This window comes from Podarcis erhardii (assembly GCF_964252035.2).
Source record: "Podarcis erhardii genome assembly, chromosome: 15".
NCBI lineage: Eukaryota > Metazoa > Chordata > Lepidosauria > Squamata > Lacertidae > Podarcis > Podarcis erhardii.
The window spans coordinates 42,589,710-42,874,953 of record NC_138505.1 but is presented as its reverse complement, the minus strand read 5'-3'; the positions used below and the strand labels follow the sequence as shown (position 1 = coordinate 42,874,953).

General features: G+C 48.7%; 6 protein-coding genes across 10 annotated transcripts; 2 read left to right on the top strand and 4 right to left on the bottom strand.

Annotated features, from left to right (window-relative positions):
• Positions 1–82,352: 82,352 nt before the first annotated feature.
• On the bottom strand, positions 82,353–222,924 carry TTC28 (tetratricopeptide repeat domain 28; the record flags this gene model as incomplete). The annotated part of the gene is given in 24 exon segments (XM_081842589.1): positions 82,353–86,227; positions 86,692–86,799; positions 86,925–87,054; positions 87,346–87,369; positions 87,599–87,675; positions 87,804–88,035; positions 88,251–88,375; positions 89,001–89,721; positions 90,171–90,350; positions 91,430–91,589; positions 96,664–96,804; positions 97,908–98,070; positions 100,514–100,732; positions 100,959–101,088; positions 101,266–101,375; positions 102,538–103,061; positions 103,376–104,717; positions 105,902–106,409; positions 119,453–119,583; positions 120,174–120,446; positions 121,538–121,685; positions 217,667–217,945; positions 222,740–222,901; positions 222,904–222,924. Coding segments are annotated over 24 exon segments (7,563 nt in total). The 3' UTR covers positions 82,353–84,572.
• A 225-nt stretch (positions 222,925–223,149) lies between these two features.
• Positions 223,150–236,675, bottom strand: CHEK2 (checkpoint kinase 2). Of its 2 annotated transcripts, none has more exons than XM_081842608.1 (14): positions 236,323–236,675; positions 235,230–235,354; positions 234,847–234,994; positions 232,901–232,994; positions 232,486–232,594; positions 231,646–231,699; positions 230,614–230,675; positions 229,876–229,975; positions 228,087–228,173; positions 227,508–227,671; positions 226,739–226,854; positions 225,463–225,548; positions 224,205–224,285; positions 223,150–223,327 (listed from the first exon to the last, which is right to left on the bottom strand). In XM_081842608.1, the coding sequence occupies exons 1-14, from the start codon at positions 236,585–236,587 to the stop codon at positions 223,244–223,246; spliced, it is 1,575 nt and encodes a 524-aa protein (XP_081698734.1). In that variant the 5' UTR covers positions 236,588–236,675; the 3' UTR covers positions 223,150–223,243. The 2 variants fall into 2 exon arrangements, with proteins under 2 accessions (XP_081698734.1, XP_081698733.1); XM_081842607.1 differs by having other exon boundaries at positions 231,646–231,702; positions 236,323–236,674.
• Positions 236,676–236,788: 113 nt separating this feature from the next.
• Positions 236,789–243,499, top strand: HSCB (HscB mitochondrial iron-sulfur cluster cochaperone). The gene is made up of 6 exons (XM_081842620.1): positions 236,789–237,069; positions 237,171–237,267; positions 237,584–237,673; positions 240,873–241,017; positions 242,555–242,602; positions 243,081–243,499. The coding sequence occupies exons 1-6, from the start codon at positions 236,804–236,806 to the stop codon at positions 243,170–243,172; spliced, it is 738 nt and encodes a 245-aa protein (XP_081698746.1). The 5' UTR covers positions 236,789–236,803; the 3' UTR covers positions 243,173–243,499.
• A 983-nt stretch (positions 243,500–244,482) lies between these two features.
• Positions 244,483–257,577, bottom strand: LOC309330760 (solute carrier family 2, facilitated glucose transporter member 11-like). 4 transcript variants are annotated; one of them, XM_081842604.1, is made up of 12 exons: positions 257,337–257,577; positions 253,564–253,662; positions 251,260–251,420; positions 250,597–250,721; positions 250,137–250,266; positions 249,869–250,017; positions 248,757–248,944; positions 247,359–247,469; positions 247,158–247,259; positions 246,811–246,883; positions 245,949–246,076; positions 244,483–244,923 (listed from the first exon to the last, which is right to left on the bottom strand). In XM_081842604.1, exons 1-12 carry the CDS (start codon positions 257,400–257,402, stop codon positions 244,723–244,725), a joined length of 1,533 nt encoding a protein of 510 aa, XP_081698730.1. In that variant the 5' UTR covers positions 257,403–257,577; the 3' UTR covers positions 244,483–244,722. The 4 variants fall into 4 exon arrangements, with proteins under 4 accessions (XP_081698730.1, XP_081698731.1, XP_081698732.1 ...); XM_081842605.1 differs by lacking the exon at positions 257,337–257,577 and adding an exon at positions 256,928–257,301; XM_081842606.1 differs by lacking the exon at positions 257,337–257,577 and adding an exon at positions 256,618–256,740.
• Positions 257,578–262,398: 4,821 nt separating this feature from the next.
• Positions 262,399–264,712, top strand: CCDC117 (coiled-coil domain containing 117). Its single transcript, XM_081842627.1, has 4 exons — positions 262,399–262,468; positions 262,580–262,792; positions 263,229–263,375; positions 263,667–264,712. Exons 2-4 carry the CDS (start codon positions 262,725–262,727, stop codon positions 263,917–263,919), a joined length of 468 nt encoding a protein of 155 aa, XP_081698753.1. The 5' UTR covers positions 262,399–262,468; positions 262,580–262,724; the 3' UTR covers positions 263,920–264,712.
• Positions 264,713–268,758: 4,046 nt separating this feature from the next.
• On the bottom strand, positions 268,759–270,264 carry XBP1 (X-box binding protein 1; the record flags this gene model as incomplete). The annotated part of the gene is given in 6 exon segments (XM_081842368.1): positions 268,759–268,974; positions 269,231–269,424; positions 269,510–269,668; positions 269,757–269,853; positions 269,952–270,234; positions 270,237–270,264. Coding segments are annotated over 6 exon segments (951 nt in total). The 3' UTR covers positions 268,759–268,784.
• Positions 270,265–285,244: the final 14,980 nt, after the last annotated feature.

The window sequence follows — 285,244 nt, the reverse complement described above, 5'->3', positions numbered from 1 at the left end:
TCGGAGCCCTGCCTGGACTGGAGAAGGAAAGTTGGACATATCCCTTCATGCAGGGATTTGCTGACTTTTGGGATTTGGACTTGGGTCGTCAGGAGATTGGAGCTGTGGGGGCCTTTGGATTTGGAGGAATTTTGAAACATGTCCTGAAATACCTTATGGATTTTGGATTTGACCATGGAGATTTGGTTGACCTGTCGGGAGGGAGTGAAGGCATTGCTGGGTTGGAGCTTCCCCGAGATCTGCTCTTCAATATCAAGAGAAGGAAAATGAGAACAAGATTAGTAGAAGACAAAGTAAAGTGCATGTATAAATATGAAGAAGACCTACAGAAGGGACTAAGAGTTAAGGGCCTCGGACAGAAGATCACCAGGTTGATGGACTATTTGGAATTGACGAATGACTGGCAGTATTCGAGACCAGGGGGAAGAGATGGTGGAAGAAGATTGGAAAAAGTTTTAAAGTTTATTTTCAGAAATAGAAATATTGTAAAATTACTGAGTGTTAGAAAAATGTTGGGATGAAATCTTATGGCTTTAGTTGAAATGTTATAAGGAGTTAAGCATAAATAAGCATTATAGTATTAATGGAAAATAAGGGTAAAAATAAGTTAAGATATTTATACGACAGAAAATAGAGAAAGATGGAAAGGAATTGCTGAAACAATTAATAGAAGTGGAATACAAAAAGGGAGGTGAGAGGAGGTCGATGAAAGATAGACTACTGAAATGGTACGATGTATGTTTTTAAATTGTTTTTGTTTTGTTCTGTTTAGGTTAATGTTGTGTTTTGTATTGTTTATATATTGTATTGTATTGTTTTTTCCTTTTCTTGTTGTTTTCTCTTTTTGTCTTTTTTCTTTTCCTTTCTTTTTGTAAGTTTTAAAAGTAATAAATATTATTTTTTTAAAAATTGAAATGAGTTAAAGGAAGTGTGTCTGTGTGTGTGGACAGATGGAGAGTGAGTTTCACTGATTCAGCATGCACTTTGCAGCATGAAATGCAGATAACTTTTGTGATTGATTGATTGATTGATTGATTGATTGATTTATAAATATTGAAAATACGTAAAGGGATAGATGTTCTTAGGATTGACTCACAGCAGGGATGGGTGACCTCTGGCCTGGTAAGGGTGTATGCAAGACACAGAGGGAGCTGAGAAATGGCTGCACCCAGGACCCCACCCACCATTGGCTGTGGGGCTGCTGTCAGAAATGGGTCCTGGAACTGCGGCAATGCCCCTTGCATTCCTGGAGGGAGGGCTCTGCATGTGTGCCTGACTTCTGTGAACTGTACAAAGGGAAGGGTCACACCCATGGCTCCGCCCACTTGCTCTGGCCCTGCTCTCTACCGGCCCACAGGGCCCAGAGACTTCTCAGGAGTGAAAGTGGCCATCAGGCTGAAAAACATGCCTCACCCCGACTTAGAGTTCTGTTAGTATTAGCCACCAATCTGCTACCATAAGTGCTAGTGGCCCCTGACTGTGACTGTTGTCCCTCACTGCCATTCAGCTCCCACCTGACCCTTTTCTCCTGCATATTCCTGCCAGCTACGATTTCGCTTGCTGCATTCAAGGTCGCCCTTGTCTGCATGAGCCCAGAGAGCTTGTTAGGTCATCCTCTGTCGATTTACAGTGCCACAAGACTCTTTGTTCTTCATGGTAACATTTATGCTGTTTTTGGGACTCAGCGGCTGAAAAGAAACTTTTAAAACCTGCTGCAATATGCTTTGTGGTGGATGTGCCTCCTTGGTCCTTGCACACTTAGCCACGATGAGCTTTCTACAGACTTTGATTCTTTGGAGAACTTGCAAACAACAGAATTGAGGTAGAGAGAGAAGCCGTGTAGGCAAGGCAGGGCCCGTCCCCCTTGGGGCTGGAAGCTTTGCCAGGGGCTCTGACCAGCCCGACGGGGGGAGATATTTCCTGCTTCTCAGCTCCCTGCCAGTACCACAATCCACTTAATTGCTGTGTTCATCCAGACTTCTTCTTCATACCCAACAATAATGAGCATATTAGATACGTAATTATTACTATAATAAATGTTCAAATGACGAAACAATAGTAATTGAAATGAAGCCTCCAAAGATGATTCACTGCTGGTATTAATCCTGCTCCCTTCACTCGTGAAGCAGATACATTGTGCTTTAAAATAAACGATGACATTGCACCAGGGGTAATAATACTGAGATGTAATAATAATTACTGCATGCAATAATTAAAAACTCTGGGATGAGTGTAGGCCACCCTAAAAGAAACACCCGCTGTCAATGTGATGCTGCTCTACATACATTGGGGAGCTTAGTAAAGTTTCGTGAATGGAAAAGGAAAGTGGGTCTGGAACTGAGCAATCTAGGAAAGTTTATAAACTCTCCTGGCAAATCAAGAAGTGGGGTCAAAATGCAGCCCATCAAACTGGTTTGGGCAAAGACCATTTCAGGTACAGGTGATTTGGAAAAACGAAAGCAAAAACTGAGTAGAGTTCTGAGTCTGCGCTGTCCCACCAACAGGACTCCTGCCCCATGTGTGATCACAGGACAGACAGAAATCCAACAGGTGAAGCCCACCCCATCGCTGGAGGAGGACGTTCCCAGTGGCTTCTACTAGCCCTGCTGGTGATGTTCTGCCTTCGCTGTCAGAGGCAGGATGCCTGGGGAGCAGAAGTGGGGAGGATTCCCTCTGGGGTCTCTGGCTGGACCCTGGTAGAACACAAGGCTTAACCAGCTGAGCCCCCTTTGGCCTGATCCTGCTACTCTGCGGCAGGGCTGGATCTCCATTCACGAGCATTCTCAGCCTGCTTGCTCCATTCCCCACCCCCACTCCAGCCCCAAAAGGCCAGAGGGAACACACACACACACACACACACACACACCACCACCGCCTCCTCCTTTGTTCTTAAGGACCTTCAAGCCCAACAAAAAACAGCTTGCCTCTCTTTGTGGCTTACCTGAGCAGGAGGCAGAAGAGACTTCTCCAGTGCCCACCTGGTCCACAGGACAAAGCAGGGAGGGCACGCTAGCCTGAAACTTTGCCAGAAGATCCAGTGCCTAGGCCAGCCACCAATGCCCGGCTGATATTTGGAGAACACAAACGGCTGCCCGCCTGGGGGCCTCCCAGGTGCTTTGGATCTGGACCTGCAGCCAGCTCCCAGGGCCCTGGGCCTCGTGGCTCTGGGCACCAGGTTGGGGAAGGCGGCTGCACAACAAGGAGGCTCTTCTTAATGATCCAAGATGGCTCCCAGAGGACCAAGATGGGCTCACTGTTTCTCCTCAAGTTGCCTTGGGCAAGAGTGTGGCCATCTTTGACATAGGAAAGTGAGAGCTTCTTAGAGCAGCCTGTTGTGTGCAAAGAAGAAGACAGGCATATTCATTAGTTCCCCTTGAAATAAAGTTGTCGTTTGGCTCAGGACATTTTCGAATGCTCTGTTATGTTAACATTTGTTTGCCACAGCAGTGGGGGGGGGGTTAGTTTTGCTGCGTGTTACTGCTACCAGCTTCCACACACTCACACAATGACTGTGCCCCCTACATTGGGAGGGGCAGCAGCACTTTCTCAGCCAATCAGGTGATCTATCCTCACATTTGTTTGGTTCCAAGTTAATTTTCCCGCATGATACAAAATTTTAGTCCATCACTCACTGATGAACTATCGGTTGGAAGGTGCTTGATTCAACTCAGTCCAATTACAAATTGTAATCTCTGTGTAGATAATGGTGAACAAAGTTCCCCTGTAGAATAGTCACTAGCAACATTATTATTAGCACCTCTTTAATTGCTGTCAATTAATCTTTGCAAACAGCAGGAGCCTGGGAAGGTGTGTGAGGAACTATGAGGATGGGATTAGTTCAGCAGGCTTTGGTGTGGGGGCAGGGAATCCAGCCCATCCATTCCCAGGAGCAAACGAAATTCCTTAAAAGGTTCTGATTTATTTGTGTAATTTATTTATTTGTATGATTTCTAGGCCACCCATCAACCAAAGCCCCTCCAGGGGATCTACAAAAGTAAGTTCAAGCTACAAAGATACATTCTAGGGCTCAAGGTTGCAGAAACCACATGCCTAAGTCCCAGACAGGAGGCTTTATGTTATAATTACTCAGTAATGGGGGAAATCTAGTCTGCACATGGTCAGAGGCCCTCTCAGTTTACCCTCAGCTGGCAGAAGTACAGAAATGGGTGGACATAACACTGTTCCATTCTCAACAAAAAATGTGAGTCCTTGGCAAATGGGTGAGGCTGAGACTGTGTCAGTGGGGAGAATGAAGAGCAGGTTTTGACACATGAATAGGTAGAGCCTAGTTGAACGGGAGGGAAAATAAACTCCTGGTCTGATTCTACCAAATAACTGACAGCAAGCCTGAGGCAAAAGACCCAAGTGGGTCATTCAAAGCTCCCCTTGGCACAGGGCAGCTGGAGGAGGCGCAAGGCTGCAGGCTGGAGGGGCTGGCAAGCCGGGGTGGGGGTGTGCCTGGCAGCCAAGAAGATTTGCAGGCCTGGCGGGCTGGTCCTCTCCAGCTGGGCTCTATCCATCAGCCACTAAACAGTTCACTGCTGTAGAGAGAATTACCTTTGCTGGCATTAAAGGTCAGCCATAATGGAGGCATTATTACCAATGGGAGCTGTAGAAGGAAAGGCAGGGCCAGCCTAGCGACTCCACTTAGTTCTCAGTTATGGAAAGGTTGCAGTGTGCCTGGCCCTCGTGAACGGGGACCATTGGGCCATCAGGGCCCCTTGGGGCCAGTCTTTGCCGATCTCAATATCTCCAGAATGGTGGCAGCAGAGGCAACCCCCAGAGGCTCTCCTCAGAAGGCTTCCAGGCAGTGGTGCAGTGGGGGGGGGGCACAGGGGCAGTTATTCAGGGTGTAAAATTGTTAGGGGTGGAAAATTTAACCCCCGGTGCTGCCTCAATAAAGCTGCATGCTTCCGTCACTGAGCTGTGTTGAAAACAACTTCTCCATGTGAACCAGGAAGTGACCTCTCCAGACAATGGAATGACTCTTCTTTTCTCTGTGGCTGCGATCTCCTGGGTGATGTGGATGTCATTAGACTGTTGAATGAGCATGTGTACTCCATCCGTTTCCCTCCCTTCTACCCCCACCTCTGCATGGCCCCAGGCCCTGGCAACCCACACTACGCCACTACTTCCAGGCAGCAGGACTGGGGCACCTCTGGTCCCACGCAGCCCTCCAGGGCTTCACACAGGCCACGCCCTCCAGCAGACCTGTTCTGCACCCTCAGGTGCTCTTGCCCACCTGGAATAGGCCCTTGTAATATCACGTGCTCACCTGGATGGAGAGAGGGACATGTGGGTGTGTGGGAATCTCTGGCATTTGTGTTTGGAATGTAGCACACTGCAAAGGGAAGCGTCACATCCTTTGTTCCACCAACTCTTGCCTCTTGTCCCACCCACCACTGGCTTGTGGACCCTGCAAGGTTACCCAGGTGGCCAACAGGTTGGAAGAGGTTCCCCCACCCACATCCAACAGGAAAAGGGGGGGAGCTGAACTGCTCCTCCTGCAAGATGTGCTCACATTTCAAATTGCTCTTGTGAGGAAATGCCAGGGAAGAGGAGGTGGGGTAGTACAGCCAAGGCAGACAATTGCTGAGTCTAGCAGAGTCTTGTCTATTCTTGAATCACAGCCGCTGTCCAGCCCAGAGACAGCAGGGCTTGAACCCAGAACCCTCTGCATGTTAGGCAGGCTCTCTACTTTTTGCCTATTATTTTTATTGATTTTCCAAATTTTAACCCAATTATGCAAATTATGCTAGTTATTTACATATTAATACAATTTTGTTAAAGTGGTTTCCCATGAGTTGTTTTGATGTGTCTTTATAATCCACTATTGCTCTGTTTCATATTCTTATTTACTTCTGGTTCCATCCATTTTACAAAAGTATAACTTAATCCACAGCTGCACTCTTGATGATTTCTATTCGTGTTATTATATTATTTAGCTTTCCATATAACATCAAGTGAGGAGCAATATTTATTTTCTTCTCAGTCTGCGTGTAATCCAATAAATCCAAGCACTGACATTCATTGGCCTTGTATGTTTGCAACTGATGTTTTTAAACTGCATTCTTCGTTGGCTAGTCACAATATTATGGTTCCGTTGTGATTTGGGGCAGAGCTGGTTAGCTCCAATCCTCAGTTCTGCTCTTGTCCCTTCCATCCCATAATAGTCCTTTCTGTTTGTCGACTAGATCAACAAATTCCAGGAAATTGCCATTTTCTCTTCTGTCTGAGGGGGACCTCCTTCCCTCTTCATTCAGAAGCATCAGCACCTCTTCACACATACTGTATTACAATCTAAACCTTCTTTGATGTCAGTTAACATTGACATCACCGACTCCTCAAATTGTGGAGTTTTAGAGCCACGTCTCAGCCTTTCTGAACTCATAATAGCTTAAGAATGTCAAGGTCAGTCTCACAGTCTGGCACAATAAAGGAGAAAAACAAGTTCCTTCCACCAGCCCAAATGCAGCTTCTTTAATCTTCCAAATTAGCTGGATGCCAAAGATAAAAATGGCAAAGAGAAAATTTTCCAATTCTCCCCTTATTCTGAGGAAGGGGGACACTTTTTAGCCAATTCAGAATGTAGACAGGCAGCACAGAAAAGTTTGTAACCAAGTCAGTGGAAACGGAGATTGAATGTTCCCTCTTCCATTGTGACATCACAATGGAGACTAGTCTTCCCTCCCGGGTGGTCCGCTGCCAAATGGGGAGGTCTCAATCGTATTCACAGACTTCCTAAAGTGATATCCAAGGCACAAATCCCCCCTCTTCCCCTGAAGTGGGGGGTCAAAATTGCTTGCAGGATTTTAAAAGTTTTTCGTTCCTTTAAGGCTTCTGTCTTTGTGCACCAATTTTCGCCTTCTCCAACAAAGGGGACTGACCTCCGTTTTTAAGTCTCCCTTTTCTTCCCAATCTTTTCCAAATTAGTTTTTTAAGTACTTACAGTTCCAAATTGTTCAATCTTTTTTATGAAGGAATTGGCTGCTCACGATCACCAGTCTCGGAGCTTCGCTGCTTTGAAGGAATCAGTCGTTTCCGCTGTGCTGCGTCTCCAACCCTGCTCGCTCCCGGGGCTCTTATGAGCTTACCAGGGAGCGGGGGAGTCGCTGGAAGGCACCCGCCAGAACACCAGGTCCTCAGAACGCCCAATCTGAGGTTTTTAGTGAGGAACCACGACGCTCTCACGGTCTCCCCAACTTCAAAGAGCTGGGGCTCTTTCAGCCGAAAGAGCTCCCGACTACCATAACCGGGCGACCAACCAGAAGTCCCTGAACCTGTTCTTAACCTGAAGCACCACTTTAACTAATGGGGCCTCTGGCTGCCGCCGCACCGCCGGAGCACGATTTCTGTTCTTATCCTGAAGCAAAGTTCTTAACCCGAGGTACTATTTCTGGGTTAGTGGAGTCTGTAACCTGAAGCTTAAGTAACCTGAGGTACCACTGTACTTTGCAAAATTCCTCTCACCTTCACAGTGACTTTTAAACATAAGTTGTATCTTAACCTTTCTTTAAGCCCAGAGTCTCATTCTAAGTGGAGGGGGATAAGCTCTAGTCTCCAGCACATCCCTAAGCACAACAGGGCTCTCCCCTCCTTCCTTCCTTCCCATCCACACAAAGCTTTAAGTTTTCTTTTATGCAAGTCCGTGGTCTTTAAGTCTTCTTTTAAATATCCAAGTTACATAGTAAATCAAGCCATCCTCACTTGTATCTCTTTATATCTTGTATTTGGAGAGGGCTGCCAAATCATGAACTTAGGGACTTCCATAATATAAAATATAGCAGAGACTGCCCCCCTTCTCCATCCACCACCAACACAGACTAAAATCTTCTTCCCATTTCAAACCTCAGTTCCATGCAGCTGGGTTGTTTGCAGGGCAAGTGTCCACATCTCTTCAAGCGTGCACCTTTACTTTATGCCAATTATGACCCAATTATTAGGAGAACCTCTGCCTTCGATGGCAGTTCGGGGGGAGGTGTGCATCATGGCAAAGGTGCTTAGCACCAGGACCTCTGCCCCCCCCCTTGCTGATCTGCGTGGGAATGAGCCATTGAGGCAACCGAGTCAGCCTGCTCTCCTGTAACTCGGGAGATTTTCAGGGAATGCTTTAACCCCTTTTGTTCCCTTCCCCTTCAACTGTGCCCCTCTCTGATGTTGACGGAGCCACCGCCACGGGACAGGAACCGGAAGCCTAGCCTGGCCCTCTAACACGGAGATATGCTACACAAACTACTGCTAAGGAGTCTTGTCTACTCTAAGATGGAGGGAAAGTTTGTCTGAGTTCACATGTAAAGGCAAACTCAGCTATTCCACACTTTCGCAAACAAGAAGCTGTAGCAGGAGAACCCCCCCCTTCATTACAATGTAATGCACAAGCACCACACACACACACACACACACACACACCTACCTCCCCCCTCCCCGAGCCTGGAGATGTCCCTTCTAGAGGAGCATCCCCTAAAAGCCTTCCGTAAATAAGGAAGCGCTAGCTTGACAGCTCCGCACGGAACCCTTTTTATTTTCGTATATTTTCCCTTAGTGGACCGTAACACTCTACCTCGCCCTATCCTTATTATGGGTAGACCAACCGCCTGAACTCGGGGTCAATCAGCTGCCGTTTCAGCCAATCAGCGTTACCGAACAGCGCCCCTTGTGGCGGCCACGCAGGTACTGCAGGCAGCAGGCGCCCGCTTCTCTATCTTTGACAGCTCTCAAATACAAAGTTTCCGAGTCCAATTGACCGTGACTGATTTATTCAAAATGTTGCAAACCGCTTCCGGGAAGGCGAAAGTGCTTTGAACTTCAAGGACAGTATTCTTCATAAATTCACCAAAAATCAGCCGTATATCGGATTTTCACCGGACCACTTTTGTTCTGCTTCGTATTACAAGGACTATCAAAGGGGGTGGACTGATACCAGTCAGCCATAATCCCTTGACCGAGCAGGCACATACTCTGCAGCCCTTCCCAGTTGACGTGGCAACCTTGATAGTCATCTTGATGGGCCCAGACAGAAGACTATCAGGGACACAACGAACTGCATACACTAGTGTATTCAACACAGACTCTGACAAAGGGACCGTGACCGGATTCCCCTCAGGGGGCAGGAAACTGCGCCTTTCCCTTTGTTTCCTGAAAATGACTCAGGTGTCAGGATATTCAGATTACCTGTACAACCCCTCCCCGACTCCTCCTATTTTCAATGTAGTCATGATGTAAATATGATGTATTTCTAGGGGTGTAACTTAGGGGATTAGGAGCTAATAAAAGTTGGGGTCTTCTTTTGTTCGGGGCTTCCATCTTGCTTCACGTTGTGGGCAGTGGGAGTCCTGTCGCAACAGTTTTTTTCTTCAATAAAGACCGAGCCTACAGGCTGCTGATTTGCTCCAAATTGCTCTGGTTGGTGTCTTGATTTTACCCAAGGGAGCCCTCGGATTTTCCGGTAACAGTTTTGGCGACCGTGCTCAGGGACACTTGGTTCTCCTGTAAAGGTGAGAGGGGAGATAGAGGGGATCGGCCACCACTGGGCAACCTTAGCCCGGGGATCCCTTCTTCCTCTCCCTGCCTCCTCTTTGTGGACGGTAATCAATCATCACCAAAAGCCCAACCAGGGGGAGCAAAGGCGAGGTCAAGCCGGCTAAAAAGAAAAGGATCCCAGGATCCACGAGGGACATCTACGAACGTGAGTATGGTTTAAAGTAAATACATTGGGAGGAGGGTGGAAAGCAACGTCCCCTTGGATAAGAAAATTGGTTTTCAGGTGGAGAAATCAAAATTGGAAACAGAATTGTTAGATCCTAAAACTAAGAACTTGTCAAGAATGTATAGCTTGCTGTTGAAATGGAATACTCAAGATGAAATGGTGAAATCTGCTATGATAAAATGGGCACAAGACGTTGGACATAACATTATGATAGCTGACTGGGAACAGTTATGGACCACAGCTATCAAGTTTATGGCATGTAATGCCTTAAGAGAGAATATAATGAAAATGATATACAGGTGGTACATAACACCAGTCAAGCTTGCAAAAATCTATCATTTGCCCGATAATAAATGTTGGAAATGTAAAGAGATTGAAGGTACATTCTTTCACCTTTGGTGGACGTGCCCAAGGATTAAGACCTTCTGGGAGATGATCTATAATGAAAAAGGTATTTAAATATACCTTTCTGAAGAAACCAGAGGCCTTTCTCCTGGGCATGGTCGGCCAATTGGTGCCAAATAAGGATAGAACTTTTTTTATGTATGCAACAACAGCAGCAAGAATACTCATCGCAAAGTATTGGAAGACACAAGATTTACCCACCTGGGAAGAATGGCAGATGAAAGTGATGGACTATATGGAACTGGCGGAAATGACTGGCAGAATCCAAGACCAAAGTGAAGAGTTGGTGGAAGAAGATTGGAAAAAATTTAAAGTTTATTTACAGAAACATTGCAAAATTAAGGAATGTTAGAAGGATGTTGGAATGAAGTAATGTGGTTTTAGCAGAAATGATATAAAGGATTAGGTAAAAATTGATTTTTTAATTGGAGAAAGACAAGAATGTAAAATTACAGTATATTAAGATAAATTATTAGGATAAAAACAAAGCTAGAAAGGATTCGCTGAAATATCTAATTGAACTAGAATACAAAAAAGGGAGGTGTGAGGAGGTCAAGGAAATAAGCAAAGGAAAGAAAATTATGTAAAAGTTTGAGCTGTTTTTTTCCTCGTTTTTTTCCTTTTTCCGAATTGTTTGTATTTTTGTATTGTATTTTCTGTATTTTTTTATTTTCCTTTTTTTGTCTTTTCTAATTTTCTCTTTGTAATCTTTAAAATTTGAATAAATATTATTTTTTTAAAAAGGAAAGCAACATCCCTACGACAGCTGGACCTTTCTTCCTTCTATCTCTGACGTTGCCCCTCGGAGTCGACCAGGAACGTCCTAAACTTTCTCTTTCTCTCCCCCGATTTCCCTCTCGGAGTTTGGCCAGGGAAACCGTGGAACTTTGTTGTTTTCTGACGTTGCCCCTCGGAGTCAACCGTCCTAAACTTTCCCTGAAGGAACAAGGTAATAACGCTGGTTTAAATTAAAATAAAAGGAGTACGGACTAACTTAATATTATAAAGGACAGTAAAGCTAATGGAGAGAGGAGCTTCAGCGTTCTGAGATTTATCAAGTTGTGGAAAATAAGCCTTGTAAAGAGGCAGAAAACAAAAACTGAGACATACTGAGTACCTGCTTCTACAGGGGGACGCTCTGTTGAGAGAGACAAGGAGCTGAAATAGCAAGCAGCAGCCGCGGTGACAACAAAGCAGCGCCCATTGAGGAGGAGATCAGCGTAAAACAAAGGGGTGAGTGAAAAAGGAAAAGGAGGGGGAGGAACGTGGAGGATACAGTGGAAAAAGAGAAGGAATAGAAAAGATTTGAAGACCAGGCAGCGGTGGGAAGATTAAGATTAAGATAAAGAAGTGAAAGGGAAGAGGAAGAGATATACAAAGGGAGAGAAAGAAGGAGGAAAAGACTGGAATGGAGAAGAAAGCAGCTGGCGAAAATGGCGCTGGGGGGGAAGAGTGAGTCATCGCCCTCAGAAGGGAAAAAAGCCGGAAGAAGAATAGTGGCGGAAACAGTCACTGCAACAAAGAAAAGCTAGAGAAACAAAACAAGAAGGACCACCTCACAAGTAAATTGGAAAATCGCGCCACCTAGTGGCGGAAAATAAAATTACTCCCATAATTTAAAAAACGCTGCTAAGACACAGGCTTGAAGTACAACCATAAAGAAAACTAGCTATACAGGAAAGGACATTTGAAATACCAAGTTCAGCTTCTAGAAAATAAGTTCTTAAGACGGATGTTAAGTACTGCGAAGGAATTTTTCTCTGATAAATGCCAAAGTAATTAAAGTAAAACAAAATACTTAACTAATTTTTAATTAAAACTTGGACCTTTTTTTCCTTTTTTTATTAAAAAAATTAAATATTTGAGATAAACTGATAACAACATAGGGTAAAACCACCGGAATCTTAACTGACTTTCAATCCCAACAGATAAAAGGACCAAATTATAGACTATAAACAGAGCATTTTCAAAGTTTAGGAATATATATATTCTTGGTTTGAAATAAAGATATCTAGATCAGAACCAAAAGGATGAAGACAAATATGGGTTCTAAAAAATACCAAACTACACTGACATCTGGGTCAGGTCTACAAGTGAGAAGACAATCAACAGCTGAAACAGACCCCAATGCTGACATAAAATACCTTATATTGGGGATGGAAAAGAGCCTGAATGATAAGCTGGACATACTAGCTGGCAACATCCAACAAAATTCAAAGCTAATAATAGACTTAACAACACAAATAAGTGACCTCTCACTTAAAAATAAAGAACTGGATAAATCTGTACAAGAACTTAAGAGTAAATCTACCAAACAAGAGGAAATGATGAAGAAATTGCAAATGGAAAATAAGGACATTAAAAAATCACAAGATTCAACGAAGGAAGAAATAAACGACCTAAAGAGAGCCCATGAAGAGCTGCTAGATGATATATCATTGATGGAGATGCGTCAGAAGGAGATGGTCCTCCGCTTCCGAGGTGTCCCACAAACTCATGATGAACAAATTCAAGAGAAACTATCACAGGAGATTGCAAACTGGTTGGGAGTAGAGGTAGAAGAGATGCTATTGGATATTGATAAAATTTTCAGGATCAAATCAGAAAGATCGGACACTTATAAAGGGCCAGGAGATTGCTTAATTTTTTTCAACTCAAGACTTTTAAAGGACAAAATATTACATCAAAAAGGACAAGTGACGTTAATAATAGAAGATAGGCCTATCAAAATATTTAAGGAAATCCCAAAAAGAATTCTGAAGAAAAGGCAGAACTATAAGACAGTAACAGAAGCACTCAAGAAGAATTCGATTAGATTCCGGTGGGAATTTCCTGAGGGCATCACCTTCACATATAAGGACAGAAGAAAAACTTTTAGATCAGTAGACAAGCTTGGAAAATACTGGAAGAAGTACAAAAAAGAATTAACTGGAGATCCAACATTGGACTGAGAGGAAACAACGCAGACACCACAAGAAGCATAGAGCGACAAGCGCGTATTAAGGGGGGGGGAGGAGAGATTGGAAGAAACAGATTATCAAAATCCTAAAATTTCTGAGTTTTCTTTTTCTTTTCTTTTCTTTTCTTTTATTTACTCAATGAAACCATTGTAGATAATAAATAAAGATTAATGAATCTAAAAATTATATCTTGGAATGTTAACGGTTTAAATAATAAGAGGAAGAGAAATAAAATAGAACATGTATTGAGGAAAGAACAATGGGATATTATATGCTTGCAGGAGAGCCATGTGACTAGAAATCACAGAAGGGTTTTAGAAAACAAGAGATTGGGTCAAGAATTTATATCCTCAGATGTAAAAAAGAAAAGGGGAATTGTGATCTATGTGAACCCTAAACTAGACGCAAAAAAAATCTTTAAGGATGATGAGAGTAGATTACTAGGGGTAAAAATAACAAAAGGTAAAGAACATTTAATTATAGTAGGAGTTTATGCACCGAATGGTAACAAAACAGAATTTTTCAGAAAAGTAGAAGCTAATTTACTGGAATTTATAGAAGAGAAAATTATTTTGATGGGAGACCTAAATGGTGTCACATCAATAGAATTAGATAGGACAGAGAGAGAAAGAAAATCAAAAAAAGGCAGACTCCCAGACACCTTCTTTCAGATGGTAGAAAACTTAAATTTGATTGATACATGGAGATATAAAAACCCAGGAGAAAGACAGTATACACATTTCTCAGAAGTTAAAAAATCAGCCGGCAGAATTGACAGCATATGGGTATCAAATAAATTAACAACTAAAATTTAAAAAGCAGAAATACAGACCAAAATTATTACAGATCACAACCCAGTCACATTAGAATTAAAGGAATACAAGAAAACTAATAAAAGATGGAGACTTAATGAAAGATTATTAAATGACAAAAAGATTGTGAAAAAAGCGCAAGAACTACTGAAAGAATTTTTTGAATTAAATAAAGAACAGGATACAGACTTCAGGACAATATGGGATGCAAGTAAAGCTTTCATAAGAGGCTTTTACATACAACAAAGTGAAATAAGGAAAAGAAACAGAGAGCAAAAACTAGAACAAATAAGGAAAGAAATAGGAATAAATGAAAAATTATTAACAAAACAACAAAAAAATGAATTAATAAACCAAAAACTAAAAATATTACAAACCCAGGCTTCAGCAATATTAAATAGTGAAATTGAGGACAACATTAAATGGATGAAACAAAGGTCGTTCGAATTTGCAAATAAACCCGGAAAGATGCTAGCCTGGCAACTGAAAAAGAGACAAAAGGAAAAACTGATTGATAAAATAGTGGAAGAGGGGAGGATAATCCTGAGGAAATTAAAAAGTGTTTTACAAAATATTATAATAAGCTATATAAAGCAGGAAATGAGACAGAGGTTGAAATAAAAGAGTATTTATGTGGAAAGGATATACCTAAAATTAAGAAAGAAAAGATTCAAGAGCTAAACTCCCCAATAACCACGACAGAGCTTCATCAAGTGATAATTAAGATGAAACTGGGAAAATCCCCAGGCCCAGATGGTCTTACCGCAATACATTACAAAAAATTAGAGGAACCACTATTATCACCTATGAAGACACTCTTAAATAGAATACTAGAAGACGGGAAGATTCCCAACACCTGGAAACAGGCGCACATAGTAGTAATCCCAAAACAAGGATGAAATAAAGAGTTTATAACCAATTATAGACCAATATCATTACTAAATAATGATTTCAAGATCTATGCACAAATATTGGCAACAAGATTAAAGACAGTTTTGCAGGATTGTATAAATAAAGAGCAGGCAGGGTTCTTGCCGGGCAGGAAAATGAGTGACAATATAAGAACAGTGATTGATATGATCGAGTATTTAGACATGAAACCAAGTAAGAAGGTAGCCTTTGTTTTTGTGGACGCAGAAAAGGCGTTTGACAAAGTATCATGGAAATTTCTAAAAATATTATTAGACCAGATGGACATGGGAGACCAAATTACAAGAGGACTAAAAGCAATTTATGAACAACAAGAAGCAAATATAATAATAAATAATGACACGACTGATTATTTTAAAATACAGAAGGGCACCAGACAAGGGTGCCCACTTTCACCTTTATGATTCATTTTGGTTTTGGAAATATTAAATCAAGAAATCAGATTGGATCAAGAAATAAGGTGGTTGTCACCAAGGTGGTTGTCACCAATGGAAGCAAAAGCCTTGAAAAAGCTCAATATGGAGACCAAATGGCCGAAATATTGGGAAATTTTGGAACAAGAGGGAGATAAACTGAAATTGCAGTTTTGAGAAACTAAAAAACAAAGTGCGAGATTGGCTGCATTACTATCAGATAATAGAGGCATACAAATTGGACAAGAAAATTGGATTCCAGGTGGAAAAATCAAAATTAGAAACAGAATTGTTAGAACACAAAACTAAGATTTTGTCAAAGATGTATAACTTGCTGTTGAAATGGAACACTCAGGATGAAACGGTGAAGTCTGTTATGATTAAATGGGCACAAGATCATAGAATCATAGAATCATAGAGTTGGAAGAGACCACAAGGGCCATCGAGTCCAACCCCCTGCCAAGCAGGAAACACCATCAGAGCACTCCTGACATATGGTTGTCAAGCCTCTGCTTAAAGACCTCCAAAGAAGGAGACTCCACCACACTCCTTGGCAGCAAATTTCACTGTCAAACAGCTCTTACTGTCAGGAAGTTCTTCCTAATGTTTAGGTGGAATCTTCTTTCTTGTAGTTTGGATCCATTGCTCCGTGTCCGCTTCTCTGGAGCAGCAGAAAACAACCTTTCTCCCTCCTCTATGTGACATCCTTTTATATATTTGAACATGGCTATCATATCACCCCTTAACCTCCTCTTCTCCAGGCTAAACATGCCCAGCTCCCTTAGCCGTTCCTCATAAGGCATCGTTTCCAGGCCTTTGACCATTTTGGTTGCCCTCCTCTGGACACGTTCCAGTTTGTCAGTGTCCTTCTTGAACTGTGGTGCCCAGAACTGGACACAGTACTCCAGGTGAGGTCTGACCAGAGCAGAATACAGTGGCACTATTACTTCCCTTGATCTAGATGCAATACTCCTATTGATGCAGCCCAGAATTGCATTGGCTTTTTTAGCTGCCGCGTCACACTGTTGGCTCATGTCAAGTTTGTGGTCAACCAAGACTCCTAGATCCTTTTCACATGTACTGCTCTCAAGCCAGGTGTCACCCATCTTGTATTTGTGCCTCTCATTTTTTTTGCCCAAGTGCAATACTTTACATTTCTCCCTGTTAAAATTCATCTTGTTTGTTTTGGCCCAGTTCTCTAATCTGTCCAGGTCGTTTTGAAGTGTGATCCTGTCCTCTGGGGTGTTAGCCACCCCTCCCAGTTTGGTGTCATCTGCAAATTTGATCAGGATGCCCTTGAGTCCATCATCCAAGTCGTTGATAAAGATGTTGAATAAGACCGGGCCCAAGACAGAACCCTGTGGCACCCCACTAGTCACTCTTCTCCAGGATGAAGAGGAACCATTGATGAGCACCCTTTGGGTTCGGTCAGTCAGCCAGTTACAAATCCACTGAGTGGTAGCATAGTCAAGACCGCATTTTACCAGCTTCTTTACAAGAATATCATGGGGCACCTTGTCAAATGCCTTGCTGAAATCAAGGTAGGCTACATCCACTGCGTTCCCTTCATCTACCAGGCTTGTAATTCTGTCAAAAAACGAGATCAGGTTAGTCTGACATGACTTATTTTTCAGAAATCCATGCTGACTATTGGTGATCACAGCATTCCTTTCTAGGTGCTCACAGACTGTTTGCTTAATGATCTGCTCCAGAATCTTCCCTGGTATTGATGTCAGACTGACTGGGCAGTAATTATTTGGGTCCTCTCTTTCCCCCTTTTTGAAAATAGGGACAACATTTGCCCTCCTCCAGTCTGCCGGGACTTCGCCTGTTCTCCAGGAATTCTCAAAGATGACTGCCAGTGGTTCTGAGATCACATCTGCCAGTTCTTTTAATACTCTTGGATGCAGTTCATCTGGCCCTGGAGACTTGAATACATCTAAACTAGCCAAGTATTCTTGTACTATCTCCTTAGTTATTCTGGGCTGTGTTTCCTCTGCTGAATCATTTGCTCCAAATTCTTCAGGTCGGGCATTGTTTTCTTTATTGGAGAAGACTGAGGCAAAGAAGGCATTGAGGAGTTTAGCCCTTTCTGTGTCCCCTGTTTGCATTACACCATCTTCTCCTCTGAGTGACCCCACTGTTTCTTTCTTCTTCCTTTTGCTACGAACATACCCATAAAAGCCTTTTTTTTGTTGCTTTTAACCTCTCTAGCAAGCCTGAGTTCATTCTGTGCTTTAGCTTTTCTGACTTGGTGTCTACACGTGCTGGCTATTTGTTTGAATTCCTCTTTGGTGGTTTCCCCCCTTTTCCATTTTTTGTACACATCCTTTTTTAATCTTAACTCAGTTAAAAGTTCTTTAGATAGCCACCCTGGCTTCTTTAGGCACCTTCCATGTTTCCGTCTCATTGGTATTGCCTGAAGTTGTGCTTTTACTATCTCCCTCTTAACAAACTCTCAGCCATCATGAACTCCCTTTCCTTTTATTATTACTGTCCATGGGATCTCACCCAGCACTTCCCTAAGTTTTATAAAGTCGGCTTTCCTAAAGTCAAGAAATTGAGTCCTAGTATGCTGGGCTGCTCCTTTCCGCTGTATAGTAAACTTTAGAAGAGCATGATCACTTGCGCCTAATGATCCTTCCACTTCTACCCCAGTAACCAGGTCATCAACATTGGTTAGGACCAGATCTAAAATGGCTGTTCCTCTTGTTGCTTCTCCCACTTTCTGGACAACGAAGTTGTCTGCAAGGCCAGTGAGGAATCTGTTTGACCTTATGCTCTTGGCTGAGTTTGACATCCAGCAAATATCCGGGTAATTGAAGTCCCCCATTACTACTATCTCCCTTCCTTTTGCATGCTTGGCCATCTGTTCCAGGAAGGCATCATCTATGTCCTCCGTTTGGCTTGGGGATCTATAGTAAACTCCCACAATGAGGTCCCTGTTATTCTTCTCTCCCTTAATTTTGACCCAAATGCTCTCACTTTGGCTTTGAGGTTCTAAATCTTGGATCTCTTCACAGGTATACACATCCCTGACATATAACGCCACTCCTCCTCCTTTCTTGTCTGGTCTGTTTCTCTGAAATAGATTGTAACCCTCCATTATTACATTCCAATCCTGGGACTTATCCCACCAGGTTTCAGTGATGCCTATTATGTCATATTTAGTTTGCTGTACCAAGAGCTCAAGCTCATCTTGTTTATTACCCATGCTTTGCGCATTAGTGTACAGACATTGAAGTCCATTAATCATTCCCCCGTGTCTCTTATTTAAGGATTTTTTCCTCCCACCACTAGGTCTGCGTGCTGTTTGCTCCATTTGGTCTATGACATTTGGATGATCATCTTCATCAATTGATAGACTCCTACCTTCAGGAGCACTGTCTTCCTCCCCCACATTAGTCAGTTTAAAGCCCTCCTGATGAGGTTTCTGAGATTTTTGGCAAAAACATTCCTCTCAACTGTTGTGAGGTGCAGCCCATCTCTTGCCAGAAGTCCATCTTCAAGAAACTGCAGTCCGTGATCTAAGAATCCAAACCGTTCCTGTTTACACCATTTGCGAAGCCAGCTGTTCACTTCCACTATTTTTCTCTCTCTCCCTGGGCCACGTCGTTCAACTGGGAGGACAGATGAGATGACAATTTGTGCATTTAATTGCTTCAATTTCCTGCCCAGAGCCTCATAGTCTCTTTTGATCTTCTGGAGGCTATTGCTTGCAGTGTCATTGGTTCCCACATGAACCAAGAGGAAGGGGTATTTGTCAGTGGGTTTTATGATTCCTTGCAGTCGTTCAGTTACATCTTGGATCTTAGCCCCAGGGAGACAGCACACTTCCCGAGACATCTTGTCAGGCCCACAGATCACTGCTTCTGTTCCCCTCAGTAGGGAATCCCCTATCACCACTACACGCCTCCTCTTAGGTTTGGTCGGGGTTCTTCCGTGATCTGTCCGTTCCAAGGTCACCTGCACATTCCCGGAGGACTGACTTTGCTGCTCGTCTTCATATACCTGATCGACTGTAACGAGGGAGAGATCCTCAAATGGAGTCTGCTCTTTGTCTTCCATTCTAGGGGAGAGGACCTCATAGCGATTGTGTATTTCTAAACAATCAGAGCGAACCCTGGGCCTCCTACTTCTTTGAGTCACGTTTCTCCATATATTTGGCTCCTGTGTTGGTGAACTAGCCTCCTTCTCAGGGGAGTCCCCTGTCTCCTCCTTGGTGGAGACGGTGTGCTCTGTTGCTTCCAAGAAGAGCTCCAGCTCTCTAATTCTTTGGAGCGTAGACACACGTTCCTCCAGTTGCTGGACTTTGTCTTTTAAGAGGGCAATCAACATGCAATTGCTGCAGGTAAAGCTGCCTGCAACCTTTGGCAAGATGGCAAACATTGTGCAGGAACCGCAGGCGACTGCAGCTGTTCCCTCACTCTCCATCTTGAGAACGTGTCGTTGGGGCTGGCTACAGTGGTCCTCCATCATAAGAAGCGTGCAGACAGGACAAGTAACTCCCCCCCCAAAAAACCCTAGGTCTCCCCCAACAAACGTTTGAGACTAGCTCCCCTAAATCTAAAGATAGATCAACCCTGCCCCCTCTGACCTTTGCACAGGGAGAGCAGCTAATCAGCCACAAGAAACACACACAGGAGAAAACCCTTTTTGCTCCTTCTTCAGCCGCTGCCCTACAAGCTCTGATGTTGGACATAATATTATGTTTGCTCACTTGGAACAGTTGTGGACCACAGGTATGAAATTTACGGCATGTAATGCCCTAAGAGAGAATATTATGAAAATGATATACAGGTGGTACATGACCCCAGTCAAGCTTGCAAAAATTTATCATTTGCCCGATAACAAATGTTGGAAATGTAAAGAGACTGAAGGAACATTCTTTCACCTTTGGTAGACGTGCCCAAGGATCAAGGCTTTCTGGGAAATGATCTATAATGAAATGAAAAAGGTATTTAAATATACCTTCCTGAAGAAACCAGAGGTCTTTCTCCTGGGCATGGTCGGCCAATTGGTGTCAAAGAAGGACAGAACTTTTTTTATGTATGCCACAACAGCAGCAAGAATACTTATCGCAAAATACTGGAAGACACAAGATCTACCCACTCTGGAAGAATGGCAGATGAAGGTGATGGACTATATGGGACTGGCAGAAATGACCAGCAGAATCCGAGACCAGGGAAAAGAGTCGGCGGAAGAAGACTGGAAGAAATTTAAAGACTACTTACAGAAATATTGTAAAATTAATGAATGTTAGAATGATGTTGGACAGAAATTAAGTGGTTTCCAGCTGTAATGCTTAAGAGATATGAAAAAAAAAGGTTTAGAAATAAGTAAAAACTAATGGTGAGGATTTGCTGAACTAACAATTTGAATTGGAATACAAGAAAGGGAGGTATGAGGAGGTCTGAAAAATAAGTTAAAAGAAAATAAGTAATGGAAATTCTATGTGTTTTTAATTATTTTTATTTTTGTATTTTTGTTATTTTTTCTTTTTATTTTACATTGTATTATTTTTTGAAAACTTTAATAAATATTCTATAAAAAAAGAAATAAATGGAATATCCCTAGGAGAGAAAATATACAAAATAAGGGCATTTGCAGATGATTTAGTCTTAATGGTCGAAAATCCAAAGGAAAGCATAGCAAAGGCTCTAGAAAAAATGGGAAACTTTGGAAGGGTATCAGGTTTTGCTTTGAATAAAGAAAAAACGAAACTAATGGTAAAAAACATGGGAGATCAAGAGAAAAAGGAACTGGTAGAAAAATTTGGATTACAAATTGTAAAAAAAGTGAAATATTTAGGAATACAAATAACAATGAAAAATATAAATTTGTTTGAAGATAATTATAAAATTTTTTGGGAAGAAACAAAAAGAGAAATGGAAACTTGGACAAGATTGAAATTAACGCTCTGGGGTAGAATTTCGGCTATTAAAATGAATATCTTACCAAAACTTCTGTTCCTTTTTCAAATGATTCCCATAATAGGTAAAGATGATTGTTTTAAAAAATGGAAAACAGACCTAACAAAGTTTATATGGCAAGGCAAAAAGCCACGGATCAAACATAAATTATTAACCGACATAAAAGAGCGGGGAGGTTTTGGACTCCCAGACCTGAGACTATATTACGATGCGGCATGCTTTACTTGGATCAAGGATTGGATCAAATTGGATAACAGTGACATTTTGGATTTGGAGGGATGGAACAACAGATATGGTTGGCATGCCTATCTAATTTATAACAAAGTGGCAGTCCATAAAGAATTTCTAAGCCACGTGTCAGGGAACTGCCATCGGAGCCAAGGGTGGTGGTAAGGCTCCCTAATGACGCTGGAGAGGGAACCAGCAAGGAGAGAGGGGGAGCTTCTGCTGGGGAAGGAAATAGACGTGACGCCAGGGAGAAAGGAGGGGCTGAGGGAGCTTCGGAGGGAAGGCTCCAGGACTCTTCCAGTGAAGCCAGCGGGGAGAGCACAGGACCTCCTCTTGGGACGCCCACTCTGTGCAGAAAGCTTCCGGGCAGAGAAGCTAGGCGGCGACTTGGTGTCAAAGAACTTTTATGTTGGAAGAAATTCAGGAAACGCCCACTGACGGATTCTGCCAGTGATTGAGACAGTCACGGAGTACTGACTGTCCAGCCAGGGGAAAGTTTTAAGCAAACTACTCAGCTTGGAGCAGTTTGCGCCTTACGCACAAGCAACCCCAAACCCCATTACAGCAATCCATCAGTCCTTGACGTTGCTTGTGCAGACCGGAGGAGCAGGCGCCGGAGAGAGAGCCAGAGGAGGACCAACTCTGGAGGAGAGAAACAGAGATTTGGAGCAACAGCTGGCTTTACTAGCGGCGAGGCTAGATGAAAGGTGGACTCAGGATGCCCAGGGGAAACCCACCCCCATTGCAAGAAAGGTACCGGGACTGGTGCATAAGTTTGGGGGCAATCCGAGAGACTATAATGCTTTTAAAACGGAGGTGCAGTACGCGCTGGACCTGCAGTATGATGACTTTGTGGACGATGGGGCGAGGGTGGCATATGTGATAGGGCATCTTCAAGACGGCACCAGGGATTGGGTCAGACCCTTAATGGCATCGGAAAATGCTGCCTTAAAAGACCTGAGGAAGTTTTTTAGCGCCATGGACCACATGTTTTTGAGTGAAGTGGAGCAGAGCGTGACGCGCAGAGAACTGATGGCGTGCAAACAAGGGAGCCAATCAGTTAGAGACTACTGGTCGCGGTTTTCGATGCTAATCCACAAACTTGGGTGGGAACTGGGTTCGGAACCAATTCAGATGCTGTTTGAGGAAGGCTTAGCCCCTTGGGTTAAGGACGAACTTTCCCGCTCGCCCCGCCCGCAATCGATGGATCAGCTGACTAAAATGGTGCTGGCGGTTGGAGTACGCCAAGAGGCACGCGCTCTAGAGAGGCGGGAAGGGAGACCAGAGCGTTGGCATGACAACCGCATTCCTGAAATGTCGAAGCAACCTTCCCAGCCAGCGGAGCCAATGGAGGTCGGAGGCGCGTGTGCGCGCAGGGTTTCAAACTCCAGCGAGGTGCGCAAAAAGGAGGGGAAAACAACCAGGAAGTGTTTTGTCTGCCAACAGCCGGGACATGTTGCCAGGGTCTGCCCTCAGAGAAAGGCATGGCAAGGGATGGTGGGGGCAGCTGGCAGTGAGGAGGAGGGGCATAAAGAGCAGGGAAACGAGAGCGCTTGGCTGCCGATCAGCGGGCACAGCAGCCAGGCAAACAACCAGTAAGAGTGCCCAAACCAGACCCCCCCCCCCGGGCAGCCATAGCCATAGAGGTGGTGCTAGAGCTTCCCAATGGACATCCAATTAGAATCATAGAATCATAGAATTAAGGTGAAGGCACTGCTGGATTCAGGCAGTTCTTGCAATTTCTTTAGCAAGGACTTTGCACTAGAGCACCAGCTCCAGCTGCTGCCTTTAGAGCGCCCCTTGCAAGTAACGACCATTGATGGGAGAGAACTCCTGGGGGGGAGAAGTGACCCACCAGACTCCTCCCATGAAGATGAGGGTCTCCAGGTACACTGAGACAATTGCCTTTCACGTGGCCACACTAGCCGGGCCGCCAATCATACTGGGGATAAGCTGGCTGGCGCTGCATGATCCGGTAGTGGCATGGCACCAGCGGACAGTAGCCTTTGGGTCAGCTCACTGCTTAGAACACTGCCACAGGGGGGGGAAACCCCGAGGATGGCCGTAGCCAGGGTGGCAGGGATGGAGGCAGAGGAAAAGATGAGGGTCCCGCCGCAATACGCTGATTTGGAAGAAGTCTTCAGTGAGAAGGAGGCGGATAGACTGCCCCCCATAGGTCCTTTGACTGTCAAATCAACCTAATCCCAGGGGCTCAGCTGCCAGTGGGTAAGCTGTACGCCATGTCGGACAGAGAAATGCAGGAGTTGTGGAAGTTTATTGACAAGAACCTGAAGAGGGGTTTCATAAGAGAATCGAGGGCGGTGGGGGGCAGTCCAGTATTCTTTGTGGACAAGAGAGACTCCAAAGAGCTTAGACTAATTTGTGATTATAGGGCGTTAAACTTGATATCGGAGCCGGTGACCTTCCCGATGCCCAGAATTGATGACATTTTGACCAGGGTAAGGAAGGGAAAGATTTTTACCAAGTTGGATCTTCGAGGGGCGTACAATTTGATTAGGATAAGGGAAGGGGATGAATGGAAGACCACCATGTTCACCCCCCTGGGGGCTTTTGAGTACCTCGTTATGCCCTTCGGATTACAATCGAGCTCTGCCTGTTTTCAATCGTTCATGCACCACGTGTTGGGGTCCCTGCTGTGCAAGAATTGCGTGGCCTTTCTAGATGACGTGCTAATCTACTCGGAGAACGAGGAACAGGATGTTAAAGACGTCAGAGAAGTGCTGAAGAGGTTGCAGGAGCACCAGTTGTGGGTGAAACTGGAGAAGTGCCAATTCCATGCCCGAGAGGTCGAGTTCCTGGGTTACAGGTTGTCGGACAAGGGTTTAGCCATGGACCCAAGCAAGGTGCTAGAATGGAAGACCCCCAAGAACCGGAAGGACGTGCAGAGGTTCCTGGGGTTTGCCAATTTCTATAGGAAGTTCATCAAGAACTTCGCGCACTTGACTGCACCCATCACCGATTGTCTCAGGAGCAAGAAGAAGTTCGGGTGGACGGCAGAGGCACAGCAATCCTTTGAAAAACTAAAAGGAGCGTTCGCTTTGGAAGAGCAGCTCTTGCACTGACTCTCCAGTGCTCCTGTTCCCCGCCCGGCTTCCTGTTTCGGACCTCGCCCCGCTCCTTGTGGACTGACTTCCAGGCTAGTGACTCAGGACCGGACTTTGACTACGCCTATGGTAACCTGCCCCCCGGGATCAGCACAGGTGTGTGGGGGAGTATTGGTTGGGAAACGAGAACTAGCAGGGTTGACGAGGGACGACGAGTACGCCCAAACAAAGATCAGAGAGCTCCAGGAAGCGGGAGAAAATCAAGGGGGTTTTGAGGAAAAGGAAGGAGCATTATATTACAGGGGAGCATTGTACATACCAGAGGGGGATTTGAGGAGGAGGGTACTCAAACAACTTCATGACAATCCCACGGCGGGGCATTTTGGTCAACACAAGACCATGTTGCTTGTCACCAGGCAGTTCTGGTGGCCAAGAGTAAGGGAAGACGTGCGGGAATACGTACGGGGGTGCGACCGATGCCAGCGAGCTAAGGGGGAGAAAGCAGCGCCCGCGGGGTTACTAAAACCCTTGCCCATTCCGGGGAAACCATGGGAGGTGGTATCCATAGATTTTATGACCGATTTGCCTAAGTCCAGGGGGAAAACAGCTGTCATGGTGGTAGTTGACCTGTTGACCAAGATGTGCCATTTCATTGCTTGCTCGCATGCAGTCACGGCAGAAGAAACAGCTAGGCTGTTTGTAGATCACGTTTTTCGGTTGCATGGCGCCCCCTTGAGGGTTTTGTCCGACAGAGGAAGGCAATTCACTTCCAGGTTCTGGAGGAAGCTCATGAGCTTGCTCCAAGTTGAGGTGAGTTTCTTGACGGCCCATCACCCAGAAACCAACGGACAAGCGGAGAGGGCTAATAGCATACTCCAACAGTACCTACGCTGCTACGTCAGCGAGAGAGAGAACGACTGGGTGGAAAGGCTAGCGCTGGCCGAATTTGCTTACAATAACGCAGAGCATGTGTCCACGGGGATGAGTCCTTTCATGGCCAATTACAGGCGTCACCCCAGGGCCTTCCCAGGGGAGGGGGAGGAGAGGTGGAGTGTGCCTGCAGCAGAGCAATTTGTGGAAGAAATGGAGGCCTTACACCAGCAGCTTAAGATGAACCTGGAGAGGGCCAAGGAAGCGTACAAGAGGCAGGCAGACAAGCACCGCAGAGAAGGGGAGACCATAAGGGTTGGGGACCGGGTGTGGTTATCAACCAAAGGACTACCGATCAAGGGAGGTTGTAAAAAACTACAGCCAAGGCGACTGGGACCTTTTGAGGTAACACAGCAGGTGAATCCTGTGGCTTTTAGGCTCAACTTGCCAACCAACATGAAGTATCCAGTGTTCCACCGGTCTTTACTTTCACCATACCGGGAAGGGAGGGAGTTTCTGGGGCGAGAGAGAGAGATCCCCACTCATCCAGAGGTGGAGGAGAGGGAACTCAGTGGTCAGGCAGCGGAAATTCTTGACTCAAGGTGGAAGGGGAGGCAGGTGGAATATTTGGTAGCTTGGGAGGGGGAGCCTGAGTTGGAAAACACGTGGGTCCCTGAAGGAGAGATCAGGGATGAGTGTCTGCGGGAGGAGTTTCACTGCCAGTTTCCAAGGAAACCGAAACCGTTGGAGAGATTTTGGGAAGAGCAATTTGGAACCACGGATGATGAAGAAGAGTTTATGGGGTATCCTCCTTCAGAGGGAGAGGGAGGAGAGGTATCAGAGGAAGAGGGTTCAGATTGGGGAGATTGGCCAGCGGAAAAAGACAGCAGCAGGTGGAGAACGATGTTTGAATCTTCTGAGGAAGGGGATGGTTCATTCCAGGGGTTCCCCGCTTCACCGCCCAGGAACCGGGCCGGGGGTGGGGAGGGCCCTGGGGGGAGGTGGATGTCAGGGAACTACCATCAGAGCCAAGGGTGGTGGTAAGGCTCCCTAATGACGCTGGAGAGGGAACCAGCAAGGAGAGAGGGGGAGCTTCCGCTGGGGAAGGAAATAGACGTGACGCCAGGGAGAAAGGAGGGGCTGAGGGAGCTTCGGAGGGAAGGCTCCAGGACTCTTCCAGTGAAGCCAGCGGGGAGAGCACAGGACCTCCTCTTGGGACGCCCACTCTGCGCAGAAAGCTTCCGCGCAGAGAAGCTAGGCGGCGACTTGGTGTCAAAGAACTTTTATGTTGGAAGAAATTCAGGAAACGCCCACTGACGGATTCTGCCAGTGATTGAGACAGTCACGGAGTACTGACTGTCCAGCAAGGGGAAAGTTTTAAGCAAACTACTCAGCTTGGAGCAGTTTGCGCCTTACGCACAAGCAACCCCAAACCCCATTACACCACGTAATTAGAAATGCATTATACAAGGTCTGGGTGAGACATAGAAGGTTGTTAGAACCGAAAACCCCATGGTGGGTCTCACCGCTAGAAGTAATATCAGTTAAAAAGAAAAATACTATAGGAAGAATGGCAACACACCAGCAGCTCGTAAAGGAAGAAAAGGGCCAATTAAAACTAAGACCATACGATGAGGTGACCCAATATTGTACCACATGGTTACAGTATCACCAAATTGCACAAATATTCAACCAGGATAAAGTAATAGGATTTGAAAAAGAAGAATCAAAATTACAAAAAGTATTATTACAAAACTCAAAAAAATATATATCCAAAATGTATAATTCATTATTAGAATGGGAATTAAAGGATGAAGAAGTAAAATAAGTTATGATTAAATGGGCATGTGATATAGGATATGTAATTCGGCTGGACCAATGGGAGAAATTATGGAAATATGATATTAAATTCACAGCATGTTATACAATAAGAGAAAATTTTATGAAAATGGTGTACCAATGGTACTTAACTCCGGTAAAATTGGCTAAAATCCAAATTAAAATCGAATACCTGTTGGAGATGTAAAAAAGAAATAGGAACAATGTTTCACATGTGGTGGGAATGCCGACCTATTAAACATTTCTGGAATGAAATCTATGAAGAACTCAAAAAGATGTTTAAAATATCTTTCAGTAAAAAACCGGAGGCATTCCTTTTAGGTTTAATTACAAATGATATCCCCGAAAATCAAAGGAAAGTATTCCTTTATGCAACAACAGCTGCCAGGATGCTTATAGCTAAAAACTGGAAAGGCAGAAAAATTCCATCAGTGAAAGATTGGCAAATTAAATTTTGTGAATACATAAATCTGGCAAGACTCACAGCTTACATAAGGGGACAATCGGACCAGAAATTATTAAAAGAATGGGGTTGTGCTAAAGAGTATATGAAAAAATATGGTTCTGGAGTAAGTATATTGGTATGTAATGAATGATGCTTTACAGGGTTAAAGAAAAAGAAAAATGATGTAAAAAAAAAGTACAAAGGTCGAAGTAATCTAATTAGACACAAGAATACAGTAAGAGTAAATTTTTTGAGGTCTTAGAACAAAGGAAGGAAGTCAATTTGTGTTTATGTACGTAATGATATGGTTTTTTTCTGTAGATGTGTGCTTTTTCATTTTTGTTTAGTTTTGTTTCCTTTGTTTTTTTCTCCCTTTTCTTTTCTGTTTTTTTTTTTGTATGTTCCGTTTTTTTTTTTTTTTTTGTATAGTATTATTTTGGATTCAATGTTTGTAATTTTTGTTATGATTCTGCATTGAAAATAAAAAAATTCAAAAAAAAAATCGTGAAGATGCAGGCACTTAAATCTTATCTAGCCGATGAGAAGCCCCGACAACTGTACTATCTCAATGCCTTCGTTGAAGCCCGTGAATTGTTCCAACGACAAGCCCAAATTGTTCGGCAAATGGCTGTTTTAAAAACAACCAGACCTCCCCCATATGATGAAATTAGAGCCCAAGAGGAGCAATTGGATAGAACCCTCGTCCCTTTCTATTATCCCGAACCAAGAGCACCCCAACCGCCAGGATCCGGGGCAGGAGCCAGGGCAGGAGCCAGTGGAGGGGGCGCGGGACCCGGGGAAGACGTAACAAATCCACCCGCCGCTACCCCTTCCCAAAGCTCATCAATCGCATCGCCGCTCAACCCTTCCCCGAGTGCGTCCAAGACAGGGGAAGACCAAATAGATTTGGATATAGGAGCCCTACTCAACGGGCAACTTCTTAACTAAGGAAAGGACGGACCAGTCTCCAGTAGAACTCGGAATAGGGATAACCTACAAAACGGAGAGGTAGAGGGCGCTTTTCCTCTGAGGGCACTACCTATAACCCCGGTCAGGGCAGGAGACCCACCCCGCATGGTCTTCACACACCAACCCTTCCTTACTTCGGATTTAATGAACTGGTCCGACGAAATGCCCTCTCTTCGGGACGACCCTGACAAATGCCACTGCCAAGTGGCCACCATCTTCTCCACCCACAACCCCACGTGGGCGGATGTACATATGTTACTTAGAGCCCTTTTTAATGAGGCAGAAAAAAGGGAGATACTGGCAAAAGCGGGGGAAGCTTTAGCTCGGAAAGGCTACCAACCGAACCGACCTGCCTCGATGGCCCCACTGACCGCCCAGACTTTACTTAACAACCCTGACTGGGACTACAACACTACTGATGGTGTATGGGGCTTAAAGATTTTTAAGAAAGCCATCCTAGATGGCATCAAAGCTGTGGGACAGCGAACCGTGAATTGGACCAAAGTCCAAGCCATCCTTCAAGGACCTGATGAACACCCGTCTGACTACTATTCTCGACTGGTCTCTGCAATTAAAACCTGGGGTGGAATAGATCCAGAGAGCCCTCAACACGAGGTTATAGTCAAGGGGTTCTTTAAAGATCAAGCTACGGCTGACATACGGAAAGCATTAAATGCACACCTTGGGTACGATGGAAAAACAATAAATGAAATCCTTTCCATCGCAAAGTCTGTTTTCAATTCAAGAGACGAACGGAAAAGAAAAGACCAAAAGCCCGATTCCCCACGGGTGCTAGCCTATGCAGCCGGGGTTCCTCCCTTCAAAGAAAAATTCAAGCCAAGAGGACCTGGACAACTGGATGACTGTGCTTGTTTTAACTGCAATGAGACAGGACATATAAAGAGACACTGCCCCCTCTTGACGGGAGCCAGAAGGGCCAAATATAGGGAGTCAACCCCTCCATACGGACCTACTCAATTCCCGTCCCAAACGCAACCCCGCGCAGGACCCCCTCCTCCACAGCCACGACCCTGAAATCACCCCCATGACGCTACCAATCCTTTTAAACAGGGAAATCGCTCCACAAATCTGACCCATGAAATGGTAATGGAAGAGTATCAGGACCATTGACAATTAGAAGCAGATCCCGCCTCTTTTTCCTTTCTTTGCCCAGTCTTACAACTATCCTCCTCTGACCCCATCTGCAAATTGCAAATTTGCAAATTGATGGGCAATCTTATGACTGTCTCCTAGACACTGGGGCCACCTACTCCACCCTTACAAATAGCCATTTGGCCCCGGGGAAAGAAACCAGGACTGTGATGGGACTTGATGGAATTCCCCGGAATTGCCCCCTTTCCAAACCTGCAAAAGTCTCAGTCGGACCTCTATCGGTCAAACGTACCTTCCTACTAACCTCTAGCCCTGTCACCCTCTTGGGGAGGGATCTGCTCTGCAAACTGAACGCTACTATCCAATGTGGCCAGGAAGGAATTTATTTGCACGTGCCAAATGACTCCATTTTCAATTTCCAAGGGGTTCTTCAAGAAGCTGACTGCAAAGCCATTGATCTTCCTCCCGAACTTCTCAATAGTGTTCCCTCTTGGCTATGGGGAACCGAATCAACATCCGTTGGACTCCTAAAGTCTGCAACCCCAGTAAAAGTAAACTATAGGAAAGACCTACCGTTTCCTTGCACCAAGCAATACCCCCTACCCCCGGAAGCAATCGAGGGACTCACTCCAATGATTGACGAGTTTCTAAAGATGGGAGTTCTAGTTCCTTGTGCCTCTCCGTGTAACACCCCTCTCCTTCCTGTTAAGAAGCCCAATACAAACCCCATCAAATGGCAACTAGTACAAGATCTCAGGCTCATCAATTCCTTCGTTGTTCCCAGGCATGCTGTGGTGGCTAACCCCCACCACCTTTTGAGCAGCATCCCGGAGGAAAATGTAGTTTACTCCATCATAGACTTATGTTCTGCCTTCTTTAGTATCCCTGTAGACCCAGAGAGCCAATTCCTCTTTGCTTTCGCCTGGCAAACCGGCCAATTAACGTGGACCCGGTTGCCTCAAGGATATGTAGAATCTCCGGCAATCTTCTCCTCCATATTACATCAAGACCTATTAGATGTAGTTCTTCCGGGAGGCTCCGCCCTCAGGCTTTACGTTGATGATATTTTGCTTTGTGGGCGGGATTTAGAATCCTGCAAATCAGACACTATAGCTCCTGACGATACTGGCACATAAGGGACACAAAGTATCCCAAAAAAAGATACAGTACTGCCAAAAGGAAGTGAAATATATTGGCCACATCCTGGGAGAAGGCACCCGTGCCCTAGCCTCAGATAGAATCGAGGCCATAACCAAGCTACCCCTTCCTAAAACAAAAAGGCAGCTAAGGAGTTTCATCGGGATGAGTGGATTTTGTTGGGCGTGGATTCTCCCGCTACGGAAAATTCACCCGCCCCCTTACCTCAATGACCCATGACAATGCCCCAGACCAACTACAATGGACTGCAGAGGCGCTTGAAGCCTTCAACTCTATCAAACGGGAGTTGAGATCTTCACCCGCCCTCGGACTCCCTGACTATAGGTTACCTTTCTCTTTATTCATCCATGAAAATAAGGGGGTAGCCTTCTGGCATCCTTACGCAACCTTTCCAGGGAAGGAACAGACCTGTCGCTTATTACAGCCTCCAGCTGGACACCACTGTAATGGGGAACGTGGGGTGCCTTAGAGCGGTGGCAGCTGCAGCATTACTCCTAGAAAAGGCGCAAGAGACTGTTTTGGGACATGACCTAACTGTAAACGTCCCTCATGCCGTAGCCACCCTTCTCAGCTTACAAGGGTGCCGACGCTTCACAATACAAAGGCTGAACAGGTACGAGGCTATCCTCCTCAGTCCGTCCAATGTCACCATAAAAAGAGTAAACTCTCTCAACCCTGCGACTCTCCTACCCCTCCCTGACGATGGCACCCCACATCACGACTGTTCCCAAGTGGTTCGCCACACCAAGAAACCACGGGAGGACCTTGACTATCTCCCCTTAACCAGCCCTGACCTCATCTTGTACACTGACGGGAGCTCGAAGATAGTGGGAGGGGAATGGAAAAGCGGATATGCTGTTGTTAGCGACACTGACATCCTAGAAGCATGCCCTGTCCATGCCAAGTAAAGCGCGCAGGCTGCCGAACTTATTGCCCTGATCCGAGCCTGCGAATTGGGGGCGGGACAAAGAATCACCATTTACACGGATTCAAAATATTGCTTTGGGTTGGTTCATGCCACCGGACAGATCTGGCTGCAGAGGGGCTTCCTGACCACTGCAGGCACCCAAATAGCCCACGCACCCCTAGTGCAACGTCTCATGGATTCCATACATCTTCCCGAGGCCATAGCGGTAGTCCATTGTAAAGCCCATACCAAGGGGAAGGACCCAGTTACAATAGGGAACCGTTGTGCTGATCACGTAGCGCAAGAAGCAGCCCTCCAACCACTGTCTGCAGGCAATGAATTCCAGGGAGCTCAGGTTCCTTCAGATGTGGACTTTGAACTAATGTACAAAACCGCAACCCCATTAGAGATAAAGGGATGGGAAGAACAAGGAGCTCTCTTTAAAAATGGCATTTGGTACCTTCCTGATAAGAGACTCTTAATGCCCAGACTCTGGGTACCCAAACACTTAAGGATCTTACATCAGTGTACCCACTGGGGAAGGGACAAGCTCATAGACTCAGTACAACGCTGTTGGTATGCCTCAGGACTGGCCCTCGCCACGAAAGCGGCAGTAAAGAATTGTCACACCTGTCAAACTTTTAATCCAAAACATACCACCAGATGTCCACCAGGAGCCAGACCATGGGCTTTCGTCCCATTCGAGAGTCTCCAAGTCGATTTTATAGACCTACCCCCTTGTCAGGGCTACAAACATGCCCTTGTCATCATTGATCAATTGACCAGATGGGTGGAATGCTTCCCGACTCGCCGAACTACTGCCCAAATAGTTGCAAAAATTCTACTGCATGAAACTATACACGATTTGGGGTTCCGAGACACATAGACAGCGACAGGGGCTCACACTTCACCTCTGACGTAGTTCAACAAGTAGCTAAAGCTCTAGGGGTGACATGGAAATTACACACCCCATATCACCCCCCTTCCTCAGGGCAAGTTGAGAGAATGAACCAGCAGCTTAAGTCTCAGCTGGGAAAACTCTGCAAAGACTCTGGAATCAAATGGGTCAATGCCCTCCCCTTGGTCTTACATAATCTCAGGGCATGCCCCCGTGGGAACCTGAACTTATCTCCTTATGAATTACTTTTTGGGAGACCCTCCCCCGTATACAACACCCAATTTCCCCCATCAGAACTAGAAGTGGGTGAGTCTGAATTAACCAAATATATAATACAGCTCCAGAAGCAACTGATTGTTCTCCACAGATACACGGCCGCAAGTCAAAACATACCTCTAGACGAGAACATCCATCCGTTCCAACCAGGGGACTGGGTACTGGCAAAGACTTACCAGAAGGTACCCCTACAGCCCACCTGGGAAGGACCCTACCAGGTACTTCTAACTACCCCAACCTCCGTCAAGGTAGCAGAGAAGTCGGCCTGGCTACATCATACCCGCTGCAAACCTGCTTCCCCACCCAACTCCGCCACTGACAACGCACCCTACTCTACTCCCCCACAACCGGCAGAAGACGACACCGACATAGAGGTGAACCAACAGACCGGACCAGATCGGGGCACACATCGAGCCCTGCAGACCGGACCAGATCGGGGCAGGAATCGGGCCCTACAGACCGGACCTGCTTCAACACCAGCACCGACCCATTGGACCTCTGAAATCGTGGCAACAACGGACAACCGGGAGCAACCCCCGATCTGCCTCCGACTCCGTAAGACACCACTTCACGCCGTTTGACAGCTCGACAGCACGCCGTTTGACAGCTCGCTCTTTTGACAGCTCGCCTTTGACAGCTTGCCTTTTGACAGCTCGCTCTTTGACAGCTCGCTCTTTGACAGCTTGCCTTTTGACAGCTTGCCTTTTGACAGCTTCGCCTTTTGACAGCTTCGCCTTTTGACAGCTCGCCTTCTTGACAGTTTGACTTTCACAGCCTACCGCTTACCACCACCCTGTTCTGACCACCATGCTCTTCACCAGACGCATCCTACTCGTGTTTCCCATTTTTGCCACAACCTTGACCGCCATGACCACGCATGTTTCATGCCCAGGATTACAAATTGAGCACCAATATCTTGACTTCGGCATTGTGGATATGGTGAAAACAGGGACATTGGACCGCCTGGGGGATTTTGACTTCTGCGTACCGGAGCACCGTGTCCTCCTCTGCCATTCCATACTACCTACCCTAACCACACAACAAACTTGGGAACTGTTCGTCCATTCTCCAACTTACACCCCACTCGGCAAACTCATACTAAGCAGAGATAGTCCCTGGAACTGAGCCCGCTGTATAAATGGTTCCTATACACTATTCTCCGACAGTGTGCCCCAACAATCGCTGAACTGGACAATTTTAGACAATGGCGGTGGGGAATCAGTTTACACTGACCGAAATCACCCGACCGACCGTCTGATCCATGGATTTTACTGCCAGAGAGTGGACTCCATACCTTGCCTCTGAAGGTACTGCTGTGTCTGGAACATCGGCCTTGCCTCCACCTGGGATGGCAGAGCGTACCTCTAGGGCTGGTATCACTCCACCACCCCACCCGCGGAGTGGGATACCTCGGGGCCTCAAAGATGTGGCGGTGTAGCTACAAACCTCACCTACCTGCATCGACAAGACCCCCTCTACCCCGCGGGCACAGCACCTCGACAAAGGGGGGAACTGTCGATATCTCAACCCCCTACCAATGACGACCTGTTATCCACCTGGCATTCCAACACCTATGTGAAGCTGGTCTCCGAAATCGCAAAACAAACAACCACCAACGACTGTTGGATCTGTGCCAACGCCCCGGCTCACATCCACAGCGGCATTCCTTTTCTTGGAGTACCCCTCACCTTACAACAACACCTCTCTGCCTTCCCGAGCACCTCCCACCTCCCCGAGCCTGGAGATGTCCCTTCTAGAGGGGCATCCCCTAAAAGCCTTCTGTAAATAAGGAAGCGCTAGCTTGACAGCTCCGCACGGAACCCCTTTATTTTCGTATATTTTCCCTTAGTGGACCGTAACACTCTACCTCGCCCTATCCTTATTATGGGTAGACCAACCGCCTGAACTCGGGGTCAATCGGCTGCCGTTTCAGCCAATCAGCGTTACCGAACAGCGCCCCTTGTGGCGGCCACACAGGTACTGCAGGCAGCAGGCGCCCGCTTCTCTATCTTTGACAGCTCTCAAATACAAAGTTTCTGAGTCCAATTGACCGTGACTGATTTATTCAAAATGTTGCAAACCGCTTCCGGGAAGACGAAAGTGCTTTGAACTTCAAGGACAGTATTCTTCATAAATTCACTATAAATCAGCCGTATATCGGATTTTCACCGGACCACTTTTGTTCTGCTTCGTATTACAAGGACTATCAAAGGGGGTGGCCTGATACCAGCCAGCCATAATCCCTTGACCGAGCAGGCACATACTCTGCAGCCCTTCCCAGTTGACATGGCAACCTTGATAGTCATCTTGATGGGCCCAGACAGAAGACTATCAGGGACACAACGAACTGCATACATTAGTGTATTCAACACAGACTCTGACAAAGGGACCGTGACCGGATTCCCCTCAGGGGGGCAGGAAACTGCACCTTTCCCTTTGTTTCCTGAAAATGACTCATGAGGAGGAAGAGAAGGGGCTCCGGCCAGGTGTCAGGATACTCAGATTACCTGTACAACCCCTCCCCGACTCCTCCTATTTTTAATGTAGTCATGATGTAAATATGATGTATTTCTAGGGGTGTAACTTAGGGGATTAGGAGCTAATAAAAGTTGGGGTCTTCTTTTGTTCGGGGCTTCCATCTTGCTTCATCTTGTGGGCGGTGGGAGTCCTGTTGCGACAGTCTTTCTTCAATAAAGACCAAGCCTACAGGCTGCTGATTTGCTCCAAATTGCTCTGGTTGGTGTCTTGATTTTACCCAAGGGAGCCCTCGGATTTTCCGGTAGCAAAGCAAAACAAAATGCATCCACCCTTCAGAATCTGCACTTCTCCAAATTTTGCAGTGTGGTGCTTCAGCCATGGAATGCATTCGAGAATGTGAATGCTGGTGGGAAAGGGGTTGCATCAATGCATGTATTGGTGAAAGTAAACTACAAAAATCACAGTGGAAAACTGAATTTTAAATTAGAAAAAATGAGAAACTGAGACAACCAGAATCATCACATTTCCCCATCTCTAGCCTACTGGTTTAATCTGCTGCTCTCTGGAGAGCCTCTTTGGAAGAGGAGAAAGAAATTTTCAGGTGCTAGAGGCAAAGGCCATAGGAATGCTACTTGTTAAGAGAGCTGAAAGTGGTTTAGGGTTTGTTTTGCTACATGTGATAGACACACAGAGATTTTGACCCAATGATCTTTCTGATCAAGTCGATTTTTGAAATAAAACCTGTGCAATCTGTTCAACAAGAGGGCCCAAAGTGGAAGGTGTGTGCATGAGTCAGATGGCCGGCTTCAGTTCTTGGGGGGGGGGGGTACAGGAGAATTTTCCTCCACCTCTCAGGGTGGAGCTCCTCACAGCTGTCTCTTGATGAATTCCGGAGCCCAAACTAAGTATACAGACATACTCCACCATCATCCTGAGCAGCTGCCTGTCTTCCTCAGTGCAGCACGTGGAGGGATTCAATTTGGAGTCAATTTAAATTTCAATTGTCTGTGAAATCAAAATCAATAGGCTATAGTTCAACGGTGCAAATAAGGCATAACTGAGGAATCGCTGGTGGATTGCACAGGGTAAGAGACCGCAGAAAGCAGAGGCGAGGTAATCGCGGTGGGCCATTAGAGAATTATGCTGAACATTAACAAGTAAACTACAAAGCCTTTGCTCTTCAGGAGAGCAATGAGCAGAGGGGAGTGGGCAATGAGCCCCAGGAAGGACCATCTCTCCACCTTGGGGTGGAGAAGCAAAGCCCAGGGAAGTGGCAGCCAGGGACTTTTTCTGCTTCTTTTAAATATCAGAGTATCTTATTCCTGCCTTGTAGGGAGTTGGACTAGATGACCCTCAGGACCCAAATGTGAGCACAGCTTCCTGCTTTACAATCCCATGATTTTATTATCTGTTCTGCAGCTTATGTAGCCAGAACAGCAGCACCCACTCCAGACAGGAGGGAGGGAGCAGCAAGGTAGGCAGGTGGCAAGGTTTGTGGCGAGGGTGGAATGGAGTGCTCTGTAGAAGGGCTTGGCTGAGCAATACCCTTTTCTTTTCTTTCTTGGATTTCTGGGGCAAAAGAACTCAGGGTGGTCCCCATGAAATAGTCCCCCCAAATCACAATGCACCCATAGTGAAACTTCCTGCGGTGGGGATGCTTGCAGAGTAAGGAAAAAGGAGGTGTCATCTGCTTGTCTCCATCGGAGGCAAAAGCAGACTGTGGAGGTGAAATCTGCCAAAGGCCATTGCAAGACTTGGGGTCTGTGAGCTTTGGCAGGTGCCTCCCAGCCCTGCTGGAGGGGCCAAAAGACCATCTCATTCGGCACCCTCCACCCCAGAGTGGCCTGCCAGACACCCTCCAGGATACCCACAAGCAATCACATTCTTGTTCCCCAGCAACTGGTATGCACAGCAAAGCCACACCTTTTATCCTGGAGGAAATTCATAGCCATTGTGGTAAATGGTTGTGGGTGCTTTCTTGTCCTCTGTGAATTTGTCCAATCCTCTTTTAAAGCAGTCCAGATGAGCAGCCATCACGGCCTCTTGTGGGAGCCAATGCTATAGTTTAACTGCACTGTGAAGAAGTCCTTCCCTTCACCTGTCCTCCTGAATCTCCCAGCCTTCAGCTTCTCCCCACCATGACTGGCCTCGGTGCCAGACATCAAACAGGACACCCCACTCACCCAAACCTATCTTGTTCAACTTTAGGGTTCAGAAAGGATTCCCCCCCCCCCATGCAGAATCCTTATGCAAGCTCCCATCACACCCAGGTCGCAGAATTGTTTTAATCCCTCACCTGGGGTATAGCAAACAGGCCTCCCCCTGCAAGAGAACCCATATCCACACAAGGTGGTTGTTTCTCTTGATGGCTGCTGATACGCTGCAGCCCTGTGGGGATGGGGGACCCCTTGCCGGCCGGCTGGCAGGACCAGGCCTTAAGAGACGCTTAACTACTCTCACCATGATATATTATCTGCAGTTCACATCTCTCCTCCTAATTTATAGCTTTTCTGTCATTTTCAGCAGCTCCCAAACAGCATTATTTAACTTTTATTTGCATTTAATAATAATTCACTTTTCCTCAGCGCGTAGCAAATTATCATAATCAGACTGGAGCTGAGATTGAATTTCATCAACAGTTGGAGGGCTTTCGTTCCCCCACTCCTCTCTTAGATTAGAGAGTCATCTACATAGAAATGGCTCTTGCGCGATGACAGAAGAGAACACGGCTTATTAACTGGGGAGGGAAGAGGCAGTGTTGCGGCCAGAGCAAAGGGCGGCTTTTGCACGGAGCAATCCAAGAATGCAGAGAGAAGGAATCTGACTGTTGTCTCTGAGGAAATTGGCTGTGGAGTGAAGGGGGCTGCAAGGGTGCAAGGAGGGATGGATCTGTCTCTTCCAGGTTTGGAGAGTCCAGTTTCTGCAGCTCCAAGGAACCCTCATACAACCTATGCAGCAGGGCTGTGCACCAGGGAGACTGGGGACAGACCCCAATTCTGGGCTTCAGAAAACAGCCCAATTCAATCTAAAACCCTTTAGTCCAATTCAACTTTGGGTGGGGCCAAAGCCAAATAAGAAACTGAAGCTTTCTGCCTCCATCATTTATTGTTATAGGGTAATCCAAAAAATGAGAGAGAGAGAGAGAGAGAGAATCTAACATAGAATTATAGGGTTGGAAGGCACCCTGGGGGTCATCTAGTCCAACCCCCTGTAATGCAGATGTCCGGAGGATGGCAGCACAAGAACGAGCTCTCCCTGGGGAGAGCTCCCCATTTGTGGAATGCTCTCCCCAGGGAGGCTCACCTGGAGCCTTCCATTACATATCTTTAGGCACCAGGTGAAAATGTTCCTCTTCAATCAGGCCTTTGGCTGATTAACATCCTATGGGCTTTAAAATGGGGGGACGGGAGGGCAGAGGCATTATTGGATGGTTTGTGGTATTTTAATATTTTTTTAAAAAATCATTTTCTGCATTGACCATTTGCCTGGAAATTCATTGCTGGGATCAAAGCTGAGGGCGGAAATCCTTTTCCCCGCTGGAAAAATAAAAATGCCAGCCTGGTTGTTTTGCTTCTTCCCTTTTAGCCAAACAGGCTCCAGAGTCTACTAGAGTCAAATGAAACTTTTAAAAGTCTTGTTCTTACGAATGGCCAGGGATCCTCCAGAGCAGGAGGAGAAATACGGCTGGCCCCATGCTCAGACCTAATGAGAAAAAGAACAAGGTAAGACGGAAGCTTAACAAGAAATACTGGACAAGTCCCCCAAGAAAAACTACACACTGCGATGCAGGGAGGGAGGGAGCCTGCCAGCAGCCCCTGCCTGGCCGTATTGATCTGGTCCCAAGAAATAAGAGGAGAGGCCTCCAGGCGAGAGATAAATGGCAAGAGATAGCAAGCACCAGGCCTGATGAAAACCCCTGGGCGGAGAAGGGTGGTGGAGATGCAGTTTAAATCAAAGGGCAAATCCACCCAAGGCAATGCGATAAAAGGATTTGTGCTTATGGTTAAAAGGAAGGAGGGGCCAGGAAGGGATGGAGGAGGGAGCCTGGGGTTCCTTGCAGGGGAGAAGGCAAATGTGGCAGAATGCAGCAGCGGTGGGCTTGTGCAGAAGGCAAGAAGAGCGACAGTAAGGTGCAGTGGTGTCTGGTTTCATTTTAACTTAGCTAGTTACATGTTATTCGTTTGAGCACAAGCCTGAATTTCAGAGCACGTGCAGAGTTCCTTTCAGAAGAGAGGATCCGAGAGAAAGCACCTTTGGTCAACTGGCTGAGTAGTTCCAAAACACCAAGCACAGAGGCAATGCTTTACCTACTTATGAGAATCTTAGACCAGGAAAAGCTGACCTCTGAATGGGGACAGATGGTTCTTTTGGCCAGCTGTGGGAAACATCCCATGTCTGATGTCAAAGCTTTAGGTCAAGGGTAGGCAAACTAAGGCCCGTGGGCCGGATGCAGCCCATTCGCCTTCTCAATCCAGCCCACAGATGGTCCAGGAATTGCTGTGTTTTTACACGAGTAGAATGTATGCTTTTATTTAAAATGCATCTCTGGGTCATTTGTGGGGCATAGGAATTTGTTCCTTTTTGTTTTTCAAAATATAGTCCAGCCCACCACATGGTCTGAGGGATGGCTGAAAAAGTTTGCTGACCCCTGCTCTAGGTAGCCAAACAGCCATTCATCTAGAGGCTGGGTCCACTGCTTTAAAGCTTCTGCCGCTGCATCCATTCAGGCCAACTGGGGGGAGGGAAAGGGATTAAAGTCCGGGATGTGTGCATGTTCAGGGCTCACAACAACAACATGGGTGGAAGATCCTAGACACTCAAAGGACCCCTGTGAGTCTGTTCCAAAGATAAGAGTTCACCACAGGTGGAATATAGTCCACCTTTTCTTCCAAGGGAGTCAGGGACATCCTGTTGAATTTCAGGACCCTGTTCAAGACCACAGATGCGCGAGAATCTTCACACAGTGGCCACACTAACTGGAGCAGGGCAGGCATCGGGTCCGTGTGGCCCAGAAGACCCACAGCCCATCTTGCCCCCATCCCACTGGGACCCCCTGCCCGGCCACTCACCTCCCCACGTCCTCTGGCCTTCTCTACTGGCGCATCCTGGTTCTACTTTGCAATGGGAGCTGAGCACCAGCTGGGCTCCTGTTCCCCGGTGCCACCTCCCACCAGAGGATCAGGTAGTGGTGGAAGCAGCCTCAGGAGTGGGGGCCTGATGGGCTAGTGGGGGAGGCAGGTGTGCTTGGGGGGGGGGCTGTCCGTGGCCTGGCGCCGATATGGCCTTTGTGTTAGGCTCGGGTGTGCTTGAGGGACATGGGGATCAGACAAGGAAAGGCAAGTTTTAAGAGGTTAGTGAACACTGGGATAAGTGATCCATCGGTCTTTAACAACAACAAGAAGAAGAAGAATCTGCAAAACTCTTGCAAAAACAACTGCTTGGATCTTGTTTCGAACACAAGGAGGCAGCTTTCTCAAAGGGTGCCCATTTGTCTCTCTCTCTCTCTCTCTCTCTCACCCACACTCACACGCCATCCTTTCAGGTCCCTGTGCCATAAAACAGAGTGCAAAATCACTGAATCTGTGGCTCCCTGGCCCTAAATCGTTTCCATCTGGAAGATGCAGCCAAGAATTATGAGCCCACTCTGGAGAATTTGTAGCTGCTCTTCCGCAGAGACAGTCTGTGCCAGAAGCAGCCCGTGGCAGCACAGAAGAGGGGTCTGGGGTGATGCCAAAGGGCCTCAGTGTGCAGCAGGCAGCACCTTAGATGTGGCCCACTGGCAGGGGCTACAGGGCTGGCTGGCCCCACCATGAGAAGGAGTGCGGCAGGTGCAGAGGGGCAGGAAGTGGGCAGAGGTGGGTGTGCCACATGGCCTGCCCTGTGCCCCCTAAGTTGGCCTGTGCTGGCCCTTGGCAGTGTCAAAGCAAAAGTGGCATTTTCCAGGTACGTTTTAAAATCTAAACGCACATGCACAAGAGAAAATGCCTGTCAGGTGGGAGACGAGGAGACTTGGTCTCTGCTGGCGTGGCCCGTTTTCTAGGTGGGGTGGGCCTTGACGGAGCGCAGTTACAAGGGCAGCGACTGCAGGAGCCTGCCTTGCTGTGAGTGCTTGTTTGCCTGACCCGGGACAGGGAGGTGCCTGGCAGACTCCAGCTGCTGCTCAGGGGGCCCAGAGACCATTGGTTGCGGGCAAAGGGAACTTTGCTTAGGGGTTCTTGCTGCGGCAAGATGCATCTTTGTGATTAGAAGTTGCTTTAAACTGTTTTGTTTTAATTGTTGTAATCTGCCCTGGGACCTTATTATAAATTATGAGGATTAATTTTATTGTGTGTTAATATGAAATGTTTTCTTGATTATATGAATTAAATTTTGTTATGTCTTGCAATGGTTAGAGGATTTGGACAACCGTCTGATAGACAAGGACTTGATCTCTCCTCTGTTGGCTGTGGCCCATTTGGAAACAGCCCAAGAGGGCAGCCTGCAAAGCAGAAGCTGAAGCTGAAGCTCATTATAAGGGTTTGATTAAACACTTGCAACTAACAAAACAAACTAACAAAATTAATGTAGAAATAGAAATATGAGGTTAGAGTGATAATACAAGAGTAATAATTATCTAAAAGAATAAGAATTATCCAATAAGCAGGGTGAGATAAAATGCCAAAAAAACAGAAAAGGTAATTGAGGGAAGTCCTGGGGGGATTCATTTTCTATTTGGATGTCTTTTGTGTGAAATATGATGATAAAATTGAAAATAAATATCATTTTTTAAAAAGTTGAAGCTCATTATGAAAGGTATATTATTAATAGCAGCTGGCGTTGGGTAAGGAGGACCCAGCCTTGGCAAGTCAGGATCCATCGAGCTGAATGACTCTCTTGCAGTTGGGAGGTGGATAAAGTGCCCCTCCCCTCAGCCTCCGGTCTCCTGACTGGCACAGAGGAACCCTGAGGAGCATCGAGAAGCGAGGGGGGAGGAAACAAATGGGGAAGGAGGCCCCCTGGGGATGCATTTCTTTATTTACTGAGAGATTACTAGACTGCCAGGCAGGGGGCACAACTTTCTTCACAAGGTGACATACAAAGTTCCTAAAAAACAAACAAACCCATAATATATAAAACCATCAAATAATAACCACATTACCCTCTTTAAATAAACAGTAACAATGGAGCCCTAGGACAGCTGTTAAAAAAATGCTAATTGAAATAAAAACACAAAACTCCCTCTACAAAACTCCCAATGACAGAAGCATGTGTATTTCACCAATATGAGGCCACCACTGAAAAGTCCCTGGTAACCATCAGTCTCAAGCCTTGCATACTGGCAGGCCAGATGGCAGCCTCAGCTGCTGGCTTTTTCAGGGGCAGATGGTCCTTCAGATAACCTGGCCCCAAATAATTGAAGGTTTTGAGGTCCAAAACCAGCACTTGGGATTGTGCCTGGAAACAGACAGGCAGCCAACAACATGATTTCCCCCAAGACTGTTTGCAGTCATAAAAACATGAAGGCATCCCCTCTGCAAGACTGTTTCCTCTGAAAGGTGCGAGTATGGACTGCCTCTTGTCACGTAAAACTTTCTGCAGACTGTCTCGGACATCCTGAGGAAAGAAAGACAACAACCTGGGCTAGCCTTACATCGGAGAATGCTGCTTCCCCTGCATCTCCATTTGGAAATAATGTCTATTAAAGACAATACATCTCACTCTGGTGGGGGCGTTTTCCTCCTCCTCTTCCTCTCCTTGGTGATGGTCCTTTACCTTGGACCAGCCAGCCCTTGCAACAGGATTGCCCTCTGGCAACTCTTCAGACAGATACTAAGCCTGATACTCCCCCCCCCTCCACCGCCCCACAGGTGATGCTAAGGGAGCTCCCCAGTAGCAGCTGCCCTTATATCCTTGGCCCATCTAGCTCAGAATGGTCAAGAGCTCTGAGATCTCAGACCAAGAATCGCTCCCAGCCCTCCTTGGAGATGCTGTTGAGGATTGAACCCAGGATTGTGCAAAGGCCTCCTGGTAAAAGGATGCCGTGTGGGTAGACGTTAAAAGCTGCCACCTTTATTGCCCCCCTTGTGTCCTGGAGTCTCATTATTTCCTCACGAGTCACCCAGTACTTATCAGCTGAAACTGCCAAAACCAAGAGGATGTAGAACATGCTAAAAATATTCATCTCCAAATGAAAATGACTGTAATTGGATTCCACCTTCGGGGTCGGGTCACCACCATTGCTTTCTCAATCAGGCTTGTCCAGTCAGCAGGGCGTCCCACAAAGCCTTTTCAAATTGAAATGGCGATTGGCTGGCTGAGGTTAATAGGAGTGTTGGAAAATAAATAGGTTATTGATTGATAATAACAATACGCTGACTGCAGACTTACCTTGCTGACCTTCCCTCACCCGATATTACAGAAAATCCAGTTGGCATCTCATTACAGATGGCTGGTTGGCTTGGCAGCGTTGGGGATTAATGAGCAGATGCAGGTGGGGGGAGGAGGGGGAGGAGAAATTGGGTGCTGCCCACAGGGCACAGTCTTGGAGGGCCAGAGGGCAGCAGCTCAGACAAGGCTCCACTCAGACAGGGCTTTCGGCCTTTGCAACGAGAGCTTTGCACCAGCTTGTCCAGGGAAAGGAGGCCGGAGGATCCCTGGTCACGGCAGAGTCACTGTGAAGACAAAAGCAGTTTGCTTTGTTTAAATTTGCGTCCCAATTTTCTACCAAAACAGCTGAAAACAGCAAAATACAAAGTAAATACAACAGTGAACACATAAAAGCAGCTGCACAAAATATCAATATGATCGATAAAACTGATTAAAAATAACTGCCCATTGGCCCAATGTTTACATTTGCAGTGCTGTCCCCACGAGGGTCTGAGGCCAAAGGGAGGCAATGGGAACCAGAGCCCCAGGGCTCAGCCATGGAACACACCGGCCCCTCAGCCGACGCTCCCTCAGAGGGTTGTTGTGAGAATGAAATGGCCTCAGCAGGCCACTGTGATTTCTTGGGAGTAAGTCCCAACTGTAGTGGGCTAGCTATGCTGAGCCCCAATGTTTCCTTTTTGCAGGGGGTGCAGCAGACAGAGCAAGCAGGGCTGGCCATGGAAACCACAGGAGAGGAGAGTGCTTGGCTCTCGTGCTTGGCTGCTCCTTGCTGGACAAGATGGGCCACTGCCATGATCCCGCAGGCTCTTCTTATGTTCTTATGAAGACTTGGGTTCAAATCTCAGTGCAGACATATCCAGCCCACTATTCTCCTGACTCCAATAGAGGCTAAATAGGAGAGAAATTAAATAAATGGAGGGATGCACATTCAGAAATGCGTCACCCACTACACAGGTGGTACTTTGCACTGGGCTTGCAAAGGGCACCTCTTCAGAGTCACTCCCATTTCGGGGGGATCATCCAGATTTCCTTTTGTGTCATGTTTCTAGGCAAAGGTTTGCCCTTTAAAGCACACTGAGTGCTGCTTCTTTATTCCTCCTTTTGCCTTTGCCTTTGCGCTTTCTCTGCAAAAACCCACTCTGTTGAAAACCTGAATTCAGTGTTAAAGAGTGGGTTTTCCTGGGGAAAGTGAAAGTGGTGGGGGAGCACTCTCTGGATCTCACACTGCTCATCTTCAGAGGAACCAAACAATCCTCTGCTTTTCTCTTGGTCCTCCTCTTCCTGGCCTCTCCTGTGCAAAGCATCTGCTACCAGCAAATCCACATCCAGAAATTTGCACAGCCCCTGCCTGCCTGCCTGCCTGATCTGTGCCAAAGAGAACAGAAATGAAACTCTCAAGTGCAGGAAGGTGCCTACGCGGTTTCCTTGTGCAAGAGCACCATCTACTGCTTGGTCAGTCTTTTTGAAATTTTGTTTTAGACCGGTAAATAGCTCTGCCTGATCATCGCTACTGACATATAGGAATGGAAGCATCAGCCAAAGTCTTTTATTATTATTTGTCAGTGCTGCCTCTAGGTCCCAGCTCACAGAGGACCAACGCCAGGCTGATATTATGTACAAAAGTCTTTATTGAAGTATAGTTTCCATTTTAAAGCCAGAGCGTGCAACCCTACGTCTAGACTCTAGATCGGCGAAGTCCTATCTGAATCACTTCCCCTTCCGCACCAGTTTAAGATCCTAGCCCTGCTCCACCTTCTGCGCTGCTCTCTCCTCCTCTGGGTCCTCCTGCCCTCTGGGGCATTGCCCTTCCTGGACTCTTCCGACGCTGAGTCGCTTAGCTCCTCCCCTTGCCTCCGGCGTGCTTTAGGACCCGGTTCCCAATCCTCACTCTCTGCTGTCCCGCGCTCCTGTACATTTGAACTTGCTTCTCGCGCCAACCCAGTGACCTTTCTCCTAACCGTTACACTGCTTCTATCACTGCTTCCCTCTTCCGTGACACTGGCCGGATCTGACCTCCCCTCCGTTGTACGACTCTCCGAGGAAGGCGTGGTCAGCTCTGCCTCGTCTTCTCTCCCTGGTGGGGGAAGTACTGGTCCCGATGCCTGGGACCCTTCCCCCCCACTCTGCTCTGGTGGGGAAGCTGGTCCTGATCTCTAACTACTACTCTGGGAGTCCCTGCTCCCCCCTTGCTCCTGGGGCGTTCCCCTTGGGACCCCCCTACCCCTGGCCACTGGCGCTCCCTTCTGTGAATCTTCCGATTCGCTGGAGAGGTTTATAGAATCCCTCGGACCACTGTCTCCTCCTACACTGCCCTCTGATTCCTCGCCCTCGCTCTCCATCTCCCATCTTCCCTGTGCCTCTGCTCCTGAGCCCCTGACATCCATCCCCCCCTCGAAGCCCCCCCTTCCCCCCTCCCCTTCTCCCGGAGTGGGTTCTGGGTGCTCCAATGTCGTGGGGGTGAGTGCGGGGTACAGTTGTTCCCCCGTGGCGTGCCGCCAGCCGGATAAGTCCGGGAAGTCCTCCATGGTCTCGTCAACGGCGATCTCCTCTGCTTCCATCTCTTGGGAGGTGTGCTCGAAACCTGGATCTACCCCCAACTCGCCCGTGACCCCCTCTTCCCCTGTCGCTTGTGGTGACACTGCGTGCCATGGTCCTCTCAGCAGATCTCTGCGCCAGCCCACCTCAGGCTGATTCTCCCACCAATAAGATCCTCCTGTGCCAAACCCTGAGAGGGACCCCTCTGGGGAGCTGGTCTCCGGTGACGCCTCTTCAGCTGAAGAGAAACCCTGGAACGTGCTGGTGGAGAGTGTGGGTGTGAAAAGATATTCGTCGAAATAATCTGCCGGCATGGGTCTGTGCGGGAAAAGTGCATGGAATTCGTCCTTGAGCCATTGCTCCTCCACTGCATAGTCCGGTACCCACCTGTTGGCGCTGGCTGGGGTGTCTTCCCTGGCGAGGAGATATTCAATCCCTTCCTCCCCCCATCTCGAGTCTAAAATCTCTGTGGCCTCGTTGATCGGGTCCGCCCTCGGCGGCCCCCCCTGTGTGGGTGCGTCTCTGAGCGGGCTGGGGGCAGTCCCTGGTGCCTGGAACCTGTGAGGTGCCTTGTAGGGCGTGAGCACCGATCTATGAAAGACCGGATGCATTCTGGATCCCTCCGGGAGTGTCAGCCGGAAGGCCACTGGGTTGATCTGTGCCTCGACTTGGTAAGGGCCTAGCTGCTTGTGTCCGAGCTTCTTTTTAGCTAACGATCTGGCCAGCACTGCCTGGGCTGCTAACCAGACCCAGTCCCCCACCCGGATGTCCTCCCCAACTCTCCTGTGTCGGTTACAGATAGGTAGCCATGTTGGTCTGCCATAGTCAAAACAAAAAAAATTCCTTCCAGTAGCACCTTAAAGACCAACTAAGTCAGTTCTTGGTATGAGCTTTCGTGTGCATGCACACTTCTTCAGATACCTCCAGATATCTTCAGATACCTTCAGATATCTCCTGTGTCGGTCTGCCTGCATCTTGTAAGCGTGTTTAGCTAGCTCCAACTGCCTTCGGAGCTGTTCGTGGACCTCCTGTAACTCCGCTGCCAAGTTCTCAGCTCCCTGCAGTTCCCCCTCCCCCACTTTCTCTAAACCCGGGAAGGTCCTGGGATGCCGCCCATTGTTGGCGAAAAACGGTGTCACCCCCGTGGACACGTGTTTCGTGTTGTTGTAGGCAAACTCGGCCAGCGGCAGATAGTCCATCCAGGTCGAGGGCTGCTGGTTCGCGTAGCATCTCAGGTACTGCTGCATGATGGCGTTGACCCTCTCCGCTTGTCCGTTGGTCTGCGGGTGTCTCGCCGACGATAGGTTGACCTTGACGTTCAGGATGCCCATCAGCTTCTGCCAGAAACTCGAGATGAACTGGCGCCCTCGGTCGGACAGGATAGACCGTGGTAGGCCGTGCACCTTGAACACGTGGTCTATGAACATCTTGGCTGTCTGTTCCGCTGTGGCCACCTTCGCGCAAGGAATGAAGTGGGCCATCTTGGTGAACAAGTCTACTACCACGAGTACCGCTGTCTTGCCTCGCGAGCTGGGCAGATCTGTGACAAAGTCCAGGGCCACTTTCTCCCACGGCTCGAGGGGCGTCTGTAGCGGTTCCAGCAATCCCGCCGGTGGCTTGTGCACCGGTTTGGCCCTTTGGCATGTGTCGCACCTCGTGACGTAATCCGCGACTTCCCCCCTCATCTTGGGCCACCAACAGTCTCTGGCTACTAGTTCCACCGTCTTCTCTTTGCCGAAGTGCCCAGCGCTGGGTGCGTCGTGTAACTGCTGCAGTACCTTTGCGCGGAGGTCGTCTCCCGGCACGTAGAGGGCCCCTTTGCGGATGAGCAGTCCGTCGCGTATCTGAAACTCGTCGTCCTTCGCCTTGCCGCTTCGCACCTCCTCCATCTTGGTTTGTGCAAAGGAGTCTGTCTGCAGCGCGCGACGTACTGCGTCCAGGTCCACCGTGGCTGAGGCGCATGCCCACGCTTCCGGTGCGAAAATGTGCTTGGCTGCCGCCGGTGCCTCTGCCTCGAGATACTGCGGCTTCCTGGACAGCGCATCCGCCATGATGTTGCTGTCTCCTGGGATGTATTCTATCCTGAAGTCGAAATCTGCAAAGAACTCCGCCCAGCGGATATGTCTCTGGTTTAGGAACCTCGCCGTGCGCCAGTACTCCAAGTTCTTATGGTCCGTGCGGACCTGCACTGTGTCTTTGACTCCGATGAGGAAGTGCCGCCACGCCTTGAATGCTGCATGAACGGCCAGCAACTCTCTGTCCCAGATGGTGTAGTTCTGCTCCGACTTGCTGAGCTTCCTGGAGTAGAAAGCGCACGGCCTCCAGTCCCCTTGGTGGTCTCGCTGCAACAGGACCTCCCCCACGGCTCTGTCTGAGGCGTCCGTCTCAACCCTCATGGGTTTGCTGGGGTTCACATGTAGTAGTTGTTCTTCGGACGCGAAGAGACGCTTGAGCTTTGGAAAGGACTGCTCCGCCTGCTCCGTCCAGATGAACTTCTTCTTCTTGGAGCTGAGGGTGTCGGTGATGGCCGCCGTCTGCATAGCGAAACCCTTGATAAACTTGCGATAAAAGTTGGCAAAGCCGACAAACTTCTGGACCTCCTTCCGATTGCGCGGGCTTTTCCAGTCCAGCACCGCGCAGACCTTGGCGCTGTCCATGGCGAGTCCCTTGTCGGACAGCTTGTAGCCCAGGAAATCCACCTCCGTCACGTCGAACTGGCACTTCTCCAGCTTGGCATAAAGCCTGTGCTCTCTCAGCCTCTGCAGGACTTCCTTGACATCTCTCTCGTGGGCCTCCTGCGACTCCGAGAAGATCAGGATGTCGTCCAGGAAGCAGACGCACTTCTTGTAGAGGAGTCCCGCTAAGACGTGGTGCATGAAGGCTTGAAAACAGTGGGAGCCATTTTGTAATCCAAAAGGCATAACTCTATATTCATAGGTGCCTAGCGGCGTAAACATGGCCGTCTTCCACTCGTCGCCCTCCCGCACGCGTATGAGATTGTACGCTCCGCGTAGATCCAACTTGGTAAAGATGCGACCCTTCCTCACCGTCGCCAGGAGGTCATCGATCTTGGGCATGGGGAAGGCTGTGGGCTTGGTTTTCGAATTCAAAATTCTGAAATCAACTACAAGCCTCTTTTGGGGCGTGTCTTTTTTCTTCACAAAAAACACGGGGCTGCCCCCCACTGCTTTGGACTCCCGGATGAATCCCCGCTTCAAGTTGAGGTCTATGAACTCCCTGAGTTCCTGCAGTTCATCTTCAGACATGGAATACAGTTTTCCCGTCGGCAGCGTCGCCCCCGGCAGGAGGTCAATCTTGCAGTCGTATGGTCTGTGGGGGGGGGGGGTAGCTTGTCCGCCTCCTTCTCGCAGAAAACCTCCAAAAAGTCTCTGTACTTGTCGGGTACCGCTTGCAGCATGCCCAAGTGTAGCTGTAGCCCATCTTCTGGCCCCTCATCTTCCTGGGTGGGCAGTATGCAGTTTGCTGCGCAGTAGGAGGAGCTGAAAGTCAATTGGCGCTGGTACCATGCTAATGCCGGACTGGGCCGGTCCAGCCAACTCATGCCCAACACTATGGGTGTGTCTGACAGGTGTGTAACATTGAAGCTGATGACTTCGCGGTGGTTTCCAATTCGCATCACCATTGGTGGTGTTTGCTGTAGCACTTGTCCCCCCAGTAGCTCTCTGCCGTCGACTGTCACTACTTTCAGGGGCATCGTGGCAGGCAGGAGCGCTATGCCATGTTGCTTGATGAAATCCACTCCTATAAAGTCTGCATTGCTGCCAGAGTCAATGGTAATGGGGATTTCCATGGTGAGCCCATTGGGAAGCTGGAGCGCTGCGGTGAGCTGCACCACTGGTTTGGGTGGTAGGGGGTCTGTGGGCTGTAAGATCCCTGGGGACTGCTTCACTGACTCGTCTTGCTGGGCCCCAGTGCCTATGATTCCAGCCAGACTCCGTCGTTTCCCTGCTGTGGTACATTCTGCTGAACTGCTTCTGTAATCGTCGCTGAGGCTGCAGTGTGCTTGTGCAGCCTCTGGGGACACTCTTTCACCATGTGCTGAGCACTGTCGCAGATGTAACACTTCCTGTTCCCTCTAGGCTTCATTTTGACTGCTCCCGGCGTTAGGGCTCTGGCTGCTGACTGAGCCTTGGCACCACCTATCTCCATCGGCTCCTCTCCCCCTCCCAGCGGAGGCGTGGATTGAGTGCGCGTTGTGTCCCTGGGAAAGAAAGGAGGTGCTCTTGCTGGCGCGCGTCCCCAACTCCCTTCGTCTTTGCTCCAGGAACGTTGTTCCAGGCGCACCCCAATCATCAGCGCCCTCTGGACCACTTCTTGAGTGCTTTGGGGTCTCTCCCCCCTTGCGATTTCGTCTTTCACAGCCCCATTCAGCCCCTCCCAAAAAAGGTCCCTGACGGCAGCTGAATTTTTCTCCCATCCCAGCGCGTTGACCAATGCAAAAAAGCGTGCGTGATATTGCCTCACAGTGGCCCTCCCTTGTTTTAATCCATGTATCTCTTTCCTGGCGAGATCTACATCTATCGCTGATAGAAAACAATCGTCCATCGCCTTAAGAAAGGCATCCGCATTTTGGAGGGCTGGGTCCTTATCTCGCCACAGATTACGCAGCCACGCTTTAGCGTCTCCGTGAAGATGCGTTAATATGAAGCCTACTTTCTCCCGCTCATCTCTAAAATCCTTCTCCAGCAATTCTAGCGCGTAAACCACGTCTGCTCTGAAGTTAGGATACTGCTGCAGATTCCCATCGAAATGAGACACGAGGCTGCTTCCTCTCTTTCCCAGCCCAATTCCCTCTGGTCTGGTTCCCGGCGCCCCCTGTTTAGTCAACATTTCCAACCTGATTTGCAGATCCTTGCAGGCAGTAGCCGCTTCCTCTTCCCTCTTCCTAGATGCAAGAATTTCCGCGTTGAGTTGTGTCACTGCGTTTTGCAGGGCTGTTATGCGTTCTTCGGTAGTCATCTTGTCTTGCTTTCGTGAGCTTGCGAAGCACCAATCTTCGCCCCCCACTGCGTCCACTCACGCTGCGAGGTTTTTCAGGAGATAGGACTTACTGTCAGTGCTGCCTCTAGGTCCCAGCTCACAGAGGACCAACGCCAGGCTGATATTATGTACAAAAGTCTTTATTGAAGTATAGTTTCCATTTTAAAGCCAGAGCGTGCAACCCTACGTCTAGACTCTAGATCGGCGAAGTCCTATCTGAATCACTTCCCCTTCCGCACCAGTTTAAGATCCTAGCCCTGCTCCACCTTCTGCGCTGCTCTCTCCTCCTCTGGGTCCTCCTGCCCTCTGGGGCATTGCCCTTCCTGGACTCTTCCGACGCTGAGTCGCTTAGCTCCTCCCCTTGCCTCCGGCGTGCTTTAGGACCCGGTTCCCAATCCTCACTCTCTGCTGTCCCGCGCTCCTGTACATTTGAACTTGCTTCTCGCGCCAACCCAGTGACCTTTCTCCTAACCGTTACACTGCTTCTATCACTGCTTCCCTCTTCCGTGACACTGGCCGGATCTGACCTCCCCTCCGTTGTACGACTCTCCGAGGAAGGCGTGGTCAGCTCTGCCTCGTCTTCTCTCCCTGGTGGGGGAAGTACTGGTCCCGATGCCTGGGACCCTTCCCCCCCCCACTCTGCTCTGGTGGGGAAGCTGGTCCTGATCTCCAACTACTACTCTGGGAGTCCCTGCTCCCCCCTTGCTCCTGGGGCATTCCCCTTGGGACCCCCCTACCCCTGGCCACTGGCGCTCCCTTCTGTGAATCTTCCGATTCGCTGGAGAGGCTTATGGAATCCCTCGGACCACTGTCTCCTCCTACACTGCCCTCTGATTCCTCGCCCTCGCTCTCCATCTCCCATCTTCCCTGTGCCTCTGCTCCTGAGCCCCTGACATTATTACTTAAAATAATTTTATTGAACAACAAAAACAGACAATAAAGAATTCTCCCTTCCCAACCTGCAAATCCAGGGGCAAAAATTGTAATTGTAAAACTTGGGTGTATATGACTGATGCCATTCCCCTCTGAACTCGCTGCAGAAGAAGATACTTAAAAGCTGTCACCTTTTAAGCATTGTGTCCAGCTCAAGGGAAGTCATAGCACTACTCTGTTCTGCCTTGTTCAAACCCCAGCTGGAGTCCTGTGTCAAGTTCTGGGCACCACAATTTAAGAAGAATGTTGACAAGCTGGAAGGTGTGCAGAGGACAACCAAGATGATCAAGGGTCTGGAAACCAAGCCTTATGAGGAACGCTTGAAGGAGCTGGGTATGTTTAGCCTGAAAAGAGGGCACTGAGAGCCATCTTCAAATATCTCAAGAGCTATCATATGGAAGAGGGAACAAGTTTGTTTTCTCCTGCTCTGGAGGGTAGGACTGAAACCAATTGTTTTAAGTTACAAGAAAGGAGATTCCAACTGTTACCGGAAAATCCAAGGGCTCCCTTGGGCAGAAATCAAGACACCAACCAGAGCAATTTGGAGCAAATCAGCAGCCTGTAGGCTCGGTCTTTATTGAAGAAAAAAACTGTTGCGACAGGACTCCCACTGCCCACAACGTGAAGCAAGATGGAAGCCCCGAACAAAAGAAGACCCCAACTTTTATTAGCTCCTAATCCCCTAAGTTACACCTCTAGAAATACATCATATTTACATCATGACTACATTAAAAATAGGAGGAGTCGGGGAGGGGTTGTACAGGTAATCTGAATATCCTGACACCTGAGTCATTTTCAGGAAACAAAGGGAAAGGCGCAGTTTCCTGCCCCCTGAGGGGAATTCAGTCACGGTCCCTTTGTCAGAGTCTGTGTTGAATACACTAGTGTATGCAGTTCGTTGTGTCCCTGATAGTCTTCTGTCTGGGCCCATCAAGATGACTATCAAGGTTGCCACGTCAACTGGGAAGGGCTGCAGAGTATGTGCCTGCTCGGTCAAGGGATTATGGCTGACTGGTATCAGTCCACCCCCTTTGATAGTCCTTGTAATACGAAGCAGAACAAAAGTGGTCCGGTGAAAATCCGATATACGGCTGATTTTTGGTGAATTTATGAAGAATACTGTCCTTGAAGTTCAAAGCACTTTCGCCTTCCCGGAAGCGGTTTGCAACATTTTGAATAAATCAGTCACGGTCAATTGGACTCGGAAACTTTGTATTTGAGAGCTGTCAAAGATAGAGAAGCGGGCGCCTGCTGCCTGCAGTACCTGCGTGGCCGCCACAAGGGGCGCTGTTCGGTAACGCTGATTGGCTGAAACGGCAGCTGATTGACCCCGAGTTCAGGCGGTTGGTCTACCCATAATAAGGATAGGGCGAGGTAGAGTGTTACGGTCTATTAAGGGAAAATATATGAAAATAAAAAGGGTTCCGTGCGGAGCTGTCAAGCTAGCGCTTCCTTATTTACGGAAGGCTTTTAGGGGATGCTCCTCTAGAAGGGACATCTCCAGGCTCGGGGAGGGGGGAGGTAGGTGTGTGTGTGTGTGTGTGTGTGGTGCTTGTGCATTACATTGTAATGAAGGGGGGGTCTCCTGCTACACAACTAAACATCAGGAAGACCTTCCTGATGTTAAGACCTGATGTGACATTTTCGAGCACAATTGAAAATGCTGGTGCTGACCTTTAAAGCTCTAACAGCCTCGGCCTCAGTATCCCTGAAGGAGCATCTCCACCCCCATCATTCAGCCCACACACTGAGGTCTTCTTCCAAGGGTCTTCTTGCAGTTCCCTCACTGTGAGAAGTGAAGTTTCAGGAAACCAGGCAGAGGGCCTTCTCAGTAGTGGCACCCACCCTGTAGAACACCCTCCCTTCAGATGTCAAGGAGATAAAGACCTACACAACTTTTAGAAAACAGCTGAAGACATTCCTGTATCAGGAAGGTTTTTAATTTGTAATGTTTTATAATGTTTCTAAGCATGTTGGCAGCTGCTCAGAGTGGCTGGGGCAACCCACTCAGATGGGTAGAGAACAAATATTAAAAGTATTATTGTTATTGTTATTGTTATTGTTATTGTTATTGTTATTGTTATTGTTCCTTGGAAGGTGGGGGACTCTTCATTGGAGGCTTCTAAATAGAGGTTGGGTGGCAATCTGTCAGGGTTTGTTTAGATGCCTCACAGTTTTTCTTGTTGGAATTGTTTGTGATTGTCTCTTCAATATCGCACCTTTAAGAAACTCCCATCCTTCATAGATTCCCTTCTCTGAATATTACTGACCATATGATATCACTAGCTTGCACCAGGTATCCTACTGGGAATATCCAGTTTTCTGAGTGCATGTTCTGGAAGTTGGGCAATAGGGGCAGTACAGGATTCCTTTTGGTGTACCGACCTCCCCGCTGCACCAAGGATTCCCTGTTTGAGCTGCTTCAGGTCGTGGCGGATTTTCTCCTGGAGACACCTAGTTTGGTTGTCCTAGGGGATTTTAACATCCATGCCGACACGACCTTACAAGGGGCTGCTCGGGACTTTGTGGAAAGCATGGCCTCCATGGGGCTGTCCCTGAATAAGTTTGGCCCAACTCATAGTCATGGACATGCCTTAGACCTGGTGTTCACCTCTAGTGACGTGGGTGATCTGACATTAAGTAAAAGTGAAACAAAAGAAGTGCCATGGTCAGATCACTTCCTGGTGCAACTGGACTTCTCCGCGACCCTTCCCCTCTGCAGGGAGGTGGGACCAATTCGGATGGTCCGCCACCGCCACTTAATGGATCCAAATGGTTTCCAGAGAGTGGTAGGGGATGCTTTATCCCATGTTGATGGCCTTTCAGCTGATTCCCTGGTGGCCCGCTGGAATGCGGAGTTAACCAGGGCTATCGACTGTCTGGCTCCGAAGCGCCCTCTCCGATTGCATGGAGCCCGGACAGCTCCGTGGTTTTCTTCGGAGCTGAGGGCAATGAAACAATCGCTGAGGCGGCTAGAGCGTCGGTGGCAAAAAACTCACTCCGAATCTGACCGGACACAGGTTAGAGCTCAACGTCGAGCCTACCAAGTGGCGATAGCGACGGCGAAGAAGACTTTCTTCACCGCCTCTATTGCATCTGCAGAATAGTAGCAGGAGACTTTTTCAGGTGGTTCGTAATTTAACAGAACCACCTTTACCACCGGGGCCTGGTAGGGACCCCAAGATCTCCTGCAATGCTTTTGCAAAGTTTTTTGCAGATAAAATCACTCATATTCGGAAGGAGCTAGACACCACCGTGGGAGCAGTGCCGGGGCGGGAGAGTGCTAGAGCTCTGTCTGGTCAAGTTGCATGGAATCGATTTCAATCCATTACCCCCGAGGATGTGGACAGGCTGCTTGGACGCGTGAAACCAACCACCTGTCTCCTGGATCCTTGCCCATCCTGGCTAATAAAAGCAAGCCGGGAAGGGCTGGGCGATGGGCTCTGCGGGGTGGTGAATGCTTCCCTCTGTGAGGGAACATTCCCAGATCCGCTGAAAGAGGCGGTCATTAAACCGCTTCTTAAAAAACCATCTTTAGACCCGGCCAGTATGGCCAACTATCGCCCAGTCTCAAATCTTCCATTCTTGGGCAAGGTGATTGAGCGCGTGGTTGCTGAACAACTCCAGGCACGCCTGGAGGATGCGGACCATTTGGATCCCTTCCAATCGGGATTCAGGCCTCATCATGGGACTGAAACTGCCTTGGTCGCGCTGGTTGATGATCTCCGGCGAGCTAGGGACAAAGGTGAGAGTTGTTTCCTAGTTCTGCTGGATCTCTCAGCGGCCTTTGATACGATCGACCATAACATCCTTCTGGACCGTCTAGAGGGGCTGGGAGCTGGGGGCACTGTTATACAGTGGTTTCGCTCCTTCCTCCTGGGCCGTGTTCAGAAAGTGGTGGTGGGGGATGAGTGTTCAGACCCCTGGGCCCTCACTTGTGGGGTGCCTCAGGGTTGCGTCCTCTCCCCCATGCTTTTTAACATCTATATGAAGCCGCTGGGAGAGATCATCAGGGGGTTTGGACTGGGTGTCCATCAGTATGCAGATGATACCCAGCTCTACCTCTCTTTCAAATCAGAACCAGTGAAGGCGGTGAAGGTCCTGTGTGAGTGCCTGGAGGCGGTTGGAGGATGGATGGCGGCTAACAGATTGAGGTTGAATCCTGACAAGACAGAAGTACTGTTTTTGGGGGACAGGGGGCGGGCTGGTGTGGAGGACTCTCTGGTCCTGAATAGGGTAACTGTGCCCCTGAAGGACCAGGTGCGCAGCCTGGGAGTCATTTTGGACTCACAGCTGTCCATGGAGGTGCAGGTCAATTCTGTATCCAGGGCAGCTGTCTACCAACTCCACCTGGTACGCAGGCTGAGACCCTACCTGCCCGCGGACTGTCTCGCCAGAGTGGTGCATGCTCTAGTTATCTCCCGCTTGGACTACTGCAATGCGCTCTACGTGGGGCTACCTTTGAAGGTGACTCGGAAACTACAACTAATCCAGAATGCGGCAGCTAGACTGGTGACTGGGGGCGGCCGCCGAGACCACATAACACCGGTCTTGAAAGACCTACATTGGCTCCCAGTACATTTCCGAGCACAATTCAAAGTGCTGGTGTTGACCTTTAAAGCCCTAAACGGCCTCGGCCCAGTATACCTGAAGGAGCGTCTCCACCCCCATCGTTCTGCCCGGACGCTGAGGTCCAGCGCCGAGGGCCTTCTGGCGGTTCCCTCATTACGAGAAGCAAAGCTACAGGGAACCAGGCAGAGGGCCTTCTCGGTAGTGGCACCCGCCCTGTGGAACGCCCTCCCATCAGATGTCAAAGCGATAAATAACTACCTGACATTCAGAAGACATCTTAAGGCAGCCCTGTTCAGGGAGGTTTTTAATCTGTGATATTTTAGTGTATTTCTGGTTTTTATGGAAACCGCCCAGAGTGGCTGGGGAAACCCAGCCAGATGGGCGGGGTACAAATAATAAATTATTATTATTATTATTATTATTATTATTATTATTATTATTATTATTATCTAGTGGTTCCTTAAGGTTTTTTAAAATCAGCGTTCTTAATGTGTGTGTCTGACTACACTCTGCTTTCCCTTCTCTGTATAATGAACCCCAAGAGCACATGATCACTTATTCCCAAGGTTACCAGTACTTCCACTACGTTGATCAGTCCCTCCTTGTTGGTGAGGACCAGGTCCAAGAGAGGTGACCCCCTTGTTGCTTCTTCCACCTTTGGGGAAATGAAAAGTTCAGTAAGGCAATGGAGAAATTTCTTGGACCTTACATTCTTGGCAGAGTTTGAGTTCCAACAGACATTGGGGAAGTTGAAGTCTCCTGTGGCTACTATTTTTCTCCTTTTTGAACGTTTGGTAATCTGCTCTAGGAAGGCATCATCCAAGTCTTCAGTGTGGCTTGACAGTCTATAACAGACACCCACAGGAAGGTCACTGTTGTTTCTCCCCTTACAGTCTTGACCCATAAACTCTCAGTCTGCCTTCCGTGCTCCTCCTGCTGCTTCCTTCTTTTTTTCCTGCCCTATTGCAGATTCCTGCAATGAGGTTATTATCCCTGGTATGTGTCTCTCTGTCCTCTGAATCCTGCCCCTCAGGGTTCACATTAAAGCTCTACTAATCAGGTTCGGGAGACTCCTAGGAAACACATTCTTGCCAACTGCTGTGAGGTACCAAAAGTCCTTCTCTGTGGAAGCAGAGATTGTGGATCACTGTTACTGGCAACCTTGAGATCACTGGATGGAAGAATATTTTAAATTGTAATTGTTTTTAGAACTTTTAAATTGCTTCAGAATGCTTTTTTTTTAAGTGTATTTGTTTGCCACCCTGAGCTCCTTGGGAAGAAAGGGATATAAATTAAACAAATACATTAAATAAATAAAGTGGTGGGAGGCAGAGCATCTGTAGAATGCAAAGTTAAAGGATTTCAGCAGGAAGTTACAGGGGATGCACTGGTTGGAAATGAAGCCGTGTAGAGACTTCCGGGTTGGTGCCTTCGGCAATGGCGGAATTCCTCTGACCGGGAGGAATTTGCCTCGTGGAAATCCGGGTCTGGCCGCCACGGCGAAGGCGGAGACCCATTAAAAATCACAGGCGGGTGAAGCCTGTGAAGGTGGGATTCGGCGAGCACCTTTTGCGCCTCCCCTACTCGTGGGGAAACCCGGTTTTGGGGATCCGGAGTGACGTGGGGTGAGCGACGCGGTGCTTCGAATCGACTGCTTTTTCCACGGAGCGAAGCCGCATAGCTGTTGCCGGAGAGCGCTGACTTTTTCCTGTGGACAATTTGATCTTAAAGCAACTACCCATGAGTAGAGTGAACAATTGGATTTTTAAACGTCTTAATTTGGCATCGATCGGGGAGGTTGAAAACAGGAAGTCCGCCTTCCCCTTTTGTAAATAGACTGAAGCAAAGAGGCTGCAAGCTGGAGTCTTGGAAAGCCTATTGTAAAGGACTAAATTTCCATCAGTAAAAAAATATAAAACCCCCTTGGAAGCAGGAGAAGAGGGGGGAAGTTTTGGATTGTATATGCCTGCAGGAGAGAGTGAAGGAAGCTAAAATACCACCGCTCCGAACCTGGAAACGGGCTGCTAGCAAGATTGAGAGCTTGCAGGGCAGCAGCTGAAGAAGGAGCAAAAAGGGTTTTCTCGTGTGTGTGTGTGTGTGTTTCTTTGTGGCTGATTAGCTGCTCTCCCTGTGCAAAGGTCAGAGGGGGCAGGGTTTCTGTTGAGGCAGGTGATTAGCTGTGGGAGGAGCTTATCAGAGCTTGCAGGGCAGCAGCTGAAGAAGGAGCAAAAAGGGTTTGCCTCTGTGTGTGTGTGTGTGTGTGTGTGTGCGTGTGTGTGTGTGTGTGTGTTTCTTTGTGGCTGATTAGCTGCTGTCCCTGTGCAAAGGTCAGAGGGGGCAGGGTTTCTGTTGAGGCAGGTGATTAGCTGTGGGAGGAGCTTATCAGAGCTTGCAGGGCAGCGTGCAGTTTGATCCATCTTTTAGATTTAGGGGAGCTAGTCTCAAATGTTTGTTGGGGAGACCTAGGGTTTTTTGGGGGGGGAGTTATTTGTCCTGTCTGCACACTTCTTATGATGGAGGACCGCTGTAGCCACCCCCAACGACACGTTCTCAAGATGGAGAGTGAGGGAACAGCTGCAGTCGCCTGCGGTTCCTGCGCAATGTTTGCCATCTTGCCAAAGGCTGCAGGCAGCTTTACCTCATCTCATCTGTCCTCCCAGTTGAACGACGTGGCCCAGGGAGAGAGGGACAAATAGTGGAAGTGAACAGCTGGCTTCGCAAATGGTGTAAACAGGAACGGTTTGGATTCTTAGATCACGGACTGCAGTTTCTTGAAGATGGACTTCTGGCAAGCGATGGGCTGCACCTCACAACGGTTGGGAGGAATGTTTTTGCCAAAAATCTCAGAAACCTCATCAGGAGGGCTTTAAACTGACTAATGTGGGGCAGGGAGACAGTGCTCCTGAAGGTAGGAGTCTATCAATTGATGAAGATGATCATCCAAATGTCATAGACCAAATGGAGCAAACAGCACGCAGACCTACTGGTGGGAGGAAAAAATCCTTAAATAAGAGTCACGGGGAATGATTAATGGACTTCAATGTCTGTACACGAATGCACAAAGCATGGGTAATAAACAAGATGAGCTTGAGCTCTTGGTACAGCAAACTAAATATGACATAATAGGCATCACTGAAACCTGGTGGGATAAGTCCCAGGATTGGAATGTAATAATGGAGGGATACAATCTATTTCAGAGAAACAGACCAGACAAGAAAGGAGGAGGAGTGGCGTTATATGTCAGGGATGTGTATACCTGTGAAGAGATCCAAGATTTAGAACCTCAAAGCCAAAGTGAGAGCATTTGGGTCAAAATTAAGGGAGAGAAGAATAACAGGGACCTCATTGTGGGAGTTTACTATAGATCCCCAAGCCAAACGGAGGACATAGCTGATGCCTTCCTGGAACAGATGGCCAAGCATGCAAAAGGAAGGGAGATAGTAGTAATGGGGGACTTCAATTACCCGGATATTTGTTGGATGTCAAACTCAGCCAAGAGCATAAGGTCAAACAGATTCCTCACTGGCCTTGCAGACAACTTCATTGTCCAGAAAGTGGGAGAAGCAACAAGAGGAACAGCCATCTGGTCCTAACCAATGTTGATGACCTGGTTAGTGGGGTAGAAGTGGAAGGATCATTAGGCGCGAGTGATCATGCTCTTCTGAAGTTTACTATACAGCGGAAAGGAGCAGCCAAGCATACTAGGACTCAATTTCTTGACTTTAGGAAAGCCGACTTCATAAAACTTAGGGAAGTGCTGGGTGAGATCCCATGGACAGTAATACTAAAAGGAAAGGGAGTTCATGATGGCTGGGAGTTTGTTAAGAGGGAGATAGTAAAAGCACAACTTCAAGCAATACCAATGAGACGGAAACATGGAAGGTGCCTAAAGAAGCCAGGGTGGCTATCTAAAGAACTTTTAACTGAGTTAAGATTAAAAAAGGATGTGTACAAAAAATGGAAAAGGGGGGAACCACCAAAGAGGAATTCAAACAAATAGCCAGCACGTGTAGACACAAAGTCAGAAAAGCTAAAGCACAGAATGAACTCAGGCTTGCTAGAGAGGTTAAAAGCAACAAAAAAGGCTTTTATGGGTATGTTCGTAGCAAAAGGAAGAACAAAGAAACCGTGGGGTCACTCAGAGGAGAAGATGGTGAAATGCAAACAGGGGACACAGAAAGGGCTGAACTCCTCAATGCCTTCTTTGCCTCAGTCTTCTCCGATAAAGAAAACAGTGCCCGACCTGAAGAATTTGGAGCAAATGATTCAGCAGAGGAAACACAGCCCAGAATAACTAAGGAGATAGTACAAGAATACTTGGCTAGTTTAGATGTATTCAAGTCTCCAGGGCCAGATGAACTGCATCCAAGAGTATTAAAAGAACTGGCAGATGTGATCTCAGAACCACTGGTAGTCATCTTTGAGAATTCCTGGAGAACAGGCGAAGTCCCGGCAGACTGGAGGAGGGCAAATGTTGTCCCTATTTTCAAAAAGGGGAAAAGAGAGGACCCAAATAATTACTGCCCAGTCAGTCTGACATCAATACCAGGGAAGATTCTGGAGCAGATCATTAAGCAAACAGTCTGTGAGCACCTAGAAAGGAATGCTGTGATCACCAATAGTCAGCATGGATTTCTGAAAAATAAGTCATGTCAGAATAACCTGATCTCATTTTTTGACAGAATTACAAGCCTGGTAGATGAAGGGAACGCAGTGGATGTAGCCTACCTTGATTTCAGCAAGGCATTTGACAAGGTGCCCCATGATATTCTTGTAAAGAAGCTGGTAAAATGTGGACTTGACTATGCTACCACTCAGTGGATTTGTAACTGGCTGACTGACCGAACCCAAAGGGTGCTCATCAATGGTTCCTCTTCATCCTGGAGAAGAGTGACTAGTGGGGTGCCACAGGGTTCTGTCTTGGGCCCGGTCTTATTCAACATCTTTATCAACGACTTGGATGATGGACTCAAGGGCATCCTGATCAAATTTGCAGATGACACCAAACTGGGAGGGGTGGCTAACACCCCAGAGGACAGGATCACACTTCAAAACGACCTGGACAGATTAGAGAACTGGGCCAAAACAAACAAGATGAATTTTAACAGGGAGAAATGTAAAGTATTGCACTTGGGCAAAAAAAATGAGAGGCACAAATACAAGATGGGGGACACCTGGCTTGAAAGCAGTACATGTGAAAAGGATCTAGGAGTCTTGGTTGACCACAAACTTGACATGAGCCAACAGTGTGAAGCGGCAGCTTAAAAAGCCAATGCAATTCTGGGCTGCATCAATAGGAGTATAACATCTAGATCAAGGGAAGTAATAGTGCCACTGTATTCTGCTCTGGTCAGACCTCACCTGGAGTACTGTGTCCAGTTCTGGGCACCACAGTTCAAGAAGGACACGGACAAACTGGAACGTGTCCAGAGGAGGGCAACCAAAATGGTCAAAGGCCTGGAAATAATGCCTTATGAGGAACGGCTAAGGGAGCTGGGCATGTTTAGCCTGGAGAAGAGGAGGTTAAGGGGTGATATGATAGCCATGTTCAAATATATAAAAGGATGTCACATAGAGGAGGGAGAAAGGTTGTTTTCTGCTGCTCCAGAGAAGCGGACACGGAGCAATGGCTCCAAACTACAAGAAAAAAGATTCCACCTAAACATTAGGAAGAACTTCCTGACAGTAAGAGCTGTTTGACAGTGGAATTTGCTGCCAAGGAGTGTGGTGGAGTCTCCTTATTTGGAGGTCTTTAAGCAGAGGCTTGACAACCATATGTCAGGAGTGCTCTGATGGTGTTTCCTGCTTGGCAGGGGGTTGGACTCGATGGCCCTTGTGGTCTCTTCCAACTCTATGATTCTATGATTCTATGGATTGTTTATTGATTGCGAATAGAACGCTTGCTGACAGATAGCTGACAGATAGCTAAATAAGAGAGATACATTGTTTCAATTGTCTCCGTCTGACCTTAAAAAGGACTAAAAGTAACTGAAAACTGAAACTAACTTTATTGTTTGAACTGTGTTCTAAAAGGGAACATTATGGATTGATACAAATAGCAACTGTTTCCCCCTAGAGGAAGCTTTTGAAACTGTTACAAGAGTTGGATTGGGGGAATCTCCAGCTGCAAGATAAAAATTGTGTGACTGTGGGATTGACCTTGAATTTCTTAAGTTTTATGGCAGATGGAAAGGAAAAAATAGACCAGTCAATTCCTGAAAAAACAACAAGGTCTGGGAAGACCTGGCAGCAACCTAGGAGGGCCTCAACATTGGGGGCCCCTGCTTCCTCTGCGGCTGTACCAGTACATTCTAAATCAAGAAGAATGTCAACAGAAGAGACTTTAGCGCTGGCAAAAGGTGCATACCAATACAGAAACCATCCAGAAATTGATTCAGGAATCTACCTTGATACGGCAGACTGCGGAGGAAGCTAGGGAAAAAGCTGTTGCTGTGGAATGTAAAGTAACACAACTGGAGAGAGAGAGAGAGAGAGAGAGAGAGAGAGAGTCCCAGCCCTACAGAGGCAACTTGATGACCATAAGCTGACGCTTTCTATGATTGAACTTAAAGAAAAACAGACGAATCTGAGGATCAGAGCTTTAGCTGAATTGGAGAAGGATAGTTTGATAGACTTTCTTACACAGGAATTTGCTGATTTTTGGGACTTGGACTTGGAGCAAGAGGAGTTCAGAATTGTGAGAGCCATCAGACTTGGAAGAGGAGGGAAAAAAGAGAAGAATAGAATAAGAGACTGTTTGATCACCCTCCGAACTAAAGAAGAGGGAGACAGAATTTTGGGTTGGCACTACCAGAAGACCTTGGAAATACAACAGTCAGGAGTGGAAATTTTTAAAGACGTCCCGAAATATCTTTTGGATCTTAGGTTTAATTACAGAGATTTGGTCGACCTGTTGAGAAGGAATAAAATCATCTTCAGGTGGGAATTTCCCCAAGGTCTATCTTTCAGTTTCAAAGGAAGGAAAATAAAAATAAGATCAGTAGAAGACAAAGTAAAGTTCTTGTATAATCACGAAGAAGATCTGCAGAAGGAACTTGGAAAAGAGCCACGAGCATCGGATAGAAGATCACCAGATAGAGGACTAGAGCAAAGAGCATTGGACAGAAGATCACCAAATAGAGGAATAGTGGATATAGCAACATTATCCTTTGGACTGGACCCCCCAGTGAATGTGACACCAACACTACTAACAGAAGAAGAGCAAGCATTGGGTGCAGTTGGAGGAAAATCAGAGTAATTATATCATGGCGTTGCAAGTATTGAGTTGGAATCTTAGTGGGCTGAACTCCCCGGAAAAAAGACGGAGAGTCTTTCATTTATTGAAAAAAGAACAATTGGACTTGATTTGCCTACAAGAAAGACATGTGATAAGGCTACACAGGAAGATATTGAGTAATAAAAGATTGGGCCATGAATTTATTTCATCAGATAAAGTTAAAAAAAGAGGTGTAGTTCTTTATGCAAAGGAGAGCCTATCACCAAAATTTATATTCAAAGATGACCAAGGAAGATTTGTTGCAATTGAAATCCAATCACAAGGAGAGAAATTATTGATAGTAGGCACTTATGCACCAAATGAAGGAAAATCGGAATTTTTTAAGAAGTTACATGAGACTCTGTTGGACTATATGGATTACAATATGATTTTGATGGGAGATATGAATGGAGTGGTGTCTACAAATATGGATAAGGCACAGAGACAGGTAATTACCAAAGATGGTAGACTACCAAAAACCTTCTTTGACATGACTGAAAATATGGATTTAGTTGATATCTGGAGAATGAAGAATCCTCTGGGAAGAGAGGGAACTTTCTTCTCTGAGGCTAAAATGACATGGACAAGAATTGACCAAATATGGGTAACTAGAGGACTGGCTCCGAAGATCAGCAAAGTGGAGATTTGCCCCAAATCTTGTTCTGACCATAATGCTGTGAAGATGGAATTGAAATTGACGCCAATTGGTTCTTTTAGATGGAGGATGAATGATACTTTATTTAGGAATGAAGAAGTGACCAAGAAGGCCCAAAAAACCTTGAGAGATTATTTTGAGATAAATATGAATACTACAGTGGAAAAAAGAGTAAGCTGGGATGCAAGTAAAGCAGTTATGAGAGGATTTTTGATACAACAGAATGCAATTAAGAAGAGAACCCAAGATGAAAAAAAAGATAAAATCCTGGAGAAAATAAAGGAAGGAGAGAAGAAACTGAGAGCAAAACCAAAATCACAGGAGATCCTGAAAGAGATAAAGTTATACCAAGTACAATATATGAAAATGATGAATCAGGAAATAGAGTGGAAGATTAAACAGATGAGACAAAAGACATTTGAATCAGCAAATAAGTGTGGAAAATTGTTGGCTTGACAAATGAAAAAAAGATAAAAACTTAATACTATTACGAATTTGGAAGTGGAAGGAAAGAATGTACAGAACCCAGTGGAGATCAGGAAGTGCTTCCAGAGGTACTTTAAACAACTTTATACACAGGAGAAGCAGAAAGAAATGGACATTGATCAATTTCTGAAAATAAACGGACTACACAAAATCTCTCAGGAAAATAAGTTAATGTTGAACTATAAAATAATGGATCAGGAGGTGGAAGGGGCCATCCAGAATATGCAATTAGGTAAATCTCCAGGACCAGATGGTTTGACTTCAAGATACTACAGATCTTTGAAAGAATGGTTAATACAACCATTGAAGGAAATCTGTAACGAAATTTTGGAAGGGAGAAAGGCACCAGAGTCGTGGAAGGAAGCTTACATTACACTTATACCAAAACAGAGACTGAAAAGACACAGCTTAAGAACTACTGCCCCATATCGCTGCTTAATGTGGATTATAAAATTTTTGCAGACATTTTGGCTAAAAGATTAAAAAAGGTTCTAGTAGAAGAAATTCATAAAGACCAAGCGGGCTTTCTCCTGGGCAGACATTTGTCTGACAACATGAGGAATATAATTAATATTCTAGAAAAATTACAAGTGAATATCAATACCAAGGCAGTTTTGATATTTGTGGATGTGGAGAAAGCTTTCGATAATATTTCTTGGAATTTTATGAAGAAGAATGTACAGGGGATGGGGGTAGGTCAAGGTTTTGAAAATGGTATAGGTGCAATTTATTCAGAACAAAAGGCAAAATTAATTGTGAACAATGTAGTTACAGAAGAGTTTAAGATTGAGAAAGGAACACAACAAGGCTGCCCAATCTCTCCATTGCTTTTTATATCGGTCCTGGAGGTATTGTTAAATATGATTAGAAAGGACCAAGAGGTTAAAGGTATACAAGTGGGAGCTAAACAGTACAAACTGAAAGCATTTGCTGATGACTTAGTATTACCTTTACAGGAGCCAGAATCTAGTACTAAAAGGGTACTGGAACTTATTCAAGAATTTGGACAGGTAGCAGGTTTCAAGTTGAATAAAATGAAAACTAAGGTCTTAGAGAAAAATTTAACTGTGAATGAGAGAGAGAAGTTCCAGGAGGAGACAGGATTAATATTGGTCAAGAAAGTGAAATATTTAGGGGTTAACATGACTGCCAAGAATGTGAACCTGTTTAAGGATAATTATGAAAAATGTTGAAACAAAGTACGAGACTGGCTTCATTACTATCAAATAAGGGAGGTTTTTAATTTGGATAAGAAAACTGGTTTTCAGGTGGAAAAATCAAAATTGGAAACAGAATTGTTAGATCCTAAAACTAAGAATTTGTCAAGAATGTATAACTTGCTGTTGAAATGGAATACACAGGATGAAACGGTTAAATCTGCTATGATTAAATGGGCACAAGATGTTGGACATAACATTATGATGGCTGACTGGGAACAGTTATGGACCACTGGTATGAAGTTTACAGCATGTAATGCCTTAAGAGAGAATATAATGAAAATGATGTACAGGTGGTACATGACACCAGTCAAGCTTGCAAAAATTTATCATCTGCCCGATAATAAATGTTAGAAATGTAAAGAGATTGAAGGTACATTCTTTCACCTTTGGTGGACGTGCCCAAAGATTAAGACCTTTTGGGAGATGATCTATAACGAAATGAAAAAGGTATTTAAATATACCTTCCAGAAGAAACCAGAGGCCTTTCTCTTGGGCATGGTCGGCCAATTGGTGTTAAAGGAGGATAGAACTTTCTTTATGTACGCCACAACAGCAGCAAGAATACTTATCGCAAAGTATTGAAAAACACAAGATCTACCCACCCGGGAAGAATGGCAGACGAAGGTGATGGACTATATGGAACTGGCTGAGATGACTGGCAGAATCCGAGACCAAGGAGAAGAGTCGGTGGAAGAAGATTGGAAAAAATTTAAAGTTTATCTTCAGAAATATTGTAAAATTAAGGAATGTTAGAAAGATGTTGGACTAGAATTATCTGGTTTTAGCAGAAAAGATATAAAGGATTATGTAAAAATAATTTGGTGAAAGAAGAGAATGTAAAATCACAATATATTAAGATAAACTATTAAGATAAAAACAAAGCTGCAAAGGATTTGCTGAAATTGAATTAGAATACAAAAATGGGAGGTGTGGGGAGGTCAAGGAAGTAAGTGAATGAAAGTAAGTGTTGTAAAGGTTGGATTTGTGTTGTTGTTTTTTCAACTGTTTGTATTTTTTCTGTTTTTTATTTTTTTTCTTTCTTTTTTCTCTTTGTAACCTTTAAAATTTGAATAAATACCTTTAAAAAAAAATATGAAAAATGTTGGATTGAAGTGAAAAAGGACTTAGAAATATGGTCAAATTTGAAGCTATCGTTGCTAGGTCGAATTGCTGCGATAAAAATGAATGTATTGCCAAGGATGTTGTTCTTGTTTCAAACATTGCAAATTATAGACAAGATGGATTGCTTCAAGAAGTGGCAGAGAGATATTTCCAGATTTGTCTGGCAGGGCAAGAAGCCTAGAATAAAATTTAAGATATTAACTGATGCTAAAGAAAGAGGTGGATTTGCCCTGCCAGACGTTAAACTTTACTATGAATCAGCTGCTTTTTGCTGGCTGAAAGAATGGCTGCTTCTTGAAAACACTGGTGTGCTGGATTTAGAAGGTTTTAACAATGTATTTGGTTGGCATGCATACTTGTGGTATGATAAGGTAAAAGCACAGAAAGCGTTTAAAAACCATATTGTTAGAAAAGCACTGTTTAATGTTTGGATAAGATATAAGGATTTGTTAGAAAAGAAAACCCCGAGATGGTTGTGACCAATGGAAGTGAAGGCACAGAAAAAACTCAATATGGAGGCCAAATGGCCGAAATATTGGGAAATTTTGGAACAAGATGGAGACTGAGTAAAACTGCAGAGCTTTGAAAAATTAAAAAACAAAGTGCGAGATTGGCTTCATTATTACCAAATAATGGAGGCATATAATTTGGACAAAAATAGTTGGCTTCCAGGTGGAAAATCAAAATTGGAAACAGAATTGTTAGATCCCAAAATTAAGAATTTGTCAAGAATGTATAACTTGCTGTTGAAATGGAACACTCAGGATGAAACGGTGAAATCTGCTATGATTAAATGGGCACAAGATGTTGGACATAACATTATGATGGCTGACTGGGAACAGTTATGGACCACAGGTATGAAATTTACGGCATGTAATGCCCTAAGAGAAAACTTAATGAAAATGATTTATAGGTGGTACATGACACCAGTCAAGCTTGCAAAAATTTACCATTTGCCCGAAAATAAATGTTGGAAATGTAATGAGATTGAAGGTACATTCTTTCACCTTTGGTGGACATGCCCAAGGATTAAGACATTCTGGGAGATGATTTATAATGAAATGAAAAAGGTATTCAAATATACCTTCCTGAAGAAACCAGAGGCCTTTCTCCTGGGCATGGTCTGCCAATTGGTGCCAAAGAAGGACAGAACTTTCTTTATGTATGCAACAACAGCAGCAAGAATACTCATCGCGAAGTATTGGAAGACACAAGATTTACCCACCCGGGAAGAATGGCAGATGAAGTTGATGGACTATATGGAACTGGCGGAAATGACTGGCAGAATCCAAGACCAGGGAGAAGAGTCGGTGGAAGAAGACTGGAAAAAGTTTAAAGATTATTTACAGAAATATTGTAAAATTAATGAATGTTAGAAAAATGATGGAATGAAGTTATATGGCTTTAGCAGAAATGTTATAAGGAATTAGGTACAGACAGATTGTAAATGTATTAAAGGGAAAAGATAAGGTTAGAATATGTTAAGATAAATTACAGGACAGGAAGCAGAGGAAGATGGAAAGGAATTGCTGAAACAGTTAATTGAAGTGGAATACAAAAAGGGAGGTGTGAGGAAGTCAATGAAACAAGCGAATGAATTTAGGATTAAACATAATTCGGCACACCCTTTGACGGCTTATTTCTTTTTTGTGGCAGTTTCTTTTTACTGAAATATTTAAATACTTGAGCAATTTAAAACGGTTAGGGGACTTTGCCCCTAGTGGTCAGAAGACACATAACAACTTGTTTTTTTCGGGTCCTTATTTTTTTCTTTAATAAGCAACTCTTGGCTTTGGATTAAAAGAACTATTTATCTACACAAATTTGGATTAGCCTAATTGGTGGCAGAAGAAATATCTATTCATACTGATTTAAGGATTAGCCTAATCGGTGGCAGAAGATTGGTTTGGATATTAACATTTGAAGAATTTTTCCTTGGGTTCCCTCTGGCTTCAGCAATTTGTAAGAGTTGGGTCACATCTAAAACAAATACCTGTACCTATGAATTAGCCTAATTGGTGGCAAGAAGACATTCACAGATAATTCTAACTGTTGGGATTTAATCTGATTATATTTGATTATATTGAGATTCGGACTGGATTTGATGGATTATGAATGGATGAAAGTGTTATTTGTATTTTGATAAAAGTGTCATTTATATGTTTGATATAAGAATTGTTTTGAGGAGGGACACAGTATATATTGGGGTTTAGATCCAACTGAACTAGGGAAGTAGTGGGACTGATTCACCAGAAAAGGGAACGGGCTAGAAAAGAAGGAGAAGGAGAAAATGTCTCACTTACAGAAGAAAGCTGGGGAAGGAGGAACACCGGGAGAAAGAAGAGGTTCAAAACCTGAGGCAGATTTCAAAGCTGAAATTTTAAAAATGTTCGCAGAAATTAGACAAAGTGAAAAGAATTTGGAGGATAAATTGGAACATGTAGATACTAGAATTGAGCAGGTGGATAACAAAATAGGCAAAATGGACCCAAAAATTGATGATACAGTAAAAGAATTGAAAGGCCAAATAAAAGAAGTTACCAAGAGAACACAATCTGTTGAGGAAGGATTAAAAAGGACAAAAGTGGAGATAAAAGAAGTCAAAAAAGAAGAGGAGAAGATGAAAGCAGGAATCTCAGAAATGAGTAAAACACAGGAGGAGTTATGGGATGCAATCTCCATGAACGAATTGAGGCAACGGGAGGTGAACCTAAGGCTGAGAGCAGTTCCAGAGGTTCAAGGAGAAGACATCAAAGATAAATTAATAACGGAAATTGCTCAATGGTTGGAATTACAAAAAGAAGATGTGGAGAAGAGGGTTCAAAATGCATTTAGGATGAGAGTTAGGACAACTAATACAAGGAAGGTTACAGGAGATTGCTTGATCACCTTTAAAGACAAAGACATGAGGAATTTAATACTCCAAAAAAACAGAGAGAAGCGACTGAATATTGATGGTAGCTACATAATTATTTTTAAAGACATACCGGTCAGATTGTTGAAACGGAGAGACCCATATAAACCATTGGTCCAAATTCTGAAGAAAAACAAGATTGAATTTAAATGGGAATTCCCTCAGGGGATTTCTTTTGTATACAAAGCCAAGAGACATAGACTTACAAGTCCCGAAGAAACAAGTAAGTTCCAGAGACGTTACAAAGAATTGACGGCAGAAGAGGAAGAGGAAGAAGGCGCGGTAGGAGGAATTGACCCGATGGGAGGAAAACTTTTAAAAGGAAAGTACAAAAAAAATAGAGAGACGGATGAAGAGGAGGAGGAGAAAGAAGAGGAGGAAGAAGAAAAAGAGGAGGAATTATAAAGAGACAATTCAGAATAATTTTTTATATTTTTTAATTAACCACCAGAAAATATGGCATTGAAATTATGGAATTGGAACATTAATGGAATGAATGATAAGAAGAAAAGAAACAGTATTGAACAATATTTAAAAAGGAAAAATTTGGACATCATCTGTCTTCAAGAAACACATGTGGCAAGGAAACATAAAAAAATTCTGATTAATAATAGATTGGGAAATGAATTTATATCTTCAGATAAAGAAAAGAAGAGAGGCATAGTCCTTTATGTAAGGAAAAACATAGAAGCTCAACAGATCTTCAAAGACGAAGAAGGAAGAATAATCGCAATACAGATCAATTGGCAGGGCGAAAAATTAATAATTGTCGGGATCTACGCACCTAATGGAAACAAGACTGATTTCTACAAGAAACTGGAAGAAAGGCTGTTTGAATATATGGATCAAAAAATTATAATAATGGGTGATATGAACGGAGTTGTATCAACGGAAATGGACAGATTAAGAGAAAAAAGTGACAGTAAAGAAGGAAAACTACCGAAGACCTTTTTCGCATTGGTGCAAAATTTTAATTTAATTGACATTTGGAGACTCAGACACCCATTAGAAAAAGAGTTCACATTTTATTCGGAACCGAATCAGTCCATGTCAAGAATAGATCAAATTTGGATCTCGAATGAACTAACCACCAGAATCCAACAAATAGAAATCCAACCCAGAGTAATTTTGGATCACAATCCGATAAAAATGGAGATAAAAGTGTATGAAGAAAGAACATTCAGATGGAGATTGAAAGATTACCTTTTGGAAGATGAAAGAATCATTCAAGAAGCCCGTAAAAAATTGACGGAATACTTTGTAGAGAATATGAATAAAGGCACAAAGATCAGCACAGTGTGGGATGCAAGCAAGGCGGTAATGAGGGGATTTTTCATCCAACAGAATGCGATCAAAAATAAGAACAGAGAGAAAGGGAAGAAGGAAATCCTAAAACAAATAATGGACAATGAACAAAAGATAATTAAAAAGCCAAATAATACCAAAATAAAACAAAATATTAAAGTTCTGCAGACACAGTTTGCCATGATCATAAACAAAGAAGTTGAATGGAACATCAAAAGATTAAGACAAAGGAATTTCGAATTCGCAAATAAACCAGGAAAATGGCTTGCATGGCAAATTAAGAAAAGGAAAGAGCAAAGCACAATTAATAAAATTATTGTGGATGGCGAAGAAATAGAAAACCCAAAAGGTATCAGGAAAGGATTTTTGGATTTCTACAAGCATCTGTATGCAAAACGAGAGAAAAACAATATAAAGAAGATAGAGAAATTTTTGAAAGAAAAAAAGGTGCAAAAGATCCCGACAGAAAAGAAAGACAGACTGAATGCCCCAATAGAGAATGAGGAGATAGTAGAAATTATAAAACAGATGAAAAAAGGGAAGGCACCAGGACCAGATGGATTTACAGCAACTTATTATAAAGAAATGAGGGACTCCCTGACGGTACCACTTAAAGAAGTTATGAATAATATTTTGAAACAACAGGATATACCAGAAACATGGAAAGAAGCCTTTATTACACTCATACCAAAACAAGACTCTAATCTCACACAAGTTAAGAACTACAGACCGATATCTCTGCTAAACACAGATTATAAGATTTTCTCGGGTATTTTGCCAACAAGATTCAAGAAGATATTGCAAGAATATATCCATAAAGATCAGGCAGGTTTCCTTCCTGGCAGACATATGAAGGACAATGTAAGAAACATAATAAATATTTTGGAATATTTGATTGCCAGTAATGAGAGACAAGCCGTTTTAATGTTTGTGGATGCAGAGAAAGCGTTTGATAATGTTTCATGGGAATTTATGTTGAAAAATTTGGAAATGATGGAAGTGGGAGAAGATTTTTACAATGGCATAAAGGCAATATATTCAGAACAGAGAGCAAAATTGATCGTAAATAATGTAATTACAGAGGATGTGAATATAAAGAAAGGTACAAGACAGGGATGCCCTCTTTCACCACTGTTATTCATTACGGTTCTGGAGGTCCTGCTTAGTTCAATTAGGCAAAATGAACTAATAAAGGGGGTAACAGTAGGTCAAAACCAATACAAAGTTAAAGCCTTTGCCGATGATCTGGTAATTACGGTGGAAGATCCGACAAGTAGTCTAAAAGAAGTTATAAAAGAAATTGACCAATTTGGAAGAGTGGCTGGATTTGTATTAAATAAGAGGAAAACTAAACTTATGGTGAAGAATTTGGACCAAAGTTTGATAGAAGAAGTGCAAAGAGAAACAGAGATGGAAGTGGCGAAGAAGGTAAAATACTTAGGAATATGGTTAACCCAAAAAAACATTGATTTATTTCAAAACAATTGTGTGACAACTTGGAACACTATTAAGAGAGACCTCGAAGTGTGGAGTAGGATGAAACTATCTTTTTGGGGCAGAATTTCTTCAATTAAGATGAGCGTGCTTCCAAAGATGTTGTTTTTATTTCAAATGATTCCAATAATCAAGGGGACAAAGATCTTCAGAGAGTGGCAAAGAATGATTTCAAAATATATCTGGCAGGGCAAAAAGCCACGAATACAATTTAAGTTACTAACTGATGCGAAAGAAAGAGGTGGCTTCGCCCTGCCAGACCTGAAACTTTATTATGAAGCATCTTGTCTCTGTTGGATAAAGGACTGGATAACACTAAAAAATAATAAGTTATTGGACTTGGAAGGGTTTGACAACAGGTTTGGTTGGCACGCCTACTTATGGTTGGGGAAGAAGAAAGCTCATAAAAGTTTTGCCAATCATATTTTTAGAGGTGCCCTAATAGAAATATGGGATAGGTACCAAAATATTTTGGAACCAAATGTACCTCATTGGTTATCCCCACTGGAGGTCATGAGTGTCAAAAAGACAAACATGAGAGAGGACTGGATGACTTATGGAGATATTGTAATTAAAGAAGGGGGGAAATGGAAATTGAAGCCATATGAACAAGTTAAAAAATATGTATATGATTGGTTGCACTACTTCCAAACAAATGAAATGTTTAAAAAGGACTGTAAAGAGAGGAGATATATTGAAGGAGAGTCTAGATTTCAGAAAGAGATAATAAACAATGACTACAAGGTATTGTCAAAAATGTATAAAATGCTATTGGAATGGCAAACAAAAGACGAAGAAGTCAAAGCGGTTATGATACATTGGGCCAGGGACTTTGGTTATAATATACAGCTAGCAGATTGGGAGAAGGTATGGAAGGAAAATATGAAATTCACTGCATGTATGATGATAAAGGAAAACATTATGAAAATGGTATATAGATGGTACATCACTCCCGTTAAACTAGCAAAAATGTATAAGACATGTAACAAATGTTGGAAATGTAAGGAAAGGGAAGGGTCGTTTTACCATATGTGGTGGGAGTGTAAGAAAGTAAAAGGCTTCTGGGAAATGATATATAATGAGCTGAAAAAGATGTTTAAATATACGTTTGTGAAGAAACCAGAAGCCTTTTTGTTAGGAATCACAGGAAGAGAAATTAACAGAAGTGATCATAAACTCTTTCAATATGCAGTGACTGCGGCAAGAATTTTAATGGCTCAAAAATGGAAACAAGAAGAATTACCAACATTGGAAGAATGGAGACGGAAATTGATAGACTTTGCTGAATTAGATAAACTGACAGGAAAAATCAGATATCAAAAAGATCACAAGTTCACTCAGGACTGGAGAAAGTTTACGATTTATCTGGAAAACATTTGTGATGAACAGACAACGCTAGTTGGATTTAAAGAGGCTTTGTGAGGAGAAAGGGTATTGTAAGAGGGAAAAGAGCTGTAAAGATTTATAAACTGGCAATACAGCTATAAAGGAAATGTGAACTAAATCTAAAATTATGAGGATTGCGGAGGGAGCGGGGGGAAGTCTAAAAGAATTTCGTATTATATTGGATATGAATGTGTTTATATAAATTTGTAAAAGAAAAATCTTTTTTAAAAAATTAATTAAAAAAAAGAAACAAGCGAATGAAAGTTATGATATTGAAATTATTGGATGTGTTTTTAATTGTTTTTGTTTTGTTTGGTTGATTTAATGTTTTAGGGTTTGGGTTGTGGGGAGTTTTTGTTTTGTTTTTGTATTGTATTGTCTTGTTTAATTCTTTTTCTTTTCTTTTGTAATTTTTAAACGGCTAATAAATATTATTTTTTTAAAAAAGGAAATGAAGCCGTGTAACCACCCCCAAAACTTTTGCAAACAAATTTAGAAGTGGGATTGTGTGTGACCATCCAGAAAGCGTCACAAGCATCAATCAGGAATGCACAATGAACAGATTGCCTAGAAGGGCTCACACTCTTTAAGGCATCTTGCATGGCTGCTTCTGCCCTGGAAATAGATGCAAGGCATAGCAACTGGCAGACGTCACCGAGTGGCACAGCAGCCGTGTGGCAAGGAGCAGTAGGCCTGCCTGCAGAAGCAAAGCCTCCTTCAGAGTTGCTCAGGTGCCCCCACCTGAGTGTCACCCCCTTCCTGTGGTTTCCAGCAACTGGTATTAAGCAGCTTTACTGAAGAGCTTTCCCAACTGTGTGTCGCGACACGTTAATGTGTCAGAGGCAGTGTGTAGGTGTATCACGTGAACGCTCCCTGTGCTCCTCCAGGGGCTGGAAAGGGGTTAATTTGCTAGTAAAACTGAATTACCATGTCACAAAATGATGCATTCTTTAAAAAGTGTGCCACCAACATAAAAAGTTTGGAAAGCTCTGCTTTACTGCAACTACAGAAGCAGAGCAGAGCTGGAGGAAGCAATGCTTTTCAGTGCCAGTTTCTAGGAATCACAGGAGGGGAGAATGTTCTTGCATTTAGGTCCTGCTTGTGGGTTTCCTATAATAGGCATCTAGTTGGCCACTGAGACAACAGGATGCTGGACTAGATGAGCCATTGGCCTGATACAGCAGGCTCTTCTTATCTTCTTATGGCAGCCAGTAAGAATATCCAACGAGCCAGACTGCTGAATCTGACCAAAGGCCCATCTCAGCCTGCAACCAGATCCCTTGAGGCAGTCTTATTCCAAAGGGCTAGTGCCTGTCTCCTGCTACACAGCCATCCTCATGGAGGTGGACCAAAGAAGCGACTCTTCATCAGAAGAGCACACCTGAGCGCAGGTGCTCCAGAGGGTCCTCAGAGGGGCTAAGGCCCCAGAAAGATCAGCTTCTCTCCAGAGTCCATCCCAGCAGCACAGAGTTTGTATTGCAGCACAGTCCAGAATCCACAGCATCATATCATATCCATATAAGCCATATATGGTCCAGAAACACTCATGACAGCGTAGCCCCCCCCCCCCTCAGGTACAAGACCACCAGGAGGCATAATGAGGGACAGGGGCAAGTCAACAGGGAGACAGAGATGCCGTTGTCTCTTGCAAGAAGGAGACCAGATATACTATGGCCTCTTAGACCACACCTGAACCCCAGCTAGTGGCAGGGAAGGAACAGTAGGGATTGCTTACTCACGAGCAGCCCACTGACTCTGAGTTGCTGCTCTGCAGCCTGGCCTTGAAGCTCTTTGCTCTCCAGAATTGGGGGTGGCAGCTCCCACTCCCACCTGCCCTCAGAGGTTCTTCCTCAGTTGTCCAAGTGTGACACCATTATAATTAGCTGTCATTAAGTTACAATCACAGCCTGACTCATAACCCTTTTCTTTAAGATCCGTGTTTATTTGGGGCATGTGGCCTGATACATCGAGAGACCTGTTGCCTGCCGTGGGCCTAGACGTTGCCAGGGCCGGTTTCCTCAGGCAACCACCATGTTTGCCAGTTACCCAGCTGGCTCTGCTCAGGTTCCAGACATTCGTTGGCAGAGCTCAAGGTCCGTCCGAAGGGCCCGGGTGGCAGCAGCCTTCACTAGATGGGGAGTCTGAAAGGGATTCAGCTGGCCTACTCCCCTGCAGACGGGTCGGCCTCAGGACCACAGTGTGTGGGAGGGGGACTTGCCCTTTCCTTTCTGTAGTCGCAGTGGGAATTCATCATGTGTGCCTTCAGTTGGTTGGGGTAAACGAGTCTCAAAACCCACTAGAACTATAGAGGAAGTGGCTTCCCTGAGTTGTGGGCAGAGGCACCATCTTCTTTACATGATTGGGGGGGGGGCTCTGTACAATGCCCTGATGTCACACGCATGATGTCATGACATGGGGCAGAGCCAAATGTGGCGGCTGCTTGGCCCCGGCAGCTCCTTCCGCCCATGTGCTCCTGCCTGGCTTCTCCACACCAGGCCACACGGTAGGAAGCTGCAAGCAGGAGGGGGAGGAGAGATGGGCAGTGGTGGGTGCAGGTGGGACAGGAGAAGTACTGAGGGGGCTGGGCCCCCAGAGGAAAAGAATTTGGGTACCCAAGTCCCATAGAGTAACTTGGCACATATAGTTGAGAGTTTTAGTTCCTCTTTCCCCTCTTTCCTGCTTGTTTCTGCTGTAGCAAATAGAGGTCCCACCTGAGCCTTATAGCTGTGCCTGTCTTCCCTGAGGTGAGGAAAGGGCCTTCTTGGCAACACTAGTAACACCTTGTGAGCCTGCACATGTTCTGCACTTGCTCAAAAACTCTCTCCTTATATTAGGACAAAGGGGGCCCATTTATTTCAGCATCCTGTTCCCACAGTGGCCAACCCGGGACTTCTTCTGGGGAGCCTATAAGCTTGGCATGAATGCAACAGTGGTCCCCACACTTGCCATTCCTAGCGATGGACACCCAGGAGCATTCGCTGCCTCCAGCTGCAGAGGTATGGAGGCGGATCTGAGGGACAAGTTACCTATTTCTGTAAGTATATTACAGATATGAGCATATATGGAATTGTAATTAACTTTCTTTTCTTTTGTGCAATTAAACTGTTCTTTAAAAATAAAATAAAATGATTTTTTAAATGCCAGGTGTCCCCCATCTTGTATATGTGCAACTAGTTATTCCTGCTCAAGTTTGTCTACAATGAAATTCATTTTGCTAGTTTTGGCTTCATTCTCCAGTCTGTTAGTCATCTTGAAGTCTAATTCTGTCTTCTGGGCCATTAGCTACGCCTCCCAGTTTGGTGTTATCTACAAATTTGATGAGCATCTCCTCAATTCCTTTGTCCTAGTAGGTTATAAAGACATTGAACAACAAGAAGCCAGGACAGAACCCTGGGGCACCCCACTTGACACTTTTTTCCAGGATGATGGGGACCTATCATCATAGGGAGAAAGGTTGTTTTCTGCTGCTCCAGAGAAGCGGACACGGAGCAATGGTTCCAAACTACAAGAAAGAAGATTCCACCTAAACATTAGGAAGAACTTCCTGACAGTGAGAGCTGTTTGACAGTGGAATTTGCTGCCAAGGAGTGTGGTGGAGTCTCCTTCTTTGGAGGTCTTTAAGCAGAGGCTTGACAACCATATGTCAGGAGTGCTCTGATGGTGTTTCCTGCTTGGCAGGGGGTTGGACTCGATGGCCCTATGATTCTATGATTCTATGATTCTATGAGTGAGCTCTTTTCAGGTTCGGTCAGTCAACCAGCTACAAATCCCCCTCCGTTCACTCATCCAGTGCACGTTTTACCAGCTTCCTCACAAGAATATCATGGGAGACTTTGTCAAAAGCCTTACTGAAACCAAGACACATTACGTCCACACAATACCCCAATCCACCAAGCTCATAACCCCAGCCAGATGGGCGGGGTATAAATAATAAATAACTACTATTACTACTACTACTACTACTATTTAAAAAATGATTCATCTGGCACAATTTGCTTTTGAGAAACCCATGCTGGGTCTTAGTAGTCACAGCATCCTTTTCCAATTGCTCACAGTCTGACTGTTGAATTATCTGTTGTAGGACCTATCCTGGTATCAATGTCAAACTCACTGGTTGGTAGTTACCTGGGTCTTCTTTCCCCCCTTTTTTGAAGATGGGGACAACATTTGCCCGCCTCCAGTCTGCAGAGACCTCACCTGTTCTCCAAGAATTCTCAGAGCTGAGAGGCTTCGAGATTACATCCTCAAACTCTTTAGCATCCTTGGTGCAGCTCATCAGGCCCTGGAAATCTGAATTCATTTAAAGTAGCAAGTATTCCCATACCACCTATTTTCCTATCTTGGGCTTCAGCTCCTTCCTGGCATCATTAATTCGGTTATCAGCAGTTTGGGCACTGCTTTCCTTTGGGGTGAAGACAGGCAAAGTAGGTGCTGGGTTCTTCAACAACTCTGAGGTGGATGCCAGTTTCTATTTTGTCTTCAAGGCCCAGAACTTCGTTTCTCGTCCTCATGTGGCTCAGTTCCTCAGACTCCCTTCCGGCAAAAGTTAGTTCAGGCACAGGGATCTGTCCTAGAGCTTTCATTGTGCAGACAGGTGCAAAGGCAGCCTTCCCCTTCTCTGCAGTCTCCTCACTCTTCTTTAGTACACCTTTGTGTCCAAGATCATCCCAAAGCCCAGCTGCCTCCCTAGACCATCTCCTGAAACTAATATATTCCCATTGGTGATCTTAAATTTTTTTAGCAAAGTGTTCCTCAAGTTGTTGGGTTTTTTTAAGCATCCCACACTGGGCCAAAACAAACAAGATGAATTTTAATAGGGAGAAATGTAAAGTATTGCACTTGGGCAAAAAAAATGAGAGGCACAAATACAAGATGGGTGACATCTGGCTTGAGAGCAGTACATGTGAAAAGGATCTAGGAGTCTTGGTTGACCACAAATTTGACATGAGCCAACAGTGTGAAGCGGCAGCTAAAAAAGCCAATGCAATTCTGGGCTGCATCAATAGGAGTATAGCATCTAGATCAAGGGAAGTAATAGTGCCACTGTATTCTGCTCTGGTCAGACCTCACCTGGAGTACTGTGTCCACTTCTGGGCACCACAGTTCAAGAAGGACACGGACAAACTGGAACGTGTCCAGAGGAGGGCAACCAAAATGGTCAAAGGCCTGGAAACGATGCCTTATGAAGAACGGCTAAGGGAGCTGGGCATGTTTAGCCTGGAGAAGAGGAGGTTAAGGGGTGATATGATAGCCATGTTCAAATATATAAAAGGATGTCACATAGAGGAGGGAGAAAGGTTGTTTTCTGCTGCTCCAGAGAAGCGGACACGGAGCAATGGATCCAAACTACAAGAAAGAAGATTCCACCTAAACATTAGGAAGAACTTCCTGACAGTAAGAGCTGTTTGACAGTGGAATTTGCTGCCAAGGAGTGTGGTGGAGTCTCCTTCTTTGGAGGTCTTTAAGCAGAGGCTTGACAACCATATGTCAGGAGTGCTCTGATGGTGTTTCCTGCTTGGCAGGGGGTTGGACTCGATGGCCCTTGTGGTCTCTTCCAACTCTATGATTCTATGATTCTACTTCTTTTGCCAAGGTTTGTGTGCCTTTTTGTTCTCTTCACTTGGACGTGACTTTTATTTTTGAATGAAGCCTTCTTGCCTCTAAGGGTGCTTTTGACTCCGACTATTAACCATACCAGTGTCCTCTTGGGCTCTGTAATACCTTTCCTGATCTGTGGTATATTTTCTCACTGAGCTTCTAATCCTGTGTTTTTAAACAATTCTCAAGCACCTTGAAGAGATCTGACCCTCTTGACTTTGCCTTTCAACTTCCTTTTTTAAGCAATACTCTCATGTTGGCTAAGTTTCCTTCTTTCAAGTTAACTGGTCAACTCTGTTGATTTTCCTGGCAATTGTCCATTTACATATAGATTAAATCTGGTAACACGATGGTCACCACTCCCAGTTGGTTCAACCGCATGTCTCACAGCAGGTCCTGGGCACAAAGTGCTGTGCCAGTGCCTCCTAGTCTAGGCCACTTCTAGTCATGGCCCCCTGTTCTAGGCCACTTCTAGGTCATTTAGGGTACCTAGAACTGTTACTTCTTTGTCGAGACTGCAACACATGCATAGCCAGTCTATGTGAGGGTAACTGATGTCAGCCATTACTGTCATTTGTTCCCCTCAATTCTTCAACTCCTCCTCACCATCAGCTCTGGAGATCCTGGCCCCATTTAATGCCAAGGCCTGAAAACTGCTAGAAGCATTAGGAGATGTAAGCCGGGAACCATCTGTGTGGGGTAAAACAACTCCTGTGTTTGACTGGCCTTTAAGAGAGACAGAAAGCACCATTTGTATAACTGATTTCTGTGTCCATTTCATTTCTCATTGCCTCAGAAAATGAAGCTAGTAATTAAGATACAATTTTGATCATGCTTAATAAACTTTGGTGTCTTTTATTACATTTCACATGTGTGAGAGACTATTAAAGACACCCCTAGGTAATTCAGACAGCTAATTTTGTTACTAAAAAAAAATCTGTTTTACATTCTTTGCAATAAAATGTAATTGCATTTTCTTCTGCCTGTGCCTAGAATATGTCTCCTACACAGACATCAGCAGAGGAAGCTGCTTTATGGATAAAGTTACTTCCAGTCCACCAGCCCAGCATTTTACAGGAATTGCTACTTTTAAAATACAGGTTCAGAAATATCACATGTTCCCACAGAGACAGTGAGAGCAAGTCAAGGGCTTCCGAATGAGAAAGGAACCAGGGAATGACTCCAGCAACAACAACTTTGTGGCAGGGCAAGACACAGGCCTTTGAAAACCACCAGGCAACTGGGGGCAGGTGTTTGAATGTGAGGGAATTTCCCTAGGAGCTTGGGGGCTGGAAGGTGTCGGATCTTGTCCCCAGCAGGAGCTGGGGCTGTCAAGGGAGCAGCTAGCCCAAGGATGGAGAGCCTTCAGTCCACCAGGCTGTTTTTGCCAAACCATGGCCACCTGCCCCACATCTGACACCACGTGTGGGACAGGCATGGGTGTAGCTCCAAGGGAACCATTCGGAGCTTGAAGTGAACTCTCCACAGTTCCTTTGCAAGTGGGATTCATTGACAGACAGACAGCGCTTGTGAAGGCGGACTTCCAGTGCCAACCCATCCATTGCTTTTGTTCATTTGAAGGTGCAATTTGGTGAGCAAGCATCAACATTTCATCATAACAAGACCCCACCCCCCTCCTGGCCTTTGCGTGTGCCAGGGGCCAGAGTGGCTGCCCTTGCGAGAACAACAGGCGGCTGCCAGTTCCCCCTTGCTCAGCCTGGGGCTGCAACACAATTTCCCAGCAGAAAGCACCCCTGGAAGTAGGAGCTGGGAGAAAGTCTGAGTGGGAGTGGAAGCAAGCGGCTGGGCTCCTCCCAAGAGGGGCCCCAATACCTGCCTGGCATCCTGTTCAATGGCAGAGTTCGAGGGGAGACATGAACCCCTCTTGCATCTTGGAGAAGGAAGCCCATGCTGGGTCAGAGGGAGAGGATGAAGGAAGGGGTGGGCCCCACAAAGTCGAGGTGCAGGACAGCCGTGGCTGCCACTCCCCACTTCCAGCTCAGCAGCCAAAGCTCCCCCACCCCCCTTTGTGCGCTGCTGGGGAAGCCAAGAGCCAGTTATGTCAGACAAGGAACACAGGAGCTGAGAGAACTCATGCTTTAATAGACACAAAGGAAATCACAAAGGAGGCGGCCAAATGCCTTAGGAATTGCAATAAAAATATGAAATTCTTTTTACATGGTAAACTTCGTAATATAAAAAGTTTAATGCTGTCTGGAAACGGGAGTTTTAATTTACAAAAAAGTCCATATAGGCCAAACATGGCAAACGCTGCATAAAGATCAGAGAGTGCAGAGGACCAGCCAGCTTTGGACAGGCAGGGAGGCAGCATGTGTCTTTGTGTGTGTGTGTGTGCCAGGATCCTCCCCTCAAGAACACATGACCAAGGGGCAGAGCAGATGGACCACAAGGCCCCCAATGGACACAAGCAGGTGGGGGAGGGGCCTCTGGAAACCACCCTCCCCCAGACCTTTCAGTTCTCCAGCATGACCCTAGATTGGGCGAGGGCCTTGGCGCAAGAGGGGAGCGGGCAGCATGCTCTGGCCAGCTCTGGGCCCCACAGAGACCAAAGCCCAGGTGGCTCAGGGACCTCTGCAGCCTGGAGTCAAATGGAAGGGCCCTCTCTTGGCGAGGGGTGTGTGTGTGTGTGTGTGTGAGAGAGAGAGAGAGAGAGGGGGGGGGACTTGTACGTGGCATCACACTGAACGCTTATTGCTCACTGTGAGAAGCAGTGTTGTCACTCAGACATGCACAAACACGACAAGGAGGACGACGAACGAGGAGGGGCTCCACAGGGGACAGATTCTGGGGTGCAGAGATATGATCCTTCCTGAATTTCCCCTTATAAGCGACAAACCTGGTCGATTCCTCCTCATGGGGAGCAGAGGAGTGAGGTGAGAGCCAAGGTGGGGCAGAGGGGTGAGGCTTTGCTGAACGTGGAACTTGAGGACAAAGGGGCCCTGCAGGGAGCCCCCTCTTCCCCCCTCAAGGGAAGAACTGGCATTCTGAGAAGGCTGGAGGCTGCAGCACCTGGCACCACCAGGAAGCGGGCGGAGGAGGGCGGCAGCCCATGAAAGCACCATTGCTTAGACTTCTGCCTAAGAAGCAAGGAAGGAAGGAAGCACAGAAGCTCTGCAGGCTGCAGGGGCGGGGCTACAGGCCCTCCCAAGATTTTGCAGAAAAGCTCCTACAGCTGCCTGCAGAGTGGCTTTGCATAGAGTAGACGAAGACCAAGAGGTGCTCCCGAGAGCTCGCACCCACAAGGGAAGAGGCTGGGCCTTTGGGGGGCAGGCCCACCACACCCACCAGCCAATGGGCAGGACCCCGAAGGGTTGGGTTCCCACTGATGGGCAAGCGGCCTGCTGGGACCTGCCCTGTCTTCCCACTCTCTGGCTTCCGCCTGCGTCTCCTGGCCTGGACGAAGGCTCCCCCCTCCCCTCACAGCTGCATAGCTTGGAAATGTGAAGAAAGAAAACCAAAGAAACGTGAGGAACCTCAACACTTGCTCCCCATGTGCCGGCAAGCTGGGCAACTCCTGGCAACCCCCACACTCCTGCCTTCAGAAACCCAAAGCCCCTGGCACAGTAATAGGGATGTGGGGGAGGAAGGTGGGGAGAGGAGCAGGGGGGCCTCTCCTTTGTGCTTGGGACGCGGAGCCTGGTGTCTGACCCAAATCAGGTGAGCAAGGGAAAGCCCCCAGGAGGAGGCAAGGTGGCAAAGGGAGGCAGGAGGCCTGGTGCCAGATGGGGGGCCCTGGACCTCCAGGCCAGCAGCTACTACTCCAGAGCAGAGTCGCGTCATCGTTTGCAAAGGACAGAGCCTGCTGTAGTTTGACTCTGCGCCAGCTCCAGCACCCAGGGGATGCTCCTGCCTGTCCCAGCCAGACAAGGTCTCTAGGCGGGGTCTAGTCATTCCAGAGAAGACCCCTGGAGGGCAGGCGACCACAAGACCACACTTGCATCTCCCAGAAAAGGGCAGTGCCAACCCACCTCCCCAGAAGCATCAAAAGAGAGGCTTGTACCTCTTCACCACAGACAGCTGTTTGTGAATCTTGCCTGCTAGAACGCCCTCCTCCCACTCCAGTCCTTGGTGACTCTGGAAGCTGGTATCCGGCACCCGGGGGGGGCACTGAGAGGAGGCAAGCTGCCAGCTGGCACCGACCCACAGCTCTGGCTGGCCTCTGCCCAGGCAGCTCACGGAGCGCCTGGATCCGCCTCTGCCCACCCCTCCCAGCTCGTTGCCCGAGGTTCTGCCCCACCCAAGACCCTGGGCTCCTGACCAGCAGAGCAGGTGGCCGGGGGCTTCAGCACTTGGAGGAGGGGAAGAACCGTCCTGGCGACAAGAACTTGTAGCCATTCCCAGAGGGCAGCCGTGCGGGGCGCCCAGGGCCTGGGGTGCTGGTGGGGGCTGGGGCCTGTGCCGGGGGGGCCAGGGGGCTGGTGTGTCCATTGGGGGCACCCCTCTGAGGGGAAGAAAGTGGCCGAGGGGCAGATAAGTCCTTCAGCTCCAGTTTGTCAGCCCCTTCCTCCTTGCCGTGCCGCGGAGACAAGTTCAGCAAGCTGAGGACGTCCCTCCTCCCCGAGGAGCTCCGGAAGATCTTGAGGGGCCCCGTGGGGTGCTGAGGGGTGTTTTGCCAGAACATCTTTAGGTTGTGGATGGCCTGCACCTTCTCATCGATGGCGGCCATCTTGAGCTTGTCGAGGGAGGGGGCGTCGGCGGGGCTGGAGCGGGCAGAGCTGGCGGAAGAGTAGGAGAGAGCGGGCGAGGGGGTGCTGCCGGCCGGGGAGTGGTGCCCTGAGCTCGGGGAGGCGTTCCTGGGCGATTTGGAAATGTGGGTACTGTAGGGGGAGCTGGGGTATTTGAGCCGGAAAGGTGAGGACGGCAGAGGCTGCTGCTCTCCGGGCAGGAACCCCCCCTGAGGCTCGGAGCTGGGGGACGGCTGGCTGCTGTGGGGGCCAGCCCCTTCCTCTCGGTGGGAGGCCTCGGAGGTGGTGGGGCTGCTGTAGCCAGAGCTGACTTTCTGCAGGGAGGAGCTCCTGGCAGGGGGCTTTGGCCGGAGGGGGGCGGGGGAGGCCTGGCCCTTGTGGCCGGAGCACGGAGGCCTGCTGAAGGCGCTGGTCTCTGAGGAGCGGAAGGAGGAGGCGCGCCCCGTGGGCAGCAGGGGGGCTCTGGGGAGGGGGTCCAGGCTGCTGCTGCTCTGTGCCAGCTGGCTGCTGCGTTGCAGCTGCTCCACGGCCAGGAGGTGGCTCTGCGTCTCCTCCAGGATCTTCTGGGCCAACTCGCGGGGGTCCAGCGGGGGCGCGCTCTCCTCCTGGGACTTGACGGTGCTGTCTGTCTCAGTGCTGGACTGGTCCGATTCGCCAGTGTCCGAGCTGGCCAGTTTCCCAACTTTTTGGAAAGGGGAGTTTGGGCTGGGAATAAGAGCCATTTTCACAGGGGAGTTGGGAGAGCTGACACTCCCCTTGGAACTGACCGAGACCACAACGCCTCTGCCTCTATGAGTCTGGGAGGGATTGTGGTCAGGGGAAAAGCGCCCCCGCCTGCTGTCCTGGTAGGTCGCCAGAGGCTCGTTGCTGATGATGGAGAAGCCTTCATACTCCTCGTCATCTTCCTCCTCCTTGCTGGGGACAGCACTGCCTGGAGGCGAGAGCTGCCCATGGGGTGGGGCAGCCCTTTGGGGATAGGCATTCTTGGGCCTCTCGGGGTCCAGGCGCCCCCTGGAGCCGCCCCCTTCCGCCACGCCACACTCGGGCTTGGAAGCAAAGCTGATGGAAGATGTGATGGAGTTGAGGCTGTAGACGGAGATGGCGTCGGAGCCCAGGCTGTCGGGGCACGGCGGGGAGAAGGGCGGGTTCTGGTAGCCCAGCGGCCCAGGGTTGGAGATGGACTGAGCAGAGGCCAGCGACTCGAGGGAGGAGGAGCTGTCCAGGCTGAGTCGTTTGGGGAGCTCCGTGGAGTCTAGAGAAAGCAGAGAGGGGCATGAAGGCCAAGGAGGCAGCAGGGGTGCTCCCCGGGGCTCAGAGAGGAACAGCCTCAAGCGCTCTTACTGGGGTTGACCCCTTGGAGCCAAGCTGTGAGTCCCCACTGCTCACCACTCAGGAACCCCCCGAGGGCCACATGCTGCTGGCTAGCACCCCACCCCACCCCTCCTTTGAGGATTTGGTGCCAGTATCTCCAGCTGCTGCCGCTTGTCCTGCCAGCCACCCAGGCATGGTTGCCATTTGCCAAAAAGACCAGGCGCAGTTCCAGAGCAACAGCTGAGCAAAGGAGCGGTGGCACTCAGCCCTCCTTTCCCAGCCCCTTGGTGCCCCTCGCCCAATCTCTTGGGCAGCTGCTGGAGGACATTCCCCATGCAGGAAGCTTGTGTTCCCATGCCCACCATCCCAGCCACAAGGCGCCCCTTTCCCAGGCAGAAGCCTCACCAAAAAGCGAGAGAAGCGTCTGCAGAGCAAAGTGCATCGTCCGGCGGCTGGCCTGCTTGCCTGTCTTCAGGATCACCTCCTCCTGGCCAACTTCACACAGGTCGAAGCCTGCAAGCAAGACGCGGCTTAAGGCCGGGAGCCCACAGGGAGGGGCCCAGTGGGCAGCCCCTGGAGCAGGACCTGCCCTGCCCTCCCTCCCGGCTGCCACCCCAAAGACACACCCCCTGCCTTACCTAGAGCTGCCAGGAACTCGTGGCAGCCTGGCAGCCGCCAAAGCTGGACGCTGATGGAGACCTGGATGGGGGCCAAGGAGAAATCTTGCTCCTTCTCTCCCACCTGGAGCTGCACCAGGACTTGATGGAGCTGGAGTGCAGGAGGAGGAGGAAGGAGAAGCAGTTAGAGGCAGGCCAACCCAGCTCGACTCTCCTCCCCCTCCCCTGTCCCCTTCCTCTCTGGAGGCCAGCCAAGGGAGGAGCAGGAGGAAGGAAAGAGCAAGGAATGTGCTGCTCCAGGGGACAGGGAGGAAAGCAAGGCTGCTGCTGCTGCTGCTGCTGCTGAAAAGGACACAAAGGAGGGAAGCAGAAGGCTGCCCCCCACCCCAGAACTCAGGTGCAGGATGGGAGAGAGGGTTGAAGGGAGGGTTCTGATACTCACCATTCCTACCATATTTTTAACAGCCTTTGGGAAGCAGAAAGGAGAATTGGGGGGGGGGGAGAGAGAGAGAGAGAGAGAGAGAGAGAGAGAGAGAGAGAGAGAGAGAGATGTTTAGAGCCAGGAGAGGGCATGCTCAGGCAGCAGCCTGATGGTGTCCCTTTGCAGCACAGTGGGCGTCAGGCAGCGCTCCTTGTCTGGCCCCAGCGATCACTCCCAGAGGGGCCTCCGGGGGGGGGGGTGACACGCCACTCACCCTGCTGATGAGCTGCTCTCCCGTCTCAGAGGCGGTGATGAGCTTGCAGAGGGCCTGAAGGGCAGCATTGGGCAAACCTGCCATGGAGAGAGGCAGAGAGGCCCCATCACTCTGGGGAAAAGCCCCGCCCTCACCCCCACCCCAGGCCCTGGGTGCCCCAGAGGGGCCCAGAGGCTGCCCTGCCCAGCCTCTGCCCGATCCTTACCCAGCAGGGCTTGGAGCGTGGTGCTGCACTGCTGGAGACGGTCCCCGGGGTCTGCGGTGGGAAAGAAGACAGCTGCGGGGAGCCCGCTGGCTGGGGGGTCCAGCCGGAAGCCCACTGCGGTCAGGAGAGCCTGCCAGCCTGGGATCCCGCCCACTTTGTTCTCCACACTCTGCTGGGAGGTGTACATGGAGTTGTGCTGCCCGCTGTGGATCCGTTGCAGGGACTTCTCAACCTATGCGCAAAGCAGAGTGTGTGAGCTCCCTCCCGCCTCCCTCCCTGCCCCATCCCAAGCTAGAGGAAGGCTCCTGAGGGGCTCCACATGCCCCACATCTGGTGAGAGCCCCCAGAGAAGCTCCAGGCTTGAAGTGAGCACAGCCAGCCCCTTCCTTGCCGCTTGTCTCGCCACCCACATGCTCAGCTCCTCTGAGGCAGCGGCTGCACCCTCACCAGGTGGAGTAGGACCCGCAGGGCATCGCGCGCCCGCTCTGGGTGCTGCAGGATGTCGGTCAGGGCTTGGCCAACCAGAGAGGAAGGGCTGTTCAGTTTCACGTCGCTCCCAATCAGCATGAAGCCTGCAGCAGGGACAAGTCTCACTCTCAGGGCCTGCCCAAGGCATTTTGGCACCCGAGGCAAACCACAAAATGCTGCCCCCTCCTGCCAGGGAACAAAGGGGGAGTGAAGGTGATCTGCTTTGGGAACAAGGTGGGGCTGCAAAATCACTTGAAGTGGGAATCAGAGGGCATTGTAGGGGCAAAAGCGGCCCACTTTCAATCACGCCGGGCCGGTGCTGAGACTTAGAGACCCCCAAAGGCAGCCCCTGCCATCTCTTCCCAAGGGGTGCACGGAGACCAGCAGTCCCTCCTACTCGCCAAAAGGCCACTTAGAGGCAGCATGGGTGGCAGATCCAACCTCCAAGGAATGTGCCATCGTTGCCATGCCTTGGAGGTGAGATCTGCTGTACCTGTGGATCCTGCCGCCTGAGACAGTCCCCTCACCTTGCCTTATAGGTGGGCTGGCCATGCTCGCCTTGCACATGGTCTCAGGGGTAAGAGCCACCTCTCTGACCCGCGGCAAGGGCAGGGCAGGGGGAGCACCCAGCCCCCCAAGCTGTGCCAGCGCCACCTTCGGCTCATGACATTCCCAGCCGCAGTGACCTCCTGGTCTGGGGTGGGCGCCATGTTCAGGAGCCTTCCTCACCTGCCCAGTTGGAGGGGTGGGCAAACTGCTTGCTGCTCTGCACCATCTTCATGGCCTCTCCCAGTGCTGCGCTGGCCTTGAGGCCTCCAAGCAGCGCCGTGTAGAAGCTGTGGACAAACACCTTGGAAGCGGCCGTGGGCACCGGCCAGAGGGAGACCAAGACGCAGTGGGCGCCAGCCGCCAGGAAGGCTCTCGTCAGCCCAATCACGCCGTCGGCCGTGACCTTGCCGTTGGACTCCTGGTAGGAGCCCAGCACCACCAGCTTGAGAGGCAAGCGCAGGTCCAGCACGTCGGCTGCCGTGAGCAGAAACTCCTGGAGGGGCGGGCAGTCTGAGATGCTCTCTGCGTCGCTGGTGTCGTCCTGCATGCGCAGAGACTCTGGGATGGTGTAGGAGTTACAGAAAGCACCTTTGCTGCTGGCCGCCAGGCTCTCGGCGTTGGGCGTCAGGACCAGGGCGGCCAGCTTCCACGAGACGTGGGTGGCGAAGTGGGCGCACTCGGCCTGGGCCAGGGCGCTCATCACCCGCTCCTTGGTGGCCATGCTGCCCACCAGGGGCTGGCAGCCCAGCAGCTCCGCGACTGCGTAGGCCTCCTCCTCGGCGGAGGGCATGGGCCCCCACAGCCAGCGGTCCATCACCGAGGGGGGCAGCTTGGGGTTGCCGATGACGGCAGCCATGGCAGGGGAGCTGCCGTACGCCGAGGGACCCTTCTTGGCCTGGCTCTGGAAGGGCAGAAGGAGAAGCTGTGTCACCTTCCCCAGGGCTGGGCTGCTCACACCAGCGAGCCCCGCACAGGGAATGCCTGACCATGGGGCCACCCCTGCTGGTCGGAGGACCAACTCCCTCGCCCCCTCACTGCCTCCCAGCTGGGCACTTGCACCCTCTACGTGCTGCTGTGGCCTGGCAGGTCCTTGGTTGGCACTCTTGGCATGGCAAAGCAGGCCAGGGAGCTGTGGGGTGGAAGGAGGAAGAACAGGGGGGCAGACCCAGGGCTATACCTTCCTGCCACTGGAGCAAAAGTGGCTTGGGGGTCTTGGAGGGTCACAAGAGGGAGGCAGGGGTGGGGGGTAGGACTCCCTGCCGCTATGGGACAGCAACGGGGCGGCTCTGCCCCACCAGCTTCCCAGGGCCCAGAGGACGCGGAGGAGAAGTGGAGGACCAGGCAGCCTACCTTGGCGCTGGGGTTCAGGGTGCGGAGGGAGGGCACTGCAATGAGACTGAAGCGCTCGTACAGGTACTCGTTGGAGGAGCTGCCCTTGAGGAGAGCAAAAGGGATGAGGTACAGCTCCCCTTCCAGCACCAAGACCAGCTGCCGGTGGCGGCCGACCGGCCCACTGGAGTGCATCAGGCCCTGGGAGGGAGGGAGAGAGGGAGAGAGGAGGAGGCAGAGATCTTTTGGAACACACACACACACACACACACACACACACACACACAGGAACACACCTGCCCTTCCTCCCAAAGGTGCCTGGGGTGGCACAAAACAAACCAAAGCCATTCAGAATTATTAAAACAGCATCCTCACAGCCAAGTTTCCCAACTGCCAGGCTGGGAACTGGAAGGGGTTTCCCTGCGGGTAGGGGGGGCGCTCCTGGTGTCAGCCGAATCCCACGTTCCCAGGCTTCCTCCGCCTGGGATTTTTAAAGGGTATCCGCCTGGCATGGGTCCACTTCAAGGGGAGCTGAAGCCCCAGTTGGCGAGAACCCGCAGGATGGAGGCAGCTCCCTCTGTGCCCATGCCAACCACAGCCGATCCCTTCAGTCTGCCCCAAGAGCTGAGCGACCTTGCTAGCTGGGGGCAGGGAGGAGGTCCATCTCCTAAGCCTGGCTGGAGAGGGGGCACCGGGCACTGCCCAGGGAGGCTCCCTCTCCCTCTGCATCTCCTTTCCCAAAGAGCCCAGATTTCATGGCTGCTCACCACACAGAGCTGCATTTTCCTCCTGCACACGCCCCCCGCCACTGCCACCCAGGGAGCCCAGCTGCCCACAACAGAGCAAGGCAGCAAGGCCAAGGGGAGAGGGGACCCAGGTCAGTGGCTAATGAAAGACCCCAAGGCCCAGGAGAAGGAGGTCTGGGGAGAGAGGCAGAGCCACCCACTTCTCCTGCCTGCCGGCCTGCCTGCCTGGGACTCTCTCGCAAGCGGCCGAACCAAGACTCTCCCTGACAAGACGCCGCCACCACAGCAGGTGGCCAGGAGGAAGAAGGCAGGAAAGACTTCAGCTCTGTACTTCTCCTTTCTGGAGTGGGACAAAACTGGTGGCCAACTAGGTTTCATTTCATTTCATTTCATCAGGCCAAAGAGGAGGAATCCCATAAAGGGAAGCCACCCCACCTCGCCCCACCAGGACCCTCTTGCAACCCCCCCCCCCCGCTTCCCAGCAGAGTCCAGAGGGGCCTTGCTATCCCAAGGGAGGCACTGCCCAGGACTTACCCCTTCCATGGGCCCAATCAGCAGGTCATAGAGGGAGCGCAGGGGGGACTTGCTGAAGGAGCTGAGCCGGCGGGGCAAGGAGGAAGAGGAGGAGGCGGCTTCTTTGGCTGGGGACGCTGGGCCTCCTCCGCTGAAGAGGCTGTTCATGCTCTGGCAGCTCCTGTGGAGAGCGGGGAGAGGGAGAGCGCTGCAGGTCTAGAACCCCAACCCCTCTGGCACACACACACCAAAAGCCCTGCAGAAGTGGAGGGCTCTGCTGCCCCTCCTGAGGTGCCCATGGGCACTGGCTGGAATGCCACAGGAGGCAGGGGCTGGGAGGCAGGGGCTGGGGGGCAGATCAGCCCAGTGCCAGGGCCTGCTGGCACCTGCTTCTTCTCCAGAAGTTAGCCCATGCCCCACGGCATTGGCACAACCTCGGGGGGGGGGGACATTTTGCAGCTGAGCACAAGTGGCTGAGTGAAGCAGCAGCCGCCACCTCTGACCTGGGGAGAATGGCATGGGTCCACTTCGAGGGGTGCTGAAGCCCCAGTTGGCGAGAACCCGCAGGATGGAGGCAGCTCCCTCTGTGCCCATGCCAACCACAGCCGATCCCTTCAGTCTGCCCCAAGAGCTGAGCGACCTTGCTAGCTGGGGGCAGGGAGGAGGTCCATCTCCTAAGCCTGGCTGGAGAGGGGGCACCGGGCATTGCCCAGGGAGGCTCCCTCTCCCTCTGCATCTCCTTTCCCAAAGGGCCCAGACTTCATGGCTGCTCACCACACAGAGACGAGTTTGAGATGCAAGAGGAGGAAGCAGCATAGGCTCTGAACAGCCAGCAGGGGGCAGCAGCTCTCCACCCTCCTGCCTTGTTTGTGAGACCAAGAATTTATCCCAGGGACAGGTTGGGGGGGCACAGCTTAATGAAGAGCAAGGGAGGCAGGGTGCAAGGCAAGCACCCTCTTCCAGCCCTGCAAGGCGCTGCTTCCCTCCCCACGGAACGTTTGCCGCCAGGAAGACACACTGTCTTGGGCCCGGTCTTATTCAACATCTTTATCAACGACTTGGATGATGGACTCAAGGGCATCCTGATCAAATTTGCAGATGACACCAAACTGGGAGGGGTGGCTAACACCCCAGAGGACAGGATCACACTTCAAAACGACCTTGACAGATTAGAGAACTGGGCCAAAACAAACAAGATGAATTTTAACAGGGAGAAATGTAAAGTATTGCACTTGGGCAAAAAAAATGAGAGGCACAAATACAAGATGGATGACACCTGGCTTGAGAGCAGTACATGTGAAAAGGATCTAGGAGTCTTGGTTGACCACAAACTTGATATGAGCCAACAGTGTGACGCGGCAGCTAAAAAAGCCAATGCAATTCTGGGCTGCATCAATAGGAGTATAGCATCTAGATCAAGGGAAGTAATAGTGCCACTGTATTCTGCTGTGGTCAGACCTCACCTGGAGTACTGTGTCCAGTTCTGGGCACCACAGTTCAAGAAGGACACTGACAAACTGGAACGTGTCCAGAGGAGGGCAACCAAAATGGTCAAAGGCCTGGAAACGATGCCTTATGAGGAACGGCTAAAGGAGCTGGGCATGTTTAGTCTGGAGAAGAGGAGGTTAAGGGGTGATATGATAGCCATGTTCAAATATATAAAAGGATGTCACATAGAGGAGGGAGAAAGGTTGTTTTCTGCTGCTCCAGAGAAGCGGACACGGAGCAATGGTTCCAAACTACAAGAAAGAAGATTCCACCTAAACATTAGGAAGAACTTCCTGACAGTAAGAGCTGTTGGACAGTGGAATTTGCTGCCAAGGAGTGTGGTGGAGTCTCCTTCTTTGGAGGTCTTTAAGCAGAGGCTTGACAACCATATGTCAGGAGTGCTCTGATGGTGTTTCCTGCTTGGCAGGGGGTTGGACTCGATGGCCCTTGTGGTCTCTTCCAACTCTATGATTCTATGATTCTATGATTCTACAGAATGGAGACCTTTGCTGCCGGTAAAACGACTGCATTTAGTTTTGCCTTTTTTGTGTTTTGGGGGTTTTTTCTGTTGTGAACTGCCCTGGGATTTGCAGGTGAAGGGCAGTATGTAAATTTAATAAATAATCACAACAACATTGTTGTAAGAATGTTTATTTTTTGCGTTTTAAATCTTTAAACATTTACTTCATTTTTGTATGGTAACACTGTGAGTCTACAGACTATTTCTAAACCAGATAAAAAACCTTCTTCCATTTTACCGCAGTACTGATGGTTTCTGTTCCCCTTATTCTCCCAACCTCAAAACCTTGGAGCTGCCGCCGAAGTTCCTTCAGACACAGCTGCTCTGTCTCAAACACCTGGATAGATTGTTAATTACCCTTTGAACAAAATGAAGCCTGTTATGAGTAGATCACATCTTTCACTGATTTAACTTTTTGGACCCTGGAGGCTGAGAGGGAGGGTGGGTCAAAAAGAAAATGAATCAATACGGATTTATATATAATAGTAACTTTGCATTAAGGTAACATTTCTCTACATAGTGGTGTATTTTGTAATATTATTTTGTTTAAGTTGTCTGTTGTTGCTTCAGTTTTCTGCACACCAGTCAGAGATATTTTTAATATATTAAGAAATTAAATAACTGAACAATCAACTTTCACGATCATAGCTTTACATGGATTATCAAAAAATAAATAAATTCTTAGTGGGGGGGGCACAGCTGGCAATCCCAGCAGCCATTGCAAGAGAGTTGTGGTGTGGTTGGAGAGTCAGAGGAGCGTGGTGGAGTTTGCAGCGAGTTGCAGACTGCAGAAGGGCCCCCAAATGCAAGACATCACCATTAACCACTGCTGGGAGAGGGCCTTCTTGGTGGTGGCTGCTCCTAGACTTTAGAACTCCCTCCCTAGAGAAGCTGGACTGGCTCCTTCCCTGCTGTCCTTGCACCGGAAAGTAAAGACCTTGTTCCATCAGGTTTTTGAGAACTGACTGCTTTCAATTAAAGGGATGGTGCCATGTTGTTTTCACTGTAATTACCAGTATGTTTTAAATCAATTTTTTAATGTATTATATATAGTTTAAACTCTATCAATGTTCAATTGTTTTTAATGACTGCTTTTCTCCCTATGTTTTTAGCTGTTCTAATTTTTATCTGTGAACTGCCATTGGTCCCTGTCATGGAAAAGGGTGGTGTATAAATAAGTATAACAAGAACCAAAACCAAAAAAGCAAAGAAGCAAAGAGCGGCCCGATGCTCAAAGAGGAGGTGGCTGTGCAGGACTACCTGAGGGATGGCAGGCCCATGTGGACAGCAGCAGGCAGCTATGGCTGGAATGCGTCCAGCATAAGTGCCATCGAGGTGCATGAGAAGCAGATCTGTGGGGCTGTGGCAGCAAGCACACCACTCACTGCAGACAGGCATGGGACAAGGCTTTGATGAAGACAGAGAAGGCACTGAACATGTGGTTGGAAGACACGAGCCAAAAATGCACTCCTAGGGATGGCAGTGCCTTGTGGCAAAAGGCTCTCAGCCTCCATGAGCACTTCCAACCTTCCACCACAGATGCAGACTGGCCTGCCAAGGACTTTGGAGGCAGCCCCAGCTGGCTTAACAGCTTTGAGCATTGCTTGAGCCTAAAAAATGTCTGCACAACTGGGGTAGCTGCATCTGCAGACAAAGAGGCTACGAACGCATACCCTGAGCAGCTAAAGGGCGTATCTTCCAGAGCAAGTCTTCAATGCAGACAAGACAAGGTTCTTCTGGAAGAAAAAGAATCTCCTTCTTGTGCTTTGGCAATCCAACAAAAAGGCCTGGGTGACTTCTTCATCCTATCTGGCCTGGCTCCACAAGTGCTTCATTCCAGAAGTGCGGCATTGCCTTGAGGAGGAGAACCAGGAGGTCAAACGGCCGCTGCTTGAGGACGATGCTCCTGGGCACCGCAAGGCACTCTGCTGAGCATACAGCGAGGTTGAGGCTGTCTCTCTCCTCTGGCCAATGAGACCTCCCTCTTCCAGCATCTGGATCAAGATGGGATTTGCTGCTTCAAGTCTGCTTACACAAAGCTCACCTTCTGCTGGATGATCAACACAACTGATGCTGATCCAGATCTTGATCTCATGGCATGCTGGAAGTCCATCAACATTGCCCATTGCATTACTTACATCAAAGAGGCCATGGATGCAGTCACGCCTGAAACAGTGAGCGCACACTGGAGGAACTTGTGGAAGGAATGCACACACATTTCAAGGGATTTCCAGGTGGAGGACACCGTGCAGATGGCCAGGGGATGGCTTTCTTGGCCTCATCCAGGAAGAAGTGGAAGGGCTAACTGAGCACCAACAGGCATCAACTGTTGAAGAGCGAGAGGAGCTGGTCAGATCAGGTTCAGAATGTGAGGATGAGGTTGAGGATGGTGAGCAGGATGAGCCAGCATGTAGGAACCTGCAGAAATTTTCTCACCTCTTCCAAGTCATAACGCACGCAAATGATCTGACTTGCAGTGTTTGACCCCCTCCATGGAATGCAGTCTGAAGATAATCCGTGGGGTTGCATACTAGGAATTGTTTGACAAACTCAAGAGACAACAGCAGCAGTTGCCAATCACCACATTCCTGGTCAAGAACCCAGCAGCACCATCACCAAATGAGCCCACGCAACCCACCTCTGGATCTGAACCACAGCCAAGCACTTTTTCTGGCTATCGGTCAACCCTGAAGCAACATCCAGCGAAGAGGAGGAGGGGAGGAAGAGGAAGAGCCACATTCACCGATAACTGCAGCTATTTCTTTTCTTTTCTTACTGTTTTCTAGACCTTATGTGATTTTGCATATACACACAATACTCGTGTAAGAGGTGATTTATGGTATATCTTTAAATTTCATACATATACTAAATGGTTGTTTTCAGGGATACATTTCATGTTCTTAAAGTAGTGAAGCAAGCTTAGCTGTATTTTTGTTTTGTTTTTAAACAAAGATTGCACTGTGTATGTTCAGTAACTGTCTAAAGTAACTGTTGTTCCTGAATGGGCTGGAATGAGGGGGAAAGCCCAGTCCCCACCCATGTGGCTGCAAAAAAAGCCCCAGGAGGTTTCACTTTTCTGCCCAAGCCACGTCTGAATGCCTGCTTCTGCCCCCACCCTGGACAGAGAAGTGGGGGGGTCTCAGCAGGCAGAAACCGAGAGGCTAGAGAGAAGGAGGGTGGCTGGAGAGAGCCACATGAGGAGGGCAGGGCAGGGGCCCCCAGGGCTCTCCTCTTCCCTTCACCCTACCTGTTGAAGAGGTTGTTCCTGCTGACCATCCTCAGGAAGCCAGTGGGGTCCGAGGTGGAGTCCAGCTTGTGGCTCATCTCCTCAAACTGCTGGTCCATGATGTCTCCTGCCTCACTCTCAGTTTCGCTGCTGGCCGAGGCTCTGGCAGAGGAACAAGAGGCAGGAATGTCAGCAGGAACTGAGAGAACACGGGGGCGGGGGGCATCTGTGGTCCCAGCAGCAAGCAGGGCCCAGAGAAATAGCTGGGTAAACAACACAAAAGGAACAGCTGTGGTGAGTTTTTGCTTTTCAAATTCCAGCTTGTTCTCTGCTCCCCCCCCCCCCCCGCAAAAAGCATGATGCTTTCAATCAGTCACAATTCAAAACCTTCCCTTCAGCACATTTGGGGTAATTTCAACTGCAGCTGCCCTTCTCAGAATGCAGCTGGCTTGACCGCCTTCATTTGGCCAGTACAGATCAATTAACAGAGCCCATCTGCATGCTACTCTCCTCCCAACACAGATTTCAGGGCAGCCAACACTCCTGGGGGGGGGTCTCAGAGGTCTGGCCTGCCCCCCCCCCCCCCGAGCAGGGGCTGCTGCCAGCCCTGCTGGCATGACTGGGGAGCAGCAGAGCCACGAGACCCAGCAGCAGAGAACTAGGAGGCACATTGCAGGAGAGGGTGGAGGAATCTTCCTGCTGCTGCCAGAAAGCTCAGGGTGGGGGCTTGGAAGGGAGCTCCTGCCTCTGCTGCAAAAGGGAGTGCCTCCCCCTCTTTGGCTGGCCATGGAGAGCCCTAAGCCGCCCCCGCTGCCCCCGATGAATGTCGCTGGCTCAAAGGCCTATGCATGCCAAGGCAGCAGCCGTCACAGGCAGGCAGAGGCTCAGGATGCAGCAGGAGCCAAAGAGATTTTCCTGCTCTTCTGCAAGGACCAGGCTTCAGCCTCTGCACTCCAGCCAGGCTCTGACAGCAGCTGTGAGGAAAGGAATCCCATTCACACTCTGCTCACAGATCTCCCCAATTGCCAGGAATCCTCCAAAGCAGCTTGCCTTCCTCCCAGCTTGAATGCCGGCCGTGTTCCTGGGCTCCCGTGGCTCAAATCCTCACAGGCAGCGCCCCCGCCCCCTGGCAGCCCCAGGACCTCCTGGCGCACCTGCTGGAGAACTGCCTCAGCCGGGAACAATCCCCTCTGAGCCTGCAAGGGGAAGGGGCTGCCGGGGGAAAGCTGCCCCCTCTTCCTCTCTGTGGTTCCTCTGCCCCTTACCGCATGTAGTAAGAGTCCACGCCCAGCGCTTCCCGCACACTGGCGCTGAGGTGCTCGAGAGCTGAGCTGGTGACTGCCTGGAGGCTGGCAGTGTTCTCCTGGAAGTCTCCAGAACCTTCGGCCGGACCCTCGCCCAGGTAGCATTCATGGAACTTCAAGATCCCTGAAAAGGAGTCCTCACATCAGGAGAGCCACGAGGGGCCAAAACCTCCTCCTCCTCCTCCTCCTCCTCCTCCTCCCCAGACCTGCTAGATGGGCCCTGCTCCGTCTCTGCTGCTGCAACTGGGCGTGCAGAGGGAGAACGGCCTCTGCTCATCAGCCTGCAGGTGGGAAAAGGCAGGAAGATTTAAAGCCTCAGTTATTCCCAGCAAGGAACAGGCAGTCAGACCCCCCTCCCCGCAAGAAGGTCACGCTGGGAAACGGCCGCCTTCCCTCTCCCTCACCTCCTGCATCTGGAGAGAATACGAGGAACTGGAGGGTTCTCCAGGGCGCAGCCAGGACCCCCACCCCCTCACCCCTTGCTTTGCAGCAGACAGCCTTCCATGAGGAAGCTGAAGAAGTGCTGCTAGGAGAGAAGCCTCAGGTAAGCCAGGCACATTCTGCCGGAGTCACCTGTGTCTTCAAGCAGCCCATAAAGAAGGTTTCTCAGAACCAAAATACAGGATGCTTCTATCAAAGGCTGCCTGACAAATGGTCCTGGTCCAGCTTCCCCAGGCAAAACCACACAGAGAGAGGGAGCCAGCCTGGAGCGGGGGGGGGGGGGATGGAGGCCAGGAAGTGGTGGCTCAGCAGGGTGTGGCAGGGACCTCCACCCGCTCCACCTCCTCTCCATGGACTTTAAGCTACCTGCAAAGGTGAACCACAGAAAGGCAGGTGAGCGGAGGAGAGCCAGCTTGTAAGTGGGGAGAGCAGAGCCTCTCAGCAATCCTGAGAGGGGGTCTCTCATCCCATGAGGGGAGGGTCCAAGCAGCCAAGGCAGCTGGGGAAGGCAGCAGAAGACCCAGAACCAGACGGGCCCAAGTGGCAGCTCAGAGGGGCAGAGGTAAGAAATCAGAGAAGAATGGCAAATGAAATGGCTAAATGGCTGAAATGGCTAAAATGACCAAAAGAGAGAAATCAGGAAGACCAAAATTTTAATAATGGGAAAACGTATCTTAAAGACCATTGTAAACAGTTAAAATCGTTAGTAGGGTTGGAATAGTAGTTTAAGGCCGATTCTGGACGTAATGGAATAATTTGCCCCCTGAGACAACAACCAGGGGCTTTCCTCCTCTGCCGGCCAGTGGGGCAGATCAGCTGCAAGGAAGAGGCAGTCACAATTCACCAGCCTGAGAACCCCTGCGCCTGTCCCTCGCTGGGTGAGCCCAGGACACCATTTGAGCACACGTGTGCCTACACGGGAGGAGGAAGGGAGGCCTTGAGTCAGCCAAGGTGGGGGGGGGGGAATTCTCCTGGGAACAGGCAGCTGCCCCATGGTGTGCTTCCCTCACCTCTGTGGCATCCCACCCAAGATGGCTGCCCCCAGCCTCAAAGAGCACCCCATGAACCTCCTTCCATCCAGCCCTGCCAAAAGAAAGCTGAGCGCCTCTAAGCGAGGACCCAGGAGGCCCTAGGGCTGGGTGATATATCAATATAAAATCCAAAACCGATTCGAAGTCCATATCGTGATAGCCATTTCATAATTTTTAACCTGGCAATATATCACAAATCTTGATGTGTGTTTGTGTGCGGTATGCAAAAATCCCAATGCGATGTAAACCATGAAGCCAGCCAATGCCTCTCCATAGCTCCATCCTTATTTCAGATATTGTGATATATTGGTATATCGTGATGTTTAGCTGGTGGTTTCTTCGGTGATACTCATAACTGAGTAAGATTGTCTTCCATGAACATGGTCTTAACAGTGAGTCCGTAGGTGACTGTGGAGGCCAATTCTGGATCCACCCATCCTTCCACAGTGGGGACATAGGTTTCCGGGTGGGAGTTGAGCACGATGAGGGTTTGCCAAATGTGCCTTCCTCTTTCGTCCTGAGTTCGAACGTTTTCAAAGTCCATGACACCTTTGGTAAAGGCTGTTCTCCAACTGGAGCGCTTGCAGGCCAGTGTTTCCCAGTTGTCTGTGTTTATACATTTTTTTAGATTTCCCTCGAGAGTCTTTAAACCTCTTTTTTTGACCACTAGCATTACGCTTTCCATTTTTAAGTTCGGAATAGAGTAGTTGCTTTGGAAGACGATAATCAGGCCTCTGCACAACATGATCAGTCCTATGAAGTTGGTGTTGAAGAATCATTGCTTCGACACTGGTGAGCTTTGCTTCTTCTAGTACACCAAAGTGCTGCACCAACAAACACAAAACAATCCCTCTGCAGCACCACAAATCCAACTCAACGGTGTAACGCTGGAAAATGTTGATCACTTCTCCTACCTGGGCAGTTATCTTTCCACACTGATGCCAAAATCCAGCATCAACTGAGCTCTGCGAGTGTTGCTTTCTCCCAACTGAAGAGCAGTGTGTTTGAACTGGTGATATATCACGATGTTGAAAAGCAGATATATTGCCCAGCCCTACCTGGCACACACACACACCCCCCGCCCCTGTGACTTACCTGCCCCAGGAGCCAGGAGCCAGCTGTAAAGGTGCCCTGCAGCCAAGGAATAGTACAGAACCAGCCCCCGCTGCCCATTCACCACTTCCAGGACCTGATCAACCGTCACGGGGGAATAGGGGTCCGACTCCTGCTGGCCTGTCTGGCGCTCCACCAGCAGGTCAGCAAAGGCTCTTGTGCGGCCTCTCTCCGCCACGGCCAGAGCCTCATCGTGGTGCCCTGTGGGGAGGAAGGAGGCGGAGCCACACGTGAGGCTCATGCTGCCAGGGGGAGGGGTATCCCGGAGCAATGCACCTGCCTGACACGCTTGTGGAAACGAGAAGGTAAGGAGAAACCTGCCCTCCCCACCCACAGCACTGCTAAATCTGCAGCACTCTTCCCCCCGGGCCCAGGGCAAGAAGATCTGTCCCAAATGCCCCTCCCCCCAGGTGCTGCTCTCTCTTACCTAGACTCACCAGCACCCGCTGGAGGGCCTGGTAGGAGGACGTCTGGAGGTCAAAGAGGGAGATCTTGTAGTCTGTGCTGAGCTGCACCTCATGCCGGATGGTCTCAAAGAGGGCGGAGGCCCGGTAGAGCTGTGGGGCAAGGGGGAGGGGGCAGCCCATCAAGCGGAGGCAGAATCCTTAAGCTCAGCTGAGCTGCCCAAACCAGGACTGCCAAGGGCGGAGGGGCACCACGGAGCATGGCCCATGGATCCTCTGGGATCATCTGCAGGGGCTGAGGGACCTCCTCGCCCGCTCCCTGGTGCTCACCTGGTGCTGAGCCTCCTCCAGATTCCCACTAGCCCAGAGCGAAAGGCCCAGGCCGTGTCGGATCCTGGCTTCATCCTCCCTGCGGCCCAGCTGCTCCGCCAGCCTCAGCCCTGCAGGAGAAAGGAAGGGCAGGGTGAGCCTCGCCCCCTGCTGCAGAAGGCCCCAGCAGCTGTGGGGCTCTGCTCTCTGACTCATGCGGATTCTTCAACCAGCCAGACCCAGAAGCCACCCTCCTTACTTGGCCCCTCCAGCCCCCTGCAGCCCTCCCCCTTGGCCCAGCTGGCCTCTCAGGAACTGGGAACCTGTCAGCCACAAGCGGGGGGGCCCCAAGAGCCAGAGGAGGAGCACAGGATGCAAGAGGTGCCCACAAATCCTGGGTCCCAGCTCCAGCGCAGGGCAGAAAAATGCCCCCGTCCCTCTGGACCCCCAGGAGCCAGGCAAGGGCTCCATGGAGAACAAGACCCGCCCCCCGCCCCCCAGCACTTCCACGCTGCCTCCTGGGCAGGGAATCTACTCAGGGGTCCCGCAGGGAGAGAGGGAAGGCAACACCAGCTAACTTGCCCATAGTCATTTTATTAAGGAATCAGAATAGAATCCACATGGAGGCTCCAGAGATACACTCCTAGTTGCTCAGACTGTCTTGCACCTTCCCCTTCCCTCCCTTCCCTCTGTGCCGCGCCCCTCCCTCTGTCTACAGTGAGCCCCCAGGGACCCTCTGTCTGTTATGTGGAGCAAACACTGGATCTGCGAGTGCGAGGAGCTGGCAGGGGGTCTCTGTGGTGAAGCTGCTAAGCCTGACTCCTGTCTTTGGTCTGGGCTGGGGCACCTGCTTGTTTCCTCCTTTTCCTCGCCCTCCAAGCTCCCAGGCTCCAGTAGCTCCCAGCTCTTCCCCTCCTCTGGGTGTGTCCAGTTGTCCACCACCAGGAGCCCAGACCCAAACCCTCTTCCTCTGCGCTTTCCTTGCATCCTGCCCCCAAATTGGCTCTGGGGAGGTCAGGAGACCCCCCTCACACACACACACACATCAGCGTGCAAGCTGAAATGCTGGTCCTGATGGAACAGCTGCCACAGTACGATGCTGAGCTCCTCCTCTGATGCCTCTTCCTCCCCACTGTGGACGCCCCTGTATCCAGTCAGGGTTTCTCAAAGGAGCTCCCCGGATACATGCAGGCTATGGAGGAACTGCCCACAAGGCCTTGGTGCTCCTGAATATTTCCAGGCAGCCTGGCCTGGCCTGGCCGTGCTGCCCCCCTCCCCCGCCAGCTTGCTCACCTTCCTGCAGGTACATCACGGCTTGGGAGTAGTTCTGGAGGGCGTGGTGGGTCCTGCCCAGGCTGCTGTAGGAGGCAGTTTTGGCCACCAGGTCATTCATCTGGGCCGCGATGCTCAGATGCTGCTCCTGGTAGACCACTGCTCTCTCGTAGGTGCCAAGGGACTCGTAGGTCAGGCCCAGGTTGCCGTAGGCCCGGCCCTGGCTGGCCGCGTTGTGGGTCTCCTCGGCAATCTGGAGGTCCAGCTGGTGGTACTGCAGGGCCGTGTCGTATTCAGCCATCTGTTGGTAGATGCTGCCCAAGCCGCAGGCGGCGCTCCCCTCCAGGGCCTGATCCTTCATCTCCCGCGCGATGCCCAGCTGGCGCTCCAGGCAGGAGATGGCCTGCTCCGAGTTGCCCAGCTGGCTGTGCAGGGCGCCCAGCTCCCCGTAGGCCTGGGCCTTGTCAAACGCCTCCCCGAGCTCGTGAGCCACCACCAGCCTCTTCTCAAAGCACACCAGGGCCTGCTGCAAGCTCCCCATTGCCCTGAGGGAGGGGGGACACAGCCAGCATTACTCTCACTAGGGCTTCGGGAAGGAAGCTGCCGGGGTCAGGCGGCTTCTGTGTCAGCCTCCTCCCACCCGCCACTGAGCCCTGAAATCCACCCCTTGGGCTCCACGGCAACGGAGGAAGGCAGCCCCTTTCTTTCTATGGGACAGAGCCGGGACCTCCATCCCGTTCTGGGTCCCCCTCTGGAAAGGCCACATCACCGCCCAGAGCCTTTCCCCCTCCCCTGACCCCTACCTGGGGGGCTGCTCCTGCATCCCTTGGGACTCCCCTCCCCGCTGCCTCTGCCTTACCTGTGCCCATTGCCCAGGCCCCGGTAGGCCTTGACCTGGTCCTGCACACGGTCCAGGCTCTGTGCCACGGACAGGTACTGCTCATAGTATTTGACGGCCTCCTCAAAGTCGCCCAGGGCCTCGTAGCAGTCGCCCAGGCTCCCGAAGGCCCTTCCCCGGTCCAGCATGGCCTCCGTGCCACTCAGCTGCTGCAGGGTGGCCAGCTGCTGCTCAAAGTAGCCGATGGCCTCCTCCATGGCGCCCATGTTCATCTTGGTGATGCCCATGTTGCCGTAGACCTGGGCCTCAATGCCGGGGTCCTTCAGCTTCTGCCCCAGCTCCAGCTGCTCCTCGTAGCACTTGAAGGCCATGGTGAACTTGCCCAGGGCCATGTAGACAGCGGCCAGATGCCCGTGTGCGCGGCACTCGCCCAGGGCCTCGCCCAGCTCCTGGTATACCTCCAGTTCCTGCGTGTGGTAGCCCAGGGCCTTGTCATGCTTCTGCAGCAGGCGGTAGGCCGAGCCCAGGGCTGCGTAGGCGCTGGCCTCCAGCCTCCGGTCCGTGGCCTGGTGCGCCAGGCTCAGCTGTTGCTCGTAGAACTTGACGGCACCAGCCACATCCTTCTTGCAGATGGAGAGGTCGCCCAGGTTGCCCAGCGCCCGGAACTTGGCCTGGGCATTGCTGAGCGACTGGGCCAGGGACAGGAGGTACTTCTGGCACTCCTCAGCCTTGCCGAAGCAGGCCAGTGCCTTGAAGGCCAGGCCCAGGTTGCAGTAGGCTTTGGCCTGGCTCAGCTTGTCATGCAGGTCCTTGGCGAGGGCCAGGTCTTGCTCGTAGTACTTGACGGCCTCCTCATAGTTGCCCAGGCAGTAATGGGCATAGCCCAGGTTGTGGCACACCTTGCCCTCCCCCTCCATGTCCTGCAGCTCCGGGGACAGCTGCAGGTACTGCTCATAGTAGGGGGCTGCCTGGGCAAACTCCCCCCGGGAGCAGTGGAAGTTCCCCAGGTTGCCCAAGGCCCGGGCTTCGCTCTGGATGTCCCGCAGCTCCCGGGCGATGTTGAGGTGGTTCTGGTAGTGCTGCAGGGCCCGGTCGTGGGCACCCAGGGCTTGGTAGGCCACCGCCAGGTTGCCGTGGGTGGAGGCCTGAGAGGCTCGGTCGTTCACCTCCATGGAGATCTGCAGCTCCTGCCGATGGTACTTGACCGCCTGGTCAAAGAGGCCCAAGGCGTTGTAGGCGTTGCCCATATTCCCGTAGGCCCGACCCTGCGCCGCGTAGTCGTTCAGCTCCTGCGCAATGGAAAGGTGGACCTTGTGCAGCTTCAAGGCCGCCTCGTAGTCGCCCTTCATCTGATGGATGATCCCTGCCAGGAAGGAGCACAAACAGGCTGGCAAAGTTGTTTTTGTAGGCCAGCACAGCAGCTAGAGGACTCTGGGCACCAAAATGGGAAACCCCAGAAATCCCAACCAAGGAGGAAGCTCAAGCTACTCTAGCTACTGGAGTGCTCAGTCTATAGAAGAAGACAATACAGCCACATAAAATTTCAAGCAGGTTTTGACTTACGAGCAATGGAAAGAAAACAGAAAAGATTGTAATATAGGATTTCGGTAAATAAACAGGCAGGAGGGAACCAGAGAGAGAATTAGACCATCACAGAATAAAGGATGGAAAGTCACCAAGGTAAATAAACAAATTTTGATGTAAATTGTATGCCATTTGATCTAATCAATGTAAAATAATAAATATATTTTCCAAACAAAGAGAAAAGAGTGCAGGTGGGCTCACAGGCTGGGAGCCTCCCTGAGCAACAGGGAAGCACAACCATGAGAGGTGCTGGGCCTTCCTTCCTTGGAGGTTTCTAAGCAGAGGTTGGATGGCCATCTGTCGGGGATGCTTTAGGCCAGAGTCCTGCATTGCAGGGGGTGGACTAGATGATAGCCAGGGTCCCCTTCCAACTCCATGATTCCATGATTCTAGGTCTGTTTTTAAATTCCAGGGAACCCCAAACCCTCCTTAGAAACATCCCAAACTAGGTGCTCCTCTGCCAGCAAATCTGGAAAATTCTGCACACATCCAGAACCTGGTGCTGAGCAGCAGAGGGGGCTGCGGGGGGGCTGAAAAGGTCTGATGTGTTCCATGGCTGCCCAGAGACACTCCCCTGCTCCTGCCCCACGCCCAACCCACGGCTGGTGCTGTTGTCTGGAGAAAGGAAGGAGCAGCCAAGGGTCTCTCTCCTCTCTCTCTTGTTCCTGGTCTTCTACAGATGTGAGGATGAGGGGCCACCTCCCTTCTAATTCCCCAGCTGGCACATGCCAATTTCATGCAAATCTGCATCAGTCCTTGAAGTGCCTGTCAAATGGAGCCCCCACGTCACAGACCAAGCTCAATAAGCCCCCCGGCCCCCCGTGGAGCCTCCTGGACAGCCCCACATTGCCCGCCTCCTTCTTTCCTGAGGGAGCATCGCACCCTCCTGCCACCGCCTCTGCCCCACAGGGCCCCCTCCTCCTCACTGGGCTGGGGTCAGGCAGAAAGGCAGAAGCAGCTCACCCAGGTTGGAGGAGGCGCGCCCCTGGGCGGCTCGATCCTGCAGGCTCTCGGCGATGCTGAGCTGCTCCCCGTGGTACTGCTTGGCCCGCTCCAGGTCCTGCATGCAGCGGGCAGCATGGCCCAGGCCGGCGTAGGCACGCATCTCGATGGACTTCTCCTCCAGCTCCTGGGCCAGCTCCAAAACGTGGTTGTGGTAAGACATGGCCTTGTCAAAGTTTCGGCGGTAGTGGTAAGCGCTGCCCAGGTTGCTGTAGGCACGGGCTTCCTCCCGCCGGCAGCCCAGGGCCTTGGCGATGGCCAGGTGCTGCTCGTGGCACTGCACGGCGTTCTCGAAGTCGCCCATGGCGATGTAGACGGCCCCCATGTTGCCCAGCTCCCGGGCCTCAGAGAGATCATCCTTCCCTTGCTTGGCCAGGAGCACGCACTGCTTATGGCTGGCCAAGGCGTTGGGGTAGTCCCCAATGGCCGTGTAGACGTGGCCCAGGCTGCTGAGGGCTGAGGAGGCTGCCTGCAGGGGAGAGGCAGAGGGAGCAGAGAAAGGGGTGAGCCCCACAGAACCACCAGGGCTCCCTGCCCTCCAAACAGCCCCCGCAAGCCCAGACGCGGGGCCAGCACAGGGCAGAGCGGGCAGGAGACAAGGCATGCTGCGGGAAGCTCTTCACAAGCCCATGGAGAGGGCAGCAACTGGGGCGCTGTGCTGCTCCCCTGGCACACATGCACAAAGCCACAGCAGGCCTCCGTTTCTTTCTGTTATCATGGCTAACAAAGCCTCCCTGCTTGGCTGCACTTGGGCAAAGAGGCACCACGTAGCATTCCTGTGCAAAGGACAGACCAGCCCAGCTCTGCTTCTGCAACTGGCGGGACATGCAAAATGAGAGACTTTGTGCGAGGAGAGCCAGTGGCAACCCACGCCTGAGGGAAGACCACACACAGCCCTGCAGACATGCCCCCCCCCCCAAGGACTTGCAAGTGAGTAAGCAACTTCATGGGCTCCCCAGTTGCTTTGTTTTTTGACAGAAGGCGCTGGCGGAGGCAGCTCCCGAGTTGTCAAAGGTGACTCAGAACTGAACCCCCCTGGCCAGCCAAGGCTGTCGCTGTCAGCGGCACGGCTGTGCCTGCCCCTGTGCCTCCCCCCTGGCACAGAGCCCCATGTGCCAAAAGGAGTCAAGGCCCAGCCATCCAGGCCACCCCCTGGGGGAAAGTCCCTGAGACAGCCAACAGTGGTGAGGGGCATCTCACGGAGCCCTGGGGGGAGGAGGTGGACCTCTTCTCACCAGGGGAATGTTTATTTATTCCATTTATAAAACATTTGTATACCACTATTCATAAAAATATATACTGATAGCGGCTTATAACAAACCTGCCTAAATACAATAAAAACCATGCAAACATTTAAAAGCAGAGATTAGCTATCATAGACAGGCATTTTCTTAATTTCCTGCATTTCAGAATCCCTGCCAAGCCCAGAAGAGGCCGCCTTAGCCAGCTGGGCAGAAGGGTCAGATTTTTCACCCTGGAGCAAGACCCACCCAATGGTTTGCAACCTGGGTGCTGGTGAGACTGACGGCCAAGAGCAGAGGGCAGGGAGCCTCTGGCGCACCCTGCAGCGCATGGGCCGGCAACTGACTCCATGTGCCCTTAGAGAAAGCATGGCGCATGGGCCGGCAACTGACTCCATGTGCCCTTAGAGAAAGCATGGCGCATGGGCCGGCAAACCCTCTGCTGGGCTCTCTCTCTTGGCACTAGCTCCTCTGGGAAGAAAAGGGGCCCCCAGAAGCCCTCCACCCCTCGGAAGAGAAAAGGGAGTGAAGGCAGGAAGGGGCTGGTGGGGCAAAGGGGCCTGTCCACGCCCAGGTGGCTTCAGGTGTGCCCTTGGAGAGGCTGGTGTCTCTGCTTAATCAGTGGCCTCCCTCCGGCACCAACCGCATCCCACTCCCTTTATCATGTCAGGGGGGAAATCCAGAAGGAGGGGGAGGAACCCACTTCAGAGCTGGGGGATGGGAGGGGGGGATGCTGTGCAGCGCTGTTGTGCAGTGTCCTGAATCACACACACACACCCTCCTCCACACCCCCTTGGCCATGCAACTGACTGTGAATGGGTTTCTTTAAAAATAAATAAATAAAACCCTGCTTCCTGCAAATTAATCATTCAGAGCAAGCTGTTTCCTTGAGGAGCAGGAAGGGGAAGCCAGCTCCGCCCACTGCAACCACCCTCAGCCCACCCCCAAATCAGATTTGAGTGGAATGGGGAGGGGAGAGCCCAGGGAGCAGCTTTTAGCCTTGCCAGATCTGGCCCTGCTCAGACAGCCTGGGGTTTTTTGGGGGGGGGGGACAGAATGGGGAAAGGGGGTGGCTAAGCAGACACAGCCAGGAAGGAGCCAAAATGGCAACACCTAGGGCTGTGAATGGGAACTGGAGGCTCACAGTTCAGCGATTCAACTGCCGTGTGGATGAGCACCCCATGCCCTGCAAAAAAAGGTCTCAAGAGCACATTCTTCCTTGGAGTGTCCCCTCCACACACACTGAATTTTGCCAAAATGCCTAACGCCCCCCTGCCCTGAGATTTCATTTCCTGGTCTGGCTCACCAACTTGCTGCCCATCTTCAACCTGTCACCACAAACAGAGAGTGAAATAATGAAGATGCAGGGAGAGTCTCTCCCCCCCCCCCCCGCCAGCCAGCAGGGGAGTAAGCTGCAGAGATTAGCGCATGATGGATGCACTTCTGATTGCTCCCTTTGGGGGGCTGAGCACAGCTCTCTCGCCACTCGTTCCTTCCTCCATAGCTCCACGCAGCGCAAAGGGAACCCAGAGTTCTTCCTCCTGGCAGCCCAGACAGAAACCCAACTGGGGAAGCCACGGGGGCAAAGGCAATGGTGAGCCCCTCCCTCTGCAAGGCCTAGGCCACCAGGGCAAAGAGCTGGGCCATCACACCTGGCTGCCTGAGGCAAAGATGGTGCTGACCCCAGAGGAACCGCCAGATTAATGGTTCCTTCAAGGGGATCTGCTCCCCATGACTCTGCTGGCAGCTTTGATCCCCTCCGCCCCCCTCAGCTGCCCAGCCAAGGCTCAAGGGGTTTCTCTAGGCAGGGACCCTTGTCATTGGGCTGGAATGCGGCAGGCGGCAAATCCGCTCCCCACAGGGTTGACCACAAGGCGGCAGGTCGGCCGGCCTCTGGCACCTGCAGGCTAGCCTGGGGAGGCCATCACTTCCCCAGCCCCCTGCTCTGTCGACTCACAGGGGGTGTGCAGAAGAGCCCTGGAGGCCTCCTTCCTCAGCTGTGGGGGTATAAAGGGGGAGCCATTCAGACCTCACACAAGGAAATTGCTGTGGGCACCAAGAGGCCAAGAGTATTTCCCAGGAGTTTCTCTCCTTTTGAATTTTCAGCCAATGCTGAAGGGAGATGGGGGTGGCAGCCTGGATCCTTGGGTCATTCCATCCTTCTCTCTGTATTTTATTTACAGCAAAATGTCACTGGAGCGAGAAGCTCCCTCTTAAAAATTCTGAGCATTTGAGGTCTCAGAAGTGTTTGGCACCCCCCAGAGGAAGCTGGCTGTGGGACAGCCACACTGAGCTGGTTCTTTTCTGCCACATGCCCATGCCAACTGGGAAGAGACACACTCACCGCCAAGGCTCACCCCCCCGAAACACACCCCAATTCTGCAGAGGTGGTAGGTGGCAACCTCACCCACTGGTGCCAGCACTCCCCTGAAACAGCTGCCTTGGCAAGTGTCAGAGAGGCGACTCAGAGGAATGCCATAACTTTCAAGAGAGAGGAAACGAGCAGCCTGCATCACGTCCCCAGAGAGCAGCAGGAAGCCGAGTAGCAAAGCAGAGGGATCCAGAGAGAAAAGGGCCCAAATCATCACTAGCCAGGAGGCTCAGGCCTCCTCCCAAGGAGCAAGAGAAGAGCAGGCTGCTCCACCACAGCAGTTAGGCGGCTGCCAATCTCTGGTGCCGTTCGTCAGGCTCTCCAGCCTTCCCCCATGATTAATGTGCAACACAGTGGCCAGACAATGGAGGGGAGAGAGCAGGATTTGCGGGGAGACAGCTGAGCCGAAACAAACAAAGCCCTCCTGCCCTTCAAAATTCAGGGAGCTTCTCTTCCAGCACAAGGCAAGCATGGCAACATCAGACCCCGCCTCCCTCCCCCCAGCACCATGGCCACACAATCCGTGTGGGGCCCAGCAAGGAAGGGGGCTGGGGGGAGAGGGTGAGGGGGCCACCGCTGCCACCCATTCCAAGCTGCTGCAGGATGCCCCTGCCTTCATAGGCCAAAGCTCCATCCGGACTTCCGGGTTGGTGCCTCCGGTAATGGCAGAATTCCTCTGATCGGGAGGAATTTGCCCCATGGGAATTGGGTCTGGCCGCCATGGCGAAGGCGGAGACCCACAAAAAATCACAGATGGGAGAAGCCTGTGAGCGTGGGATTCGGCGGGCACCTTTTGCGCCTCCCTTACTCGCGGGGAAACCCGGTTTCGGGGGTCTGGAGCAACGTGAGGTGAGCGGCACAGTGCTTCGAATCGACTGCTTCTTCCACAGAGCGAAGCTGCATAGCTGTTGCCGGAGAGCGCTGACTTTTTCCTGTGGACAATTTGGCTTTAAAGTAACTACCCGTGAGTAGAGCTGAGGTGGGGAGAACTGGATTTTTAAAAGTTTAATTTGGCATCGTAATGGGGAGGTTCAATACAGGAAGTCCGCCTTCCCCTTTTGTAAATAGACTGAAGCAATGAGGCTGCAAGCTGAAGTCTTGGAAAGCCTATTGTAAAAGACTGAATTTCCATCTGTAAAGAACATTAAATCCCCCCCTTGGAGGCAGGAGAAGAGGGGGGAAATTGTGGACTTAATATGCCTGCAGGAGAGAGTGAAGAGTGTTAAAATACCGCCGCTCAGACCCTGGAAACGGGCTGCTAGCAGGACTGACGTCTTTTGGATTATACACTGACAGCGCTTAGAACGTTTATTGACAGTTAGCTACAAGAGAAATACATTGTTTCTACTGTCTCCGGTTGTTTTTTAAAAAAGGAGTAAAAGTAACTGAAAATTGATACTAACTTTGGATTTCTTGAACTGTGCTTAAAAGAGGACACTATTGATTGATACATTGATCAATATAAATAGAAACTGTTTCCCCCTAGTGGAAGCTTTTGAAATTGGTTGGTTTTTTTGAGCTGGGCTAGGGGAATTTCCAGCTGCAAGATAAAAAATTGTGAGACTCTGGGACTGACCTTGAATTTTTAAGTGTTATGGCAAATGGAAAGGAAAAAACAGACCAGCAAACCGCAGAAAAAACATTAAGGTCTGGCAGGACTTTGCAGCAACCCAGGAGAGGCTTAACACCAGGTCTCCCTGCTCCTTCTGCGGCTGCTTCCATATCAGTTCACTAAAAATTAAGAGGAATGTCGACAGAAGAAGCCTTGGCGATTGCATTAAGTAATATAAATGATTCATTGGAACAGCTTAACAAGAAAACAGACACGATAAATGTGAAAGTGGATGCTGCAACTACTAAAATTGACTTAAATACAGAAAGTATAAATAATCTGGGACAAAAGGTGAATACCAACACAGAAGCTATCCAGAAATTGATACAGGAATCTATTTTGATACGGCAGACTGCGGAAGAAGCCAGGGAGAAAGCTGTTGCTGCTGAATGTAAAGTAACAGAACTTGAGGCAGAGAGAGTCCCAGCCCTACAGAGGCAACTTGAGGAACATAAGTTGACGCTTTCTATGATTGAACTTAAAAACAGACGAATCTGAGGATCAGAGCCTTACCTGAATTTGAGAAGGAAAGTTTGACAGATTTCCTCACACAGGAATTTGCTGACTTTTGGGACTTGGACTTGGGCCAAGAAGAGTTTAGAATTGTGAGGGCCTTTAGACTTGGAAGAGGAGGGAAAAAGGAGAACAACAGAATAAGAGATTGCTTGATTACCCTTCGAACGAAAGAAGAGAGAGATAGAATTTTGGGCTGGCACTATCAGAAGAACCTAGAAGTACAACGGTCAAGAGTGGAAATTTTTAAAGACGTCCCGAAATATCTTTTGGATCTAAGGTCTAACTACAGAGATCTGGTTGCCCTGCTGAGAAGGAACAAAATTATCTTTAGGTGGGAGTTTCCCCAAGGTCTATCTTTTAGCTTCAAAGGAAGGAAAATAAAAATAAGATCAGTAGAAGATAAAGTAAAGTTTTTGGATAAATACGAAGAAGATCTGCAGAAAGGACTTGGAAAAGAGTCAAGAGCAACGGATAGAAGATCACCAGATAGAGGATCAGAGGAAAGAGCATTGGATAGAGGACCACCAAATAGGGGAATATTGGATATATCAATATTATCCTTTGGACTGGATTTGCCAGTGAACGTGCCACCACCACCACCAACAGAAGAAGAGCAAGCATTGGGTACAGTTGGAGGAATATCAGCGTAAATACATGATGGCGTTGCAGGTTTCGAGCTGGAATGTGAATGGACTGAATTCCCCGGAAAAAAGGTGGAGAGTCTTTCATTTATTGAAAAAAGAACATTTGGATTTGATTTGTTTACAAGAAACACATGTGATAAGGCTACATAGGAAGATGTTGAGTAATAAAAGATTGGGCCAAGAATTTATTTCACCAGATAAAGTTAAAAAAAGAGGAGTGGTCCTTTATGCAAAGGAGAGCCTATCACCAAAATTCATATTTAAAGATGGACCAAGGAAGATTTATTGCAATTGAAATTCAATCACAAGGAGAGAAATCCCTAATTGTAGGTATTTATGCACCAAATGAAGGCAAATCGGAGTTCTTTAAGAAGTTACATGAGACTTTGATGGATTATATGGACTACAACATGATCTTGATGGGAGATATGAATGGAGTGGTGTCTACAAATATGGACAAGGCACAGAGACAGGTAGTCAACAAAGATGGTAGACTACCTAAAACTTTATTTGACATGACTGATAATATGGATTTAGTTGACATTTGGAGAGTGAAGAACCCGATGGGAAGAGAGGGAACTTTCTTCTCCGAGGCTAAAATAACATGGAAAAGAATTGATCAAATTTGGGTATCTAGGGGATTGGTCCAAAGATCAGCAAAGTGGAGATCTGCCCCAAAACCTGTTCCGACCATAATGCTGTGAAAATGGAAATGAAATTGATGCCAACTGGTTCCTTTAGATGGAGGATGAACGATACCTTGTTTAGGAATGAAGAGGTGACCAAGAAGGCCCAAAAAACTCTAAGAGACTATTTTGAAATAAATATGAATACTACAGTGGAAAAAAGAGTAATTTGGGACGCAAGCAAAGCAGTTATGAGAGGATTCCTAATACAACAAAATGCAATTAAGAAGAGAACTCAGAATGAAAAAAAGGATAAAATCCTGGGAAAAATAGAGGAAGGAGAGAAGAAACTGAGAGCAAAACCAAAGTCACAGGAGATTCTGAAAGAGATAAAGTTATACCAAGTACAATATACAAAGCTGATGAATCAGGAAATAGAATGGAAGATCAAACAGATGAGGCAAAAGACATTTGAATCGGCAAATAAGTGTGGAAAATTATTGGCCTGGCAAATGAAAAAAAGACAAAAACTAAATACTATTACGAATTTGGATGTGGAAGGAAAGAATATACAGAACCCAGTGGAGATCAGGAAGTGTTTTCAGAGATATTACAAACAACTTTATACACAGGAGAAGCAGAAAGAAATAGACATTGATCAATTTCTGAAAATAAACGGACTACACAAAATTTCTCAGGAAAAACAGCTAATGTTGAATTATAAAATAACGGATCAGGAGGTGGAAGGGGCCATCCAGAATATGCAATTAGGTAAATCTCCAGGACCAGATGGTTTGACTTCAAGATATTACAGATCTTTGAAAGAATGGCTAATAAAACCATTGAAGGAAGTCTGTAACGAAATTTTGGAAGGGAGAAAGGCACCAGAGTCGTGGAAGGAAGCTTATATTACACTTATACCAAAAACAGAGACTGAAAAGACACAGCTTAAGAACTACCGCCCCATATCGCTGCTCAATGTGGATTACAAAATTTTTGCAGATATCTTGGCTAAAAGACTAAAAAAGGTTCTAGTAGAAGAAATTCATAAAGACCAAGCGGGCTTTCTCTCGGGCAGACACTTGTCTGACAACACGAGGAATATAATTAATATTCTAGAAAAATTACAAGTGAATATCAATACCAAGGCAGTTTTGATATTTGTGGATGCAGAGAAAGCCTTTGACAACATCTCATGGAGTTTTATGAAGAAGAATCCACAGGGGATGGGGGTAGGCCAAGATTTTGAAAATGGTATAGGTGTAATTTACTCAGAACAAAAGGCAAAACTAATTGTGAACAATGTGGTGACAGAAGAATTCAAGTTTGAGAAAGGGACACGACAAGGTTGCCCAATCTGTCCATTGCTCTTTATATCGGTCCTTGAGGTTTTGTTAAATATGATTAGAAAGGACCAAGAGGTTAAAGGTATACAAGTGGGAGTTAAACGGTACAAACTGAAAGCATTTGCTGATGACTTAGTGTTGACTTTGCAGGAGCCAGAATCTAGTACTAAAAGGGTATTGGAACTGATTCAAGAATTTGGACAGGTAGCAGGCTTTAAGTTGAACAAGATGAAAACTAAGGTTTTAGAGAAAAAATTAACTGTGAATGAGAGAAAAGTTTCAGGAGGAGACAGGATTAACATTGGTTAAGAATGGCTGCTTCTTGAAAACACTGACGTGTTGGATCTAGAAGGTTTCAATAATGCTTTTGGCTGGCATGCTTATTTGTGGTATGATAAGGTAAAAGTACACAAAGCTTTTAAAAATCATATTGTTAGAAAAGCATTGTTTAATGTTTGGATAAGATACAGTGGTGCCCCGCAAGACGAACGCCTCGCAAGACGGAAAACCCGCTAGACGAAAGGGTTTTCCGTTTTGGAGGCGCTTCGCAAAACGAATTTCCCTATGGGATTGCTTCACAAGACGGAATGTCTTGCGAGTTCCTGCGGGTTCCCTCCCCCCTTTCCCCCCCTTTTCCTAAGCCGCTAAACCGCTTATCAGCTGATCTGCTGATAAGCCGCTTATCAGCTGATCCGCTAAAAGCCGCTAAACCGCTAATAGCGCTAATCCGCTAAGCTGTCAATGGGCTTGCTTCGCAAGACGAAAAAACCACTATACGAAGAGCCTCACAGAACGGATTAATGCACCAATGTATAAGGATTTGTTAGAAAAGAAAACCCCAAGATGGTTGTCACCAATGGAAGCGAAGGCACAGTAAAAACTCAATATGGAGGCCAAATGGCCGAAATATTGGGAAATTTTGGAACAAGATGGAGACAGAATAAAATTGCAGAGCTTTGAAAAATTGAAAAATAAAGTGCGAGATTGGCTTCATTATTACCAAATAATGGAGGCATATAATTCGGACAAAAAAGTTGGCTTCCAGGTGGAAAAATCAAAATTGGAAACAGAATTGTTTTATCCAAAAACTAAGCATTTGTCAAGAATGTATAACTTGTTGCTGAGATGGAACACTCAGGATGAAATGGTGAAATCAGTTATGATTAAATGGGCACAAGATGTTGGACATAACATAATGATGGCTGACTGGGAACAGTTATGGACCACAGGTATGAAATTTATGGCATGTAATGCCATAAGAGAAAACTTAATGAAAATGATTTACAGGTGGTACATGACACCAGTCAAGCCTGCAAAAATTTACCATTTGCCCGAAAATAAATGTTGGAAATGTAATGAGATTGAAGGTCACCTTTGGTGGACATGCCCAAGAATTAAGACATTCTGGGAGATGATTTATAATGAAATGAAAAAGGTATTCAAATATACCTTCCTGAAGAAACCAGAGGCCTTTCTCCTGGGCATGGTCTGCCAACTGGTGCCAAAGAAGGATAGAACATTTTTAATGTATGCAACAACAGCTGCAAGAAAACTCATCGCAAAATATTGGAAGACACAAGATTTACCCACCCGGGAAGAATGGCAGATGAAGTTGATGGACTACATGGAATTGGCGGAAATGACTGGCAGAGTCCGAGACCAGGGAGAAGAATCGGTGGAAGAAGATTTGTAACTGGCTGACTGACCGAACCCAAAGGGTGCTCATCAATGGTTCCTCTTCGTCCTGGAGAAGAGTGACTAGTGGGGTGCCACAGGGTTCTGTCTTGGGCCCGATCTTATTCAACATCTTTATCAACGACTTGGATGATGGACTCAAGGGCATCCTGATCAAATTTGCAGATGACACCAAACTGGGAGGGATGGCTAACACCCCAGAGGACAGGATCACACTTCAAAACGACCTGGACAGATTAGAGAACTGGGCCAAAACAAACAAGATGAATTTTAACAGGGAGAAATGTAAAGTATTGCACTTGGGCAAAAAAAATGAGAGGCACAAATACAAGATGGGGGACACCTGGCTTGAGAGCAGTACATGTGAAAAGGATCTAGGAGTCTTGGTTGACCACAAACTTGACATGAGCCAACAGTGTGACGCGGCAGCTAAAAAAGCCAATGCAATTCTGGGCTGCATCAATAGGAGTATAGCATCTAGATCAAGGGAAGTAATAGTGCCACTGTATTCTGCTCTGGTCAGACCTCACCTGGAGTACTGTGTCCAGTTCTGGGCACCACAGTTCAAGAAGGACACTGACAAACTGGAATGTGTCCAGAGGAGGGCAACCAAAATGGTCAAAGGCCTGGAAACGATGCCTTATGAGGAACGGCTAAGGGAGCTGGGCATGTTTAGCCTGGAGAAGAGGAGGTTAAAGGGTGATATGATAGCCATGTTCAAATATATAAAAGGATGTCACATAGAGGAGGGAGAAAGGTTGTTTTCTGCTGCTCCAGAGAAGCGGACACGGAGCAATGGTTCCAAACTACAAGAAAGAAGATTCCACCTAAACATTAGGAAGAACTTCCTGACAGTAAGAGCTGTTCGACAGTGGAATTTGCTGCCAAGGAGTGTGGTGGAGTCTCCTTCTTTGGAGGTCTTTAAGCAGAGGCTTGACAACCATATGTCAGGAGTGCTCTGATGGTGTTTCCTGCTTGGCAGGGGGTTGGACTCGATGGCCCTTGTGGTCTCTTCCAACTCTATGATTCTATGATTCTAAGACTGGAAAAAGTTTAAAGACTATTTACGGAAATACTGTAAAATTAATGAATGTTAGGAAAATGTTGGAATGAAATTATATGGCTTTAGTAGAAATATTATAAGGAATTAAGGATAAACAGATTAATAGAGTATTAAAGGGAAAATAAGGTTAGAATGTGTTAAGATAATTATAGGATTAAAAATAGAGGAAGATGGAAAGGAATTGCTGGAAAAATTAATAGAAGTGGAATACAAAAAGGGAGGTGTGAGGAGGTCGCGGAAATAAGTGAATGAGAGATAAGATATTGAAATTATTTGATGTGTTTTAAATTGTGTTTGTTTTGTTTTGTTTTGTTAGTTTAATGTTAGTGTTTTGTTAGGGTAATGTAGTGGTTTTTTTCTTTTTTGTATTGTATTGTTTTTATTTTTTGTAGTGTTTAAATTGTTGGAAAAGGTAATAATTTTTTTTAAAAAAAAAAAAACCAAAGCTCCATCCAAAGGCATCGCAGGCACTGAGAAATGTCCTTGTCCCTCGGACAAAGACGCCATCGAGACTGTAAGGCAGAGAAGTGAGCCCTGCTTGAGATGCAAGCCCTTTTGCCTAACAAGACCAAAGAGGGTGAGACAGTCAACGTCCTCTGGCAGGTGAGCACCTGGCTCTCACAGCCCTTTGCCCCAGAGGCAGCCATCGTCTTCCCCTCAAGGGCCCAGTCCTGCTCCATCCAGACAGGCCTGGAAGCGCCATCCTGGAGCCGCCTGCAGCAGCCAGGGCCCCTCCTCTGCCACCCGCTTCCAAGTAATCCCGTATCTCCGCAGAGCCAGGCTCCGATTCCATCTCACTCTCTTTGCTATTATTAAAAGCAGGGCATCCTGTAATCGGAGGCATCCAAAGTAAGGTTACCAGACGTCCCCGTTTCCCAGGGACAGTCCCCGGATTTACCAATCAGTCCCCTGACAAAATCATTCCTATTGAAGTTGAAAAGTGTCCCCAGATTCATTGAAAAAAATCTGGTAAACTTAGAAAGGCCTGAGAGCTGGGAGAGCCGATTATGTTGCAGCGTTTCTGTGGTCTCCGCAGCCATTGTGAGGCAAAGGTTCCAGCGATCTGAACGCTTTGTTTCTGCCACCTCTGGACTCCTGTAGCAGCCAAAGAACACTTCCCAGATAATGGGAAGGGGCATCATTAAGAGCCACGCCTGCCACAGGCCAGTCCTACTCCACCCCCTGATGGAAGCAACAGTGCTGAGGGGCAGAGGGGGCCATGCCGTCGCCCGCTCCTCTCACAGGGCTTGCCTCACCGATTTACAGCAACTCTGGGCTCAGAGCCTCTCTGATCCCAAAGGAAGCTGGCACAGAGCCTTTCCCTTCCTGCTCCCTTTGCTCATTCTGTGGGTGAGGGTGGCCTCCAAACCAGCTTGCCCGCTGCTGGTGGGACCCAGAGCCCTCCGGAAACCTCTTCCATATGGCAGAGGCTGCCCAGCAAAAGGCTCTTCCGGGAGGAGCTTGGCCAGCATTCAAGCTGTGCTTCTTCCTATTCCGGGTGACCATTACCTCATTCCAGGCCAGCCCAGAACAAGCCCTTCTGGTGGAATTCACATCAGCACCGTTGCAACATTATAAGAGTCTGCGTGTTACAGAGAAGTCTGCAGAGGGGGCCAAGAAAAACAGCTGTGCATTCAGAGGAAGCCCTGTGGTCAGGGTGATGTCATCAGAAAGCGCCAAAGCAATTTCCTGTGGTTACATCCACAGGAAATCCAAGAGGCTCGGGGTTCTCACAATCCAAGTAGCCGTTTGTTGTCAATAGCTGCTAATTATGTGCCCAGATGGGCCATAAATGGAAAAAATATTGTAATCAAGCAGAATCCAGATCCACCGGCCTGCACCAAGCCCAAGCAAGCTGGAGATGCACAAAACACCCATCTCCCCCGCCCTCCCCCCCACACAGGCAGTGGGGCGAAGCTGTGCCGTTTGCCAAAGGCAGCTCCCCGTGTTGATCCTGGCTTGCTCAGTCACGGTGCCGGGCGGCCAGCCTCCTCTTGTACAGACACAAGCAGTCAGACTTTCCACTGCTGGCCTGCGCCTGGTCTCCACCCTGCAAGGATACTTTCCCAGCACCCAAAGGCAGCTGTTCTCCCATGTCCCAAAGCTATTCTGTGAGCGAGGGATTTGTGGCTGGCTCTTAGAAACACAATTCAGAGTCCCCACCCCACCCCAGAGCCAAAGGCCAGACGTGCCCACTGGGCCCCTTCAGAATCTGCTCTGTTGGCATGGCTCATAGGGTGTATTCCAGGGCGACACCCCCAGGCTCTACCATGTCAGCCGCCTCTAAGCTGGCAGAAAGAAGCAGCAGAGACAGCTGAGCCCAGAAGAGCTGCCTCCCTGGAAGTGCAGGACACCCCCAGCCCAGCCAGCACAAACTGCTCCCCCCAGCCCCACCTACCTCTCTGTCCTTGAGTTTCATGGCAAGCATCAGCTGATGTCTGTGGTTTGTCAAGGCCTCCCGGTAATTTCCTTTGGAGAAGAATGCAGAGCCCAAATTGCCGTGAGCTCGGCATTCACCCATCTGGTCACCTGGATGGCAAGCAAGCAGAAACACAAGAGTGAGGAGCAGCCAGAGAGAGACATTTATGCAAATGCATGCAAATTCACATCTAATACCCATGCTCATCTCTTCTCACAGCAAACACACACCCCAGCAACCAGGTGTCTTTCGCTTTCTCCCAGCCCAAATGCCACAAGAGAGGTGATCTGCCTGGAGACGAGCGGCACCCCTTCAATGCTCCCCTGCCTGGCCACTAGACTTTCAAAGCTAACTGCTGTGTAGGGTGTAGAGGCACAAAGAGGATGCCCCACCGCTTGAGGAGGGGGGGCAGCTGTTCCTCACCCCGCTCTCTAGAGACTACAGATTCCGAGGGAGAGGCAGGGTCCTTGGCTGCTCCAGAAAATGAGCCACCCTTTCCACACAAGGATGAGCATGGATCCAGCCTCCTTGCAGTGCGGGAGGCGATGGAGCAAAGACCCCCTGCAGCCCTCTGAGGGCCTGCTGACACCCCAAGAGAGACCCGGTCGTCACCACCTGCTTCTATGCTGCTGAACATGCCATCCTCCTCCTCCTCCTTCCGCTTGCCCTCCAAGTTGGGACAGGTGGTCCAAACGGCTACCTAAAGTCTTGGCCACGTCCAAGTCCTGCTGCATGTAGCCCGCACTCTTCTCGGTGTTGCCCAGGGACCAGTAGGCGCTGCTCAGGGCTGAGAAGACAGAGCCCCTCAGTTTCAGGCTGCATGTCCCAATCTTCAAGGCCGCTTCCAGGACCACCACTGAGGCCCCGTGGTGGCCGGCCGTCAGCAGCTCCTGGCCAACCACAGAGACCACCACAAAAGGGCTCTTGTCCAGCTTCATCTTCTGCAGCTGCTGGTAGGTTGGCTCCAGGGACTCTGCAAGAGGAAGGGAGACAGGCTTCATGTACCATCCTTCCTCCGCCTTGGAGAAGCAAACACACTCACCCAGGACAGCTGCAGCTGAGGGAAGACTGAGGAGTCTCAGGTTCACACCTGATTCCCAAGAATCCTGAGGCCTTTCTGTTAGGTATAACTGGTCCAGAGCTGCCAAAGTAATTAATTTGTTTACATATTCTACAACGGTGGCAGGAATAGTCTACGTACAAAAATGGAAAGAAGAACTCCCAACCAAAGAAGAATTGCTCGTGAAGATTTTGGAATATGCTGAGATGGCTATACTAACTGTGAGAATTAAAGAACAAAATGAGGGGGAAAGTCTTGAAGAATGGAAATATTTGGGGGAATATTTGGGGGAAAATACCATGGTTTGGAAGAAATGGATTTGCAAGCCAACTTAGTTAGACCTTCCCTCACCCAGTGGACCAAGATTGGGCTGTGGCCTGGATGTTCCCCACCTCTGATTTTTAGGAAAAGGCCGTGATTCTGAGGTAGAACATCTGCTCCACCTACAGAAGGCCCCAGATTCAATCCCCAGCAGCATTCCAGGTAGAGTCATAGCATGGGAGAGTTGGAAGGGACTCCTAGCAGTACTAGGCCAGGCCTGGGCAGAGTGAAAACCCTCCATCCACAGCAGGAACACACCTGAAAGGCTCCCCAATCAGAGAGATGGACAGAAGACTTCATTTCAACCTCTCTTCAGGGCATCATCACTCAACTCACAAAGAAGGAGGTGGCTGGTGCAAGAGAATATGGAAGGAGGGCAAAAGGACTATTGGGGAGGTGGGAAAACAACCGTGGTAGCCTGGCAGTGCCCCGCATGTCTCAATGCAAAAGGGAGCCCCTTAGGTGGCTGCACTTGTCATCCATGAAGCTGACAACATGGGGGGGGGAGGCTGGCCCCTACCGACTGCGCTGGGTCCTTGTTTGCATTGGCAAGCACAGTTCCCAAGTTCTGCTGGGGCCAAACACAGGGGAAGCAAGGAAGCAAGCAAGCGTGAACCTGTGGGACCTTCCGCACGACACAGTGCAGCCGGCGCTGGGCAGGAATCCCAGGGGCCCTCACTCACCTCGCATGGGAGACTTCATGGCGGCTTCCACCATCCCCACCAGCAGCTGCAGACTCTTGGGATCTTGAGCCAAGCCAGAGGCAAAGGCTGCCAGGGCATCGGCATGGCGCCCAAGGTACTGGAGGGCAACACCCTGTCGGAAGTAGGCCTGCAACAACACAAGGCAAAGGTCAGCAGGGAGCAGCCCAGGAGCCTCAGGGGAGAGCAGCCTCCTAACGCTCCCAACTACACTCCCCAGCATGCCTTGGGGGAGGCCAGGGCGGCTTAAAGGGGCTTGATGCTGCCTTAAGCAGACCCTTCAGACGGGGCCCTCACCTCGCAGGAACGCCATCACGGAAGGCCATTCCATCATGTTTTATGCTGATTTCCATGCTTAAACTTTGTACACTTACTTAACATCAGATACACACTTATTAAATGTGAAATGTGTGTCTCTCACAAGAGTTTCAGCACATTCATCCACAAAGCAGGCATAATCTTTTACATGAAATAGTATTGCTATGAACAGAGTTTGCGGCATTTCCCAAGCTGCTTCTATAGCCTGGATGCAAGGCATGTGGCAGGATGCGCTCTCTCTCTCTCTCTCTCTCTCTCTCTCTCTCACACACACACACACACGCCTTTGTTGTCACCCAAGTGGAACAGATTTGCAATTAATACCCAAAGTGGCTGTCCATTAGGGCATTCAGGCTTGCTCAGGAGCCAGTCCACAGAGGCAGAGATTAAGAAAAATCAGAAATGACACGGGAAATTTATAGACATGAATTTTTAATCTCTTTTCCATTAGCAAGCGTTGATTGTAGAACCATTTTTAATGAATTGGATGGAAGCAGAATTCATTTCATTAACCTTTAGCATAAATGTGTTATTATTGAACCAAACAGGCCACTGTAGTACAAATCCAGCAGCAGAGCAATTAGATTAGGGCCAGAGGCTTTGACTCGTGAGGAGCCCACTGGGCGGAAGAGGCAGCAGAGAGAACAGAGAGATTGGGAGGGCAGAAAGGCAGCCGGACGGAGGGTGCCAAGGAGCTCACCCAGCCCAGGCTCCAGACCGCTTTGCTGGACCCAAACTGAGCTCAGCACCCAAGAGAAGGGCTGAGGACCCTGGCAGAGACAGTTGGTGTGCAGTCTGGGCTGCTCAAAGCACTGCCACACACAGCGTGGAAGACATCTTGGGGCAGGAAAGGGGCACTGCCCCCAGCACAGAGAAGGGAATCAGCTGACCCAGCTCAGCCACATGCTACCAAACACCCCACCTGCAAATGTCAGAGCGGGAGGGCTGGGCCAAGATCCTCCCAGGCACACCCAAGACCCTAAAAGGCAGCAAATCCCCCAACTCTCCAGCCTTGAGGTGTCACAAAAGATCACCCACCAGGCGTGATTTGACCCCATCCTGTGCCCGATACTGGCAGGGGGGGCAGGACGCAGAGTCACCCACAGTGGAAGTAAAGGGTACCAAGCAGGCAGCGCAGGCTGGGCTCAGGGAGATCAATGGCGGACACAGCCCAGCTTCCTGCCAGCAACACATGCCTTGTGAGGACGCAGGAGGAAGATCAGGCCGTCCAGGAATAGCAAGAAGGCTCTCCCCAACCCTCCAAGAACAGGCGGTGCAGCCGGGGTGACTCAGGCCCTTTCCCTGGAGCAGAGCTCTGCAAGATGGGGGTGGTTCGGAAGGCCCAGGCCCTGTCTTTGGCTCCAGCAGCAGGAAGGGGACGGGAGAAGAGAATCTCTGCAAGGTGCCTCACCTTTTGGAAGCACACAAAGCCCAGGAGCCCTTGCCAAGGGGGCCGCCCTCTTGGGCCTCCTTGGCGCTTGGTGGTTCCTTCTCCTTGCCAGCCTCCGGGTCTGACTGGGAGGAAAGGCGTTTGGAGCAGCAACTGCTGGGCATCAGGCAGAGGGAGCCCAGAGGGAAGAGCGGCCCCTCAGCAGCCGCCCACAAGAAAGGGAGCCGAGCTGCAAAACAAAGGGGCGGGGGGAGGGAACGCACGCCCCTGGGCACCCCCCTCTCACCATGGGGCCACAAGCGGCAGCAGGAGTCCCCACCAGAGGCCGCTCATCCTGACAACCATCACTGCATCTTGAGGGAGCACAGAGAATCTCGTCTCCACACCCCATCTTGGCTCCCCAACTGCGGCAACCTTTCTTCACGGGGAGCTACACCAACCCCAGGACCCCCCATGCTGCCCCTTCCAGAACCTTTTCCAGCTCCACAACATCCTTCCTGAGGTGAGGCGACCAGAACTGTATGTCGTATGCATTCTAAATAGATTTGCACAATGGCACTTTAATTTCCCATTCCTTTCTTACGGATCCCTGGCGGGCATTCGCCTTTGGCACAGCTGCCGCATGCGGGGTCAACGTCTTCACTGAGCATACCGCTGCGGCCTGCAAGGTCCTCTTCCTGGCCAGGCTCTGCCAGTTCTCATAGGGGGGCTGGTGGAAGGGACCTGATTCCAGCCAGGCCATTTTGCCATCTAGCCTGCATTGTCTACTCCACCTGGCATCAACACAGAAGGGCTCGTCGACTCCCATACGACTGGGAAACACCAAAGACAGGCGCAGAATCTGGGCTAGCAGCTCCCCCGAGAGTGCCCAATTTGGGCTAGTGGAAAGCACCCCTTCTCCACCACAGCTTCCAGGCCAGACCCACCAGCCAGGCTGGCAGTGGGACCAGGAGGAATCCCCTTTTGCCCCAAAGCCTCTCACAATGTCGGAGTTTCACGTAGGTAAGAGTTTCCAAAGTTTCACTGTTCTTGTGACAGGAGAGCCTTTTGCAGGAGACACCAGGATTTAATCTGGGGCCTCCAGACATGGAGAGTCACCAGCTGTGCTGCATGATGGGCAGTGCCTTGACACTGGAAATCAAAAGGGTTCTCTTGTGGCGGGGGGGGGGGTCCCAAAGAGCAGCAGCCCCTCCCAGAATCTGCTTTCTACTCCCCTTCCGCAACCATTAGGAGCATCTGCTGCAGCTGCACAAGGGGCCTCCCACTACCTGCCTGCTGCTCATTGATCCCAAGGGGGGAGCAAAAACCCCTCCTCCCCCTGTGAGCGGTGCCTTCCCTCCCTTTGGGAAGCAGGGTGGCTGTGGCCACAGCAGCTTAATTGGTGGCAAGAAGGTGACCAGATTACAGGGTTAATCCTGGCAGGAGCCAACTATAGTTGGCTGCAAAGTGATTGTAGAGCAGAGGCTTAGAAGCTGCAGCTCCCTGCGGAATAAGCTCCACACAAGAAGGTAATGGAACGGATTCAGGGCCCAGGCTCTTCATTAGCATTCACCCTGTAATTTTGTCATGAAAACTGCGCTAGCAGAGTGTGGATCATTTACATAACAAATTGCTCACCAATTTGTAAGCAGGCAGTGGAGATGGCAATGCATTGCCAGTACCATACAAAGACAGTCTCAAACCAGCAAGGATTGCTGCAGAGCTTGGAGGGGGAAGAAAAGGCACAGCTCTGAGGAGCTGCTTCCACCATGCAGGGCCTGCACAGCGAGCACCGTGCAATCCAGCCCCTTGCACCGGCTTTGTTCAGCGCTCCTCTGCCGGCTGATGCATGCAAGCCCCACACCTGATACGGTCAAGGTGCATCGCCAGAGAAGAGGACCTGCAGCAGACACTGGGGCCACCCTCTGTGCTGAGCCTTCCTCCTCTGGGTGCAGTACTCCCTGCCATGGAGGGCCAGGCTGCCACTGCAGTGCTATAGTTGGCTCAGGCCTTCGCACCCCGCTTTCCTGGGGCCAACTCCTCCTCCTTTTCCAGCTTCCAGGTGCTTTAGCTGGGTTGGCTGCTTTGCCTGTGTGTGCCCTGACCAGACACACCTGGAGGTCTCCTTGCTTCGACTTAGGAGCCCTTGCTATGCCTCTTTGGGAGGGTCCTGGAGAGGAAGGGGCACACTTGCCTCACATGTGCCAGAACATGCCCTGTTGTGGGCCTGAGGCTGGCAAATGCTAGGAAGAGGCTGCAGGAGGCCCTTCCCTCAAGGCTCAGTCCAGCCACCCATTTCCATGCAGAACAGAAATTGCATTATGTTTGCAAAGAGCCTTGGGGTGGACCACCCTTGACTGTCACACTTGGTGGGTATCTCAGAATCTCAGTAAAATGTCAGTCCTGCTGGACTAAACACTGAACCATCGTGGTGTTTCCATCAGACAAACAGGAGGAGAGGGCAGAGGAAAAACCAAAACATCTCTCTGAAGCACTTAATGGTCCAAAAAGCATACAGCCCCGCCCCCTGCTTGGCGCACCCCCACATTCCCACCCATTTCTCACTTCCCTTTCCACAGGTGCTCTTCACAGCTCAGAGCCCTTGCGGTTTGACGTTTGCTCCAATTCAGCAGCGGATTCCACCAGAGGGGACGTGGCGGGGCAAATGGAAGTGTGGGTAAGCACCAAGTGAGAGATCCTGGTCAGGGATCAACAACCAAGCACCTCAAAGGCTGTCGCTTCCTGCTGCAAGCCTTCCAGAGGGTTTTCCTGCAAGGGACAGGCAGGAGGCCCACGGACCCAACCGCAGCTGCAGCCGTTTCGCTGTGGCAGAAATAAAAATTGGGCAGCCAAGTACATAATTCCTGCTCAACAGCGTCAGCAAGATGGCCCTCTCCAAAAGGCATGGTGAAAAGCCTTTGGGTGCTTATTATTCCATCTCGAGAGAGCCACCCTGTCTGCCTTTTTAAGAATAAGCCAGCAGCCGAACGCCTGAAAGCAAATCTTTGGAGTTTCCAGTGAAGGAAAAACAAAGGAGGCCTGCTTCAGAGAAAGGAAGTCTGGCTTCAAAAGCCACAACATCTTTTACTCTAATTAACATCTTTCTTCCTGGTTGCCTCCTTGCAAGGAGTGATTAAAGATTTCTTCTTGTCCTAAGATCAGTTGCAGCCAGCAATATTTCATTCACATCCTGTGAGGATCAGTTCTGGACCCCTGTCTCCAGGTTGTCCCCTTCTTTGCCTTGATCCTCCAGGCACCCAAACACTGCTGCCCCAGAATGCAGGCACCTTTCCCAGGGCCACGTAGCTCAGGCCCAATTCTGGCATGTGGTACAGAGGCCATTTCACAAGCCCTCGCACTGAAGGGAGCAGCCAAAGCTTCTGCTCATGCTGTTTCTCTCTGCCCAACCATGGCTGCACAAAATCAAGTCTGACGACTCAAGGAGTCCAAAGGGAGGCAATGCCTGGCCCCAGAGACAAGGACCTGAGGCAGCCTGGGAGGCATCAGCCAGGAAGGTTAGCAAAGGGTTGTGGGGTGCCGACCCTCAAAGGCATCACAATCAGTCCTGCAGGGCAGGTCTCGGCCAATCACTCTGTCTCCGCCTTCCTCCTGCTGCGGCTGAGAGGCAATCCCCTCACTACAAACACCAAGGCCCCCTGCCTGCCTGCCTGCCTGCCTGCCTGCACCACAGGGGCTCCTTACGCCCAGACCCTGCACCACGCAGCGTCTTCATGGACTCTCAAGCCTGCAGCACAAAGGGGAGGAACGCCTTCACCATGTGCTGCTTTCACTCAGCTCTCCTCCTTTATCGCAAATCTCTGAAGCACCAAATAATGTGGTAGTTGCTATGGCAACTGCTTGTTTTTATTGAACTGTTCTAAAAAGGTCAAGAAACATCAGCTTGGCTGATCCTGCGCAGACCCCTCCTAGCAGAACATCTGCTTTGCTTTAGCTGCCTGCCCCAGAACAGCACACGAGTCTGCAAGAAGCCTCACCACCCCTTGACCCGGTCCTGCAAGGGGCAACTTGCCTGGGGAGCTGCTCTGCCCACCCAAGGTCCCATGGCCTCATCCCCTTCAGGTGCCCAAGCCTTGGCAGGGGGTCGGCTGGGGGCTCTTTCAGGAAACCCCCGTCTGACAGCCCTAGGGAGCGTAGACAAAATGGACAATACATCAACCAGCACAGTGACCAAAAACTGAAGCCCAACTCTTCAGGGCTAGGATAGCTCAGTTGGTAGAGCACGAGCCTCTCAATCTCAGGATTGTGGCTTCAAGCCCCACGTTGGGCAAAAGATTCCTGCATTGCAGGGGGTTGGACTAGATGACCCTCATGGGTGACCCTTTCAACTCTATGATTCTATGAACTCTAAGTCTCAAACACAAGAGTCGCTCTAATAGGATCAACTTTCTGTTCGCTGGTGAGACAGGACCAAGTCTGGAGCAGCAAAGGTGGGTGGTAGAACAAAAACAGCAACCCCCCCCCCCAATGAGGATGCACCCCTTCACCTGAGCACTGTGGATCCCTGGCCCAGCCTTCCTCCTCGGCCTCCTGGGAGCTGCCATGTGCTGCTCCTGAGACTCATCAGAAGCCAAGTGGCAAGTGGGCCCTGGGTGCAATCCTAGGGCAATGGGACCCAGGCTGGCAAACAAATGTCTCAGGTCAGAGACACATTGGCAAGAGGCCAGAGCACACAGGGCCTCCAGATGCCACAGCTCAAACCGGCTGCTGTGGCTTCTTCACTTGCCCCCCCCCCCCAGTCCCAGCGCCTCCCGCAAAAGGGCTTCCTTGCCGCTGCCCCAATCCCAGGCCCTCCTGCGCTCTAGGCCTCCCAGCCTCCACTTCTCCACCCAAAACTGAGAGTGATGGAGAGGGTGGTGCACATAACAAAAAGTGAGTGGCAGCATCTGACATAACAGCCGAAACCAGGCGGCTCCACGATGGCTCCCTCCAGAGATGGTTTTGGACACCTGCTGAAAACCTCCGTGCTTCAGTAGCCCTGTCCAGGCACACAACTAGGCTGCCTACATTTGTTTTTAAAGTTTTATCAATTTTGTGGGGTTTTTTTTAAAAAAATCACACATATATTTTACATGAGTTGGTTTGTTGGTTTTACTCATGTTTTATCTATAATTTTTTGTTGCATACCACTCGGGGAACTTTTTGATCGAGTGGTTTCTAAATGAACATACTCAAGGCTGCAGGTCCTGCCGCCTGACAGCACATCTGCGGCTCCTGCACTCAACGCCCCAGGGCACCTTCTTGTGAATAATTTGCTGTGTGCTTACAGCATAAAGGTGCACATCCATTGAGAATGAAGTCACCGCGTTGAATGGGGCTTGCTCCCAGTTAAGTGGGCACAGGGTTGCAGCCCAGACTTCGGTTTAGGATGACACGGGAGGAAAGCATGGTCCTTTCACCTGCGTGGCAGGCAGGCATTCTACAGGTTAAGCCTTTCCTCATGTGGAAACACCATTATAGGAAAAGCTTCACCTGTACACCTTCTGTCTGTCGTAAAATTACATGTGTGGATGTACACTTCTTTTGAGGCCCTCCACTCCATCTGCAAAAGAAATCACAAATCTGCACATGACAGAAAGCGTATGCAAATCATAGGCTAATCTGTGAGTGGGCCAGAGGGCCCAACCCACATATAGTGCACATAAGAACACAGTAAGAGTCATTGGTCAGGCCAATGGCTCATCTAGTCCAGCATCCTGTTCTCACAGTGGCCAAACAGGTGTCCATCATGGAAAAGCAGGATTTGAGCCCAAGACCCCTCTCTCCTCTTGGGGGCTTCCAGCCACTCCAACAAAATGAAGCCGAACAAAACCAGCAGGATTTCAACTGACAGCGGCAGGCCCAGTAAAAGCCTCTCCATCGACCGCCATCCCAGTGCAGACACACACACACATCAACACTAATTCTCCTGGCCCGCCAGGCATAAGTAATTACCTCCCAGTTCATCCTGTAAATTACAGAAGAATTCCTCATAGTTGAGCTGTCCCATGGGCATCTCTTTCGAGGGAAGGGGCACTTTCTCTGGGCAATGAATGCCCCTCTGCGGCACACCTCAATTAATTACCATATTAAAATACGCTCACATTTATATTGCAAAGAGCTTCTCAACTGATTGGCGGGGAACTGGAGAGGGTTTACTCAAATCCCCAGCCCCCAACTCCCCACTGCCATTTGCTGCAGGTTTGAAGCCAAGAGCCTCTGATTTCTTTCTGGAGAATGGAAATAAGGACCAAGGAAAAAGAGGCAAAAGGTAGATTCCACAAAGGCTAGACCAGCTGCCTGCTCAGATGTCACCCATTCCCCCTTCCGATCTCTCTGCGACTCAAGGGTCTCTTCTTGACAGGCATAAATGCGTCTTCTGATCCCAGACAAAACTATTTCCTGGATTCTCTCTTGGAAGATGTGCTTCCTTTGCCAGGCCATCCCTCTCCTCTGCTCTGTGTCTCCTGCAAGGGCAGGACAAGGAGCCAGGGGAGAAAGAAGGAAGGAAACCCTGGCCTAATCTGCCCTGGCTCTTCCAGGTGCCCCAAAAGCATTCAGAAAAGGGACAAAGACTTAGCTCCTCACCCTACACAGGAGGAAGAGAGATCAGCAGGTGGCTGCTCTAAAAGCAAGGAGCAGGAATGGTTCATGTGAGGCCATCCTTTGCGCTTGGAAGGGAAAGGGAAGGCCGGCTGCACTAGGAGCCAATTCTCCAAGGAGCTGAGGAAGAGGAGGCCAGAATACGTGGCCAGCCTGCCTGAAGGAAGCCTTCACCCTCACCCAGCAGCAGGAGAGGCAGGGAAGAGGCAAGGAGGACACCAGAGCCAGCAGGCCTGGCAATGGGCTGGAGAGGATGCTCAGCCAAGGCTCTCTTCTGTTTGGATCCCTAGACAGCAGAGGAATAGCCGAACTCCAGCCTTGGCTTAGAGACATAGCAAGTGGGGGTTGGGGGGCTGTGGGGGTGGGTTGTTCTTGGCCCCAAAACACATGGAGTTTGCACTGTCCTTCCCAGGGGGCTCTGAGATGGGAATAAAAGAGGGGGCTGGTGGGGAGGGGTTGCAGAAGGTTGCAACCAAGTATGTACTTCACAGATTTGCAACACACCAATTACCGTATTTTTTGCTCTATAAGACTCACTTTTTCCCTCCTAAAAAGTAAGGGGAAATGTGTGTGCGTCTTATGGAGCGAATGCAGGCTGCTCAGCTATCCCAGAAGCCAGAACAGCAAGAGGGATCGCTGCTTTCACTGTGCAGCGATCCCTCTTGCTGTTCTGGCTTCTGAGATTCAGAATATTTTTTTTCTTGTTTTCCTCCTCCAAAAACTAGGTACGTCTTGTGGTCTGGTGCGTCTTATAGAGCGAAAAGTACGGTACTCATCTGCTTGCTAATTCCCTTTCTACCCCACGCAGCAGATGAAGGACCACCAGTAGCAGCCCACCCTCTCCTTTGGCATTGGGGAAGGGGGTGGCAATGCCTGGAGGTGGCAATCCACACTCTCCGGATCAGTCCCCCCTGCCTGCTGCCCTGGCCCCTGAAGAGAAGGTGCTCAAGAAATGGGATTCTGACACTGGAGGCCAACAATCAGCTATTCATTCTCACCTGCTGAAACCTGGAACCAAAGGAGATTGGGGGTCCTCTGTGACAGGAATTTTGGTTGCTGCCAATGCAGAATGACAAGATCACCCATCTTGGTGAGATGGACTTAGTTGTGCGCTCATCTGCTCCTCCCAAATGAGGAAAACAGAGATAGAGGACAGCAAGAGGGCTGCAACTTCCATGCAGATGGACGTCCCTGGAACCTTCTGTGGTGTTTGACAAACACAAGCCCTTTCTTCTCTGTATGAAACATTATGCTTGCCCACATGAAGGCCTTGCATGTTTCAGAGCTCATCTCTCGTGCGTGAGGAGGACCATGATCCAAGTCTTCTGCTAGGAAAGAGGTGCCTAATTGCCAAATTTGGCTCTACCTTGGCTTTGACAGGAAATTGGCTTGTCGCCTTTTGCTCTTGCAAATTAAAATGCTTGTTTTATACAGAGCTCTTCAAGAAAGAGTCTGTGTAGAAATCACATTGCCAATCCCTCACCGGAGAAGCTTTTTGTTTCTTCCCAACTGCAGCTCGTTGCTGCCTTGGATGGCCCTGCCATCGCCAGCTAAGCCAACCTGCCTGCCTTTATCTTGTTGGGTGTCTTTAGACTTCCATTGTACTTTATAAAACATGCATTTGCCAGGTGGTTTCTAAGTATCCCTAAATCTTGTGGGCCACAGCTGAGTGGCAGAACATCTGCCTTGCATACAGAATGTCAAGTTCAGTCCCTGGTATTGCCAGGTAATGCTGGGAGAGCAATGCTGCCGGAAATCAGGGAGAGCTGCTGCCAGTCAGTGCAGACAAATGCTGAATTGGATGTAAGGCAGCTCCCTGTGTTCCTAAATGCCACTCCTGCAGAATTTCAGGAGTGGTCTGGGAGAAAGGAGGGGGTCCCTGAGCCCCAGGATCACACAGTAATGGCCCTCTGGCGATTCAGCCCTCACTAGCTTTAAAATCAGGGGCCCCTGCCAGCTGAAGGCTGGAGAGGGAAAACTGGCTGAGACACCTTTCGCCTCTTCTTCCTGCCCTTTTGTAATGACCTGGATATGAGCAGGAGGGAAGGAGAGCTACTTTCCTCTTGGACCAGCCTTGTCCCAGCCCCCACCCCCACCCCCTCAACAGAGGCAGCTGCTAACATGTGGTGTGTTCTGCTCCAGAGGCAGGAATTCAGGGAAAGCCCCTGCCGCCCTGAGATCTGGCAGCTCAGAGGGCTGCATGTAGAATCCACTGCTTGCCCCACTTAAGATGGTGGCCTGGAGGAGCTGGGAGCAGGATCCTTTCAGCAAGCCAAAGCACCTCCCTGCATCCCCAAAGGCTTCTTAGTTGAGACCCCCTGAAAAGCTCCCCAAACAATCTGCCTCCCCGCACCAGAAAGAGCCTTTGACATTCTGCTCCTGCCTCCTCCCAGAAAGCGAGACATCTCACCATGGCTTAGTGCAGTGATGGGGGGCACATGTGGCCCTCAACCCTCTCTGCCTGGCCCCTGGGACCCTCCCAGGCCACACCCCCACTAGCCTTGCTTTGCCCCTGCTCCTTGAGTGTCCTTGACTAGCTGGGATGGGTCTTTGGACACAGATAAATCTTCTTGCTTGCCTGGGGGAGGAGGGAACATGTGCAAACACTGGACTCCTGCACAAAGGTCACCTTCACATGTATTGCTCTGCCCACCTGTGGCCCCTGGAAAGCTGCCCAGAAGGGAATGTGGCCCTCAGGCTGAAATTGCTTCCCCACACCTGATAAGACTAACAGCGAGGAATATTTTCTAAGAACTGGTTTAATCTTCACCAAGAAAGCATGTCTGGGGAACAGCATAAGCTTAAAATAGTACAAACCACTTTCACAGCAACAAATCCTCTCCCTGGAGCTGCCAGGCAATGCTGTTCAAGAACCTCTGCTTAAATAATTTACTTAAGTGGAAGATATAAAATATTCACTGCTATCACTTGAAGAATCTGGACTTTAAAAGCAGTCACATCCCAACACATCCAAGATCAACAAATGGGCCCAGGTGTCCTGTGGGTAATGCCGAGGGGTCTAACCTTCCTGCTTTGCCTAATCTGAGGTTGCAGCCTTGAATCCCAAGTGCTCCAAACTGCACCCCACTTCTGTTTGATCCTGAGAAGAGTTGGTGGGAGAGAGGCATTGCGAGGACCAAGCCACAGAGCTCCCTCCATCCCAGAATCCTTTGGCAGTAGAAGTTAGCCTTGTCTAACTTCAAGGGCCATCCAGTGCAAGATTTGGCCCTTGCCCAAATTCTGCTGTGTGATCATGTGAGATGCAACAAGTCTCATCTGGTCCTTCCAGCCTGATGCGGTGAGGAGGGAGGTGCTTTGCTCTTTGACAATGGTGATGCTGCCATCCACCTTCAAGCGGAAATAAGTTTCCACCTGCTTCACCTGTCACAAGGATCTCTGCTTTGATTGGAAGAGTCAAGAGTTTTCCTTCCAACTCTACAATTCCATGATTCGACACTGAGGCCAAACTGTGGGAGAGGCCATCAAGAGAGACCTGACAGACACAAAACGGCCACCTTCCCATGAACGGCTCCTGTCTCAAATCCAACTGCTGGTTGGACAGCAGCGAAACTCCTCTGAAGCTGATTGGTCAAGGAAACAGACTGCAAACACCACCAAGCCAGCTGGAAGAGTCAGCTTTCTATGCAAAACGCACACAGAACCCCTAAACTATTTGATACTGATTGAAAAACAAAGCCATGAAGAACATGCCCCCTTCCCCTGGAGTCTCTCTGGAGGTGCTCTGAATGTCGTTTGTTTACCTGATTCAGCTACGGATTGTTAAATTTAGTCCAAGGAGGCTGTAAAAAGAATCTACACAGCAATTACGAGCCCTTCCATTAGGCTGGCAAGCAGGGGAATCTCCAGTTGATATAAATCTGAAGGAACGTGGCTCATCCTCCAGGGGAAATCACAACAACTCAACCTTCACACACAAGTATTTGCCTCTGAAACTTGCTCTGAAACCAGTGAGCACCTGTGACTTCATTCTCCCAAGGAGACCCCACCCACCCATGTCACAGCTGTGGGGGGCCATCTGCTTCCCTCTCCTACAGGTACCTCCCCTTTGTCCTTTCATGGGGGTCCACTCAAAGGAACTCTTCCGTGAGGGAGAGATGCAAACCCCGAAACAAAGAGGGGAATGAGTAGAGTCTGCTCCACTCTTTCCTGGGACTCAGCTTACTTCTTGCAAGGAGCCCGTCTTGTCACAAAATCTCTGCAGACCCCTCAAGTTCCTGCTGGAACCATGCAGCAAATGTAATGCAGCTTCCTCTGAGTGAATAAATGAGGAGGAATAAGTGCAGCTGCCCCTCCAAGGAGGCTACTGGGGAATTGGGTCAGAAAGGCAGAGGGGAAAGGCAAGGGGGGCACCAAGGAGGCACAGGAGGAGGAAGAGGAGGAGAGAGGAATCAACAGGAGGGGGTGGCGAGTGAGGGGGGGAGAAATGCAAGGACTGGCATAGGTGCCATCCACCAGGCAGGGGAGAAGATGACATCCCCCCACCTCAGCCTGCGATCTGGAAACATGTCTGAGCAGACCATGGAACCATCTGCTCCTTGCTATGGGCCAAGGGTGGGCAGCAGCTACTGAAGCAGGGAGCCAGCAATGCTTTGGCTCATTAATGGGAAAATGCAATGTCAAACTTCCAAGGCGCATCAAAGCTGCCCATCTCCCCTGGCAGGCGTACAGATTTGGGGTCCAGCAATTGGCCATCCTTGCCCTCCAGTCTTGCTTTGCCTGTACACACAAGCATTTTGTTGATAGCAAGGGAAGCTCTAGAGGAGATGGGCACGTGAGCCGGAGGACCCAGAGCAGAGGCCATCACCTGCCAGCTGCAGTGCTCCCACTCAGCAGAGGATGAGAGGGTTGGTTTTATTTCATATGTTAACAGATCTAGTCATACCATAATTCCTGCATCCACTCATGGAGACTTCCATGCCCTTTTACATTTCTCTGATGAAAACAGGGGTGTTCTAAGGAAAAGGATATTCTGGGATCAAATCAGAAACCGGAACGGCTTCTGTAAAACCGTGACTGTCCCTGGAAAATAGGGACACTTGGGAGGGTCTGTTCACAGTGATTGACATGACAGATGTGCTATGATTCTGTTTTATATTGATGTTTCTTATTTGTATGTTCAAAAAACCATTCAACAAAAATATTTACAAAAAAGAACAAGGGGCCTTCTTTCCAAAACAGACAGGATCCATGTCCATAATGTTATCCATTGTTAACCTTGAAATGCACAACACATAGCTTTTAAGCATTCAACAAGATGTCCATTAGGGCTGGGCGATACCAGCTTTTCAACATTGCAATGTATCACCAGCCAAACGTCGTGATATAGTGATGCGCTGCGATTCTGAAAAGCAGAGGGGGAGAAGCAGCCCCTTGAGGCTCCGGGGTGAAACCACCTCAGCTCCCTCCCTCGGTGGGAGTGGCAGCAGTTTCACCCCAGAGCCTCACAAGGCCGATGCAGCTTGTTCCTCCCTTGGCAGCTCCCCCCATGATATACCGCAGGCTCCCCCCATGATATACCGCCGGGGGAAGGCGCCAATGTGCTCTGGCCCTGAGAGCGATCCTGGGTGATGGATCATCGCCCAGGCCTAGTGTCCATCAGACTACATTTCTGTTTCTAAGAACATCAGAAGAGCCTGGCTACAGCTGGATCCGGCCAAAGGGGCCTCTAGTCCAGCATCCTGTACAAACAGTGGCCAAGCAGATGCCCACAAGCAGAACCTGAGCACTACAGAAGCCACCGCCACCGCCCTCTCCCCCCACTTGCGACTCCCAGCAGCTAATATTCAGAGGCCCACTGCCTCCAAGTAAAACGCTACAAAGCTGCCGACGTTGGGCTTGAAGACCAGAAAGTGAAAGAGACCACCTGTTAAGAACTGGACGCTGTTAAAAGATCGAAGGAGAATCCATCTAACAACCTGTGGGTAGTTTGAAAGTGAAACCAAAAGAACCACCTCTTGAAGTCATGGTTGCAAGAGATAAAGAAAAGAATATTGATGCCCGCCCCCCCCCCCCATTGAAAGCGAAGGCAGAACTTAAGGCTGGAGAGAAGAATTGGGATAGACTCATAGTCGCTGCCCCTTCATGGATCACTGCCTTGCCATGGCGAAGGGGCTTGAATAACTCAGAGAAGCTATGAGCTATGCCGTGCAGGGCCACCCAAGATGGACAGGTCATAGTGGAGAGTTTTGACCAAACGTGATCCACCTGGAGCAGGAACCGGCAAGCCACTCCAGTATCCCTGCCAAGAAAACTCCATGGACAAAGACAACAGGCATATAAAAGTTATGACACTGGAAGATGAGCCCCTCAGGTCGGAAGGTGTCCAACATGCTACTGAGGAAGAGCGGAGGACAAGTACAAGTAGATTCAGAGCTGATGAAGTGGCTGGGCCAAAGCCGAAAGGTCGCTCAGTTGTGGATATGCCTGGAAGCGAAAGGAAAGTCCAATGCTGTAAAGAAAAATATTGCATAGGAAGAAATATCAACAACCTCAGATATGCAGATGACACAACCTTGATGGCAGAAAGTGAGGAGGAATTAAATAACCTTTTAATGAGGGTGAAAGAGGAGAGTGCAAAATATGGTCTGAAGCTCAACATCAAAAAAACGAAGATCATGGCCACTGGACCCATCACCTCCTGAAGAATAGAAGGGGAAGAAATGGAGGCAGTGAGAGATTTTACTTTCTTGGGCTCCATGATCACTGCAGATGGAGACAGCAGTCACAAAATTAAAAGACACCCGCTTCTTGGGAGAAAAGCAATGACAAACCTAGACAGCATCTTAAAAAGCAGAGACATCACCTTGCCAACAAAGGTCCGTATAGTTAAAGCCATGGTTTTCCCAGTAGTGATATATGGAAGTGAGAGCTGGACCATAAAGAAGGCTGTTCGCCGAAGAATGGATGCTTTTGAATTCTGGTGCTGGAGGAGATTCTTGAGAGTCCCATGGACTGCAAGAAGATCAAACCTATCCATTCTTGAGGAAATCAGCCCTGAGTGCTCACTGGAAGGACAGATCCTGAAGCTGAGACTCCAATACTTTGGCCACCTCATGAGAAGAGAAGACTCCCTGGAAAAGACCCTGATATTGGGAAAGATGGAGGGCACAAAGAGAAGGGGACAACAGAGGACGAGATGGTTGGACGGTGATCTTGAAGCCACAAACATGAGTCTGACCAAACTGCGGGAGGCAGTGGAAGACAGGAGTGCCTGGCGTGCTCTGGTCCAGGGAGTCACGAAGAGTCGGACAAGACTAAACGACTAAACAACAACAACATAGTTGCTGAGAGACCCTGAGAGACCTGTCCTCCACAAATTTATCTCATCTTCTTTTACAGCATACAAGGGTTGGCGCCCATCAATATTTATGTGGGGATCAATAATTGCACCACTCCAGCTTCCCCCATGAGAACCAGAGAAAGAAGATGTGTGGAGCCCATCCATGACATCCTCCCTGCAAAAATGCCAAGCAGGCTGGTGTTGTGAGCTTGACAGATACTTCACCCTGAAGAAAGCAGGCATGGAAGACAAGTTGAGGCCCCTCTGCAGTACCTCTGCCCCTCATGAAGCAGCTACACGGAGCCAAGCCACTAAGAGACAGCATGCACACGCTCAGCTAAGACCATGTTTCATGGTTTTATTCTTTTTGTAAATCACCTTTGTGTCAATTTACTCCAATAAATACTACAGTCCAATAAATCCACTCCACCCCACGCAGCCTATCTACCAAAATCACCACCCACAATGGCTAACTATGGGGAGTAGAAACATGGCAGTGCTGCTCAGGGGTTCTTCTGCAGGCAGGGTGCTGACTAGTGGGCCCGGCGGGTGCCAGCCAGTGGCCACCATGGTAGATCACATTCTGCTGTTGCTGCCGAAATGTTCAATCTTTCCAGTCCTTCCACCCTTTTGTGATCCCAATTCTCCCAGAGATGCTGCCCAGTCCAAAGAGAGGGCAGCCTGTCTAACGTCCCACCAGAGTGAGCAAGGACAGCTGGTGGCGTGGCCCGCTGCTTCCCAAGTACTCCAGGTCCAGTGCCAGTGCCCTTTGGGGAGCCAGCTCCTTGGCTAATGGAAATGGCCACATCCAAACCAAAGGTGTCAGTGGCAGGAGCACCTCCACACAGCAGAGTGTTTTGCATCACTGATCTGTCTCCTGTTGCCAGGACCCTGACCCAGAGTCCCATCTAGCCTCACGGAAGATGCAGCAAAGGCCTTCCCTGATCCTGCAGCAAGCCGGGGAGTCGGACTGGCCCCAGCACCAGCAAAGGAATGTGCGACTTGTGGGACCCCAGGCTGCTGAACGGACATCAGTGTTTTAGGGAAGCACCAGAGTGCCGTCCAACTGGCTCCACTGCAGCCCAGAGTGGCCCCAGCAGCAGCAGTTGCTAAGAGCAGCTCTCGCCCCTAGTAGAAAGCCTCCTTGCGACTGGCGCATGGCCCTCCACGTTCCGGCTTCATTATTCATGACTCTGGAGGAGCTGAACCTCTCCAAAGCCCTGCAGGGGGCAGGAATCACTTCCAACCCGCCAAGCGCAATTTATGCTGCTGTTTGCTCATGCTGCTGCCGCCACCGCTGCCTTCCTCCTCCAGCCTCATATGCGTCCAGTGCATTTACTACCAAGCAAGGAAATAAAATTGCAATTTCGAAAAAGTCACGTACACAGAGGAGTGGAAGCATAAAAGGCAAAGGCCTCCTCGCAGCCCCACACCCTCCCCTCAAAATGCTTGGGGCAGGCTCCGGCTCTGGCTTTGGAGCAAGCCACTGCAACTCCAGGCAGGGGCTCTGAACCTGGGAAATAGAGGTTGGCTGCAGTCCGGACCCCCTTGGGTAGAAGAAGGGGCTGCAGAGGAGCAGGCGGCCTAACTCCACAAGGCTCAGACAGGGCCCTCCAAAGACTGGAGCAGACCAGAAACCCCTACACGCCTCCCCAAAGGGTGGCCAACACAAAGGAGGCTGTTTGGGCATGAAGCCTCTTCCTGCAGCTAGGGGGCCCCTCTGACTGCCAGGTCCACATTCCTTCCCCTCCTGTAGTAACAGCAGCTGGCTGAGTGCTGGCTGTAGAAGCCTGCCTGCCGCCCCCAAGGCCCAGCACCAGCTCTGCCTCTCGAAGGGGTGCCCAGGCAATGCCCAGGGGTGCCCAGGCTGGGGGCACAAGACTCAGGGGTTCTCCACACTTTCCTTTCCCTTCTCCCTCTCTTTCTGAAGGTTTCCCTGCAAAAACCTGCTCTTTGAAGCTGAAGTGCAACAAACAGCCATTTGGGTTTTCTGCAGAATTGCAGTTTTTCCCGCTCGGACACTGAGCAGTGCAGAGCATGAAAGCACATGTGGATAAGCCCTCAAATGCACACATCGCTTTTAAAGGACAGCTCTCACCTGTCAGCCCACAATGGTTCTAAGTGAGAACTCTGTAACTTCTGGCAAAACTGTGGAAAGCTGGGGGTGGTGTCTCTTTTTCCCACAACGGACTGGACGGTGGCAGACTGGACCCCTTGTCCAGACCCCTTCCCTTCCACAAGGAAGCTGCCTTCCAGCTCCAGGTGAGGCTCCTGTCCCCATCCACAACACAGCAGGGCAGCCTCTGAAAGGGGGGGTAGGCAGCTATTGGGCAGGCAGGCAAAGGGCTCTTCAACAGCCTCTGCCCTTTGAGGCTATTCCTGCTGCCAAGGCTCCCCCCCTCCAGGCTAGGCTCCTGCCCTTCAGCCACAAAGGCTGCCTGCGCATTGCACTCTAGACCTCCTTCCGAACGCACCTGATGGGCACTCGAAGGTCCCAACGTGATCTTCACAGTCTCTGACTCAAGAGCAAATAAGGACCCAGAAAAGCCAGTGCCCCCAAAGCCAAGGCCATGGGAGGGTGGAGCACTTCACTTAGGATCGAGGGTGTGGCTTGGGAGACCTTCCTGCTGCTCACACAAATCTGAGGCCTCTCCTCCTCCTTCTCCAGCAGCTCTTCTCAGGATGTGCACGAGTTCCAAGGAAACCAAACCTCCCAGGCTTTGTGGACGCTTGGGAGGGGAAATGCCTCAAAATCCTGTAACTGGGCCATTGGATCGCCTTCCCCATAATTACTGGAGGCTGCCCATTAACTAGGAGGAGGAGAGCACGCCAGGCTCTGAGCAAAGCTACATCAGCCACACCAGCTCCATGTGGGTGCCCAAGAAATGCTGGGAGCAGCACATCTGGGAGGTGCATCCCTAGGAAGCCACCCTGCAATTGATGGGGAAGAAAGTGCTGAGCAGGTGGAATCCGAGAGCCACTGAGGCAGAGTGAGCAAGCAGCCAGCAAGAAGGCAGGCTTGGCTGACGATACTTGCTTTGCAAGAGGAACGCTAGTCCCCAATGAGCCCCCAACCTCATCTTGCCCATCTGAAAACTTGAGAGGATGAAGAGTTTCCACTGAAGGACCACAGCTGCCTCACGGTGGGAGGAGCTCCCTCGGCCCCGTTCTTGCCTGCTGAGCCACTTTGACTCCTCCTCTGCCCAAGTGCAAAAGCTTCCCCAAGGACCATCTCTCTCTCTCCTGGGTGAGAACTTCCAAAGCATGTCTGGAAACAGGAAGGCTTGTTGAGCCGCTTTGTTGGGTGAGATCCAGCCTTGTGAACTGGGCCAGCTCCTCAGAGGCTCCAGCAACTGTTTCCACCAGGAAAAGGAGCCCTCTTTCTTTGCTGTGCCTGGTCTGGAGGCCTCAGGGCTGTTGCCGCTCTCAAAGTCCTCATGGGTTTTGCCCAGTTGCAACTGGGTGTTGAAGCCACCCGCTGCCCCCTGATTTCTTGTGGCAGATAGGGGAGCACCAGCCAGGAACAGGCTTTGTAAACAGCTTGCCCAAGACTTTGGCACACACGTTCCTTGTTAATTGTGCGAAAAGTGGGGTGTGAGGAAAGACAAGCAGAGGAGCATGGTTCAGAATGAAGGATCCCGAAATCAGCCACACTTCATTTCCTTGTCCTCTCTGATCTCTCCCAAAACTGGTTGCAGAAACAAAAGAAAAGAGGTGTGAGGAACTGAGAAGCATTCTTGGCCTGTCAGGCACTTTGAGGGAACCCTCATGCCCCCTTCACATGAAGTCAAGCCCCATGTTAGAGGAGTGGAGTGGAGCATCGAAGGAGCCCATCACCCAACAGCTGGGAGGAGCACCCCTTCTTCAAGGAGCAGGGAGGAAGCGTTTTCCATTCAATGGCAACCGCTCCTCCTTTCTGCCCGACATTGGAGAGGAGAAGAGATGGCAAGGCTGGCAAAGGGCCTTGTGAGCCCCACACCCTTCCCTTTTCTGCCACCCATGTTAGGAGGTTGGCAAAGCGCCTGGCATTGCGCTTCCTAAGCTTGGCAACCCCACACAAGGGTTGCGGAAAAGCAAGTGGTGCAGCCCACCTGTCAATCACGTGGTGACATACTGCCATCATGCAACAGACATCTTGGTTGCCCTGCCCAACCATCAAAGCTGGTTCCCAGGGCCAAAAGGGCTGCCCACCTCTGCCGTGGAGACTCAGCTCCTCAAGCCCTGGAGCATTCCTGTTGGATTTGGGCCAGACGAAGGCAGAAGGGGAAAGTGGCCCTGGCACTCCACCACCGGGCAGCTCCTTCCCACACAGAAGCCAAGCACCTCTGCCGTCCCCATATCACCATCTCCCCACGGAAATGAGACGGGCATCGTGGAGCTTCACAATAGGAATCAAAATCCACTTGGTAAGCAGCGGCTGCTTTTCCTGCTCACACACAGCTCTGTGAGCCCAAAGGATGCAAAGACAGAAACCCAGCACAGCCTTCAAAGGAAAACCCTGAGCAGGGACTCCACTGGCTTCTGCTGGGCAGCACATAAAACTCACACACACACTCCATACACACACACATCTCCCTGGCTGGAAGGGCAAGGACGCTGCTGCTGCTGCTGCTGCTGCTGCTGCTGCTAAGAGATCTCATCTTGACAGAGAGTTTGGGGTCATGGCAGAACTTGATTTTCCTATGATTTCAGAGCTTTGCTGAGAGATCAGAGCAGGGTGGTACAAAGCAGTAAAAAAGCAGCAGAACTCTAGATCACACTCTGAGGCCCCAAGATGGACTCTTCTTGGCTTTAGGTGTGGACTGGGGAGGTTGTGAGACACCCCAATGTGGGAGATGACCAAGAAAGACCAAGAAAAACAGGAGGGGGGTCCCAGTGGCAGGGCCAAAGCTAGGAGGTGGTGAGGTGGGCCCCCGCCAGGGTCGCAGGCGAGGGGGTGTGTGCAAAATGGGCTTTAAAATATGTCCATAGATATATCTATAAATAAAAATATTATTGCCTCATAAGAAAAGGTTTGAAATAGTGGGTGAATTGAATGGGGGGGTTGGAGGAGAGGCGGAAAGAAGAGCTAATTTGTTAGTGGCTAGGGGGTGCAATCTGAACAGTTCTGCCAGGGGTGACCCTGAAGTGGGTCCAGGAGGAAGCAGGACCCCCCCCCCCCCGCCACTTCCACCACCTCAGGGGGAGGATTTCCAAGGCTGCATCCAAGGAGCAAAAGCCAGCCATCCTGGAGGGTCTCAGAGCTGGAGCTCTGCTTTGCGCTCCCATTTCACTGATCAAGAGGAGCTTACAAACCATAAAGCCAAGCAGAGGAGGAGAAGGAGGAGGCCCCCCCTATCTCTCTCTCTCTGGCATCCGGCCTGCATGGAAGGAGCAAGAATTCAAAGCAGCCCAACCTTCAGACTGTGCAGCATCTCAGCCCCCATTCAGGCTCAGCACCTGCCCTGCTCTTCCTCCTCCTCCAGCCCCCCCCCCGCCCCCGCCCCGGGAGCCCAAGAGAAGGGTTGCATGACAGTATCATTTCAAATTGTAAGAAGCCACCTTCATGGTATCAGAATTCATTTCATTTATTATTTTGAAGCATTTATCAGCCACCTTTCTGAGTAAAACTCTCTCTCAGTGGTTGACGTAACAACCATGTAAAAATACAGCTTCTGCAATAGTGAAATGTAAAAGAATACAAAATACTGAGCAATTTCTGCAAGAGACCCACAACTTTTATAAAACACCAATACTACAAAGCCCCACATTCCGCCCAGAATATAAACACAAAATTCAGCCCAGCCAATAGTGAAAAGGAGCAGCATTAAAAAATGATCCATCCCTCCTGATTAAGCCACCCCAAACAAACTGGTCTTCAAAGCTATTCTAAGAGACAGGAGCTTTGCAGAGATCAGCTGGCAGTGAACTATGAAGTTGTGGGTCCACCGCAGAAAAAGGGCTCTCCCCAAGTCCTGCTCACCCATTTCAGCCATCAGGAGGCAGGAGAACAAGAAAAGCCTCCAGCAGGGATCTTAATGTACAGCCAGCCTGATGTGGTTCCAAGGAGCCTTCCTGTAACTTGGGTTTAAACTAAAGTGCCAAGTAGAAATCTCTCTCTAAGTAAGTAAAATCATAGAATCATAGAATCATAGAGTTGGAAGAGACCACAAGGGCCATCGAGTCCAACCCCCTGCCAAGCAGGAAACACCATCAGAGCACTCCTGACATATGGTTGTCAAGCCTCTGCTTAAAGACCTCCAAAGAAGGAGACTCCACCACACTCCTTGGCAGCAAATTCCACTGTCAAACAGCTCTTACTGTCAGGAAGTTCTTCCTAATGTTTAGGTGGAATCTTCTTTCTTGTAGTTTGGAACCATTGCTCCGTGTCTGCTTCTCTGGAGCAGCAGAAAACAACCTTTCTCCCTCCTCTATGTGACATCCTTTTATATATTTGAACATGGCTATCATATCACCCCTTAACCTCCTCCTCTCCAGGCTAAACATGCCCAGCTCCCCTTAGCCGTTCCTCAAAATAAAGGCGGGCCCTCCACTTTTCCCACCTGGCTGGAATTCAGGTGTCAGGTGCTGTTAGCCTCCACTGGGAATGGACCCCAAAGAGAAATGACGCCTTGAAGTATTTCATTCAATGGCTGCAATTATGGTTCTTAACAGGAACCAGTTGGGGTGAGGGAAGGAGTGCCATTATCGCAAGCCATTCTTGTGCCCTCCAAAATTCTCCACCATGGCAGGAGGTCAGAGCTTGGTGTCGCTGTGGGGTCAGCAGCAGGGCCTTTGCTCATGAATGCCCATTGCTGGGTGATGCCTTCATCACTCTTCCATCTCTGTGGAAAAAAGCCTCCCCGCTCCCCACGACTCAGCCGCACCATTACAGCCGAGTGGGGTGGGGAAGCAGTCCCCCCCTCCCCTAAGCCCAGCACAGCTCCCCCCTCTCTGTGCTAGGAGTGTGCAATGCCTGAAGGCATTTCTCCTCCAAGGGGCTCTTTTTCTGGGGGCAATTAGGGAAAACATGGCAACAGCTGTTGCAGAAGCTGCTCAAAGCCAAGCAAAACAGCACAGAGAGCACAAGAATGACCAACGAGCTGCGCCCATAGGATTCTTGGTGAGCTGAAGGGAAAGGCAAGCCAAGCCCCACAATCATCACCACCGCTTCCCCATCATGGCTGCACAGCCACCCTGGCTAGGCACCCATCAGCACCCTCCCATCTCCTGCTTCCTCCTTCAGTCTGGAGAACAAGGAGGAGGGTCCCCCCCACCCAGGCCAGCAAGCAGGCCCAGCAACACGGCACTTGAGAGCCAGCTGCTGTTCTTGGCTGGCTCCAGCACATTTTCAGAGAGGGATGGCTCTGCCCTACATTCAGCACCAAAATGCACAGCCCCCCCCCAGCTGCTGACAGCACAATGATCTGAAGGCAAGGTGACATGCTGCTAGAGGAGTCCATCATCTGCAGGAGAATCTCCATGGAAGAAGATCCCTCCGGCAGCAGAAGACATGGAAGTGGAGAGAGAAAGCCAGAGGGAAGGCACAGCCAGCAGCAGAGAAGACACAAGAGACTTCCCTCCCCCAGCTCTGCCAAGGCAGCTGCCAGACACCCAGCAGGTGCCCTTTGCCCTCCTCCCTCCCCAGCAAAAGCAAGACAGGGATGAAGTGAGACATGGCGCTCTCGCTCCCTTCCCTTGCTCTCCGTCTCCCTCAGGACCAGGAGAAGCACAGAGAGGCTCAAGCCCAGGTGTGCAGGCAGCCTGTGGGCCTGCAGACAGAAACGGGAACCAGGCAAGATGGACGTGGGGTAGGTTCCCAAGTCCCAGAGTTATTATTGTTATTGTTATTATTAATTAATTAAATTTGTATACCGCCCTATACCTGCACATCTTAGGGCAGTTCATAGGATAAAATCAGAATATAAAACCACAAAATACATAATCAAAACAAAAACAACCCAATAACGCCCCCCAACACGTTTTAAAAGGGCATTGGATGCCAGTCACCCAAAGGCCTGGTTAAAGGGGAGTGTATAATGAAGGCACCAGGCGAACCTCCCTGGGGAGAGCATTCCACAGATGGGGAGCCACCACAGAAAAGGCCTGTTCTCGTGTTGTCACCTTCCAGACCTCTCAAGGAGGCAGCACACGGAGAAGGGCCTCAGAACTGGCGGAATTACCTGTTCTTAATGGGGCTGCACCCTACTTGAAGCAACAGGTACTTCTGAAACCACCTTGACACCTAAGGCCAAGGTGACCTTGGTGACTAGGAGCCTTTATGTCTGGCTTTAGCTAGCCAAATGCAGCAACTACAGCCATTTCTGGACATGGATAGCCTGGCCAGGGATACTCATGCTCAACTACTGTGATGTGCTCTCCATGGAGCTGCTCTTGAAGGCAGCCCAGAAATGCTGCTGCAAGACTGCTGATAGGGACAGCATATTAGCTATCATTTTCTGGGTCCAATTCAAGGTGCTTACTTTGACACTAAAAACCCCAAAAGGCTTGAGATCTAAATAAATATCTGCAAGAACACCTTCATCCATAGTGATCAGCCTGTACTCTAAGATCTGCTCTTAGATCAGTGTGTACAGAACAATTCCTGCTACTTCCCAGAGAAGGAAGAGACGTGACTCCCTACAGAGGGGGGCAAAAGCAGCAGTGTGCAGAGGAATGGCTCATGGTTTCAGTTGTCTCAACACAAATGCACAGAGTATGGGAAACAAGCAAGAAGAACTTGAGCTCTTAATACAGGATGGCAAATATGACCTAATAGGCATTACTGAAACCTGGTGGGATGAGACCATTAACTGTAATACAGAAGTTGAGAACAGTCTGCTCAAAAGAAATTAACCAAAAAGAGAGGAGTAGCAGCATTATATATAAAGGATGTGCAAAGTGGATGTAGCACTATATAGAAAGGATGTGAAGAGATCCATGACTTGAAGCATGGAAGGTACATCAAGAGTATACAGGTAAAAACTGTAAAAGAGAGAAACACAATGACTTTACTGTGGGTGCTGCTATAGACTCCCCAAGCCAAACTGAGGACTTGGATGATGCCTTCCTAGAGCAGATTACCAAACATTCAAAAAGGAAGGATAAGCCATCGGAAACTTAAAATACCCCCAATATCTCTTGGAACTCAAATTCTCCAACAAATTTCTCAATTGCCTCACTGACAATTTCACTTCCCAGAAGGTGAAGGAAGCAACAAGGTGGTTACCTCTCATGGACCAGGTCCTCACCAACAAGGAGGGACTGATTGATGAAATGGAAGTATTGGGAACCTTGGGAGGAAGTGATCATAGCCTTTTGGGTTCCATTATACACAGGCAAGGGAAAGCTGATTGTAGTCGGACATGCACTCTGGATTTTAAGAAGGCTGATTTCAAAAAGTGTAAGAAACTACTGGATGTAGTATGGTCAGAAATACTCAAAGATGGATGGGAGTTTCTTAAAAGTGAAATATTGGAGGCACAAAGGCGGAAAGAGGCACAATAAAAGAGGGAGGCATCTATGGCTGCATAGGAAACTTGAAGATGAACTGAGATTTAAGAGCGGCATGTATAAGAAATGGGAAACGGGAGAAATCATGAAATAAGAGTATATATGAGTAGCCAGCAATTGCAGGGAGAAGGTCAGGTGATCCAAAGCTCAGAATGAACTCAGATTGCAAGGGAGGTTAAAAATAAAAAGGTTTCTTTGGCTTTGGTTCAAAGTACAAGCAATTAGTCAGTCTCTTCCATGAAGACAACAGAGAAATGTTAGTGGGTGTCACAGAGGAGGAGGAACTGTTCAACAGCTATTTTGCCTCTGTCTTCACCCCAAAGGAAAGCAGTGCCCAACCTGGTGATAACAGTATAAACGATGCCAGCAAGGACCAGAAGCCCAAGACAGGAAAAAAGGTGGTAAGAGAACACCTAGCCACTTTAAATGAATTCACATCTCCTGGGCCTGATTTGCTGCACCAAAGGGTACTATAGAGTCTGAGGGTGTAATCCACGCTTTGAGAATTGTTGGAGAACAAGTGAGGTCTCTGCAGACTGGAGGTGGGCAAATGTTGTCTCCATCTTCAAAAAGGGAGGGAAATACCAACTGGTCAGCTTGACACAGATACCAGGAAAGGTCCAGTCTGTCTGTGAGCACTTAGAAAAGGATGTTGTGGTTATTAACAACCAGCATGGGTTTCTCAAAAACAAGTCATGCCAGACAAATCTCTTTTTTTTTCTTCAATAGAGTTACCAGTTTGGTGGATCAGGGGGATGCTGTGGATGTAGCGTATCTTAATTTCAGTAAGGCTTCTGACAAAGTCCCTCATGATATTCTTGTGGAGAAGCTGGTAAAATGTGGCCTGGACAAGGTAACTGTTAGGTGGCTTTGTAGCTGGTTGACTGACTGAACCCAAAGAGTACTCATTAATGAGTCCTCGTCATCCTGGAAAAAAGGGACAAGTGGGGTGCCCCAGGGTTCTGTCCTGGACCTGTTCTTGTTCAACATCTTTATAAATGACTTGCACAAAGGAACTGAGGTGATGCTCATCAAATTTGTACCTGGCACTGAACTGGGAATGGTAGCCCATGCCACAGAAGACAGACTAGGGATTCAAGATGACCTTAACAGATTGGAAAACTAGGCCAAAACTAACAAATGAATTTCAGTGGGGGGGATTAGGTTCTGCACTTAGGCAGGAAGAACCAGCTGCACAAATATAAGATGGGAAACAACTGGCTTGCCAGTAGTACATGTGAAAAGGATCAAGGGGTCTTAGTAGACCACAAGCACTGAGATTCCTGCATTGCAGTGGGTTGAACTAGGTCAGGCATAAGCAAACTCTGGCCCTCCAGATGTTTGGGACTACAATTCCCATCATCCCTGACCACTGGTCCTGTTACCAAGGGATGGTGAGAATTGTAGTCCCAAACATCTGGAGGACCAGAGTTTGCCTATGCCTGAACTAGGTCATCCTTGGGGTCCCTTCCAACTCTACACTTCTATGGCCCTCCTGGTGGTCCATCTTCAGTTAAGAGGTCTGGACCCCCAGAAAAAGGGCTTTTCAGTGGTGGCTCCAGTGGCACAGAACCAGTGGTGCAGCTAGACTCCTAGCCCAGAACAAACCTGGTGTTTAAGGACTAGACCATTCTACCATTCAGACTCCTACCCTACACCCCACAAAACACGGCCCTTTGGAGACTCTCGCAAAGGCACCCCACACCCCAGAGGAAACGAAAAATGGGAAAGAGGAGGGATGAAGCCTGGCCAGCAAAACTGAGCCACAAAACAAACCTCTGTACACCTCCAACGAAGTCTGTGCCAGGGAGCTCCTTCAGCTGTGATCACCTGCTTTGGAAACCCTTCCGAGGTCTTCCTTTATATTCAAGCAGTATATAAATTTTATGAAATAAATCTCACTCCAACCCAGCAGTTCCAGCCTGTGGCCCACGCAGAAAGAGACAAGGCCTCAGAGCAAGGGGGAGGACGTGCCCAATTCTGCTCTCCCCACAAAGAAAGCAAGAACTTGCTCCTCCAAGGGAGCAGAACTGCTGTCAAAAGGCTCGTCCAAGAGAGGCCTGCCACTCCCCAGACAAATACGGACTCCCCACCCCCAACACACACCTTTTCTCCTTAAGGAGCAACAGCAGTGCTTGCCCCCAAATCGGAGGAGGCTTTGCAGAGAAAGAAGGGTGCCACAAGGAAGCCTAGGTGCTGCCTGAGTTCCTCCCCTGTTGGCCAGAAGGCATCCCATCTGATTTCAGCCCTGAGCCTCATCACAGCTGTGCCACATGTGGCAACTTCTGAAGGTGGCTTTGCACAGTGTTGATTGGATGGTATTTGTGTCAGTCACAAGGCCACTCCTCACTTAGAGCCAACATCAACATGACATTTAAACAAGGTAGAGAAAGCCTTTTTGAATCACCACCATCATCCTCAAGCCTGTCACAAAACCATTTGGCGGGATAAGGATGCCAAATTCTTTGAAAATTAAACCCCAAATGATGGGGGGGGGCAAACAGGGAGAGAAACAGGTGGGGCAGTAGCCAGGATTTGTTCCACAGAATCCAGAATGCGGGCAAAAGCAGGGACAGTGGGAAGCTCCACAGTCAGAACAAAGCAAAACTCAGACCTCCTCCAGTTCTCAGGTAGGCAATGAAAGCTCAGTTTATTCTGGAGGCACAGAACAAAGACCTGGCAGAAGAAAATCTGCTCCCAGGTTGACCAGCCCTAGAAAAGACAGTCTTCCCCAAGACCACCACCAGCAGCAGCCTTCATGGGTCCCAAACCCCCCTCCCCTCTCTGGGCTCATCATTCGCACATAGGCATGACTTTCCTTCAGCCCCCAGTCCAATCTCCCTCCCCTTATTTGGCTTTTTGCAAACCCAAAAGCCCCACCCGCAGCTGACAGAGGAACAAACGAAGAGCCGCCTGTTCAGCCAGACAAAGAGGCCCAAGGAAAGTCTCCCCCCCCCCCCCAGCCATGCCAGTCGCAGGGAAGCAGAGCAGGGTGTGGCTCAGCCCCTCCACTCTGAAATCCCCACAACACTCAGGAGCCACAGCCATTTGCAGGATTCAGCTTCCAATACACTACAAGGCAACGGAGCCAGAAACATAATCGCTTGACCTCCTCTCAGCATTTCTGCCCACGAGAGCATCTGGCTTTTCTGTTAACCTAACTATCCAGAGATTTTCAAAGCACAAACCAGGCTGGTGAATCTTGGGCCTGGCAGGAAGGTGAGGCAGCCTAACCAAGCCTCAACTTCACAGAAAGTGGAAAGCAGTCCTTTGGCTGCAGCTCTGAGCCTTTTGTATGCTGGCTGGGAATGAGGGGAGATGGAGAGCAGGGATACCTGTGGGGGAGCCAGTGTGCTGCACACAGAAGGGAAAAGAGAGACATGGCAGAATCCATGCCCATACCAAGCATTGTCTATGCCACAACTTCACACAACCGTTTCCCTGAGGACAAACGGGGAGCCCCAGGGATGGCCTGGACCCACCCAGGAGGACATATCGCTGCACCCAAAAAGAAGGAGGCACAACAACCCTGTGCCCTTCTGGCAGGTTTCCCATAATAAGCACCTGGTTGGCCTTGATGAGAGCAGGACTAGAGGGGCCCCCTTTGGCCTAATGCAGCTACAAGGTTTTTCTTAGCCTCTCATGTAGGTGCTCTTCTTCAGGGAGAAGGGGAGCTCCCTGATGGAGGTGCTCAGAGCTTCCATCATGATGGTGCGCAGGCACGGCTGGAGCAGCCAGAACCCTGGGGGATGCTCAGCAGAGGCAGGTGGCACCCACAGGGGTTTTGCAACAGGGCCACACATCCATGCTACCTGCATGCACTAATGACGCACTGGCACTGAGCAAGGGAGAGGGGTTGCCACTGGAAGCAGAAAGGGGGCAGCATCCCCTCCAGCCGCCACAAGGACTCCTCTTCCTGCTTTGCCCCCACCTATCTCCCGGCAACTCAGCTCAAAGCCAGCAGCAGCTCTCTCCAAAGCTGTCATCTCAAGAGGAAAGAGGTTTTGAAAACAACCCAGAACTCTCCAGCCTGCAATATTTCACAAATGGTGCGAAGAGGAGTCAAGGTGTGTTACCTCCTGCTGCACAATCCCTGACAAGAAGAAGGGCAAGCAAGAGATCCCATCTCCTGCAGCCACAGGCAAAGCAGTGGACAGTCCCAATACACTGTCACAACTCTGTCCGCCTCACCACAAGGCCCCACATATAGGCAAGGTGAGCTCTGGGGACTCTGGGCAACTCCTTCTCTCACAAAAGAATCTGGCTCACACACTGAGAGCAAACACACATCTACTTCGCTGGAGCAATGAGGCAGCTCCAGATCAATAACCCTTCTGGGGGCAGATGCAGAACTTGCCTGTAAATAATCAAGCTCGGCTAAGGGCAGCGGTGCAGGATGCTGAGAGGCTGGCCCTTGGGACCATCACAAGACACTTCCCCCTCCCCTGCCTGGAGCAGAATTTCAATAAGGGAAAAGAGGGGCTCCTGCGTTTCCTAAGGATTATCTTAGGATCCTTAGTTTCTTTAGTTTAAACAGGCTGTGATGCTTTTGAATTATGGTGCTGGAGGAGACTCTTGAGAGTCCCATGGACTGCAAGAAGATCAATCGTATCCATTCTTAAGGAAATTAGCCCTGAGTGCTCACTGGAAGGACAGATCCTGAAGCTGAGGCTCCAATACTTTGGCCACCTCATGAGAAGAAAAGACGCCCTGGAAAAGACCCTGATGTTGGGAAAGATGGGCACAAGGAGAAGAGGACGACAGAGGATGAGATGGTTGGATAGTGTTCTCAAAGCTACCAGCATGAGTTTGACCAAACTGCGGGAGGCAGTGGAAGACAGGAGTGCCTGGCGTGCTCTGGTCCAGGGAGTCACGAAGAGTCAGACACGACTAAACAACTAAACAACAACAACAACAACAAAGAAAACTAAGAACAACAAATCACCAGGTCTTGGCCAATTACCTCCAGAATATTATGAAGTATCTGGAGATGTTGCAGGTCAACCATTGCTTAATACCATGGATGAGTGAATGTCAGCCAGGGTAATCCAAGGCTTTGGAGCAGACAAGGACAAATATTGATCCCAAAATCAGGTAGGAACCCAAATGCACATAGTTCCTAAGTACAATTGCATTCTTTTCCAAAGTACCATGGGCATCAGTTTTAAAAATGGCTCCGGTGGGGTGTGGCATGACACAAAATGGCAGCCAAATCAAAAACAGAAGGGTGCATCCATGCCTCCTACCCACTGCCACCAGTCAATGGGGGGAACTTGCCTATATTAGCCACTGCCACACAAACAGAAGCCTTTTGCACCTCTCCTCTGTTCAGAATGGGTAGGCTTGAGACTACAGAACCTTTAGTTTATATCAAGGGTACTCCATGTAGTCCAAAACATATGGAGGGCATCACATAAGAGCATAAGAAAAGCCTGCTGGATCAGGCCTAAGGGGACCCATCTAGTCTAGCATCCTGTTCTCACAGGGGCCAACCAGAGGCCTATTGTGGAAAACCCACAAGCAGGATCCGAGCACAACGGCACTCTCCCCTCCAGCAACCAAAATTCCCAAGAGCCTCAGCCAGCATGACTAATGGTCAAGGATGACAGGAGCTGTAGTCCTGGAGGGGGCACCCTGTTAACCCCAAACAGATTACGGTATCTCTGGTGTTCAAATGATGAAGGGACCCAACCCCCTGCAATGCAGGAATATGCAGCTGTCCCTTATGGGGATCAAGCCTCCAATCTTGGGTATTAGAAGCACCGCACTCTAACCAGCTGAGCTAACCAGGATAGCGAATAACTAATAACTAATCAAGAAGAAGAATTTGTCTCCCTGTTCTTTTTCTTAATTATAGTTGGCAGGGGGAGGGGAAGAAAAATTCAAGGCAGGAACCTCCTTGAATTAGTGCTGGATTCAGAGCTCTCCCCACCCCCCACCCCCCACCCAAAGCAAAACCGACAGAATGGGATGGAGCTGGCTAAATATCTCAAAGCCTGCAAGACCCTGTCAAGGGAAAGAAAAACTTGAGAAGAGTTAAGATGAGCCAAAAGAAGATACAGTGGTACCTCGGGTTAAGTACTTAATTCGTTCTGGAGGTCCGTTCTTAACCTGAAACTGTTCTTAACCTGAAGCACCACTTTAGCTAATGGGGCCTCCTGCTGCTGCTGCTGCGCTGCTGCCGCACGATTTCTATTCTCATCCTGAAGCAAAGTTCTTAACCTGAGGTACTATTTCTGGGTTAGCGGAGTCTGTAACTTGAAGCGTATGTAACCCGAGATACCACTGTACACCTTCTGTGCCTGAAACCTCCCAGAAGCTACATGTTCCACAATGAGGGGCAACTCTGAAACAAGACCACTCCTTTTTCAAGGCCAGCTCCCCAGGGGCCATCTTGGGGGCAGGGGGTTGGTGCCCATCTATTCTTGCCTTTAAGCGATACTGCCTGGTGTGGTATTGATGAAAGTGGCATAACTGAATACAAATACAAACAGAAGAGGTGTGCTTTTCATAGGGTGCCCACGCCAGAACCACCAGCTCCAAACGCATGGGCATTTACGGTACACTCTCCCCACCTGCCAGCCTTCCCTTGCCATCCCCGCCCCCTGAACAAAGAGGCTCCTGTAAAACTATGGAGAGCAAGCAACCCACAAGAGGAGTGGGGCAGAGAAGAGAGCCCTTTGGAGCAGTTCAGAGCTGACCGTGTTTGGGCTCACCAGGCAAGCGGCTGGGCCTCACCTCAGAGCCAAATGGTGCGGGAACGACGGTCAACTGCTATTGGTTGGCATCACAGATGGCACCGTCCTGACACCACTCTTAGTCTGAAGCCGAGCAGGCAGCCCCTTTCATGCCACAAATGCAGCGGGGGCTGCCAGCCGCTTGTGCCAGGGAGCTCTTTCCTGCTGTGTCTGAGCAAATGGAGAGGGAGTGTTTCCATCATCTCACAGACCAAGCAGATTCAGGAGACATTTGATAGCCGAGGCCAAGAGCAAAGTGATCTTTCTCCGGCAGAGGGTGGAACCAGCCCTGGTGAGGATTGTGGCTGAGACGTGAGCACAAAGAACAAACTCCAGCCTCTGGTTTTGTGATTAAGCGTCGCCTGGGTGAACCGATTCTGCAGAGAGAACCCCGACACTTCGAAGAGCCTCTTCCAGCTGCCAAGAATAATATTTCAGCAGTTTGAGTCAAGGCTTCTGCAACTGCAGCCCAAAGGGGGGGGGGGTTCCAAAGCGCAAACCACAGGACTTGACTTGGCCAGCTCCACCGAATGACAAAAACAGGCTTTGACAAACATGCTGGAGAGGTGGAGAGGGCACTGCCAGAGGAGGGTGGGTGGGAAGGCAGGCAGGCAGGCAGGCAGGCAGGCAGGCAGGCAGGGTGTGTGCATGGGTGTGAGAAAGGGCGCCCGCTCGCCTGCCCCTTCCCAGCTCCTGCACTGAGGCAAAAGGCAGAAAGTCCCTGGCAAGCAAAGATAGGCAATGGCCCTGGTTGCACCAGCTCCGTGGCACAGCAGAGTACCAAGGAAGAGCGATATCTGGTGGCCGGCACAGCTGCAATATGCAGCACAGGGGACTGACAGGTCCTGTTGCTCAGCGGTGAGCCATCCAGGTAAAGCAGCGAGCCGCCCTGGGAACCCCAGGAGCCCCCATCACCCACAGCAGCCGTCCCTTCCCCACCCAGCGCCACAGTTGGCTGGCGCTGCCTGCAGAAGGACGATCAGCTTAGGAAACTCTACTTCCAACAAAGCGGCCATATAAGGAAATGGCCTGAAAGAGGGAGATTTACTGCCAGCTGAGACGTGAGCTCAAAGCAGCAGCAGCAGCAGCAGCCCAGCACAACCGCAGTGGCACACAGAAGGGCAGCCGCCTGGCACGTGCGCAGCGGACAAGGCTGCACCGAGACGGGTCCAGGGGGGCAAAGCGCCTCCCCACCCCCGTCTCCCCGCAGGGAAGGAAGGAGCACCAGCCAGAGGATGACAGGACCCTCCCTGGCCATGCGCGGATCCCGGGCGGAGTCCGGGCAGCAGGGCCCCCCTTGCCGCTTTAGCCACCTCCCCACACCAGCCCCCCCCCCGGGGGGGAGATGCCCCGGGACGAGCCCCCTCCCCAGTCTCCTGCCGGGGCCGCGCGCCCTCACCTTCTTCCGGGGCTGCCATTTCATCATATTTGTACAGCCGGGCTCCTGAGCATCAAGCCGGGACGGGGCTGGCGCTGCTGGCGGCGGGCTCAAGGGCTCGGGCAGCGGCACTCATGCTGCCTCCTGCCTCCTGCCTGCCTGCCTGCCTGCCCTCGGGGCGGGACAGCTCCGGCTCCGCCGCTCACGGCGCCCGGGGGCCGGAGCGCGCCGCTGGGCGGCCGCACGGGGAGTCCGGGAGGCGCGGCATCCTCCGCAGAGCGCCAGGCAGGCCGGAGGGCGAGGGGCGGCGGCCGCGCCGGGAAGCCGCCCGCCCTGCCGCGGCCATGCAAGCCCCGCCGCCGCCGCCGCCGCCGCCGCCGAGCCCGGCCCGCAGGAAAGCCCCACGGACCGCGCGCCCCCGCGGGGCTCCGGGCCCTGCGCGCAGAACAGCCCCCAGCAGCCGCAGCCGCAGCGCCTGCCTGCCCGCCCGCCTGCCCGAGCCCCACATCCACGCCCCGGCCAGCCCGCGGCGCTGCTTCTCCGCCCGCCGCCGCCGCCGCCGCCGCCCTAATGACTTCCTTCCCTCGCTCGGCGCAGCCCGCCTGCTCCAGCTCGGGAGCGGGGCGCCTCCCGGGCCCTAGTGCTCGCCGCTCCGGGCGCCCTCCCTTTGCGGAGTCGGGGAAGCCTCCTCGCCGCGTCCCCGGCAGCGCCGCCTGGGCAAGCCGGGCCCGCGCCCCCGAGGCTGCCTCCCGCCCAGCTTCGCGCCGGCTTGCCAAGCGCAGCTCCCGAGGGGAGCCCGGCATCGGGGGCCGAGCAGGCTGGACCGAGCCGAACAAAGGAAAGAGTCCGGCCCAGCACAAAAGAAACCTATTTTGTCTTCCTAGCAAAGCCACACGTTCCCACTATCTGGACGGTGCATCTATCTAGTTTTCCAGGGCTACGATGGCTGTTGTGCAAACACCTCCTGTAAAGGCAGAGTGGGCAGCCCCAGGGGGCTTCCCCAAGGCAGCTTCTCCGAGGCCCAGGCCTGGCTTCTCCGGCGCCCACCTACTCACAAGGACCCCCCCCCCGCCTGCCCCGCCGGTCTCCTTCCAGCTGCCCTCAGAGGCCAGGATGGAGAGCCAAGCCCCAGCTGCTCCCCGCAGCACAACTGCGGTAGGGCTCAGCCCCCTTTGGAGCCCGAGCTCCTTGTGTCATCCTCAGCATCAAAGTGGCAGTCAGCACTTTCCCCCACTAAATCCAGATTTTCCCAATCTATGGATAATCTGCTAAAGGAAGAAAATCCCATAGAAAAGTGCTGCTGAAGCACATGGAGTGGGCGGGGCTTTTTTACATTGGGGGTGACAATTTTGCTGGGTGCCATCTCTTGCCCCGAATCCTGCTTTCATTTTGTTGTCATCAGAACAAAGAAAGGGATGCAGGTGGCCCTTCATGGCCCATTGCTGGTGAAGGCACATTCATTGTGTTTTTATTTTTAAAACAGCTCTTTGCACAGAAATGCTTTTGCACAAAACAGCTATATTAAAATTAAAATTAACAAATTCTCCTTGCAAGCACAGGAGGTGGGAAAGGAAGAGGCAGCATTTCGTGCAAACAATTGCAAAAGCTTGCCTTTCTTGGAGCAACACGTGTTTTTGACCAATTGTTCACTGCTGTTTTGTGCAAATCTGGTATTTCAAGAAATGTGTATTTTAAAAACAATTAAAAATGTTTTCAAGGTGCGCATGTCAAGCTAAACAAGTCCCCATGTGTGCATGCCCTAGCAGCGCCTTGTTCCAACACTCAGCCTGTCAGTTTCTTCATCCATTTTAACCCATGACTTACCACCCATTCAAGTAAAAAGTGAGGCCCAGCCTGTTTTTTCAACATTGCTTTAAAGGCAAGTGGGAAAAGGGGCTGCCTCTCCCTCCAGCTCCCCATTGGCCATGAAGGCGGGTCTGGCTGCACAGAGGCTATCTGGGCTCTGTATAGGGTGACTCACTTCAAAAGACTGCAAATCACTTTGGAAAAAATACTTTGCTTATCCAGGCAGAATAAAGCTCTTTTCTCAGGGGTATAATCCAGAGACAGGCCTTTGCAAAATGAGGGTCAGCTTATCTGGGAAATTCCCCATCTGACAGGGCAAGAGAGGCTGGGGAAAACTCCCCGCTTAGCACTAATTAGAGAGATGTTGTGTCACTTGGTTCAAGGAGGTGCAGAGCACCCTGCCTGGAGATAAAAGTTGTGCCAGCAGCATTTATCACCAACTGCCAGGCTGGTGGGCTTGAAGGGCTGCTGTAGAGGAGGCTGCTCACTCTCTCATACGCACTCGCACACAGGATTATCACAGGGCTCCAGGTGCCTGCCATTAATTGCAATTTATTCAGCTGGTCTGCAAAATGATCAAATAGGTTAATGCAGGATTAAGCTTAATCTTGTTGCAATAGAGAATCGCCTCCCTGCTTGCTACTGATGATGCCCCTGGAAGAGGAGGCAGGGGCTGCCACAGCACAGCACAGCCCTCCCTCCCTCCCCTGCAGCTAAGAGAACAGGATGGGGAGGGCTTGGTCGCTGCAGCACTCAGAATGACCCCAACAGATGCGAAACACACAGAAAAAGAAAGATTTGAGAAAGAGCTCTGGGAAACTCTGCCTCTCCCTGAAAGGGTCACTGTACAACATGGAAAGCGAAGAGAAGAGAAACGACCTTGTGGATCCCCACTTCTGATCGTCCCTTCTGCTAAGACCATTTTAGAATCACAGCCAAAACAGGAAGGGCAGAATCTAAACTTCCTGGGTCTCATCTCTATCCTGCTTTCAAGAGAAATGTTCACAATGGTCTTTGGCTTTCTGAATTCCCGCTCCTTGCAAAGCTGCCCTGACCTGGCCTTGAGTCACTCTGGGCTTGCAGGAAATCCTGACGATCTTCTGAGCAGATCAGAGGCCAGCCAAGAGCTACGGGGTGCAGCTGACTGGGGAGGAAGGAGGGCAGATGAGCGCAAGGCCACAAGAGGCCACCACAAGACCTTCCCATGGGGTAAGGTCACATCCTGCTGTTGCACTCAAAATGCCCCCAAAGCGGTACAGCCATCCTGGAAAAGCTGAGGTTTGGGTGCAGCCAAGGATGGGCTAGAATCCAGCCTGAGAGTCCTGGCAGAGAAGGCCAGCTGGCCAGACCTCAGAATACCCTGAGGAAGGGCTGGAGAGGTCTCAAGGCACAAAGGCACTGCTGGAAGGCCTTGGGAAGCTGCCGACATGCACAAGTGAACAGAACTAAAGAAGCTGGGAAAGCTCAGTTGGTTGAGCATGAGACTCTTAATCTCAGGGTCATGGGCTTGAACCCCACGTTGGGCAAGAGCCTCCTGGACTGCAGAGGATTGGACTAGATTGCACTTGCAGTACCTTCCAACCCTACCATTCTATGATCTGGGGGGAAAGCCACTCTGGGAGAAGCCCCATGCTGGCAGCAATCTTGCCCACGGGGACTGAGGGATGGCGGCTGACCCTGCGGTCACCCAGGTAGGCACGCTGACCGATGGGAGTTGGAGTTTGATGGCATCCAAGGGAGACTCAGTTCCCTGCTGCCCCAGAAGGTGCTGTCCCGGCAGGGTGGAGCTGTGTTCTGGGGAGCGAGGGCCAAGAGGGACAGAGTAGGGCATGGGGTGCCCTCCTTCATGGCCTGTGGGGTAAGGGGTGCCCTCCTGCTCCCTCCCACCGCAGCAGTCTCGCGACCTGCCTTGAGAGGGCTTCAGCTTCAGGAGAGAGGCTGGAGTGGGAAAATTGGAATTTCCTGGCCGGTGAGGGCTTGTATCCTGAGCTCAGCAGCATTATTTTAATGTGATGTTGTGCCTGTGAATTATTTATGGTAGAGTCCCCAGGCACCCGGTTCATTCCTGCGGTTCACTTGACAGGAAATGGATTTTAACTTCTGTTTTCATTGGAGGCCCAAAATGCGACATCTTCGGGGAGAAGGCGATGGATTTTATGAACCACATTAATTGTGACCCCATTTTTAAGAGGCTTTGGTTACCTCGCTGAAATTTTTAGGATGCTGAACAGAAAATGCATTGTTTGGAAGGACTCCTTCCCTCCCCCCAACCGCCCCATCATAACTGCCCCTCTCCTCCATTCCTAGAAAGCACACATCCTGTTGCCATGGAAACATTTAATCTGATCAAGATGTGGGTCAAGAACCACTCCCAGTGCAGAAACTCCACCTGACCCCATGGAGCTTCTGCCCTCATGCACAGAGAAAGAGGCTTTGGCTTTCAGCCGAGCTTGGGTCAGTCAAAGGGTCAGACCCCAGGGCTGGGCAGTCTCCACAGAGCCCATGGTTATAGTGAGACGGTTGTCAACACCCACCTGAGGAAACCTAAGCTCAGTCCAGGAAATGCCACGTTATGGGGTGGACATGCGAAGGTCACGAAGAAGCAAGAAATGAAATTCACAAATGCAGCTTTCACCACAGTGGGGATGATAGGAGCAGGCCCCTGGTGACCCCAGAAAAAGTGGGGGGCAGCTCTGTTCCATGTGGATGGGATGGAGGTGGCTTAACCATGCAGGGACTCCTTCCTTCCTTCCTTCCTTCCTTCCTTCCTCCTTCTGCTGCTTCTCTCTCTCTCTCTCTCTCTCTCTCTCTCTCTTTCTCTCTCTGCTACAGCTCCTCCCTCCCTCCTCCTAGTTCTCCCTGTGGTTGCCAGGCAACCCCAACCCCATTGCTTTAACTATCAACAGAGAGGACCACATCTAGACATGCAGAAATGTATAGTCTGAAACTGTAAAGATCGGGGATGTTCAAAGACAAGGGGGAAAGCCTTCCTTCCCCCACCTCTGTGCCTGCAACTGCAGGCAGACATCAATGTCTGTCTGTCTGTCTGTCTTTCTTTCTCTGCATCTTTCTGTCTGTCTCTCTCTGTCTGTCTGTCTATCTGTCTGCCTGCCTCTCTCTCTCTCTCTCTCTCTCTCTCTCACACACACACACACACACACACACACACACACACACACCACCTCTTAGCTGCCTGGGGGGCACAGCTTCTTCCAAATGCCAGAAATAACACCACACCCAAACCCCGTGCACAACCACTCAGCCATCAAATACCTGCATTGTTCAGTGGACAGACAATAAGCTCCACCTGCTGCAGGACGAGAGGGAAAGCCGCTCAGCACTGCCACATGAATGCATGCGCACACACACCCAGCGACACAGCTGCATGTTTCCCACCTGTGCTTCTCCCAGACCTTTGCTGGAAAATGGCACATCCATTTTTGTCCGTGCAGAAAACAAGGAAGCGTGGCTTCTTCTACTTGCACAGCATCTCTGAGGCGCACCCGGGGGGATCCACGGGGCTCACGTTTGTGCCCACCACATCGGAAAGCTTTCAGTGGCCAGAAGGGGCTAGATGAAGAAGACTGTGGCAGCCCTTGCCTCCGCCAGGAGACCTGCTCCATTTGCTAGGGGAACCTCAGCAGTTAGCAACTGCAGAGGCCACCAATTCACTTCCAGTCAAAAGTCCATAGCTGACACCAACCATTCATCAGGGGATCACCCTGATCATCAATGGCTTCAGCATCAAGACTTGACAGCCTCTGCTGGGCGTTGTGACAGCTAGATCCTCAGGGCACATGGTCCTGTCAGTTGCAGACTCTGCCTTTCTCTGCTCCGTCTGAAGACCCTTCGGTGCCTGGTTCAGTTTCCACTATGCCTTGAACCTCCAACAAAGCGACATGCCTCCTCCTCCTTTAATGGACTTGGGGGGGGCATTTGGCCAGTGAGGAGGGGCCGAGAAAGAGAGCCTGCTGCCAGCAAGGGGAGGAGAGAGACCTGAGAACTTGCCAAGCCATCAACCTCATGGCTGGGAGCTGGCCCTGGAAAGACCCTTCCCACACAGGGCCCCTTCCAAAGGAAACAACCCCCCCTCGCCAGCTCTTTCAGGCACCCAAGGGAGTTAGTTGGAAGTGTGTGGGTGATCAGATAAAAGTGGCCACCCACAAGCGAAACTGCAGAAGAGAAGAAACCATTTGAGAAAGAACAGGAGGGTGGCTGGCATGATGGCAGACCAGGCCTGGGAAGGAGAAGAACCGGAGATCTGGGTAGGAAGACAAGCGGCATTAATTAATTCCCTTTAAGAAACACGACTGGCTGCACTGTGAGATGAATAGTCTCATTTGCAAAGAGCCCCGAGTGACAAAGTCAAACAAATAACTCCATAATTCTTCATTAGCACTTCATCAAACTTAACTATTTCACAGGCTGCACAGGAGAAGGGCAAGTCACATCTTAATATGTTCCAGAGATGCCCCTCTTCCTTGATGCTCTGTTGCTGGGATTCTCTGAGGAAGGGCGCTGGGCTTTGTCCTGCCTAGAAAAAAATGGAAAGGAGGCAGCAGAGGGGTCAGTGGGCCTCCAAGACCCTCTTCTGGCAGACACGAAGCCGGGAGGGCAAGATGCCTGTCCATGGAGAGCAGGCAGCCCCCAGCCAAGGGGAAATGGAGATTTGGAAGAGGAAAGCTGCCTTTATCATAGGGGATCTCAGACTTCCCAAAAAAGAAAAAGAAAATGGATGGAAATTACTGAGGCCCGCCAGTCTCAAAATGGGGGCAGGTGGGTGGAATCAGAGCTCTGCAATTACCAACATTTTCTACTGACATCGGATCCATCTTTGTAAATTTCTAAATTCTTTGCCACACCATTTTCCTTGTGGCAAGGAGTTATCTAGCTCAGCTTTCCTCAAACCTAACTACAGATATTTTGCTTTGGAGGTATTTTGGCCCACCTCTTTATGCAGAATTTGTTCATTCAGAGGCTCTGAATGGAAAAGGTTGACTCTTTCATACATTTCCCTTCCCACCCCATGTGCCTCTCAAAGTATTTTGACTTAGCTCCTTCAACAACTTCTCCCCCGTTATCCTTTCATACTTAACTTGCACTTTATCCTTTCTTTCCCCCAAATGGCCAGGACTCTTTCCTCACGCTCACCTGTAACATCTTTCCTCTATCTATCTATCTATCTATCTATCTATCTATCTATCTATCTTATCTATCTATTTATTGATTTATGTTTGATAACAATGTCAACCTTTTATCTCACTTTCTAATTTCCTTCTCCTTTAGGAGACCTCCCTCCTCCCCACACCCTAACACCCCACCCCACACGCCTCTGCCTCCTAGCCCCTTCTACGCAGCGTGCAAGAGGTGGCAGTTGCAGCTGCTGGGATGGGTGCAACAAAGCTGTGGTTGGACTAGAAAGTGGGGCTGCTAAACGAGGAGACGTCAGGCAGGCAGAGGCCCAAAGCCCACCAGGAAGCCGCCCAAGGTTCTCTATGGTTGAGAAGCACCTGCTTGAGCATCCTGCCCTACCTTGCCTTTATCCGCTCTGCAAAGGTGAGAGGGAGTTCTCTGGCTGTTCACTAAGAATCACACAGGTGAGTAGGTACAAATAACCAACAAGTGCCACTCCAGTCCTCGGAGAGAGCAGCAGTCCTCTCACTCACTCCCTCTTAGCCTCAAAGAAGTGGGTCTGCAGACCCCAACAACAGCACCCACTCCCTGACACCTGGCTCATTCAAATCCGCCCCATTTGCCCATTAAACCCAGTCCTGCTGGCATCTCAGAGGGGTCGTCTGCAGAAAACCCAACTGCCATTTGCTCTGATTCAGCAGTAAAATGCAGTTTCCCCAGGGTTAAGCTTCATTAGGGGGGAAAACCCAACACTGCTCAGGCATGGACAGACCTGGAAAGCCCAGAGATATGCCTACAAAGCACGGAGCAAAGGTAAGTGTGGATGAGTCTAAAGTGAGGCAACTTTCTCCAGAAACAGGAGTACTGTCCAGAGATACTGAATCACATCCGCTGGCTAAAAGCAGGCAAAGCCACCCCATGCTCTGATTTTTTTCTCAAGGCCTGTCCACAATGGAGCATTATTTAGCTATTATTGTGCTTCTCCCCACATTCAGATTGGACTGTAGCAGTCCAAACCCGCTCACTTTGGTACACGAATAGGAACTTCCAGTTGGGCAGAGACAGCTACACCTCAGGTGTGTGGGGGTTGTTTTTTTAGTTTCCCCCATCCAACAAGTGTGTAAAAGCACACAGTAAGGCAGCTATAAATTCTCAGTAAACACTTCTCGGATTGTTGTGCAATATCTGCTGGAGAAATGTAAAACGTGGTTTGCTTGTGCAGTTTTCTGGTTTTGTGTAAATCTGAGAGATCCAAAGAAAACTACAGGGAAGGCTAAGCATACTGGAAAGAGTTGCAAGCACAGTGGAAAAAGAAATGAAAGTGACAATTGAGCCCCCCTCCCCAAACGCCTAAAACTAATCACCTATGACCTGAAGTGGAGCAATTTGGAGCCCACTTTCCCACAATTCCCCCATATCAAGTAAATCCAAATTTACAGGGGGGGGGAGTACTAAGATGGGTGTGGTTTGAGGGCCATACGAAGTACGCAAATTGAAGGGGAATACAAACACAACTGCAAGCCCACAACATACTCCCTTTGCTGAACAAGCCTTTGATGCATCTCTGATCCTCCCAGTGGCCATCTCGGTTCTTCATTGCTTCTCCCCAATTGAGCAGCTGCAGAAATCTCAGCCCTCACAACTGTGGTGAGGAGAACATTCTCCATTCACATGGAGTGTCTGAAAGGAGAAGACAGCAAAACGGAAACCTAAGAGCAGAAGGCCTCCTCCTCCTCCTCCTCCTCCTGCAGGTGGGCAGCTCCCTGTAGTTGCTGGGCTGCTTGTTTCCAATGCAAATGGACTGAAGGAAAGGTAAGCTTCGCTCAGCTCTCCCTTCCTCAAAAGGCTGCACAATAAAACTATTGTATTGCAAAAGATCTGTTTTGTCTATTCAAAATTCTCCTCCATGCTCTGGAAACATATGGAGGTTACAACATCCATTCTGCTCGTCCTTCCCCAAGGGGTTCTGTAACAGCCAGCAACCGTTCTCAGGCTCCTCTGCTGCAGAGTCTTCTCTTACTGATTTGCAAGGAGAAGCAAGGTGGCTGGCTGCAAGCGAGGAAGGAAAAAGTGCCCGGTGTCCGCCTGCAGACTCTGCTGGGAAGACATCAGGAAGATGCGAGTGACCACTGCAGCGCCCCATTCTTCCCAATCTACATGAAACCTCCCTCCTGTCCACGGGGGAAACTTCTGTGCAGTAGCCATGGCTAAACACTCTGCCAAAACAGTCCCAATTTATACAGAAAACCACACTGAGAGCAGCTAGCTCCCCCTATCCTCACTAAGGAGGCCATTCCTAAGAAGCAGCTGTGGGTGCAGGGCAAGAGGACTGGTGCCCTGGCCTGTGCCCCCCCTCCTGAAAAGAGGACCAGGCCCAGGGCCTTATCAGACCCTGAACAGGGCAACAAGGATCACCAAGCGCCTCTCTTGGGGAAAGTAGTGCCAAGCTAAAGAAGTCACACCTGACAGGGAACGTCCCAGCATCTGCAGCATTTTTGCCATGTGTGCCTTGAGTCCATTGGCATTTACTGAAAGTTTAGGCATAAGCAGTTTAATGCCACAGGATATGGGATATGCCAATGATCTGTCTGTCCATCTGTCTGTCTCTCTCATGCACAGATCCAAGCTTGCGGAAGACGTCTGCTACCCTTTGGCAGATGCTGCTGCTCCTGCAGCTACAGCTACAGCCTCCGAGCATTTTCTCTTGGAAGAGCCACCCAAGGGGAGAACCCTTACCTGCTGCCCAGGTGCACAACAGGACATGGCCCCTGCATTACCTCCAGACACAATTCAACCCAACACTCCCCATTCCCTCCCTGACCAGGTTTGTGGTCAAAGCTACGCAGGTGGCACTGTGGGTTAAACCACAGAGCCTAGGACTTGGCGAACAGAAGGTTGGCAGTTCAAATCCCCGTGACTGGGTGAGCTCCCGTTGCTCAGTCCCTGCTCCTGCCAACCTAGCAGTTCGAAAGCACATCAAAATGCAAGTAGGTACCGCTCCAGTACCTTAGTACTCCCCCCCCTGTAAATTTGGTACCTACTCCGGTAGGTACCACTCCGGCGGGAAAGTAAACAGCGGTTCCGTGCGCTGCTCTGGTTCGCCAGAAGTCATGCTCGCCAGAAGTCATGCTGAGTCCTGCTGGCCACATGACCCGGAAGCTGTACGCCGGCTCCCTCGGCCAATAAAGCGAGATGAGTGCCGCAACCCCAGAGTCGGCCACGACTGGACCTAATGGTCAGGGGTCCCTTTACCTTTACCTTTACTACCACCATCGCCAGCTGCTCCAAATGTTAGCAAACCTTCAGGCTTTAGTATTGTTCCTCTGATTCCCAGGGCAGCAGGTCCAAGTAGCTACAACGTTGTTCAAATATGCCACATTGAGGATTGAGCAAGCTTGTTTTCTCCTGCTCTTGAGGGCAGAACTTGAACCAATGGCTTCAAGTTACAAAAAAGGAGATTCCGACTCAACATCAGGAAGAACTTTCTGAAGTAAGAGATGCTCCACAGTAGACTGGACACCCTCAGGAGGTGGTGGACTCTCCTCGCTTGGAGGTTTTTAAGCAGTGGTTGGATGGCCACCTGTCATGGATGCTTTAGTTTAGATTCCTCCACTGCAGGGGATTGGACTATATGACCCTTGGGGGTCCCTTCCAAATCTACAATGCTATGATTCTATAACCAGCCTGGAAGAGAAGTAATACTGGCTTCAATCGCTCTGAGATCTTCAGAGACGGAGGCAACACACAAGCCCCTTTCCAAAATGAGCAAAGAAGGGGGTGACGGTGGCATCTGCCCAGGGGCCCTCAACACATACACAACAGCCTCTTCCAGGAATGCCTTGAAACACCCACATGGCTTCCTCAACCAGACACCTTCACCATCCAGGGGGTGCAGTGCTGGACAATCCAAACACTAGGCCTCCTGTACAGATGAAGAATTAAGACTCTGAAAGAGTCAAGAATGCAAAGGGAGGGAGCAGGTGGGGTCCACAGACTGGCCAAAGACACTGTGCTCTGCCCCTTGGCCCCATCGCCACAACCTGTTTAGTCCTTCTCATGACATGGGCCAGGGGTCAGTTGCTGCAGCCCCAGATCTTCCTGCCTTCTCTTCATTTCAATTTAACAGGACTATTGCCTGGAAGCTCTCTTCCTCTCACCTGCAGACAGAAACCTGTCTTTGTTCAGGATGCGCAATTGAAGAACCAAGCAAACTCAGACCCGAGCAGCAAAATGGGGGAGTTGCCACCAGGCCCAAGTCCTGACTGGCATGGGCAGCTTGGCAGTGACCCAAGAGGTCCCCTGGTGTAGTCCTTCCAAAAGGAACACACACAGGAACCGCCTGGCAGGGCCAGAGAAGCCCAGGCTGTAAATCACCCAGACAGAAAGCAAAATAAAACAAAGAGTTTTGCTCTGTCTTGTTCCCAGAGCGACGCAGGAAGGAGAACAATGCTGACTCAGGTCTTCTGGACAGACGGCTCCCAAGCGCTGAACTGACACAGCAGCAGCAGCAGCAGCAGCCCCAAAGGCTGGAGCATCAGGAAGGAGGAGTAAAGGCCTTGGCAGCTGGCTGGGAAGGAGTCTGATCCCGTTTCCCTTCCTCCTGCCTTCCCAGGGATGGCAGCTCCCTTCCAGCACATATACATCTGGCTGTGAACAAGCTTGCGGAGCCTGGGGAGAGGGGGAGGGATCTTCTGCCACTAGTGACATCATACCCCTGCCTGCCAACCAGTGTTCAGCCACTCTTGAACAGACCATGGAAACAGTGGGGCAGAAACCACTGCTGCCTCCCCCCCCCTCCACTGGAGCCCCAGTGCTGCTCCTTCACCACTAGATCTTCCCACAGGTTCTTCCAGCCCTGGTTTCTTTTCATTTGTCCAGAAAACACCATTTTCCTCATTGCAAAGCAGTTATTTGCCACCCTGTGTCTTCCTTGGGGCCTCCACACACCCTTTTAAGGGTTCATTTGCCTCCCAATGCATCTCAAAGCCCTCAGAGAGGAACCACCAGGAATTTTCCCCTGCAGTTCATCTTTCTGCAACAAGTGAGCTGTTGGAGGGACCCAGGCGCCTCTTCCAATTTCCAGTCCTGGGTCTAGTCAGAGGATGGATGCATCACTGGAAACCTGGTGGGATAAGTCCCACGACTGGAATGTAATATTGGAGGGATACAATCTATTTCAGAGAAACAGACCAGACAAGAAAGGAGGAGGAGTGGCGTTATATGTCAGGGATGTGTATACCTGTGAAGAAATCCAAGATTTAGAACCTCAAAGCCAAAGTGAGAGCATTTGGGTCAAAATTAAGGGAGAGAAGAATAACAGGGACCTCATTGTGGGAGTTTACTATAGATCCCCAAGCCAAACGGAGGACATAGATGATGCCTTCCTGGAACAGATGGCCAAGCATGCAAAAGGAAGGGAGATAGTAGTAATGGGGGACTTCAATTACCCGGATATTTGTTGGATGTCAAACTCAGCCAAGAGCTTAAGGCCAAACAGATTCCTCACTGGCCTTGCAGACAACTTCATTGTCCAGAAAGTGGGAGAAGCAACAAGAGGAACAGCCATTTTAGATCTGGTGCTAACCAATGTTGATGACCTGGTTAGTGGGGTAGAAGTGGAAGGATCATTAGGCGCGAGTGATCATGCTCTTCTGTAGTTTACTATACATCGGAAAGGAGCAACCAAGCATACTAGGACTCAATTTCTTGACTTTAAGAAAGCCGACTTCATAAAACTTAGGGAAGTGCTGGGTGAGATCCCATGGACAGTAATACTAAAAGGAAAGGGAGTTCATGATGGCTGGGAGTTTGTTAAGAGGGAGATAGTAAAAGCACAACTTCAGGCAATACCAATGAGACGGAAACATGGAAGGTGCCTAAAGAAGCCAGGGTGGCTATCTAAAGAACTTTTAACTGAGTTGAGATTAAAAAAGGATGTGTACAAAAAATGGAAAAGGGGGGAAACCACCAAAGAGGAATTCAAACAAACAGCCAGCACGTGTAGACACCAAGTCAGAAAAGCTAAAGCACAGAATGAACTCAGGCTTGCTAGAGAGGTTAAAAGCAACAAAAAAGGCTTTTATGGGTATGTTCGTAGCAAAAGGAAGAACAAAGAAACAGTGGGGTCACTCAGAGGAGAAGATGGTGAAATGCAAACAGGGGACACAGAAAGGGCTGAACTCCTCAATGCCTTCTTTGCCTCAGTCTTCTCCGATAAAGAAAACAATGCCCGACCTGAAGAATTTGGAGCAAATGATTCAGCAGAGGAAACACAGCCCAGAATAACTAAGGAGATAGTACAAGAATACTTGGCTAGTTTAGATGTATTCAAGTCTCCAGGGCCAGATGAACTGCATCCAAGAGTATTAAAAGAACTGGCAGATGTGATCTCAGAACCACTGGCAGTCATCTTTGAGAATTCCTGGAGAACAGGCGAAGTCCCGGCAGACTGGAGGAGGGCAAATGTTGTCCCTATTTTCAAAAAGGGAAAAAGAGAGGACCCAAATAATTACCGCCCAGTCAGTCTGACATCAATACCAGGGAAGATTCTGGAGCAGATCATTAAGCAAACAGTCTGTGAGCACCTAGAAAGGAATGCTGTGATCACCAATAGTCAGCATGGATTTCTGAAAAATAAGTCATGTCAGACTAACCTGATCTCGTTTTTTGACAGAATTACAAGCCTGGTAGATGAAGGGAACGCAGTGGATGTAGCCTACCTTGATTTCAGCAAGGCATTTGACAAGGTGCCCCATGATATTCTTGTAAAGAAGCTGGTAAAATGCGGTCTTGACTATGCTACCACTCAGTGGATTTGTAACTGGCTGACTGACCGAACACAAAGGGTGCTTATCAATGGTTCCTCTTCATCCTGGAGAAGAGTGACTAGTGGGGTGCCACAGGGTTCTGTCTTGGGCCCGGTCTTATTCAACATCTTTATCAACGACTTGGATGATGGACTCAAGGGCATCCTGATCAAATTTGCAGATGTCACCAAACTGGGAGGGGTGGCTAACACCCCAGAGGACAGGATCACACTTCAAAATGACCTTGACAGATTAGAGAACTGGGCCAAAACAAACAAGATGAATTTTAACAGGGAGAAATGTAAAGTATTGCACTTGGGCAAAAAAAATGAGAGGCACAAATACAAGATAGGTGACACCTGGCTTGAGAGCAGTACATGTGAAAAGGATCTAGGAGTCTTGGTTGACCACAAACTTGACATGAGCCAATAGTGTGACGTGGCAGCTAAAAACGCCAATGCAATTCTGGGCTGCATCAATAGGAGTATAGCATCTAGATCAAGGGAAGTAATAGAGCCACTGTATTCTGCTCTGGTCAGACCTCACCTGGAGTACTGTGTCCACTTCTGGGCACCACAGTTCAAGAAGGACACTGACAAACTGGAACGTGTCCAGAGGAGGGCAACCAAAATGGTCAAAGGCCTGGAAACGATGCCTTATGAGGAACGGCTAAGGGAGCTGGGCATGTTTAGCCTGGAGAAGAGGAGGTTAAGGGGTGATATGATAGCCATGTTCAAATATATAAAAGGATGTCACATAGAGGAGGGAGAAAGGTTGTTTTCTGCTGCTCCAGAGAAGCGGACACGGAGCAATGGATCCAAACTACAAGAAAGAAGATTCCACCTAAACATTAGGAAGAACTTCCTGACAGTAAGAGCTGTTCGACAGTGGAATTTGCTGCCAAGGAGTGTGGTGGAGTCTCCTTCTTTGGAGGTCTTTAAGCAGAGGCTTGACAACCATATGTCAGGAGTGCTCTGAAGGTGTTTCCTGTTTGGCAGGGGGTTGGACTCGATGGCCCTTGTGGTCTCTTCCAACTCTATGATTCTATGATTCTATGATTCTATGATGGAGTTCCTCCTTGAACAAGGATAGGTTTTCTTACAGAGAAGCAGTGGAAGGAGTGTACAGAGAGGAGAAGGAGGAGGAGGAAGAGGAGGAGGAGGAGGAGGAGGAGAAGAAGAAGAAGAGGAGGAGGAGGAGGAGGAGGAGGAGGAGGAGGAGGAGTTTGGATTTGATATCCCACGTTATCACTACCTGAAGGAGTCTCAAAGCAGCTAACATTCTCCTTTCCCTTCCTCCCCCACAACAAACACTCTGTGAGGTGAGTGGGGCTGAGAGACTTCCGAGAAGTGTGACTGGCCCAAGGTCACCCAACAGCTGCATGTGGAGGAGCGGAGATGCGAACCCGGTTCACCAGATTACAAGTCCACTGCTCTTAACCACTACACCACACTGGCTCTCGAGGAGAGATCAGGAGCCTCTTGGGGTCTTTCAAGTGACCTCTGACAGAAGATGGGCTTCCAATACCATAAGAATCATGCCCCCCCTCTCCCTCCATCTGTTATTGCATCAGGGGCCACATTTCCTGCCCCCTGTGCAAAAAAACCCCAACCACCTTGTTTACTATTCCACTGAATGACAGTAGCCTCTAAGTGGAGTACAGGGAGGCTCAAAACAATGGAACTAAAATGAATTAAAGCTGATATGAAGATTATGCAAGAAGAAGAAGAAGTCATCTTGAAGTGCATGAATCACTATGGCCAGATCATCTCTGCCCTAGGGTGGCCTTAGTTGGCATTCCCGCTGCAGCTGGTAAAACGCATTCCCAACCATTAAGAAAGAGCACAGCTCCATCCACCATACTGCCCAACATTTCTCCAGTGAAAACAGGGACATTCTTTTACATAATACCTGGCTCATCTGACAGGGTTGCCCCAGCCACTCTGGGCATCCAACATATATAAAAACATAATAAAACATTAAACATTAAAAAAAAACCTTCCTTATACAGGGCTGACTTCAGATGTCTTCTAAAGGTTGTATAGCTCCTTGGCTTGGGGGTCACATAATTCCATACCCTTCAATAATTCTCTGATAAAAATAGGGACGTCCTAAGGAAAAGCAGGATATGCCAGGATCAAATCAGAAACTGGGACAGCTTCTGTAAATCCAGGACTGTCCCTGGAAAACAGGGACACTTGGAGGGTCTGACATGCAATGGGGACACATGCAAGGATCACTCTCACAACGGCAGGAGCAAGATCCTCACATGGGAGATTCTGGAACAAGCAGCTGGAGAGGAGGTCTGGAGGGAGAAAACACACTGAAGACCAGAACACCACTGCCCCATTCAATTCAGCCCCCAGCCCAGAGCCAGTCAAAGTACCCAGAGATCCCATTGTGGAAGCCCTCCTGCTTAAAGCGTCATTTGGCCTTCAGCCTATTCCCAATGAAAACAATCTTTGCTTTAGATTTTTACCGCTTAAAATCACTGAAGAGATATTTTGTCCTAATATAGCTGTGAAATCTCTTGCCCATGTACCAACCTGTCAACCCTCTTTCCACAATATGATGCTTCAGTTGGGGAGGAAAATGCCACGTCCCTCCAGCTGCCCCTCCAGGAAGCAGAAGGGCCCCTGTCTGGTTGCCCCAGAGGTGTCTCCAGCTTATGCCCACCCTTCCTTTGTGGGTGCCAGTTTCTCATTTGCAGACATGCTATCTACTTTGTTATTTTTATTTTTTAAATGTATCCTGTATCTGTGCTGCCTCCAAAAATAGCCCAGGGCAGCAAACACACAAAGAATAAAGCATTTAAAAACGTGTTTAAAAGAATTCTAACACAGATGCTGGCTAGGAAAGAAAGAGCTCCATTGAAAAGGCTTGCTGGAAGAAGGAGATCTGCAGTAGGTCCTGGAAAGGTAGCAGAGACAGCGCCTGCCTCACATCCGTGGACAGGGAGCCACCAAGGGGAAGAGTTACAACTCGATATCCTTTGTGGGAAAGTCAAACAGAGACCCTGAAAACGAACCCATTTTTACATTCTTATACAATTACATGGAAACACCATGATGGGAACATGAAATGGGAGTGGGTTGGCCCACGCAGTCTTGCCTGGTCTGACTGTGCTGCCTAGAAGCAGAAGGCTAGAAGGCTAGAAGGCTGGCTGGCTGGCTGGCTGGCTGGCTGGCTGGCGAGGGGATCAAGCTACTGGACTCCTTGGTGAACCAAGCTTGCCCTGGGCCACAGGGCTCTTCTGCCAAGGAAGATGCCATTATGTGGTTTGTGACTAGGGGACCACAGCTGGACCACCACTAGGCTGACTTCACATGCAAGACTGTAAAAGCCGGGAGAGCTTCTATTAAGAGCAATTAGAGCATGGTGCTGATCACCCCAAGGTTGCAGGTTAATCCCCATATGAGACAGCAGCATATTCCTGCATTGCAAGGGACTATATGACCCTCAGGGTCCCTTCCAACTCTACAATTCTATGGTTCAATGTGGGGAGCATCAACAGAGGGCTGCAGGGCAGATGAGAGGTCTGTAGAGCTGGTGGCAAGTGGAGTTTGCTGCCCCATATAAGCTCTCCCTCTGCCACCCCATCTCTGTGGGCCCTTTGAAATTAAGCTGAGGGTGGGCCGCAGGCTCCTCACCCCATCTCTAGGACCTTCTGGAAACAAGACATTGCATCTGCCAACACAATATTCTCACTTGTAGCAGGTGATCCAGAAGCTGTGAGACTGAATGCCTAAGAGGCCAAACTTTTACTGACAATATCCCAGCTGCCGCACTTGATCTCTCCTGGTACATCCTGTGCTCCCTCATGAACGCTCTGCCTCCCCCAACCCCAATTCCAGCAGAAAGTCACATCTTGGCCGTCCTCTGCTGAGAGAAAGGGCCTTTGGCTGCCAGCACTAAGTCACCCAGGCTATTGTTAGTGGTGCCCTGGTTTACGCAACCTCATTTAACGGGACGGAGGCACACAAGGGCCTCTTTGAGGCTTAGGCAGGCTGGCCAGAGGACAGCTCCAGCAGTGGCATCCGAAGTCCCCCCTAACTGGCCCACTTTATGCTCCGGCAGCCTGAAAGAGCCCTTTGTGGGTCTTTGTATTCTTCTTCAGAACTACAGTGGTACCTCGGGTTAATAACTTAATTTGTTCTGGAGGTCCGTTCTTAACCTGAAACTGTTCTTAACCTGAGGTACCACTTTAGGTAATGGGGCCCGCTGTGCCGGTGCCACGCGATTCCTGTTCTCATTCTGAAGCAAAGCTCTGAACCTGAGATACTATTTCTGGGTTAGTGGAGTCTGTAACCTAGACTTCTGGGTTGGTGCCTCCGGTAATGGCTGAATTCCTCTGATCGGGAGGAATTTGCCCCGTGGGAATTTGGGTCTGGCCGTCACGGCGAAGGCGGAGACCCACAAAAAATCACAGGCGGGAGAAGCCTGTGAGCGTGGGATTCGGCGGGCACCTTTTGCGCCTCCCCTACTCGCGGGGAAACCCGGTTTCGGGGGTCCGGAGCGACATGGGGTGAGTGGCGCGGTGCTTCGAATCGTCTGCTTCTTCCACGGAGCGAAGCCGCATAGCTGTTGCCGGAGAGCGCTGACTTTTTCCTGTGGACAATTTGATTTTAAAGTAATTACCGTGAGTAGAGCTGAAGCGGGAGAATTGGATTTCTGAAAGTCTAATTTGGTATCGTAACGGGGAGGTTCAATACAGGAAGTCCGCCTTCCCCTTTTGTAAATAGACTGAAGCATTGAGGCTGCAAGCTGAAGCCTTGGAAAGCCTATTGTAAAGGACTAAATTTCCATCAGTAAAGAACATTAACTCCCCCCCCCCTTGGAGGCAGGAGAAGAGGGGGGGAAGTAGTGAACTGAATATGCCTGCGGGAGAGAGCGAAGAGAGTTAAAATACCGCCGCTCAGACCCTGGAAACGGGCTGCTAGCAGGACTGACGTTCTTTGGAAGGCTCACTGACAGTGATTAGAACGCTCCTTGACAGCTAGCTAATAAGAGAAATACATTGTTTCTACTGTCTCCGTCTGCTTTTAAAAAGGAGTAAAAGTAACTGAAAATTGAAACTAACTTCATTGTTTGAGCTGTGTTTAAAAGAGGACATTATTGACTAATATAAACAGAAACTGTTTCCCCCTAGAGGAAGCTTTTGAAACTGTTACAAGAGCTGGGCTGGGGAATTTCCAGCTGCAAGATAAAAAGCTGTGAGGCTCTGGGACTGACCTTAAATCGGTTAAGTGTTATGGCAAATGGAAAGGAAAAAACAGACTAGTCAATTCCTGAAAAAACATTAAGGTCTGGGAGGACTTGGCAGCAATCTAGGAGAGCCTCAAGATCAGGCCCCCCTGCTTCTTCCGCTATTGCTTTTGCAACAGTATATTCAAAATCAAGAGGAATGTCGACAGAAGAGGCCTTAGCAGTTGCATTAAGTAAGATAAGTGATTCACTGGAACAGCTTAACAAGAAAATAGATGTGACAAAGGCGAAAGTGGACGCTGCAACTATTAAAATTGACTTAAATACAGAAAGTAAAAATAATCTGGGACAAAAGGTGATTATCAATACAGAAACAATCCAGAAATTGATACAGGAATCTACTTTGATACGGCAGACTGCGGAGGAAGCTAGGGAGAAAGCCGTTGCTGCTGAATGCAAAGTAACACAATTGGTGAGAGAGAGAGTCCCAGCCTTACAGAGGCAACTTGATGACCATAAGTCAACGCTTGTTATGATTGAATTTAAAGAAAAACAGACGAATTTGAGGATCAGAGCCCCACCTGAATTGGAGAAGGAAAGTTTGATAGACTTCTTCACACAGGAATTTGCTGATTTTTGGGACATGGATCTTGGTCAAGAAGAGTTTAAAACTGTGAGGGCCTTCAGATTTGGAAGAGGAGGGAAAAAAGAGAAGAACAGAATAAGAGACTGTTGGCACTACCAGAAGAACCTAGAAGTACAACAGCCAAGAGTGGAAATTTTTAAAGACGTCCCGAAATACCTTTTGGATCTTAGGTCTAACTACGGAGATTTGGTTGCCCTGCTGAGAAGGAATAAATCATCTTTAGGTGGGAGTTTCCCCAAGGTCTAGTCTTCAGTTTTAAAGGAAGGAAAATAAAAATAAGATCAGTAGAAGACAAAGTAAAGTTTTTGTATAAATACGAAGAAGATCTGCAGAAGGGACTTGGAAAAGAGCTAAGAGCATCGGACAGAAGATCACCAGGTTGCTGGACTATATGAAATTGGCGGAAATGACTGGCAGAATCCGAGACCAGGGAGAAGAGTCGGTGGAAGAAGATTGGAAAAAAGTTTAAAGACTATTTATAGAAATATTGTAAAATTAATAAATGTTAGAAAAATGTTGGAATGAAGTTATATGGGTTTAGTAGAAATGTTATAAGGAATTAGGTATAAATAGATTATTAGAGTATTAAAGGAAAAATAAGGTTAGAATATGTTAAGATAATTATAGGTCAGAAAATAGAGGAAAATGGAAAGGAATTGCTGAAACAATTAATAGAAGTGGAATACAAAAAGGGAGGTGTGAGGAGGTCGTTGAAACAAGTGAATGAAAGATAAGATACTGAAATTGTATGATGTGTGTTAAACAGTTTTTGTTTTGTTTTTTTAGTTTATTGCGTTAGTGTTGTGTAATCTTTTTATATTGTATTGTCTTTTTTTCTTTTTTTTCTTTCCTTTTTTGTAGTGTTTAAAAGTAATAAATATTATTATTATTTTTTTAAAAAGTGGAGTCTGTAACCTGAAGCGTATTTAACCCGTATGTAACACTGTACCTGATATCAGCCAGAAAGAAAAAGTTAAATTGGAGAGCAAGGTGAGGAGGGGAGAGGAGAGAGAAGAGATCCCTGAAACAAGAGGTGGGTGCCCACTTTGTATTACATGCTGTTTCTTGATGTGTGTGATTAACAGTTGACAGGTTCTGCTGCTCCAGAGAAGCAGACACGGAGCAATGGATCCAAACTACAAGAAAGAAGATTCCACCTAAACATTAGGAAGAACTTCCTGACAGTAAGAGCTGTTCGACAGTGGAATTTGCTGCCAAGGAGTGTGGTGGAGTCTCCTTCTTTGGAGGTCTTTAAGCAGAGGCTTGACAACCATATGTCAGGAGTGCTCTGTTGGTGTTTCCTGCTTGGCAGGGGGTTGGACTCGATGACCCTTGTGGTCTCTTCCAATTCTATGATTCTATGATTCTAGGTTCTGTGAAGTATTTCTGCATTACAGGGTATATATTGATTCTTTTAATTTCTTTAAACCACCTTGCTTCTGTCAAGACAGAAACTGAGCTTTGAAAGAGTCAGTCACTACGTCACACATTTTCTTGGTGGAATGAAGTATTTTGGAAGAGTTTTCTGCAATGTAGAGCAATTCAAGGAGAGAGGGAGGTCTTCGATTATAAATTCATGAACTCTTCAGGGGTTGGACGGATCTTACTTTCTGGCAGAGAGCACTGTTAATGCTGCCTTTCTAGGTCATAAGCAGTCTGCAGGGATGCCCTTCCTAGAGGAGAATTGTTTGGCATAACTTCCTTTCAGCCATTAAACAGTGTTTTAATAAGGCAGCAAGATATGAAAGGAAATGCAAGCCATACATATCAGTTGGGACTCTTCAGAAACACGTAAAGGGCTTTGCAAACAGGATGGAGGCAGCAGGAGATGCCACCCATAGGTGGCTGCAGGCTCCGCTCTGCCAAGGGCCCTGCTGGGGTCACATCAGAGCCCAGAGAGCTGCAAGTGCAGCTTGTATGGGATAGGAACAAGCAACCAGTGGGGAAAGGGAAGCGCTGTTCAGAAGGTTCAGTGCTCTTCCTTTATTTCTGAAACATTTTGAGAGGACTACCATGGTCACAAAACACTCTCAAAACTAGGATGGAAAGATCTCTCCATTTCAGTTCTCATAGAATCAAAGAATTATAGAGTTGGAAGGGACTCTGAGGGTCATCTAGCCCAACCCCCTGCAAGGCAGGAACTGCTTCATACGTGACAGATGGAAAACCAAACCCTGCTTTAAAACCTCCAAGAAAGAAGAGTCCACCCACTTCTCATGGGAGTCTGTTCCCCTGTCATTCTTCCTAATGTTTAGTCATAATCTCCTGTCTTGTAATATTGGTTCGGGTCCTACCCTCCAGAGTAGCAGAAAACAAGCTTGCTCCATCTTCCATCACATCACTGTGCTGCACACTTCCTCCTAATACATGTGCTTTTGTAAACATAGTTTGGCTGAAGAACTGCATCATTCAGGCAACTATGAATTTCAAAGGACGGTTCTGTGTTTCAGTTCACATACTGTTTCAGAAAATGTGAATTTGATCTATTCGGCTTCAGATGAGTATAGAATCAAATTTCTCCCCCACCCGGCTCCAAACCTGCCTCCCCCTCAATGCAGGGCACCAGTCATCAGCTCATGTCCTGAATCAAGAAAGCCACTCCGTCTTTCAGTCCAATGGAGCCTCTTCTCTCCCTGAATGGATCCAGTTCCCCTTTCATCTGGCCCAGACATCTCTCGCCTGCCCCCCAGGGCAAGACTCCTTGCCTGTCTCAGTCACAGTGTGTTGCCTTGAACCTCTGCGCATGGCACATCTGAAGGCAGACTGTGGCTCAACAGAGCATAGTGAAGCAATGCAATGTTTTTGTAGGATGCCTCACAGAGGCACCCAGATTGAGATGTAGCCTCCTCACTCTAATTAATTACTTGTTTCCCTCTGAAATTGGTTCCAATAAAATAGAGGGGTTAATGAGAGCTGCTTTTAATAACAGCATGTCCGCCCACCCTATCTCTCCACAGTGCTTCCTCCTGCACCATATGCTACCACCTCCCCCCTCCCCTTCGCAGCATCTCTTCCGACTGTCGCTGCAGCAGCTGTGGGCCAGGGAAGCAACCAGTCAGCACCTCATATCTCTCCCGCTTTGGCAGTTCTGCTCCTCTCTGCTGAAACCAAGATCAGACAGCAAAAGCCAATATGGATCTTCGTTTTTAAACAGTCCTCTTCTTGTTATGTAGAGCTGGCTGCATAAAAGGGGTTCGATTCTTGCAATCAAGGCTGAAGTTCACCCCAACACTTCACATTCCCACTCAGAAACACTGCTCCACCGGCAGAGAGGGAGGCCAAACCATTTGCTTACAGGAAACGTGGCCAACTGGTGATGGAAACACAGGCTCTTTTCTAGAACGTCCACCCACTGTCTCCTCCTCTCAGCAGGGGAGGAGGTGTCCCAATTCTAGGGAATCAATTGTATGCATGCAGACATTCAACCAAATGGGGAGCTCTTGCCTTACCTGGCACAGATGGAGTCATTTCCTGAGCTCTACGGAGCAGGAGGCATTGCCAGGCCAGACCCAGCCTTTCCTCTCTTGCACAAGCTCCCCCTCCTTTTCCCAACACCATGCAGTAACCAAGGTGAAAAGGAGTTTGGGTATGTTCCCAAATGAAGCAACACTCTGGCCTGTGGAACTCCAGAGCACCGTAGAATCATAGAATCATAGAGACTTGAATACATCTAAACTAGCCAAGTATTCTTGTACTATCTCCTTAGTTATTCTGGGCTGTGCCTCTGCTGAATCATTTGCTCCAAATTCTTCAGGTCGGGCATTGTTTTATTTATCGGAGAAGACTAAGGCAAAGAAGGCATTGAGGAGTTCAGCCCTTTCTGTGTCCCCTGTTTGCATTTCACCATCTTCTCCTCTGAGTGACCCCACTGTTTCTTTCTTCTTCCTTTTGCTACGAACATACCCATAAAAGCCTTTTTTGTTGCTTTTAACCTCTCTAGCAAGCCTGAGTTCATTCTGTGCTTTAGCTTTTCTGACTTGGTGTCTACACGTGCTGGCTGTTTGTTTGAATTCCTCTTTGGTGGTTTCCCCCCTTTTCCATTTTTTGTACACATCCTTTTTTAATCTCAACTCACTTAAAAGTTCTTTAGATAGCCACCCTGGCTTCTTTAGGCACCTTCCATGTTTCCGTCTCATTGGTATTGCCTGAAGTTGTGCTTTTACTATCTCCCTCTTAACAAACTCCCAGCCATCATGAACTCCCTTTCCTTTTAGTATTACTGTCCATGGGATCTCACCCAGCACTTCCCTAAGTTTTATGAAGTCGGCTTTCTTAAAGTCAAGAAATTGAGTCCTAGTATGCTTGGTTGCTCCTTTCCGCTGTATAGTAAACTTCAGAAGAGCATGATCACTCGCGCCTAATGATCCTTCCACTTCTACCCCACTAACCAGGTCATCAACATTGGTTAGGACCAGATCTAAAATGGCTGTTCCTCTTGTTGCTTCTCCCACTTTCTGGACAATGAAGTTGTCTGCAAGGCCAGTGAGGAATCTGTTTGACCTTATGCTCTTGGCTGAGTCTGACATCCAACAAATATCCGGGTAATTGAAGTCCCCCATTACTACTATCTCCCTTCCTTTTGCATGCTTGGCCATCTGTTCCAGGAAGGCATCATCTATGTCCTCCGTTTGGCCTTAATTTTGACCCAAATGCTCTCACTTTGGCTTTGAGGTTCTAAATCTTAGATCTCTTCACAGGTATACACATCCCTGACATATAACGCCACTCCTCCTCCTTTCTTGTCTGGTCTGTTTCTCTGAAATAGATTGTATCCCTCCATTATTACATTCCAATCGTGGGACTTATCCCACCAGGTTTCAGTGATGCCTATTATGTCATATTTAGTTTGCTGTACCAAGAGCTCAAGCTCATCTTGTTTATTACCCATGCTTTGCGCATTAGTGTACAGACATTGAAGTCCATTAATCATTCCCCCGTGTCTCTTATTTAAGGATTTTTTCCTCCCACCACTAGGTCTGCGTGCTGTTTGCTCCATTTGGTCTATGACATTTGGATGATCATCTTCATCAATTGATAGACTCCTACCTTCAGGAGCACGGTCTCCCTCCCCCACATTAGTCAGTTTAAAGCCCTCCTGATGAGGTTTCTGAGATTTTTGGCAAAAACATTCCTCCCAACCATTGTGAGGTGTAGCCCATCGCTTGCCAGAAGTCCATCTTCAAGAAACTGCAGTCCGTGATCTAAGAATCCAAACCGTTCCTGTTTATTATTATTATTTTTAAATAATATTTATTGAGAGTTTAAAGATTACAAAAAGAAAGAAAAAAATTAAAACAAATCAATATAATACAATGCAAATACAAAAATACTACGTAAAACATTGAATTAACAAAACAAAACAATTAAAAACACTTCCAATATTTTCAATCTTAGCTTTCATTCACTTGTTTCATTGACTTCCTCACGCCTCCCTTTTTGTATTCCACTTCAATTAACTGTTTCAGCAATTCCTTTCCATCTTCCTCTGTTTTCTGTCCTGTAATTAATCTTAACATATTCTAACCTTATTTTTTTCCTTTTAATACATTAACAATCTATCTGTACCTAGTTCCTTATAACATTTCTGCCAAAATGGTCAAAGGCCTGGAAACGATGCCTTATGAAGAACGGCTAAGGGAGCTGGGCATGTTTAGCCTGGAGAAGAGGAGGTTAAGGGGTGATATGATAGCCATGTTCAAATATATAAAAGGATGTCACATAGAGGAGGGAGAAAGGTTGTTTTCTGCTGCTCCAGAGAAGCGGACACGGAGCAATGGTTCCAAACTACAAGAAAGAAGATTCCACCTAAACATTAGGAAGAACTTCCTGACAGTAAGAGCTGTTTGACAGTGGAATTTGCTGCCAAGGAGTGTGGTGGAGTCTCCTTCTTTGGAGGTCTTTAAGCAGAGGCTTGACAACCATATGTCAGGAGTGCTCTGATGGTGTTTCCTGCTTGGCAGGGGGTTGGACTCGATGGCCCTTGTGGTCTCTTCCAACTCTATGATTCTATGATTCTATGATTTCTGCCAAAGCCATATAACTTCATTCCACCATTTTTCTAAAGCTCATTAATTTTACAATATTTCTGTAAATAATCTTTAAACTTTTTCCAGTCTTCTTCCACCGACTCTTCTCCCTGGTCTCGGATTCTGCCAGTCATTTCCGCCAATTTCATATAGTCCATAAGCTTCATCTGCCATTCTTCCCGGGTGGGTAAATCTTGTGTCTTCCAATACTTCGCGATGAGTATTCTTGCTGCTGTTGTTGCATACATAAAGAAAGTTCTGTCCTTCTTTGGCACCAATTGGCCGACCATGCCCAGGAGAAAGGCCTCTGGTTTCTTCAGAAAGGTATATTTAAATACCTTTTTCATTTCATTATAAATCATCTCCCAGAATAAACCGTTCCTGTTTACACCATTTGCAAAGCCAGCTGTTCACTTCCACTATTTTTCCCTCTCTCCCTGGGCCACGTCGTTCAACTGGGAGGACAGATGAGATGACAATTTGTGCATTTAATTGCTTCAATTTCCTGCCCAGAGCCTCGTAGTCTCTTTTGATCTTCTGGAGGCTATTGCTTGCAGTGTCATTGGTTCCCACATGAACCAAGAGGAAGGGCTATTTGTCAGTGGGTTTTATGATTCCTTGCAGTCGTTCAGTTACATCTTGGATCTTAGCCCCGGGGAGACAGCACACTTCCCGAGACATCTTGTCAGGCCCACAGATCACTGCTTCTGTTCCCCTCAGTAGGGAATCCCCTATCACCACTACACGCCTCCTCTTAGGTCTGGTCGGGCTTCTTCCGTGATCTGTCCATTCCAAGGTCGCCTGCACATTCCCTGAGGACTGACTTTGCTGCTCGTCTTCATATACCTGATCGACTGTAATGAGGGAGAGATCCTCAAATGGAGTCTGCTCTTCGTCTTCCATGCTAGGGGAGAGGACCTCAAAGCGATTGTGTATTTCTAAACAATCAGAGTGAACCCTGGGCTTCCTACTTCTTTGAGTCACGTTTCTCCATATATCTGGCTCCTGTGTTGGTGAACTAGCCTCCTTCTCAGGGGAGTCCCCTGTCTCCTCCTTGGTGGAGACGGTGTGCTCTGTTGCTTCCAAGAAGAGCTCCAGCTCTCTAATTCTTTGGAGCGTAGCTACACGTTCCTCCAGTTGCTGGACTTTGTCTTCTAAGAGGGCAATCAACATGCAATTGCTGCAGGTAAAGCTGCCTGCAACCTTTGGCAAGATGGCAAACATTGTGCAGGAACCGCAGGCAACTGCAGCTGTTCCCTCACCCTCCATCTTGAGAACGTGTTGTAGCGCATGAGCAGAATGAGGCAAGTTCCCACCAACTTCGTTGGTGCCCACTGTTGCTCCCCCATGCAATTAAGGATTGAGCCTGTGTGAAGAAGGTGGACTTCTGCCTCTTGCCCCCCCCACCTCTGTCCGAAGGTGTGGCATCCACACAGGAGGCCAAGCAGTGCTCTAGGAGAGGGAGACACCCCCCTCCTTCAATACCTTCACCTCTCCTCCACCTGCCACCTCCAAACCATCACCGCCTCCCTTAGTTCCAGGCACATATTTAGAGTGCAATCAAATCCAAGAAGCCGTCATTTTTTATTTAGTATCCAAGTGCTAGTCATGAAAAATTTACTCCCTCAAAAACAGTTGCCTGCATTTCATGACCAAAAAATGCAGGATAAAATGTAATTTCCTCGAATGCATTTTGCAAAGGGAGGCAAGAAAACCCAAAACAAACATGCCCTAGGTATGCAAAGAATGTCAGTCCTGGCAGTGAAAGCGCTGCCTGGCCACTCAGCAAGCGGAGGAGCACAAGGAGGGCAGCTCTCTTGAGTGCTGGCACACAGAGGGGCACCAGCAGCCCCTGTCCCTGTGGGCTGCTCCCTCCCTCCCTTGCTCAAAAGAAACAGCCCAGTGGGCCTTTGTCCCTCCCAGTCCCCAATGTGGATCAAGTGGGCAACATCTCCCCATAAGCCACAGGGGGTGGGCCAGCCAGATGTTGACTCAAGCAGGAGTCCTTGGCCCCAGAAGAGATGGGGTGGAGGGATGCAGGTGCCCATGAGACCTTGTGTGCGGGGGGGGGGAGCGTTGTGCTAAATGCAGGTATCACTTAATCATCAGTGGGCAGAGAGAAAGCCATCAGAGCAGCAACAAGAATGTCCTTAACCCGGGATTCCCCGCTCCTGGAATCCCAGCAGCAGCAGCAGCTGTGCCAGATCAAATGCAACCTGCCTCCTGACTGGAAGGAACAAGAGGTGACTGCAAAGGGATATTTGCATTCTGGGGGAGGAACAACTGCTGAACAAGAAGAAAGACAGTCGTTGTGGACAACACAGAGCTAAATGGACCCATAGGCGCCGACTCCATGGGGCCTGAGGGGGCCCGAGCTCTTAACCACTACACCACACTGGCTCCACACTGGATGCCACCTTAGATTCCTTTGGATGAATAAATCCATAAAATATGCTGGGAGAAGGAATAAGGAGGCCTCCCACAAGCAACAATTGCATTTTGATTTCTCATTTGCAAGGAAGCTGGCCATGGTCCAACTCTGGCTACGGAAATGGTTTGCAGAGCTCTTCCCAAGGTCATGGTGAGGAAACATTTCCCAGCATGCACCTCAAGGGGTGTGGGTGGAGAGCAGCCCATGAGCCAAGCCACACGTTTCCTCGGACACAAGATCTACAGCAGCCATGGGGGACACGTCAGCCTCCCTCTCAGTGACAGTCCATGCAGGGACACAACTCACAGCATCAGCAGCAGCACCTCAGGCTGAAAGAGGAGCGGGGGTGGGGCCCTCCGTTGGCCTAGGAAAGGCCAGGCCCTGCTGCTCAAGTGCAGCTGCTAACATCTGCTTAATTCCTCCCACTGCTGGAGACCAGAAACTTTTCCACCTGGCAGTTGCTTTGCTAGCAAAAACTGATCGCTTCACAGTCCAAACTCAATGTGAGTAGAAGACAACTGAGGAATTTCACCCCCCTTGAATGCAAGCACCAGTATCCCAACCTCCCCATGCTTGTTTTTCATCTGCACCTGAAGGAACCCCAGAAAGCAATGCCCACCCACAGACCCAGGCACCTCTGACAACTTGCAAAAATGATTACTCACACTCAGCATTTATACAACAACAGTGAATTTTCACAGCTCTCCTGACCATCCATTTGTAAGGTGGGCTGGGATTAATACCCCACTTCTGCCAGCGGGCAGAACAGAGGCCTCCCTAAGGTTGCCCAGTACAAAGCTGGGCTGAGTTTTCAACCTGGGGCTTCCTAGGCTTGAGTTCAGATTCTTTGCCATTACACTACAGAAGAACCCCAGAAACCTCACCATATAGAATAATAGAATCATAGAGTTGGAAGAAACCACAAGGGCCATTGAGTCCAACCCCCTGCCAAGCAGGAAACACGATCAGAGCATTCCTGACATATGGTTGTCAAGCCTCTGCTTAAAGACCTCCAAAGAAGGAGACTCCACCATACTCCTTGGCAGCAAATTCCACCGTCGAACAGCTCTTACTGTCAGGAAGTTCTTCCTAATATAAACACACACAAACACACATCCTAATATAAACCACACAGTTAATGCTCATTGTTATGTTCTTGAATCTGTGGTTCCTGCTGTGCTCCAACACTGCATGCTCAACAAAGCAGTCTCCAGGATCTCTCTCAAATTGCTCCAAGCCCCAACTCCCATCTCCAAAGTCCACGGCCTTGCCTGACTTCCACCGGAAGCAGCAGGGCCTTCTGGGCTGGGCTGGAGGCTGAGCCCCAGACCCCTAGAATGGCCCCCGTGGGTGGATGGGCAGGCAAGACTGCTGCTCATCATTCTCCTTTTTCTGGACCTCAGGGAGTCTGGCCCTCCTGTCAGGGCCATTTACCCATGCTTTTTGTTCTGACTGCTTTGTACTGACATTTGTTGCTTAAACATGTGGTTGATGGTTTTTTTTTATTGGGAGGGTTTGCATTTCACTTGGAGACCACGTGTTAAAAAGCAGTATATAAAAGATATGGACAAAAAAAACAACCTGTATGATACTGCTTGAGAGCTCAAAGCGACTTCAAGTCTGCTGATCAGCTGCACCTCCGAGCACTATGCAGGGCTCTTTGTATGACGTTAGGTGACTGACAAGTGGGCGGCCCCGGACTTCCGGGTTAGCGCCATCGGCAATGGCGGAATTCCTCTGACTGGGAGGAATTTGCTTCGTGAAAATTTGGGTCTGGCCGCCACAGCGAAGGCAGAAACCCACTATAAATCACAGGCGAGTGAAGCCTGTGAACGTGGGATTTGGCTGGCACCTTCTGCGCCCCCCCTACTCGCGGGGAAACCCGGTTTCGGGGATCCGGAGTGACGTAGGGTGAGTGGCGCGGTGCTTTGAACCGACTGCTTCCTTCACGGAGCGAAGCCGCACAGCTGTTGTCAGAGAGTGCTGACTTTTTCCTGTGGACAATTTGATTTTAAAGCAACTACCCGTGAGTAGAGTGGAGAATTGGATTTTTAAAACGTCTTAATTTGGCATCGAACGGGGGAGGTTCAAAACAGGAAGTCCGCCTTCCCCTTTTGTAAATAGACTGAAGCAAAGAGGCTGTAAGCTAAAGTCTTGGAAAGCCTATCTTAAAAGACTAAATTTCCATCAGTAAAAAAACATCTAACCCCCCCTTGGAAGCAGGAAAAGAGGGGGGAAATGTGGATCGTACACGCCTGCAGGAGAGAGTGAAGGAAGTTAGAATACTACTGCTCCGAACCTGGACTGGGACTGCCATTAAGATTGACATGCTTTGAAATGTTTACGCACTGCAAATAGAACGTTTTTTGACAGCTTGCCAAATAAGAGAGATACTTTGTTTTGACTGTCTCCGTCTGACTTTAAAAAAAAGTAACTGAAAACTGTAACTAATTAACTTTATTGCTTGAACTGCATTTTAAAAGGGGACATTACGGACTGTTACAAATTGCAACTGTTTCCCTCTAGAGGAAGTTTTTGAAACTGTCACAGGAGCTGGATTAGAATCATAGAATCATAGAGTTGGAAGAGACCACAAGGGCCATCGAGTCCAACCCCCTGCCAAGCAGGAAACACCATCAGAGCACTCCTGACATATGATTGTCAAGCCTCTGTTTAAAGACCTCCAAAGAAGGAGACTCCACCACACTCCTTGGCAGCAAATTCCACTGTCGAACAGCTCTTACTGTCAGGAAGTTCTTCCTAATGTTTAGGTGGAATCTTCTTTCTTGTAGTTTGGAACCATTGCTCCGTGTCCGCTTCTCTGGAGCAGCAGAAAACAACCTTTCTCCCTCCTCTATGTGACATCCTTTTATATATTTGAACATGGCTATCATATCACCCCTTAACCTCCTCTTCTCCAGGCTAAACATGCCCAGCTCCCTTAGCCATTCCTCATAAGGCATCGTTTCCAGGCCTTTGACCATTTTGGTTGCCCTCCTCTGGACACGTTCCAGTTTGTCAGTGTCCTTCTTGAACTGTGGTGCCCAGAACTGGACACAGTACTCCAGGTGAGGTCTGACCAGAGCAGAATACAGTAGCTAATTCCCAGCTGTAAGATAAAAACTGGTCTGACCAGAGCAGAATACAGTAGGTAATTCCCAGCTGTAAGATAAAAACTGTGGGACTGTGGGACTGACCTTGAATTCTTTAAGTGTTACGGCAGATGGAAAGGGAAAGATAGACCAGTCAATCCCAGAAAAAACAACAAGGTCTGGGAAGTCTTGGCAGCAACCTAGGAGAGCCTCAACATCAGGTCCCCCTGCTCCCTCAGCGGCTGCATCAGTACATTCTAAACCAAGAGGAATGTCAACAGAAGAGGCATTAGCGGCTGCATTGGGCAAGATTAATGAGGCATTGGAACAGCTTAATAAGAAAGCAGACGCGACAAATGCAAAAGTGGATGCGACAAATGCGAAAGTGGATGCTGCAACTATTAAAATTGACTTAAATACAGAAAGTATAAATAATTTGGGACAAAAGGTGAATACTAATACAGAAACTATCCAGAAATTGATACAAGAATCTACTTTGATTCGACAGACCGCAGAGGAAGCTAGGGAAAAAGTTGCTGTTGTAGAAGATAAAGTAACACAAGTGGAGGCAGAGAGAGTCCCAAATCTACAGAGGCAACTTGATGACCATAAGCTGACGCTTTCTATGATCAAGCTCAAAGAAAAAGAGACAAATTTGAGGATTAGAGCTGTACCTGAACTGGAGAAGGACAGTTTGATAGAATTTCTCACGCAGGAATTTGCTGATTTTTGGGAATTGGACTTGGAGCAAGAGGAATTCAGAATTGTGAGTGCCTTCAGACTCGGAAGAGGGGGGGAAAGAAAAGAGTAGAATAAGAGACTGTTTGATCACCCTCCGAACTAAAGAAGAGAGGGATAGAATTTTGGGTTGGCACTATCTGAAGACTTTGGAAATACAACAGTCAAGAGTGGAAATTTTTAAAGACGTTCCAAAATATCTTTTGGATCTTAGGTTTAATTACAGAGATTTGGTCGACCTGTTGAGAAGGAATAAAATCATCTTCAGGTGGGAATTTCCCCAAGGTCTATCTTTTAGCTTCAAAGGAAGGAAAATAAAAATAAGATCAGTAGAAGACAAAGTAAAGTTCTTGGATAAATACGAAGAAGATCTCCAGAAGGGACTTGGGAAAGAGCCAGAAGTAATGGATAGAAGACCATCAGACAGAGGACTAGAGCAAAGAGCATTGGACAGAAGATCATCAAATAAGGGAATATTGGATATATCAACATATTCCTTTGGATTGGATCCCCCAGTGAATGTGACACCAACAACACCAACAGAAGAAGAGCAAGCATTGGGTGCAGTTGGAGGAAAAGCAGAGTAATTACACCATGGCGTTGCAAGTACTGAGTTGGAATGTTAATGGACTGAACTCCCTGGAAAAAAGGCGGAGAGTCTTTCATTTATTGAAAAAAGAACATTTGGACTTGATCTGTCTACAAGAAACACATGTGATAAGGCTACACGGGAAGATATTGAGCAATAAAAGATTGGGCCATGAATTTATTTCATCGGATAAAGTTAAAAAAAGAGGAGTAGTACTTTATGCAAAGGAGAGCCTATCACCGAAATTTATGTTTAAAGATGAACAAGGAAGATTTGTTGCAATTGAAATTCAACCACAAGGAGATAAATTTTTGATAGTAGGTATCTATGCACCAAATGAAGGAAAATCGGAATTTTTAAAGAAGTTACATGAGACTCTATTGGACTATATGGATTACAATATGATCTTGATGGGAGACATGAATGGAGTGGTATTGTAATGGTTGTAAGGGGGTTACTTGTGCGTAAGTTGCCTTCAGTTTTAGTTATATTGCCTGGCCAACCATGCTTTGGCTGACAGCTCACACTCCGTGACCGGTCAGTCACTTGCAGAATCCGTCAGTGGGCGTTTCTTGAACCTCTTCCAGCATAAGAGCTGTTTGACGCCTAGTCTCCTCCTACTTTCCCTGCGCGGAACTCATCTGCGCAAGTACGGGGAAGGCAGGGGCGTGTCAGCGCTCTCTCCACTAGTCTCTGGTGAAGGGTCTTGGAGAGCTGTCTCCAATTCCTCCATCTCCCTCTCTTCTCTACTGGTGTTACGCTGAATTCCTTCCCCCCTGCTGGTCCCCTCTCCGGCATCGCTCTGGAGCCCTGCCTCCGCCTCTCGCTCTGATGTCAGTTCCCTGACATCCACCTCCCTCCCAGGACCCCCACCACCCCCGGCCCAACCCTGTGACGTAACCTTGTCCCCCTCTTCAGCCGACGATGCAGGGAACCCCCGAAAGGAGCTGCTGTCATCGTCTGAGGACTCAAACCCCGCTTCCCACCCACTCCGATTTCTTCGCGCGGGAAGGGCTTCCCAGTCTGATTCCTCCTCTCCTGACGCTTCTCCTCCTTCCTCTTCAGAAGCTGGAAAACCCGCAAAATCCTCCTCCTCCTCATCGGTGGTAGCAAATTGCTCCTCCCAGAATCTCTCTATGGGTTTGGGCTTCCTCGGATACCTGTTGTGGAACTCTTCCACCAGATATCCATCATCTATCTCCCCCGCGGGAACCCACGTATTTTCAGACTCGGGTTCTCCCTCCTACACTACCAGGTACTCCACCTGCCACCCCCGCCATCGCGAATCCAGGATCTCCATCACCTGGTGGTGGTGTTCCCTCTCCTCCACTTGTGGGTGTGTGAGCCCTTCCCCTACTCCCCCCCCGGACCCTCTGCCCCCCCCGTACGGTGAGAGCAGTGACCTATGAAACACCGGGTGGATTTTCATGCTGTCTGGCAACTTGAGCCGGAATGCCACCGGGTTCACTTGGTGTGTCACCTCAAAGGGCCCCAGCCGTTTTGGCCGTAGTTTCTTACACCCTCCCTTGAAGGGTAGGCCTTGGGTGGATAACCACACCCGGTCCCCCACCCTTATAGTCTCCCCTTCCCGGCGACGTTTGTCTGCTTGCCTCTTGTACACTTCGTTGGCCCTTTCCAGGTTCATCTTAAGCTGCTGGTGCAGGGCTTCCATTTCTTCCACGAACTGCTCTGCTGCGGGTACGCTCCACCCTTCCTCCCCCCTCCCGGGAAAGGCCCTGGGGTGACACCCATAATTAGCCATGAATGGGCTCATCCCCATGGACACATGCTCGGCATTATTATACGCAAACTCCGCCAGTGCTAGCTTCTCTACCCAATCGTTCTGTCTCTCGTTGACGTAGCAGCGTAGGTATTGCTGTAAAATGCTGTTCGCCCTCTCTGCTTGCCCGTTGGTCTCCGGGTGCCTCGCCGTCGAGAATCCCACCTCCACCTGCAATAAGTTCATGAGCCTCCTCCAGAACCTCGAGGTAAATTGTTTCCCTCGGTCAGAGATAACCCTTGAAGGAGCCCCGTGCAACCTGAAGATGTGATCCACAAACAACCGGGCAGTTTCCTCTGCCGTTACTGCATGTGAGCACGCTATAAAATGGCACATTTTGGTTAGCAGATCTACTACTACCATGACTGCTGTCTTCCCTCTGGATTTGGGTAAATCTGTCATGAAATCGATAGACACCACCTCCCATGGTCTTCCCAGTGTGGGTAATGGTTCCAGTAGCCCTGCCAGGGCAGCCCGCTCCCCCTTGGCCCTTTGGCAGCAGTCACAACCACGTACATACTCTCGTACATCTTCCCTCACCCTTGGCCACCAGAACTGCCTAGTAACCAGTAACATAGTTTTGTGTTGCCCAAAGTGCCCCGCTGTTGGGTTGTCGTGAAGCTGTTTGAGCACCCTTACCCGCAAGGCCTCCCCGGGCACATACATTGCTCCCTTGTAGTACAGCAGTCCTTCCCTTTCCTCAAAGCCTCCCTGGTCTCCCCTCGCTTCCCTGAGTTCTCTGATTCTGGTTTGGGCGAATTCGTCCTGGTGAATCAGCTCGGTCAGTTCTCGTTTCCCAACCAACGCTCCCCCACACACCCATCGTTCCTCTGGGAACACGTGTCTTACTTCCGGTGGTCCTTCTCCTTCCGTGTACTCCGGCTTCCGGGACAGTGCGTCTGCCCTCACGCTCTCTTCTCCCGGCACGTACTGGATCTCAAAGAAGAACTTGGAGAACTCCTGTGCCCATCGAATCTGTCTCTGGTTGAGCACTCAAGCCGTTCTCCAATATTCCAAGTTCTTGTGATCCATGCACACCTGAATCTTGTGCTGAGCCCCTATTAGTAGATGTCTCCACTGCCGAAAGGCTGCGTAAATTGCTAGCAGTTCGCGATCATACACCATGTAGTTTTGTTCCGATTTGCTCAGTTTCCGCGAGTAGAAGGCGCACGGTCTCCAGGTGTGTTGGCTCCCTCCCGGCAGCAGCAACACCGCTCCTACCGCCCGGTCTGATGCATCTGTCTCCAGCCTCATCGGCTTCTGCAGATCCACGTGCAGGAGCTGTTCCTCCGAGGCGAACGCCTTCTTTAGCCTTTCGAAGGATCGATGGGCACTTTCAGTCCAGACGAACTTCTTTTTGCTACTGAGACAATCTGTGATGGGTGCGGTCAAGTGGGCGAAGTTCTTGATGAACTTCCAGTAGAAGTTGCTGAACCCGAGGAACCTCTGCACATCCTTCCGGGTTTTGGGGGTCTTCCATTCTAGCACCGCCTGCACCTTGCTGGGGTCCATGGCTAGGCCCCTGTCCGATAACTTGTATCCCAGAAATTCCACTTCTCTGGCGTGAAACTGGCACTTCTCCAGCTTGACCCACAACTGATGCCTCTGCAGCCTCTTCAGCACTTCCCTGACGTCCTGGACATGCTGTTTTTCATTGTCCGAACAGATCAGGACGTCGTCCAGAAATGCTACGCAGTTTTTGTACAGCAGGGGTCCCAGCACATGGTGCATGAAGCTTTGAAAACAGGCTGAGCCCGACTGTAATCCAAATGGCATGACTAGGTACTCAAAGGCCCCTAGGGGGGTAAACATGGTGGTTTTCCATTCGTCCCCCTCCCTCATTCTAATCAAATTGTATGCCCCCCGGAGGTCCAGCTTGGTAAAGATCTTCCCCTTCCTTACCCGAGTTAGAATATCATCAATTCTGGGCATCGGGAAGGTCACGGGTTCCGATACGAGGTTCAATTTTCTATAGTCCACAACCAGCCTAGGCTGATCCGTTTTTTGTTTTTTGTTTTTGTCCACAAAGAACACAGGGCTGCCCCCCACTGCCTTAGATTCCCTTATGAACCCCCTTTTTAGGTTCTTGTCAATAAAGTTCCTCAACTCCTGCATCTCCCGGTCCGACATGGCATACAGCTTACCCACTGGCAGCTGCGCCCCAGGGAGTAGGTTGATTTGACAGTCAAAGGGCCTATGTGGTGGCAGCCTATCCGCCTCCCTCTTGCTGAAGACCTCCTGTAAGTCCGCGTACTGTGGCGGCACCTCTGCTCTTGGCTTCAGTGTAGTTGCTGCCACTCTGGCCAACCTCCCCCTGGGCTTTTCCCCCCCTAGACAGTGTTCCAAACAGTGCGCTGACCCGAAGGTGACTGTCTGTTGATGCCAAGCCACCACTGGATCATGTAGCACTAGCCAGCTCATGCCCAGTATTATCGGGGGTCCAGCCAGTGAGGCCACATGAAAGGCAATGGTTTCTGTGTGTCTGGAAACCCTCATACTCATTGGTGGGGTTGATGTGTCACCTCCCCTCCCAGCAGCTCCCTGCCATCTATCGTGGTGACCTGGAGGGGAAAATCAAGTGGCAGCAGGTGGAGTTGGTCTCTAGTGCGAACTCCTTGCTAAAAAAATTGCAAGAGCTGCCTGAGTCCAGCATTGCCTTAACCTTGACTGGGTGTCCATTTGGGAGTTCTAGCACCACCTCTATCGCTAAAGACGCCTTGGGTGGGTCTGGTTGGGCACTTCCATTAGTTGCTCGCCTGGCTGCTGCGCTCCCCTGTGGGCAGCCAAGCGTTGGCGTTTCCCTGCACCTTGTCCTCCGCCCCCCCCTCCTCGCTGCCAGTGGCCCCCACCATCCCTTGCCAAGCCTTTCTTTGTGGACAGACCCTGGCAAAATGTCCTGGCCGTTGGCAGAGGAAACACTTCTTGGTGCTTTTGGCCGCCTTCCCTCCCTTTTGAATCCTTGGTTGGCGCTCGAAGCCTCGTGCGCGCTCCATCGATTTCCATTGGCTCAACGTCCCCGGAAGGCTGCTTTGGCATCTCAGGAATGCGGTAGTCAGGGCAACGTTCTCCTCTCCCTTCCCGCCTTTCCAAAGCGTGCGCTTCCTGCCAAGCTCCTATCGCAAGCGCAGCTTTAGTCAGTTCATCCATAGATTGCGGGCGGGGCGCACGGGAGAGCTCGTCCTTCACGGTTGGGGACAACCCCTCCTCAAACAGCATCCATATGGGCGGGTCATCTAGATCCCATTCCAGCCGGTGTATCAGCATCGCAAAGCGGGACCAGTAGTCTCTAACGGATAGATCCCACTGCTTGCATCTCATCAACTCCCGCTGGGTTACACTCTGCCCAATTTGGCTTGAATACATTGCGTCCATCGCCTGGAAGAACTTCCGGACATCCCTCATGGCAGCATTCTGCGTGGCCATTAGGGGCCTGACCCATTCACGCGCCCCATCCTGAAGGTGCCCCACGATATACGCAACCCTCTCTGCATCGTCAGCAAAGTCATCGTGCTGCAGCTCCAAAGTGTACTCTATTTCCGTTCGGAACCCATTATAGTCCTGGGGCTTCCCCCCAAACTTGTGTACCAGTCCCGGCACCTTCTTTGCCACTGGGGTGGGTCTAACCTGCGCATCCTGGGTTCGCCTCTCATCCAGCCACGCCATCAGCAGCGCTACATGCTGTTCCAGCTCCCGGTTCCTCTTCACCAGGTCCTGCACACCCGCAGCTTGCTCCGCTGCACCAGCGCCTCCAGTCTGGCTCATGGTCCCCCTGCCTGCGCACAAGTAACTTCAGAGACTGACGGATTGCTGTAATGGTTGTAAGGGGGTTACTTGTGCGTAAGTTGCCTTCAGTTTTAGTTATATTGCCTGGCCAACCATGCTTTGGCTGACAGCTCACACTCCGTGACCGGTCAGTCACTTGCAGAATCCGTCAGTGGGCGTTTCTTGAACCTCTTCCAGCATAAGAGCTGTTTGACGCCTAGTCTCCTCCTACTCGTCTGTGCAAGTACGGGGAAGGCAGGGGCATGTCAGCGCTCTCTCCCCTAGTCTCTGGTGAAGGGTCTTGGAGAGCTGTCTCCAATTCCTCCATCTCCCTCTCTTCTCTACTGGTGTTACGCTGAATTCCTTCCCCCCTGCTGGTCCCCTCTCTGGCATCGCTCTGGAGCCCTGCCTCTGCCTCTCGCTCTGATGTCAGTTCCCTGACAGGTATCTACAAATATGGATAAGGCACAGAGACAGGTAGTCACCAAAGATGGTATACTACCAAAAACCTTTTTCGACATGACTGAAAATATGGATTTAGTTGATATTTGGAGAATGAAGAATCCTTTGGGAAGAGAGGGAACTTTTTTCTCTGAAGCTAAAATGACATGGACAAGAATTGACCAAATTTGGATAACTAGAGGTCTGGTTCCGAAGACTAGCAAGGTGGAGATATGCCCCAAAACTTGTTCTGACCATAATCCTGTGAAGATGGAGATGGAATTGACGCCAATTGGTTCCTTTAGATGGAGGATGAATGATACTTTGTTTAGGAATGAAGAAGTAACCAAGAAGGCCCAAAAAACTTTGAGAGACTATTTTGAGATAAATATGAATACTACAGTGGGGGAAAAAGTAATCTGGGACGCAAGTAAAGCGGTTATGAGAGGATTTTTGATACAACAGAATGCAATTAAAAAGAGAACACAAAATGAGAAAAAGGATAAAATCCGGGAGAAAATAAAGGAAGGAGAGAAGAAACTGAGAGCAAAACCAAAATCACAGGAGATCCTGAGATAGATAAAGTTATATCAAGTACAATATATGAAATTGATGAATCAAGAGATAGAATGGAAGATTAAACAGATGAGACAAAAGACATTTGAATCGGCAAATAAGTGTGGGAAATTGTTGGCCTGGCAAATGAAAAAAAGACAAAAACTTAATACTATTACGAATTTGGAAGTGGAAGGAAAAAATATACAGAATCCAGTGGAGATCAGGAAATGCTTCCAGAGGTATTTTAAACAACTTTATACACAGGAGAAGCAGAAAGAAATGGACATTGATCGGGTTTTGAAAACAAATGGTCTACAGAAAATCTCTCAGGAAAATAAGTTAATGTTGAACTATAAAATAACGGATCAGGAAGTGGAAGGGGCCATACAGAATATGCAATTGGGTAAATCTCCAGGACCAGATGGTTTGACGTCAAGATATTATAGATCTTTGAAAGAATGGCGAATACAACCATTGAAGCAAGTCTGTAATGAAATATTGGAAGGGAAAAGGGCACCAGAGTCGTGGAAGGAAGCCTATATTACACTTATACCAAAAACAGAGACTGAAAAGACACAGCTTAAGAATTACCGCCCCATATCACTGCTTAACGTGGATTACAAAATTTTTGCAGATATTTTGGCTAAAAAATTTAAAAAAGGTGTTAGTAGAAGAAATTCATAAAGACCAAGCGGGCTTTCTTCCAGGCAGACATCTGTCTGACAATATGAGGAATATAATCAACATTTTAGAAAAACTACAAGTGAATATCAATACTAAGGCAGTTTTGATATTTGTGGACGGAGAGAAAGCTTTCGATAATATTTCTTGGAGCTTTATGAAGAAGAATTTACAGGGGATGGGGGTAGGTCAAGGTTTTGAAAATGGTATAGGTGCAATCTATTCAGAACAAAAAGCAAAATTAATTGTGAACAATGTAGTGACAGAAGAGTTTAAGATTGAGAAAGGAACATAACAAGGTTGCCCAATCTCTCCACTGCTTTTTATATCGGTCATGGAGTTTTGCTATATATGATTTGAAAGGACCAATTGGTTAAAGGTATACAAGTGGGAGCTAAACAGTATAAATTGAGGGCATTTGCTGATGACCTAGTATTGACTTTACAGGAGCCAGAATCTAGTACTAAAAGGGTACTGGAACTGATTCAAGAATTTGGACAGGTAGCAGGTTTTAATTATTGTATTTATTTATTGTTTTATTTATTGTATTTTTGCTTTCTATGGAAGCCGCCCAGAGTGGCTGGGGAGGCTCAGCCAGATAGGCGGGGTATAAATAATAAATTATTATTATTATTATTAAGTTAAACAAAATGAAAACTAAGGTTTTAGAGAAAAATTTAACTCTGAATGAGAGAGAGAAGTTCCAGGAAGAGACAGGATTAACACTGGTCAAGAAAGTGAAATATTTAGGGGTTAATATGACTGCCAAGAATGTGAATCTGTTTAAGGATAATTATGAAAAATGTTGGATTGAAGTGAAAAAGGACTTAGAAATATGGTCAAATTTGAAGCTATCATTGTTAGGCAGAACAAAAAAAATTCCTTCCAGTAGCACCTTAAAGACCAAATAAGTCAGTTCTTGGTATTGTTAGGCAGAATTGCTGTGATAAAAATGAATGTATTGCCAAGGATGTTGTTCTTGTTTCAAACATTGCAAATCATAGACAAGACGGATTGTTTCAAGAAGTGGCAGATTTGTTTCAAGAAGTGCCAGATTTGTCTGGCAGGGCAAGAAGCCTAGAATAAAATTTAAGATATTATCTGATACTAAAGAAAGAGGTGGATTTGCCCTGCCAGACCTTAAACTTTACTATGAATCAGCTGCTTTTTGCTGGCTGAAAGAATGGCTGCTTCTTGAAAACACTGATGTGCTGGATTTAGAAGGTTTTAACAATGTATTTGGTTGGCATGCATATTTGTGGTATGATAAGGTAAAAGCACATAAAGCATTCAAAAACCATATTGTTAGGAAAGCATTGTTTAATGTTTGGATAAGATATAAGGACTTGTTAGAAAATAAAACCCCAAGATGGTTGTCACCAATGGAAGCGAAGGCACAGTAAAAACTCAATATGGAGGCCAAATGGCCGAAATATTGGGAAATTTTGGACGCGAAAGAAAGAGGGGGCTTTGCCCTGCCAGACTTAAAGTTGTACTAAGAAGCCGCAGCTTTCTGCTGGCTAAAAGACTGGCTAGTTCTCGAAGACACTGACGTACTGGACCTGGAAGGTTTTAACAATGCTTTTGGTTGGCATGCATACTTATGGTATGACAAGGTTAAGATCAATAAGGCCTTTAAGAACCATATTGTCAGGAAAGCAGTGTTTAATGTCTGGACAAAATACAAAGACTTATTGGAAAATAAAACTCCTAGGTGGCTTTCACCTCTGGAAGCTAAGGCCCGAAAAAGACCCAATATGGAGGCCAAATGGCCAAAATATTGGGAAATATTAGAAAAAGATGGAGACAATTGGAAATTGCAGAGTTTGGAGAAAATGAAGGACAAAGTGCGAGACTGGTTACATTATGCTCAGATTAAAGAAGTTTTTAAAAATGATAAAAAGTTAGGGTTCCAGGTGGAGAAATCGAAGTTAGAAACAGAATTGTTAGAACCAAAGACTAAGGTACTATCTAGAATGTATAACTTGCTGTTAAAATGGAACACACAAGACGAAATGGTTAAATCGGCTATGATAAAGTGGGCACAGGACATTGGGCATAACATTATGTTTGAGGACTGGGAAAGGTTATGGACCACTGGGCTGAACTTCACTGCATGTAATGCTCTGAAGGAAAATGTAATGAAAATGATATATAGATGGTACATGACCCCAGTTAAACTTGCCAAAATATACCATTCGTCTGATAATAAATGTTGGAAATGTAAAGAAAATGAAGGAACATTCTTTCACCTCTGGTGGACATGCCCTGAGGTGAAGGCCTTCTGGGAAATGATATATAATGAGCTGAAAAAGGTATTTAAGTATACCTTCACCAAGAAACCAGAGGCCTTCCTTTTGGGTATTGTCGGCCAGAAGGTGTTAAAGAAGGACCGAACATTTTTTATGTATGCAACAACGGCAGCAAGGATACTCATCGCAAAAAACTGGAAAACTCAAGATCTACCCACACTGGAAGAGTGGCAGATGCAGCTGATGGACTATATGCAACTGGCCGAGATGACTGGCAGAATCCGAGACCTGGGAGAAGAGAGGATTGAGGAAGACTGGAAGAAATTTAAGATGTATTTACAAAAACATTGTAATTTGGTTGAATGTTAAGAAGGATGCTAGATTATAAAAAATTGGCCACCACTAAATTAGATTTTGAATTTGATGATAAGTGAGATTAAAGAAAACATAAATTTTATGGAGAATTGCTAGATTATACTTAAATGAGTGGATATAAGATCGTAAACAAGTTGATAATTTGCTTGGAAAAACCTTTTAACGATGTAAATGGGAGCGGGAGACGTGAGGGAGTCCAAAGAAGTGATGAAACTACGTTGTGATAGAAGTAAGATTGTTTATTATTGGTGCATTTGTATTCAAAAACTCTAATAAATATTTATTAAAAAAAAAAAAAGAAACATTGAGAAATTTTGGAACAAGATGGAGACAGGGTAAAATTGCAGAGTTTTGAAAAATTAAAAATCAAAGTGCGAGATTGGCTTCATTATTACCAAATAATGGAGGCATATAATTTGGATAAAAAAGTTGGCTTCCAGGTGGAAAAATCAAAATTGGAAACAGAATTGTTAGATCCCAAAATTAAGAATTTGTCAAGAATGTATAATTTGCTGTTGAAATGGAACACTCAGGATGAAACGGTGAAATCTGCTATGATTAAATGGGCACAAGATGTTGGACATAACATTATGATGGCTGACTGGGAACAGTTATGGACCACAGGTATGAAATTTACGGCATGTAATGCCCTGAGAGAGAATTTAATGAAAATTATTTACAGGTGGTACATGACACCAGTCAAGCTTGCAAAAATCTACCATTTGCCCGAAAATAAATGTTGGAAATGTAATGAGACTGAAGGTACATTCTTTCACCTTTGGTGGACATGCCCAAGGATTAAGACATTCTGGGAGATGATTTATAATGAAATGAAAAAGGTATTTAAATATACCTTTCTGAAGAAACCAGAGGCCTTTCTCCTGGGCATGGTTGGCCAATTGGTGCCAAAGAAGGACAGAACTTTCTTTATGTATGCAACAACAGCAGCAAGAATACTCATCGCGAAGTATTGGAAGACACAAGATTTACCCACCCGGGAAGAATGGCAGATGAAGTTGATGGACTATATGGAACTGGCGGAAATGACTGGCAGAATTCGAGACCAGGGAGAAGAGTCGGTGGAAGAAGATTGGAAAAAAATTAAAGATTATTTACAGAAATATTGTAAAATTAATGAGCTTTAGAAAAATGGTGGAATGAAGTTATATGGCTTTGGCAGAAATGTTATAAGGAACTAGGTACAGATAGATTGTTAATGTATTAAAGGGAAAAAACAAGGTTAGAATATGTTAAGATTAATTACAGGACAGAAAACAGAGGAAGATGGAAAGGAATTGCTGAAACAGTTAATTGAAGTGGAATACAAAATGGTTGCAGATGACCTAGTTTTGACTTTGCAGCAGCCAGAGGCCAGCACAAAAAGAGTTTTAGAACTAATTGAAATATTTGGTCAAGTGGCTGGTTTTAAATTAAATAAACAGAAGACAAAGGTGCTGGAAAAAAATCTAACGACGGGGGAAAAAGATAGTTTTCAAAGGGAAACTGGTTTGGAAATAACAAAAAAAGTGAAATATCTGGGGGTGAATTTAACATCTAAAAATGTGAATTTGTTCAAAGACAATTATGAGAAATGTTGGCTGGAAGTTAAGAAAGATTTTGACATATGGTCTAAGTTGAGACTATCCTTGTTAGGCCGAATTGCCGTTATTAAGATGAATGTATTGCCGAGATTGCTGTTTTTGTTCCAGACATTGCAAGTTCTAGATAGGATGGACTGTTTCAAGAAGTGGCAGAAAGATATATCCAAATTTGTCTGGCAGGGCAAAAAGCCCAGAATAAAATTCAAGATTTTAACTGATGCAAAAGATAGGGGGGGGTTTGCTCTGCCGGACTTAAGACTTTACTATGAAGCAGCAGCTTTCTGCTGGTTGAAGCAATGGCTACTTCTTGAGGACACAGACATTTTGGACTTGGAAGGGTATGATAATAATTTTGGCTGGCATGCATATTTATGGTATGACAAGGCAAAGGTTTATAAGGGCTTTAAAAACCATATTGTCAGGAAAGCTTTGTATAATGTTTGGAATCGATATAAGGATTTGTTGGAAAATAAAACACCCAGATGGTTGTCACCAATGGAAGCTAGAGCGGTGAAAAAACTTAACATGGACTCTAATTGGCCAAAATATTGTGAAATTATAGAATATGACGGTGAAAAAGTTAAATTACAGAGCTTTGAGAAACTAAAATCCAAAGTTCGAGACTGGTTACATTATTATCAGATAAATGAGACTTTTAAGCAGGACAGGAAACTAGGATTTCAGAAGGAGAGGTCAAAATTGGAAACAGAATTGTTAGAGACCAATACTAAGAATTTGTCTAAAATGTATAATTTGTTGCTGAAATGGAATACACAGGATGAAACGGTTAAATCAGCTATGATTAAATGGGCACAAGACTTAGGTCATGATATTATGTTCGCTGACTGGGAACAGTTATGGACCACAGGCCTTAAATTTACGGCATGTAGTGCCTTGAAAGAAAACATAATGAAAATGATCTATAGGTGGTACATGACTCCAGTCAAGCTTGCAAAGATATACCATTTGCCCAATAATAAATGCTGGAAATGTAACGAATGTGAAGGAACTTTCTATCATCTTTGGTGGACCTGCCCAAAAGTTAAAGCCTACTGGGAAATGATCTATAATGAAATTAAGAAAATCCTTAAGTGGACATTTGTAAAGAAACCGGAGGCTTTTCTCTTGGGCATGGTCGGCCAATTGGTACCAAAGAAAGATAGGACCTTTTTCATGTATGCAACTACAGCAGCAAGAATTCTCCTGGCAAAGTATTGGAAGATGCAAGAATTACCTACTCTGGAAGAATGGCAGACGAAGGTGACTGAATTTATGGGACTGGCAGAGATGACCGGCAGAATCCGTGATCAGAGGAGAGAGACAGTGGAAGAGGACTGGAAAAAATTTAAAATATATCTTAAGAACTGTTGCAAAATCTCAGACTGATAAAATGTCAAGGGGTAAGAAACAGAGAATTATAGCTGTAAATATTTAAGTTAAGAGAATTTTGAGGGAAATTAAATATAGAAATGGAATGAAGGATTGCTAAAAAAAAATTTTGAAACAAGGGTGCAGTGAAGGGGAGGCATGGGGAAGTCATGTGTTGTTTATGAATGTTTTTATTTGTGTGTTTTTTGTTTATGAAAATTAATAAAAATTATTTTAAAAAAAAACACAAAATGGGAGGCGTGAGGAAGTCAATGAAACAAGTGAATGAAAGATAAGCTTGAAAATATTGGAAGTGTTTTTAATTGTTCTTGTTTTGTTATGTTAATTCAATGTTTTATGTAGTGTTTTTGTTTCTGTTTTTGTATTGTATTATATTGATTTGTTTAATTCTTTTTCTTTCTTTTTGTAATCTTTAACCTCTTAATAAATATTTTTTTTAAAAAAAAGACAAGTGGGCGGCCCCACCCACCTGTTCTATGTGGCCCCTAAGGGTAGGAGAGATAAGGGCCCCCCAGCCACCCCTGAATTAGCTCAAGCACCTGAAGTGAGAAGTCCCAAGCAAAGTGTGATGATATTAAGATTGCTCCTGAGCAGACACAAGCAATGCATCTTCAAATGCATCGCCTCCCCATGTGAAGTTAACTCATGCACCATCCTGGCCACGAAAATCAAGTTCTGAAGCATGGAGGGCTTGGCTATGCCTGGAGAGCAAGGCTAAAGATGCATCTGCTATCAGACACAAGCTGCTGGCCAGCACAGACCTACAGCGAGTTTGCTCCATGAAGAAAGAACGCTCTTGTGCTCATGTTTTGCTACTTGAAGGTCTCCCAAAACTATCTGGCTGACTACGGTGAGATGCTGGACTAGATGGGCTCACTTTGGTCTGATCCAGCAGCAGGGCTCTTCCAACACCAGTCCCTACAAAGCACCTGCCTCACCTGATCAGCCTGCCCAGCCACAGGCGGAGGAGGGTCTGCCTAGCATACGGCTCAATGCTCCTGGTCCTAATCAGGTCAGGAAAAATTTGGTTAGGACACAAATTTCATTTAGAGCACAATACTTCCTGGTGCCCCCGAGCAGTGCCAAAGGAATCCAAAACCTGCAGAAACCAGCAGGAGAATTCTCGACAACTGGAGTATCATCAAAGAGGATTCCTTGACCACCAGTCCTGATAACACTTTTTAAATCCATGACTATTCATACAATCCACCATCCACAACCTGGATCCCAGCCAACAATTTGTAAAATCAAAGTCTGAAAACCACAACCGAAGTCCAAAACCAGGAGAAGGAATTACAGTGTCTCCTCTCACATTTCGGCAATTGCATTTTGGGACAGGCACAGGTAATTTAGACTTCCAGAGTACACAAAACATTTCAGAGAAGGGCGGGCAGGAACCCTGATAGCACCAGGTGAAATGGAAGGACAACCACATCTCCTGGAAGAGGCCTCCTTCCACTGTGCAGCAGGAACAGCTCCCTTGGCACATCCCTCACTGGCGGATCCAGAGAAGACGTTCCACTGGGGAGCATGGAAAGGCAGCTTCCAGAAGCCAAATCCCTTAGGATTTCAAAGCAAATAAGACTCCTCTCATCCCTGTGATACATGTTTGGTCACCCTTGAAAACTAACACCAGTACAAGAGGCAGGAGCCAATTCAGTGCACCCTCCTGATGTTTAACAAAGCTGCTCTTTGCATCCCAGGAGCAGAACCCAGCAAACCATTCCATTCAATGGCAGCAGCTACCACATCAGCCTTGGCCATCATCTCCATTCAGGAGTGACATGTTGAATGAATACATTTTCTTTTCATTTGAACTGTGATTCTGGTTTTGGGGCTTTCTTTTCTTTTCTCTTTACGCCTGCACACAGCAGTTCTGCATAAAACATTGCATTTCCAAGCTCTGCATTCTTCTCTTCCCCACTTTAGCTCTGATTTCATGACACAGAAATGCAGCTGGAGGAATGCCACTCTCTGAAAAACACACACAAAGCAGCACACAAGGCTATTAAACCTGCTCCAGGACTAGCCCAGAGTTGCCAGATGGCGGCTAGAAAGGCTGTGCAGTGACAGTTTGCTGCAGAGCAGGAGGCTGCAGAAATTGCACACTGGACTCCCACAATTAAGCTGCTAATCAGTGTCAATTCCACGCTGATTTGGCAGCTCCTCCTCCCCACTCGCGCCTTCACTTTTAACTCTTTGCCACACATGCTCACAAATAACGTGGAATGCTTCACTCCTTTACAAATCAGCAGGGAAACAAAAAAACCAGGACACCTGAACAGGTTCTATTACTTTTGGTCACCCCTGTGAGCTAGCGACTGCAAGCAGGCTCCTGAGAGCTTAGAGTAGTCCTGCCATGGCAGCTTCCTGTTCCCGACCCAAGGCTCACTCCCTATCGCTCAGCAACCACCTCAGTTTTGTACTGAATAAGCAGATAGTTTCTCGAGAGAGAAAGTCACTAAAACTGTATTTCCCTTAATGTGACCTTCCAGGAATCATCCCATCGTTATTTCAAGGACCACAAGATCCGCCCGCTCCAGCCACAGGAGGCCACAACCAGGGTACCTTCTGCTGCTGCTGTTTCCTGCCTTCCTCTATAATCTACGCTTGAGGAATGAACAGCTCAGTCACCTTCCAAGCATTATTGCTTTAGGAATTAAGGAGGAGATCTTCAAAATATGCTCCACCAGGCAGACAGAGAGCCATGGCTTCTGTGCCCCACCCAGGGCGCCTTGGCTTTGTACCATAAGACCATAAGAAGAGCCTCTGCAGCATGAGGAGAAAGAAAGGAGGAGAAGTGGCGTTATATGTCAGGGATGTGTATACCTGTGAAGAGATCCAAGATTTAGAACCTCAAAGCCAAAGTGAGAGCATTTGGGTCAAAATTAAGGGAGAGATGAATAACAGGGACCTCATTGTGGGAGTTTACTATAGATCCCCAAGCCAAACGGAGGACATAGATGATGCCTTCCTGGAACAGATGGCCAAGCATGCAAAAGGACGGGAGATAGTAGTAATGGGGGACTTCAATTACCCGGATATTTGCTGGATGTCAAACTCAGCCAAGAGCATAAGGTCAAACAGATTCCTCACTGGCCTTGCAGACAACTTCGTTGTCCAGAAATTGGGAGAAGCAACAAGATGAACAGCCATTTTAGATCTGGTCCTAACCAATGTTGATGACCTGGTTAGTGGGGTAGAAGTGGAAGGATCATTAGGCGCGAGTGATCATGCTCTTCTGAAGTTTACTATACATCGGAAAGGAGCAACCAAGCATACTAGGACTCAATTTCTTGACTTTAAGAAAGCCGACTTCATAAAACTTAGGGAAGTGCTGGGTGAGATCCCATGGACAGTAATATTAAAAGGAAAGGGAGTTCATGATGGCTGGGAGTTTGTTAAGAGGGAGATAGTAAAAGCACAACTTCAGGCAATACCAATGAGATGGAAACATGGAAGGTGCCTAAAGAAGCCAGGGTGGCTATCTAAAGAACTTTTAACTGAGTTAAGATTAAAAAAGGATGTGTACAAAAAATGGAAAAGGGGGGAAACCACCTGTGCTGGCCCCGGGGGGAAGGTACCGTGATCGAAGTCAGAGTTCACAAGATGAGAGGCGAGGTCCGAAACTGGGAGCCGGGCGGGAACAGGAACGCTGGAAGGTCAGAAGCGGCAGGCCGGGCAGGGAACAGGAACGCTGGAAGGTCAGGAGCAGGAGTCCGGGCAGGGAACAGGAACACTGGAAGATCTGAAGCCAACAACGACGTTGCTCCCGCAACCTGGGACCGGGCTGACTGACCTTTATCTTCTTCTAAGGCCAGGGGCGGTCCCGGTCCCCAGGAGCCCCGCCTCCTCTGGCCTTAAGGTGAGCACTCCTCCTGGGAGCAACCAGTTCCCTTCGCCTCTCTGCCCTAAGCCTCTGTAGTTCAGGAGAGGCCGAAGGGTTACTGGGCCCCGGAGGAGGCTCACCTGTAGCCACTGAGTCCTCAAGCACCTCTGGGGCCAGAAGGGTTTCACCTGGTGCCTGCTCCTGAGGATCTGACACAGGTGCAGGCTCCTCAGAATCTAGGCCTTGCCCCAGTTCAGCCGGCCCTGGAGGCGGGGACTCCTGTGCAGGCTGGGATTCCTCTGGTTCAGCCTCTGAATCGGAATCCCAGGCCATCACACCACCAAAGAGGAATTCAAACAAATAGCCAGCACGTGTAGACACCAAGTCAGAAAAGCTAAAGCACAGAATGAACTCAGGCTTGCTAGAGAGGTTAAAAGCAACAAAAAAGGCTTTTGTGGGTATGTTCGTAGCAAAAGGAAGAAGAAAGAAACAGTGGGGTCACTCAGAGGAGAAGATGGTGAAATGCAAACAGGGGACACAGAAAGGGCTGAACTCCTCAATGCCTTCTTTGCCTCAGTCTTCTCCAATAAAGAAAACAATGCCCGACCTGAAGAATTTGGAGCAAATGATTCAGCAGAGGAAACACAGCCCAGAATAACTAAGGAGATAGTACAAGAATACTTGGCTAGTTTAGATGTATTCAAGTCTCCAGGGCCAGATGAACTGCATCCAAGAGTATTAAAAGAACTGGCAGATGTGATCTCAGAGCCACTGGCAGTCATCTTTGAGAATTCCTGGAGAACAGGCGAAGTTCCGACAGACTGGAGGAGGGCAAATGTTGTCCCTATTTTCAAAAAGGGGAAAAGAGAGGACCCAAATAATTACCGCCCAGTCAGTCTGACATCAATACCAGGGAAGATTCTGGAGCAGATCATTAAGCAAACAGTCTGTGAGCACCTAGAAAGGAATGCTGTGATCACCAATAGTCAGCATGGATTTCTGAAAAATAAGTCATGTCAGACTAACCTGATCTCGTTTTTTGACAGAATTACAAGCCTGGTAGATGAAGGGAACGCAGTGGATGTAGCCTACCTTGATTTCAGCAAGGCATTTGACAAGGTGCCCGATGATATTCTTGTAAAGAAGCTGGTAAAATGCGGTCTTGACTATGCTACCACTCAGTAGATTTGTAACTGGCTGACTGACCGAACCCAAAGGGTGCTCATCAATGGTTCCTCTTCATCCTGGAGAAGAGTGACTAGTGGGGTGCCACAGGGTTCTGTCTTGGGCCCGGTCTTATTCAACATCTTTATCAACGACTTGGATGATGGACTCAAGGGCATCCTGATCAAATTTGCAGATGACACCAAACTGGGAGGGGTGGCTAACACCCCAGAGGACAGGATCACACTTCAAAACGACCTGGACAGATTAGAGAACTGGGCCAAAACAAACAAGATGAATTTTAACAGGGAGAAATATAAAGTATTGCACTTGGGCAAAAAAAATGGGAGGCACAAATACAAGATGGGGGACACCTGGCTTGAGAGCAGTACATGTGAAAAGGATCTAGGAGTCTTGGTTGACCACAAACTTGACATGAGCCAACAGTGTGACGCGGCAGCTAAAAAAGCCAATGCAATTCTGGGCTGCATCAATAGGAGTATAGCATCTAGATCAAGGGAAGTAATAGTGCCACTGTATTCTGCTCTGGTCAGACCTCACCTTGAGGACTGTGTCCAGTTCTGGGCACCACAGTTCAAGAAGGACACGGACAAACTGGAATGTGTCCAGAGGAGGGCAACCAAAATGGTCAAAGGCCTGGAAACGATGCCTTATGAAGAACGGCTAAGGGAGCTGGGCATGTTTAGCCTGGAGAAGAGGAGGTTAAGGGGTGATATGATAGCCATGTTCAAATATATAAAAGGATGTCACATAGAGGAGGGAGAAAGGTTGTTTTCTGCTGCTCCAGAGAAGCGGACACGGAGCAATGGTTCCAAACTACAAGAAAAAAGATTCCACCTAAACATTAGGAAGAACTTCCTGACAGTAAGAGCTGTTGGACAGTGGAATTTGCTGCCAAGGAGTGTGGTGGAGTCTCCTTCTTTGGAGGTCTTTAAGCAGAGGCTTGACAACCATATGTCAGGAGTGCTCTGATGGTGTTTCCTGCTTGGCAGGGGGTTGGACTCGATGGCCCTTGTGGTCTCTTCCAACTCTATGATTCTATGATTCTATGATTCTATGAGGCCAAAAGGGCCCCCCCAAGCCCGCCTCTTGCTCTCATGGTTGCCAACCAGATGGGTTACAAGCAGGACAGGAGCAGCCCCTGTGAGACTCAGCAATGGGGATTTGGAGGGTCTGTTGAGTCAGCTTCAGGATTTGTTATGAAAACAGATTCTTCGTCAAAAAGCACTGCTTTGCTGAGTTCCTGTGCAACCAAATAGAGTACAGTCATACCTTGGGTTAAAGTTGCTTCAGGTTAAATCTTTTCAGGTTGCGTCCCGCGGCAACCCGGAAGTAACAGAATAGGTTGCTTTCGGGTTTCGCCACTTGCGCATGGGCATTCAAAATGATGTCACGCACATGCGCAGAAGCAGCGAATCGCGACCCACTCAGATGCAGGTTGCGTTCTGCTCAGGATGCGAACAGGGCTCCAGAACGGATCCCGTTCATGTCCAGAGGTACCACTGTGTACCTCACATTAAGTACTTAATTCGTTCCGGAGGTCTGTACTTAACCTGAAACTGTTCTTAACCTGAAGCACCACTTTAGCTAATGGGGCCTCCTGCTGCCGCCGCGCCGCCAGAGCACGATTTCTGTACTCATCCTGAAGCAAAGTTCTTAACCTGAAGCACTATTTCTGGGTTAGCGGAGTCTGTAACCTGAAGCGTATGTAACCTGAGGTACCACTGTATATTCATGCATACAGATGGTGACCACCTTAAGCGTGACCAGTTGATGTGTGAACACCGATGTGCGGGTCCTTTTGGACCTGGAGGAAAGCAGAAGGTGGGTGGGCATGCTTCCATGTGCTTCGCTGACATGCATGGGGGCCAGGAACAGAACTCCCATGCGGAATGGTCACTGCCTGTATTTTCTTCACAGAGAATTCAAACGTAAGCAAAATGCACACTCAAGGGAATGGGTTGGCAGGAGGTCCAATCTTCCCTGAGCCAATATTTTATCAATATCATTCCTCATATTTACTTTTTCATGGCAACATGCCGCACGTGTTCCCCATGGGCGACCCCTCTCTTGCTTCCTCTCTGGGCAGCTGAGGATGTCTAAAGGCAGAACAACACAGAAGAAGCAGAGATGGAGCTGCCACAGATCAACTAGATAGCTGAGTTGGTGAGAACATAGTTCAGTACTAATAATGCCAACCCCGCAAGGGACAGCTGCCTATTCCTGCCTTGCAGGGGGTTGGACTAGATGACTCTCGGGCTCCCTTCTAACCCTACAATTCTACTGGAGGCCAGGGCAGGTGGGAGGGGCCTTCAAACTGGTGTAGCCCACGCTCCCTATGTCAGCATGAACCACAAACCCAAATCAGCAGTTTCTTCCAACAACTTCAAAGTGTGAATTAAAGCAAACTAGGGTTTGAATTCAGCTCAGTTAAGGTATCGCATTAAACACACCTAGCTCTAAAAAAGGGATGGGGGGGTGTTCAGGCAAAAGAAGAACACAGGGGCCAGCAGAGAAACCTAAGGGCTGCTCCCAGCTGTGAATTTGTTACCCCTCATCCCCACTGAGCCCCCTTATCTCTCCCTCTCCCTCTCCCCCCCCTCTCTCTCTCACACACACCCCACAGTCTCAGGTGCCAGACCCAAAGTCTTGAAGCCACAGGAGCAGAGAAGGCAATGCAAGACAGTGCACTACAGGTGCCGCCTGCAACAGAAGCCAGTCCCATCTCCCAGAGGAAAGGCATGGGGGCCACACAAACTGGCCACCGAGAAAGGCATCACCAAGGATCAACAGAGAGGCCAGAGCAGCCTGAGAGGCACAAGCTTATTGCAGACTATTCTTAGTGGGGCTCACTCAGCTTTGGAAAAGAGGCTGGCTGGTCAACCTGTCACCTCCTGCAGCAAAAGAAGAAAAACAGGCTACCAAGGGATCTGGCAAAAGGTCTCCCCCCAAGTCTGCCTCACTGCACTGTGGGGGGAGGAGCAAACATGCGAAGTCTCGGGGTAAACTCTCGCAAGCAGCACTCAGGAGGAGCCAAAAAAAACCCATTAAACAGTTTCATGTTTGAAAAACTGGAATGCATCTCTCTGCAAATTAAAGACAGATTGGAAAGAGAGGGACAGACCTGGAAAGTTCTCTGCTCATCAAATTAAAAACAAGAGCCCTATTCATAAAAAATTCTTCAGTGGTCAAGTCACATTCTTCACTCTTGTGTTTTTATGTGCCACGAGGGGGAGCAACATTCTGCCGGTGAGGGGGGCCACTAGGACCAATGTCTTAGGCCCCCCCCCACTTCAGCAGACTAGGCGGGGGCACCCATCCTCAAGCCATCCCAAGGATTCTTCACGTGGCCAACAGCTGGGCCCAATTAGCAAGCAAGGAGAAAAGTAAATAGTCCTCCTCAGTATTTTGTTGCATCCTCCAAAATTCACATGACACAACAGCAGCAGCAACTCAGAGTGAAGATCAACCCGCCCCTTCCAGGCAATATTCCCAAATCTACAAAGCCAAAAGGAGATGAGAGGATAGTAAACTGTGGGCACTGGAGAAATAAAGTAGAGCAGAGATGCTGGGGAGAGCAAAACCCAGGCAGGCAGGAAGCCACAAGGCAGAGCATCGCTCCCAAGTGGCACTACTTGGCCATCCTGTTTTGCTCAGAGACAGCAGGATGCCAGGCAGTCATACACTGCCCCCCCAAGCTCTCTTTCTGGGTCACTCTATAAAAGCTGGACCTCTGAAAGCCTCCACTTTTCACATCGCCGTGCAGGGTCTCCGAAGAGCTTGTTTTGCCGCAAGAGTGACTTCTGCATCAAGTACCAAGGGAAGTGCCCTCCTTGCAAATGTGTACATTGCTGGGCTCTCACATGCTTGAAAGGCATCTCTGAAGCAAGCAGGCAATTTCTGGGAGGGAAGGGCGCACCCCCAGAAGACGAGACCAAGAGCAGGAGATGAGCAGAGCATGGCTTGGCAGGGTACCATCTCAGCCAGATGCCATTTGCACTGGCCAGCCAGACACATCCTGAGGGAGACTGAAGGGGGGAGGGAAAGTGCCCACATGCAGGGAGCCAGGAAAACTTCCTTTTTATTTATTTATTTTGTTTTTATAAATAAAGTAACATGCAGCAGCAGCAGCAGCCGCCATCCTAGGCCGCCTGACATTTGAGCAAAGAGCTCCTGTGCTCCACTTGCTGCCCATTCTTTCTAGAGCTCCTTAAGCTTCCACTTTCCCCCTCACTGGATTCATGAGGAAAAGGAGGCTGAGGCTTGCCAAGGCCATCCTCGGAAGCCAGGTCTGCCACATTCAAGCCCAAACTAAAGAAAGCATAGCCTAACAACCCCTCTCTTCTGGGACGCAATGAAAGCAGCTGCCAGAGGAGCTGGTATAAAAGAAAAAAAATCCCTTCAAGCCCAAACCCCAAAGCCCACCACCGCACTGCTGCCTCCTTGCACTGATGGGTCACTCAAACAGTTTGGCAAGGCACACGGACCTCAAGGTGCGACCCACAGGTGCCTCTCCACAGACTGAAGTGCTGGAAGCCACTCGGAAGCCAAGGCAGGAAGCTTCCTCCCCCAGCTCTGCAGGAGCCTCTGGGATGCGGCTGTCTCCACGCCCAGCTGGAGTTTCCTTATTGCAGATGCCTGGAAAGAAAAGCCCAGCCAAGGATCAATGGGCAAGAAAATGCGGTCGTTGGCTGGCAGGCAAAAGGCAACACCAGCTTCTCAAGAGATGCCAAGAGCTAGGCCTCCTTCTTCCTTTTTGGCTAGGATCTGCCTTTGCCCCAGGAGCACGCCCAGAGGTGTTGCTGGGCCTCCACAGCAAAGGCAAGGTGGGAGAGGGAGTCAGGGAAGCCAAACTAGTGTGCAGAGAGGTCGTCCCGTACTTTGGACAGGTGTCAAATCAACATGCAGGTGTGGAGGTGGAAGCAGCGCTGCCTGGGACGTTCTAGAGCCCACCAGGCCCAGAGGAGGCTCCAGACAGGATCAGCTGTGCTCCTAACCGCAAGCAGGCGAGGTGGGTTTAAGACTCCATAAGACTCCATAATAGCCTGCAGCCTTCTCCTCCTCAGTGCAACACTGCCTCCCACAGACACAACGTAATTAATGCTGCCCCAAACCCCTCCGCTGACCTTGATGGAGACCTGGTGATCAAGGCATGAGACCATCATTTGGTGGCTCTGTCTGGGCTGAGCTGCAGCAGAGAAAGACCCTCTGTCACCTGCTTGATCTGAGCAGAAAGCCCCCCGACTCTGCTTTTTGCGCTCAGGATCCTGATCATCTACAAACCCCAATACTCAGGTGGAAGCAAGTGCCAAGTGGCGCTGGGCTGCAGCAGAGGCAGGCATCACAGACCCTCCTTGAAGGCCGCAGTTTGGCTGAGTTGGGGGCAAAAGGAAGACGTTTCTAGAGGGGCACACCAAAAGAGGCACCGAGCGCCCAGGGATGGAGCAACACTTGCTCTGCCACTTGGAGATCACTTCATATCTGCAAAAATACTTTTAGCGCCAGTCTAAGAGACATTCTGGCAGACAACCAAAGCAGACCTCTTAAAACAAGCACCCACCAAGCAAGTCCACTCCAAGGCTCCCGCTGGGCACAAACAAACAAGTATGATGTAAGAGACAAGTTCCGAAGCAAGACAGGAAATCTATGAGCAGGTCTGTGCCTTCCCTGGTTGTTTGTTGGGGGGGGGTTAGGTTGCTTCTAAAGATGTTTCTCTGAGCATGTGCAGAATTTATAGCATAGGCCACTGGTTTTCAACTGGTGCACTGCTACACCCTTCAGCACCTTGAATGATGGTCAGGATTGTACCACTTATCCCACAAGGGAGCCACAGAAAGAACGCTGTTGGTCAAGGGAGCCGTGGATTCAAAAAGGTTGAAAACCTCTGTATTAAGGTGTTCAGCAAATTAAAACAAAAATATATACTAGAACCATCCATACAAACTACTAAGAGCAGCAACATAAAGTACAGAAATACAGCAATAAAGCATTACAATATACAGAAAACAGAAGTCTCCAGAATCACTAACAGCAAAAAGGTATCTTTTTGAAAGAGGAGGGAAGGAGTTTGCCAAAGGTCCTGAGAGAGGCAGCACCACACCAGCAGCTTCTCTGGGAATGAAATGCAAAGAAGGCCAAGGATGCTGAACCTCTAAGAGCTGGATATCAAGCCAAGCAGGGACCAAGATGGAGAAACCTCTTGGTTTCATAAGCCCATCTTATTTGAATCCAGCCTCAGCTTCCCCTTGAGCATTCAGCCACCAGCAGCGTCTCTGAACGTGTGACTTTCCAACATTCTTGTGTGGTGTGCTTGGACACCTCGGTGGGCCAGGAAAGCTTCGTTCAAGAGGCCTCCATCAGCTGCCCTACAAGGCAGGAGAGCGGCATCTTCCCCACCCACAAACGCCCAGAACTGCCCAGCCTTCAAGGCTGGCCACCAGTGGCTGCCCTGGCATCTGGCTGACAGCTAAAAAGCAGCTTTCCTTCTTGTGTCACAGGAGCCCTGCTCTTGCCAGAGGAGGCCCCAGTCCTGCGGGAACGACCTGTGTGGTACCCAGCGCAGGGGGCACGACACAGCGCGTCCAGGTCTGTATCAGCTCTGGCCTCAAAGGCCTCACCACATCCACTCTCTGCCTATGGGACTTCAGGAAGGCCTTGCTGGTCTCCTCTGCTTTCCCTGGGAACAGCTGGGGGTCCTGGGGGGGCCCAGTCTAGTCAAGAAGCAATACGAGAAGACATGTGGAGAAGCTATTTGCTTCCTCCTTGTCTGAATGCCACAGCAGTACAAAGACCAGCGTTCCTCTCATCACTGCCCTTGCAAAGACCCTCCAAGTGACCCTATTTTCCAGAGACAGTCCCAGATTTACAGAAGCTGCCCCAGTTTCTGATTTGATCCCATAATGTCCTGCTTTTCCTTAGGACGTCCCTATTTTCATAAGAGAAAGTTTGTAAGGTATGGCGTTATCCAACCCCCCAAGCAATCTGAAGGCATCCCTGTATAGGTTAGTTTTTTAATGTTTAATGTTTTATTGTGTTTTTATATATGTTGGAAGCTGCCCAGAGTGGCTTGGACAATCCAGTCAGAAGAGTGAGGTATAAATATTAATATTATTATTGTTGTTATTGAAGAGGGTGTCCCTATTTTCCTTGGAGAAATGTGGATGGCATGCCCTTAATGGGAAGCAGAGCTCAGGAAGGCTCAGACTATGGCTGGTCTTGAGCAAAACAGCTGTCCTTTCCAGCTTCTCCCTTCATCCATTTCTCTCTGGTTATCTGCAGCAATGTATGCACAGAGGATACGGCCCCATCTCAGGCTGCAACCGTCTGGCTCCTGCTGCTCTCAAGCAGCCATAAACCACCAGGCAGATTTTCTAAAAGGCTGAGGCCCTCGCACCATCACGTGGGAGAAAAATGCAAGAGGAAAGGAAACTTAAAACCTGCAATTTGCCACTGCCCAACATACAGATGCCTCACTGGGAGGAAACAAGCCAGCTAAAAACAGGGTTGAAAAGCGCAGTGCACTGTAACTAGTCCCACATCGAAAGCACCCCCTGGCCTGCCCCACTTGGGCAAACTCACATGACTTGTTACAGCAGTGAAGCAGAGAACACAGACAACATGGTTTTGGAAACAAAATGCAAGCATGAAAACCACATTATTACTGGAAAGAACCCTGTATGCATGTGAGCAGTAGCCAAATAAATAAGGGGGAGGAAAAATGAGGTGATGTTAAGCTAGTTCTAGGAAGTTTGCAGGGAGGTGTGAGTACAGTGAGAAGGGAATTTGGGCCTTTGTGTTGCCTTTTTGCTGTTAGCTTCTATGTAGAATGTAGATTTTTTCAATTTCGTTGTTCTGTATGGGACAATGACAATAAAGATTATTGTATCGTATCATATTGTTCTACCCATCTCTGCTATTTTGCCTTGTAAAAACTGTTTTCTGTTTACTTAAACCTCTGCAGTTGTTTAACATTACCATTTTCCTCTCAATGTCTATATGCCCCTGCTTTACTCTAACTTTTGCCATTGTTTAAAACAGCAATTTTTTTTTCCTTTCACTGCTTCTCCTTCTCCCTCTTCCATTCCTCAACCCCTTCATGTGAGAGAGATAAGGGATGTGGAGTCCTCAAATATTCCATAGCACCGTCACATAATGTATTTCACTCCTGGTGTTTATAAAATGTAGTAATGTGGAACAGATAATTTAACAAGCAGAGACCCATATATGTAGAACAAGCAAGAACAAGGCATGGAAAGGGGAGCAATATGTGTGTGCAAGGAGGAGCTGAGAAAAGTGGGGGAGGCATGGACCAAGGGATAAAGGTGAAAACTGGAGCACAGCGTGGCTGCAGAACAGAAGAGAGAGATGGGGTTGGGAAAGTGGAAAATGAACTCACCAGTTGCAGAAGGCAGGAAGCTCTTGGGGGTTGATATGGGAGAATGAGAGGGAGGCTGGTGAGGGGAGCAAGCGCAGCCCCTACTATCATCCTATTTGTTACAGATCTGGAATTAATACCAATTTGGAGCCTCTCCCCTTCGGAGTCAATAAAAGATGATATAAAGCATCAGTAGGCAAACTAAGGCCCAGGGGCTGGATCCGGCCCAATCGCCTTCTCAATCGGCCCGCAGACGGTCCGGGAATCAGCAGAAGCAAGATATGTCAAGCATTTATTTGTTATAATTGTGATGATTATGGCGTACAGCGTACATTGCTTTGCATGTCATGAGTCTATCTCATATATTAGTTTCACCTTTTAAGTTGAATTACTGAAATAAATGAACTTTTCCATTATATTCTAATTTTTCGAGTTTCACCTGTAACTATAATTGCATTATCAGGCTGCTTGCTGGTGATCAATGGTTAATATTTATCGGAATTCCTAAGAATACACTTCTCTCTGTGTCATTTTATTTAACAGATTTAAGAGAATTGAAAAGGATGTGCCTATTTTCTTGGAAAGCCTGGCCTTTTCAGAGTATCTCAGGAAGCTCAGCTCCTAGCAAGCATTTCTAAGACAGTTGCATGAGGCTGGGAGTGAGACTCCTGCATTGCAGGGGATTGAACCAGAAGACCCTCAGGGTCCCTTCAAACTCTACAATTATATGATTCTATGATCACAAATGTATCAGCAGGCCTGGAAGAAGAGGCAGCAAAAGAGGGAAGGAGGGAGGGAGGATTTGCAATTTTCAAAGAATTAATTACCTATGTGGCAGAAATGCAGGAAAGGATAAGTGTCCCACTGGTTTCCAGAAACATTGTGTTTATCCTCCTCCTCCTCCTCTGTTTCACCACCTGGCAGCAGAGCAATTTTCTTTTGTGTAAGGCTCCCTATGAGCTACCTCTGGCACGCCTGTGCGTGGACCTGAGCTTCAGTTGCAGTGTGGTGCTGACAACGCCAAGGTTGCAGGTCTGATCCCCATATGGGACAGCTGCCTATTCCTGCATTGCAGGAAGTTGGACTAGATGATCCTCAGGGTCCCTTCCAGCTCTACAATTCCATGATTCTCCATTAGATTCTCCATGGCGAAATCTGGCCCTGGAAGACGACATGAACAGAGAGGCAGGATCGGACCATCCACAGCAATCTCACAGGAAGATGCCAGACATGGAGATGCACAACCGTGGGGCAGGCAGAAGACCCCCGGTTCTTTCCCCAATGGCACCTCTGTGTAGGTGGCACAGCCCCACATGAAACCTTGGAGGGCTGCTGCCAGTCTGTGGGGACAGTGCTGAGCCAGATGGACTAACGGGCTACCTCTGTCTATATTCCATTCCTATTACAAATCTGGTTTTACAAAGGCACTGCCAAGCCCAGAACCAGCCTTGATGGGGCTTTGTGCCCATGAAACATGGGAAGAAAGGGGCTGGGGAAGGCCCTGCAGTGTCTCTGAGAAATCACTCTGAAGTCTCACACTTACAGAACAAAGCACACATGCCACATCTATTTTCCCTGGGAGAGTACAAAGCACCAATGTGTCTGGCACACCCCCACCCCCACCTCATTCCAAGCCCAGTGCCAATCGGTGGAGTGTCTGCAAGGGATCGGTCTCACATCACAGCAAGAGAAAATCTAAACTCTTTGGACAAAGAAAGCAGCTTATCAGACTCTTCTCTGGCAGACTTGCTGTCAGACTGACAGGATGGAGAACAGCTTGGGGGCACAATTGGATCAAGCTGCAAAATGTAGCCTGAAATGTGTGGGTCTCACTCCCCTCCCTGCATCTCTTCAGTGACACAGCAGGACAAAGGGAAATGGAAAGATAATGTGCAGAGAGGCCTTGGGGACTGGCCCCTCACACCTGGGGAGGCTGAGAGACCCCTCCTGGGCCAGACTCCTCCGTTTCCTACTATTTGGAGCAGATTAATAGCCTTCATATCACCAGAGTCAGCGGAGTAAAACTCGGCCCTTGTTGCCATGGAAGCAGAAGCACAGCCTCAGACAAACATTTATGGGAAACCTGCCATTTCCTTCAAGAGCAACATAGAAAGGAAGCAAAAGCGGCCGCCGCCCCCCCAACCTATGGCAGAAAAAAATTGCCCTTGCTTTCTCCAGAGAGAGAGCTAAGAAGAGCCTGTCTGGGGCTTCTCTGCTCAGCAGCCCTGGGCACACAGCCGCACATGCAGCCAAGGAAAGAGTGGCTTCCTCTCTTGCACAGCGGCCTCAGGGGTGAAGAGCCTCTGGTCCAAGAGGAAGGCAGGCTGCTGCTTGCCTGGCACTGGCCCTTTCACAGCTCGTGCTGGCAGCTCAAGGCAGGCAGGACGGGCGGGCGGAAGAGGAGGAGTCCTCCTAACACAACGTTCCTCGCTGCCTCTGGAGCAAAATCTGAAGCCAAGAAAGCCCTCGTTGTGTTTCGTCCCAGTATGAAGGCATCACAATGCATCCGGCACAAATTCCAATGCCCGTCAGAGCAAGAGAGATGCCCCAGCCTTGCAAAGCAGCTGACGGCATGGGAGAGTCCACACCAGGCATTTATTCCAGAATGGCCAGGCTTCGTTCACTTGCTTTTTATAGGGCAACTACACAAGGTTGTCAAGATACTGTCCTTATCCTGTGCTTTTGGGCCAAGGGGGCTCCTTTTCGGAGCTCAGAACATCCAACTTTTAGGGGGAAGGGGAGAGAACAAAATTGTGATTCCTGTAGCAGGCCATCTAAAGAGGTCAGAAGAGTGGGGCTGAGGAGATTCCACTTGCACCCAGAAACCCATTTCACACATGACCTGAGCCTTTCCTACCTATCCTCCCTGCTTCAGGAGCCACCAGGGCAGGCGCTGGGAGATGCTGGGTGCTGGGTACTGGAGGGGGTCACAGAGGCACGGGAGCCACAAGATAAATGCTTGCATCCCCCCCCCCCACGAAGAAGGAGCTCTGCCTGTTGCAAGTCAGGACGATGGTGGCCAGGGAGTCAGAGCAAGCGGGCTAGGGAGGAACGGGAAGGCTCCGTAGGCAGCAAAGTCAAGAGAGAGAAAGGCAGGCCCCGTGCACCCAGGTGTCCGTGTTAATTGCTGGGTAAAGACAAGGGTAATCTCATTCATTTTTGACTACTGCTGTTCATTCAGAGCAACAGCACAAATCTGCATGTGTGTCTAGAGCAAGGAAATGGAAACCAGAGCAAGGTCTCTCTGATCAAGAGCTCAACCTGGCAGTGAGCCCCCTTGGCGCCACGCTTTGTAGGGGCTGGAAGGGAGAGCAAGGGAGAAGAATGGCTAGAGGGGGGGAGCCCTTGCCCACTCTGGGCCTGGCTGACCCCCACGAGCAGGAGCAGGACCCTCAGGGGCCCCAAGTTCCACTTGGTGAGCAGAAAGGCAGCATAAGCTAAGAGCCCAGGAAGTGGAGAAAGGGCTTCTTCATTCAGCAGCTAAATAGAATTCCAGGTTCACGTTAGTCGTGACCATGCACACATAGCACAGTCCCCTTCGCAAGACTCTGCAATGCGGGAGGGGGGTGAGAGCCCTTCCCCCAAGGCTTGAAGGCAAACAACTAGCTCAGCAAGCCGAGTAATGGAAACCTTTTGGAGAGCAGCATGCCCAGGAGCCTGATGGAAAGCGTACCAAGTGTGACTCTTAGAAGGACTAGCAGATAGCTGTGAATGTCCTAAATACAGACAGGACTTGGAAAAGCATGGGAACTATCCACAGGAACCTCAGAAGCCAGAGGGAAAGGTGCCAGGCAAAAACCTTCTTCTTCAGCCAGACCTTTGGCTGAACAACATCCTGTATCCTTTTAAATGTGTTTGTGGAAGGTAGGTTTATCGGTTTGTTTTGCTCTTGTTCCTGTTTCTATTGAGTTTTGTGTTTTTATCTTGTATTTTTATGCTGTGAACCACCCCGAGATCTTCAGATCAAGGGCGGTATACAAAATGAATAAATAAATGAAAATTACAGGGGCCAGAGAAGGTGAGGAGCCACCCTCCCTCACCCCTGGGCAGAGCACACAGCCCTGCTCTCTCCCTCTGGCAGAAGGCAGCAAGCCAGGGAAGGCAGTGCATCTGGCTCTCACGGACCTCTGCTGCGGGAGCCTTAGGTGCCCAGTTGTGCGGACGCTCTGCTGCACAGGCCGGGTGGACCCACAGGCGAGAGCAAGTCAGGGGGCCTACCTTTGGCCACTTGGGGTTCAGGAGGCGTGCCTGGATGGCGTCATCAAGGGCTTGGTCGTACTGCTGCGTCTTCATGTACGCTGCCGAGCGGTTGCTGTACAGGATGCAGTTCTGAGGATCGACGGCCAGAGCTTCACTGTAGAGCACAATGGCCTTGTGGAAGTTGCCCTCGTGGCAGGCCTGGTTGCTCTGGCGCACCTTCTCAACAAACTCAGCCTTGCTCAGCACGGGGCCATCAGGGCTTCTGCTCTCAAAGCGCTTCAACCCAAACAGAGAAATCTGCAAATAGACAGGGAGGAGGAGGAGGAGGCATTTATCCAATTTATCAGCTAGAACAAGCAGCACTTCCTGCACTTACTAAAATGCTGTTTAGTAATAGGAAAGACACAATGGCTTCCACCCTGCGAAGTCACTGCAGGTTTTCATTATTCAGTGCTCCGGCCCTGTGAAAGTCTCTGCCAAGTCCTCAGGCCCCAACAGCTGGCAAATCAACCCGGATGGGGTCGTCAGCTTTTTGCTTCATTTTAAAAAGGCAAGCAGCAGCAGAGTAGAAGGTCCTCACCTTCCCCAGAGGCTGACCTAGGAACCACAGTGAAGATCCTTTCACTATACTAAAACCAACCCCGGCTGGTGGGATTAGCCACACATCACAGATCAAATCTGAGGGTGGTGGCTTTGTACACACTTGGATTAAATGCTCTGTCTTCCTCCTCCCAAACTGACCTCCCCTGTAGCTGCTCAGAAAGGAGCCCTTACCTACATTTATCAGAACTGCTGATTCAAGGGATAGTAATGCTTATTTCTTGCCACCCCACCACCCTCAGTTATTTACTGAACATCCTTTCATCCGTTTCCAGTGCAGTACAAATACTTTTCTTGGAGGAGAAAGTAGTCAGCTGTCAGGGCAAAACATGTTCTCTGCAACGCCACAGTAACACTCCCCAAGAACAACCCCCCGCATTTTAGCAAAGTCAAAGTCAAGGAAGCTAAGGGGCAAGCAAACTGGCACACACAGGTTGGACTGGAAGTGGTGCAAACTCTGAGGCTGGGGGCATTCCTGCATCCGCGAGGCCAAGCTCTCATTTATGGCTATGACAGAAGCCTACAAGCTGCTGAAGGAAGATCATCTACAAGGAGATAATGTGTTCCTTGAAAAAGGCATCACTGTCTTCCAGTATCTTTTCTTTAAGGGGTGAAAGCAAAGCTAGCTTCAAACTGTCCCAACGTGCAGATAATTCATCCTCTTTCCTATCATTCAGTCTCCTCCTCCTTTCCCACCCATTGCCGGCATCAGTACCTGGTGGAATCAGGCGGACAGCATGAGGACAGCTGGCCCAACGTAAGTCAGGTGCTGGGACCCAGAGACACTTTCAGGGGCGCCGACTTATAAAAAATATTGGGGGGGCCCATACCGGGGTCCTGCCCCGGGAAGTTTTCTAAATTTTAGATGAAAATTAGTGAGTTTTAAAGTTTTTTAAAAGTATTTTAGAGTCATATGATCAACATTAGAACCCCCAAAACTCGACTCTCTATAACTCCACACTCCGGGAAACTCGACAAGCCTGAAACACTTTTTGGCTTTGAAAAAAGAAACAAAACATAAACACGCATGGTATTTTCGTAAAAAGCTAATTTAATTTACAGTAAAAATTATGCTTATAGACTATTACAGAGCAGTGAATATGTAGCTCTGAAAAGACTGAAATGATATTTAAATAAATCCTAAACTATCATTAAAAGAATAAAACATAAAATATTGCTGTCGCACAGTAATAGCACTTTGATTAATAAGTGAAATAGCTAATTTAAGCTTACTTTGAATAAGGCTGAGGGTTCATTAAATAAAAATAATATCTCAAAGTTAATGCTTTAATACAGTTAATAAAGTTAATACAGTATGCCTAATACTGTATGTAAATACTGTAATACTGTATGTAAATAACGGGCTTTAATTGGGTCTTACACCCTAAAAATATTTAAGTATTTGAAAATAACTAATACAGTACTATAGTAATATAGAAATACAGTACTAAACTAGTACTAATATTTCGAAACTGAAAATTTAACATTCTGTATGTATTTAATTCTCTATTTTATAAAGATTTTTAATATCTGACAGTGAGTTTGGAGTAGCCCAATGCAAAAATCCTGAGGATCCATGTGGATCCATGCTTTGTAACCACGTTTTTGCACCACTGTGACCCTAGGCAACAGTGGGTGCGTGATTTTTTTGGTGCAAGATGTAGCCATGAACATGCTATGTGATCTGATGGTGAATTTGGGGTGACCCAATGCAAAAATCCTGAGGATCCATGTGGATCCGTGCTTTGTAACCACGTTTTTGCACCACTGTGACCCTAGGCAACAGTGGGTGCGTGATTTTTTGGGTGCAAGATGTAGCCATGAACATGCTATGTGATCTGATGGTGAATTTGGGGTGACCCAATGCAAAAATCCTGTGGATCCATGCTTTGTAACCATGTTTTTGCACCATTGCAGCCCCAGGCAACAGTGGGTGCATGATTTTTTTGGTACAGACTGTAGCCATGGACATGTAATGTGATCTGATGGTGAATTTGGGGTGACCCAATGCAAAAATCCTGAGGATCCATGTGGATCCGTGCTTTGTCACCACGTTTTAAATGGGGAGGGAAGGAAAAACACAGAAGGGACAAGAAGCACAAGAGGGGTGTGCGGAGAAGCAGCTGGCTAAGAATGCAGGAGAGGAGTTTAACGGGGGGGGGGGAGGAAAGGAAGGCAAAAGTCCCCCCCCCAAGCCAGCCCTCTCTCTCTCTCTCCCACCTGCGAGTCCCTAGAGCACGGAGAGGAGGAGGAGGAGGTGGTGGGCTGGAGCCGGCACGCAGTGTGACTAGGAAAGAATTAGAAGGAAGGACTCGATCCTTTCCTTAACCCTCTGCTTGCCAGGAGGGCAGGGGATTCCCTGCTCTTTGTTGAGTTTGAGCAAACGCAGCAACAGAAGCAGGTGGGCAGTAAGACCCTGAGGCAGAATGCAGGAAAGCAGCAGCTTCCGCCTTCCCTCCTCCCGCCCGCCCGATCTGATTTTTGCCTGATTTTTGCCTATTTTTGCCCCTGCGCTCCGGCGAGTCAGCTCCAGGGACCACACATTCGCTCAATAACACGCACAGACATTTCCCCTTACTTTTTAGGAGAAAAAATCTGCGTGTTATAGAGTGAAATTTATGGTAATAATTTTCTTAAATTATTGGGGGGGCAGAGCCCCCCCAAACGAATTTTTGAGGGGGCTCGGGCCCCCTCAGGCCCCATGGAGTCGGCGCCTATGGACACTTTGCACAGAAGCCACAGCTCCTGCAAGCATCTCAGAAAGCCTAGAAGTAACTCAAATGGCCTGGAGTAACTGCTAATTGGCAGCAGGACCCAATAAGGAAAATGTACTGTCTGCACAACGCCAGTCTAAGCCAGTGATGGAGACAGCTGACTAGTATGGAACCTGCAGCTGCCTGATGGGCCGCACTAATTCTACTACTTTTTATTTAGGAGGCAAGGAATAAATCTGCCCTCTCGCTAGGAAGCTTCACGCTCAGCCCTTAGGGCTGCATGTAGGGGCGGTGGGTGTCAGGGACTGGAAGAACAGCAGGAACCCTTCGCTACTTGATGCAAAACAAGCAAGGCAACAACAGTTTTGCTGCTCTTCACCTGCTCATCATTGGCCCATGTAAGAAAAGGCAGGCCGGCACCTGGTGCCCTTGCAGCTCCCACTCAAGAGCATCCACAGCCCCAGCTCCTCCAAAGGCCATGCCGGATAAAATGGTCTCCTTCAGGGGGGAGCCGCCCCCCCCCCTGCTGTGAAGTGAAACAAGCTGAATAGCAACTCTTCAGGATTTTCAGCTTATGGCACTTTCTCCCCTCTCACCCCAGGAAGGAGAGAGCATTTTCTCAACCAGCTCTTTATTAACCACTTTAGTGCCAAGGCATTGATACAGACCTCCTTGCAGGACACCCTCCCTGAGCCAGCCCTGCTTTTCATATATATGCAAAAACTGCGCAATCATGTTACCCCTGAAGCCACCCCACAGCCAGCCAGCCAGCCAGCCTTCTGTAAGGCAAACAGTGCTGGGGAGAGCATCCCTACCAGTCCCAGAGCAGCCCCCCCAGGGAACAAGGCCTGAGCAGCACAACAGCTCTGGGAGTGTTGGGTGTGCTCTCGTGGGGCAAGCATAGCTGAAACTGTGCAACTTGGATGCCTCCAGTGTGTGTGTGTGTGTGTGTGTGTGTGTGTGTGTGTACTCATGCACACGTATATTAAGGAGCAGATGAGTGAAAAGCCTTTCTCTGGCACTGGAGCTGGAAGTGCATTGCCAAAGTGGGCAGTACTGAAGGAGATGAGCCCACGACCTGGTTTGGCACAAGGCAGCTTCCTGGGTCTGGAAACTCTGGTCTGCTCAACTCAGCTACACCAGGAGCTGCCTCAGTCAACCGGGAGCTCTCCAGATGTTTTGGACTACAACTCCCATCCTGCAAGGGAAAGGCAAGGCAAGGCAAGGGAAAGAAGGCAGGCCAGAAGGGAAGGGGAGAGAGATCTATACCCATCTGTATAAAAATTGCACAAACACTGGAAGTGGGGGGGGGGCGCTTTTTATACTCAAGGGGCTAACAAGCAAGCCCACCTCACAGTGTGCAACTATCACCCAACCCTCCAACTTGCCTCAGCGCACACGCGTCAAGTTGGCTTAGTTTCGCCTTTAGTTCCCCCGAGCGCCCTTACCCCGGCGCGCCAGAGAGGCGCGGGCCACCCCGGCCGGGAGGCTGCCCCGAAGGAGCGGCCAGGGCGCGAGGGGGCGGCGGCGGGGGCGGGGGCGGGGGCCCCCGGGGCGCCCCGGAGAGCGCGCTCGCCTCCCGGCAGGGGCTGCCCCCAGGCACGTCGGGGCGCCCGCTGCCCCCCTCCACAGCCCCGCGCGGGAGCCCCCTCCAGCCGAGACGTGGCGCTGGGCGCGGCAAGAACTCGCCGCCTGCCGGACGACCCCCTCCTCGCCCAGCGTCCGAATCCGCCCCCGCTTCGTCGCCCCCGTCCCTCCAGCTTCGCCCGGCGCTCACCCCGGCTAGAAGGGGCCCGCGAGGATCCCGCTCGCCGCCGCCTCCTCGGCGCCAGCGCCTGAAGCTCCGCGGCGCCTCGGGCTCCATGGCGGCCCCGCTTCGGCTCACCGCCGCGGCTGCGACGCCCCCTCGGCCCGCCGGCCGCCCCGCTCCCGCCCCGCCGGCGGCGGCGGCATCGGCGCCATCTTCGGGCTGTGCGCTGCTCCGCCCCGCCGGGGGGGGGCCGGGGGCGGCCGCGCCCCTCCTCCGCTCCCTCCAACTGCAGGCGAATAGTTGCAGAAAGTCCGGGGCAGGACAGGGACCGACGCGCGCACGTCGGAAGGGATCGCTTACACTCGCCCCCCTTCCCCAGGTAGGGCAGGCACGGTATACACAGTGGGAGTTCTTCACAATTAACCAGGTCACGCTAGTCTTAGAAAGCTTTTTATTTACCAAAATATTCATGTACTACAATTTAAAAGAACTTCATAAACTTATAAAATTTTCTTTTTTAAAAAACAGCCCTTAAGAAGCCATCTTCACTTTTTGCACCTTGGAGGGACCAGCCTGCTCCTGCGAGTGGCGCCGTTTCCTCCTGCTGGTGGGTGGCTGAAAAAGAAAGCAGGAGGATTAACCTGTGGAACCACCTGCTGCAAGGCCATGGAAGGGTGCAGCAGTGCTCCAAACACTCCGTGGTGCCTAAGAAAGCCCCTTGTATGATTGGAGAAAACATGGTTTGCTGTCCACGAGGCAAACCAGCAACCACGGATTGAAGTGGGTTTGCAAACCATGGATTGCTGCCAACTGTGGCTGGGCATGGGGCCTGAACTGGCACAACCCATCATTATAGGCACCACTCTGCCTCCAGAAGCGACTGCATTATCTGGAAGAGGAGGATCAAATGAAACAGAGAGAGAAAGCAGACCAGCCGCTCTGAAAGAGACACCGCCTATCAAATATTCCAAAATACTTGGAGGACTTTTAGCCTCAGTGAGAAGTCCATTCCCCACCCCCCTGGGAAAAGTTGCTTCAGTTTATTCCATCTCATATCTGGTCACCATTTTATGTTGCTGCCATATAGATTTGGCTGGTTTTAGCATAGGGTTGTAGGACTCTGTTCTACTTCTTTAAATGCCAATTGTATTTGTGCCTTCATGGGTAGTCAATGCACTCCTGTAATACAAAGCCATTATACTGCACTATTTTTGTTTGGGGCTACCACCCCCCTCACTCTTCCCCCCACAAAGCCCTCCAGTAGTCTATCTACGGCTTCACCTGTCAAAACCCCTACCCAAAGCCTCAGGTGACCCAAGGGCTCTGGCTCCTTACACCATGCAGCAGCGCCCCCAAATGCCTCTGCTTGCTTGAGCACAAGCCAGTGCTGAATTAAGTTATTTTCCCATTTTAAAAAAAGGAAAATCCCCCCAAATGTTTTCTAAAATCAATTCACAAGTTCTTCAAGCAACCCATCATGAGAAATAGATACCAAAGTTGAGGCCTCTGATGCAGGCACCGGCTCCGGAGTTTGAGTGATTAACCGTTGAAAAGTGTGCTTCATATTTTCATCCTGTGGAGAATATGTATTTGCACACATATTTAAAATGAAATCATAGGGTGGCATAATTCTAGCAGTTGATTAACAGTGTGAAGCAGCCAAGAACGAGGCTGGGCCACAAGGCAGGCAATGGGAGGCAAGAATGGGGATGGAGGGGACGCAAGGAGCAGACTCCAGCCTCAGGCAGGCAGCATATTCTGAGGTACCTATTGGAGGGCATCAAATTGTCAGTTTATTAGTAAATTCCTTCCCCACTACAGTGGGAGGAGTTATTTGGATTTTCTGCCTCAGACACTTTTTGGGTAGCAGACGGACCCCCAGAACTGGAGGGTCCACTATATTTCAGAGAGAGGGAAATCTATCTGCAGGATTCAGCAAGCAGAAATGCAAACAAGGTGGAATGCAGTCTTTGGCCTTGGCCAAAGGTACAAGCCCCTGCCCCTAAGGGGGCCATACACCCAACTCCCCTTCTCCATTCATATTGCCAAGGCATTATCTTCACTGCCATGGTGTCCCTGTGAAGACTCCACACACTGGCCATTTGCTGTCTTTCGTTGACATACAAAACGCTAACAACTTGTCCCTCCATCAGCAGGTAAAGAGCATTTCGCTCCAACAGGCTTTTGGGAACTGACTGCTTTTAGTGAAAGGGCTGGTGCCATGCTGGTTTTATTATAATTATTTGTATGTTTTAAATAGATTTCATTTATGTTTATTCTTTTAATTCTATTAATGTTTAAGTGCTTTTTTAATTATTGACTTTTCTAGGTTTGTAGCAATTATTGCTTTTATCTGTAAGCTGCCTGGGGTCCTGTCAGGGGAAAAGGTGGGGTAGAAATATATTTTTTAAAAAACAACTTGGAACCTGTATTTGTCCAATACAGACCATTCCATACACTAAAACTGTTGGAGGAGGTCATCCTGGCTGTCACAGCCTGTTCAGGTCTTATCATGCCACAATTTGAAGAAGGGACTTTTCAGTTGTGGCACCCAGCAAATGGAACCACCTCCACTTCAGAATAAGGGCTTTCAATGCTTGTTAAAGACCTGCCTGATATATGGCTGGTCTACTGTGGATTGTGATGCATTTTGTTATGAGGGGCCGCTGAGAAACATCTTCAACAAAACAAATGAACAAAATCATCCTGTCCTGTTCTACCTAGATAGGACAGCTCAGGTGAGCATATACCTGAAGCCAGGGATGTTCTAAAGCCTCTTCTATTTTAAGACGCTTCCGTGGATCCACCACTAGCAACTTCTGCACGAGGTCAAAGGCTGAAACAACAAAGCAAAATGTGCTGTAGTTCAGCAATAACAGAATGAAACCCTCATGGCCCCTCTAGTCCAGCCTGCCACACCTGCTTCTCTGCTTGGAGAAAACATGTGTGGCCCCCACCTGTTCTGGCTCCCTCCCTGTCCTCCTCCTTTGCAAAGGAACAGCTGATACATAAACATTGTAGTTAGTACTCAATGTTTAAGTACCTTACCTATATTCAGAAGAGGCTCCTGCTGTCACAATTTCTAGTGTGGGTTCAGGCCAAAGAAACTGTACATTACTCAAACATAAGCTTCATTTAATTCCAAGGGGATTGCTCTGTGATAAGTATGTACAGGAACAAAGCCTGAATCGGTTAGTCTTACAGGGGCCAAAAAGGACTGTTAACAAGGGACCCCATAAATTTCCAAACCCATGGGGAAATATTGTTCCGCTCCTACAGCTTACTCACTTCTACATCTTTTTGGAATGCAGAATACCATGGAGGGATATTAAGTGCACTAGGACCCAGAAGACCAGGGTTAAAATGATGCCAGGGTTAAAATGAGCCCTTGCCACAACCCCAAGCAAGAAAGGAAGGAAGTCTGACTGCGGTAGCATCTGCCATTAACATCACCAGTCATGGCACAGTGGCTGAGGAGATGCAGATGCACTTAGTGCCAAGCCATAAGCCAGTTACCTTGTAAGATGCTATTCAGAACACACCTGTGTGGTTTTGCTGCCCTTGCTTCCTAAGTGGGAGAGGAAAAAGGTACCTCACCTCTTTCACATGTTTGAGGGCCAGGAGGATGCTGTAAGTCTCCTTGGCTCCCTATTGGAAGCCACAGGTAGCCTTCAAGAGACAAGAAGTTCCTTTCAGCGCCATTGTTTAGCCAGGCTTCCCTTTGATGCAAGGAAGAAGACCCCAGCAGTTCAGTTTGTGTCATTTGTTTGAGTCCCAGCCAACATGCCTTGCACTAACAGAATTGTAGAATTGGAAGGGATCCCGAAGGATATCCCTCCCAACCCCATGCAATGCAGGAATCCTGCCCACAGCTGTCCCTGGATGGGCTGGAACTACCAACCTTCTGCTTGAGTCACAATGACGCTTAAGTCTTTTAGACAGCTCTCTCATTTAAACAATGCTGGTGCCTCTATGGTCAACAGACACATCTCTGTCCTGAGAAGCAGGGTCACACCAATGCCTTACCCTCCTCTGACACATGCTGCCATATTTCTGCACAGTAGTAGTATTCTCCCTGGGCGATCTGCTCCCTCAGAGACAGACGAGCATTTTTATCAGAGAAGGGTGGATATCCGGAGAGGCTAATTAAGACAAACAAGAAGAAAAACATGGCAGCCCTGCAGCCAAAAACCCACGAGAGGCAGAGGGACAATGTCTGAAGTGGGAATTGGAGGCTCAACTCCACGGCAACAACAGCGCTTGGAAATGCAACCCTCACTCAGCCTTACAGGATTGTTACAAGGTTAACAGGCAACTAAAGCTTGAGCCTACATGTGCAGAAGTCAAACTACCGTATTTTTTGCTCTATAAGACTCACTTTTTCCCTACTAAAAAGTAAAGGGAAATGTGTGTGCGTCTTATGGAGCGAATGAAGGCTGCGCAGCTATCCCAGAAGCCAGAACAGCAAGAGGGATTGCTGCTTTCACTGCGCAGCGATCCCTCTTGCTGTTCTGGCTTCTGAGATTCAGAATATTTTTTTTCTTGTTTTCCTCCTCCAAAAACTAGGTGCGTCTTGTGGTCTGGTGCGTCTTATAGAGCGAAAAATACAGTAACTTTAATGAACTCACATCCAAGTAAGTCTTGCACAGAATTCAGCCTTAGTTCTCCATGGAAGGGCAAGAGACAAAAATTAAAAATAAAAAGTATTCAAGTCAATGTGTTCAAAATTTCACCCACAAACAGGTACACTTTATGGGAGGACACAAACCTTTGTCAGCCTTCCTGGGCTTCTTACCAAATAAAGAGAATGACTCCCAGACTCCAGCAGTCCACTGAGCGCCCATAACCTCCTGTCTCAGCAAAATTTTGAACTTCGGGAGCAAGATAGTCAGGTGTACCGCATAATGTTTTCATAAGGGATGTTTCTCCAAGAATTTTGGATTGACCAAAATCTGTTATCTTGTACAACAAGAAAAATAACAAGAATAGATAGATCAAAACTTCAGAAGTCATTTAACCTGCTTCTTGCAATGAAGGTCTGCATGTCTCCCAAGCCACCCTTGCCTAGGTATGTAAAAAAACTGCTAGACAATAGTTTCGTCTCCACAGCAAAACCTTGGAAGGCAAGGTTTTGCAGAGGGAGAGACAAAGAGGACCTGGGAGACCAAGCAGAGTCACAAGGTCTTTTACAAACACACCCTGCACTCATGGCCTCTGTCTTAAATATTTCATTCCATGATAACTGAGTGGCATGCACTGGAATGCCATCGACATCAGAGACCTGGGTCAAAGCATCTCGCAGAGCAACTTTGTTTAAAGCACATGATGTGGGTTGAGGAGGGGAGGGTTGAATTCTTAGACAACTCCTGCTCACCTTTATAAGGCAATTTGCCTCAGGAGATGACAACAGCACATTCTCCAGTTTCAGGTCCCGGTGAATAATGCCTTTTTCATGAAGATACTTTGCACAGCGCCAAAAAGAGAAAGAATATTATGCAATTAACAGATTGTTGTGGCTCACACACCTTTGCAAGTAGCATCTCCGCTCCTTTTAGAGTACCATGTCCTGCCTTCCATGCCTAGTTAGCCCCCTCACAGGCACAGGCACCAGAACTTTGTAAACAAAAACAACCGACAACTTAGTGTGTGTGTGTGTGTGTGTGTGTGTGTGTGTGTGTGTGTGTATGGTGTGTGTGTGATCTATATTGCCCAGAGTGTAGCAGAACAATTCAACATAACAGGTCCACATTGCAAGTTCAATGCTTAGAGCTGATCTTGAAGAAAATAAATCTTGAACTCCCAATCTTGAATAGAAAAATCTGAAGAGGATTCCACAGTGGAAACAACATCATGAGAGCAACATCATGGGAAGGGTGTTTCCAGGACTAAGGTGAAACTATGAGGCTCCCTTGTTATTTTTGCTATTGGATGCCGCATGTTGTTTATGTAATCTTGTTATATTTATAGTACAGTGGTACCTCGTCGTGAGTCCGGGATCCGCTTGACGAAAGGGACGCTCGACAAAGCGCCGCTCTGCGCACATGCGTGGAGTGGTTTTATGCTTCTGCGCGTGCAGCAAACCCAAAAGTAGCCCGTTCCGGCACTTCCAGGTTTGTCACAGACATTCCATGAAATGGATGCTAAACGGGGCGGACTCAAAACGAGGTATCACTGTATTGAAATGTGGGGGCTTTGTACATTATTATAATTACTATTGTTTTGCTATGCTACTGTTTTTGCTAGGCTGTCTTGCTAACCTTTTAGTGTTCTTTAAGAATGTCAACAAGCTTATAGACATGATCCAGCCGGCAAAGTGTACTTGGAATTTCACAAAGCTTTTCACAAAGGACCTCGTCCAAGACTCTGGTTGCTTTTAAACACCTGCTTTAACTGTCTCTTATTGATAATTGTATTTTTAAGTGCGTAAAGGTTTTATTATAATCAAGCAGTATATAAATTTTGTTAAATAATAATATAAAAAAACTTTTGAGAAAGCTTAGCAGTCGTGGAATAAAACAAAAGGCTCTCTTTCATGGAGAATAAGGTGAGCAATGGCTTCTAGCACTGAAGGCCATGTTCCACCTCCACAGTCCAAGGCAGGCAGGAAGTGTGGGCTCTTGTGCTGGGGTCATGCTTGGCTTCCCACAGGCATCTGGTTGACTTCTGTGAGAACAGGATGCTGGACTAGATGGTCCACCAGCCTGATCCAGCAAACTGCTCTTATCTTTTCTGTCACTGAGCTGTGGCACTTCCTCAGGGTGCAGAGATGTAATGTCTTTCTGTGAATTCTCCAAGTGATGAAGAGAGGTACACTTCAGTTTAGAGACATTGCATGGTCTATGCAGTAAATGTTTCCATGTGCTACATCAGGGGCAGCTAACCTGTAGACTTCCAGGTTGGACTCCCACTTCCCATCATCCCTAGCCAGCCAATAGTCAGGGATGAGGGGAACTGCAATCCAGCAAGGTTAGTTAACCATATTTTGAAGCAGCTACACAACAGCCTTTGCTCATCAGAAGGTTTAACAAAAGAGGCTGTTGCATCCATGTGGTGCAACAAACAAAGCAGACTCCAGATTGTACCAGTGAATACATTAACAGTCATCAAGCCAAGCTCATCCTACATTACCGGGAGACAACCAGTTTTGCAGAGTTAAGGGGTACCTGCACAGCCAAAAGCATTTGATAAAAATAAAGTTTGCACGTTGCTTCACTCAGTCTTGCTGGGCGCAGAACCTTGTCAAATAGCTCTCCACCTTCCATCCTGAAAGACAGAGCAGAGTAAACCCATGTTTGAAGGCAAAATAAAAATGGAAACGGTGTTCATGATGGAAAGTAGCAACTATTTTTCATCACTGGATACAAAATTCTTCAGTGTAGCATGCAAAGATCTAGAATTAGTTTTCCAAGACTAGCCAAACACTAGCAAGGAAGCCAAGGGGAGAGTCAGTCTTTGTATGCTGAAATCTCTATGACCAAGGATATCTTCCAAAATGACAAGAAAAATTCTGAAGCAGCCTGGAGCCTAAGAGGCTTGTTTGTGATCAAGAACCTCCTTCATCAAGTGAGCACGGTTGACTCTGAGATGAGAACCTCTACACACAGGGATTATTTTGAGCACTAAACATGGAACAGTCTGAACAACAGCTGAACGAGGAGGAAGAGGGCTGGTTCCAATACAAATCCAGCCCCTGAGAAAGGCTGCCTAGATTGTCCATTCATTCCATCTCCTTAGCTTCTCTTTCCAGCAGTCATCACCTGAGTTTTCTTCTTCTTTAATTATATTTTCTTCTTCTTTAATTATAGCCACACTGAACTGCTCATTTTAGACACTGCCACTCACAGACCTGAGGCACAAAACCGCTCCCTCCGCCCCAAAGAGCACAAAGAAGAATAACTTACAATTCCAAAACAATGTAAAAGTCTTCTCCTTCAAAGAAGTCTATTATCTTGATAAGGCAAGGCTGTAGCAAGGAAGGAAAGGAAAACATCCAAACATTTGCTAGGAAAAAGCCGCTCTCGGAGAAAGCAACACCCTCCAAAAGCAGCTCTTTTTTCCTGAAGCCAAAGAACAGCACAGAACTCTCAGTTCAAAGGAAAATGCTTACAAACGTGAAGACAAAGGGCAAGAATGACATCTCCACCATAGGACCTAAATATACCGCCACACTCCACTGAGTAAAAAAATAAGTGGGAACTGCAATAATCTGTTGCAGCATGGTATGTTGCTGTTCACCGTTCCAGCCTGCGTTGCCCTTTCCCAAGGTACTTCAAATTAAATTACTTTTCCTCCCTGCCTTTCAACAGTCAGTCAGCCAACACCATTCCCTGGCCTCAATTCCTCCCACGTTTAAGCGATTTCCCCCCTAAGATCTTTGTTGTGCTTCTGAAACCTTTAGGTTCCTCTGAGGCTGAGCCCCACAATACTCTGCCTGTTGGGCACAGTGGATTCCATTTTGCAGACATCAGAATCTGCCCCGAGAGAATGGGCTTGCTAGTAGCATATGAGATAAATTAGAACCACTGTCAGGTCTTTAGTAGGGCTGGACAATATATCAATATATCATCCAAAACCAGTTCAAGTCCGTATCATATCAGTTTCATAATTTTTGACCTGGCAATATATTGCTAATCATGAGTGTGTGTGTGTGCCATGCAAAAATCACAATGTGGAAGCAACCATGAAGCCAGCCAATGCCTCTACATAGCTCCATCCTTATTTCAGACATTATGATATATCAGTATATCACAATGTTTAGCTGGTGATACCAGCTCCATGCTTATTTCAGACACTGTAACATATCAAGATATCACGATGCTAACTGGCGATATATTGTGAAGTTGAAAACCAGATATCACCCAGCCCTAGCCTTTAGTGAGAAGAGGGGAGGTAAAAATAATTTTTAAAGCTGCCTGGTTTAAGGGCCCACTTACATGGTCAATCTTCTTCAGAATCTCCACTTCCGTTTCCACATTAAAAGGCTTGTCCTGCTTTTAGACAATGGAACATCAAAGCGTAAAGGTCACTTGCACAGCTTTAGTATGAGCCCATCTGCTTAGCTTGAGGGTGCTTGACGGTGCAAGAGGACAGCGAAACAGAAGGAAGCTCACACACTGACAGAACATCAAGCCTCCTGCCCTCAGTAAAAGTGCTGAAGACAGCCTGCATTGCTGCAGCAAAAAAAAAGCAGGAAAGCCAAACATAAGGCTCAGCTGGCAGAAGAGTCCTTGAAATTTCACAGAGTTGTAGAACCACCTGATTTGTATCAGGGAGATTGTTTTGAGAGATAGAAAAGGAAACTAGGCCAGCCTTCCTCAACCTGGTGCCTTCTAGATGTTTTGGGTAAAGATGTCCATCAGCTGAAGGCAACACAGCCCTGCTGGCAGAGGCTGATGGGAATTGTAGTCTAAAACATCCACCCTGGGGGAGGCTGAACCAGTCAATGCTTTTCTTGAAACAAAAGCTCACATAGGCACAATCAGGTAACTTTACAAATTCCACTAGGGCCACAAACCTCAGCACATGCCACAAAAGTTCCACTGATTCTTCCATGCTATGTTTAGGACTGAGGTGTGAGTCATTTAAGATTGTGAGTTATCCACAATTTGTTTAGCACAAATAAATTTGCATATATCATCTTAATCAGCAGCAGTCAAAGCAAACAATGTTTAATCATCTACAGAGCACAGGTGACAACCTAAGGTACTTTACAAATAATATTTCCCTCCATCAAAAATTCCCTGCCCAGAGGACAAAAACAAAGAGATACTTACATTCTCCGGCAAAACATCTGCCATAAACCTCCGTTTATTTATTATTTTTATGGCCACTTTCTTACAGGTGTCCCTTTCAAAGGCCAGCTTCACCTCTCCACAGGCACCACTAGCAGAAAAAGGAGGCTACTTCAAGGTTAGGGTTCTAACATTTAGATGGTGAAACTGTGAAAGAAATGCCTGCAGTGCCCCAGATTTAAACAGAGCTTCAGAGGACAGTCCTCTCCTCTCTCATCCCCTGATGTGGGAGCAAAGGACTGAGGAGGCTGATTCACCTCCACTGAGGGCTACCATTGAAACCTCATGATGCCCACTCCCCCACCCCCGGCCCACAGGTGCAACTCTCAGTGGTCTTCCCTAAAGACAGCATTGCAGAAAACTTGTAAGATAGGCAGGCAGAAAGACTCTAACTTACGTGCCCAACGTTTTTGATATGATATATTTGTCTGTGAGCTCCTTGGGATACTCCAGCTGATGATCACTTTCCATGAGGTCAGAGAATACAAATACTGGAAAGCGAGAGGAAGGAGAGGAGATCCCAGTCCAATAACTACTATTGCAAGGAAAACATACAACTCTCTTCCTGATCTCCAGTGCTCAGTGTTGTGGCCAAACATAATGGAAGAGATCAGAAGAACAATGTGTTTGTATATGTAACAATGCTAATAATGCTGACAGAATGAGATCCCTTTCCAAATTGCTTTGCTACACGCCAGGAAAGTCTGCCTTCACTGTGGAAGATGGAGGGCAATATGGGAACCCCATAAGCAAGACATGAGCGCAACAACTCTCTTTGGGTCATGATCTCCAGCAGATATTATTATATTTGAGCTAGTACAACCATCATGACTAAAAGCCATTGACAGCCCTGTCCTCAATGCTTTTGCTTATTCCCCTTTTAAAACCAGCCAAGCTAATCAACTGCTCCTTTGTATTGGAAGATATACGATGTGGCTGATTAGAGATATACCAGATTATACATTTTCTGAATCAGCCAAATATAAGATTCAAGCATTACACGACTTAAATAGTTTTGAGCAACTACTCAACTCAACCAACCCACTGGGAAAGGGAATCTCTCCCAACTATAGAAAATCCTCAGACATAATTTGACTCACCTTTTTCTTCTTCTATGTGATAAGTGTACGCGGCGTTGCACTCTCAGTTGTCTCCCAGTTATCCCCTCCCCTATGTATTCTCATTTTATTTTTCTACTTGTATTTTTACATTCATCATTCTTACTGCATTTTGTATGTGCTTATGTCAATAACCATTCTGTATGAAAATGACAATACAGTAATAACAATAAAGTTTCTTATTGAATAAAAATTAAAATAAAATAAAATCTACACACAATTGGCTACTCTTCCTCTCACTTCATTAAGACTAAAATGGGGGAAAGATTTTGAAGAAGAATTAGAGGAACAAATTTGGAATAAACTACCATGTGGATCTATCTCAATTAGAACTCAATAACATGCTTTTAAGATAGCACATTGATGCTACATACAGCTAGATTATACAGAATTAATTATAACACATCCAACTTTTGCTGGTGGGAATGCAACTTACCTGGCTATCTAGTGCACATGTGGTGGTTCTGCCCAAAAAAAATTCCCTTGGGGAAAGTTTTTCAAACAATTAATCAAACAATGGGACAATCACTACAATAAGACCCCAAATTGGCCTTCCTATCTTATTTTACCCCTCAGTTTAAGAACATAACCAATAAAGACCTCATCCTCAATTTATTAACTGCAGCTAGATTAGTGATCACAAAAATATGGGAAAACTGCAAATGCAAATCTTTTTGAAGCCTGGATTTTGCAAATATGTGACATTGTGCTTTAATTATGTCACAAAAGGAATATCAATAGGCAGGGACTGGACTTATGGAGAGACACTTTCATTGGATTGCCTTTATTAAAAGGTCTAAAACTACAACCATCAGACACTGTTTTTATTTCCTTTCTGTACTACTACTAAACTGCTTTCTTTGTATGGGTTTTTTTCTTACTTGAAATTAAAAATCAGTTAGAAAAACAACAACCATCCAAGCTAGTGTCCATCCCTACATGTTGGGCTAACGAATTTCGTTGTCTACCTGTGCACTACCACACAACAGCTCCAAGTGCGTCACTCTGAACAGCAGCCACTGGAGAACAGGAGTGGAGGGAGATTATCACCCAGAGAGAGTGAGGCGTTTCTTCTGATACAGACTGCCTCTTACATTGCACTCAGGGTTAATTTTGACACTATTTCATCAAGCTGTGTCACTATAAATCCATGAAGGTTGAAAACTGGATTACACTCACTACCCAAAATGCCCCTGTAAGCCAGGGAGTTTGCAAGGAATCTTACCTTTGTTGTGGGGCAGGGAGAGCGAGATTTCAGCAACATTTGCCAAGGGAAGCTTCTTGCTCTTCCCAAGGAGCTTTCCATTGATGAAAGTCCCATTGGCACTTTGGTCTTCAATATAGGCTACGTGGCAGCTTCCGGGCCCTGGTTCCTTGGAGGAAGGACAGTGAGCTAGGAGAGTCCACTTGGCAGGGTCTCCCTCACAGCAGAATCACAAGCGAGGAAATAGGAAGGGTTCAAATTCTGCAGAAAGAGCCCCACATAAACCTTGCAAGCCAGAAGGGCACACAACCCAGGCACACCCATTCACTGCCACCAGAAAACTTCCTCAAAGTGGAACTTGTTGCCCAGAGCAGAAAGCAAGAAGGAATCTCTGCAGTACTTACTCTGAAGATGCGGAAGTGCCTTTTGCTGTACTGTTTATAGAGCTCTGTCTCAGTCAGATTCAGCTTAGCAAAACTGTAGTCGCAACTTGGGTCTCTCCCAAACCAGTACTCATTTTTCACGCAGTCTAGGGTGGGGAAAAAGAAGAGCACAAAACCCAAGTAAGGAAGCAGCATGTGGAAAACACACCTGCATCCTCTTGCGGGTCTGAGAAGAGCAAAGGAGGCTCAAGCATAGTAGGCATCTCCCCATCTGAATCAAAAAGTTTGAGAAATTAAAACCTACCAGAGATTTATCTGACATGGGTTTATAAACAAGCTCTCCTTTTACTTTTATTCACCAGAAGGGCAATTGCTTGCTGGCATCAAAGACCAGAACGGTATTAACAGAAGGAAAAGGTGATTCCCAGCAAAACCCCAGTCCCTGATAATGAGGAATTATCCAAAAAGAGACAAAGAAAAAGGCAAAGAGACAAAAAGTATAGTGAACTGCTGAAAATAATGAACAGCAGTTCAAATATAGAGAAAGACCAGAATTGCTGCAGTTTGGCCAAGATGTAGATGAATTCCTGATACCTTTTCCTTCTAACACAAGGAAACACCTTAGCGAGTGGCTGGGCTGGGAGCCCATTCCACTACTTGCCTTATTCCCGAGTGCTCATATAAAAGAAAAGGGTACAAGATCACACCCCAGCCGGACAAGCAATATCCCAGTTGGATCTGGTTCTTCTGGAACTCCAGTGAGTTTTCCCACCTGGTGCATAAGAGCACCCTTCCTAGCAAAGGAACAGGCTCTCTGGCTGGCACGGGTGGATTTCCCTTAGAGCAAACGCACCTCTAGACCAGGCAGAGGCAACTCCCATCATCCCTAGCTAACAGGACCAGTGGTCAGGGAGTTGTAGTCCCAAAACATCTGGAGGGCCGAGTTTGCCTGTGCCTGCTCTTCCCTCCACCCAGGTGTGATTCTGAAGAGGCAAGAGCAGCGTCTTTCCCCTAGCCTGAAGACACACTCTATGCTGTGATTTATTTAGGCAGAGGATCCTTCCTCTGGTCTGCAGCCCCGGGGAGCCGGCGCGAGAGGGCTCGGCTCACGCACCGCAGCTGGGGAAGCCCCTGGCCAGGCTGAAGAGGCGGCCCCAGGGCTGCGGCGGCGAGGGCTCCTGCGGGCCGGGCTCCGGGTCCTCGGGGATGGGCGGCAGGTCCTGCGTGGGGAGCGTGTCCAGGGAGCTGAGGGTGCCGGAGCTGGACGACGACTGGCTGGCGCCCGGGGTGCCGCTGGAGCTGCTGGAGCCTTCCGCCGGCGGGCGAGGAGGCGGCGCCGGCGGCGGCTGGGAGTCGCTTCCGGGCTCCGGGTGGGACATGGCGGCTTCCCGGGCCCAGGGGCAGGCAGCGAGCGCCAGGCAGGGGCGCTTTCCTCCGGCCGAGGCCTTCTCCGCAGCGACTCCCCCCGGCGGCGCACCTGGCGGCTCCCTCCCGCCTTTTCGGCAGCCCCGCCCCCGGAGGCCTACGTCACGAGCCTGAGCCAACCGCGGGCGAGCCGGCGCGCAGGGCCCGCCGGGAGTTGTAGTCCGGGCCGGATGAGGTGGGACGCGCTGAGCAGGAGGCTTCGCTGGGCGGCGGCGCCGCGGCGCCTCCTCGACCCCCGGGCGCCCCCCTGGGCCGCCGCCGCCGCCGCCGCCGCCTGGCCTTCGCCCTCCTCGTCCTCGCCGCCGTCTCCGGCGTCGTGCTGGAGCTGCGGCCTGGCTCTGCCGCCCGCCTCGCCGCCGCCGCGCTTCTTCTGCCCTTCGTGCCGGGCGCTGCAGCCCCCCGAGCCCCGCGCCGACCTCTTCCGCCTCCTGGGATGGTGCGTGGCCTGGAGGGCGGGCGGGCGGGGCGCTGGGCCGGGCGGGGGTCTCTCTCCGCGCCCCCCCCCTCACTCTCTCTCGCTCTCTCGTTCGCCTGCAGCGAGCGCAGCTTCCAGGTGGACGTGGGCCTCGTCCAGCAGCGCTTCCGGAGCCTGCAGCGAGCGCTGCACCCCGACTTCTTCAGCCAGAAACCTCAGGTCAGGCGGGCAGGCCGCCCCTCGCCCACCGGGGGGCCCTCGCAGACGTCCTAGAAAGACACCCCATGGCTATTTAGGGGGGGGGGCGTCCCTCCGCTTCCCTATGCGAGGCCGAGGCCGGGTGCCTCCTTCCCCTCTGCCACCCTCTCTGGTCATGGGAGGGAGCAGATCAGTAAATGGATTAGACCTCTTGTGCAAGCGAGTCAGAGTAAAGTTAAAGGGTAAGGTAAACACAGTTGTTTGGGTTCGCTGTGCTCTTCTCCCAGTGGTGGCTCAGGAGTACTGGCGAGCTGATCTCCCAATGCTCTTTCAACAGGCGGAGCAGAATTTTTCCAAGCAACACTCTTCTCTGGCTAACAAAGCCTACCGGACGCTCCTGAGCCCCCTGAGCCGTGGGCTGTACCTGGTAAGATACCTGCTGTGTTCCACAGGATGACACACTCACACGTGGCCAAAGTGCCTCACACCACCCATGTGAGAAGCAAAGCCCTGCTGGCTCAGGTCAAAGGCCAATCGAAGCAAAGGGGAGAATGCAGACCCCTAGCTAGAGATGAAGCCTCCAGAGGGATTCCATTGAGTCTCCCAGCCTGTGTGTTTGTGTACACAAATGCACATGGGGGGTGCCAAGTGGGGTCTTTGACCCAGGTGAAATAAAGCCTAGTTTGGCCCCTGGACAAGGACAGGCTGGGAGAGAGATGATAAGGACAGTTTAGAAAAGAAGAGGGTGTTGGTTGACAGTAAGCTGCTTCATTAAAGAAAGACTAAGGAGGGATGTGTCCCTACTGCCGCCACTTCTCATTCCGTATCATCTCCCAAAAACCTTTAGCTGCTTTGCATGTTCACCACATATGATAAAATGTACCTTCTGTTTCTTGACAGAAGGTACCTGATTCTGACTTATACATATTTGCTAACTTAGTGCCAGATACCTTCTATAAATCATTTTCACATCTTTCAAAGCATAACATACTGTAAATTTCAAACCAGTTTTCCAGTTTTCCCCAGAGGCTCAATTCTGTATTATGTCCTACATCCCTTGCCCAATGAATCATAGCAGATTTTACCAAGTCATCATTTGTTTCCCATTCTAACAAACTCTTACGCATCCTAGAAATTAATTTTCCTCTATTTTCTACTGGTTCCCTTTCAGATCTGGAACTTTGGTCCATAAATCCACACTGCTTATCTTACTTAAACACTTCGTTCAGTAGGCGGGTAATGTAGCCAGTCCGTCACCTGGTTTCTGATGTCTTCTAGTTTCTTCAATTTTACCTCTTGATCTAAAATGTCCAAAAGGTCTCTGTATGTTGTCCACTGTTGACCCATATTCATTCTTTTCAGTGAGATTGCTTCCATAGGCAAGAGCCATAAGGGTGTTTTCCTTTCTAGCAGATTTTTATGTGTTCTCCATATCCTATATAAATTCTTCCTAATTACATAGAATCATAGAGTTGGAAGAGACCACAAGGGCCATCGAGTCCAACCCCCTGCGAAGCAGGAAACACCATCAGAGCACTCCTGACATATGGTTGTCAAGCCTCTGCTTAAAGACCTCCAAAGAAGGAGACTCCACCACACTCCTTGGCAGCAAATTCCACTGTCGAACAGCTCCTACTGTCAGGAAGTTCTTCCTAATGTTTAGGTGGAATCTTCTTTCTTGTAGTTTGGAACCATTGCTCCGTGTCCGCTTCTCTGGAGCAGCAGAAAACAACCTTTCTCCCTCCTCTATGTGACATCCTTTTATATATTTGAACATGGCTATCATATCACCCCTTAACCTCCTCTTCTCCAGGCTAAACATGCCCAGCTCCCTTAGCCGTTCTTCATAAGGCATCGTTTCCAGGCCTTTGACCATTTTGGTTGCCCTCCTCTGGACACGTTCCAGTTTGTCAGTGTCCTTCTTGAACTGTGGTGCCCAGAACTGGACACAGCACTCCAGGTGAGGTCTGACCAGAGCAGAATACAGTGGCACTATTACTTCCCTTGATCTAGATGCAATACTCCTATTGATGCAGCCCAGAATTGCATTGGCTTTTTTAGCTGCCGCGTCACACTGTTGGCTCATGTCAAGTTTGTGGTCAACCAAGACTCCTACATCCTTTTCACATGTACTGCTCTCAAGCCAGGTGTCACCCATCTTGTATTTGTGCCTCTCATTTTTTTTGCCCAAGTGCAATACTTTACATTTCTCCCTATTAAAATTCATCTTGTTTGTTTTGGCCCAGTTCTCTAATCTGTCAAGGTCATTCAAAAAGTTCTTATAAATTTTAGCTTTACCATACCAAAAGCATGCATGCCAACCAAATTTAATATTGTACCCCTCCAAATTTAACTGAATATTGTTCAACAGTATCCAAGCTTTTAACCAACATAAACAAGCAGTGTCATAATATAAGGTAAGTTTGGCAGCGAGAACCCACCTCTTTCTTTAGCTTCTATCAGAATTTTATACTTTATTCTCAGTTTCTTCCCCTGCTAGACAAATCTAGAAATTTCCCTTTGCCATTCTTTGAAGCAGCCTGTATTATTAATTACTAGAGCAGTTCGAAATAAAAGTAGCACTTAAGCTAAAGCATTCATTTTTATGGATGATTTCTTCACAAGTTGGTATTTTTTCTTGGCTTCCCAGCCTTCTATAAATCACACTCCTGAGGCTCCTCTATTAGTATGACAGACCAGGTCACCACACCCCTCCTGACTGGTTTGGGATTAGTTGTCTCCAGAAGATCTATCCCCTTCTTGCTGAACTGAAACCTAAGTGGAGTGTTCCCTCACATCTCTATTTTTCCTTTCTCAAATTCAGCTTCCCAGTTCTCATTTGTCTGTATACTCCACTGTCTTTAAATCTGACACTCAGTTCAAAGACTCCTTTCTCTGGCTGTAGATCTTTCCCTCAGGGTGGATGTTACACAAACAGCCCAAAGGCTATCCATCTATCCAGCTGAGCGCCAAGAATACCAACTCTCGATTCCTTTTCTTTTTCCCTCCCAAAGTGCTGAACCCACCCTCCTCAGGCTAGCTGTACCTGCAGCCAACCAGAGTGAATCTCCAGCCCAGCAGTGGCATTGCATCTCCATGCTCCTGTCTACCTCGGCTTTCCATAGGAAGTAGCTACTGCCTTTTGCATCAACAGGTGCTGATCAATTCTCATGGTTCACAGGCTGCCTTCAGAGTCAAGTGAGGAAGTTCTTAAAAGCCATTATCTTTTTTAAAAAAATAAAATAATAATATTTATTAAAGTTTGAAAGTTACAGAAAAAAAAGAAAAAGAATTAAACATAACATAACCATACAATACAATACAAAGACAAAAATACTACATATACATAACAAAAATAAAACAAAAACAATTAAAAAAACACATCCAATACTTTCAATGTTATTAACTTTCTTTTACTTGTTTCAGCGACCTCCTCACACCTCCCTTTTTTGTATTCCACTGAAGTTACATGGCTTTAGCAGAAATGTTATAAAGAATTAAGTACAATAGATTGTAAATGGATTAAAGGAAAAAAATAATGTTAGAATTTGTCAAGTTAAATGATAGGACAGAAAATTGAGGAAGATGGAAAGGATTTGCTAAAAGCCATTATCATTCTTTTCTAGCTGGAGTTGAATGGAGTAGAGCTGGAGAAAGGAACAGACACGGAGGCAGACCCTGAGTTTCTCTCAGAAATCATGGAAATTAACGAGAAACTGTCAGATGCAAACAATGATGCTAAAATAGAAGAGATGGAAAACTTTATTGCAGGTAAGATGGAGAATTGTGCCTGAAGAGGTGTCTATGCTGTCTTTCAGTGGGGTGAGGGGTGGGAATCTATCAAGGAGTGAAAGCACAGTAATGAAAACCTCCACAGAACAACATGAAGCAGTATTTAGAATTACAAAGCCACCTCAAAGGTCACCCTGTTGATGAAAAAACACACGACTCCTGTCTCTCTGCTTCAAACCCTAACCAATGAGGTTTTTTTGAATTTAGGCTCCCCTGTGGGTTTTCATTTGCATCTTAACTCTTTCTTCCTTTCCTCAGTTTAAGTGGGCCACTCACAGAAGCTGCTGCTATTACTTCTGGGCAGGCCGCTTGGGCACAACAGATGCTATATCTGTCATTTCCCCACACCCCCTTGATAGGATTGAGAGTTTCTGAGGGTTGGGAGTGTAGATTGGGGAAAGTTCCTGATCTTGACGTTCAATACAGCTGTGTGAGGATGCATTAGCTGATCTTCATTGAAGTGAAAAAACGGATCAGTACATAACTGTGGGCATCATTAATGCAAAGCCTTGTTCTTAACCACTCAGGGTGCAGTCCAGTGCATCTGAACTCTGAAGTCAGTCCCATTCAGTTACATTCTAGTTTGGGTGTCCATGTCTAAATAATTCTAGCCAGCTGTGTTGAAGGAGCACAATAAAGGTAAAGGGACCCCTGACCATTAGGTCCAGTCATGGCCGACTCTGGGGTTGCGGCGCTCATCTCGCTTTATTGGCCGAGGGAGCCGGCGTACAGCTTCCGGGTCATGTGGCCAGCAGGACTAAGCTGCTTCTGGCGAACCAGAGCAGCATACGGAAACGCCGTTTAGCTTCCCGCTGGAGCGGTACCTATTTATCTACTTGCACTTTTTGTGCTTTCGAACTGCTAGGTGGGCAGGAGCAGGGACCAAGCAACGGGAGCTCACCCCGTCATAGGGATTCGAACCGCCAACCTTCTGATCAGCATGTCCTAGGCTCTGTGGTTTAACCCACAGCGCCACCCGCGTCCCTAAGAAGCACAATACCAGTACCCAATTCTATGCAGAAACTACAGCAAGGGGCTTACGGTGTCATTTCTAGAAAGACTAAAAGCTCAGATTTGCAATATCTTTTCCACTGGAGCCCAAGCAATTTCCCCTTTGTCAAGGGCAAGTACAACAAGAAAGAACTGAAGGGGGGGGGGTTGTGCCGTGCTTGACATGGAGTGAGCTCAGTCACAGATCAGATGAATCAGAGAGCACTTTCTCATTTCTAGAGACATTTTGGAAAAATCCCTTTGTGGGTGTGGCTAGACTTTCAATAAGACATCTGCTGCTTCCTGACTCAATAGAGCATTCTTCCAAGCCAACATGGTTCATAGGTGGGCATGATGGGAATTATAATCCAGAACAGTAAGGACAATGGGCCCGGAAGGCTGCTTTAACATTTGCCCTCCTAAGGACAGTATCCATGGTCATGACATCTCATGAACAGGGGTGAAGGCACATGTAGATAACAGCTTTGTCTTAAATGAAATCAATGCCCTCTTCTTTCCCTTCCAGCTAAACAAGAGGAGCTGATTAAGGATGTGAGCAGAGCATTTGAACATGGTAGGAGTATTTCCTTCCTACTTTCTTTGGGGTGTGACCTGCTTGCAAATGACCTCTTGTGCTCCCAGCTGCATGTGGCACGTGCCATCCACATGGCTTACAGGGCTGAGTGCTCATCAAAAGCCATTCTGGATTGTAAGGACTTGCTTAAAGCCTACCTTTCAAGGAAAGCTGAGCTGTTCAGAAATAGAATGCATTTACTGGTTTTATTGAGGCTCATTTCTCTACAGACATTGATCTTAAGGCACACAATGGTTAGTCCTGTTAGGAGATATTAGTACTAAGTTCTGCAGGATGGCCCAGCAGCAGAGCAGCCTACTTTCTTGAAGTCACTTGACTGACATATTGCAAAAACCTGCTGCTCTTTGGGTTCCTGAATGCCAGGAGTGTGCTGATTCTGATGGTGTAGCCATTTCTCAGTGCTGGGAGCAAAGTTCCCACTGGAGTACAAATTTGCTTTTTCTTTGTTTAATTGCAGATGATCTTCAAGAAGCCAAAAAATATCTAGCCAAAATGAAATATTTTGCAAACCTAGAAGAAAAGCTGAAGAAGAAGAAAATCCCTTCCTGACTTCACAGTATTTCCTAGGATGAGTGGTTCCCATCTGAATGTTTGATAGGCAACTCAAAGCAATGAGGCCACGGTGCAGTGCATTCTTTGGCATGACATGGAAGAGAATGGGTATGATACCTGCTCCTCAACCTGTGGAAAACATCTCACTGCTCCATCGTCAAGATGCTCTCCGATAAACACTTGAGTGCAGAGACCCTGCTTTGGATGAGGCCATACTTAGGAACTGCCTAATTTAGCCCAGCTTATGTCTGGGAAATACATGTTATGCGTTGTTTTGAGCTCCCAAGCTTATAAATCAAAATAAATGTGTGGCCTCTGGATACACTTCAGTTTAGAATTTTAAAGAAATGAGGTTAGGCTAGATGGTGACATGCTGTCTTGATTTGGTGAGGGCTGAGTTGGTCTAAGACTGTTCTGTGAGATGCGGCACAGGGAAAGACACAGAGTGATACAAACTAGGTGAGGCTTGTAGAAGTTCTGAGGAAACCAGATCTTCTGGCACTTAAGCAACTTACTGTTTAGCATGTCCAGTTCTGAGTGTTTCTTGCAGGGGGGGACACTCCAACTTGCATGGCTCAAGGGAGCCCCAACACCTGGAGAGTCGAAGGTTCCTCATTCCAGTTTAGTGCAAAGTGGAGCTCTAGAAGGACTCTTATGAGCAACTGGTACACAGTCCACTAAGAAGAGCCTTGCAGCTGGACCATTGCTGGTGGAGACCCATTGACTTCTGCATCCTTTTCCCTGTAGTGGCCAGCCAGATCTGCTCCCACCCCCCTTGACAGCCCACTAGCAGGGAGGGGTATGAAAACAGTGGGCCTTCTCTGGCAACTAATGCCTCATCTTCCCTCAGTGTGTCTAATCCCTTTTTAAAACCTATGCGCTATTGCATAAGTAGCAGGATGGACACTGTACAGGGCAGAGACTGATGTAGAATTCTTCTTTCCCTTTGCAATCCTTTCCCCCCAAGGTTTGTAGGTTATCATCCATAGTTTATGAAGTACCTTGCATACATGTTTCAAGGGACTTTTATAACAGTACAAAATAAACAACTAAAGGTAGTTTTTTAAAAGTACCAGAAAGGTTACATTGAAGGGGGTGTAAAGGGTGAGGTCTCTGTTTATATTTCCCTGGGCACCATTCCTTTCCCCCTCCTCCTCCAAATACTCCGTCACAAAAGATGCCCACTGGGTATCTCAGCCCCCGAGATGCTTTCCTTGCTGAGCTGGCCACCTTTCATTTGGTTGTCCTACCTTGATTTTGCCAGGCTGCATCTCACAGCTTTGTGGCTCAGCAGTAAAGACAGTCACTTAGATGAACAGCTGACTTTATTGAACTGAGTCCTTGTACAGGATACAAAATGTGTTTAAGGAGGGACAGGGTGGGGGGAGAACAAAGTCCTGGCAGCAAGAACAGCCTACTTCTCTGTAGCCAGGGGGGTGGTTGCTAGTGTTGGGGAGCAACGGTTGGCCTGCTAGCAGAGTCTGTTGGTATGAGTGTTCCCTGGCGCAGCTGGCAAGGTCCTGCACCTCACAGCTATGTCCCACCCTTTAGAACTCATTGCTAAGATGTTGTCTCTCGCACAGTTCTCCCTCTTGTTCCTTGCTTCTACCAAAGTTGAGCTTGTGGAACTCTCTCTTAATTTCCAGGAAGGTTTTGTTCTTTGTCTCAGGAATAACAAAGGAGATGAAAATGACAACCAAGCAGCATTCTAGCAAAAACACAATGAAGCAGTACTGCTTGAGGCCTTTCTGGAAGAAGGAAAAAGAAAGCATGTCACGTGGGGGGGGGGACACCTTCTGTGCCCCTCCAGGCACTGTTGGATGGCTCAGCCTTCTTCATGAATTTCTCTCTCAATGGCTACAAGTTACCTCCATCATCACTAGTGGGAAGAGTGCCGTTGTATTTTAGCCCTGCTTGCAGCCTTCCCCAGAGAGGCTGCATCTGGCCAGCCGCTGTGAGAGCAGGATGCTGTGCTAGAGGGGCTCCTTTGGCCTGATCCAGCATGCCTCAGAAGGAGATCCTGGACCATGAGCAACACCCCAACCCCCACCTGGAGTGGCTTTATCTGCTTAAGCTGGTCATTTGAATTCTTGCATCCACTATCACCTGCTTAGTGAACTTGGAATCATTGCACATCTTAGAAATTCTAGGAATTTGAATTAGATGCATTTTTCCCTTTTCATTTTTTGGGGAGGCAAGTTCTAAATAGAGGTCATTAAAGGCTTAGAAAACATGATCTAAATGCATTTCTGGGCGGAACAGGCTGTTTTACTGGCAGCTGTTTCTGCTCATTCATGTACTTCTCAGCTCCCTTCGCAGGGGGTTGCTGGAAAGGAATTAGTGAAGATTTGTCCCTCGTGCATGAGGCACCTCCCTGATTCAAGGGCAGCTCATCATACAGAATTGCCTCCAATTGCACTAAGAGGTGAACCGTCTTTCTCGGGCTTTACTGAAAAGGGGCAGCCAGGGGTGCTGCTGAGAGAGCCCAGCCAGGGTTTGGTGCTGTCTCATCAGAGGGGATGATGATGATGACGATAGAGAAGGGTGCTCTCTGGGGTTCCCTCTATTTTATATCAACATTTATGAGCCCCTTTTTTGATGTGAAAGTGGACAGAAGCCCAGCTAGGAATATAATAATAAAAACAACAAATGTCAAATGCAAAAACCAGGGCAACGGGCACAGCAGCGCCATCTCCTGATGAGTCCCCCTGAGTGGTGTCTTGCAGGAGCAGCCAGGGGAGGTTGGGTGGTTACAAACTGCCAGTTTACCTACCACAATGAAGGGGAAGAGCATCCCGATAGTGAAGAAGCTGAGCCAGCTCACCGAGCCTGCAATCATGTAAGCAGCTGGGCGCGAAGACTGGGTGAATAATTCTGTGGTCAAAGTGTTCGTCACCCCACCTGCAAACCAATTTTCAAAAAAGGTGGTGCTATGCTGGGGGAGTATTTTAATAAACAGAAAATGAAACGATTTCCCTTCCTAGATTAGGAAGCTGCTTGCATGTCTTGGAGGGGGAAGCTAGCAGCTAGGTTTTGTTGGAATCTGGCTACAGAGCCATAGGCTAAGAACAAACGGTCAGTTGTGGCAACTCCCTCTTCTTTTAAAGCATGGCAACTATTGTCATCCTTGGGTCTATGGAGGGAAGGCACGTCAGTACAGAATAGTAGTATCTGATGCCCATAAAATGGAGATAATGCACCTAATAACAGCTCCACCTCTTGACCTAGGATGCTTCCCATCCCCTTCATGCCTGCCCTGAGCTTCTGGGAGAATCCAATGGTGCTTAATCTTGAGGAACAGTTGATGGGAAACACAAGTGTCCTCATGTCCTGCTTAGGGCTTCCTGGAAGAGGCAGCTAGCTGGCCACCATGGGAACAGGAGGCTTTGTCCAGCAACCTGGTTCTTCTTGGGGACTTAGGATGCCTCCATGCATTTCCTGTACTTGCCCTAAGCAGGTGGGATGTTTCAGTGCCTTCAAGCAGCCTGCTTAGCTTTTGCAGCATCCTGTTGGTAGCCCCGCTCTGCCTGTTGGTAAAACCCTGTGGCTCCAAAAGTCCCCAACTTAAAATCCAACAACTGGTAGTTGAGGGCACACGCAGTGGCTGCCCCAAATTCATCACTGGGAAGAGGTACCTGGTCCAAGCCCAAAACTCAAGATGAAGGCAAATATGCAGGCCATGCTCAGGTAGGGTGCCCACGAGTACACCTGGGGAAGAGAGAGCACATGGGAAGGCTTGGCACTGGCTGCAGCCCCCATGCCCCTCCCTCATGTAACCACCCTGAAGGGGATCAGGGCCAAGCCGGGGGTGGGAATCCAATAGCAGAGGACTTCTGAGACCTGCTGGCCTTCAGTGACTCCTCTCATGGTGCCTTGCTCATCAAGATTCCGCACTCATGCACACCACATGAGCAGGCATCATGTTGAAAAGCTGCATTGCAGCTGGCCCACATGTGTTCTGAAAAAAGACTACCCAGCCTACCTGGTACGTCAGGGAAAAAGTCAGCACTATGCACCACAAGGTCATCAGGGAGTAGCCTCCCAAGATCAGGACCCTTCTCCCCATAGACTCAATGAGCAAGCCCTGCGAAAAGAAGAGAAAAGCATTCACTCAGCAGCAAGGAGGATTCTCTTTCTTGCCTCAGAAATTCAGATGGGCGCAATTGGAACACTCATCACTTACGCAGGTGAGGGCAGTGAGGCACTCGCAAGCCCCAGTGCCAAGGGTCACGTAAGGAATGTTTTCTCGGGGGATCCCAGCTTCCTCAAATACATAACTTGCATAGAAGTAAATCTGTGAGTAAATACCAAAAACATAATGCATGGGAGGCAAATCACCAGCAAAGCAGGCACAGCCCAGGCAACGTGGCCTGTGCAGAGTTAATTTGGGTAGGTATCTTACCTGGAAAAGCGGCTAAGAAAAGAAAAGAAACTGCTTAATGTTACCACCTTCTAAAAACTGATGTGCATAGCTTGCCCACTACGGGGGCCTGGAAGCTCTGCATTCTTCCCTGGGAGGGTCGCCCTCCAATCTTCACAGGAAAGTGAGTTGGGTGTGAAAGAGCTGGTCAAGAGCGCCACCAGACTTGCCCTCACTGCTGAAGTCCAGTGCAAGGGAGAGCACATGGAGGGGAACAGTGGGGGGTGGGGAGAGGGCCTGGCTGACATTAGCTTTGCTCTTCATAGACAACTGGACCAGGCAAAGTTCAGTTTAAGAAGCAGATCAGCCAGCCAGCTTGGGTATGTAAAATGGAAAGCTGGACTTGGACATGAAACTGGCAGATAAACAACCCCACTCTGGTTCTGACAGTTGCTTTGGAACAAAGGATGGGTTGGAGTTTCTCCCATAGTGAGTGACATTCAGACACTTCCCTGTCACCCCAGTTCCTAAAAAGGCTGACATTTTGCCCCCTTCCCAGTCCACCTTTGAGCCCAATGCACATTTCCCTGTTTGTGCTAACAATGGGAATAAATGTCCTTTCACATGTGTGCCCTTTGTTTGGACGCATCTACACTGAGCCAGCTCCACACCACCTTCAGTCTCTCAGCTCCCAGCCAAGGAATCCTGGGAACTGTAGTTCTATCAGAGAACAGAGCACCTAACCCGGGGTCAGCAACCTTTTTCAGCCGTGGGCCAGTCCACCATCCCTCAGACCATGTGATGGGCCAGACTGTATTTGGGGGGGGGGGGGATAAAAATGAACGAATTCCTATGCCCCACAAATAACCCAGAGATGCATTTTAAATAAAAGCACACATTCTACTTATGTAAGAACACGACAATTCCTGGACCATCCACGGGCCAGACTGAGAAGGCGAGTGGGCCGCATCCGGCCCATGGACCTTAGGTTGCCTACCCCTGACCTAACCGTACTCAGCATTTCCTCAAGGTGACAGCTGCCAGGAATCTCTTAGAGAAGTCCCAGCAGCTAAGCCATTTCCAAGTTGGCTGATGTTTGCTTGGAGTGTCAGTGCATGTCCTTGCATGGCAGGGGGGAAACTAGGCAGCAGGCAAATGAGCGATGCCTAATGGAGAGCTGCTCTTCTCCTGAGTGGGGAGTGGCTCAGTCCTGGTACTCACCGCATTGATCCCGCTGAGCTGCTGGCCCATTGTCAAGAGGATGATGGTGATGAGCTGCCATCGGATGCTGCGGTCAGTGAAGAGTTGCCAGGGTTTCTTGGCTGCCTCACCACCAAGCGCAAAGCGCTCCTTCTGGATGTCCTCCATTTCTTCCTGGTAATTCAAAGGGCCATGGAACCGTTTCATTGCTGGGAAGGATAGAGGAGAGCTTTTAGGGCCCAAGTGGGCCTTTGAGCTGCTGCAGCTCGAGAGAGAGACAGGCAAGGGGCCTTGCAGTTTGGATCATAGAAACCACCCTCCCACCCACCCAATGGGAGAGGAGTCGGGCTGGCTACTTCACAGGTGCACCTGGACTGGGCACAAACTGGCTTGCCCAAGGCCCCACACCAAGTCCTTGGACACACAACTCTTTGGAGCAGAAGGAAACAACCAGCAGTGGCTTGTGGGGTGTGAAACACAGAGTAGTCAAATACAACATTCCTAGAGTGGACATAAAAAGGGGGTGTCTGGGCCAGCCAGTCAGAACTTCCTGTTTCCTCCTGGGCTGGGACAAACTTCCTCTACATGCGACCAGAGGTGGGCGTGACCTCACCTGTGCAGGTAACAAAATAGCACAGGGGAGCCACCCATCTCTCTCTCTGACTTCATTCCTCGAAGAAGCAACATCTCTATCTCCTTATGGGATAGATTCCACATGTATATATTTTGTAACCTAAGTCTGCCTTCTGGGAAACTTCTGGGAACAGAATGTGAGTAAACTATTTTATATACTTTTATACAAGACTGTGTCATGTCTATTCTTTTAAGAGAAAATAAAGGGGAATTCCCGAGAAACTTATTTTAGAGGCTTATGCAAGCCTGACAAAGACGTTATCCGCTGTGCAATTTTTAAAAGGGGGAATGTTACTCTGCTAAATTATAGAACTTGTTAACACAAGTGGGGAAGGATATAATTAAACAATATATCCTCTCCTGCCTCCCTGAACATTCTCATGTGGCTAAAAGCCTCTCTGGGGAGGTAAGTAACCTTTTGGGGAGCAGGGCATCTGTGGCTGAGAGCGAGGGGTGGTGGGGGAAGCAAGGAGCAGCGGATGCTGAAGGGCAGACTTCACCTTTGATGCATTTCATCTCATCCCCTTGGTCAATGAAGAGAAACCGGGGACTTTCTGGAAACCAGGGTAGGGTCAAGAGTTGGATGAAGGCTGGGAAGCAGCTGCTTGAGAGCAGGAAATGCCAGTAGGCCTCTCCACCAAGTAACTCCCTGCAGGAAGAACAGACAATGCTGAGACAAGGGGCTGCCAGCTCCATCCTGATCCTGGGACAACAAGCCAGGCCTGAGCTGAGCAGCCCCCTCTGGGAGATGAGGGCCCCGGCACTCACCTTAAGCCAATAACCTGTCCTGTTAGAATCCCCCCTGTCAGGAAGATGGAGCTGCCCATGACCATAGCGCCTCGCAGGTGCTTAGGGGCAGCCTCGCCTATGTAGAGAGGCTGCACACAGAGACCGATGCCTGGAAATGGAAAAGGAAATCAGTGGCCTCCCTTCTTCATTGCAGGATCCACACACAGGGGAGCCTCAGGGGCTGCAGGTGGCCTTTCATTATAGGTTGCTAGTGGTGTCACAGGGTGTTCAGCCTCAACAACAACGCCAGAAAAAGAAAGCAAAGGTTCACAAAATAAAACTACATAAAGGCCCTTCGCAGTAGGATGTGCCCACACAAAGTAAGACCACTAGCTGATCATTGATGAAGTCACAGGTGCACAAACATATCCCACATGTGCCCTTAATGCCCCTGAAATCCCACCAGGTGAATTTTCCCAGGTGCAAAGTTGAGTCTTACCTGTGTTCATACCAATCAGAAATCTCCCAACAATCAGCAATTCATACAATCCGGCTGGAAAGCTAATTCCCATGAGGATGGCGGCCAGGATGGCAATAAAGTTGTTCATTAAAAGAGCTCCTTTCCTGCAAAGGAGGAGGATAACAGGATTGCACCCTTGAGGGACAGAGAATTTTTTGTCACAGACCCTGACGGGCTCCTGGACAAAGTTGGCACAGCGTTCAAGGACCTCCAAGAGAAACAGGCAAAATTAAACATCTTGGATAAGCTGGTTGGAATCCACAAGGGCCTCTTTCCCACTAAACCACACAATGGAGAGTCACCCCTCTGGGGACTCCCCGCCCCGCCCGCAACGCTCCTATTTTTGCTGATAGGGTTGTGCTTGGCTTTGAGTGCTGGAAGATGAGCTGAAAGACCCACTCAGTCAATGTCCTGGTTATTCTTGGGCAAGTCTCACTCTTTCAGCCCAGCCTCACAAGGTTGTTGTGCAGGGGAAATTAAGTTGGGGACTACGTACGTGGCCTCACATCCTTCGGATTAAGCAATGCAAAAAATTAAAGAAAGCAATACAACCATTTTTCTTCTTATGATAAGAAGCATCCTGCAGAAGAGTGAAGCTTCTTCTGCAGAAGCCAGAAGCGTGTGCTCTTCCATCTTGCTCACCTGCCCAGGCGGATGGCCAGGCTGCCTCCAAGGTGAGCCCCAAAGAGCCCTCCCAGGGAGAAAATGGAAGCAATGGTGGACCAGAGGAGGGTCAGCATGCTGGAACTGAGCTCTGCCTGGTAACGCCTCTGCCAGGTGTCATTGAGGAACTTGTGGATGTGCTGGAAGGACAAAGTGGAGAGATCATTTAGCCCATCTAATCAAAGCCTCCCACCTTGACCAGAAGCATCTCTTTCCTTGCCCAGCTACACAACAGCCTTTTTTTAGCAAATGCCACAGGAGAGAGAGAGAGCAAGCCAGGGCCTGGTGAATGCAGAGTTTACTTGAGGGCAGTGGCGTAGCGTGGGTTGTCAGCACCCGGGGCAAGGCAAGTAATTTGCGCCCCCTAACCCGTGGATTTGCGCCCCCTAACCCTAATCCCCAGATGTTGCGCCCGGTGCGGCCGGCCCCCCCTGCACCCCCCACGCTACGCCACTGCTTGAGGGGTTGCTCCCCGCCCCCAGGTGCCTCTCGGCAATTTAGTCCATGGACCTTGAACTCTTACAAGGACCATATGATGTTCACCTCACATTTGTGAGGAACTGGTACCTGTGCTTTGAGGCTCCTTGTGTCTTCATATGAGGCAAACACCCAGCTAAAAAATTGCTCAAGCAAACCTGGCAAGACTAGTTGTGTTCACTTGTTTTTAAATTTTGCTTATTTTATTTGTATATTGATAATTGCTTGTATTGTTTTCATGTATACTGCTTAGGCTTTTAAAAAGTAGTTTATAAATTCTTCTAAATAAATTGGCAGGTGCTCAGGGGTTTTGTGGTCCTCGCCCCCTCCCACCCTCTAACTTATGGACTTGGGCAGGCTGTGGGGCATCTTGTTAGTTTGAAAAGGAGATTTACAGTGTGAGGTAGAAACCTTGCAGGGGGGTGCACCCTAACAGCAAGAAGCAGGAAGTAGCAGCAGGAGTCAGGACATGGTAATGCTTACATTTGTTGGTGAACAACTGATCAATGACTTGGCAGAGCCGCTAGGACTTGCTAGGGCAATCACACCCAGTGCTCCATTCACTGAGCCACTGCCACTGCACCTTGCCTCTGCCCCTCTCTATGCAGAGAGAGGTGGCTCTGTTTCCATGGCAACAGCTGCCTAACCCTCTTATTGAAGGACAGTCATATTCCCATTGCCAGGCCACCATGAAACCAGAGAGGCTGGTGAGAGGGAAAGTGGGGAGGTGTGGGGCCCCCGGTGCCGATTCCTGACAATGTCCCCAACTATGCTCCCCTCCCCCCCCCCGCCGCCACCACTACACACAGGCACTGGTTGTCCTCTAAGACAGTGTTTCCCAACCTTGGGCCTCCAGCTGTTTTTGAACTACAACTCCCATCATCCCTGACTAGCAAGACCAGTGGCAAGGGATGATGGGAATTGTAGTCCAAAAACAGCTGGAGGCCCAAGGTTGGGAAACACTGCTCTAAGAGATGCTTCATTGTCTCACTCAAGAGTCTGGGAGGGGGGAATCCCTCTTTCTGAATGCTGGGTCATGGTGAGACAAAGGCAGGCCATTTTCTCTTCAACAGACCAAAATATACCGGCATCCTCTGAACTCTGCTATCCGTGCAGCCCCAGGCTCTCAATCCATGAGACATCAGCCTGTTTGTCTCACTCTTTTTTCAGTCTCGTGCTTTTATCTCTCCATGGTTACTTTGTTTTAATTATTTTTAAGATGCATGAAATGTTTTGGTAAATCAAGATTGCACTCTTTAATCAGAAAGGGAATCAGCTGATGATGGGCGAGGGCAGCCGCCTGCCTCCCTCCAGACTTGCTCAGTTTTACGATCTATAGCCTTACTGTCGATTTATGACAGCACAATGGAGCCATCACCAGCTCTTGGCCAGTCTCCCCATCCTCAGGGGCAATTGGGGCGAGGCAAGACTGGAAGGAAGAGATTCTTCTGGTTGGCCCTTGTGGCCTCCTGCCCAATGACGGCAGCCAAAGTAGCCCTGAGGGAAGGGAGAGGGACAAAGCCCCCCTGTATCTGGGGAGGGCAAGTGGCCCCCGTTCCTTGACACAAATCTGGGGTGGAGTGTTCACTTAGTTTGGACTGCATGAGTCATCTGCATGATGCAGATATTTGAACGACAACCTGACAGCTTTTTATTTATCCTCATGGCTTGATAAGAAGTGTTTCTGGGGAAGAGGTTTACAAAAGCAACAGGCAACTTTGCTCCAAGCCTTTGATAGGTCAGAGAATAGTGTAGAGTAACCCTCCCATCTCCAGCAATAGAAAAGAGATAAAAACAGCATCTCACCTCGGTGGGTGCATTGATGACTGAAACATTGTACCCATATTGAAAGGTGCCTCCGATTCCTGCCGCACAAACAGCCAAAAGGAGCGTCCAAGTCGGGAGCTAGAGAAAGAAGCCAGAGACCCTCATGGTCCAGAGAGTCATGCTACTTGGAACAGACTGGAGCCTTCCCCCACAACCTCTCATCCCAAGAGCCTTCCTTCAGAGAATGGGATCTCTCACTTTTGCAGATTATAACTGACATCTAAGCAGCCTTTGCCAAGCTCTGCAGATGTTATGGATTAGCAGTCCTATCAGTCCCAACCAACCAACGTGGCTGTATGATGCTGAGGCGGATGACAGTGGCAGTCCAAAATATCTGGAGGGCAACAGGTTGGGGAAGGCTTCCCTCAGGCCCAGGGGGCAGGCATTTTATGCCACCCTCCTCTCCAGCAGAGAGGCTGCCGCAGAGGTGCGCTGATGCTGGACTACCTGTAACACCCACAGTTCTGAACTAAGGGAGAAGCGGATTTGTACTCACACTGGAGTCAAGCATAATAAATGTGAACAGATGGTTTATAAACTGAATCAAGCAATTAATTAAGAAGCATACCAATGAATTAAGAACAAACACAAGCAAGCACCATTGATTGCATGGCACAGTGGCAGCAATTGGGCACCCGCTGAACAGCAGGTCTGGCATTGCCCTTTGGCCTGTGGGTTTCTGCTCCTTGTGCTGCCTCTGCTTCCAGGTGCCCCATCCAGCTGTCTTCTTCTCTTCCTCTTGCATTTTAAAGCAGAGGCAGGATAGCTCAGTCTGTGGGGTATGAGACTCTTAATCTCAGGTTGTGGGTTTGAGCCCCCGTTGGCATGGGCATAGCCAATGGGGGGCAGGGGGCAGCTAAACCCCCCCCCCCAGATCAAGTAAAACAATAGAAAGTCCTGCCCCCCAACAAAAATCCTGGCTACTCCCATGCCCATTGGACAAAACATTCCTGCATTGCAGGGGGTTGGGCTAGATGACCCTCGTGGTCCCTTACAACTCTACAATTCTAGATTCTAGGATTCAGCTTCTCCATTCCACACCTGCCTTGGATCTTTCTCAGCACTACAGAGGTGTTGGCCTTCCTTTTCCTGAATGCAGTTCAGCTTCCCAGGGTCAGCACCAACAAACTTCAGATGCTTGCGGGTCGCTAGAATCCTGGCAAAGCACACAGAACCTGACTAGCTACTACCTGATCCAACAAGACAGTCATTGTGACCTTTAGCAAGAGTTGCAGAATCAGGATCCCTGAGCACAGCTCAGAGCTCTCCTCTTTGAGAGTTTGCATTCTTGCTTTGTGAATTTTAAAAAGTGGCAGAAAACAATTTCTAGCAAAAAATGGAAAACAAGGAGAGCAGGTAAGTTTGGGGGGGCTCATGAGGTTTGAGCCTGCTGCAGAACAGTGTTTGCTGAGTGGCCCAACTGTTCAAAGCGAGCTTTGCTGGGTGACACCTCATTTGACCCACAGAACTGCTGCCCTGTTTGATGGAGGAATCCTGCTCCACCAGGCAGCAGAGGCATGAGCTGTTTGGCATCTGTCCCCACTTGGAAACCTGCCGATTGGCCTCCCGCCTTGGTCCTCAAGTAGGAATAGCCTCTTTGCCAGGTAATCCCTTGGCATGTGACCCAGGCTGATCAAGTCTGGCTTGAGCACAAAGGAATGCACACACACAAAACTACCACCCCAACACCAAAGTTACTGGCTACATCATGACTCACTCTGGACTTTCTGAATCGTGAGGAAATCAAAGCCCCAAACTGGAAAACAAACAACCCCTTTCCCACTGCTCACTATAGTTCTCTGGGGCTGCTGTGTTTCTTGACTTTGCCTTTGTCCTGGGGGAGGGGGCAAGGTGGAAAGGACTTCCTTGGGACACAACCGCCAGTGCCTCGTTGTTTCCCTTTTCTCCTAGACTGGGCGGTGAGCGGGCCTTGGCTTCACCTCGAGGCTGGCAGACAAGGAGATGACCAAGCACTCGGGCAACAAGCTGGGTGTGCAGAGCAGGGCAGCCACACAGGAGAAGCATCCCCATCACTGCTGAGAGCCTCGTGACTTCCTGCTTGTGATGCTGATGTGGATGGATTATCTGAGGAATTAATCACTTGACAGGATGAGGAGCTGTCATTCATTATGCTCTTAGCTTTACGCATTCCTGCTTCCTTTCCTTCACTCCTGACATGCCACAACATTAAACTGACCCACCTTGAGACAAGCAAATGGGGGCTGAGGGATGGGAGAGGTGTCTGTTCAGGGACATGGATGCTCCAGCACAGTTGGTTAGACTCTTCACCCAAAACAGAGTTCAGTGTGGTCACTTGGCCCATCAGTCTCTTGCCAACAGCAGCAAGTATCAGAGCTCAACACATGCCTACACCAAAGCCGAAATGATGGTGAAGCAGTAGCTGCAGCCATACGCCCCCTGGAAGCCATTCCAGACTCTGACCCCACCCCCATTTATTACTTACAGAATTAAACTCCGCTTTTATTTCTCTGTTCTGCACCCTGAGAGAGAGAGAGGACAATTCTCTACACGAGTCACCAATATATAAATATTTGCTCACTCACTGACAGTGGTGTCAAAATGGTTGAAGTACAGTGGATAGAAAATTGAAATTTAACAATCAAAACAAATCCCCCCTCAGGTACCTACCATCAACTGCCCTGTACGAAAGATGCTGTTTACTTTATTTATTTATTTATCTGTCAAATTTATTGCCAGCCTTCATCAACAGGTAGCTGCACAGCTTGCAACAATATTACAATCACTGGAAATCATTTACAATCGGAATATTAGGGTGGGTCCTGAAATATATATTTCACAGGTATCAAAGGCCAGGATGAAGCGGTGCCTCTTCAGCATAGGATGGGAGCCGAATGACAAAGGTGCCAGATGCCCCTTCTCTGTGGGGAAGGAGGGATGACACAGCTAGTGCCACCAGAACTATCAAGAGCACACACACACCCCGTCAATCTGAACACCCAAGATGGTCTCTAAGGGTATTTGGGGGCTTTTAAGAAGGTAGTGTAATCTTACCTGCAAGCCTCTCTAGAAGAATTTGTATCCTAAAAGGCTGGGTAGATAGATAGTCAGGCAGATACTTCTCAAATTCATGCTGCAATTTCCATTATCAGTTGCCTCATGAAAGTATTCACACAACCCGCCATCTGTTTGTTAGAAGGGATCTCCTCTAAAATCAGGGTATGCAAATCTGCATCCTCATTTCAGTTGCCTCTACAATGCACACACATCCCCTCCTGCATTACGAGACTCAATACTTCTGCCTTTTTCCTGAAACCTAAGCCCACGGCCGCCTTGTCGCCTGTGACTCTGCAAGCTTGCTTACCTTGCGAGGCTGTGCAGCACCTTTCAGCAGCGGCTGGTGCTCCATTCTCCACACCTGGCAGGTGGCCTTCTCACGAAGGTGGCTGAGCTACAGCAGACGGAGGCTGAGAGGTGCCACCGTTGGGGTGGCAAAGTGCTGTTGCAGCAGACCCCAGAGCCTTCATGCCAAGGTACTCCAGACTCGGCTGTCTATGGAATTTTATGGGCTGGGACTCATCACAGCCTGCCAGCGAGTCAAAGCATTTCGGGGGTCACCCCACAAAGAACTTTTTCACCAACTGTGAAAAGTCCATTCGTTTTGGTTGCTCAGGGAAACATGCACATTAGTGACCAGTTTGTTGTGGGGCCCCATTTGTCCATGAAGAGAGAGATATAAAGAAGCAAACAGAGAGCTGGGAGGAGACAATTACCTTGTGATTTTCCCTCATTCCTCCCTTGGACCTCGAGCCTCTGGCAGGACACTTGGAGCAGTCCATGGAGTATGGAGCAATGCACAGAGCTGATGAAGCATCTGAGGGCCCTTCTCTCGCATCTCAGCTCTTCCACCTAGAGGCCCCTTGAAGCGCCAATAAGAAAGACTGAACCCCTCACCTGACTGGCTTTCACATGTTGCTGGCTCAAAAAATTAAGCTGGCTTTAAACTGCGAACTCTGTCTGGTGGGGAGGGAGGGCTCCCAGCTGAGTGCTGCTTACACAATGCGAGAGAAGAGACCTGGGAAGAAATGAGGCTGTCTAAATCCCTTGGTGTCTCCAGGCTTCACGTCTGCCTGGAAAGAGCGGGTCACAGTCCAGAGCTTTTCAAACTAGCCCCCTTTGGGCAGAATTCTGTTGGAAATGCAGCAAAAGCCTCCAGAATATGGAGCTGGCGACACCAAAGTGGATGCAGAAAAAGAGCCAAAGGAAAGATGGCCGCAGCCAGCCAGAGACCCAGGTGGATAGGCTGGCAAAGGAATCCGGTCACTGGGAGAAGAGGCAGACAAACCCAAGGAGCTGCTTCCCAGAATGTGCAGGGCTCCAAGGCTAGCAAGGAGAAAAGAGGATGTCAGTAGAGATAGCCCAGGGAGGGAGGTGAGAGGAGAAACCTGGAGTTTCTGTGGTCCCTCACCTGAGAAACCTCCCCTGCAGATCCCTGCATCTTGAGCCTTGGCCAAAGGAACAGGGGCAAGCCAAGGTCATTCCTTTCTGACCAGCTAGCAACCCTTTAGGCCAGGCATAGGCAAACTTGGCGCTCCAGATGTTTTAGGACTACAACTCCCATCACCCCTGACCACTGGTCCTGTTAGCTAGGGATGATGGGAGTTGTAGTCCCAAAACATCTGGAGGGCCGAGTTTGCCTGTGCCTGCTTTAGGCACTCAGGGTAGGGTGTTGTGTGAAGAAAAGCACCCCAACTCTTGGAGTGTAAAGGTATTTAAGGCCAAAGTAGCCCCCAAACTCCTCTATGGCATCCCATTATGGACTGGTGCAGTTAACCAGTCGTTGGAACGCATCCAATCCAAATTCTTGCACTAAATCCTGCCAAATTGTGTGCCACATGCAGCTATGTGTCTGGAAACTGGACGAGCTGCTGGAAACCAAAGCGTGGCTCACCACTATAAAGTACTGACTCCGCCTACATTCCATGCCTGATTCCTCCTCTTTAACTTTCCACATACTGGCAGAATCCCACCACTCTGAATGGCTAGCTTGCATTGAGAGCAAAATCAGAAGCTGTGGCCTATCACTCAAGTCACTGCTTATGTTCCCACAGTTGGAAGCATTCTAAACAATCAAGCACAGAATCCTAGATATTTAATTCCAAACCCTTAGAAGCGTAGCCACTAAAACCTGTTTCCCATTGGGGCTGAGAATTCCACCCTCATTTGGCCAGGACACTGCATATTTACATCAGCTTTATGGTCCCCACCTAGGTAGAGCTCTTTCCCTTGCAAGATTTAACGTCTTACCATATGCAGTTTTGCAAGGTAGATTTTTTAAAAACCCATCCTATAAGAGATACTGCCCTTGTGGCACAAAACAGGTTGAATCCATCACATACATTTTCTTTTATTGCCCATTTTATGCAAAAAATATATGAAAAGTAGAAGAAGGGGATTTATTGCTCTGACTCTTCCAGGATGTCTTATCTGTTGAACAATTGTGTCGCCCCAGCTTCTTCAGAGGAGAAAAAAACTTAAACATGTTGCAGAGCTCCCAAAAATAGACCAAAGGCAATTGTACTGTGACGAGGGCCTGCTCGCCATAAGAAATAAATCAGTCTCACACCAGGATGGATTCAAAAGGCCTAGCCAGCAACAACTGAGCTGAACTGAGCTGAACAGAACTGATCAGGCCTGAACATCTCAAACTGCTGCGGCCTAGCACTTTATTATTCAACAGAACATTGTATCAACTCAACAGTAAAAGACAACACCATATATGGAAAATCACCCCACCATCAGGGCATGCTGTATAAACCAATCACAGGCCAGCATAAGGTGTCCACGCGCTGATCATGATTAACACAGCCTGCCCTACCAAAAGGTCAGGCTGCAGTACACTTCCACCCATGCGCCCATTTTCCCTATAGGTAAACCAACCATATTCCCACAGTACTGTACTTGATCCAGCAGAGCTTTACTGCTACTGAAAGCAAATGAGCATAATGGTCACAAATCCAGTACATTCAAAATCCAGTTGTAATAAGACCAAACCTTAACACTACAACATACAGAATACCACACAGGAACAATGAGATAAAAGGAAAAAGTGAGACCCAGGCTCCTGCTGGTCTGACTTTAATAGTCAGCACAACCTTGACAGAAAGATAACAGAACTAGTTTAAACCAGATGTACTCAGCTTCCCAGAAGAAATAACCCAAACAATAACCTTCTGCCTGTTTCTTTCACATAGAAAGAAAACTTTCCAGAACACTCTTGAATTAAGTAGAACAGGAAAAATCTCTACACATAAATCAACACTTTCTTTACTAAGAAATGCAGACTGACAAATTGTAGGAATGACGTTGTGGAGAATGTGGCAAGATTTTTGAATGAAACCATGAAATTACATTACTATAGGTCCTAAGAGCCGTTTTCATACCTCACGGTGTCTGGACAGTTTTATCCTAAAGTATCTCCTACTATGTTCTGTTAACATTGTTGTGTTCTGATCCATGTAAATGATGCACGTATTCTATGCCAATATAGGAGACTAATTGATTGAAGTGGATTTGTTGCACCAGGACAATGGGGCACTTTAATTGCACAAACCTAAATTTCCAGTGTGCCCTCAAACCTCTCCCATAAAATACAACCCTGGAGGTGACCAGAGATTTTTGGCTTAACTTTAAGCCTTTCCCACTGGCTTCCCCTGGTGAAGGGCTGCTGCTGCCACCACTTCATGGTACCTGGGATTTAAGTGCAGCTGCAACTGGGGAGTGGTGTGTCATGATCCTTCTCATTTAGGCTTTCATGCCAAAACGGGAGGTGATTTTCTCCTGAGTTTGTAAGCATTTTTAAAATTACTCTGTTAGTACCAATGTAGATGAAGTCTGTGATTATGCCCCTATTGCATGGAGCAGGTTTGCAAGAATGTGCTTTAAGAGCAGAGAGAATGTGAGCTATGCCAGCCCTGCAAAACAGCTCCCTGTTGTTAGCCCCATTTTGCTGAAGGGAGGCGGGAAGAAGTGAAGACAACCCTGAAGAATAGCTGGATGTTGTTAGCCTAGTACTGGTATTTCCTTTCATTCTTTCTTTTTGGGAAAAAGAGGGGTGAGGGGGCTGTAAAGTTGACTGCAACAGCAGAGTGGAAGTCAGGTGGACAGCAGGTTTGGTTGCAATCCATCTGTCTTGAGAGACAATGGAGTGTGCCTCCAGGGGTGAAGTCAAACCGCAGGGGAATCACAGTGCCTGCTGTGGCTGCAGAGACCGGTCACTTGTAACTGTTGCCATTCTGCATTGTTTTTTGCTGTGTTAGCAGCACCAAAGTGACCTCTCTGGGCACGCCTGGGCAGAGTGGGGGGGCGGGGGGTGTCATGGGCTGTGCAGATGACAACACCCCCGTCTCGGCCTCGCAGGTGTGGGGCCAGTCAAAGCCATTTCGCAGGGTGTGGCCACTGTCCCATGCTGGCCACTGCTGCAAAAAGTTTTGCAGGCTCAGGTTGAAGAGTCAAGCAAAGAACATAGCCAGGATACAGAAGCAAAACAGCAGCCAAGAGGCCTGATCTTTATTGTTGCAACAATGACTCCAAACTACAACATAAAAGATGCAGAGAGAAGCCCCAAACAAAGGGTGTCACTCTCTTTTAAAGGTTTTCCCGAATTACCCATAACACCACATTGAAATCGTTGCACATATGTCACAAGCATGTCATAAACTAGGAGTGGCATCTTAGCTGAAAACTGATGCCTTGTCAGTCAGGGATATTTAGCATTCCTGGCACTGGTTAAGGTGATGCCTGCAATCTCTGATATCCAGGCCAAGTCCAATATGCCCCTTTGTCTGAGTCTGGAAGGTGAGACCTAGCACCTATTGGGTATGGGCAGGGTTTGCAGGGAGTACGTGACCATTCCCCTTGGGGATTATGGCTCCCCCAGGCCCGACCTCCCTCCTCTGGTCGCCATCCTTCCCCTGAGCAAAACACCATTGGAATGATGAAAATCCATCACAGATGTGATTTTATATTGAATTTTTTTACTGTAGAAAATGAGACCACGGCTCTACTGGGTAAAAAGTAACAAGGCTGGATACAATGTTGCAAGTCAGCTCCCCACTTTCCCTGACTCCGCGGGGTTCCTCGGCGAGGATGCCTGGTTTACACCTGCAGTACCGGGGGTCCTCGTTAGGGGGCGCTGCCTCGCAAGCAGCCGTCAAAATAAGAGACGCCCCGCGATCCCTTCGTCTCCCGGCGGCGCTTAAACAGGGAAAGGGGGCAAATGGGTCGTGTGTTTCTTGCTGACGTTTCCGGCTGCCCCACTTCCAGGAGCCGAGGGCAGGAGGGGAGCCCCGCAAGGAGGAGGCCGGGCGGAAGGGGCTTTCGGAAGGGCGGCGCCCCGCCTCCCCGACGGAACTACCGCTCCCGGCATGCCCAGGGCGCCGCCGCCGCGCCTGCCATTCCCGGCGTCCTCCGGGAGCGGAAGCGGAAGAGCGGAAGCAGCGGCGCGGGCGGCCCCTCAGAGGACGAGCCGGCCCCGCGCGAACCCGCGCCTGCGCTCCCCGGCGCGCCATGGCGGCCCTGCAGGGGGCCTTTCCGGGGGGAGGAGCCGCGCCCCCGCCGGCCCAGCTCCTGCCCGGCCTGCTCGCGCCACCCCTCCGGCCCGCGGCGGGGAGGGCCATGGAGGGGCTGGGGGCCCGCCGGGCCGGCCTCTGCGCGCCGCCGCCCAGGATCCGCGCCCGGTAGGCAGGCGGGCGGGGGGCGGGGGGCGGGGGGCGGGGTGGTCCGGGCCTGGGCGCCCTGGCGGCTCCCGCTGAGCGCAGCCTTCTCTCCCCCGCAGGCCGCCCGCCCTGCGCCGCCGCCGCCGCCGCAGCAGCCAGAAGCGCCGCCTGGACGGGGAGCCCGACGGGTAAGCGCCGGCCGGCCGGCGGGGAAGTGGGGAGGGGGCGCGGCGGGGAGCGGCTCCCGGGAGCTTCGGCCTCCGCGGAGCCCCGTCTAAGCTGCGCCATTCCTTCGCCAGCTGCCCGGAGGCCAAGAAGCGGCTGGCGGAGGCGGTGCCTGCCTTGGGGGAGTGGCTCCTTGTCGCGGGCCAGCCGTGCGGCCCGGGACTCTCTTCGCAGGGCCAGAGTCACCTGCCTGGCCCGCTGGACGTTCCCTGGGAAGAGATGGAGCAGTCGGCGGGGGAGCTGCAGTGCGAGGCGGCCCGCAGGAAGCTGCAGGAGATCGAGGACAGGTAGGGGCCGAGACAGTTCAGCTCAGGAGGGGGGAAGGTGCCTCCTTTTGCAGCCCCCTGGACTGGATTTGCTGCTGCTGGCCTGGTGTTTGCTTGTTTTTTGTTTTCGCACTGGTATTTTCTCTACTTTGGCTGAAAGTGAGTAGGTGCAGAGGTGAATAGGTGAGATTGATAGACCTCATCTTCTCCTCCCCCCATCCCATCAATGATTCCATCAGAAATTGCCCAAACACTTCCAATGTTGCCTTCACAGCAGTGTTGGAAACTTTGAAGTATAAGCTAATTGCCAAGCAGCACCTTAAACTTGCAGTTGCCGCAACGGAATGTCTAGCTGCTTTTTCTTTTTTTGTGGTGACATTTTTTTTTTTCCATTTCATTTCTTTACAGCTTTATATTTGAAAGAAAAAAATTCATATCACTCCCTTTCTGTTGCTAGAATAATTGACGAGGATGAAGAAGATGAGAGCGCCCTTCCAGCAGGGGGTGTCTGCACCCTTCCCACCTTGGTTCTTTCTGACACCCTGAAAACAGGCCTGAAGAGGGATTACGAAGGAGACCTGACAAGGCAAATGATCGAGTCCATGTAAGGAGCTGCCAGAGCGAAGCCTGGCTCATGGTGGTGCTTGGGAGGGGGCCGCACAGTCCACTGAACTAACAATGCATTTGCCAGTTTCACACACACCCTGCCCAGGGCCATAGCAAGGCAGGCTGTGACAGGATCTTCCTGCTTGGCTTGAGGAGGGGGTTGTTGAAGGGACCAAAAATAGGCAACTGTGGGGATGAACTCCAGAGCAGCAGTAACACTGCAGGGCTTTGGCTAGGGGTTGATGCAACAGGATTCTCTGTTGTGATTCCTGTGCTCTCATCCACGCAGGAGCCGCCCCTCCATGGAGCTGGTGCTTTGGAAGCCTCTCCCAGAGTTCCTCACTGAAAGGACGCCTGTTTCTGTGAAAAACTTCAAGCCACTGATCACAGGAAGATGCCCCACGAAGCCAGCAGCCCAGGGAGCTGCCTTTTGCCCACAGACGGCAGAGTTTCCTGAGCAGCCTCAGCAAGAGGAGATGCCTTCGGCCCTCTATGGCCCCCTGGGGCGCCCTGCAGGTGCAGACGAAGAGATGGAGTTGTAGGCAAAGAAGAAGGGGCTGAGACAGAGTTCTCCAGACATGCTGAGACTGGACTTTTCGGGGGAGGGGACTGTGAGGACCATAAAGAGTCTAGGGTGGAATAGTAACATGTCTGGAACATGGAGAAGACACTTTCAGAGTCCTTGTAAAGAAACGTGATGGGTAGGGTTCATATTTTTCCTTTTGGGTGTGACTTTTTTCTTCCCTTTTCATGGAGTAAAAGTCAGGAGCTGACAGTGTAGTTCTGGCTCAGACCACCCTCTATGCCCACTAAGCTACAAGTGTTGTTCTGTTTGGAACTTCAGTGGAGGATTTTCACCTGCTTTAAAAGGAGAGTCTCAATCTTGAGTGTTTGGTTGCCTGCGTTCGCTTTCACTGCTGCTCCTTGAGCCGTGTGGCTTAAGTGTTGCTGGGAGGAAAGGGCACCTTGCAGGCATCCTTGCCGGCTCAAGTGTGGCCTAGAAATTGTCAAGAGGTGGGGCAGGATAGAGGCCAAGCCACAGAGCTGGCTGCAGGCCTTAGCTTTGAGTCAAGAGCCATTTCTGTTGGCTGACTCCTGCTTACTCTCCCCTTCCTCCCAAAGATTGCTTCATTGGGTTGAGGGAGTCAGGACACAGTTGATGGCTTTGGGCCAACCATTCCCAAAACCAATGTCATACAAGTATCAGCCTGCCCAAAACAGCAGCTTTAACGTTCATTTCACCTTGTGCCTGAATCTGAGCCATGGCTGGTGCTGCCAGTCCTCCAGTGACAACTGTCTGAATGCCATAGAACACAAAGTTGCTTTCCTCTGAAACGATACCTCGTGTTTTTATTCAGAAAAGCCATTTCCTGGCTGCCAGGAAGCTACAAAATGGTCCTTTCCTAAATCTAGAATTACCAGGAAGGGCAACATCAGCAAAACATCCTCACCTGAAAGACTTTAAAACCACACTCACTTCCCCCTGTTCTTGCTTCATTTCCTGGATGGTCACTTGACCACTTGTTGGTGTGTTTTTTTTTTAATCTTCCCTGCCCACACTCCTTGTCTTCTTCAAAACGTTAGAACAATTGTACCTAAACATTTACATCTTAATTCAGAGTGGAAACCCTGTGCATCCCCCCCCCCAATCTTGTTAAGACTAAACTGTCACCTGCAGCCAGCAGGGCTAGTGGTCAAGAGTTTGGGGATGTAGCCTGGCAACAACTGGTGGGCCAAAGAAGTATGAGAAAAGCATTTATCCCATTGTTATTTCCCTTTTTGGTAGTCCTCTACATGCAAGCAGAAGTGGCTTTTAAACTGCCCAAGTTTCAGAGGATGGAGCAGGTTAGAACCTGCTGGTCCCCACTCTGGTAGCCTGTGGAAGGGCCTCCACAGCTGATGTGAGAAGACGGTGAAGGCAGATGTCTGGCTCTGGCATTGGGTCTTCCATTGGCCCACATCCTTGGAAGTCAGAAGGAGTGAGTGGTGGTTCTTTTTCAGATGTTGCAGTTACCATTCATGCTGGCTAAATGCTGTTTAATGAAGACTACTTCTGTTGGTGGAAGGATAAAATAGGTATATAAAGAAAAAATTCCTGAATGCCAGGATCCAGGTTTGGGGCAAGTACTCCATGGTGAGGACACAAGCAAAGTGTGGGAATACAGACCTTTAGAATATGCCCTTGTGTGTTCTAAAGGACAACACATTTGGTAAGCTTAAAATTGTCTAAAACTCTCCAAAGGTCAGATTCATGTGCTTTTCCGTACAGTAACAGCACTCAAAGTTGCACAGGCTAATTATTGTTATGGGAACTCAAGGGAGGTTTGTTAGAGCCATGGGGCTAAGCTGGAACACATGCTGAGCTTTTCAGGGGGCGGGGCGGACAAATACTTGATTATCTAGTCTCTCAAGGTGAGCTAAGCCTAGCAGGACAGCTTATGTAAGCATGTTGGTTATGAGGCTGCTTATACCACAAATACTGGTGAGAGAAGGGGAATTCTTCTGATTCCAGAAGTAAATAGATCCAGATCACTTTAATTTATTTTCCAATTCATTTTTTGTCATTGAGACCTGTCTCAGCTTCCTCACAGGAAAACAGTGCCACACAAGTATAGCTCAGAGGGGGAGTTCTCCGAGTGTGTTTGCTGGTCCGTCCGTTTGAAATAAGCAACATTGGATTGTGGTCTGTCTTTGGTTGGACCAATTTGTATGTCAATAAACTTTTTTAACGTTTGTAGTATGCTGTGGGATGGTCTTGCTGTTTTGACCACTGAAGAGGTGGTGGAATAGTTGCAAGTTTCTACTGGCCCCTGGTGATGCTGCATTGGCTAGCTGCCATGAAAAGCTCCTTTGGACTTTTTAGTTCAGCCTTTGCCCCTCCAGAAGGCCCTGAAAAATATACACCGCCGAGCACTTGCAACCTACTGAAGTGATCAAACCATCTCCCTGAACAAGCTGTGTTGCGAATCAGCAAGTGACATTGTGTCGCTAAAGAAATAAAATCACCTGCAGTTGCTGTGTAAGGTGGAGCAGGTGTCTTGCATCTCAAGCACTAACAGCGGCCTAAATGGGACCCCCCCCCCAAAAAAAGTGCCTTGAGGGACACATTACCACATTGCACTTTCAATGTTTTGGTAACTATTTATCTGGCTCTCCCCCTACAACTTCTAGTGGCACCCTTGGATTTTGAGTCTTTCATGTGCACAGTTTTTAGCCTATGATCCCTCAAAGTGTTGTGACTTAGTACTTGTAGTAATCTGTATTTCTGTGTCAGCTGAAATGAAGCTGCAGGTCAATGCAAGAGCTAATCGAAAGACACCATCCATGTACTGTGCCTACCTGCTCCTTGTCTAACAGGATGGGTGACATCAAGTCAGATGGGTGACATCAAGTTCTGCTGTTATGAGATGTACACCTCGTAAGAAATATCGAGCAGGGAAGTTGCTGGAAACCACTTCAGCAAAAAAGGCATACACCGCTTCTGCTTGGCTCTTTCAGAACAATATGGGGAGTTCTTGGGCTTTCACAGCTGCTGCTTTCATGCAACTGCTATTTTTATCAGCCAGAAGTTTTTGTCCAGTTTGCTAAGCCCTCCTCCAAATCAGAGAGGTGGGCCTATTTTCTTGCTTCCTGGTCTGGATCAAAAGCAGTTTCACAGCATTTAATAGTACAGTGGTACCTTGGTTCTCAAACTGAATCCATTCCAGAAGTCTGTTCCAAAACCAAGGCACGCTTTCCCATAGAAAGTAATGCAAAATGGATTACAGTGGTACCTCTGGATGTGAACGGGATCCGTTCTGGAGGCCTGTTCACAACATGAAAGGAACACAACCCACAGCGGCGCATCTGCACACGCACGGGTTGCAATTCGCCACCTCGCATGACGTCATTTTGCACGTCTGCCCATGTGCGAGTGGCGAAACCCGGAAGCAACCCTTTCCGGTACTTCCAGGTTGCTGCGGGACGTAACCTGAAAAAACGTAACATGAGGTATGACTGTAATCCGTTCCAGACAATTAAAAACAACCCCTAAAACAGCAATTTAACATGAATTTTACTATCTGACGAGACCATTGATCCACAAAATGACAGCAATAGACCAGGCTGCAATTTACTACCAAGTATAAAAAACTAGCACTGATCTACCAATTGCCATAGAAGGGACGAGTGTGCGGGGCTGATGCTGCAGTGCTGCCGTCGCCACCCCCCTGGCGCTGGGACCCTCTGCGGCATTTGTCACTGCAGCATCAGCCATCCCCTCACCGCTTCCGGGTGTCGCCAGTGTCCGGCGCCGGCACCAAGTAAGGGAAGCCGCTGGTGGCAAGCAAGCAGGCAACAGAAGTGTGGAACTCAAAATGGAAGTGCACCCCCTGCACGGAGTACGTTCAGATTCCAAAAAAAGTCTGATAATCGGAACACATACTGGCTCAATTTTGATACCTTGTTCCATTCAAAATCTTAATGCGAATGAAAAGGAATGGTGCAAAGCTAGCGACTGTTCTTTATGTAGCAATGCCATACTTTCTGTTCTGACTGCCCAAATAATATTAAACTTTCTTCAAACCCTAAACCACCTTATTGCCAGCAATTGTGCAATACTGTCTATAGGAAAAGTATTTTACACGTTTAATAGGGTGGGGAAGGCAGGCAAGAAATCACTTCCATTTTTTTTAATTGCAGATAATTGTTTAAATATGCAGCGGAGGAAAAATAATTATTACACTTTTTTGTTTTACAAAAGATTTCTATCCCAAATTGCCCCATTATTTACATAAATGAAAAGGGGAAAACCCACCCACCCCTCATAGGGCAATGTCTTACTCAAAGAGCACAGGTGCCCACTTCTAACCCTGTAAAATGTCGATTTCTTAGATCGCCTCATCTCTGCATTAGGCAAATGTTGGGTAGATAAAACATACAAATGAGAACAATACTTAAGGTTCTGCTGAAACACTTTCAAGAGGAATGTTCTTTATAAGTGGCCCTGCTCTCCTTTTGGCTGTGAGGGCAGGGGTTCACTGGGGGAGTCAGAGACTCTTTTACACACTGATCAGCTGCGGAAAAAGTTCATTGGCAAAGGCCTCCTCCCAGCCATACTCTGCGTCCAATGGGGAGGACAGGTCACTGAAAGGGGAAGGGGAGCCCTCGTAACCTGAATCACTGGAAGCATCTAGCAGACAGGGGGTGAGCTGAGGCTTCTGGTCTGAGGTGAGCAGGTGGGAGACGCCCAGCTCAGGTAAGAGAACATTGACAGGCTCCTCCTTGACAGAGATGGGGTACTCCAGGGGGACGCTTTCAGAGGAGGGAGGAACAACTTCCTCTATTCTCACTAGCATATTGGCTTGGCCCTCCCCCTCCGCCACAATCTCCAGGAAGAAGGGTTTGGTATACTCATGGTCAAACCGTATCAGTTCATTAATGGCCTCCAGCTTGGGTGTTGTGGACCCCAGAGAGGAACTGGGGGAGGCTGGTAAGGAATCTGCTTCTCCACTCGCTTCTTGGTGCAACTTCTCCACACAGGCTGGTTCTGCACTTCCTCCATAGTGCAGGAACAAGTCTGGATCCAAGCTGTCCAGAATGCCCAAGAGGAGATCAGACTGCAAAAGGAATAAGTCCTCTCATTATCACAAAAAACATCCCATTCCAAGATGTCCCAGTCAGCTCCCCAGCTCCTAACAACCTGCCTAACCCCTTGGTGAAAGTAAGGTGACTAGCGGTTGCTGTGAGAATGTGAGGAAATCAAGGCCGTTCTTTGTGGGATGAAGCCCAGTCTGAGCTGTGCTCTAGGAAGCCAAAGGGGTCCATGTTCCATCTGCATTTGTGCACAGCAGGCCAGAAAGGGTTGCAACTCACCTCAGAATCTGAAGAATCAGAGTTGTCTGGATCCAAGCAGAGGGCACCACCACCAAGGCAAGCGGCTGCTGGGCCTGTCCCTGCTGCAGAGGAACACGTAGTCTAAGTGCTGCAGACTCAGCGGACCCGGCCGTTGCCCCAGTGGTGCTGCCCCTCTCGGGCTGCTCCCCCTCATCTTCTTCCAGCATCTCCACCTTTGAGGGAGAAGGAAAGAGAGAGACTCAGGTGAGCGCTCGAGTTCGGGGAGACAGGTGGGGCCTCTTGGAGCTGCTCTCTTACCTTGAGCGCTACTGCCGTCGGTGCTGCCCCTCCTTCTGCTCCTGCGGGCGGTGCCTCCAGAGCGGGGAGCCCGAGGCGCAGGCGCAGCTCCCGGTTCTCCCGCGCCAGGCTGTGCGTCCGCTCGCGAAGCGCCTGATTCTCGGCCAGCAGCTTCTGGTTCTGCGGGGAGGAGAGAGGCGGCGCTGAGCGGCGGGATGCGGCCCCGGGAGCCCTCTCCGGCCCGCGCTGCCCTCCCTGGCCCACCTACCTCCGCCTCCAGCTCGACGGCCTGCCGCTCCAGCTCCCCCATGCGCGCCTTCTTGCGGTCCCGCGCGCTCTGCGCCGCCACGCGGTTCTTCAGCTTCCTGCGGAGAGAGGCGGCAGGCTGTCAGCGGCCAGGCCCGTTTCCGGAGCCCCCTTCCTGCCCGCCCGCCCGCCCGCCCGCCTTCCCTGCTCCCCTCACCGGCGCAGCGCCTTCTCCTCGGGGCTGAGGTGCGCCAGGCGCTGCCTCTTGCGCGGCGGCGGCGGCGGCGGAGACAAGGCCGCGCCGGGGGCGGGCGGCGCGGCTGCCGAGGAGGCGGCGGCGGCCGCCGGCAAGAGCAGCAGCCGCGCGTGGGGAGGCGGAGGCCCGCTTGCGGGGACCGGCAGGGGGACCATGGCGGCGGCGGCGGCGGCTGGTTCCTGCTGCTGCTCCTCTCGGCGCGGCGGCGGCGGCGGCGGCTCCTCTCGGGTCCCTCTCGCCCCGCGGACTGGCTCGCCCACAGACCCTTCCGCATAGCTAACGTCGTGGCTCGCGCTCATTGGGCAGCTGGCGGTTGCGTCAGCCGGAGGAACCGCCCGCGCTGCGCATGCTCCCTCTTCTCGCCCTTCCCCCCAAGCAGCGCCACGTTGGCCGCCCTCGCGCGCAGCCGCAGAAGCCCCGCAGAGGGGCGCCGCCTCTGCCCCGAGGCGCCCGCACGAGGGCGAAGGCGGGGCCGGAGCGGGAGGAGAGCGTGGCTGCGGGTGGACGAGGCCGCCGCGGGCTCCCCTCGCCCAGCGCCCGCCCAGGCCGAAGAGCCTCGCTCGCAGCCGCGGTTTCGCAGCCTAGGCTGCCTCTGGCCCTGGAGCCCTGCGCCCCCGTCCCCGTCCCCGCCCCCCCCCCGCCGCCTGGGGCCTCCCGCCCCCTGGTCCCCACCCTTCCAGCTTCCAGGGTTATGGAACATTTTACACTGTCTCTCATGTCCCTGTTACTCCTCTTGGCTCTAAAGTAAAAAGTTCCCGAGGATGCCGGCGTCCTTCACACAGGAGTTGTTCGGTCCCTTCTCCTGGGAGAAGCCATTCTGGAGGCAGCAGGTGAGCCTGGGCCCAGACCCAGGGGCCTTGTGGAGATGGGCAGCGCTGACGAGCTGGGCCCTCCCTCCTGAAGTTAAGGTGGGGCCAGACCTTTGCAAAGGACACTCTCCCTATGCACCCTTGCCCCTCTTCCTGGCCCTCCTTCTGCAAACTGCAGAGGGGGCACTGTGCCCTTCTTCAGCATGCCATTCTGGCCCTGCACACCAGTGGCGTAGCGTGGGGGTGCAGGGGGGGGCCGGCCACACCGGGCGCAACATCTGGGGGGGGGGGCGCTCGCACTCGCAGCTCTCTACCCCTACTAAAATCCACGGGTTAGGGGGCGCAAATTACTTGCCTTGCCCCGGGTGCTGACAACCCACGCTACGCCACTGCTGCACACAACAGCTACTCTGCCACGCGTCCCTCTCACAGGGGCAGTGATGGCGACAGGGACTGGTTGCAGTAGGCAGAGCTCAGTGGGGTGGCTGGATTAAGCCAGAAACAGATGGAAGGTAGCAAAGGAGAAAATCAAGTGAGGCTTTTCCACCAGCTCCCTTGAGGGGCTAGCAATTGTCTTTGGCTCTCCTTCAACTTGTTCTCCAAGATCTTTGGCTCTCCTTCAGCTGTCACCTAGTGACAACTATGTATCATGACTTGGATCAGTGGTTCTCGGAGGGTATGGCACTCGGCACTGCTGTGGCAGGAGAGGATGGCAAGCAATCAGTGAACTGAACAGCCTCATACAGGAACATGGTAGGAAGGATTTAGTACTTTGCATCACTGTCTACATAAAATTTTGACTGGCTTATAGACTCCTTTGCAAATCGCAGCTGTTCAGGATGAGACAATGACATCCATTTCCAATGATTGCACCTTGAAAATGTCACTGGACTCTTTTTGGATATACAACCAGAAACAGTATCCATACCTCTGTTCAACACCACTGACTATTCTTCTACAGTCTCTCCATGACATAGCATGAATGGGGATTTTCAGTTCTGATACATATGAAAGATCAGAAAAGAGAATGGCTTCTTTGTGTTTATGAAGGGATCAGAGTTTGTCTCAAATTACACCTACCGGTAATATAAATGAGATTTTCCAGCAAAAGCAAGCTCACACCTCTCATAGAGTTTGTATACATATTTAAGGCACATAGGTAAGGAGCTCATTTATAATTATATTTTGGGAATGATTGTAGCAGGAGACCCCCCCTTCATTACAATGTAATGCACAAGCACCCCACACACACACACCCCTCCCCGAGCCTGGAGATGTCCCTTCTAGAGGGGCATCCCCTAAAAGCCTTCCGTAAATAAGGAAGCGCTAGCTTGACAGCTCCGCACGGAACCCCTTTTATTTTCGTATATTTTCCCTTAGTGGACCGTAACACTCTACCTCGCCCTATCCTTATTATGGGTAGACCAACTGTCTGAACTCAGGGTCAATCAGCTGCCGTTTCGGCCAATCAGCGTTACCGAACAGCGCCCCTGGTGGCGGCCACGCAGGTACTGCAGGCAGCAGGCGCCCGCTTCTCTATCTTTGACAGCTCTCAAATACAAAGTTTCCGAGTCCAATTGACCGTGACTGATTTATTCAAAATGTTGCAAACCGCTTCCGGGAAGGCGAAAGTGCTTTGAACTTCAAGGACAGTATTCTTCATAAATTCACTATAAATCAGCCGTATATCGGATTTTCACCGGACCACTTTTGTTCTGCTTCGGATTACAAGGACTATCAAAGGGGGTGGACTGATACCAGCCAGCCATAATCCCTTGACCGAGCAGGCACATACTCTGCAGCCCTTCCCAGTTGACGTGGCAACCTTGATAGTCATCTTGATGGGCTCAGACAGAAGACTATCAGGGACACAACGAACTGCATACACTTGTCTATTCAACACAGACTCTGACAAAGGGACTGTGACCGGATTCCCCTCAGGGGGCAGGAAACTGCACCTTTCCCTTTGTTTCCTGAAAATGACTCAGGTGTCAGGATATTCAGATTACCTGTACAACCCCTCCCCGACTCCTCCTATTTTTAATGTAGTCATGATGTAAATATGATGTATTTCTAGGGGTGTAACTTAGGGGATTAGGAGCTAATAAAAGTTGGGGTCTTCTTTTGTTCTGGGCTTCCATCTTGCTTCACCTTGTGGGCGGTGGGAGTCCTGTTGCGACAGTTTTTTTCTTCAATAAAGACCGAGCCTACAGGCTGCTGATTTGCTCCAAATTGCTCTTGTTGTTGTCTTGATTTCTGCCCAAGGGAGCCCTCAGATTCTCTGGTAACAGTTTTGGCGACCGTGCTCAGGGACACTTGGTTCTCCTGTAAAGGTGAGAGGGGAGATAGAGGGGATCGGGTGCCACTGGGCAACCTTAGCCCGGGGATCCCTTTTTCCTCTCTCTGCCTCCTCTTTGCGGGCGGTAATCAATCGTCACCAAAAGCCCAACCAGGAGGAGCAAAGGCAAGGTCAAGCTGGCTAAAGAGAAAGGATCCCGGGATCCACAAGGGACATCTACGAACGTGAGTATGGTTTGAAGTAAATACATTGGGAGGGGGTGGAAAAGCAACGTCCCCACAACAGCTGGACCTTTCTTCCTTCTATCTCTGACATTACCCCTCGGAGTCAACCAGGAACGTCCTAAACTTTCTCTTTCTCTCCCCCGATTTCCCTCTCGGAGTTTGACCGGGGAAACTGGGGAACCTTTGTTGTTTTCTGATGTTACCCCTCGGAGTTGACCAGGAACGTCCTAAACTTTCTTTTTCTCTCCCCTGATTTCCCTCTTGGAGTTTGACCGGGGAAAACGCGGAACTTTGTTATTTCTCTGGCGTCTTCCCTCGGAGTCGTCCGGAGGCATCCTTGCAAATCTCTCTCTCTCTCTCTCTCTCTCTCTCTCTCCCCCTCCCTCCCTCTCTCCCTCCCTCCCTCCCTCCCCCTGTCTATGCAAATGAAGCCGCCCCTTCTGCTCGGCGACCCGTGTTGGGGATTACCCGTGTACGTGAGAACGCAACATCATTTGCTTCCTTTCACAACTTTGTTTTCTCGGACCCCGATCTGGCACTGCACTGCGCAGGCGTTCAGTAGGGAGCCCCAAAATAAGTCTCAAAGGCTAGGCAGGAGGCTGTTGTGGATGGTAGAGAGGGAGGTTCACAAACTGGGGCCCCACACTAGGGTTAGTCTTGTAAACTGCGCTGAGGTAGAATTCCGGATCCGTGGTTATTGTCCGGGTGAAGAGACCCGTGGTTTTCCAGGCTTGCGACTGTGGTTTTCCGGGTGAAGAGACCCGTGGTTTTCCAGGCTTGTGCCTGTGGTTTTCCGGGTGAAGAGACCTGTGGTTTTCCAGGCTTGTGCCTGTGGTTTCCTAGACAAGTCATTTATAGTTTACTGATAGGTAGGAATTGTGCTAGTCAAAGATATCCCGAATACTGAAAGAATATTCTTTTTCTGGCCCCCTTTCCCTTTGTCCCTTTCCTTGTGTGTCCATTCTTTCTGTCTTTTAGTGTACATCGTTAACGAAAATCCCACTATACATACTAGAGGAAATGGGAGCCCACGCTTCCAAACATTCCGACTGGACTCCTCCAGGCGACAAGGCTTCCGTGAAGCCTTGCCGCCCTAGAGAGGACTCCAATACCCCTCTACAATTCGTTCTCTCACTTCCGGTCGGCGCCAGCGCTTAATGGCGATCCTCCCTTCGAGCTCCGGAGGAGGACTGCTTCATGAGTTCGGGTCTGACCGCTACGGCGAAGCGGGGACCCCTAAAATCACAGGCGTGGAAGCCTGTGAACAAGGAGACTCGGCGGGCACCATTTGCGCCCCCCTTTACTGTAAAGGAGCCTTTTTAAAGGCTCCGGAGTGGCATCGGGGGTGTGCGCGGTGCTGAGAGTCGCTACCCAGCCCGTGGAGTGAAGCCGCGTCGCCATAGGCGAAGAGCGCCGATTCCTTCCTGAAATCTGGAACCGAAATTGAATACCCGTAAGTAGGATTGGAAAGCTTACTGGGACTTTCAAAATTTTGCTTGAAATTTGGCCAAAAACGGGAAAGGCAAAAATAAAGGAAGTCTGCCTTCTCCGGACTGCATGACAACTAAAGCAACGAAATTACAAAGCTGCAATTGGAAGAAAAGTAAATTTGAACTGCCTAACTTTGACATTGAACTTAAATTTCCCCCTAGCAAGCAGGAGCAAGGGGGAAGAGAGGTGGATTTGGTTTAACCTGCATGAAATAAAAGTAAAGGAGAAAAGTTTTCTGCCGTCTTAGACTCTGGGAATGGACTGCCTGAGTAAAGCACTGAGATGGGGAACTGTCAGATAAGATTTGTTACAAAGCCGGGACCTTATTTGATATAAGTTTGGGACTTTATTGAAACTACAAATTGATAGTTTGTATATATTGGAAGATTATTGCCAAAAACTTTCTCTCTTTGGGGATTTCTTGTTTCTTTGTCTTTTCTGCCTATTGGATACATTGAATTACTCCCTCTAGAGGGTTGAAGGGTAACAGCTGCAATGCAGACTGTAAAAAAAAAGTCAGTGGATTTTTCCATTCAAAAGCTGCTCCTGTGGGAACGACCTTGGGACATGAGCGGCCCAGCAGAAGAGATAGCAACAAGATCTAAAGCCAAAGCTGCACAAAAGAAAAGGGGCTCAATATCAAGCACACTGCCAACAGGTGCAGCTGGGCAGGAAAAAGTGACAAATATACCTATGGATCCAGTGACACAAGCATTACTTAAAATAAATGAATCTTTAGAAGTTTTGACAAAGCAGAGTACAGAAAATACTAAACAGCTGACAAAACTTTCAAAAAAATTAGATTTGAACACTAAAAGTATTACATCTAATACAGAAACCATAAACAAATTGATTGAAGAAAATGCTGCAACTCGAAAAATTGCTGAGGAAGCTAAAACTACTGCAGAAACTGCACAGGAGAAGTTAGTACCAGTCTGTAAAAAGTTGGATGAACATGAGGCGGCCTTGTCTTTGTGGGAGATGCAGAGGAAGGAGAGGAATTTGAGATTAAGATTGGTCCCTGAAAGTGAAAAAGACAACTTAGTGAACTTTCTCACAAAAGAATTTTCAGAATTTTGGCAGGTAAACTCGGAGGAAGAATTTAAGATAACAGCTGCCTTCAGATTGGGCAGGAGGCAAAATAGAAAGAGCCCAAGGGTTTGTCTGATAACTTTAAGATCTAAAGAGGAAAGAGATAAAATATTAAACCTACATTATCAGAGATCTTTAGAGATTGAAGACGCCTTTGTGCAGATTTACAAGGACATCCCTAAATATATTCTGGAGGCAAGAACTCATTACAAGAACCTGGTTTACTTGCTGAAAAAGAACAATCTACCTTTCAGGTGGGAATTTCCGCAAGGTTTGTCTTTCAGCTACAAAGGAAAGAAAGTCAAAATAAGAACAGTACAAGATAAAGAACAATTCCTGGAAAGAAACGAGGAGGACCTTTTAAAAGGAGTTGTGGAACTAACTCCAAAAGCAGACATTGGGAATCTAACATTTGGACTTAAACCACCAACGGAAGAAGAACAGCTGCAGGAAGCAGCTGGAGAGTAACCAACTAAATAACAATGGCTCTGCAATTTCTAAGCTGGAACTGTAACGGATTGAACCTTCCCAGAAAAAGGCGTGAGGTCTTTCATATTTTGAAAAAAGAACAATTGGACTTGATTTGCTTACAAGAGACTCATATGACTAGGGCACATAGAAAATTGCTTATAAACAAACGATTAGGACAGGAATTTATTTCATCAGACACAGTTAAGAAAAGAGGAGTGGTGATCTATGCAAAGGAAAAGTTGGCCCCAAAATTAATCTTTAAAGATGAACAAGGAAGATTTTTGGCAATTGAAATACAAGTTCAAGGAGAAAAATTTTTGACAGTTGGAATTTATGCACCAAATGAAGGGAAGGCAGAATTTTTTAAGAAGTTGCATGAGACTTTAATGGACTATCTGGATTACAATGTAATTATGTTGGGAGATATGAACGGCGTGGTTTCCACAAACATGGACAAAGCACAAAGACTCTAAGGATGGGAGATTACCAAAGACCTTCTTTGAAATGACTGATAATATGGACCTGATTGATATTTGGAGAACAAGGAACCCTCTCGAGAGAGAGGGAACCTTTTTCTCTGAAGCAAAAATGACTTGGACAAGAATTGACCAAATATGGGTTACTAGTGGGATGGCTCCAAAGATAAAAAAAGTAGAAATCTGCCCAAAGACATGCTCCGACCATAATGCCGTAAAGATGGAGATGAAATTAACAACAGCTGGCTCCTTTAGATGGAGAATGAATGACACCCTATTTAGAGATGATGAGATTTGTAAAAAGGCCCAAAAAACTTTGAAAGATTATTTTGAGATAAATCTGAAGACAGATGTTGAGAAAAGAGTAATTTGGGACGCAAGTAAAGCCGTGATGCGAGGTTTCCTAATACAACAGAATTCTTTGAAGAGGAAGAAACAAAATGAGAAGAAAGATAAGATTTTGGAAAAAATAAAAGAAGGAGAAAAGAAATTGAGGTCTAAACCAAAGTCTCATGAGATTTTGAGAGAAATTAAGTTTTACCAGATGCAGTATATGGAACTGATGAATCAAGAGATAGAATGGAAAATTAAGCGAATGAGACAAAGGACATTTGAATCAGCAGATAAATGTGGGAAACTTCTTGCATGGCAATTGAGGAAGAGACAAAAATTGAATACAGTTACAAGCTTGGAGGTGGAAGGAAAGAACATTTATAAACCAAATGAGATTAGTAATTGTTTTCAGAGTTATTTCAGAAGACTATATGCACGAGGGCCGGAGAATGAAGGAGAAATAGATGAGTTTCTTAAGAAATATGGATTACAAAAAATTTCACAACAAAGTATGATGGTTTTGAACGAGAAAATAACAGAACAAGAAATAGAGGGTGCCATTCAAAACATGCAATTAGGGAAATCTCCAGGACCAGATGGACTAACCTCCAGATATTATAAAGCCTTGAAGGAATGGTTCGTACAACCGTTGAAGGATGTTTGTAATTAAATTGTAGAGGGGAAAAAGGCACCCGAATCGTGGAAAGAAGCATTTATTACACTTATACCAAAAACTGAGACTGAAAAGAATCAGATTAAGAACTACCGCCCTATATCATTACTTAATGTGGATTACAAAATATTTGCTGACATTTTAGCAAAAAGGTTGAAGAAGGTGTTGGTGGAGGAGATCCATAAGGATCAGGCCGGCTTTCTCCCTGGGAGGCACATGTCAGATAACGTAAGAAATATAATTGACATTATAGAATTGCTAGAAGTTAATATTAATACGAAGGCTGTATTAATATTTGTGGATGCGGAGAAAGCTTTTGATAATATTTCTTGGAGTTTTATGAAGAAGAATCTCCATGGGATGGGGGTAGGCCAAAGGTTTTAAAATGATATAGGTGCAATATATTCTGAACAAAAAGCAAAGTTAATTGTAAATAATGTGGTTACTGAAGATCTTTCTATAGAAAAAGGGACATGACAGGGGTGCCCAATATCCCCATTACTTTTTATATCTGTCTTGGAGGTTTTGTTAAATATGATTAGGGGGGACCAGTTGGTTAAAGGAATCCAGGTCGGAGCCAAACAATATAAATTGAGGGCCTTTGCAGATGATTTAGTATTGACTTTACAACAGCCAGACACTAGTACGAAAAGAGTTTTAGAATTAATTCAAGTTTTTGGTCAGGTAACAGGATTTAAGTTGAATAAGCAAAAAACCAAAGTCTTGGAGAAAAACTTAACGAATGTTGAAAGAGAGAAGTTTCAAAGTGAAACTGGACTAATGGTGGCAAAGAAAGTAAAATATTTGGGGATTAATATGACATCTAAAAATGTGAACTTATTTAAAGATAACTATGACAAATGTTGGACAGAGGTAAAGAAAGATCTAGAAATATGGTAAAATTTGAGGCTCTCCTTGTTAGGCCGAATTGCTGTAATTAAGATGAATGTATTGCCTAGAATGTTATTTTTGTTTCAGACATTACAGATTGTGGACAGATTGGACTGTTTCAAGAAGTGGCAGAAAGACATATCTAAATTTGTCTGGCAGAGCAAAAAGCCCAGAATAAAATTTAAGATATTAACTGATGCAAAAGACAGAGGGGGGTTTGCCCTGCCGAACCTAAGGCTGTACTATGAATCGGCAGCTTTCTGCTGGTTGAAAGATTGGCTACTTCTTGAGAATACAGATATTTTGGATTTAGAAGGGCTTGATAATACATTTGGTTGGCATGCATATATATGGTATGACAAGGTAAAAGTTCATAAAGGATTCAAAAACCATATTGTTAGGAAAGCATTATACAATGTTTGGATTCGATATAAGGATTTGTTGGAAAATAAAACTCCTAGGTGGTTATCACCAATGGAGGCTAAGGAGGTGAAAAAGCTCAATATGGAATCTAAATGGCCAAAATATTGTGAAATTTTAGAGCAAGAGAGTGGAAAAATTAAATTACAGAGTTTTGAGAAAATAAAGACTAAGGTACGGGACTGGCTTCATTACTACCAAATAATGGAGGTGTTTAAACAAGACAGGAAAATTGGCTTCCAGGTGGAGAGATCAAAAATAGAAACAGAACTGTTAGAACCCAATACTAAGAATTTATCAAGAATGTATAACCTGCTGTTGAAGTGGAACACACTAGATGAGACAGTTAAACCAGCTATGATTAAGTGGGCACAAGACATTGGTCATGACATCATGTTTGCTGACTGGGAACAGTTATGGACCACCGGTATAAAATTTACGGCATGTAATGCCTTAAGAGAGAATATTATGAAAATGATTTATAGGTGGTACATGACCCCAGTCAAGCTTCCAAAAATCTATCACTTGCCCAATAACAAATGTTGGAAATGTAACGCGACTGAAGGTACCTTCTTTCACCTTTGGTGGACTTGCCCGAGGATTAAGGCCTTCTGGGAAATGATTTATAATGAAATTAAGAAGGTACTTAAATGTACTTTTCATAAGAAACCAGAGGCATTTCTCCTGGGCATGGTCGGCCAACTGGTGTCAAGGAAGGATAGAACGTTTTTTATGTACGCTACTACAGCAGCAAGGATTCTCTTAGCAAAGTATTGGAAGACACAAGAACTACCCACACTGGAAGAATGGCAGATGAAGGTGATCGACTTTATGGGATTGGCGGAGATGACTGGCAGAATCCGGGACCAAGAGAAAGAGACGGTGGAGGAAGACTGGAAGAAATTTAAAGTATATCTTAAGAACTGTTGCAAAATAGATGAGTGCTAAAATGGCAAGGGAAAGGAAAATCTAGAATTACAGCTGTATCTGATTGATTAATTACGAGAAGAAATTTAAAAAGAAAATAAGTAATTATTTAACTGGTGCGGAGGGTTGCTGAAAAAATTTAAAAATAGGGATGCAGAGATGGGGAGGTAAGGGGAAGTCCGAGAAATAATGTTCATGAAAAAAAGGATTTGAAACTATACATGTTTATATGTTTTTGTTTGTTTATGTGTGTATGTTGCTTTGTTTGTTTTTATTTTGTATTGGAAAATTAATAAAAAAAATTTTTTTTAAAAAAAAATACAATTCGTTCTCTCAAATTGGAAAGAGCTGAGAGGGAGGAAGGGACTCTCAAAGTCTAAACTGAGGGACCTCTGCAACATCTCGTGGGTCGCTTTCACCCACCATCTGGAGCCGGCCTCTCAATGGCCACCTCATGGTTCCTTTAATCTCATGAAGATGCAGGCACTTAAATCTTATCTAGCCGATGAAAAGCCCCGACAACTGTACTATCTCAATGCCTTCGTTGAAGCCCGTGAATTGTTCCAACGACAAGCCCAAATTGTTCGGCAAATGGCTGTTTTAAAAACAACCAGACCTCCCCCATACGATGAAATTAGAGCCCAAGAGGAGCAATTGGATAGAACCCTCGTCCCTTTCTATTATCCCGAACCAAGAGCACCCCAACCGCCAGGATCCGGGGCAGGAGCCAGGGCAGGAGCCAGTGGAGGGGGCGCGGGACCCGGGGAAGACGTAACAAATCCACCTGCCGCTACCCCTTCCTAAAGCTCATCAATCGCATCGCCGCTCAACCCTTCCCCGAGTGCGTCCAAGACAGGGGAAGACCAAATAGATTTGGATATAGGAGCCCTACTCAACGGGCAACTTCTTAACGAAGGAAAGGACGGACCAGTCTCCAGTAGAACTCGGAATAGGGATAACCTACAAAACGGAGAGGTAGAGGGCGCTTTTCCTCTAAGGGCACTACCTATACCCCCGGTCAGGGCAGGAGACCCACCCCGCATGGTCTTCACACACCAACCCTTCCTTACTTCGGATTTAATGAACTGGTCCAACAAAATGCCCTCTCTTCGAGACGACCCTGACAAATGCCACCGCCAAGTGGCCACCATCTTCTCCACCCACAACCCCACATGGGCGGATGTACATATGTTACTTGGGCCCCTTTTTAATGAGGCAGAAAAAAGGGAGATACTGGCAAAAGCGGGGGAAGCTTTAGCTCGGGAAGGCTACCAACCGAACCGACCCGCCTCGATAGCCCCACTGACCGCCCAGACTTTACTTAACAACCCTGACTGGGACTACAACACTACTGATGGTGTATGGGGCTTAAAGATTTTTAAGAAAGCCATCCTAGATGGCATCAAAGCTGTGGGACAGCGAACCGTGAATTGGACCAAAGTCCAAGCCGTCCTTCAAGGACCTGATGAACACCCGTCTGACTACTATTCTCGACTGGTCTCTGCAATTAAAACCTGGGGTGGAATAGATCCAGAGAGCCCTCAACATGAGGTTATAGTCAAGGCGTTCTTTAAAGATCAAGCTACGGCTGACATACGGAAAGCATTAAATGCACACCTTGGGTACGATGGTAAAACAATAAATGAAATCCTTTCCATCGCAAAGTCTGTTTTCAATTCAAGAGACGAACGGAAAAGAAAAGACCAAAAGCCCGATTCCCCACGGGTGCTAGCCTATGCAGCCGGGGTTCCTCCCTTCAAAGAAAAATTCAAGCCAAGAGGACCTGGACAACTGGATGACTGTGCTTGTTTTAACTGCAATGAGACAGGACATATAAAGAGACACTGCCCCCTCTTGACGGGAGCCAGAAGGGCCAAATATAGGGAGTCAACCCCTCCATATGGACCTACTCAATCCTCGTCCCAAATGCAACCCCGCGCAGGACCCCCTCCTCCACAACCATGACCCCGAAATCACCCCCATGACGCTACCAATCCTTTTAAACAGGGAAATCGCTCCACAAATCTGACCCATGAAATGGTAATGGAAGAGTATCAGGACCATTGACAATTAGAAGCAGATCCCGCCTCTTTTTCCTTTCTTTGCCCAGTCTTACAACTATCCTCCTCTGACCCCATCTGCAAATTGCAAATTTGCAAATTGATGGGCAATCTTATGACTGTCTCCTAGACACTGGGGCCACCTACTCCACCCTTACAAATAACCATTTGGCCCCGGGGGAAGAAACTAGGACCGTGATGGGACTTGATGGAATTCCCCAGAATTGCACCCTTTCCAAACCTGCAAAAGTCTCAGTCAGACCTCTATCGGTCAAACATACCTTCCTACTAACCTCTAGCCCAGTCAACCTCTTGGTGAGGGATCTGCTCTGTAAATTGAACGCCATGATTCAATGTGGCCAAGAAGGAATTTATCTGCACATGCCAAATGACTCCATTTTCAATTTCCAAGGGATTCTTCAAGAAGCTAACGGCAAAGCCATTGATCTTCCTCCCGAACTTCTCAATAGTGTTCCCCCTTGGCTGTGGGGAACCGAATCAACATCCGTTGGACTCCTAAAGTCTGCAACCCCAGTAAAAGTAAACTATAGGAAAGACCTACCGTTTCCCTGCACCAAACAATACCCCCTACCCCCGGAAGCAATAGAAGGACTCACTCCAATGATTGACGAGTTTCTAAAGATGGGAGTTCTAGTTCCTTGTGCCTCTCCATGTAACACCCCTCTCCTTCCTGTTAAGAAGCCCAATACAAACCCCATCAAATGGCAACTAGTACAAGATCTCAGGCTCATCAATTCCTTCGTTGTTCCCAGGCATGCTGTGGTGGCTAACCCCCACCACCTTCTGAGCACCATTCCGGAGGGAACTGTAGTTTACTCCGTCATCGACTTATGCTCTGCCTTCTTTAGTATCCCCGTGGATCCAGAGAGCCAGTTCCTCTTTGCCTTCACCTGGCAAACCGGTCAGCTAATGTGGACCCGGTTACCTCAAGGATATGTAGAATCTCCAGCAATCTTCTCCTCCATATTACATCAAGACCTATTAGATGTACTTCTTCCGGGAGGCTCCGCCCTCAGGCTTTACGTTGATGATATCTTGCTTTGTGGGAAGGACTTAGAATCCTGTAGATCAGATACTATAGCTCCTGACGATACTGGCACATAAGGGACACAAAGTATCCCCCAAAAAGATACAGTACTGCCAAAAGGAAGTGAAATATCTTGGCCACATCCTCGGAGAAGGCACCCATGCCCTAACCACAGATAGAATCGAGGCCATAACCAAGCTACCCCTTCCTAAAACAAAAAGGCAGCTAAGGGGTTTCATCGGGATGAGTGGATTTTGTTGGGCGTGGATTCTCCCGCTACGGAGAATTCACCCGCCCCCTTACCTCAATGACCCATGACAATGCCCCAGACCAACTACAATGGACTGCAGAGGTGCTTGAAGCCTTTGACTCTATCAAACGGGAGTTGAGATCTTCACCCGCCCTCGGACTCCCTGACTATAGGTTACCTTTCTCTTTATTCATCCATGAAAATAAGGGGGTAGCCTTCTGGCATCCTTACACAACCTTTCCAGGGAAGGAACAGACCTGTCGCTTATTACAGCCTCCAGCTGGACACCACTGTAATGGGGAACGTGGGGTGCCTTAGAGCGGTGGCAGCTGCAGCATTACTCCTAGAAAAGGCGCAAGAGACTGTTTTGGGACATGACCTAACTGTAAACGTCCCTCATGCCGTAGCCACCCTTCTCAGCTTACAAGGGTGCCGACGCTTCACAATACAAAGGCTGAACAGGTACGAGGCTATCCTCCTCAGTCCGTCCAATGTCACCATAAAAAGAGTAAACTCTCTCAACCCTGCGACTCTCCTACCCCTCCCTGACGATGGCACCCCACATCACGACTGTTCCCAAGTGGTTCGCCACGCCGAGAAACCACGGGAGGACCTTGACTATCTCCCCTTAACCAACCCCGACCTCATCCTGTACACTGACGGGAGCTCAAAGATAGTGGGAGGGGAATGGAAAAGCGGATATGCTGTTGTTAGCGACACTGACATCCTAGAAGCATGCCCTGTCCATGCCAAGTAAAGCGCGCAGGCTGCCGAACTTATTGCCCTGATCCGAGCCTGCGAATTGGGGGCAGGACAAAGAATCACCATTTACACAGATTCAAAATATTGCTTTGGGTTGGTTCATGCCACCGGACAGATCTGGCTGCAGAGGGGCTTTCTGACCGCTGCAGGCACCCAAATAGCCCACGCACCCCTAGTGCAACGTCTCATGGATTCCATACATCTTCCCGAGGCCATAGCAGTAGTCCATTGTAAAGCCCATACCAAGGGGAAGGACCCAGTTACAATAGGGAACCGTTGTGCTGATCACGTAGCGCAAGAAGCAGCCCTCCAACCACTTTCTGCAGACAATGAATTCCAGGGAGCTCAGGTTCCTTCAGATGTGGACTTTGAACTAATGTACTGTCAGGGAACTGCCATCGGAGAGAGAGGTGGTGGATAAGTTCCATGAGAATAGGAGAGAATCTGCAGCAGAAGGAACCAGCAGGGGGAGTGCAGGAGTCACAGCGGAGGGGAGGCTCTGGGATACTTCCAGTGACGACAGCGAAGAGGTAACAAGACCCCCGTTAGGAACTCCCACCCTGCGCCGGAAACTGTCACGCAGAGAGTCACGAAAGCGCATGTCTGTCAAACAGCTTTTATGTTGGCGTAGGTTCCGTAGACGCCCACTGTCAGATTCTACCAGCGACTAACGGAGTCATGCTTTGGGGAGCTCCGTTAGTGCCTAGGTTGGGATGACCAGCCAAACCCCAGAGGGATCAAGCTTTACGCACAAGCAGCTCATTATCCCATCACAGCAATCTGACAGTCTCTGAAAGCAGCTTGTGCAAGCAGAGGGCATCATGAGCGAACCAGCTGGAACCGGAGGTGCAGGAGCTGGGGCTGGAGGAGGTCCAAGCCTGGAAGACAGGTACAGGGCGTTGGAGGTCCAGCTCGCGCTGCAAACGGCGAGGCTCGAGGAGAGGAGGGCTCAAGATGCGGATAAAGGGAAACCCACCCCACTTGCCAGAAAGGTGCCTGGATTGGTGCAGAAATTTGGGGGGGATCCC

Excerpts from the sequence above, each read along its gene's own strand:
- CHEK2 (XM_081842607.1), bottom strand. The coding sequence starts at position 236,587 with ATGTCCCACCCGGAGCCCGGAAGCGACTCCCAGCCGCCGCCGGCGCCG. Across the intron at positions 230,676-231,645 it reads TTCTGAAGAAGATTGACCAT|CCTTGCCTTATCAAGATAAT; the intron begins GTAAGTGGGCCC and ends TCCTTGCTACAG. Across the intron at positions 226,855-227,507 it reads GGAGTCATTCTCTTTATTTG|CCTCTCCGGATATCCACCCT; the intron begins GTAAGAAGCCCA and ends TGTCTTAATTAG.
- HSCB (XM_081842620.1), top strand. The coding sequence starts at position 236,804 with ATGAGGTGGGACGCGCTGAGCAGGAGGCTTCGCTGGGCGGCGGCGCCG. Across the intron at positions 237,268-237,583 it reads TCTTCAGCCAGAAACCTCAG|GCGGAGCAGAATTTTTCCAA; the intron begins GTCAGGCGGGCA and ends CTCTTTCAACAG. Across the intron at positions 237,674-240,872 it reads TGAGCCGTGGGCTGTACCTG|CTGGAGTTGAATGGAGTAGA; the intron begins GTAAGATACCTG and ends ATTCTTTTCTAG.
- CCDC117 (XM_081842627.1), top strand. The coding sequence starts at position 262,725 with ATGGAGCAGTCGGCGGGGGAGCTGCAGTGCGAGGCGGCCCGCAGGAAG. Across the intron at positions 262,793-263,228 it reads CTGCAGGAGATCGAGGACAG|AATAATTGACGAGGATGAAG; the intron begins GTAGGGGCCGAG and ends TTCTGTTGCTAG. Across the intron at positions 263,376-263,666 it reads AGGCAAATGATCGAGTCCAT|GAGCCGCCCCTCCATGGAGC; the intron begins GTAAGGAGCTGC and ends TCATCCACGCAG.
- LOC309330760 (XM_081842603.1), bottom strand. The coding sequence starts at position 255,615 with ATGGGGATGCTTCTCCTGTGTGGCTGCCCTGCTCTGCACACCCAGCTT. Across the intron at positions 250,018-250,136 it reads GGACAGGTTATTGGCTTAAG|GGAGTTACTTGGTGGAGAGG; the intron begins GTGAGTGCCGGG and ends TTCTTCCTGCAG. Across the intron at positions 247,260-247,358 it reads GCCTCACTGCCCTCACCTGC|GGCTTGCTCATTGAGTCTAT; the intron begins GTAAGTGATGAG and ends TTCTTTTCGCAG.